This window comes from Rhipicephalus sanguineus, chromosome 7, assembly GCF_013339695.2.
Source record: "Rhipicephalus sanguineus isolate Rsan-2018 chromosome 7, BIME_Rsan_1.4, whole genome shotgun sequence".
Lineage (NCBI taxonomy): Eukaryota > Metazoa > Arthropoda > Arachnida > Ixodida > Ixodidae > Rhipicephalus > Rhipicephalus sanguineus.
In genome coordinates this window covers 24,637,362-24,925,719 of record NC_051182.1, presented here as the reverse complement: position 1 = coordinate 24,925,719, position 288,358 = coordinate 24,637,362, and the positions used below count along the sequence as shown (strand labels likewise).

The window sequence follows — 288,358 nt, the reverse complement described above, 5'->3', positions numbered from 1 at the left end:
CGACACTGCGGCACCGTGTGGTAGAGCCCCATGTTCGTCGCCTTCGGAGGCAGCCACTCTATTACAATGGTTTCAATTGAGTAGAAAATGAGAGAAAACTTCCGAATTTGAACAGGCCGCAGCGCATGTGGGACTTGAAACTCGTTTTCAAAGCACGCGGCAGTGCGCCACAAGCAGCCGACGCGGCCGCTGAGACCACGTGATCCTGCCAAGCACGTCACGCCGACGGTGGCGCCGGCGTTTCCAGTGGTGGGCCTCGAGGCCAATAGTGCAGTATGACTGGCGCAATTGCTGCTCGAGCTTTTTGTGCCAAAGACGGGAACGGCGCACACGCGTGCGCTCACCGCGGTGCACTGCAGCCAGTCGTCTGGGAGCGAGCGGCTGAGTTATCTCGCGACTCCCCGCCAGGCGCCCTTTTTCGACGCGTCACCTACATAGCGCTGGTCTCCCATACAGCTATAGGGCACTTTTACAAAACACCGCGTCTAGACATGAGAACATCTAGTTTTTGAAAACTGTTGTATCTATGTGTACTTATGACAGCATTCTTTCAATGAAAGCCACTTGATTAAAATTCGTTTTATCATGTCTTGGCAGCCACAAGTAGCTAACAAGTGCAGGTTGATGTGACATGCATTTGTACTGAAAATGAACACATTTTATGGTGACAAAGCCCGGGCGCCCTAATGAAATAACTAAACAACGTTAGAAAGATATATACATAGATGTTGTATATATACGGAAAGTTGTGTGGCCGATTCTACAGGACTTTATGGCGCTTGGCTATGCGCGGCGGAAAATAAAAAAGAAATTTCGTATATTGGAAAAGAAAAGGAGCGTCTATTTTCCAGGCAGCTGGGAAAATTTCTTAATGGCGAATCAGATAGGAACGGACAGGAACAGGGGCGTAGCCAGTGGGGCGTGGGGGGGGGTTCAACCCCCCCCCCCCCAAATTTTTCAGTTTTGCTTGCGTATTATACACGCGCACATGCAAACGCACGCACGAACATACATAAAGTATGGTTGAACCCCCCCCCCCCCGAAAAAAATTTCTGGCTACGCCCCTGGACAGGAAGTCCTTGTAACCATCCCGGTTCTGATGAAACTTACTTTAGGCACAGGGTTCGAACCCGGAACAATGATTCTGAAGCTGTCTCGTCGAAAAAACATTTGTTTTCCTAAAAGAATACACAAGTTTCACCGCTAAAATCCATTTTCCGCCAATATCGCAATTTCTCAACTTCGAGCGCACTTAGCAAAAAAAAAAAGGAAAATGATACACTTCATCACCACAGCATTTTTTGCCAATGCTGATTCAGAATACGCAACGTGTTAACCCTGGGCACGTGACCCAGCTAGTAAGGTGTTGCCTCCAAGACGGAACCGCTGCTCTTGAAGGTCACAGGTCAGGAGCATCTCGGTCTTCCGCGGCCAATCTTTCAATCTGTTTCTTTTTTTTTTCTGCCAGTGGGCGTCTCGGACATGCGGCGTGGCGTTTCTCGCAAAATGCGCCGCTAATGGCGTCACGGTCAACACTGCGCGGCCGGCTTCTCGTGGTCGACCCGGCACGCGCGTTCGCGAGAGTTCAGATTGAGTCCTCGCACGCTTCTCAGTCAGATGTTGTGTCGCTTGCTTGGCGGCAAATGCATGAAGCCGCACAGACGCTCACCATTGTTATTCTGGAGCACGGCCCAGGCATCGCCACTATCGCCCACGCCGTCGGGCGGACAGAAAGTGATACTGTAGTGTAGGAACACGGCCGCCTGGATCGGCTCGCGCGCGCCGATCCATGCGGCCGTGGTAGGAAGCACCGCGAAGTAAACGAAGAAATGCACGAGACGCCGCGCGTCTTCTCCCACCTGCCATAAACAGTAATTCTGCCATATGCGGTAGACGGCCCGGTGAGGTTGCCAAAATTACGAGTTCTTCATGATTTGTAATGAGTTAAAATGACTAACACGATGTAGGACTCAATTTATTTTTCTGATTGAGGTACATTCCGTAAATTACTCAACCGCCCATAGAGACGATAAATTCTTAAACAGGAAATGTGTCTGGAGCCAATGTTTCGACAGTGGAGTTTTCCTCGTCAAGGCAGTCGTGACGAAGAGCTGCGCAAATGGATGTGGCTTGTACTACAGTGTTGTTTTACGTGATAGACAACTATTTATTGCGCAGTAACGGTCAGTAACGCAGTAACAGTTCCGGTTAGTCTCTCGACATTTGACCCTCTCCCACGTTTCCTCTTACGCTTTCCCGGACCCAGATCAAGACAGCACGTGACGACTGCTGGCTCTGCACGAATCGTCATGCTTCTCGGCGTGCCTCTTGCCTGCAGAATTTTCGATGCACATACGCCCCGTCCCCAATTATTCCGGGTATGCGGTATGAAGCAGGCGCCGGTAAGCCGACGCCTGGTCTCCGAGCTCCTCTGTGCCGCGCTGTCAAAGTATACATAGCCGGGCTACTTGTCCAGCCGTCGGCTCAGTGCAGTTTGCGACGAATTTAGCCGGCCGAGCATCTTTCGAGACTGACGAACGAGACGGCCGCGTTCCATCCGTGTCGGCTTCGCTTTTCTCTCGGGTTCACGGTTTGTTCTTCCCAGAAATGGACGCTCGTCAGCTGTGCGCTCCCGCCTTCCAGCCACAACCCAACCCAGGCCCGTTCCTGCCAAGCGTGCGCCCACTAAACACCGCGGCTGCGTGCCAAAGAGAATTCGTGGGCGGCCCTAAGAATGCACGCCGCCGTGCGATTGTCTCTGCCAGCGGCGACGGAAGAAGAGAAGAAAGGAAGTTCGACGGCCGTCTGTGTGCATGGCGCTCGCGTAGTGCGCTGTCAACGCGAGCGGCGCTTATTTTGAGGATGCCGCGTGGCACACCGTTGGCCGTGTACTGTGCTCAAACCGTGTACTCTGAAAGAACCCGGTATGCACGTTGAAAGGGATAGTAACGAGAAAAGCGATTTCTCTCGTATTAATAGGACATTTTGGGGGCCTAGTTGGTGCATACTGACAAAAATTACTGAGCGCAAACACAAACACAGCACACCAGGAAGGTACACAAGGGACCCTTGGTTACCTTCCTTGTGTGCCGTGTTTGTGTTTGCGCTAAGTAATTTTTGCCTCTCGTATTAATCAATCCCTCACCTAAAATATCGAAAGGGCCACTTTTCGACGCGACCAAACGCCTGAGAAGCCAGAAGACACGTAGTAAGGAAGCACATGTGGCGGCGCTGCTCTTGAAGGTGTCAGCTCACCGTGACGTCATAAACTCTGACGACCGTCGTCTAGGGCCCGCATGATTGTATGTTGGCAGCAATTAAGGGGTATACTGACACGAAATTTCGCCGCTGAGATACCCTGCGGCATGGATTCCCGTCATGCGTACATCATGCTACCAAACCTCAACAGCAAATACAGCAATTTTGAAGTTCGCGTGCGTGATCCAGCACCTCGCGACATTGACATCATCCGAAGTGACCTGAATATGACCCCCAACTTCCGAGACATCAGCACTACGGCCGAGCTCCGAGCAGCTAGAATGATGACGTCAGAGTCGCCAATGCCCTTGGGCCACGCTTGCCTCACCATGCTATGATTCGGCGGCTGCTCGCGAATCCGTGCCCGTGTCGAAGCCTCAAGAAAGTAGTGATGCAGAACTATCGATGGTACTATCGATACTATCGATAGCTGAGTCACTATCGAACTATCGATAGTGAAAAAAACTATCGATAGCGCTATCGATAGTAAAAAATTCGATGGTACTATCGATAGTATAAAATAAAAGCGCGAACTCACTGCAGAATAAACTTGGTGCCCCGCGCGCGTGGTACATAGTGCAGCCGGAGGAGCAGGCTGAAGAGCACGAAAGTTGACATGATTGTGTTCTTCACCAGAGTGCTTTGCTGACACATGATCATAAAGTCAAACTGTTCAGCGGTAGCGAAAAGGAAGGCGTTACATGTGGTGGGACTCTGCGGCTTCAAATTATATTGCATTTTATGATTTAAAAATAAATGATATCAAGAAGTTCATTGTAAGGTGTAACTGGTTAAATTTGGATACAAATTTATTGATGGTGACATTCCGTCATTTTCACTGCGGAAATAATTAATTTCTCTGCCAAAAATTGCTCATAAATTAAGCGAAACTGGTAGTAGGCTATCGTAAATATTTAGGCAATATGGGCGGCCGGCAACCGCATCATTATTCACACCACTATCGATAGTATTGTCACGTGGTTGCGACGGTGAAGAATGCTGCAACAAGACTAAGACATACGAAGCTCTTTATTTGAGCGAACTTATTCCTAGAAAATCTAAACTCATAATACAAGCGATACATGCTGCGCACTGATAGCAACGAGAACAGTCGTCGGCTGTCGAGTGATCTGATCATCTGTGGAACACGTCGTCGTTTATAGATCAGTCATCGAATCTTCCAGCGTTATCGCTGGTGCGCGCGTAAGCTCTCAAATAAAATTGACTATTCGCGTCCGACGCGTAATCCTAACAGAATGAACTCAACCAATCGTGAAGCTTCTCAAACATTACGACGCGGTCTGCGTCAAACGTTGCTAACAGTCTTTTTGTGGGTGAAACCCGAATACGTCAAAACAAAGCAATAAACACGCATGGCAGTAATATCGCTGTAGTATGCAAGGGTTGACGCTTGGCAGGGCTGAAGCGCTCTTTACCTCTGTTGTCCCGTCCCTTCCTAATCGTTCTATGCGCTGTTAAGATTTTGTAATGAATCGCTATAGTAATATTAACGATGGTACTACCGATTGCACTCTCGATAGTAGCACTATACACTATCGATAGTTTCAAAAAAACTATCGATACTATCGATAGCCAATTTACCGATAGTTCTGCATCACTACAAGAAAGTCCTTGGCGCCATGCGACGTTGATGAAGACGGCGACGACCGCAGCGACATGACGCAACATATGCGGCAACGAGAAAACGCCAGCAGTTGATGCTGGCGGCGCGGAAGTGCGTCACAGTTCTGTGTATCATTTCACGCGCTAGATGGCTTTAGTTGCACCCGGCGGCTTGTCGTTCTTAGAGCTTTCCCAAACCGAAACTGGGATCGGTCGGCAATAAACAGACTGTAATTAATTATCTGCCGCGCTCCGCAGTAAGCGATGGACCGTGTTACGAATAATATGCCCCCAGAGACATATTGCAGCAAAAAAGGCGTCAGACGAAAATTTTGGTGTCAGTAACTCTTCAAGATCGTGTTCTAAGGAAGCCACTGCAGAGACTCAACATGGCATGTTTCTGGAAATGTTATTGACCCAAAGAATATGTTCCCAATGAATATGGTTGATTTCATTCACGATTATTTTCAGTCTATTTTATGTCCACTGCGGAACGACGGCCTCTGCCAGTGATGCCTAATTTACGCTATCCTGCGCGATCAATACCGTTTTACTTCTGCCGCGAACTTCATGATTTCGTCACTCCGTCAACACTGTGTCATCCATCTTTCTATCTCTTCGCATCCATTCCGCAGCTTTAACTGACCATCGCTCATCTGTCCTTGCAATATGCCCAGGTCCACTATTTCTTCTCAATGTCAGCTATATAGAATGCCGACTACCCTGTTTCTTCTGTAATCCATTCCGCTCCACTCATATAGAGTTACGTACGTCTATCATTTTAGGGGCGAAGCTCCTTAAGGCGGCAGCCGTTCGTCCCTCGTAGTCGTAGTCGTAGTAGTCGTAGTGCGTAACCAGTCTTACGCTTTAACCTCCAAGGTGGTGCCGGTGGGAGATTTTTCCTGTGCGTTGTTGAACAGTAAAAAATTCGCAGCGTTAGCTAAAAGCCGACTTCTTCTGTCTCTCATTCCCATTAGCAGCCATTCTTTACCTCCAAGGTAGTGCCTGGTGAGATTTCTCCTGTGCGTGATTAAATAAAAATTTTGTTCAAAACGCCGTTGATTGATAAAATAAACCAAGGAAAGAGGCCAGATGTTTTGCAAAAGCAAAACGAAAGAACGCCAGATGTTTCTAAAGCAAAACGAAAAGACGCCAGCTGCTTAACGAAAGACGCCAGGTGTTTTCTAAAGCAATGGTTTTCTAAACAATGAAAATTCACAGCGTACATGTAAAATTAAAGTGAGCTGCAAGTCGTCATAACTCATCGAACATTTAGTATAAACGCGCCCGATCTCACGTCGGTGATGATGTACTGGGCAGAATTCACGGAAGATTCACGGTTTACCGATGAACCTCCGGAGCTTCGCCCACTCATCATCATTCACTCCGTGGATATGCTGTGATTTTTTTTCGTTCCATCACACGCTGCAGCGCGTCATTCTAAACTTCTTCTTGAGATTCTTTGTTATTCTCAATGTTCCTGCCCCATATTTGTTGTTTTACTGGCAGTATACAGTGACGGTACACTTTCCGTATTAGGGACTGCGTTAAATGGCCTCTTATTATTTGGGAGTGTCGGCTGCAACAGTCCGTCCTTATTCTTAGACCTCCTTTTCATGGGAAAGCTTCCCTCTCAGTGATTTGCCTATACGTATACATACTCTAGCACAAACTCCAGAGGTCGGTCGCCAGTCCTTCCCAATAGGGGTCCTCTCTTTCGCAGCTCTTCTCTTTCGCAATAGGGTCCCTATCAAAACGACGAAAATCAGGAGGCCAAACTATGAAAAGGCCGAATGTCGGAACGTCGAAAAATTTGAATGTCGAAAAATTGAAATGCCAAGAAACGAAATGCCGAAAAATCAAAATGCCGACGGGACATAACGCCGAAAACCAGGGGAAAAAAGAGATGACGCGCTTTACCCACTTGTTAATTTTCCGCCATATCACTTTCCATTGACACAAGCTTGTTTAACTCGTTCTGCACTGTGATCAGTATCAGTATATTAAACTGAGGTAATTTTTTTTTAAATTTTCTGTCTGTTGTAAAGCTAGGCATGTCAATCACACAAGATAGCTCTTATGGGTCAGCAGTAAAAAAACAACAACGCTGCTGTTTTTTGTTGTAAAGGAACACAGAGCGCCCGTTCTGTGCACTCTGTGTTCCTTTACGTCTCCGTCTTAAGCGCTGCATCAATCATGCAAACAACAACGCTGCCCGGTGTCCAGCGTAACAAGAGCAGCATAAATATGCGGCAGCGATCATTTGACTGATTCGGAGCGAAATGGACGAACATGCGGTTGTGGTGTGCTCCCAGAAGGGAAAAGGCAAAACTTAGCTGTAAAGACGGTTATGTTTACGGGCTTGACAAAAAAGTAGCTTGTAGACACAAGTGGAGGTGCGAAAAGCGATGCGAATGCAACGCTATATATGTATATAGAGTAATTACCGACCTTCCTGTAGAACATACTCACAAGGTCATCTCGGAGACGGTGACCTACGCAAGCCATGCTCGGGATATCTGCAGAGTTACAATTCTTCGTACTCTAGAATGGATAAAAGCCTCTGGCGCTGGCCTCGGGCAATGCACCCGTGAAGATCGTGCAGCAGGTCACGGCAGATGTTTAGGCGTCTTCAAGGCAGCCCTTTCCAAGTGATGAAGCCTTGTGCCATATTGTGAGAAGGCAGAGGAATGCTGACTGCCACACGAGCCGTCTGCCGTGCAGGAGTTCAACGTCGAGGGCAAGGGCGTCCGCAGAAATTTTTCCAGGGGGGTGCATCCATTGGGGGGGGGGGGGGGGGGTTCACTATTGTGACTTGACCGGCAAGGTTAGTCAATAATATGTAATAAGGTGCAAAGTTGGCTGGCAATCCTGAAGGCCGTCTCACACGGATATGCGGACCTTTTGTGTGCTAACGAACGTGTGCAGCTTATTGCTACTGCATAGAAAGATATTATCCGAAATTCCAGGGGGGGGGGGGCAGCCGCCCCCCTTGCACCCCGCTCCGGACGCCCATGGTCGAGGGCGACTTCAGAACCAACAACTTTACATGGCCGGGAGTTTCTGCAGCGCGACGTTCTAAGTTTCCTATGAATTGCACACAACTTGTCAGTCCGAAATGTCATAAACAAGGAATCACTCTACTGTGCGACGAGATATGCAGAAATGCATTTTTACTTTTTTGAATGCTTGAACCATGCGAAGGGAACCTTTCATGGCTATTAGAAGAGAGGGCGAAAGCTCGTGCACATCGTACAAGGCCAAGATACTTTATCTGGAAGCTAGGTGATGCCGGCCTTTTGATGTTCCGGCATTTTAAATTTTCGGCTTTTTTTAAATTTTCGGTGTTTTAAATCCCGGCGTTCCGACAATTTGTTATATTAATTTTCGGTGTCTTGAATGACACCCCAAAAATAGGGCAAACGCCACTACTCACCACTGGTCCGCTAAAGAGTCGCGAAACGAAGAATCGTCCTGTTTCTAGCCTGCGACTCCTCACGGAGTAAGGAGAGAGAGAGATGTGGGTGGGACGATAGGTGACTATGAGTCACTGTTCTCCTGCGCGCAGACGTCCACTACGCTCGATAGTTTTGATACCGCAGCACATGCTCTAAAGACGAGCATCTAAACCTGTATCGCCTATAGAAACGGCAAATATGGCAAAAAGATGCATGCTGCTCAAATGGTTTTCAACATCGTGCACGAAACACCAGCTCATGCGGCAAGCCAGACAAGACGGCGTATGTCGCGACAAAAAAGAAAAGAAAAAAGAAAACGCATGCTGAAATGGAAAATTAAAGGATCGTACACTAAATTCAAAAGGCAGTTTCTGTACATGTCGTGAAAACTATGTGCCTGTCTGTACCTTTCGTCAAAATTCAGTGGAAGGGGGAGGGGAGCCCCCCAGAATTTTTGCCACCCCCCCCATTCATTTGCTAACCCCCCCCCCCCCCCCAGAGAGACAACACAGTCAAAACACAACACACAAGATCCCCGCCTCGGCAGCATTGACAACAACGTCTGTCGCATCAAGCATAAAGCGACCTAAACCAAACATTTGTAATTACTAGCAACTTCGAAAACACTTGCAACCAACTCATGATCTTTGAAAATTCACCGGTATCAACGATTCCCCAGAAAGAAGTACGTGGAGTGGAACCTAGCAGAGCTTGGCGCCAAAAAATAAAGAAAAAAAAAAAAAAAAAAGAAGCCGTGGCATGTGCCGAAATAGCTCAGTTGGGAGAGCGTTAGACTGAAGATCTAAAGGTCCCTGGTTCGATCCCGGGTTTCGGCAGTTTCAATTTTTTTTTGCACCACACTTTTTTTTTTTTTTTTGCGAAATTCGACCATAAGCAAACTAGAATTTAATTACAACTTCGGTATCACTGACAGCATATGCTAAGAGGCAGTGCTCAGATACGTCGTCATGCATCGGGTCTGACTGATCGCGTCGCGAGGTGTTGTGATTGAGCCTTATTGAACTGCTGCTGAAATACGAAAGTAGTTATGAACTTCTACATGTTCACCACAGCGGTCGAATCACACAACACTGCACACATAATTACCGCACCTACGAACGACCAGAAAATGTTTCATTTCCGCCATTTCGCAGGGCCAACACATTGATTACGATGCAGTTACAAAGAATGCATTCGTAATCTCTGTAAAAATGGTTATCTACCCGTATGCCCGTCACTCATTGCATTACGGGCAACACCGAATCTTGAGTACGTGAGTTGTCCGCTGCCGCAAAATGCGCTTCGTGTTGGAAAAAAACGCCGCATAGGCCGCCAAACATTTCTTTCGCTGGTGCTCGAGAGATTAAGACGACAGTCACCGGTCGCATGAGCCTGTTATTGCAGGTTAAACACAGGAAATCAACGCGAAACTGCATAAACACACACGCGAGAATACTGCCCAAGCCTTGGCATACACCCAGAAGCGCTCAGCTTCCGCCCGTCGGGTAGCCGTGATCGTATAGTGGTTAGTACCTTGCGTTGTGGCCGCAATAACCCAGGTTCGAATCCTGGTCACGGCAAATTTTTTTTTTCTCAGGCTTTTTTTTTTTTTTTAAATATACCTTTGTACAGCACACTTCAGTCACGACACTTCAGTGAACACCTTTTTTTTTTACCTCTTTAGATCGAAGCACACTGGTCGCCCTACGCCGACGCGTGGCGTTTTACGCCGTGTTCAACACCGTGTCCTGGTGCGCTGTTATGCATGTTTAGCGTAAAAATGCGCATTTTACATTTATCAGAAGTTGCGAAGTGGAACAATCATTTCATTACGTTTGTCTGGGCCCTGGCTCTGCTGGCAATGAGCTCGCTGAAGCGGCGAAAGCAACTGTGATACGTACACACGTCGCGATTTCAAGCAACTACGCGTTGTTGACTTTGCTCGTGCGACATTGCGCAGTTGCTTCGCTGAGAGGGGACTGCGGCAGTAATCACTGTTACACTAATCATGTGAACATGTACACATTAGATGCAATCGCAAGGCGCAAGCAGACACGCGGCGCGCTCTCTAAATTTCCCTTTCTCGACCATTCTTTATCAACAGAAAGAAAAAAGGATGATTACATGACAAGAAGTTGCAAGCAACTGAGTTGAATGTTTCCTAGAATGATCTACAACACTCTCACCGGAACTATTGCTGAATATAATGCACGCGAGGTTTGTTAAAGGGGTACTGACACAAATATTTTGGCCTCGCGTTTTTTTGCTGCAATGTGTTGCTGGGGGCCTGTTAGTCATAACACGGCACATCGTTTGCTGCAGCGCGCGACAAATAATTAATTACAGGCTCCTCATTACCGACCAGTGTCAGTTTCGGTTTCAAAAACGACAAGCCTCCGGGTGCAACTATCACCACCTAGCGGCTGCAGCGCTCGATTACGTCAGCACACAGAAGTGTGACGCACTTCCGCGCTGTTCGCGTCGTCTCCTCGCATTCGCACGCTTGCCGCACGTGCTACGCGATGTCGTCGCCTTCATCGTCCTCGTTGTCGTCGTCCTCCTCATCGTCGTCTGTTGGCGACGATTTCCTTGAGACACCAACAGCGCTGCGGCGAGCGCGTCAAAACAGAAATGGCGGCTACGACGTCATCATAACTTGTTGCACCGGCTACAACGGTTACGTAGGGGAAGTAGGGGGGTCACCTCGGGTCTCCTCCGAGGGTGTCAATGCAATAGGTGCGGCCTATAATGCTGGATCGCGCATGCGAACTTCAAAATTCATATAAAATACCTTCCAAGCTTTATTCGCTGTCGATATTTTGCAGATGGTACACGCACGTACACGGAAATCGATCCAGCAGGCTATCTCGGCCGCGAAATTTTGTGTCAGTACCCCTTTAAATAAGAAAGATTTAGTAAAAAATCTGTAGCATTGAACCAAGGTTTTACTCAGACAATATGTTGCTGTCCTAAGAGCAGATTGCCTAAATTAACCGACATGTTAACCGCCGTAGCGTCTTATCAGGAAAGGTACCGCAGTGCTAAACCTCGAGAGGACGCGGGTTCGAGTCAGGTCAACGGCGGCCGCATTTTGATGGGGGCGAAATGCATGACACCCGTGTACGTAAGACCCCACGTGGTCAACATTAGTCTGGATAGTGCCGCACTACTGCACTATCATGCTTCATAATCACATCGTGGTTCTGGTACGTAAAAAACCAAGAGATTGGCATTGTTTGCAGTTATTACCGCATTTAATGTACTCAGCATGTCTATGTCGTAGTTTACTATGCAGTGCAGTGGCGTACCAACGTTCGCGAGTGGGGGGGGGGGGGGGGGGGGGGGGGGGGGGGGCTGGCGTCGCTCACTCTGTCCGCCGAATATATATATATATATATATATATATATATATATATATATATATATAGATATATATATATATATATATATATATATGCTCTGTGTGTTACCATCCGTATTAGAAAATAGATCATGAGTCCATTTTAGCAGCTGTGTTTCACAAGACAAACCCTTCCTAAAACCGCGCTATTGAGGAAAATAGTAATGGTTATTTTCTAAATGTTGGGAAATATATATATATATATATATATATATATATATATATATATATATATATACATATATATACATATATATATATATATATATATATATATATCTATATATATATATATATATATATATATATATATATATATATATATATATATATATATATATATATATATATATATATATACTATTTGAGGTGTTTTTCATATTCATAGAGCTGATCACATGACTTGCTTTTCAAAACAGTTTGCTTTAAATCAAGGTACAATCTGCACAGATTGTGCAGGCTGGGCCGCCCTATACCGCGACAACACAGCAGTGTATAACATTTTGGAAATATTACCGTGAGGTTTAAAAAGTACGCCCAAATTTAACCTGATCATCTGATCATTCCATCAGCAAACTTCCCAGTCTTAGAAGCACATGTCTTAGTTTGGCGTTGTAGATACGATGAGTATGAAAAACTTGCTATTACTCTAGTACCTTAAGTTCTCACGTATAAAAAAAAAAAAAAACATGTGGCTGACAAAGCAAGGTACTTCGCAGAAGTCTTCAGGATAAGCCGAGTGCCAATTTCTTTACTGTTAGAGCCCTCTAATATAAAGTCTTTCTTAAGAAGAAGACCAAGTTCAGTCGATTAATACCTAAGCAAACCACATTCAGCTGGTTGTGTATAGTTATAACATTATAAATGACTACGCATTTATATTCTAGGTGTCGTTCCTTGCCCTCCTACTTCTCCCAGCTTGGGTGGGGGGTGGACGGAAAAGCGGTGAAGTGGCCCTGTACTCGTCCCCTCTAGTTCCTCGAAGTAAATAGCCTACGTGAAATTTGTAGGCTCAAATTTTCCCTGAAACAATATGGGCGATTATAACGTTAAACTAACCCGCATTGTTTCCTTCCGTATAGGTCGTTAGCTGTTAATGATTGGTCGAAATTTTCTGGGTCATGCTCACCGCACCTGCTCGTAAAACGACGCAACAAATGACGCGTAAGTGATCGACCACGTAATTACCACGTACGCATGACTGCGTAAAAAAATAATAATAATGAACTATTTTCAATACGGCGTATTGTTTGTCCTTGGTTCTTCGCTATTCGTCAAAAATTTTCAATGTGCCATAATATCGCCTCCAATTGCTAAGCGACGTCACAAGTCTGCGAAAATTCGCGGCGTTAAAATGAAGTGTGCACAATAAGCAGCACATTACTGTGACGAACAATAAATCTTTTTTTTTTTTTTTCGGAATAGCCACACAGTGTCTCTTTCTGAACGTAATTTGAGAATGCTGCCCGCCAATCACATTAACAGCGGCTGCTTATAGCAGCGGGCGAGATGGGTTCATATGTGTATGGTAGATACTTTCTGCTGTAGTATAACGATGCTGAGCTGTTTTTGCGCGTGTACAACTCTGTGTGAACTCATCGTTGCTGATAAAGAGGTAGAGAGAGAAATAAACATTATTAGGAACAGACACAATCCTTTGCAGATATAGGCAGCCTTCTTAGTCCAGAAAACCGTGGACGCCGATCATCTCCCTGGTAGAAGTAACGGGGCAAACTTGGAAGCTGGGCTTCTCAATGTGCTCGAGTCCACTGCCTTGTTAAACCCGCCACGATCGCTGCAGGCTACCATATGATAAGTCAAGTGAAGCAGGCTAATTGGGGACTAAAGTGGGAATCTATTTTAGGTGTCCCGGCTAGGCACATCTAAAGTACTAGACACTTCTGCACACTCATCTACTCGCAGCAGCTTGAATATGAGGCAGTTGTGATGCTATTCGTTATCAAAGAAACTGAATTTACTGAAAAAGGAGAGCGTTTGATCGGGCTTTAAAACGTTTACTGGTTCCCGCCCATATTTTCGTCACGAATTACCTAAATTTCAGGCCAGGCAGGACAAAATAAAACCATGACAGATCGCTGTAATGTTATAGAGCCCCTGCTGAGCGATAGCCTCCTCTGCAATCTCGAGCACAAGACGCACAAGCGTGCAAATAGGCAGCCCGCACCGCAGGTAGCCTACACTGCGTGGTCATGACAAACGGAGGACAGTCGTCACAGCAGAATCGTAGGAAAATTTTATCACAAAATTACGTTATTGCTGTGTTCAAGTAAAGCTTTGCCTGACTAGTCAGTTTCCCAGTCTGCAGTCGACAATAACCACTGTCGAAAGGGGGGGGGGGGGGCTAGGGCCCCCCTTGCTCCCCCGGTAGATACGCCTATGATGCAGTGTTGCCTGTTATGATGATGATATGTGGTAATAAATCTTAGTGATGTATGTGCTACCGGCTGAACATCTTAGACGAACAGCCTTAGATGTCTCCTCAACCGCGAAAGTTGACCCTCGGCAGCGTCAACACGAGTGTTACAAAAAATCGTCATCGCTCGATGACGTCACATACTGCCAATATTTGTGACCAGTAAGGTAAAAAGTTGGGCGAGTTGGTATTTGTTCATGATGACGGGCGCGAGAAAACGGCACACAACGAAAAGAAGTACACGGGACGATAGCGCGTCGTCCCGTGTACTTCTTTTCGTTGTGTGCCGTTTTCTCGCGCCCCTCAGTCATCATGAATATTTGTGACGTCATCGTGACGTCACTATCGTCACATAACGTACCCTCGCTCGATGACGATATCACATGAGAGCTTCGCTTGGTCACAGGTGGGCCGATCACGGAGGCAGTGCATAAGCAGTTGAGGTGCAGAAAGCTTGCAGTGCCTCCGATCCTTGAGGCTGTAAGAAAACATTCGGGTCCTGAAGATCGACCCTTCAATTGACGCCGGCGGCTCCCACGTCGGGACAGTGAGGTTTAACCTTAAGTCCGTATCGCGGGTCATTTTGGACGGCCTGCACTTTTCGGGACGTTAAAGGGATCGACAACCAACTTTTGTGGTACCCGTTTTCTTGAGTGCAATGGGTAGCTTACCGGTCAGAGCTTCTAATCACTGAGTGGTAACGCGGAGAACGCCGTAAAACATTTGTAATCAGAGTGTTTCGATCTGCACCGATTATGCAGTCTTAATATCACATGCTGGAAACAGTGAGAGGTGAGCGCGGTAGCGATTATACGCCAGCAGTGGTGACAAGTTATGCCCTAAGTATGAAAAGGCAATGTTACGTTTGCAAAGCCTGCGGTGCCGCGACTACTGCTTTCTAGCCTATTAAATTATTTTACAATAGTTATAGCGTTTTTCTGGGGCTTCTTGTAGAAGTACTTTGGCCGTACACAGGTCGCTTTATCACATTTTAGTCAAGCCAAGCCGAGCTAAGCCTTCGAAAACGAAACAAGTGGTAGAATACGCCAGCAGTGCTGTTCATGAAGTGGTAGCAATCCTCCACAGAACAGTAAGTCGATGGCATTTTGCGAGCAGCAGCGCAAACTCGCGTGCTACTCTCCAAAAGTCCGATACGACGAGAGCAGACGAGAGTCGAGCTACGCGGGAAACGCCGCCGGACGCTGCGCGCATGCGCCGCAGCCTCCGTTTCACTGGAAGCCACGAAAGCAGCGCCGCATCTCATGCTTTACTTCTTTTACCTCAGAAAGAAACGGGAATTGACAATAACATACATATTCAAATTTTCAGCCCTCGTTCTGGTGCGTGTAAAAGCATTAGACTACGTACAACAAAGTGCTTAAGACTGCATACGTCTGGTTCATGGCGCTCGCGCTAGGCTGCGCGACATACCGGTTTTTGTTACTTTTAAACGCGATTTAAAAATATAAATCCTACTCAGATCGCGAAAAGTGTTCTGGAATCTGTCACTATAATTCACGGCCTTTTCATTTCCACCAGGATCTAATCACCCGTTCTGGCCAGTTGTCGGTCCCTTTAAACCCCAGACATTATTATTATATTGGACGGCCTGTACTTGATCTAAGAGAACTCCACTGTGAAGGGCTCGTCGCACACGTCTCTTCCCTAATTGTCACAGTCCGTGAAGGCCACAAAACCACGTTATGGGCAGATATATCTCGCAGAAACGCGGGGATGTTCAATACATCAGCTGGGAAGAAAAGGAAGCCAGTCGTCTGATGTGAACGCATAAGGGACGCTGTGAGTTTTTAGGTCACAATATTATTTGTATTTTTGATACTTTATTTTGCAGTACTGTGGTGTTATTTAAATTGTACATTGTATGTACCACATATTTCTTTTATGTTCTGGTGTTACAGTGAGAAAGCTGCTTGATACGTAATTTTGAACACTGTATGTTGTATGTTCCACAAACTGAAGAGGTAAGGAGTTGCCGCGAGCGCGTTGTTTATACGTCAGTATATATTCTTATATCACATCAATAAAAATTATATCAGCCGAAATCAGACAAAGGTAAAAAAGGCGATAATTAGCGCGAATGCTCTACCATTCATGCACGTGACGTTTCTGTTCAGGTCACGTTGAGTTGCAAGGTGGAAGAGGCCGATTCTGCAGCAAAAGAAATACACCATAATTACCTGCTTCATGCCATTGCAATGGCATTCATTTGGTTGCCTTCCGCTGGTGTGTTATGGAATATTTTAAAGCCTTGTCTAAAGTTAACTGAGACACCTTCTGAAACAGGAACGGCTGTTGTACATACTGAATAATCCGTAGCTTTCTGGGGTACGCCACTGCATGCTCTTTTCTAGGGTTTTAATGCCCTTTAAACAACTTTTAAAAATACAAAGAATGAGCTCGCTGTTATCTCCTGGCGTTTCCCGTCTTTCCGGCATAATTCGTGACGTCAACAGTCTGTTCACGTGACGTCGTGAGGAAATAAGCTCTCGATGGGCCAACATGCGACGTATATCAATTGTGAATTCTCTGCTGCCCGGATTTACCATGCGGTCTGCCTCGTCTCGCATGAGTATTGCGCGCGATCATATTATTTCACTTTGTTTTGCGCGTTTTCGACCGCGCAAGCGGAGATAACAGCGTGTAGCCGAAAAGCGCTCGAAATCCCGATCGGCTCTACGCTTAGTGCTGACATTGTCCACGTGCTTTATGACGAAATAAGTGGCGAGAAGGAAGTAGTGCCTGTAGGAAGGGTAGTGAGGGCGAGAAAGAAAGGGCACAGGCGAAAACCCATGTTCTCCCGTGGCACTCGTAGAATTGTTTTGGCGTTTCCAGTCGTTACTTCCTAGCTATCAGAAGCGTAGCCAGGGCTGGGGTAAGGGGATGGGACTCCGAACCCACTTCACGTATGTCCATGCGTGTGTTTGATGTGTGTTGCAAACTGTTCAAATTTCGGGGGCAGGTTTCAACCACTACAACCCCCCCCCCCCCCCCCTACGGCTACTCCAATGCTTCACTGTTCTTACGTGTTCTCTTTCGGTTGTCGCCTAGACATCACAAATGGTTCTGCATGCTGAGGCTTCGTCGCCGGCACGTGTGATTCACCTCTCCCTTTAACGTTAGTTTCGTTCTTAATTCACATTTGACTCACTTTATTTCCCTTAACATTTGTTTCACTTTAAGTGGCCTTATTACACATTTGAACCAACTTATGCGCTGATTATGACTTCTAATCACTCGACATATCATTAGAAAGATTAAGTCTACAACAGCCTTAAAATTTGCACTAACTAGTACTAGTGCTGCTACTACTTATGCAAGGATGAAAGGAAGGCGGGAGGCAGAGAGGTTAACCAGAAAAGCGTGTGGTTGGCTACTCTGTACTTATAATAGCAGTAATATTAAATTATTATTGACCATATTCGTTGACGAGGATACAGTCTGCAGCGACCTTGTTTCAGAATTCCCTCTCACGCACGTCACCCATAAAGGACACGTCCATTCCACCTTTGGCGTATTGCTTTCCAGCCATCGGATATCTTCTCTCGATGTTTATATTGCCTCATTGTCATTCACAACAAATCAATCAGTGCGCGCAAAGTGCGCCAAATGTGTTGTGCGTGCCGTGTAGGCAGACAAATTCGTATGCGACGAACGCGGCAGCATTTACAACGAACAAATTAATAAATAAAGTAAAGAGATAAAGGCAGACACGCTTTCCGAGGAGAAACCGGCCCGCCAAACTTCGACCTCAGCGGTACTATAGCTGCTTACAAATGATAGCTATTCCGACATTGAGCGGAACAGAAAGGAGCCGCTAAACCACAGACGGGTCCTCTGCTGTGTACGCCGTTGTAAAGAAATAAAATCTCATGAAAGACAGGAGCCTAGAAAGAAGCCTGTTGAAATTTACGATGGTCTGCCGGACCCCCGCACGCAGTTCACAGTTCTTATCAGAAAGCCCCCTTCATACTGCAGAAGCCGCGCGGTCTCCCTTTCCGGTCCAGGGGTATTTTCTTCCTTGCCGTGAACTATTCCGGAAGGCTCGAGGGTTGCGTTCATAACAAAAACATTTCTCCGGCCCCGGATAACTGTTGGCTCGCTACCATGTTTAAGCCCGCGGCTAAGCACGTGACGGTAAAGTAAGAGAAACGCGGAGCGCAGCTAGACAATTCGAAGCGGAACGAAAACAAAAATAATAAAGGCGCCGGAGTGGAGGATCTTGGGAGCGAAATGGGGATCCCCGCGTTGTCGGCGGATCCTCAAAAGGCCGCGTAGCAGACGACAAAGATGCCGCCGTGGCAAAGCAGACGACGATCAGCCTGCCTTGTGCCTGCCAGCCACTCCTCCCTCACACGAGCCGCCTTTTACAACAGCGCCACCACGCACAACAATCCCGGCTCGGAAGAATTAGAAGCGGGGGTAGGCCCGGCAGTGGAAAACGCATCTAACAAAAAAGACGCATTCGCGCCCTAACAAAGCCACAAGACAAGGCCGCCACGTGCGAGATCCGTGCTCGCGGCCATCCTCCCTGTTTGGTTCTTTTGTGAACTTGCGGAGACAGCCATGAGAGAGCAGCGACAACCGCGCCCCCCATCCGAAAAACACGAAGGACGATCGCTCTTTTATCTCCGATATTTTCTTTCTCCTCAGATAATTAAAGCGGACGTATCCAGATGGCGCCTCTAGCGCTTCCGCGGCGTCGTCTGCTAGCCGTCTGCGTCGAGCAGGCGACGCGCGGATCTCCATTAGCAATAAATAGGCCCCGTGGTTTAGTCTTCGAGCGCATACTAAATTGCACCGAGCAAGTCGACAACAGATAGGACCACGCAAGCGATTTGTTGGCAGCGGCCGCGATAACGCTCCGCGCAGGCCGAAAATGACGGCGTTACATCACACGGAGATGAAAAAAAAAAACAAAAAAACAAAAGGGCAGCTGGGGCCCCCACTTATTTGGGGCTCGTGGCCGCGTCTCATTGTGCTGAGCGTGGTTACAGATAAGAACTGTCAGTGGGATCGGTCACGTCTGCGTGCGCTACGGGTCCCGTTTGTATACACAGAAGACCTCAAGCTGAGGGCGTTCTTTTTGTTATCGCCCTTTAAGAGAGCCGTATCGGTACAGAGAAGGGCGAGCATCTCGAGTTCAGTTTAAGAAGGGCTGCCATAAATAACGATGCTAATGGGGTTTCTACGAGGGAGTTGGTGCTGTTGTGTCAGCGATGTGAAGAGCAGCTGAGGAGCTCCGCAGACTTAATGCAACAAAATTGTACAGATTTATTATACTATTCACTGTCATTAACCACCCATTTTATTAATGGTGACGATAGTGTTCTTAGAACACTCGCTATGGTATCTTAGCGCCTAAGGTGTTTCGCGGCTAAGCTCGAGGTCGCGGGTTCGATTCCCGGCCACGGCGGCTGCTTATTTTGATGGCAGCTAATTTAAAAAACACCCGTGTACTTAGGTTTATGTACACATTAATGAATCCCTGTTAGTTAAAAGTTATCCGTAGTCCCCGGCTACGATGTGCCACATAATGGTATACCGTGGTTTTGGTGCGCAAGACCCCAGAGCTTTTTTTTTGTTTTTTTTTTGTTCTCGAATATTTTACATAGAAGTACGCTGAAAGCTCCCTGGTGGTCGTGTCTCTGGCCTTTGACTTCGAGCTGCACTTGGACTAGCTTCGCTGCCGTATTTGGTACTGTATGATCTGCTTTTTTTTTCTTTTTCTTTTTTACCAGCACGATCGAGACTGGTTATCGGGAGTGCCCACTGGCACTTCTCATCCAACAACAATAATAACTGCAGTTTTCTATGATCCTCGCAACGTAGAATCAGTACAGTAGAACCTCGATGAAGCGTTCCCGTTTCGTACGATTTCCCGGTGCTAACGATCGCGATATTGTTATCAAGCGAATCTGCGCGATGTTTTAGTGCACTCAAGTTGCAAGTTTGCCCGGATGGTACCAAATTCCCATGTTGTTGTTGTTTTCGAAACGTATGAACCGGGTTCTTCTAATATATGTGGCCACTAATATATGTTCATGCAAGAACAGGCAATAAAAAGGACGCGTTTGGCTGCGATGATTAAACCATTTCTTAACATATTGGTACTGAAATAGCATGTTCATAACGAACACAAGCAGCACCTTTTTTTCCCCCGACAGAGACAACTAAAGGCGCACAGCGACATTCAGAAATTGCAAGTGCGTGAAGCTCTGAGCAAAAAAAAAAAAGAAAAGAAAAGAAAACGGAGAACAGCCCGAATTTTTTGACGCCTGTCTCTAGTATGTGCGTATGCAATGTTGTAAATTTCACCTCTCGGCCTTATTACAAACAAATAAGAAAGAAAACCAACTAGCAGGCATGCAAGCAAGTAAACAAACCAAAAAGAACAAAAAACAAACAAACAAGCAAGCAGTCTAAGAAACAAACGAATGTCGCTATCAAAACACACGCACTAAACCTCGCGCATTATGATGTGCAGCTACGTGAAGCTTCCGGAATGCTGAATACTAGACGCCAAATTAATTGTAACAAGCAGTGATTCCCCGTGGCTGTTCACTGCACGGAACCACAGCGCGCATGTTATTTGCGGCAACCCGCTTCCAAGACGCGGGCAACGTAAACAAAACGAAAAGGCCAACTTCGTACAACAGGTAATAGATGGCGCCACGCGTGGTGCGAGCGGTGGCTCCGCCCCTCTCCGGTCTCGGCCCCGCAAGCGGACGTCCCACGCGCGACGTTCGAAAGAGGACCGGACCGGCAACCGGTAGCAGACGCTTTTCGCGGGCCGCCCGAGATCAGACGGCGCGCGGAGACCCATCGCAAAACTTTCGCGGTCACGTGCTTTGTACGGTCATATCTGTCGCGCCGTGGTCAAACAAAACGCCGTCAACGATCCTTGGCTTACGTCGTCCCGAGAAAAAGTGCCCATGTGCAAGAGTAGATGTGTTGGACCATCCACAGGACGTACCATTTGGACTGTTCCTCTGCAGCCGATTTGAGAAACTGATGGACTGCATTTAACTCCCCCCAAATGTGCGTGTTCTGCAACACTTTCGTGAAGTTGTAAAGGCATCGTTTGCCAGCAGTGCTGCGTGAATCAAGACGCTGTTTAAGTCTGCGAAGATCGTCGTAGCTTAATTACGCCACAACCAGACTACAGCATAGACTTTGCTTTTTTTCTGGATCACAGCGAACTTCAGTAATCGAACTACACCGACGCCCTTGCGATGTTGAAGATCGTTCCATACGGAATCTGGCTGACAGTGGGCGTGCTGTCGGCAGTTTGAACGCTACGTTGTGAACCAACTAAAATGGAATTACTGTTCTAATGTCTGCCTGCCGTCCTTGCCGGAGTCCGACAACACCATCGCTTCTCGGTGGCGACGGCTCGGAACGATATGACCCCCGAGAGGTGTCGGTCAGGTTAGCTTTGTTCCGGGTGAGAGACAGTTCGCAGAGTGTAACGTCGAATACTTTGGTGGAGCCGTTCCCTGCTTGCTGTAAATAAAGATAAAAAAGAAGAAGGACCCGACATGCCCACTTCCGACGTTCGCTGATTCTGGAACAGCACCTGCAGCACGACCTCAGCTTTTATTGGATTGCTAACGTGACATTTGTGTTTCAGTGCGTCTAGTGGGTGCTTTCTGTGCTCCAAGTGTGTGACGTATAAAGTCCATCCGTGTAACTGAGTGCGCTAATCGTGGACAGCGATGGATCTTCGCGGATAAACTCAAGCTCGTAGTCCACACGACACCCAGTGGTATGTGGTTTGATTGTCATCGAAGTGGATTCCTAATCGACCCGAATGAGCTGGACCAGACATGTCCTTCAATCGCCAACGTTTGACAGGTAAGTGTGCAGCTAGAACCTGCAACATATCTCAACTGGAACAAGTGAAGCGTCTCGAAAGAGCCTATTGGAGGATGGCTCTGACTTGGACGCGGAAGCTATCATGCTATTTCTTAGTTTTATGTCCAAGGAAATGTAACGGCGCGGACACTGCCGTTTGACAGTCTGAAATTGGCCAGAAAGGTGGTGTCGCCTTTAAAAGGCTATAGTGCAAATAAACAATTATGGTGTTGTCACACCTAAGGATGGTCATGGCGATAACTGTTTTTTGTTTTTTTCTGACGCTAGATTTTACTTCGCGCGTCTTTTAGGTTAGATTTTATTTCGCTTGACTTCAGCCTCCGTGAAAACATTTGCCCATGAGCTTGCAGGAGACATATTTCACCGGTCTACACATCAATTACGCGGAGGAAGAACTGCGCGCGTAATTATACAGCCTCGACGACTTTGTTTCCAACATTTTGTTTGGAGTCCTCCACTTGAAGAGCTTGCAAAGGGCTTGAAAGCACTTGAAAGCCCTTAATGGCAGCATGACAGTCAGCGCACAGGAAAATAAGGCGAATATGTGAGTCTATATTGTGTACGATGATAAAAGCATATTACAATGAGATCGTCTTAGTGAAATAGTGCTAACTGCAGAATCGTGATCATTACCACTCTGTTTTTATGTCCACTGAAGGACGAAGGCCTTTCGCAAAGATTTACGATTTGCCCGGAGCTGTGCCAGTTGATACAGCTTTATACGTGCGAATTTCTTCATTTCATCAGCCCACCTAACTCGCTAGAGCCCTCGGTTACGTTTCCCATCTCTTTGTATCCGCCGGTTCTTCGTTAATGTCTAATAGGGTATTGGCTACCCATGTTTGTCCTCTGAACCGTAGACGTTTTCGTTTCATCGCACGTAGCGTGTTGCGAAATTTTTCTTGATTTCATTTCTCATCATTTATGTCTCTGACCCAAATATTTGTACTGGCAATACGCAATGATTCTACAGTATTCGCTCCCGAAAGAGCGGTAAATTGCCTGTCTAAATATGGGAGCGTCTGCCATATGCACTACAGCCAATTTTAATTCTCCGGTGAATTTCTCTTTCGTGGGTAGGTAGGTACCTTTCATCTTCAAAGAGCGCACACACGCGAAGATACGAGAAACAACTGACTCCAATAACGCTGACGACACGTTCACTTGCTAGTAATTGACCTAGACGTACATATTCTTGATGAAATCGTATATTGGTTGCTAATTTCAAACTCTTATTTTTCTATCATAAAGAAAACGTGGCCGAAGGGAGATATAGAACAGCACAAGCGCATACTAACAACCCAAACTTTTATTCAAAACAAGAAGAACATGAAGGAAGAAAAAACGCAAGAACCACACGCGCGTGCTCAAAAACCAAGAAAAAGCTCCCACATTTGCGGATCAAGATAAGCAATCTCTGCTTGGTGCAATGCCAATGAGGGCTGGACACGACAATCTCCGGCTTTTAAAATAAAATAAGCTTCAACAAGCTCACTAGTCGTACGTTCCTTGTACCGCGCAATGACTCTGGTTTCTTGGAAATCCGGGCGGCAATTACACTCATGACAATGCAATGAGAAGTTAGTTGGCGGTTGTCCTTTCATAGATAATCCGTGATCGTTCAACCTTCAGTTGAGACAGCGGCCGGTCTCACCAATGTAGTCGTTGCTCAAGAAAGAGGGACAGAGTATACCACTCCATTACGACAGTCTGATAAGGCGTTTCTGTGTTTGACTTTACACTCAAACCACTTCTGTGCAGTACGTGCCCTCTATATCTTTCTTTCAACAGCCCCACATATTCTGCCTAACTTATTTCTCGCGGAAAATACGACGTGAATACCATACTTCGGGCCCCCCTTCTTGAGGTGGTGTGACACACCATGCAGGCAGGGAATGCTGACGAGCGCCTTCTTATCGGGACCTCTCGCAACACGAGCCGAACCTTTCAACTCGGATTTCGAGCTGCGCAGAATCCTTTCGCATAGGCGAGCCAGAATGGCTGCAGGAAAGCGTGCCACCGAAGTCGCCCCAGCTGCTTAGTGAAGCTTTCTGCAAGGAAGTGTGGGCAGGTTTTCTTTAACGCCGAGGTCAAGCAGGGAATAGCTACACCGTTTTTGACTAGCTTGGAGTGGCTAGATCTGAAATCCAAAATTGGCTTTACGAAACGAGCCAGCAAACATGTGAACCACCAGACCGAATAACCAGATCTAGAAAATGTATCGCGCCTTCTTTCGGAACTTCAAAAGTGAAATAATAAGCCCAGCCGCTTTTTCTGTGAAAAGTTTCAGAATATCCACTCTTTCACATCCACTCTTTTCGCGAGGCTATTGAGCCTTATCTAATTGTATTCAGCACATTCATTTTCAGCCCTGCTTTAATACCGCCTGGGTTTAGGTCTTCAATAACATTTTGCAGTTATTGGCCACCACTGCTGAAGATAACGCTGTCATTTGTGAGCCATAATTTATACTCAGATATTCTTTGTCAATCCTTACTTCTGTTTCTTATAAATCTAGTCGTTTGAGTACTTCTAAGCACACAGTGGACAATACTGAAGAGATCGAATCTGCTTCTGCTTAGCCTACCCCCTTTTTGATCGCAATTCTGTGTTTCTTTTTAGAATAACTCTAAAATAATCGCTAGATAGTCGCTAAGTATATAGATAGTAGATAGTCGCTAAGGTATTAAAGGGTAAAGAGCAAAACGATTTTTCTCGCATTAGTAAAGTAGTCTTCCACGATACCAAAAACACCACGCTTTCTGCGCGAAGACGCTTAATAAGCGAGAAAACGTGCAAAACGAAAATACAGGTGGCGACGCCACCTTGGAATTCCCGCACCATTTGCCGTGACGTCACATATTTTTGACGGCGCCTGCTTGGGCCTACGTAGTTCCTAATCGGTTAAATCGAAGTACATTGTCCTCTGAGGGGGCCAGAGACTTGACATAACGAGTTTGTGGAAATTTCGTCCAGCCAGTGGCGCCAAAATACGTTCAATGCTCTTTGAAGTCTTTTACGTCACGAATTACAAAGTTCGGCGCGAAATTTAAAAATGAAACTTTGAACTTGGTTTTCTCCTCTAATAATAAACCTATGGAGGGGAAATAAACTACACAAGAGTTCTCCGAGCACACTTTATCAATCTAAACCAATTCATTGTTTCTCTTTAGTGTCACTTTAACATATCTTTCAAGCCATACTTGGCGACGCACTGCTTCCGAGAATGCTGGTATCTGTATTCCATGTCTCCTCGTAGTATATGCTAGTCATATAAAGTGGTTGGTTGTACACAGCCGAAGGCTCAATTACTTCAATGACCATGCTCTATAGGTTGATTGAAATCAAGTATTTCTCGTATCCTGTTTCAATTTGTAAATATTTTGTACGATACTGAAAGTGAGCTTATGGGGCCTAATTGTTCGAATGTTTAACATCTTCCTTCCTGTGTACTAATGTAAGGTTGGCATTCATCCAGCTCACGGCAACATTTGAGGTCTTAAGACTGTCGGAGTAGAGTGCCGCAAATTTCTTAAATATGAAATCTTTGTTCAAGTCAACTCTTATGCAGTCTTATCTGACAGCTTTTCCACAGGGTATATCTAGTACTTTTTCTGAACTCATGGATAATTACACAAACAACTTCGGATCCCCTGCCCTCTTCTAGTTTGAAATCACTCGAGTATAGAAGAGTTATGTGCAAACTGTAGAGTTCGGAATGGTAGTCTTCTGCCGCCTTCACTATGTCATTGAAATTTCTAATAACATTCCCCTTTAACTCAGTGCCTTCTGGTCCTTACTAAACAGAGTTTGCTTCTAGCTCCTTTGGTGACACTTGCTTTATTTACGGCCGCCTCTATTCGACGTTAGAATTCCGTATACCGCTGAGCTTCTTCATGATGATCAGCTTTAATTCGTTTGCTCAGGCGATTCTATTTGAGAACATCAGTTACTTTCACGTGTTCTCGTTTCTTTACTACGTCTATTGTGGTTTGGGACAGCTTCCTTATTTCTCGCCATGGCAATTCACTTCTGACTTCACAGAGCCTTGTTACAATTTCGTTGATTCCTTCTATGTCTTGTTCAGGCTTATACAGCACGGACTTCCAAAGTGATAAAAACTAATCGGCGTTACCACTCTATGGAAAAACGCCGAAACACATAAGCTGAATAAATATGTTAAAAACCGAACGAAATAGTATCCCTATTGCAAAACCCAGCGCCACTGGGTGCCAGCGTCCAGTGCCATGCCTGATTATGGGCCCAGCGTCGCGCTGGATACTGGGCCGCTGGAGCGGCGTTTTACTGGGAGGCGCTGGGTACTCAAGCGCAAAACGGCTCTACAGCGTTAAAACGGCGGTGCCTACGTTCGTTGCATAAATATATTAGTAAAGAAAGTCATATAGAAAGCATTAGTGCAATAAAAAAAGAAAAAAAAAGCCGTATGAAAAAAAAAAAAAAAAGCTGTCCACCACGAGGATTCGAACTCGCCACCTCTTAATCTCCAAGCAAGTACTCTACCACTGCGCCACGCTCTTTTTTTTTTTTTTTTTTTCTTTATTGAGAACACTGCGCCACGCTCAAACACGCCAACCTGGCTGTAAAAGGGCTAGTCAACACAGTAAGACAGCGTTTCGTTTCATATTTCGGTATGTGTATTCAAGGACGACGCGATCTTCCTTTCCAAATCACGCTTGCGTCTTCATTAGACACAAACCAAGGGTGGCCTGCAACGAATGAAATGCCCAAAATGGGAAGAGCGCTAGGTTTCTTTAAGAATTCCCGTTTTAACTCCGAAAAATATCAGATGGACCCTGCGCAGGGTACAGTTTGACGGCTGTTACTGCCAATTTTTAACTGTCGTTTCTCGCCCTTGCTAATGATGAACATGTACAGAACCTTTATGATGACTCTTTCGATAAACACGCGCCTACGTGAATTCATACTGAGTAGGTTTCTCGCGCGAGCGACGATATTACTGCGGGGCGGGCGTGTCTGTATTCTGACTTGCAGTTCTATCGATACCTACAACTATAAAACCGCTCCGCAAAAACAAATACAATTAGTTGAAAAAAGATGCGGGTGTGTCAGTTCACTAAGGCGTACCAGTTGACAGGTATGTGTTCTGACGTATGAGTCAGAGAAGTACCGGCGAGTGCGGCCGGCTGCTTTGGGTGAGCCTGCGCTTGTTGCTGAAAGCGCGTCGCATCGATGGTCATCGCTCCTTGTGCGGACGCCGTACACGAGAAAAAATGGTTAATTTAGGTTAACGGATGTCCATACTATACTTTACAGTAAAACTTACACGTTGGAATTGCGTGTACTTAAACCAAGAAGCGCCGGTGGCATGTAGACGGCCTCGGCCGGTACGCTAGGCCTAACACTCGCTGGGAGCCGCACTGGGTAGGACCGATCTCGGCGCAGATGAGTTGCGATAGTTGAAGTTTCTGCATTTTAGCCTCGGAAACCTTTTGAACTGTTACCTAACGTATAGCTGAAGTAAGTGGAAGTGCAAGAATTGCCCGAGATGCGTTTCCGGTGTGGCGATATCGAACGACGGCTGTTTTTCTGGCCTCAGAGGTCGCGAAGCCAGCGCTCATTTACTTCTTGCCAACTGCACGGCGATGCAACGATTTGCTGTGTATGTTGAGACCAACGCTTCCAGACTAACATTGCAATATGAAGTCATTACCGCCACACATCACGGATGCAAAACTGATATATATATATATACATATGAGCGGCATGCACAAAATGTGTATTCATTGCTGCTACGTACGTGCTCCGCAAAAATTAACGACGTTATTGGCACTGCATGAATTAAAAAAGCGTGGGAGAAAGCAGAACGATCAGTGTTGGCTGCTTTTGGTTATTAACATATTTTTCTCCACATTCGACAGGGAAACAATAAAATTGACCATGATTTCACATATGTATCAGAACGTATATCATGAAAATAGTGCGCATCTCCTGGTCTTTTTCTGCCAAGCTAGAATTTGTGACACATGTTTGGGATCCGTTAGGACAGCATCTATCGGTACCATCGAATCAGACATTCGATAATCAACGATACCAAAGCATTCCGCCGCGCACGATACGGAAAGCAGCGCGCGGCACTGGCAGAACAGTGCAGGCTCCAGTATGTGCCAGCGCACGCCAGTGAGAATTCCAGCGTCTCCAGCGCTTCCCAGTGAGCGCCAGCGTCACAGCGGCAAAGCGAGTGGCTCTACCAGTGCTACCCAGCGCTTTCACAGTACTTTCACCGGAGTCCCAGTGAATTCGAGCGTGTACCAGTGTTCCAAGTGCGGTCCAGCGCCAAGAAACCTACTGGTATCACGCTGGGGGTACTGGAACGGCGCTGGTTTTTGCAATAGGGATAATAGTAATATCTGCATTGTAAATCCATCCTAGATTCTCGTGTACATGTAAAAAAATAAACATGAGAATTAAAGTTTATGAACAAATATAATGTTGCATATACAGGGTGCCCCAGTTAACTCTAGCCAGAGTTTAGAGATATGCCAACATACTTTATAAGGACGCGACCAAATGCATGTTGCTGACCATTGCGTGGAGTGACTCGCACTATTTATTGTGGTCTGCTTAATTGCTTAATTAGGCAAGATTAACTAAGTTCTAAGTGACGAAATTGGACAAGAAATTCCAATGAGAAAGTTGTGGATTGGTTAGCGAAACATCTGATAAAGTATTTGTGTTTGTACGCTTACTGCGGATGTCCGCGAAATACAAAAAAAAAGAGAAAAGAAACACGTCACATGCCCGCTTGCGCGCCGTGATTGCAGTGCTTCCAAACGTTCCGCGCACAAACGATATGCTTACCTCGCGGCGGTTCATGAGAGCATAGGCGTGCGCAGGGTTACCCTTCAAGAGGGGGGGGGGCGAAGGTTTATCGCGCCCCCCCCCCCCCTATTATGTCAGTGTATGGGGCAGACTGCGCCCCCCTCTTCTTGGGTGAGTAGGTGAAGCGACCGCCCCCCCCCCCCCCTCTCTCTCTCTCTCTGCGCACGCCCATGCATGAGAGTGATAAGCAGACGCAGCTGCTATCGCTTGTGCTGCCGCAAGCAACACGAACGTTCATCACGTAGCTGAATGCTGGCGTGTCACGTTGTATTTTTTCGTATTTTTCAGGTATTCGTAGTAAGCGGAAAACATGAACACTTAATAGCTAGAACGTTAGAAACTGTCTAAGCGGGCGTTTTGTAAGCTGATCAGCAACTTTTTAATTGGAATTTTTTATCCAACTTCGTTTCTTTAGAAGTTAGTTCATTATTCTTGCTCAATTACACAATCAAGCAGAAAACAAAAATAATGTGACTCACTGCATGCAATAGGAAGCAACATGCATTTGGCCGGGTCGGCATAACGTGCGTCGGCATATTTTAAAACTCTGGCTAGAGTTAGCTGGGGCACCCTGTATATTTCCGTGTAAGGGTAGCAATTTTAATGCATTAGTTTTACTGCGCACGCTAGGAATGAATTACCACATTCAAGACGGGGAAAAGAGGACGACAACGAGAGAAATTCGTGACAAACTTCTAGTACCAAATCTACCCAAGCATGCATCCAGGTTACAACAAGCGCAGACGCACGAGTAGAGCAGAGAAAATGAGTCGAAGTTACGGGTCAGACGATAGAGCAACCTTCGTTGACTCGGCTGAATACCTAGACAGGAATAACTACGTGGCAGCTAGTCGTAGATCCCATCCCAAAAACTATTTACAGGCGTGTCAATCGATACCAAACATTGCGAGACAGCAGAGGAGGTAGCCATTGCAATAGCATTGGTCTCCACGAAACAACATATCATTAGCGATTATCATGCGGCCATTAGATACAATGCTAAGGGTAGGATCTATCCGGAGGCTTGTCACATCTTCGGAGTCAACGCAGTAACACTCTTCAATGCAGAAAAGAACGACAGGCAACTGCTCTGGTTCCCAGCGCATACGCGCAGGCATTCCCGCAGTCAACCCCAACGAGATAGCACACCGCAAAGCTCGAGGTCTTATTCGCCCAGATGAGCAAGGAGTGTCTTCCATCGGTCAGGAGAACGCGGAGGAGGAGATATAGAGAAAAAAAATGTTCGATGACGCTTGAGCTTTGCCTTCTAGAGTAGAACGCGATAGCGTAATAGGGCCCTGTTTACATCTGAACCGGTAGCCTCGCTTCGCTTATCGGTGGACACCTCAACCGTGCCGCAAAGGAAAGGAACATCTGTGTGCGTAACATTAAACCATTTCAAACTATCTTACAATGCCTACTGCAAGTTTGCTTGCTTTCTTGCTTGACCCTGAATTCTTGGCTTTTACCCACTACGGGGATTGGCCATGAAACCGGCCGTTAATATAAGTGGAAAAATTTGGAATTTAGACGCAGGAAAACAAACTAATCGGCCGTCTAGCTAGGGTATATAGAAAAATTGAAGAATTTTCAGTTTATGTACAAATAAAAATAGGAATAGGTCAATCATATGGAATAAGTGAATTAGCACGAGCAAGTCCGATGTACGAAATTTGATTGGGAATAATTAACAAGGAAGTCTTCTTGTGTCCCTAAGAAATTCGCATGCGGCTAATTCTTAAAGTAATTCTTAAAGGGACCAACAAGTGGCCAGATCGTGTGATTAGATCCTGGTAGAAATAAAAAGACCATCAAATATAGTGAGAGATTCCAGCATCCTTTTCGCGTTGTGAGTAAGATTATTTTTAAATCGTGTTTAAAAGTAACAAAAACGGTTATGTCACGCAGCCTAGCGGAAGAGCCTTGAAGTAGGATTATGTAGTCGATCACATTGCTGTTCGTAGTGACGCAGTCTAATGCTGTCCTGTGCGCCATAATTAGTCCTGAAAATTGGAGTGTGTATATTATAATCCATCCCCGTTCTATTTTGTGCTGCTTACGAGGTAGAATGAGTTGCACGGTGAGAAGCGACGGTGCCTTGAGCACGCACGCGTAGCAAACAGCCGCGCTCAAACACGAACCGCTCTCGCGCTCACTGTTTGCAGTATGTGTTGTCACTTGTGTATACGACTTCATATTCGCCGCAGATATAAAAATTCTGATTACAAATGTTTCACAGAGTTTTCCACCTTACCATTCCGTGATTAGACACGCTCACCGGTAAGCTTTCCGTTGCGCTAAAGAAAATAGGCACCATAAAAATTGGTTGTCGGTCCCTCTAAATTTCTGAATAACATTTCGAAATGTTTTTTTCCCGGGGCTAGTGAAACGACGGCAAGTAAGTAAGAAGTGATCGATGTTTTCAGGTTCTTGGCATTAAAAGCATAAAAGAGATGGCACCACACCAAACCTGTATAAATAAAAATTAAGAGGAGATATACGGCATCGACATTTTGCAAAAGATACTTCCAATTTGCGCGTGAGACACCATTTACTATCCCAAGCAAAAGAAAGATGACCATATTCTTGAACTGGTAATTCAGTTTTCATAGAATCTTGAAGTAAGGAATATTTGCGGAATCTGGATTCAGTAATGAAAGCTGCATCAGGCACAATGGTCATTGCAGGACCATCTGGAGACCACCGCGCGACAGCATCAGCCATCTCGTTTAAAAATATGCCACGATGACCTGGTACCCATACTAACCGCACTGTACACAAGTCTTTAGGTATTAATGCAGTGAAAGCATTCAGAATAGAATAGTCGGAAGGAGAAGCTGAAGTGAGAGATCTGCATACGGACAGCGAATCAGTAATTACTACAACTGCCGAATCAGGTACTGTTGGGAAGTGCCCACTACGCCATAATTCATTTTTTTTTGCTTTGCGAATCAGCCAAATACTCACTACGAGTCCGTTAGAAAACACGTGAACTTACCCAATTGCTCACTTTGCTGATGCTTTTGCTGATGTTGATGATTAAGTATGTCGGAGCGCTTTGTAATGGGTGGGCCTTCAAACCCCTCACTCGTTGTGAAATTAACATGTCTTGACACCTGGCGTGATTCTACGCTTCTACCACCAATATTACACGCGTTAAGCAGACTCCGCGCCTTACATGACATTCGTACAGGGTTTTTTTTTTTCTTTCGTGAGCAGTTCCAAGCAATGGCGTGGTTCTGTGGTAGAACACCTGCGTGGCATTTACGAATGCGTATTCGTGTCTAATTGGAATGGCCAGCAGTGCGGCATGCAACATTTGCGCCTGCGAGGAGACGCTTGAACACATTCTCTGCCACTGCCCATCATATCAGGCTCAACGACGTAGTATGGAAGTCAAGCTCCGTCACCTGGACTCAAGACCACTGACAGAAAAGAAGATCTTGGGACCTTGGCCTATACGGTCTCGCATATGCGCAAGGCCACGAAATACCTCTTGTGCTTCTTGAGCACCACCGGACTAATTCACGAGCGCCTGTGAACTAACGGCGCGAGTTCGTGTTGTGTAGTTTCACGCTGTTCGTCCATCTCTTTCTTACTCTTCTTCTTTCTTCTCTACCTTTTCCTTTCTATTATTCCCCCCCCCCCCAAGTGTAGGGTAGCCAACCGAGCCAAAGCTTGGTTAACCTCCCTGCCTTTCCTCTTCGTTACTCTCTCTCTCACCAAAGCCCAAGTTTTTTATTATTTATTTGTTTGCATCTATCTCGAATTATCGCTCACGGACAACGTTGATTTTTGCTCACAATCAATGACACCGACGCCGACTCCCACAATGGAATTTCTACGAAACGAGCTCTTTTATGCTATCACGTTAAAAGGCCCAGATTAAGAAGATTTAGCGTTACTACCAAATTATATCAGAATAGGAGGCTAATATCGCCACCACCTCACACTAAAGTTAACAGAGCCGAGTCCGTTGCTTGGAAGCGATTACAAACAGAAACCTGTCGAAATCGAGTGCAATTAAAGGCTTTCTCTCCCCAGATATACCCAAGCAATATATGCAAGCTATACAAGTCTGCTAGAGCCACCCTTCAAGCCATGTTGTGGAAATGTACAATATACCAATATTGAATAGCAGCCACAGAGGCCGTGCGGGGCAAAAGCTCCCAGCAGCCATCTAGGCGGACCCAGGCGCGGGCCTCTCAGTCGCCGGATTTTAAATAAAGTTATTTCGCTGACTCACTATTATTTATTAAAAATGGGAGGCCGATTATAGATTAGTGATTGCATTTAGTATAGACAAGCCAGAAAACTATCGAAATAACAACGTGACAGTGTTTGAAAGGTAGCGATAACTTCTTTTCCGCCTCGACGCCCACGAGTTGACAACTGCAGTTCCAGTTTAAGCCACTCTGCTTCACTTCATACATGAATTGGCTCTCAACTATATTTTAAAGGGGCCTGACTAACGCCATTTCGTAATCAGGTGTAACATGCGTATTCGCATGTTACACCTGATTCGAAATCATAGACGTTCGTGATTCGAAATCATAAACGTTCGTAATCATAGAATATTTATTCCAATGTCAAATAGCCCCGCCACAGTGGTCTAGTGGTCATGGCGCTCGACTGCTGACCCGAAGGTCACGGGATCGAATCCCGGCTGCGGCAGCTGCATTTTATATGGAGGCGAAAATGCTTGAGGCCCGTGTACTTAGATTTAGGTGCACGTTAAAGAACCTCAGGTAGTCGAAATTTCCGGAGCCCTCCACTACGGCGTCTCTCATAATCATATCGTGGTTTTTGAACGGTAAACCCCAGATATTATTATTGTTATTATATCCAATGTCAAATATTTAGTCATTTAAAAACAAAGTGAGATACAGTGGTTGTGTAAATGGAGTCAATTCTGATCAAAAATGAATAACGGGCCTTATTTCAATCATTTGATAGACTCAACGCCATTCGGAACCTGACAGGGGTTTGACGTGATGTTACCTGCTAGAGTACGCATCGTTATGGAAGTATGCAAATGTATTGTTTACGAAATGAAAAAAAAATCTGCCAAAATAGGAAAATCTAATTGACAACCCGCATAAAGGCAAGGCGCGCTGCTTGCGAATCATAAGTTCCTTGGTGCAAAATATAATGACGTTCACTGTTCCAGAGTTGAGACTGTTCGCACTAGAACCCAAACACCCGTATACGTCAATGTAACGTCACGGATTTCAGTACAATTTCTTTCATATTTGTGCTGCGTTGGCGGCAGTAAAAGTTTTCGAAACTTTCTATGTTATGCACCTTGCTCCTTCATCATAACACACCGTAATTCATTTTCATGAATAAATGCTCGTAATGTAGGTCTCGGTCGAATATGTATGACGTCAAAGTGGACATTAATGCCCTCGAGTCATATTTATTTCCTCGGGGTAAGCGCGAAAGCGCTTACCAAACGTTTATTTTAACAAAGAGACACCAAGGAGGAGAAAGATTTATCTCATAATAGTAAATTACGCTTTCACAATTCCGAAATCACCAGCCTGCCGCGGAAAGCCGCTTGGTAAGCGAGAAAACGCGCGAAAAAAAAGAGGGTGGCGGCGCCATTTTGAAACACGCCTCCAAAAAGCATGACGCCATAAATTTTGAGGGCGTCTAAAAGGTCCTGCGTAATTCCTCATCAGTGAAAATGAATTACATTGTCCTCCGATGGGACCGTGAACCTAACATACCAAGTTGGTTGGTTGGTTGCAAAACTTTATTGAGGTCCTGCAAGGCGAGCGTCAGCGCGCAGCGGGCGACTCCCACGTCGGGACCGTCAGGCCAAGCCTGCCGAGTGTCAGGAAATTTCATTGAGCCAATCTCGACAGAATGCGAAAAGTACACCTTGTAATTCGTGACATCACGCGCGATTTCGGCACGAAATTCAAAAGCAAAATTTTGGCCTTGACTTTCTCCTCTATTAATAAGCTTATGATTGTGAAATTAACGACATTTGAGTTTTCAGAGGACACATTATCACTCTAAACCGATTCGTTGTTTCAGTGTCCCTGGCGAAAAAGGTGCCTCATTATAGATTGTTTTATACTTTTGTCATAGCCTCCAAGTGCACCAAAGTAGCTGTGGCCAAGAAATGGTGACAACTCCTTCATTTATTCTTCATTTCAATAAAGAAAACACACATAGGTACAATCGCTGTACGGGCTGCAGCACGAACTTGCCGGGAATCACCGACATTGTTTGCTGTTCTCACTGAGATAACAATGCCCAATGTTGCAGTAACGCTTTCATTTGACCAGTTGGTACCCTTGAACACTTAGCAGAGCAGCGCGAAAATTCAAAGACAAAGAGAAATGGTGCAAAGAACGGGTCCTCTGTACCACTACTCTCTGTCCGTGTCTTTTCAGGCTGCCGTGCTAAATGTCCTAATGTTGCGTCGAACAAGATAATTTTTCTTCATCGATTGCTTACACTTCCTGAGCCGAATCCGTAAAAATTCATGCTATTTGCTTTTTCTTCCCATGCAGGTGCAGTCACTCCTGCCCATTCACTGGTGTAATACGCGCCTGTCTGCGCAAGCGCGTGTCGGTGACGTGCGCTGAAGTGGCTGGGCTGCGATGAACCAATGGGAAAGCCGCGATGAGCCCAGCCGCCTACAGGACGTCCGTGCGACGACTGGTCGTGTACACGGCCGCCCTGTGCATCCTCATCGGCTACGCCTTCTTCGCACCAGACCTGACGCCAGTGTCGGGAACCCGTTACGTGCAATTACTGCAGCGTCAGGTCGTCGACGACGAAGGAGAAATCGTAACAAGCCGTCCAATCGCCGCAGCAACATTGCCAGAAGATGACGCTATCGAAGCCGGTGTCACGTTCGGGAAGATCCGTACGGGACGTGGCAAGGAACGTCGCGACGTTCGCTTCGCACCTGCGGTTGAAGGCGGCGATTTGAAAAAGAGCTTCGGTAGACGACAAGCCAGCGGCAATGCTGAAGAAGTGCTCCAACGTCGACGGACTTCTAGACAAGCCGGTAGACTTACCCTGGCTCTGAAGACGACGTTGTCTCCGACAGCGAATCCACCTGGCCTACCCGAATCAATGAACGGCAGCAAAGAGAGCGGCGACGTCATATTCCAGAATGCTAACCCGAAAACGCCGCAGTCGACAAACTACGTGCTTGATGTGAACAAAGATTCGTCTAGCGAAGTTCACGATGGTGTGTACAACGCTTCCAACGCACAGCTTGTGAGCAGTGATTACGCGTTTTCGGTGGCCACGGACTTTGCGAACGGTGCAGACAGACTGGAAATCAGACGTGGAGTGGACGTCAGCCTATCGAATAGACCTGTAGTGTCTGGCGGTGTTCGGGACGCCGAAGTGTCGGACGCTGAGGTGGCCGAGCGTCCGGAACGGCGCCTTCCGCAGGCCATCATCATCGGCGTCAAGAAGGGCGGCACCAGGGCAGTGCTGGAGTACCTGAGACTGCACCCGCAGGTGAGAGCTGCGGGGCCCGAGCCGCACTTCTTCGACAAGAACTACCACCGCGGATTCGGCTGGTACCGGTGAGTGTCAAGTGTCCTCTGCGCTCTCGTTGTTCATCTATTGGTCCCTCGCATCTTTCTTTGCACTTTACAGTGTGGATCGCGAAGTAATAATTAGGTTTCACTCACTGGAAGATCCAGAAGTGGAGAGGGGGGGTCCAGATGTCTTGATCCTCCTTTTCCAGTGTATATTAGCTGGGCATGGGTGTCGGAGCCTCATGCTCAGCTTTACGTGTCGGACTTCCCATAAATTAAACCCCCCTTCCCTCCCCCCTTCTCAGAAGAATCCTGTAGCCGCCCCTCGCTGGCCGGCAGTCGTCGCGGTAATACTGCATGCAGCATCATGTCTGGTTCACATGACGTCTTTGCAAACACTTTTAGCGGGAGACATTTCAGTAGATACACTTGTAAAAAAGAATAAGAATGCAATATATACTTTATCAGGATTCATATCTCGTTTAAAAAGGAGCACACTGCAACTTGCATGCCACTTTGCTTCCGCGGCCTGCTGCGAATGCATACTGTTGCTTACCCGGAAATTTTTCCAGCATTGGATCACGGGCTGAATTCACAAGACACCTTGTTCGTAACTGCACTCTGGCATTGACCAGCTGTCGTCACTAACGCATATGTCCAAGATCTAGATTGACTGAACATTGCGCATAGAACATGGGCCCTAATTCACAGAAACCTAGAATTGTTCTGAAGACAAACTTTCGGCCAACCACAATGAAGAACATATCATTGGAGGATCCAGCTGGTCAATAGCAAATAGTATTAACGAACGAAAAGTTTTGTCAATTAGGCCCGTGATTACTGCGTATAAGATGCTGTCACGACTCGGGGCCGAAGCACAAGCTTCTCCCAAGATGTGGCATGGGGGTTGGGCCTCTGGTGCTTGCGCCAATCGCCGGTATGAAAGAGTCAAGTGCCTTTTCCAATCAAAGAACAACAAGCTTTAATAATGCGTTTAAACAAAGATAAAGATACTTCCACAATAACCGAACATTTATCTTGAAAACAAAGGTGAATTAGTTATACAGTCTACAATTATTCCGAATAAGTGTAGCATGCATGAAAGTTGAAATATGTCAAGAAACTGAGCAGTATCGAATGAATTACCAACAGCAAGAGCCGAGCAAATAATTAGAGTTCGCAGTCCACTAAGTCAAGCGATTGACATACGTAACCGGGCGCAGCAGAGTCCTTCAACACCGGCGCCGTTATGAGCGACCGTCGAAGCTGGCGAGATGGGTCAGCGGCGGCTCGACGAGGACCGGGGGTGATGGGTGGCTGCGTTGTGTCCCGGGAGTTGCCCAGCGTGGATCTCTTCTCCGGCGCAGAGCAGACTGATGAAGCATAGGATGGGGCCGTTTTCTATACGTTTCTCCGGCCGCCGGTCCCAGCTTCTAGTGTAGTGTCGATGCATCCTTGAAACGGTCACGTAGGCACTGGTTGCTACCGGGCATGGTTCACACTTCACTTTCGGTGTCCTTCACGGGCGAACCAGTAGCTCACAGACAAAACACCAGTCACGCGGTCGCCTAGGCACACGGTCTAAGACGTAGCACGGATGCAACGTCCCGTGATTCAGATTCCGCCGCCGGTGACGTTTACGGCAAGCCGTTTAACAATAGACAAAACAAAAGCACATGATCTGCAACGTGGCTCGGACACAACGTCCGGTGGTTCAGACACAACACAAACAAAAGCACATTATCTGACACGTAATTCGGATGCACGTCTTAAGGCTCTGGCTCTGCTGGCGGTGACTTTCACGGCAACCAGTTCCATACTAGACAAAACAAAATCACGTCACGTAGCTCAGATGTTCGTCTTACGGCTCATGCTCTGCTGGCAGTGGCCTTCACGGCACGCAGTCAAAACAAAAATAGACAAAATAAAAATAGACAAAACAAAGACACATGATCAGGAGCAGCTCGGATGCTCGTTTTACGGCCCACGCTAACACACACTAAGCGGTGCGCGTACGCTTACGGCACACCATTCTTAGCGAAGAATTAGAGCCCTTTCGCCTTGGGCGTAAGTGACAAAAAAAAAGAAACCCTTTTCATGGCGTACGTTAAGACATTATGCGCAGGCCATGTTAATCATATGCGACTTTTGTGACAGATGCCTTTGCGGATAAGTGCCCGAGGTCTCGAAGGCGGGAGAAAGGCTCCATTGCAATGCTCCGAGAAGAGTCACGAAACTCTGACGGCGCCCGAGCAGCCAGCAATGCCTCAGAGACCACGTGCAGTTTACGTCGAATCCCTTCAAAGCCGTTGGCGTTCCGACGAGCCCACGTGTTTTCCGAGAACGAGCTTGTTCCGTTTGACTCGTTCTCGCGCTGGCCGCGTCGGCCCCGCCCCCGGCCTTGCTTTGCAACCACCGCCCTCTTCGCGTTGTGCGCATTTAAACACGCTGGTAGCCAGCCGCACGCTTCAAACGGACCACCCTTGCTTTGTTTTTGTGTGCCGCCCACAAAAAGGAGAGAGACAGGCATCATTGCCGAGCGAAACGAACTGCGCGACGTGTGGGGTGCGCTGCGGCAGTTGTCTCTAATTTGGGAACACTCCGCGAGGTAAACCCAACGGCGGAGGAGCGTGGTCGTAATTTCTGTGCAATCTTCTCGCTGAAAGCCAGTGCGGTGCCGCTCTAAGGAATAAGAAAGGCGCTCGTAGGCGCAACAAAAGCAAACATTATGGTGCTGTATAAATAGCCAGCAGAATTCACGAAGCTTTTTGTTTGTGCTACTTGCTACGGGCCAGCTGCCTTCACAGGTTATCATGCGGCATCATGAGTGGCTGCTATGGGGTCTTACGAACAATATTAGCGCAAATAGGAACGTTTTCATGAATGCAGGCATTTGTTCACATCGTAAGGGGTATACTGGCCATTGGCCGACGATAGAGGGATTTTCAGGCATGTAGCTATAGGTGCTTTTTACGGAAGCCTGACATGCAATCCGTAAGTAAATGCTAATAGACTTCGGCTCGCACTGCGTATAGCAGAGTGGGGGAGAGTCGACGGTTAAGTGTCACGCGAACACACACACACACACACACACACACACACACACACACACACACACACACACACACACACACACACACACACACACACACACACACACACACACACACACACACACGCGCGCGCGCGCGCGCACACTATCGTTCCATCGGTCTGATTTCAACTCTAGGATTGTAGTGCCAGCGCTCAATCATCTCCGCAAAGCCACAGGGGCGTCCCTCATCAGGTGGAATGGCACGCCTCTTACGAAATAGATATCTTTAGTGCCTAGCCGTTCCGTTCCCGCATTCTTTTGTAATCTCCCTGCTTTCTTCTGTTCGCCGGCCGCTTCTCAGAATCATCAGCCTGTACTCTTGAGCTCCGCTGGAGAGTAGAAAAGAGCACAAGAGCTTAGGTATGCAAGCCACTTCGGGGACCCGGCATTAGAAAGTTCTATATTAGAGAGTTTTAGTGCCGAGCCCCCAAAGCGGCTTGCGTTTGTAAGCCCTTGCTTTCTTTGTTTTCTCCATGGGTGCGGCTGGGAGTACAATGGAACGCAAGAGCGTGCGTACGCAAGCGGCGTGGGATCCCGGCACACTGCAACTCTATAATAGAAAGTTTTAGTGTCGGGGACCCAGCTGAATATAAAGGAACGCAAGGACCTTACGTACGCAAGCAGCTATAGGGCCCCGGTAATATTCTCAAATGTTCCGAATGCGAACAAGCGCGTTCAGGTGCTTGGCGCGTTTTAGATGCGAAGTATCTTAAGACGGAGCTCAATCCGGTGGTGGTGGTGTGCGGCGTGACCACCCTTACTGCGCATGCGCATACCCTCTCCACTCACCCCCTCCACTCACCTCCTCTCCACTCACCCTCTCCCTTTTCCCTCTCCACATTCCATCTCCTCTTCCCCTCTCCGCTTCCACTCTCTACTTTCCCTCTCCATTTCCCCTCTCCCCTTTCCCTCTCCCCTTCCCCTTTCCACTCTTCCTCTGAAACGCGGGGTAGACATGCCGAAGTTCTCTCCTGCGCAACGCCGCGATGAGCTCGAGCGCATGCGCGTCCCCTCTCCTCTACGCTGCCCCCTTCTCTCTCCTCTCCTACGCTGCCCCCTTCTCGCCCGCCTGTCGACCGCGTTCCCCGCTCGCCCTGTGAGAATTAACGGCCAGGCTAGATGGAAGATACGACGCGCGTAGCGTCCCTCTTCGCGTTCCACGACGCGAGGTCGGTAGCATGACCAACGAACGCCAACGGAACGCGATCGTGCAAGTGCTCCGGCTTCGCATCGCCTCATGGTCCCCTTTAGCGGGAGATGGTGTAATTTTTTTCATGCACAGCGCAGTGTGTCCCAAGATTGTTCGCCATGCTGAAGGAGTGTGGTCTAGCCCTCATTGTGCTATTCGTATTGACAACGATAACTGGCATCAGTCTAATTCTGCTGCAACTTTCTTTTTTATTTATGGGCCAGAGTCAACGAGTGTGTGTGTGAAAGCTAACTTATGTTTAACTTTCACACACACTCACACACACCCGGGCAACGGGGCCCTAGAAGCTTCACGTTTACTGAATCTGCAAATAGAACCATTCAGGAATTTTCGGACAGCAAACCACGCTTATGTGTGTTGAGTAGCCGGGCATATATAAATAATACTTTCCTTTCTAAGTGCTCCATCCCACTAGTCAGCTAGCTTCGCTATTGACATGTCCAACATTGCCATTAGCTGAAATGTTTCGCTTACGAACAATTACAGCTTAAAGCTTTTTTTCTATACGAGATCACAGCATCCCGAAGCTTATTGTTCGCAAGTACTGCGTGTACTCCACTGGCCAGCAGCTGCCTTTTGTAATATATGTTGTGTCTAGCACGGTAAGTCTGGTATCTGCTCTTATACTAACTGATGTAAAGCAAAACCTCGTTACAGTCTAAGAACCCTTAGAACTAGAAAAAAGAGAGAGGGAGTAATTTAAAAGAGAAACTGTCAACAGAGAAGTGTCTAGGGCATCAGAGCCCATATTCAAAAATTATGATTAAATTGTGGATTTCAGTGTGCCAAAGCCACGATATGATTACGAGGCACGCCACAGTGGAGGACTCCGGATTAAATTTTTACCGCCTTGGGTTCTTTCAAGTGAGAGGCCTAAACCTAAGTACACTGGCGACTTGCATTCGCCCCCATCTAAACGCGACCGCCGTGGCCGGGGATTGAACCCTCTTCCCCGAACTTTACAAGGACCCTTATTCCCGAAAAGGGCTTCCGCAATAGTTTTTCGTACAAGAAAGCTGCAGACTCATTGTTAGCACGGCGATATGGCCAATGGAAAAGAGTGAATGCTGCCCCGGAGCCCGTATCTCCGACGCTACAGAATTCTTTGTAAGAGGTGTATACCATTCTTGATTCCCAGCTTATCGTTAACGACACCTGCTGGTCAATGACAACGAACACTTAAATACAAACTGTAAGATTTATTAATTCAGTTTCAGAGTTGGTATTCACAAAATGCATGCTGCCGTATTACGGCTGTTCAGTGTAAGCGCACCTCAATCCCAAGATGTTTTAGCTGCGCGAGTCAACTGAGACGTGCATGCGTACGGTAACGTGATGAGATGATGAGTTTGGCCAATACAGGTCTTACTGATCAAAATTACTGCGTGCCGACCACTACGGCACGGTATTGGCGTACTTATCGTTTAAGGTATAGATTTTGCCGGCACTCACGCGCCGCGATGGTCTAGGGATTATGGTGCTTGACTGTTGGCACGAGGACGGCGGAATCGACTTCCGGCCGCGGCGGCTGCATTTTCGATGGAGGCGAAAATGCTCGAGGCCCGTGCGCACGTTAGAGAACCCCAGGTGGTCGAAATTTCCGGAGCCCTCCACCATGGTGTACCTCATAATCGTATCGCGGTTTTGGGGCGTAATATCACAATTATCATATTAAACCAGCACTGCTAAAAGAACCAATTAGCGAAGGTAGCCGGCCAATATAAGAAAACACTTGCGAATTTAAATCTTTGTGAATTCGACCTGCAGATTTACAAAGATTTCTGCTGCGTGTTTCGTCCCTCTTCACTATGCGGTAAATGCCCAGCATTGGGATTTGATAGAATTTACCCATGAACAGTTGTAGCGCTAAAGAGTATATGCAGCCGGGTGTTTTCGGACACAATAATACACAGGTCTTCCTTGTCACACCTATAAGCAGGCTGTCAGAATCGCTACCCATGCCAGAAAGAGCCCTCGTATTCTGAAGCAAGCACTCCCACACGGTGTCCAATGAGCGAATTCGCGAAGAGGTGTTGCTCGTAAGTGCTGCTCTCGAAGGGAAACGACAGGCGGTGACCTATCTGGCAGTGCTGCTTTCTGACCGAGAAGGAGAATCAAGCTTTAACAGCGAAATTGTCTAAGGCAGCCGTAATTTGTGCGGCCTACCCTGTAGGGTCTGACCTGTGTGGCCTATCAGGTATGTGCCACAGGAATTGCGTAAATCCCGTTGCTTACCACTGGTCCACTAAACATGAAGAAGACAACAGTCAGCCCAGGAAACGGGTATGTGCCACAGAAATTTGGTAAGTCCCACTACTCACCCCTGATCCACTAAAAAGGAAGAAGGCAACAGTTAGCACAACACGAGGGAACGGGAAATGCAAAGGCTGCGACGGCTGCGAGAAGACCCCGAAGCGATGGAAGGCTTGCTCCAACGCCCGTAGATCTATGAGAGGTGTGAACGCTCGGTTTCAGCGCGAGTTTCTGCCTCTGGAGTTTGGACATCCGTGTCGTGTCTGTGACTGTGTGGCCTAACAGCGCTGAGAATCAACGTAGAAACAACTTAGCATCACCTAGCTAAAGCCTAGCAACGATCTAGAAGCATTCTAGAAAGAACCCTCATCACCTAGCTAAGGCCTATAGAAACAACCTCGAAACAACCAGATTAGCCTTCAGGATCGTCCAGTTTCTCTGTTTCAAAGCTTGCGCGGCTTAGTGCTTAGTGCAAGCTTCGGAAATTTTTTCCTAACGTCCTCTCGGTATACCAGTTGGCTTCGGCATAAATTAAATCAGCTTTAGTTTTGTTTTTCTTGGGGGCAATGTCACCCTCCTCCACCTGCATTCAGTGACGCGGTAAGACGATGTCCGACTTTTGAAGAAAAATATGTGCAGATTCCGAAGGTAGTGCCGCCTACAGAGCCCCTCTCTAAGTCACGTGACTTCAACTACAGTATTTACGTTCATACTACCAGCACCTTTTAGCACTGGGCAGTGGTGTCTGTTGATCGCTGGCTAAATCGCTGGCTAAATGAACATGTGGCAAATGCCACATGTCCATTCATTCAGGTGTTGGCTAACTTTAGCTAAATATTGGCTGTTGTTGGCTAGCGCTCGCAAAATGTTGCTAAAATGATCAAAGCTGGCTATCGGTTGTCATAACACATCAGCGTCGTCATTCAAAGTCAAGTACAATCAACTGCGTCGCCTGCTATATTGGAAAAAAAAGCAACAAAAAATGTAGGCGCGTAACCACTGTGAACTGTCAGACTCATAAAACGCGCTCTTTCTCCGAAAAAGAACAAGAACAGCTCACCAGTAAGCGCGAAATAAGTTGATCTAAGATATTAAGTGGTGCATGCGCGCGTCCCTGCAAACAACCGTATATGACGACAATGACGTAACGCGACCCTCGTGTTGTCGTCACACACGCAGGGGTGGAGGGAAGGCACCTCCACGCGTAAGATTCCTTGCTGTGCTGGCGAGATCCTCCGCCGTCTCGTGTTTCGCAATAATTACCTCCCTCGAACCTCCTCACCTTACGCCACGTCAACATCCCCGCGTGCCGGGTCATGCCGCGGGTTCAGCCATTTGATCCCACCGCCACTGGGGTCAAACTGTTCGAAGAGTTTCAATCTTCAAAGAAGAGGCGACGCGAAGGGGCGGGCAGGAGCCAGCACATATAACGTGAGCACCTAGCGAAAAGGAAAGGAAAAATGGACCGAAACCTCACGCGCGAAGTGGAAGGCGTGAAAGTGATGAGCCGTTTGGCGGCAGTTGTATAGTGCAGAAACGCGATGAGTGCGCACAGAAGCTATCATCATCACGTTGATAGCAGATTAGCGAAAGCTAAAGAAACAGGAAATAAAGAAAATTAGTAAGTGGCGCAGATTGGCTCGTATTATGTATAAGCCGTGGCTAGCGGGGGCTTGCCCATTAGCTGCCACCACGCTGGAAGGTGTTTGCAGGGTTCGATAATTTTATAACGACGCCGCCGCCGCCACCGGACTGAGGGTGCCCCAACAGCTGCCCCCATCGGCGCCCCCTTTGGCACGCAGCGCCCCCAAATTGCCATGGCCCCACGGGGGAGTCCGGGTAGCCCGCCCCTTTTTGGCGCCCTCCGAATAGGCCATCGAGCGACCAGGGTCACGACCTGCGCATGGTTCGCTTCGAGGCCTACGTATCACGAAACTATCGATGCTTTTCGTCGTTAGGGAAGCAGCCTTGTTCTGCTTAGGCGGCTGGCCGAGATGCGTGTATACTGGGGGCAGGGTTGCCGTTGGACAGAATTGAAAAGGAGCCAGAACGCAAGCTAAATGCAGCCAGAAGTAGTCACGCTATTCAATGTTAGCGCGGAATTTGTAGCCACACATAACAGAAGTGATATTGTGAATATGTTTTTTTTTAATAGCGGAGCTCTTTAAAGGACCGACAACCAATTTTTGTGGTTCCCATTTTCTTTAGCGCAACGGAAAGCTTACCGGTGAGAGCGTCCAATCACGGAACGGTAACGTGGAAAACGCCGTCAAACATATTTAATCAGACTTTTTCTATCTGCGGCGAATATGATTAAGTCGCAAACACAAGTGACAAACCATGCTGCAAACAGTGATCGCGAGAGCGGTTCGTGTTCGAGAGCGGCGGTTTGCTGCGCATGCGTGCACTCCGCGCGCATGCGCCGCGGCTCGACATGTTCCACCGGCTACCGCGAAGGCAGCGCCGCTTCTCACCGTGCAACTCCTTTTACCTCGTAAGCATCACAAAATAGAGCGGGGATTAGATAATAAAATACATACTCTAATTTTCAGGACTAATTATGACGCGCATGACAGCATCAGGCTACGTGACTACTTGCAGCAAAAGGTGATCGACTCCATAATCCAGCTTGAAGGCTATTCCGCTAGGCTGCGCGACATACCGGATTTTGTTACTTTTAATCACGATTTAAAGATATAAATCCTACTCACTACGCGAAAAAGGTGCTGGAATCTGTCACTATATCTCACTGTCTTTTCATTTTTACCAGGGTCTAATCACGTTGTGACCAGTTGTCGGTCCCTTTAAGCTCGCGGTTCCGCGCTGGATCGTTCGCTGAAACTGCGCCTAGCTCTGACGTCACTGCGTGTAGCCTAGCAACCACTTGGTACAACTGCGCCTGGCTTCGACGAGTGCGCCATCTAGCAACGCGTTCGAGAAAGGAAATGAGAGCTAGATGAGATGTGGAGAAAAAATAAATAAAACAAAATAAATTTCTTTGAGAGGCGGTATTCGAACCCGGATACCCACGGTCCGAAGGCGAGCGTCGTAACTACACCCCAACAGTCTCAAGCATTTACGGGAACCACGTGATTGCGTTGCTATGGGCGAGAGAACGAGTAAAAGATTGAGAGAAAGAAATCATAGCATAGCCATGTATAGTATAGTATAGTATAGTATAGTAGTATAGTATAGTATAGTATAGTAGTATAGTATAGTATAGTATAGTATAGTATAGTATAGCAAGTAGGTGGGAAACTGAAGTGAGGGTGATGAGTAGAGAAAGGAGGAAGGAAGAGGGTAAAACACAGCATAGTTCTGTATAGCAAGGGGCGGGAAAGGGAAGTGAGGATGAGGGTAAGGGGAGGGCAAGGCCACCAGGTCCGCTGTTTCCACAGTCTTCGCACTGCCATAGCCTCCTCTATGGTAGCGCGTAGCTACCGCAATTTTTGTTATTGAGGATAATTTGAATCAGCATAGAATAGCCACAAATAGGTTGCAGACAAACGAATAAATTAATATAAGCTCAGTGCACCTCCACATTGCTTGTCTACGGTAGATATGAAGTCCGTGCCAGAGAACATTTGATTGCTAATGTTACCATAACCCCAGTCCGGCTTCAAATAGTGAAATCTGATTAAATGTGAACTTCATTTCGTTGCGGGTCTCTGTATTTGTCATGTTGTCACGAGAACACACGCGCCGTACGCCAGCATTATAAACTAGCGAGTAGCTAGTTTATAATGCTGGCTAGTTATATGGTGGGCAGCGTGAGCTGCGTGCTTGCCACGCGTTTGCCTACATGTGCACAATCCGCATTTTTAACACAAAAGTATTTTATGCCGGAGTCCACCAAGACTTCAGTGACGTATTGCCGTCACGGAAATGACGTCCAAAAAATGCACGCGATCAGATGCCAAAGAAAAATTCGAAGAACAAAAGTTCTACCAGCGGGAGTCGATCGCACGACCTCTCGGTCCGCAAAAGTCATCAGATGACGGGCACGCTATCCACTGCGCCACGGCCACTTTTTTTTTATTGAACTGCGCCACGGTCACACACACTGGAGGCTTTACAAACGCGCCTTTTATAGCCGTCAGACTCTGGAGTTTCGTAAGACGCGTGGCACCCCCTGTCGGAGCAGTACTAGGTAGTACAAAGACCGACCCCTCGCACAGCTTGCTGTGGGACCAGGTCAAACTAGCGAGTGCCGAAACAACGATTGAGCTCAATATTGCATGTGTTTGCCCATTTAACACTCAGAAAGAGAGCTGTGAATATCCCTCCGCTAGTCGGACGCGCCACCGAACCGGCATGAACTGCTAGCTGGATCACTCGCCAGAACGACGGCGAAAGCAGCAGCAGGCGAGACCGCGCCGCACGCTACGAAGAAACGCCTCGACCTTACTGTTGCGTTGTGAATTGCCACAGACGTAAAGGACTGAGTAACAACGTTCAGTTATACCGATTTCCATGGTTGTCGCACGAAGCAGAAAGGCGAGAGCGCTGGATATGGGTCGTTGCGAGCGTGTTGGATAAGCGAAGTACCCGCGTTCTCTTCAGCCGGTCGCACGAGAAAGTGTGATAATGTGGCTCTGCTGTTGTTTCGCGCAGACCTGACGCAAAACAACACTTGACCATGAAGCTCAGCGGAGGCTCTGACCGCTGTGCGTGTCGTGTAACGCGGAGTGAGCAGCTAGAGGCAGAGTGAAGGCGCGTGATACGCACGCCGCGACATCCTATAATCTGAGTTGGCCGTCACCACACAACATCGCGCACGTAAGTTTTGAAGGCTCAGAGTTCCGGTTCTAACTAGCTAACACGTGCTACTTAGAAATACGAGTGCGTAACTTATACGGGGACTTAGGAAGACAAGGGACGACGACGAAGTGCGCGTCTTGCACAGCGCTTTGTTTACCGGGTGACAGTTTTTGGTGATTTTTCATGTTCCTCGCGTAGCCATCGGTATCTTATTTGGCTACACTGGAAGTTGACTGGCCTTCACACCCTCCAGGCATGCCTCCGCCGTCGGCGGGCCCCTCGAGGAAACGGAACAGCGAACTCAGCGACGCCGACAGTGAGTCCACCGAACTGTATTCGGCAAGCAGTGACGATTCCGACGATGAATTCAAGCCTGTTAACAGTCGTAAACCAAAACGAAGATCTATGGGTGCTTCACCAGCTTCAACCGCATCTACAGTGAAGCCGAAGGAGGCTTCAATGAACTACACCGTCTTATTTGTACCTGTTACGCCATCGCACAATCTGAGACACCTGAATCGGCAGACCATCTCGAGGGAACTCGAGTCTCTGGCTCCAAACGAAATCAAGGATGTTCGAGTCAACCCCCGCAAGAATGTCTTGGCTATCGACGTTATACATCAGGCATCTCTGCTTGCTCTGACCAGGGTTACAGACTTCGACGGTATTAAGGTTCGAGCTCACCTTCCACTTAACAAGGACATGGTGGTAGGTGTCATATACGATGTCGACATCTCCATTCCTTGTGGCGACCTTCCAATGCTCATTAAGGAAGTTAGTGACCATAGCAACATCGTCCAAGTCTCACGTATTGGCAACTCGCGTTGCGTAAAGATTGTCTTCAAAGGTGACATATTGCCATCCCACGTGAAGGTAGGACACTTTCGTCACGCGGTCCGTCCGTTTACACCAAGACCACTCCAGTGCCGTAAATGTCAAAAAATGGGTCATGTCAGCGGAGTTTGCAGGAACGTGGCGATTTGCCCCCGCTGTGCAGAGCCACACAATGCGGAATCCTGCCGAGCAACTGCCCTGAAATGTACCAACTGCCATGGATCACACGAAGCCTCATCAAGGGACTGTCCATTAGTGAAAAAAGAATGGAGCGTCATGAAACAGATGGTGCGGGACGGCTCGACGCACAAAGAGGCTGCTGATGTGGTGAGAAATAGACAACGACGCTCGCGTCGGCGACGAAGGTCTAAAACTACTGCTACCCAATCTGGACGGACAACGCCATCTCCTACTCGGACAGATCGTCAGACTTCCCTTAGGCGACAGCTACCACCACTGCCGCCACCACCACCGCCCAATGCATCACAATTGGAGAGCCGGGAAGACGCAGAAGCTTTGAAAGCGGCGGCGGGTGTCGCGTGGCCCTCGCTGCCACCACTGCGCACTCATAAAGAACCGATGCAGAATGCCCCGCCGTGTGCTTCATCGTCCACAGATGATTGCCACGACAAGAACCTACAAGTCCTCGCTGTGTTGCGGTCTCTCATGACCACTATGCGCACTCTCCTCAACGGAATGACAACTCCGTCAGCTCAGTGCGCTCTGCAAGTTCTCGATTACTTGGAGCCAGTCCTTGCAAGCCTTTTTTAACATCTCGCAGAGGAACCGATGTCAAATATTTCTCAGTTGCGACTGTCTGTGTGTATGCGGTGAACACTGATGTGTGTGCGCGTATTACTTGTTCCCTCTTTCCTCCTCATTCTCTCTATTCTTTTTCTCCCCTTCCCCCTTCCCCCGTGTAGGGTAGCAAACCGGGTACAACCTGGTTAACCTCCCTGCCTTTCCTTCGCTTTTATCTCTCTCTCTTTCTAGGAAGACAAGGACAAGTGCATCAACTGAACGTTTATTTCGACAGCATTGACATATATACACCGACAGATAGAAGTATCGCAAGAACAGCCGATAAGAGAACACAGTGAAGAAAATACAAACGATAAAAAATAAAAGATATCACTGCCACACCTGACTATAGCCTGCATTGACTTGCAGAAAATAGTTAACCTCTGCGGCATGTGCCGCTTTCCAAACACACGAGTTCCCTATCTGACAGGGCGATTGAGGGTTTGCTGGCACAAAATAGGTGATCACGCACTTTGCAGCTTCAATAATTATTCTTGTGCGGTCATCTTTATGTTTATCAAGCATGGTTGTGTTGCCAAACTGTACTTTGCACCCCCACCTGTGGACATGTCGCGCCAAAAAAAACATCGTTCCCGTTATGTACGTTGCACGCATGCTCACGCAATCTGTCATTTAGACATCTCGTGGTTTGTCCGATATAACAACCGCCGCATGACAGTGGGATCTTGTAGACAACGCTACTGACACAGTTAACTGAGTTAACAAACTGACACAGTTAACAAACAGATTGCGTGAGCATGCGTGCAACGTACGTAACGGGAACGATGGTTTTTTGGCGCAACATGTCAGCAGGTGTGGGTGCAAAGTACAGTTTGGCAACACAACCGTGACTGATAAACCACAAAGATGACCACACAAGAATAATTATTGAAGCTGCAAGCATAGCGCGTTGCGTTTCCCGCTAGTCCGGCTGTGGTATTCAGTAACAGGGTGTCGGAACGGAACGACAACCGAAAACGAAAAACGAAAAAAAAAACGATATTTTTGACCGCAACGAAAACGTAACCGAAACTTTATCTATTATTTCGTTCCGGAGTGAAACCGAAATTTTTTCAACGGTTTTTCGGTTCACGAGAAAACTTCGCGATCCGGAACAACTGAGCTCGTGCAATGTGAGCATATCTCAGGGTACAATATTAGCGCGTACCTCAGGCAGGAATTCCAAAGCAAACATATGTTGAAATTGTGCGAAAAACGAAAACAGTGGCAACCAGAGATGTCTATATTAACGCAAGTGGACTTTTGCACACCTGTAACGCAGGCCAAAGTGGAGAGGGCATTGTCGGCGCTGAAGTTTGTTACAGCGAAAGCTATTATGCGATCACAACAGCCGATTTTTGCGCCATAGTTGTCCGCCGCCGCAGGTGTCCGTGACTGTTATCGCGTGAAATAAGAAAAAAATGAATGAGAAACAAATTTCTAGGGTCGGATGTGATTTTAACCCGCGCCCTCTGCGTGGCAGTCGGGTCTTCCACCACAATGCCATGCTGGTGCTTGTAACTCCTTCGCAAAGATACTCTATACAGGCGTCATGTCGGGCAAGGAATCGTGTTAAATATGTAATATAGCGTGGCAGAAGAGTAAAATAACAACCAGCCATCACACAATGCTAATAGCGCAAAGAGTGTGTGGTTTAATGCTTCCCACCAGTGTTGCGGAGTTGCCACTCCTGAATTGGAATGACTCCGGAATCATTCCACATTTTCGCGATCCCGGAATGGAATGGGGATAACGCTTGGAGGAATGGAATGGGAATGGAAATAAGCGCCTTTTACACGCAATGGAATGGGAATGGAATTACGTCTTTTTACGAAAATAGAGCACGTTTTCGTCTACGTGCTGTTTTTCAAACTTCAAACATTAATAAGTCAGCCTCGAATTTAACAATAAAGCAGTATTTTTAAAATGGCTTGGCTGATTACAAGCACAGTACATTTATAAGCAACGGGCCTACTACAAACAGAGGCATAAGTTAGGGTACAAACAAATGCATTATCCCAGCAGGTACTGAAGGGAGAAACAAACTACCCCTGCGCGTTGGTTCGCATTGATACCCCCACACGAAAGTGGCGAATACTCTATGCACAGCCTGATCTTTATCTCACGAGCAGTTTAGTACCTGACACACGTAAATAACCTTTGCGACAAGGAAGACACTGCATACCTGCGCACAGACGAACACAGAAAGTTCTCCTCACCCTATCCATGTTCGCGAGGCGCGCTTGACAACCATCAGTGCTGACGAGCAGTGTGGCCCAGTGAGTGTTCCGTATTCGATGCAAAGGCACAAGGTGCCCGAGCGGTGCACTGTTAGAACTAATACCAGCAGATCTAGAGGGTTTTGTTCCCCATTAGCCAAATCTTAGTTTTCTCCATATTCACGACCGCTCCAGACGCGTGGTAAAACTGCTTAGTCTTCTTGAATACTACTTTTTTTCAGCATAAAAATACGCTATGGCGTCATTTTAGCATTACCACATTTAAGCTTAAACATTATTAAAATATCACTATTCGTTAAAACGTGCTGACCATGCAAATACTATAGGTAGTGGAAGAACTGCCCCTATGGGAATTAGTACAGTGGTTGTACTGCACGAGATATCACCAAGCTACTATCCCTCGACCTTGGTAACGTGTTTTGCGTACTTTTGCAGTTCTTAATGCATCTGATAGCATCAGCTTTATGGGGCGTTCATTCTTAACTCGATAAAACTATCAAGATGCCCTTCCTACTTTGAGGAATTACAGGAATGGAATTGAACTGCCCGACCATTCCCGGAGTGGGAATGGGATAAGTTTTTTTCTTTCCGAGGAATTGAAAGGAATGGAATAGCGGCAAGTCCTAATTCCCCGGAATGGAACAGGAATAGTATGGAGGCTCCCATTCCGCAACACTGCTTCTCGCCCACTGCAAAGTGCTCAGCCATAATTCCTCATCGTCATCAGCCACAGCACAAAGTGCACAGGCCTTACAGATGTGTAGCGGGTACCACGATTCTCTGAAAAATGACGAAAAATTGCATAGTGGGAACTTCGCTACTTGAGAAAAATTACGATGATTTATGGCGTAGTGGGTACCTTGCATGTGTACTTGTATTAGTTGCCCCAAGAGAATCTACAACGGGTTCTACAAAGTCCGCTCTTCCAGCTTTCGCTGTGACTGTGCTGCGTGTTCCGCGCAGGCCTGGCGATACTTTTATCAGAACAGCGGTCTCGGTCATCAGAGAGTACATTCAGTGACGTGCTGCTTCTGAGATCGTGCTCACTCGCTTGACACAAAGCACTGAGCCCACTAAAAAAAAGTCGTATTTGTCTTTTGAGAAAATAAATAAGTACTATGACTTTGAAATTAATACTGCTTTGTGAAAGTTGGTAGGAATTCGTGCTACAGTTACTCCCACTCCTCTGAAGAACGTGTTTTACCCTTGTCCCACTTTCTTAAGAGGAGGGCAAGTAACTACATCGCACATCCAATGTTTTTTATGATTACCGCTACTTCAAACTTTTGTATACAAAAAAAAAACCGTTACGAACCGTTACGGAACATTTTTTTTTTCGTTCCGGAACAGAAACGAAACGGAACTTTTTGTGATGGAACGAAACTAAAACCGAAACGAAAAACATTTCGTTCCGACACCCTGTTCAGTAATATAGAAACTTGAGCGAGTTGGTACCTCTGCATCATGCGTAAAGTGCAGCGCGCACGGGTAAACGACGGACGAAATAGTATAGAAGCAAACAGGACTAGCGCTGGTCTTCAATAACTCTTCAACATGCTGCGAGATGGTGATCTCAGCCCAAGCTCTGCGTCCAATCAGCGACGCTCTTCTGGCTGTCACATCGCTTTCTCTGATTACGCTCCCACCGTTAACTACTACAGCTACCACAAAGGTTTGTTTAATCATTGATCATGAACATTCGTCGTCGGGATGGAGATGTGCCACCAAGAGTCAACATGGGTGCATCCACATTAAACGGTGTTATGGCTACCAAACACCAGTAGACATTGTGCAAGCTATCACGTATCAATGAACAATAAACATTGAACTATTTATGTAAAGACACGTTTTACTTTCGTGTTATAGAGATTCCTATGACGGAGGGATGAACCATACTTTTTTTTTCTTCAGTTTCCTCTGCTCTACTGTACCGTTTTGTAAGCGGGGGAGGGGGGAGTTGGAGCTTCGCGGGGTGAACCAGGCTCGCAGAACAAAAGCCCGTGGAAACCTACCGCAGCCTTTCACGAGCAATATAGAGAAAGGGCGCATATGCGCCGTGAGAAAGGCGGAATTTCTCCATCTCTCGCCGCCCAGGGTTACCTCGGTGCGCACCTTCCCGCTGACGCGGGGCGGGCATCGGCCAACATGTCAAAAAGAAAAAAAAAAACTTGGAAACAATGGATAGTCATTAGACACGCTTGCTATTGTGTCTGCAAATAATAAGAAAAATGGTTAGTGAATGCGCCATAATAAGTAGCCAGAAAGTAGCCACGCAGCCATCTTGAAGTTTTCGTCACCAGACGTGGCCGTGAAGTAGCTAATTTGGTGCAAAGTAGCCTCCAACGGCAACGCCGACAGAGGGCACGTTTTCTTTCTTTTGCCGCTTAATTCAGAAGGAGGCTGTCGGAAAAGGAAGGGAAACAAAAGCAACATCGCTGTGCGTGCGATGTGTGCAGGCTCTTCCAGAAAGCTGGTTGAGGGATTACTTCACAAAAGCAGGAAATAAAATAACATAAAAAACGAAGGAAATCAGACTAGACGTCTCAACTTTTCAAAGTACCACGAGCTGCTCTATACCAATACAGAAACCATACGTTGGTTGATTGTCAATGAAAGCGAATAGCCGAACGCTTCGAGCCAGAAAGCTATTTCTTGGGGAATGATACCCGCAAAGGCACATGTCTATGCAGGGGGATATTTTATTGGCGTTTGTTGTTCAATAGGCGCAATTTCATACAGAACAGTGATACTATCGCTTATTCCATGGCATGCACTATAAAGTTTAAAGCGTCCATCTTGATGGGAAGTTCGCTGATTGTTTTGACAGAGGCGCTGTTTGTGAAGCTTCGTTCACGGCATCGATCCAGCACGGTTGGACTGACGTTCACTCCGTCAGGTTGCTATCCATACACGGGTTACCAAGTGATACAGGCATGCGTGCCAAGCCGTTGCTCATGCACGCTCGAGTCGCTCGCTTTCCGCACCGAGAGTTTTGCATGCGCTCGACGGCGCCATGGTATTTCGTCGAACGAGTTCGCGTATAGTATAAGGTGCACACGCCACGTTTTCCCTGTGGCCGAGTTCACCTAGGTGCATGCGTGTCGGCGAAAGAAATCGACGTCGCGTTCACAAAGTCTCCCCGAAAAAAGGCAACGCCTCGTTTCACTACTGCGAAAACAGACGTGAATGAATTGCTAAAAAAACACGAAAAAAAAACAAGAGGTGGGGAGGATGCAAAAACATATAGTTTTTACAGAACCACTTACTTCAGCATAGATAAACAGAGTTTAGAAATGTATGCGTCGTTTCAGACACCGTATTCATCGCGAGCCGTTCAAGATGGTGATATATATTGTAGCGTAGAATTGTTGTCGCTGCTTGTTCGCCGCCGGAGAGATGACACGAAAACAAAGCAGAACCCCCAGACATTTTCCTAATTCGATTAGGAAAATGGCTTGACTTGTTTTAGCCGTGTTAGACATTTTACACACTTGTACGTTACATAACTGTGGCATATCTGAATAGCACTCGCGGCAACCCGCAATCTTGGTGCCTACGGCGCGACTTCCTTCCGGACCCCTGGGAAGCATCCTGGCACCACGCCAGAGAGCAACCAACCAGGACCAAGTCTCCGTTGGATAAACCCAATCGGGTCAATCGCGGGCGCGCTCCGCCGAGTTTGAACTCGACGACAGCCGCCCGCCAAATGCACTGCAACCTAAATGAAAGTAAAAACACGCAGAAAGCGACCGCAACAGCCGTTGGGTTTCCACCGTATGCAGTTTACCCAGCATACCCTCAGGCGCAGCGGGTGCACAGCCGTCTGTGATTTCCCAACTGATCGAGAACAGGCATCTCGTGGGAAGGAAGAGAAGAATCATCGCTACACCACACAGCCGGCGAATATAGCTCAAAAACCACGCCTCGAATCACCCGAATCTGAGCGAATTCAACAACGTTGGAATGAGACAACAGTTAGAAAAAAATATCTGCGTCGATATTTACGCGAGAATATTCTAAACCCCTGTTCGCTCTAAAAGGCGATGATGATCATCTGTTTCTAAAAAAATGAATCATTATATGGAATCTCCGCCACCTGGCAACTCACACCGTATGCGATTGCCTCTGAGCGACAACCCACAATCGCGAAGGTCGAAAAGCTTCGTCGCTCGGGCGCTGCCACGTGACCAGTTTCGCAACGTGCAATGCTTCATTGGCGTTGATCGAACGGAAGACTAACTCCAAGCAAGATCTAATGCTGCGTCCACGTGATATCGTCGCCTCACTTTCTGACCGTTCTCCTGAGCTTTAGGCCAAAAAGAAAAAAAAAAAAAACCATGGCGCCCCAGGAAGCGACGGTTACGGCGCATGCCATCACTGCCCTGATCTGCACATCTGGTCTTCTGCCATCATAAGGGGCATCTTCAATATGACTAACAAAAAAGAAAAAAAAAAAGACAAGCCGCCGTGATGAGAGAAATTGCGCAGCTAGTGCCACAAACCGATTATGAGTGAAATTCTGCGTTACTCATCTACACACTTAGTTCCGCAATATCACTGTCATTGTGCCACTATGTAATGAACAGTCGTTTTGGAAATTCCAGAAATTGTGAGGCGCTGTTGCGTCTCTCCCACAGGCTCTACTATAAAGCCGGATTCCTACGGGCTTACGTGCAGCATATTCAGAGTAACGTTACGGCAATGTCATCAGCGACCTCGCATCGACGCAATAAGATGAGAAGAGAAAGCTGAATGGACGGTGCGATAACTACCGGTAACTCCTCTAAATTCGCGTAGCTGGAGACTCGCGAGGCCGTGTAGTCGAATGGTGAGGTTATGATTAAGATTTCCTCGCTTCCTAAAACGAACGTACTGGCAGTTTCGTTGCGGATACAAATGGCTAACCTCCTCGTATCTGGCTGTCTTATGTCTTATGGTTCAGTTCATGCAACCGCCACGATTGTGGTTATGGTGCTTTGCTGCTGACACGAAGGTCTTTCGATGGAGGCCAAAGGCTAGATGCCCGTGTGCTTAAATTTAGGTGCACGTTGGATTTCCTTGTGGCTTTGTGCTACAAACGGGTGGTTGTCTATTTTCTCTTTTTTTTCTCTCTTTCGTAACCCTTCCGCTACCTTGCACGATTCAGCAGAACTGATTTGCAATGGTAGAAATTTCCGCAGCCCTCCCCCCACGGCGTCTCTCATAACCGTATCGTGGTTTCGGGACGTAAAACCCCGACAGTTATTATTACGGTTCAGTACATGTACTAAAGCTATGAACACCGCATTTCTAGCAAGTTTTGATGTTTCGAGAATGTTCAGAGAAGCTATATACGGGCCAATTCGCCCTGCATTGTGCTATGCAAGCGGTACACACTTGAACAACATTTCTTGTTTCTCTGTTTACAAACAACGTGGCCTCCGCGAGCAGCGCACGAGAGCGCGTTTCTGGAGCTAATCGCAAAGGCTATAGCAAACGCACAGATATTAACCATGTGTTTTCTTACCCACCGAAACAATAAAGCATTTTCGCCAAGGGAAGTTCCCCCGTCCTCTTCCATTTGGCTGCCCGATGGCCGGTACCAGAAATCAAAAATGCTTTTATTTTCCAACGAAATTGTTGGGGGTCCTTCAGGCGAAAAGCTGCACAATACAGCTTGAGTGTACCTGAAGGCCCTCACATGGCAGCAGTAACACTAAAACAAGCATATATTCACGTGTTTGGCATATATCCAAGTACACCATTTTAAACCAACTAAAAAAAGTGGAACATGTCGAATAACACTTGTGTTTTCCTAGAAACACATGGTATTTAAAAACAACATAGAAATGTAATACATTTAGTGAGAAGAAATGTGAAAATGCATTGTCATACATCAGAAACAGTGGTATTTACAACACTAAGAAAAGCACTGCTACAAAGATGACTATGATGCACAAACAATATGACGATACTTTGTACATTGAAACACTGAGAGCGAAATAGATATTACAACAGAAAATGCGAAAATGTAGTAACGATTTCGTTTACATGTTTATTCCGATTTACAAAAGTACTCTCTAATTTGTTTGCGAGTCAAAGTATTTGGAATAAATCTTTCCCCTTCCAATTATTTAACAACGAAGGTAGGCTATGTCGTAGTGACTGCATAAGATAATTTGTGCGTCTGTATGGTACGGACCACCTGTCTTGGCTACGAGTTCGCGAGTCACTTTTTTTGTATTCGAGTCGTGACGTACGTTTTAAGAAGGATTTGATATTGTCGGAGCCGAAACAAAATGAATACAAAAGTCGGTACTCGTAAAGATTTGTCGCACGTATTATATTATGTTTTATGTACGTATTATGTTATGTTTTATGTATGAAACGCATAAAGAGGCACCCTAGAGCGGTAGCGGAGGTCATGACACCACGCGGCGGGTTTCTTCGACAGGACTGTGCTCGGTTGGGATGAGAGAGCACGGAGAGTGGCTGTTGGTGTGGTGGCGCCCCACTGTTTCAGCGTAATTGCCGGTTCTCCTTACAGTGCGACCCCCTCCCCCCCCTTCCAGCGCCTTTGTGAGCGTACACTTGGAAAGCGCCACCCCTGGTGCCCGTTGCGGCGCCAATTACACACGCGTGAAACTGAGAACGCTGAAAATGAACTTCGGCACCGCATGCCGCATTCGGCGCTGGAGTGGCGGCGGGTCGCGCGTGCGGGTCAAGGTGCCTTAAAAAAACAAAAAGAAAAAGAATGTACGATATCGCGCGTGTAATGTCAGCGGCGTGACGACGGGTGCCGAGCTTATTCCCGAGGCTTCCGCTAGAAAAAGCTGGGCGGGGTGGTCACGTGACGGCGTGGAGAATTGCGGGGTACATAGTCTTGAAATTAGACCTCTGCCATGGTCTCGCCTCCCTAATTTTTTTTTTGGCTATCCTCTTCATGCACGTTTGTGTGTGTGTGTATGCGCGGTAGTTGATACCCCCCCCCCTCTAACTTAAAATTATTGCCGAAAAACCCTCCATACACAGATATAACACGCTATCCCCCCTATAGTCAGAATCCTGGATAAATGTTTGTGTGTGTTTTGATTTCCTCACCTCGGCTCCCTAGTTGGCCTATAGAAAAATACCAATCACGCAATGAAGTGGTGGCTAATAATGCTGGGGGTCAAGCACTCTGGCCGAGGAGCGTTTTGGTAATTGGAAGCTCCGTGCTCTCGATTATGGTCCGCTTGGGTTTCGACCGATGAGACCTTCTTTCTGCATTGCCGAAAATGCAGGCGTGAAGTTTGGCTGTCGTTAATTTATCCCGAAATTTTGTTTTGTTCCCCTCCCCCGCCCCTCCTCCTTCATGTAGGAATGTCCGCGGATTACTCATTGGACTAGACCCAGACAGGCATGCGGCCACAATTTTTAAAAGCCCGTTTAGTCGAAAAAAAAAACAAAAAAAGAAAAGAAACAGCGAGTCGTGCCAGAGTCTAATTAGATCATTTATCTATTATGTTTGTTTGTTTGTGTATTTATTTGTTTATTTATACTGTCGACCCGAAAGAATGCCTTTACAGGAATGGAAACAACTATAATTTGCAAGAAAATATAGACTGTTGTGCTACTTGTCGAGCAAGGAATGACAAGGCAGTATTATAAACGTAGCGTGTGCTTAAGAGAGGCGAGTACACGCACATTGTCTGCACTGATAACAGAAATCGACAAAAGAAAATTGGCAAGGCGATAGAGTTGATGACATAGGCGAAATACACTGATATTGTGCACATCAGAAGCAGAAAATGCATGGTGTGACGCAATCCCCATCAGATGATACAAGTGGCTCTAAAGCAACAGTAAGAAACGCTGATGGAGGAAGGTACGTATGATGACTGGACTTAGTAGTTCATTCCATTCTTTAATTGCCCTTGGAAAAAACACATGTATAAATGTTATTTTTTATCTAGACCAAGTATGTATAGTAACAGGGCAGTCCGGATCATGCGATAAAGCAACCTCCAAACGTTGACACACAAGACACGAAAGAAGCGATGTATGTAAGGCGCCAGGAGCCATTGAGAGCACATTAAGAGAAAAGCTAAATACGTGAATCGCTCTTTTCTAAAGGGCCCACGTTCGTGTGAGTTCTTCTGCACCACCAAGATTTCAAAAAAAAAAAAAAATGAACACAAGAGGAAGAGTGTTGCTAAGAAAACGAAGTGCATATTGTTCCCAGTACAAATAGCCACTACTATTTTTTTCGTTAATGAGATTTAATTGATTGTAGTAAGTTTTGTAGCTCGAGAAGTACTCACCTATGTCCACAAGGCACGCTCAAGTGACTTCTGGGTAGGCTATTTTTAGCAACGTACTAATTGCGCGATTCTAACTCTTTGCCCTGCTTTTCAGGGATTGATTGTGCCCGCATGTTTCGACGGGATTTTACTAACTGAGTGCTCATATTTTCCGGCTGATAAAGAAAGACCGCGAAATGGGAAAAATTCCCCGTGACAACGCTCCCACCCGCAGAAGAAAGCACTGCCCTCAAAGAGATTCACTGTGAGATAGCCAGTGTGTGTATGTGTGTGCACACACGCACCGCACACACATAGTACAGAAATGTGTACGCGGAATCTTGAAAGGGATAGCTGTAACGGCACTGCTACGCCCCGCGTAACATCTGCGGTAGCGGGGCGGCGGTCAAGTCCCAAGGCCATTATGACGTAACTAACGACGCGTCGAGGAAACACGTGCTATCGCGGCTGCATCGACTCTTGCGTCCTTCAACTGAATGGCTACAGCGCCTGCGACAATGGACTCTGTGCGGCCGAAATAGCTCAGTTGGGAGAGCGTTAGACTGAAGATCTAAAGGTCCCTGGTTCGATCCCGGGTTTCGGCATGTCTGTCTTTTTTTTTTTTTTTTACGTAGGGAAGGGAACATTCTTTAATATTTTCATTCATATGTGTTTCGCAGGTTTAGGCATGTTAGTGCGACTCGGACAGTGTAAGTGAGATATTACACACCGCCAGCAGCAATAAATAAATAAATAAATAAATAAATAAATAAATAAATAAATAAATAAATAAATAAATAAAAAGAACACCGTGAGCGCTTACTTCCAATTGACTTTTACTCCTGAGATAATCGAGGCGAAAGCTATCCCAGCTTTTGGCGATGCATGCGTGAGCTCGCCGTCTTTAGCACCGTCAAGTAAGAAATCGGCTTTTCTTGACCTATCGGCACATTTCGAGTGAGCTGCTAAGGATGCCTGATAAACACGCGTCGAGTGCGCGATATTTCTGTCATGTCGTTTGCAGGGTAAACACGAACGTGTATTCGGAGTCGCGGAATAAACGTACGTTGGAAGTTCGCGCTCGCCCTGCTACCTATCGCGGCTTGGATCCTTTTGTCATTGCCCAATCTGCTATCCTTGTGGGGCATATTAAGATAAGTTATAGAAAAAAAGTATGATCATAACGCTGAATACACACGAAAATAACCAAAAATTGATCGCGTGATACCGATCCATATTTATTTATTTATTTATTTATTTATGTACACATACTGCAGCACAGATCTATAGCAGGAGTGGGAGAATACAATATATTGTATGTACAACACAGAGCAAAAAGAAAATACAAAAAGTAAGAAGAAAGTTAAAAAGGCGCACTCAATGGCAACCGCCCATTCTTTGTTTGTCAAACGGCGAGTCGTACCGGGCAGAGCGTTCCAAGGTACAATACTAGGGAAAAACTGCACTTGAATATGTTAGTGCGAGCGAAGAAGACCGATGAGTTAAGCTCATTGCTGCTCCTTGTGACTAGGGGTTTCGCACGCGATAAAGAAATATTAGAAGATGAGTAATTCTGTGAATAAAACAGTGAGTGCAAGGATTTCAGAGAGTCATTGTGGCGACGGTGAGAAAGCGCGCAGAGCCAAATGAGAAGACGGCGAAAAAGTTCTATATGAACGGGCTCAATTCTATTAATGTCACACATTTTATAAGGGTTACATACGGTAGACAGATGAAGCACTGTATATTACGGTAGCTGCGGTAGACAGCTGAAGCACCAGTCAAAATACAACACAGAAGGTGCGTATAACCATACGTCAATGACGTCAATGACGTCATTGACGTCATTGACCATGCACGTTTCTATGTCTGCTCTGTTCGCCGACCATCTGTCCTCTGTCCTTCATCTCTGTCCTCGCTGTATCGCGCTGAATCCACCCAATATGTTCAACAGAATCCAACTCGCTTAAATGTCAGTTCATCTTTCAGGTGTCTGGAGGAATCCGAGAATACACCAAGGAAACGAATGTACATTCCTCTATTGTTACTATTGCCTACTAACTTTTGTTATCCTTGTATAATTATTCTTTTTTTTTGTACTCTCCGAGCGTGCTTCTTCTCGTTTCGACAATCCTCACCTTTCCGAAACAACGTCTGCATGCAGCCTAACAATGTTACCGGAGAGGTCTCGTCACGTGACCAACAGGATTTGCCAGGAGCCTCGCATCGGAAGGAAACGGGGTCTATTTTACTGAAAACAGGTTTTCAAATGATGAGGCAGCGAGATGAGTGTGTACAAGGGTTCCTAGATGGGTTAAACGTTGGTTCTGCCATAATGAGTGTATGTATTTTTGATGCCCTTCCGGGGCTGCCGGTTGTGGCTCGGTTGGAGGTGACCTCGGCTGGCGCATGCGTCGTGCCGCGGAAGTAATCATCTCGTCGCGATGGACAGCGACAACGAGTGCCTGTCAATCACTCTGCCTTGTGTCAATCGATCTACTCGCGAGTCTCCCTTGTACGCCTGCGTGCCACCTCCTATTGTTTTGCTGTTGTTTTGCACTCAGGCTATACCGCTGTTGGCTCGCTGTAATAGCATCGTGGTCGTGCGCAGCAGCTTCATCGATGCCGCACTGCGCATTTATGGCCGCTTGAAGAGATCGCTTGCTGACGAGCGAGGTTGCCGATCCTGACGGCTTCCGTCATCCTATAGCTAAATCTGACTTCGCGACGTCTTCTGAACGTCTTCTAGACGTTTTTTAAACATCTTGTAGACCTCTTCGAGACATGACTGTAAATTTCTCATTGTAAGCTTACGCGACACGGCACTGCCGTAAAGTTAATGCGAAGCAGATACATCTCTTCCAGCGAAGAGGTGTATTACCACCACGAGCACTATCATCATCATCATCATCAGAATGTCCACTGTAAGACGAAGACCTCTGCCGGTGATCTCCAACCGAGCTTTCCTGCGCCAGCCGATTCCAGTTTTATGCTTCCCTATTTCTTAATCCGTCGCTCCACCTATAGCCCTTTGCCGTCCTTGCCCGAAATATCTCTTGGTATCCACTCCGACGTTCTGACTGACCATCTGCTATCTAACCTTCTGATGACGTGACATGCCCATGCCCATTTTTTCTCTTAATATCTAGGACATCAGCTACCCCTGTTTGTTCTATGATCAGTTCTGCTGTCATATCCCTTAGAGTTACGCCTATCATTATTCGTTCCACCGCACGCTGGGCAGTGGCGTAGGCAGAAATTTTTTTCGGCTGTGGGGGGGGGGGGGGGGCATCTCCTTGATCCGACATTGGGTCTGGGCAGATAAGTGGGATCGAGTGTCATTTTGTGAAAATTTCGGGGGAGGGGGGGGCACGGGCCAGGTGTGACGCCCCCCCCCCCCCCCCCCACCATTAGCTACGCCACTGACGCTGGGTGGTCCTAAGCTACTTTTCTAGTTTCTTTGTTACTCCCCTGGCTTCCGCCCAATGTTCTGTTAATGTTCCGTTCAAGCAGGATTTCTTTACATGTGCAGCTGCATTGAGCACGTACACCTCCAAAACGATCGTCTCAGAATTTACCTTGCCTTCTCTGTGCAACTTCGATCTTTATTTGTGATATTTGTGTCTTTCGATGTCAGTTTGCACGAGTCAGTGAGATTGCGAGTGCGCGCCGCCATTTTTGTTCGCACTAGAAACATTTGCCACTCTATAGCAGCATACGCGACTCAGAACAGCCGGGAAGCGTCGCCTTCTGTGCACAGCGGTCCGCTGTGACGTGGTAAGCAACCGACTTCTCTGAAGAACTGCTGCCGAGTCGCCCGTGCTGGGCGGTTTCGCGGAACGGTGACGGCGGCAGAAGATAAAAGCGAGCACACAGTTGTCAACGCGCGGTGCCCTTCCGTGAAGCATAACAGTGCCGGTGGACGGGGCGGGGTTACAGACTTCCCACGATGAGGTCGATCACTCCACAAACAATCTATTAGACATTATGAAGTGGTGCTTCAAGAAGGAGTAGGTGGCGCTATTAAGCCCTAAATTCTCGTCGCGCCTGGTGGCGCACGTCACCGCCCCGTTATAAAAGGGACGCTCATAGCTTCCATCCATCCATGCCCCCATCAAACGCGGGAAGTGACCGTCGGCGTTGGCGTCAACATGAGTGAGGCAAAAAATCATCATCACGAGATGACGACACCATAGGTCATCACAGGTCGCCAAAACTGGTTGCGTCATCATCGCGTCATATAAATGACTCATGTGATGACGTCATCACATGACATCATTGCTTGCTCAAAGGTGGGCCGATCCCGGAGGCAGTGCAAAACAAGGTGAGCTGCAGGAAGCTCCCCACGCCTCCGATCCCAGAGGCGGTGCACAAGCACGTTGGTTGCAGAAAGCTTTCGGGAGGGGGGGGGGATCAATATAATCGAATGACAAGCAAAAAAACAAGATGGCTTTCTCCTTCGAGTCGTCTTAGGCGAACGCATAAAGGACAGTGTGACTTTTTTACTGCAACCCTTGTGGATATATTATGACCTCCTGCGTATATATGTAGTCCCCCTACATATCCCCTCTCTCTCTCCCGGTCCGTTACTGACCTTTCATTCACTGATTACCACTATTCAGCGTCGGCTGCTCGAGCTAGACAGTTACAGCAGCGCGGTCATCAGTAAAAGTTTTCCTTTGATTTCTTTCGATCATTTTGTTCCTCAAATCATGATTAGCGGCCCGGCTCGCGAACGTAAGAGGCCCCCATTAAGAAAGGCAGTTGGTGATTAATAGGTTAGCGTTGTAAGTGGCACGCAAGGGCCTACTATGATGAAACTGTATAAAATATACAGAAGACAACATTGATGGACTACCCACACCGGATATAAATTACGACATAACAGCAAAGTCCTTTTACCACCTATATTTGGCTCGAACTAACCTTTTCAAATACTTTTTCTTTTTTCCCGCGCACCAGTGACGACAGGAATGTCTTGACTTTGTAAAAATTGTATCCGCACTGCTGTACTCACTGTGTTCCTATGCTTCGTTCATTGTTTTCTTTTGCTTAATATCACCCACCCTGCATGGACTTGATGGAGTCGGCAGCATGCAATAAATAAGTACGTAAGCAACCAAATAAATAAATAAACGAGCGAACGAATATCGCAATTCCCTAAACGGCACCTGTTTACCAATACAGCTAAAGCGCACGAAAATTCATGTACGCAAGGTGCGAAACTCCTTTGGTGCAGTTCAATCGAGGTCTGTGTAGACCGTGACTGCCCCTACGTTAAGCGCTGTTCAGCTATTATAACCACGACAGCTAGTACTTATCATTTTTATATGTTTTTCCCGTTGGAAATAGTTATTGAATGCGTGAAGCGCTGACCGCTTAATGAAGGACGCAGGGAAACAGATAAGACACAAACTACGACACGGGCGGTAACCAAATGTATACACTAAATTCAAGTTCCCCTCACGTTATTAAATCGGTACGCAAAAGTTAGCTTTGTCGTACGGGCGTTAGAATATATACAACACTTTCCAGGAAATGAATCTTCACTTGTCCAGTACAGATATGTACTCCAATTGCTGAAAACATATTCACGTATATGTGTGCTTCCGTGTTGGCAAGTTTTGCATTTGCAGTTTTGTACTGGCGACCGGAACGCCGTGAAAGAAACTAAAAAAAGACGTCTGAATACCTCTGACTCCCGCATGAGGCGTCAAAACTTTCTTTTTTTAAGGCGAAAGCCTTATAGATGCCTCATCAAACGCGAAGAGTGGCCGTCGGCGTACGGTGTCAACACAAGTAGTGCAAAATATCATCTGATGACGGCACCATGCGACGTGATCACGACATCGCAGGTAGCCAGAATATATGACGTCACTAGGACATCACAGGATGACGTAATCACATGACAGTCGCTTGGGCAAAGGTGGACCGATCCCGGAAGCACTGCAAAACCGCGTGACGTGCAGAAAGCACTCAAACGGGGGGGGGGGGGGGGGGAGCATTAATACAATTGTCTGAGAAGGAAGCAGAAGTTAGTGGCTTTCGCCTTCGAGTAGTCTTAGGGAAACGCATACGGAAACGACTCTTTTAAACTGCACCGCGAACTGAAGCCAAACGATATGTGCACGTCAACGACTCCTATGGTTGCGTCCACGTGCGAAGGAGGATGATCCAAGAACACCCGCAAAGAACTATGAAAAAAAAAAAGACACACTCGCAAATCCAAAAAAACCTGTCCTTTCCGTGACGCCGCCTTCCTTCGCGGATTACCGCGGGCACCCATGCCGTATTTTTAATGGGATCCATCACCACCATCGGGGTCTTCCTTCACGCTACAAGGAAGGTCGGGACTAGAGCTTACAGGTACTCACGCCACCGAACGTACGCGTGTCGCCGTAAAAACAATCCGTGAGAGAACGTCCTAGGAACGTTGGGAGGGGGGGGGGGGTCCGAGCGCCTACCTGTAAACAGGCTCTTGCTGAGCACAGGAACCGCTCTTGTGCGTGTGTACACACGCCAGAAGACGTCGCGTATGCTAAAAACAGCGCGATGCCCCTGCCAGCTGTCAAGAAGGACAGGAGCGCGTTTGCCGCCTTCATCTTCGTCTTTTCTTTTTGCTCGCATCTTCGGAGGCGTCGCGAAGTGACGTGCCCGCCACTCAGACACACGCGTTTAGGCGACGAGACTCCTGCGGTTCTGCGTGTGTGTGTGCAGGGGCAGGCGGCAAACGATGATGACACCTCCGAGTGAGTCACGGCTGCCGGCTTTTGGGCCAGTTGGCAAGGCACAGGCTGGCGGAGCGTAGAAGGAAGTGGCAGTTGGAAAAACGCGGCGGCGACGCTTGATGTCGACTACTTGAGGAGACGCACCCGGAACAGGAGGACGGCCTACGTTTATATACGCGCGCGTCGCGCGATGGACGTCGACGGTCTGTTGACGAGCTTGCTCTCTTAGAGCTTCGTGTTTGAAAAGAAATTTGCGATAGGGAGAGAGAAAGATAAAAAAAATTGGCCGCGTATCTGCGTGCTTCGCTGCAAATGTCGTCTAATGACGATAGAAGAGGCGCTGCGTGAGATATGGACGCCATCTGGCAATACGTCGGGAAACATCAGTGCTGTGTTGCGGGCTGGTAGTCCCGGCGCAGCGGCAGGCGAAGACCGGCGGTGACCAACGCGACCGGTGGGGACGCCGGCCAGCCCGAACACGCTGTTTGGCGCGATGCGCCGAAGGAGAAGAAACGTCCGCACTCACCGAGTACTCCCCACAAACTCTGTTACTTACACGTCGCCTGGGTAAAACAGGAGTGCCAGAGTGGCGCCCCCTGTCATTCGTACAATGCAATACTGAACCGAAACCGAAACACAACATGAGCTTGTGCAGAGGGCACGGAGGAAGACAAGTTTCAGCGCAGTCGCATTTTCAGCGCACCTTAAGAAACTAGGGTTGTAACATTGTAGGGCGAGTAGGGCCAGAAGGATCGTCACGACGAAAACCTGCCTCCTCGCCTGGAACGTTGGTGTGGCTTCGCGTTCCCTCCTCCGCTCCTGGCCTTTCCACAAAGCTACTGCCTAAGTACGAAGGCCCCTACCGCGTCCTACGTCAAGCATCCCCAGTTAACTATATGATTGAGCCTGTTCAATCATCTACGGACCGCCGTCGTCGCGGCCGCGAGACTGTTCACGTCGATCGACTGAAGCCGCATTATGACCCACCAGTTGTACCTGTTCCTTAGGTTGCCAGGATGGCTCCTTTTCGGCGTGGGAGTGATTTGTGACATGGTAGGGCGCAGACAAGAACGCCTGCGAAAGAAGAAGACGAAGACGGTTGTTGTTGGCGCTCGCGCTTGCTCGGCTTGGACCGCTGATCGCTTCAGCTGTGGCAATCTTTTAATAAACGCCTTACTATCTCAACGTTAAACGCATACCATTAAGGTTTTTAAAATTGCGTAGCTATGTATTTTCTATTAAGGGAACACACCACCTAATACTTACATAATGATGTTACGCCTCAGATATGCGTAATATTTACTTTTTGATCGACAACGTTCACAAGTATGAACAGCCGTACCAGTTCAAGATGGGTGGGCGGTAAGCAAGTGGTTCAACTTTGGCCGGTTGGCTGAATCGGGTGACGTGCCGACAAACAGAAAGACAGAAAGACAGACCAAAATTTCTGCGTATAAGTTCCCCAAGAAAGACTATCGTCTTTAAAAAACGCCAGGCCTGCGCTGAAACCGCAGCACAGTCACAGCGAAAGCTGGAACAGCGGCGTTTCTAGAGCCCGTTGTAAGCTCTCTTGGGGCTACAATACATGTACACTAGAAAGGTACCCACTACGCCATAAATCACAATTTTTGTGAAGTTGGGAGGCACCTACTAAGCCATTATTCGTCATTCTGCGGAGAAACGAGGCACCAGCCACACGTCTGTAAGGCATTATGTCCACTTTGTTGACGCGACGACTGATGACGATGAAGAATGGCACAGCCCTTTGTAATGGGTTGGTAACTTTAAACGACCCACCAGTTATGTAATTTGCATTGGGTGACGCCCGGTCGCCATTTCCCTCTCCCGTCATGCTGTATAACATACGTTGACGTGGGAGAGAGACGGAGGGGGGGGGGGGGGCGAAGAACTTTACTGAGACCCCGAGGAAATAAATGGACTATGCGCTTATGGGCTTTCTTGGCAACCAATACAAGTGCACTTGCGAGGAAAGCACTACGCTATAAATCATTGTAATTTTACTGAGACCCCGAGGAAATGGATCATGCGCTTATGGGCTTCCTTGGCAACCAATAGAAGTGCACTTGCGAAAAACCCACTACGCTATAAATCATTGTAATTTTTGATATGTAGGGCAGCAGGCACTGTGCAATTTTTCGTCATTCTACGGAGAGCCGTGGTACCTGCTAAACGCATGTAAGGCATTATACGCACTTTGTTGATGCTGTGCCTGATGACGACGAAGAATTATGGCAGAGCCCTTTGTAATGGGTTGGAAGCATTCAACAACCTACTCGTTGCGCAATTCGCATTGTGTGACGCCTGGTTACAGAATTCGCGTTGTGCGATGCTTGGTGCTTATTTTACTCTTCTACCACGCTATATTGTATATGCTAATGTGGTTCCTTCCCGACATGAAGCCTGTATAGGACGTTTTTGCAAAGCAGTTTCAAGCACCGGCATGGCTCAGAGGTTGAATACTGGGCTCACACGGAGAGGGCCCAGGTTCGAACCTCGTTCCATCCTGGAACTTTTTCTTATCTATCTATCTATCTATCTATCTATCTATCTATCTATCTATCTATCTATCTATCTATCTATCAACTTATTTACCACTTCAATAAGCAAAGGGCATGGGAAGAGAAAGCTCCAGTGAACTTGACTAGGTTTCCCAGCCTACTGCAGTTCAGCTATCCAATTTACCCATCTTGTGCGAGATAACATTCCATTTTATTCCTGCAAACTTCTTAATTTCACACTACATCAAAATCGCTTCACTCCTGGGCTCCGCTTCCCGTTCCTTGGTATCCCTTCCGTTGCTCTTACTGACCGCCTGTCGTCTGTCCTACGCATTACGCGGCCAGCCCAGGTCCATATCCAATACAATAGCCAACACGTTAGCATGATTTAGCCAATTTAAGCTATCAGTATAGCTTTACTTTAGATCAGTCAGTTGCCATTATATATCATTTAGCCATTTTTAACCGCTAACATTAACCAGTGCCAGCAGGCACGTAGGCAAGGGGGGGGCCCGGGGGGCCCGGGCCCCCCCCGAAATACGTCCAGCCTTTTATGTTTCCGGGCAATTTTTTTTTCTTTTTGCCATGAAAAGACTTTCTTTCGAATAATTAGGCCTTGGGCCCCCCCCCCCCCCCCAAAAAAAAAATCCTGGCTACGTGCCTGAGTGCCAGTGTCCTTTTCAAATAGATTTTTGCAATTGGCCGAGCAGATGCGTTATAGGAAATATAGGTCGAGCATCGCGATTGGCAGCATCGTATAGCGCAAGTGCCGCAATTCATCGCACGGATCGGTTCCAGTATTCACACACACAAAAAAAGTCCTTTCGATAGCAAAGAGGTTTCGCGAAAAAAGAGGATGCACTCAAGACCGACGCTGAAGTGTGGTCTCCATAATCTATACCTGTATTGCTGTTGTCGCTGCAATGTACTCGCGGGTGCGCTTACGCTCTACACGCTCCACCGGACTGAGTTTCCCACTGGACGAGAGAGGTAGAGAAGGACCGGGTGGACCATCTTTACCTTCCTACAATATGCATTCCGACGTGGAGATCAACATGTCTGCACGTCGCACTACAGTTGAAGCGGACGTCCCTCTCCGCGTGTCTGTATGCGCGCTTCCGTCTTCCATGTGTGCCTAAACTATCTGGCCACCAACAGACCACATTCTTGAGACATCTGTCGCCGTCACCCCCTCGGCCTCCTCTTCAGCCCGTAGGCCATTGCCCCATCCGCCTTCGTCAGCAGCACCAACCACAATACTAGCTATATACCACCATTGAAGCGTGTATACAGGCCAGGTCGCGAGCAGGCTAATCGATGCTAACCAGCTGACTGGACCGTGTGAGCTCTCGGCTCCATCGCACTCGAAACTTGGGATGCGCTACAAAAAAGCTCAACTCGAATGGAAGAAACGACCCCTCCACCGGAAAAGGAGAGACCGCGTGGAAGAATATGGACGCACAAAGAGAGGGCTCTAAAAGGTGTCCCGACCTCGTGTTCCCGTGGCGCAACTTTTCTTCGGCGAGACGTGGCGCCTCCTCTCACGCACCAGGGGCGAGATTGTCGCATGTGAAAGGTTGTACGTGTCGTATCGCTGGCTGCCATCGAGAAAACGCAGTCAGTGTCATGCCTGCGGACAACTGCCTGCGTGTTGTGACGGGACTCGGACGCGCCGTGCAGTTCGCGACTGTGGTAGCTGGCCACCTGCCGTCCGCCTGGTCGCGTGACCTTTCTTGCGCGCTAACCTTGCCGCCTGGAGACCTTGCTTCACCTCGACCCGGGTGGTTCTGTTGTGTATGTAACTTGTTCATGAGACTATAGCGTCTAACAGTACACACTTGAAGTGACGAGAAATCGTTGAACGGGCAGAACGTCGTTGAACCATCGTCGCATAGAGGCCTGTATCAAGAAAGAAGGGAATGAATAAAGGGGCATTGTGCTGGTTTGCTAGACATGAAACTACACGTTGCAACTAATATAAACATAATGTATACGTGACTAATAATTGCGGCCCCTTTGAAAAGGGGATGTCAGTAAAGATAATCATCGCGACACCCAAATTCCACGCGCAAGCTATTCGTTTTAGAGAGCCTTGCGTGATCAACGCACTCATCTGTGAGTACTCGCAGCAAAGCGCACCGCAAAAAGAAAAAAAAAAAAGTCACATATGAGAGTGCAGTGCTGAGCAACGATAAGGCAAAACAGACGGCTTGAATGGCGGCCAGCGCTGTCTTTTGTCACCAATAATAATAATAATAATAATAATAATAATAATAATAATAATAATAATAATAATAATAATAATAATAATAATAATTAGATACCGGATTTTAGGCAAATGCCTATTTTGTTCGTTGCGTTCCTATCGGCCCACTTTGATATATGAGCATGAATAAGAGGTTAATTAGGACACTTATAGTGTTTTTATTGACATTGACTGTTCGGAACTCTATATGGGATTCAACCTAGTACTCTAGTACAACAGACTACCGGAAAACAACCGTTAGCAGCTGTGAAGTGGGACGCGCCGGCTAGCATACGCCGCCGCACTGACATGGCGCGAGTGGTTGTCGAATGCGAAACCGCGGAAAGCCGTCAGAGAAAAGGAGAATGTGAAGAGCAAACGAAAAAAGAAAAATCCCTCCCGTCTGGTGTATTAGCAATCTGGCTATCTGCTTCTGTTCTGCCCTTTTCAGTGACAGTGCCGAAAAGAAAAACACCCAGGAACATAGGTCGGCAAACTGAGTCGACTCATTACTTAGACTCAGATCGGGCTGTGAGTAATAATTTGGTGAGTTGGAGTCCGAGTGAGCCCGGTTGCGGCAAAACTTAGTGAGCCTGAGTCCGAGTGAGCTCTAAGCGCTAAATATATTTGCTGAGTGAGTCTGAGTGAGCTCCACCTTTTATTGCCGACCTATGTCCAGGAGTGTGTTGATTCGAAAGTGGACATTTGACTCACCGTGCTACAGATTAAACGGAGGGACTGTGTTCTGCGAACCGGGCGGGGCAAAGAACACTTGCTAGGCTATGTTCATCTGTTGGCGCCTTTGTAAGCATCTTTTTTTCCCTGTCGTAGGTACAGGTCGAACACGTCTTCGTTTTGAGTTATTTGCACTTACGTAAAAATCTATTCTGCCTTATTTGCGATGTTGGAGACCTAAAACGTTGTTTCGCCCGCCTATTTTTGGCGTCGTCTAAAACACACTTTTTTAATGCCTAAAACTCTGGTCCCTAATATTAATAATAATGTTGATGATGATTTCTGAGGTTTTACGTGCCAAAAAAAAAAAAACTATATGTTTATGAGGCATGTCGTAGTGAGTGGGTAGCTCCGGAAATTTCGACTATATGTTCTTTTTAACGCGCGCTGACATCGCACAGTTCACGGGCAGCTAGCACTTCGCCTCTGTCGAAATGCGACCGCTGCGGCCGGGATCGAACCCGTGAACTTCGAGTCAGCAGCCGAGGAGCGTAACGTTCACGGTACCAACGAGGCGGACAGTTTTGCCACCATCGAGCGCACGGTGATCGCGGCTGTGGCAGGCGTCAATGCCCGTGAACACATCTTCGAAGACACGCTATTACTTCATCCCGGTTCTACGGAACAGCCAGACTGCCCATTATACACACTGTACCACCGCTTTACGGCCGTAAGTATTTGGCGAACGCCTTGAAGATGACGTAGTGTAATAGGCTCGGTGGTAGTGGAAAGTGGGCCATCCAACAAAGCGCGCATTTGTCAACCGCTCGTCTCCGTCAGCATGTCAAGGGCTTTACATACATTTCCCGTATATTCCGCAATAAAAGGAGACTGCCGGGGCGTGACAGTATGGGCAATTCAGGAGCGTCTCTCCTTCCTTTTTTTTTTTTTCGCTTGTATTCGTGTACAATTCGGGAGGCGCACAAGGAAGAACGGAGCGCTCGAATACTGCGCGCCATACATCGAGGAAAAAATTTGGAAAAGTGAACAAACGAAAAAGGGAAGCAGACGTGGCAACTTCCTGCCCGGAAACAGGGTGTTGTTATGAGAAGCCAAGTGGCCCGGTACACGCGATTGGACAAGCCCACTTCACGCAGCTCGAGTGGTGGGAGGAAAACGGGAGCATACAGCGGGACGTGCGACTACGCCTCTCTCCTTTCTTCTGTCCTTTTTTTTTTCTTCTCTTTAGAGTAGATAAGCTGCAACGTTCCTAGACGGGAAGGAAGGAAAATGGGGGACAGTCGAATGTCGGGCGGCTTCCCTCAGCGATCATCGTCCACTCCCCCTTTCCACACCTTCCCACAGCCTGTTTATACGCTGTCGTGTATACCGCATCCACGAGATGCTATGCGCATACCACTGCCACTCCGGCGTGCTTCATCTACTTACCCGACCGACAAAAAAAAAAAAAAAAGAAAACGAAAGATGAGCTCGTGTATCTCGGATATTAAACACGATAACCAAGGAATGCTCGAAACGATCGAGAGTCGATGTTACGCCATGTGTCGGCACCGTTTAAGAGAAAAGTATACACCTTGCGAACATAATGATTGAGTGACGAATATTGTGAAAAGTGAAGATTCAATGCGCGCAACGGCAGTATCCACTGAGCGCTTGTTGATGACGAATCTGTCTGCTCCACTGTTGAAATGAACAACTTACTTAGGGTAACCTCATATAGATGTGCCACTTCATCGTCTATGATAGAAGCAGGGGCGGTGCCAGTGGGGGGCAGCAATCCCCCAAACTTTCCGCCTGCCCACCCCCCCCCCTCCTGCCCCCTAAGAGAAAACATATTTAAAACACAATGCACAAGTTCTTCGCCTCCCTGCCCTGCCCCCCTGAAGGAACTCGCTTGTCGCGATTGCCATGTGTGTCCCCGCCTTCCACGACCACGAGGGTTGCTGGATGCACCCTACGCATTTCGTTGTCTATAAGGGACCGTTCACTTAACAAAACACGTTGCGGGGCTAGTTGGTGATACATTCTTATGTATGTACAGCGCCCGTCCTGTCATGTACCTTTCTTCTGGTCCTCGTCTAATGTAGCGCTACAATTTTTAAATAAGAATATAAGGGACCGTATTCACAGTTTCGTGTTTCTGTAGTTCTCTTTGACACCGGTCGGCCGAGTTCGCTGATGATATATCAAGCATCAGCGTTGACTGGAATAACGTCTCACGAACAATTTCTGCGCAAGTGCATTTTGTGTGATGTTGCGCACCGAAGGACCCACCGAGCTGACTTGTACAGAAGGAAGGAGACGACCTGTTGGAACCGCATAAACACGGTACCTGAACCACTGGGTGCCGGCTAGAATTCAATCCAAGCGCAGACAGCGCGGAGGGGCACCACCACAATGAAGCCCCGTTGGGTCGAGCCATATGGCCGAGCCGTATTCCCTGCGCAGCCGGTGACTTCGCGCTCTGGCCGACAGGGGCCACTCGGCTCGTTACCGACACGCGCTTACCCATTGGCTCGTTTCCTATTTCGCAGAGACGTTTCGGACAATCGCGTCGCTCTCTATGGTTTGTATTATAGTTTGTATTGATGTCCAAAGGAGAGCGCCCCACAGTCACTTGGAACACTCCGCACCTGGCCTCCGTTGTGTCACGCGTTCTTTGCATCCTTATATTTCTGCCGAGCTTGTCATTTGTGTGCATGTTACGCGTTCTTCAAGCCCGGCGACAAAGCCTTTACGTACGCTCGTTGGTGAAATTTGCTGTCGAGAATGTTAAAGAAAGGCACCTTCCTGAAAGCTCGTCCAATGCTTGTTTCCGGAATAATAGACGCGTCTTTATTGCTTGAAAAGACCATTTATTTGCTTATTTTATTTATTCAAGTACCCTAAGGGCCCGCTAGGGACATTGCATGGGTGTAGGTTAATACAATGCTATGGTACAGTAATCCGTGAAACATAGTAACAAAGCGACGTTATAACAAAAGTAAACAACGAACAAAGCAAAATTGGTACAGGATTCCAAATCCTGTAACAGAAGGTATAGGCGTCGCTTCAGAAAGTCTTTAGATGTAATATATTCTATACGGTCAGTCCATGTTAGATTCGAATTTATGAAGACGCCGAGGTATCTAACCGATGTTACCGAGTCTACTATGTTATCGTTCAATGCATTCAGGGCCTGCCCTGCGTCACGATCGAGCTTCTTTATCGTGGAAACGGTGGACGAGTAAGAGTGGAAACGGTATGCACTCCCTAACTTTTACACAAGATTCATATCTGATCCCGTAGTACTTATACATAAACTTACCTTCGCTTCCGCATTTCCAGCAAGTGTACCTACATAGTTTTGGCACCGGTTATCACCTGTCGGCGAGTCCAGCACAGGGGTTGCGGCTTTGGTTATGTCACAGCTGATTGCGAGCGAACATTGGCAGCAAGCACGCAACAAGGACGGGCCAAATGAAGTCACGTTCCTCCATTCCACCTGACCCCGGTCAGTGATGGCTGCCCCCTACTAGCGATGAAAATGCTCGTCTGCATGCACTAAACACACAATGCGTATAAGAGCCGTACCGCAATCGCCCGAGGGCTGAAAAGCGAAAGCAAACAAAAACAAACTATCTTGAAATGTTAAATGAAATCTGTTTGTCAGCCATCACGTACGGATGTGATACCTATATTTAGCGCATTTCCTTGCTTGACAAAGCAATGGGCGGTAAGCTTACGCGCGGATAGGCATCTCTTACCACTTTTGATGATTCGATTATTTGTCTCTTCCGGCCATCACCGCGTTTGTGCAGAACGGTGCGCTTTCTGAACACTACTTTTCTGCAATGCGCCGCCAGGTCTACTCGAAATCTCCCTCGCACTGAAAATTTGAGTTGCTTTTTTCTTGTTTGCGTCAAATGAAAGACCAAGTCCTCAAGAGCGTAGTATATGCGCAGGTAAGCGTGAGTGCACCCTGAGAAAAATTAATTACATCTTTTTAAAAGCTAGTTTCGGTTCCTACTGTACCCTGACGTCACAACACGGTATGAGCGTCTCGTCACGTGCTCGCACAATATATAGTGACGTTTCCACAGCTGCTCCGCACCGTGGCTCTGTTGGTGACGCACAAGCGGCTGTTTTGAATTTTTTTGGTGACGCGCAAGCGTCAATATTGTATATGTTTTGGCACCTGAAGTCACCAAAGTTAGACGTACCTGTGCGAAAAGTCACGAGAATTGGCACTGTAGCCTGGCGTCATGCTAGTGCCGATGCCAGTGGGTGCGCTATGCGAAAAATGACTTCAATATCAAAATACAATATCTCATCAGCATTTACTGAGCTTCGCACTTGCTCAGAGCGGTCTCTGCATGCAGGATATGTATGACCAAGTAAATTCAGCTTCTAAAACACCATCGATCAAGTGGCGGAGCAAGCCTCGAGGCACACAACCGGGGATGCTGTTGCCATGCTCACGAAGGCAGTTCGCGACACGTCGGAGCAGTGGAACTATGTCCGTGTTCAAGACCAAACGGACACAGCTCATCGTACAGCATGCATCTTGATTCTCCGTTGGCGGCTGAAAACGTCATATTGCGTCGTGTTGATCAGGCATAGCGCTATTGGCGTTAAAAAAATAAGGGAATTGCATCGACTGAAGCTCCCTGTTTCCCCTGCAAGATGATTCAGCCACCGAATGACATTTACAGTCTGCACTTCTTTTCTTCCTTAGCGTCACTTAATCATTGCACCAGTTCTTTTTTTTTTTCTTCTTACCGTGTGTGGTGTTTTTTCAACGAGAACCCATTAATACCCCGCGCATTTATTTATCTCCCCGAAGAACTTGCCAGAGAGCACAAAAATGCTTCACCACCACTTCAACGAGGGGTTTGCAGCACGAGTGTCGGCAAGATTTTGTCTTGGGGGTGCAGACCCTTTTGCATCGCGGCTGCGGGAGGGGGAGAGCGCTGGGGTAGCATGGGGGGCGGGGGGGGGGGGGCAAGTGCTGGTATGGCTTGAGGGGGGCACGTGCTCCTTTTGCACCCCGCTGCCGACGCCCATGGTTTGCTCTATCTTTTTTTTTACACGCGATGTGGATACAGAATAAGTAACAGTCACGAAATAGTGAAGGGGTAGGCGTGTAATCTCGCGGAAGCAAAACCAAACATCAATCAAGTTTTAGGCGCCTCGGTACACAAAACGCACAAAACATGCAAGTGTTGTCCTACTGCAGACTGTGGAGTAGGGGGGGGGGGTCCTCCCACAGTTACCTTCCTAGCGCGGTTGACGGGAACAATGTCTGCGCCAACACATATGGCCACTTTTCTCTATTGTGCGATGTGTCTGTATATGCACGACCCTTCCATAGTAGTCGAAGGGCATCGCCGGACGGCCGGGACTTTTCCTTTGCATTGTACGACAGGCGAACCTCGGTGGAGTGCCGGTTCTATAGATGCTGTGGTACAGCTAGTCAGTGACACGCGACTCCCCCTTCTTTTGGGAGAACTACCATAAATTTATGTCCCTTAATAGGACAGAGCGTTGAGCGAGGCCCTGCCGAAGGACCACATACGTTCGCTGCTGCAACCACAGAATAGCAAACATATTCAGTGCACTTTCAATAGAAGGCAGGAAGCTGGGGGAGCAGGAGTCGCAGTGAGCGCTGGTAACTTCCAAGCTTGCATAGTGGCAGTGCAGGGGGGGTGGGGGGGGGGGGAGATAAGGGGGAATAAAGATGGAGGGTGCGGGATGTCCTCTTGCACATACGAAGAATAAGCTATTCATATAGAGGGTGAGCTTCTGGCTGTCAGTGTGTGTATGCGTGCTGGGAGTCCTATTATTATTATGCAAACCGCTCGTGCTTGCTTCGGAGCAACTTGGGTTTTTTCTGCCGTCAAATGCCTTTTTCACGTTCGTGGCCGAGGAGGTTTCCAGGTGTCGGTGGACAGGTCACAGACTCCAGTGTTGGACAGGTGAGGCGGTTATGGGGACAGCGCCCTACTCATACCCCATCTTTGAGCAACAAGGCAGCAACAAATAAGGACATCTCCCCCTCCCCCTCCCCCCATACACACTCCTAGAAGGTGTTGCTCCTATACGTTCCCCCTTACCGTTTCTGGAAGGCGCATGCACGTAAATAAAAGAAACAAAGGATAAGTTCATTGCTTCGAGTGTAGCTAAGACATATATATTTATTTATTTCTAATATATTGCGACTTACTGTAAAAACGCTTGCCTAACTTCTCCTTCTTCTTCTTGTTTGTTTATTTCTTTTCAGTTGAGGAACAGAAATTCACGTTGCGACGAGTTAGCATATCGCATATAGCGGGAATCTGAAACTATAATATCAGCTAGCGGGCCGTAGTCACGAAATTTAGTCCCGCAAGGGTGAAGGATAGAGAAGTGGTGAAGGATAGAGAAGAGGGACGGGGGGGGGGGGGGGATGCGTTTGAACAAAATATCAGCGCTAACGTCGCCATTTCAGAGAACGATTTCAACAGATCTCATATATTGGCCATTTCCCAAATGGATTCGGCGTCAGGATTCGAGAAACGTATCGATGCCGATCTCTGGAATGACGAACACCTGGAAACCGAACGCCGTCGACAGGTAGCGTCCCTTCTCGCGGTGAGCAACGTGGCCTTCGGCAACCATGGGCCACTAAGAAGTGACTCCTTGAGCCAAAAAACATTTGAAGAAACACCCGTCCGCCGGCCTTGCCCGTCAAGTTCCTTTCAGGTGCGGACAGCTGTCCATTGTGGGTTGAGGGCTCATGAATATTCTTGTTAAGAAAGAAAATATGAAACGAAATGAGGACAGTCATGTGTGGGCCGGGCCGCGTGTGTGCTTGAGACCTCTGGCATATAGGGATAGGGACACCGATGGCTCGAAGCTGCGGTATCGAAATCATGTCATCTAGATGATACCATAAGACCAACCTGACATCTGGCTTTGGCCGATAGATCTATGGTTGGTTGCTATGAGCGTCTTGTTTTAAACGAGGGGATTTGAATTGAATAATTTCTTTAAAGAAAGAGAAACTCTATATCTAAAGCTTAACTTTCTGTGCTTTACGGTAGCTTAAACTTGTTTAAATGCATTACTTCGTGATTTTATTCTTCCTTTCTGTAGCTTTCCGCCACCAGTCCTCGAACCGTCTTTTACTGGTATGCATCGCTGACATGTTTTTCCTGCCATCCAGAAAATCAAGGACCTCGTGTAGTCCACAAACAAACACCTAGGTGGACATACATTTCAATAAAACATGTTCCGTCACTTCCGCGGCTTTCCACAGCCAAGTACTTCTGTATTTATACTCTACCTCGATTTATAACCAAACACTCTGATGCCGATCATATTTATTTTCCCCTCTCCCCAGCTTCTTTGAGATAAGGCGGCAACCTGTAGACACCCAGACTATATTGCAGCGTACGTTGTCATAAGCTCACCCCGACAGCCAATTTTGGTGATGATATTGTTCCTACCAGTCGTAGAGTTCAGTGACATAGTCAGGCGGGTGGTTAGCGGGGATTCTAGCCCTCCGAATTTTTTACATTTTTTTCTGTGTTCATATACGCGCATGCACAAACACACGCACGAACATACGTAATTGGAATCCGCCACCCTCCACAAAAAAAAAAAAAAAAAGCGAAGCTCGCACTAAGTCGCTCAAGGCTTGAAACAGCGCAGCCGGGCGATTCTGAAGTCTAATCTGGTTGCTTCTAGGTTGTTGCTAGGCATTATATAGGTGATGTTAGGTTGTTTCTAGGTTTCTTCCCAGCGCAGAGAGGTTCGAGGTAAAGCACAGACGGTCACAGGCACGACACGCATGTCGAAACTCCAAAAGACAGAAACTCTCGCTGAAACCTAGCGTTCGCAACTCTCATAGATCCACGGGCACGTCGTCGTTCGCGTAGGGCTTCCATCGCTTCGGGGTCTTATCGCAGCCACCATTTCCTTACCCGTTCCCTAGTATTCTATCGTTGTGTACGTACCGCTGAAGCACTCTGTACAGGTGCTTCAGTGAAGCTGAAACGTGCGGCCACTGTGTTTATCACTGAGTTAATCCCGATGGTTTATTAAAGCTTTTCTCAATTACTGGTTACGTTTGTCTGGAAATCTTAATTGTCATTTGCCGCCCGTCTGTTGCCTTCTTCATTTTTAGTGGACTAGCAGTGAGTAGTGGGATTTGCCCATTTTCTGCGGCACATACCCGTTCATGATGATGATAGTTTTTGTACACATTTGTACACACCAAAGTTTTTACGCTCGGTTTAAACAGATTCGCTGTTAAAAGATGTCTGGCTGCGCTCCTGGTATAGAGTTACTGTACACGCTCATAGGGAGTAATAGTAACGCTGCTCACTTGACTAACTACGAGCAGAGGATTGTTTCAGAACACTGGTATTTGAAACCCAGGGCATATTTACATGCGAAGGCCTTCGAGACGTTTTGCTGAGCGAGTATCCCGGCTAGCCATTCCAAGACATCGCAATCTCATTTCTGAACTCTCGTGACGTCGCTCAGCGGCGGAAACCGCAAACCTTCCGGCAGCACTGCTCGCGCATGCGGCGGCTGCGGCGGCTGCGGCTTCCTCGCTTCGTGCACCATTGCTCACGGACCGGGCGGCCCGAGTGCATACCGAGGAAAGCCACAAAGTTGACCGTCTTCTGGCAAATAAACAGTCGCCGGGCACCACCGCGCGCATACACACATCCGCTCGGCGGGCTCCAGAATTAATCGACTCCCGGTCATGCGGAGCGCGTTGAGGCTGAGGGCTTCGGAAATACATCGTGTGTACACGTGACTGTTTACCCTGGGACCAGTTTGGTGCAAGTGTACGTATAAAAATACCGCGCCGACCATGTATACATACATACAGTGAAAGTGCGGCTGTCACCCGTGCACCCACAGTAGATTAGGTGACGCTTTTCAAAACACCAGTTGCGTGCAGCGGAAGGTGAAGTTTACGAAGCCTCCTAAACCGGCTCGACGTGCTATCCACTGCGACGTTTCGCGTTAAGGAATTGATGAGTCAGATCATCATATGCATACACAGTAGTGGGTAGCATTACGTACGATGGCATTTCAATGTCGCGCCTTCTTTCCGGAATCTCCGTGGCCTCGGGCTGTGGACCATTCAACCTAAGCTACGAAGAGAGACCCCTTCCTGGTAGGAAAAAAAAAAAAAGAAACAAATACTTCAGTAAGTGACGAGATTCATATTTGCGTGAACTTGTTTCTTGTTTAAGCACGCTAGACAGGGTGTTTCCAGAAATGTGTCCGAAGGGAACTAGAATATTTGCTGCTGCCATCATAATTACCGTATTTTTTCGCATATAGCCCGCCCCTGCATATAACCCCCACCCGCAACTCTAACTCTACAAAAAGGAAACAAAATATATGCACGTAACCCTATGGATATAACCCACACCCCCACGTTTTAAGCACATTTTTCCGGTTTTTGGTACGGGTTATAAGCGAGAAAATAAGGTACATTTTCTGTAGTGGCAGACGTCTTAATATCGCTAGAGATATCAATTACGCCAGTAAATATGGAAATTAGATGAATTAACTCCTGAAATAGTGGAGACAGGCAGTCGGGTCAAATGGTCGAACTGGAGCCCCTTTTGTGAAGAGCCCATTGACAGCTTTGAGATTTCCAAAAAAGGAACCGCTGGTAATTTTAGCAGATGAAGCCTGCCATAACCCATGAATGAACGAAAGAAGGGGAATTTTAAGGGATCGCTTTTCTTTGTTAGACACAACATTAAAGAGAACAGAGGACAAAGCCAAGGACAGTATAGGGGATGTTATTTGTACTAATTGTGATATAAATGTGAGGAAATCAAAGTGGGCGAAAAGATAACTTGCCGCCGGCAGGGACCGAACTTTCTTTCGTTCATTCATAGCAAAAGGGTCTCGTTCTGGAAGACTTGATGCCTTCACGTAGTATGCGAGGAATTATGGGTCAGCTGCCTTTCGTAAAAAGGTCACGTGCTACGTGACGCCAGCAGGCAGAAAACGAGTGCTCCGCACTCGCCATCATGACTACGAGTGGCGCTGATTAAGCCTCCCGGGTTTAAAATGCACAGCTATACCCCATGAAGTGGACGGGAGGATGACCGCCGCCGTATCTCAATTGGCAGAGCATCGGACGCGTTATTCGAATGTTGCAGATTTGGTCCCTGCCGGCGGCAAGTTATCTGTTCGTCCACTTTGATTTCCTCACATTTATATCACAATTAGTACAAATAACATCCCTATAGTTTCCTTGGCTCGAATGTCCGTTAGTTCTCATTGATTACCGTGCGTGACTAATGTAAGAAGAAGCGACCATCTTAAATATTATTCCGTTGCGCACAAATAAGGCAAAAAAAAAGGGGGGAGGACACAGAGTTTCCAAACAGCATAGCGGCTGAGTACAGTGCTCGGAAACTCGAACATCTCTTGTGCACAACAGAACGTCTTCGCGCTCACTGATGCGCCTAAAGCGAGCTATGAAACGTTGTGCTTTTCCGAACGTTTAGGCACGCACACTGTAAATAAAAAGCTAGCTGCAAATACGATCCTCCTAGGTTTTCCTTGTCGATGCAGAGCTGCGCGCAAGTGCGTAAACTGTCCGTCAACATCTGTGCATAGCTTTCGGCGTCGTCTACCAAAAGGAATAAAGTTCAATTTCACTGAACTGACTAAGGAACCATAGTTTACAAGAAAAACGGTAAATATTAAAGCGGAGCCACCCGCAATGTGAGAAGTTTCTTACAACATTTATTACAGTTTACCGCGAACGTTAAACCACAAGATATTGCTTTGCATACACTATAAATCATCTCCCTTGTGTAATCTTCCGAAGAGGGTTTATGCCTGCAGCGGCGTTTATGTGGCGATAAAATCTAGCGTGGCTTTGACCCTAACAGCGGATGTCTTCACCTGGCAGACAATATACGTTGGAATAAACGTTGCCGACGGCTAATCGCTACGAACGTCACGATTGCGATTGCTGCGTCCGCATGCAGTGGCCAATCACAGCCGAGTAAGGGGCTCACGGCTCACTCATATGGAAACATACGCACGTTCTAGATATTAACCGAACGCCCTAGTGGCAAACGTGAATCCCCACGCCCATGCAATCGCATGCAAGGGCGCGTTCAGGAGCGCTGCCGCAACCTAATAAATCATAATATTTGGCAGCGAGCGTGCGTTGTTTGCTTTGTTCTCTCATCGAATGTCACGATGCACTGCTGTCCCCAGCGGCTTGTGTATATATAGATGGTATGCCGCAAGTGTCTGTGTTCGGTCACGGCTGAGAACGGAACGAAGCACACCCACACGTCATAATTTTCGAAGCCGTACGTGACCTCGACCTGGACTGAGACACATCACTGAGATATACAGAAATGAGAACGTGATGTATACGCATACTTGACTCCGTTGCAGCAGTGGCGTACTGCTTGGAACGAGGAGGTCGCGGGTTCGAGACCCGGCTTCGACAGCCTGCGCTTTCTACACGGCAGTACGTGAAAGCGTCTCTGCACAGTATAACCTTAAGCTGCAGGCTGCTATGCGTGCAAAGGATGAACCGTTACAGTCCCGACCCTTTCGCGCTACATGTAGCGAGAAGGCAAGATGACCGCTGGTCATTAACAGACTGCATTCCAAGAGAAGGCAAACGTGCCAGGGAAATGCAGTATGCTGTGCAAATGAAGGCTTATTTGCGTCTCTGTTGTAAACCCCCCCCCCCTGCTGTAACGCCCAAGGGCAATGCGGGGTGTTGCGCCGCTAAAAGTATTGCGCCGCTAAAAGCCCTCAGGTGCGGGTTCGATTCCCGGCCACTGCCGCCGCATTCTGACGGTGGCTTAATACCAAAAAACCCATTAATTAGATTTAAGGTGTAAACGTCAAAGAACCAGAGGTGGCAGTCCGGAGTCGCTCGCTATGGTGTAATATTAGTAGTAGTATTAAAATCATAGAATTCACTGCGGTGCCATATACTAGCCGTCATCCTCGCCTAACATCGTATACCGTAAGTTTCCTCAAATAATCACTACACGGAAGTCTGGCGCTGCTGTCTATTTAGGCCCAGCCAGCACGCAAATGGTGGCTTATTGGTTTATATGGTTGAACGTTCCAAAGCGACGCAAGCTATACGGGTGTATATGAAAGACGCCGTAGTGGAGGGCTATCATGGGACGGGCACGTCAAGTGATTAGAAGTAGGAGTGATAGTGCATACGGTGAATCGAATGTGAATTAAAGAGCGTCAGCGGAATTAAGAGTGAGTCACACGATAGATATGAGTTATCGCTTTTGTCCGGGTTCCGTGCTACGTAAGCAGGATAGATTGTGCCAATAAAAATATTCGCGCTTGGAACCTAATTTTTCCAGTCGTTTCCAGAATGAACGGCCGTGGGTATACACATACTTCAGACTGTACGCCATAGGTCGGCAAACTCACTCATGAGTCGACTCACTCAGACTCAGCTCATGCGGTGAGTCTGAGTCTTAGTCCGGGTGAGTAATATTTTGGTGAGTGAGTTCGAGTGAGTCCGGTTGATGAATATTTTAGTGAGTCTGAGTCCGAGTGAGCCCAGTTGAGGAAAATATTGGTGAGTCTGAGTCCGAGTGAGCCCTAAGCGCAAAATATATTTCTTGAGTGAGTCCGAGTGAGCTCCACCTTTTGTTGCCGACTTATGGTCCTACCTACTCATCTTCAGCATTACTATCGGTCTTATATCGGCTTACGTTTATACTCAAGTCTATTCGCACATATCTCAACGCACTCACGTTCATGCGCCACCTCAATATTTATTGATCAGAGGCATATTAAGCGAGAAGGATGCCATGACTTCCCCCCGCGAGCTCTTTCAAGGAAAGTTCTTGATAAAAATATCTCGTGTGAGTCGCGTATTTCATAAAATATGTTTACTGGATCGATATATGATAATGATGATATATGATGTATGATGATGACTCATATTTGAAGGTACAAGATCAAAAGGCGTATCGTAGAGCCCTGATTATGTAAGATATTGGCGTTAAAGAGGATTGACATCATGATCGAAAAAGCGAATTCTACGCCAACAGACTCGTGAGTCGACTCACTCAGGCTCACTCAGACTCAGGTGAAGCCGTAAGTCTGAGTGAGTCCGGCTGACTAATATGTTGGTGAGTGAGTCCGAGTGAGTTCGGCTGAGAAAAAGTTTAGTGAGTCTGAGTCCGAGTGAGTCCGGTTGAGGAAAATTTTGGTGATTATGAATCCGAGTGAGCCCTCAGAGCAAAATATATTTCTTGACTGAGTCGAGCGAGCTCCCATCGCTTTGCCGACCTATGTTGTACGCGCATTCCATCACACGCCAAGGAGATGGGAGCCTTAGAAATCGATCGTCGCTGCGTTTATTTAAGTGTGCAAGAACTTCTAACGTTTCACACGATCGCTTGCATTGAACAGTGCTGCACCGAACTTGACCGAGACGGCGATTCCAAAAGAGCGGAGGGAAAAAGAAACGGACAGTCGTAAGCGAGTGTCTTATAAGGGGAATAATGTGCACCCCGTGGCGATATTAATGAATCGCTTGTCGCCGTAGCGAAATGTATCTGCATGCGGGAGCCCCAACATCGATCGTATACACGCGCATGCGAGCTGGCGTGTTGCTTTGCGCTGGCAAATGTTTGCCCACTCCCGAAGCGTATCTATCTGACCGCATGCACCGCGTCCACGCGCCTCCCGCAGAGACACGGGCATGTGGTATAGAGGAGCTAGTGCTGGTTTTTATATTTTCTTTTTCCCCCGTCTTCGCTCCGCTGGCTTCCGAAAAAGTGGCCCAGCGGGTTCCAGATTGCCGCGTATGGGATTATTTACCACATCTATCAACAGAAATAAGAGCGGTGCTTAATCTTCGCGGCGCTCGGTATAGGCCGGTACATGCACCGCTGGTAGAGTGATAAAACGCCGTTCAAAGGAGAAGCATATCAGTATGCAGTTTCGTATATAAATGATATCGCCCGTTCTTCGCAACCAGAGACGGTCTCGAACGATTAAACTCGACATTATTTGAGACGGTAGGGAGCACGGAGTTTCCTACAAAATTTAGGAGAGGAAACTGGCGCTGCGATCGCCCAGCCACCGTGGGAATGATGGGTACAGTACATGGATTTGCCTAGTCTTCCTGCTTGTGGCCTCGAACGCACTTGTGGCTTTGTTTATTGTGGTGCTTTGACTTTTGTATCGGATAAAAGGACGGCCTGTTGCGAACATTGTGAGCTGATGTGATTTGGCGAGCCTAAAAGGGTCAAGGTGGTGAAGTGACTGCTGAAATTTCGCTAACTTCGTCTTGCCTTAAGGTGACCGCAAGCTGCAAGGAGCCACACGGAGCCGAAATAACGAAGCTTAGGTAAATCCATGTACTACCCATTATTCTCATGCTGGCTGAAAATTCATGCCTTGCAGCTCCCATGGACACTAGTGCCAGATTTCCCTCTAACGTACTATTATGAAACTATCAGGTCAGCAGATCATCTTAGGCTTGGACTTGGCACCAGTGAAATAGCAAAGCTTAGAGACAGGGACCGGGAAGGCAACAATAACGTGTGTGTTATCTGGCCTTCGGTGTTCCCGTCCCTTATAAAGGGACACTAGAATGATACACTGAATTAAGTTTTACAGATAAGTTACCCTTTCAAAGCTGTAGTGCCATTAATTTCGCCATCGTAGGTTAATTATGACAAGAGAAAATAAAAATTCGAGCTTCGTGTTTGAATTTCGCGCCGAAACTTCAGCGCGTCAACGTCCCTGTGGCGTCACAAATTTCAAATTCTTTTCGCCTATTTTTGCCACGCTTGTTCAGTGAAATTTCCTGAAACTCGTTATGGTAAGACATTGGGTCATTCAGAACACAGTGTACGCAATTTCTACCAATAAGTGATTACGTAGGCCCTGGGAGCCGCCTTCGAAATCTATGACGTCACGGCGAGCTGGTGCGGGAACTTCGAGGTGGTGCCGCCACTTGTATTTTCTTTTAGCGTGTTTTTTTTTCGCTTTCCAAGCGTCGCCTCGCGGTAAGAGCGGTGCTCTCATATTGCGAATTTGTAATTTACTAATACCAGAAAAATCGTTTTATCATTTAGTTTCCTTTTAAGATTACGCTACACCGCTGGTGTACTTGAAATGACGAGAAATTTATGGGATTTTGGGATTTATGGGAGAGGAGGTGAAGAATAAAGACTGGGAGGTAATCGTTAATTAGGCTGTGTTAAGGGAAAGTTAGTTCCGCGGAAGTCCACAAGTTGGGGAAACCTTTAGCGTTACGAGATTGTTTAATTTCCGGTTTTTTTACTAGCGAAAAACATATGATTATCGTATGTACGTGCTACACTAAATAGATGACGGGCAAATGCAACTTACGGTATGATTAATTTCCGGGGTTTTACGTGCCAAAACAAGATATATAATTATGAGGTACGCCGCAGTGGAGGATTCCGGATCAGTTTCTGCGGTTATTTAACGTGAACCTAAGCACACAGGCCTCAAGCAATTCGTCTTCATCGAAATGCCACCACCGCTGCCGGGTTCGAACCCGCATCTTTTGGGTCAGCAGCGCCGCACTGTAATCAGTATACCATCGCGGCGGAAAACCTCACGGTATGATAAAAATAACTAGATACTACATGTCGTTCTTGTCACCCTTGCAGTTGCTGGGAGATGAATTCATTTTCTCGCTTAAAGGAAACCACCCCGAGTTCAAGAACGAGAGAGTAGTTCTTTCTAGCCTTCACTGCCCTTTCTTCAGGCGCTATATTCTCCTCGTCCCTAGCTTATTCTTCAAAAACACGTGGACAATGTCAGCACTAAGTCGTTGAGCCTGTCAAGATCTCGCGCTTTTCGGCTACTCGCTGTTATCTCCGCTTGCGCATGCGAAAACGCACAAAGCGAAGTGAAATCAGATGATCGCGCCCGATAGCCATGCGAGAAAAGGCAGAACGGGTGTGCGACTGCATGATAAAACAGTGGAATAAAGGATTCACGACAGATATCCCTCGTATGGGGGACCAATTCCTCATGACGTCACATGAGCACTCTGCTGGCGTCGCGAATTGCGTCGAAAACATGGGAAGCGCCCGGAGAGAAAAGACAATCTTCAAATAGGGTAGGCAAAGGTTTGCGTTAGCGTTCGCCGTTACTGCGCATGCGTCATTCGCTATCCTCTTGTGCATCTGCGTTAGGTGACAGAAATAGCGTACGTGAGCAACGAACGCTATCTTTACGTACCCTAATCTGAAATCGCTAATCAACGCGCTCGCCGTGTTTATTTTACGAGGTTGTTTAGGGGCCCTTTATGAAAATACTGAAGAAGACGTTTCAGCTCCTTTTGGGGGACTGGTAAAATTTGTGGTAATCGCGTCACGGTGCCCTGAATAAGTTCTGAGATACTCGCGCGGTATCGAAAGACAAAATAAGGGTCTCTTTTTGGCAGCCTTATCAGAGGAGCGCGTCTAAATTAGAGAACGCGCAACGAGCAGGCAGAGGGACGCACTGCACATCTGCGCCGTCTCTCTGGCTGGAACGACCGAGTCCCGGCAATGCTCCGGTCGAGCTGTACCGAACTATAATACCACAGCCTCAAAGCCACGCCCCGCGGCTCCCAAGCATAGGCGACGAAGACAACTGCGACTCATTGTTCAGCGATGCCGCCGCTGTGCTGCCGCGTGTGATAGACTGCGTCGCTTGTGGTCTCCCCGCTCTTCATCAGAAAGAAGTGCGTGCTTGCAAGGGCGTCACGCGCTGTGTAAACGCGTCTTTAGCGGGCCCTCAACGAGTGCGCTTGTTCGGGGGCAATGAGTCGTGTCGGCGCGGAACGGGGGTACATCGTAACCCCCTCCCCCTTCCATACCATATTCCCGACTATGCGGAGTGGTAACCCCCCATTTGCAGCGTCCAAACGTGGCTTTACGAACTCGGGAGCAAGTACGTCGTCCGTACAGGCCTTCCCTGTGCTATAGTAGACCGCTTTCAGCAGCAGCAGAAGCAGCACGTTCGGTAACAAGACGGTTATTCTCAGTTGTTCTCGGCCGTCGTCGATGGCGCGGACTTAGCATCTTCGCAAAGTACAGCTAGGTGATCGGTCACCCGGCTACGATCGCATGATGCTAAAGAAAAGCGAATTTATAAAGAAATGTGCCAATTACTGTGCTGCAGAGATTCTTGAAAAGGCGGTGAAATGGCGTAATAGGTGCTCGCCAGGTGGGTCCCAAGAATTGGATCTCTCCGATTATTCATCTTAATATGGGACGCAGCGGTGTTGTTTAACCTCACGCGAATTTTTGGTATCCTCAACCCTTGATCCTATCCTTCTATCTTTTCATTCCTTAGTGCCCTTCCCCCAGTGCAGGGTAGCAAACCGGGCGTGCGTCTTGTTGACCTTCCGGCCTTTCCTTCCTTCCTTCCTTTCGTCTTCCTCTTGTCAGGGTAGCTGCAGATTTCAGCCAATGAGAGCTGACGCACGCAGGTTCTCGAAGATGAAATGACATGCACGCGGTCGTGAATTGGGGTCCTGAAGAGCTCATGCCCGGTCCGCTCGCGATGAGCCGATGGCTTCGCCCATGACGGGAATGGCAGGCCTAGACCCACCACAACATCACGGGCCTTCTGGACTGCCTAAAGTCGTTGGAGATGTCCTGCGGACACAGAACAAAGAACAGGAAGTGACAGGGAATGCGAGGAGTAGGGTAAGATCTAGTTTGTAACATTCTAAACGTAGAGGCCTGGGCCCTGCTAAGCTTGAGATGAGGCATGGAGATGGTTCGATGGCTGAGCTTATAATGAGTGGTAATCTCGATTATGGTAAGTATGGAGCGGGTCTTTTTCTGTATCTATGGGAATTCCTGAGGCCCCAGGTTCGGTTGCGCTGTTTGTGAAATCACGTGCAGACCTATGGGCAGCCTCGTCTGAATTAATCCCATTCTCGAAAAGTCTTGGGCATTTTGTGGCGACATTTCAAAAGGGACTCCCCTCCTCCCCCGTGGATCCCCGGATTCCAGGCTAACGCCCAACTTACGCGAACATCCCCGTCCAGATGGCGCCGAATTTCCAAAGGTTGCCATTGCGGTTCTCCGGAACGACAACTACGTTCCTCGCACTACTCGCACGTACGGCGCTCCTCGTTGATTGCGCCAAGAAGCTGTACTTGAAAGCGAGTCTTTCTAAACGAAGGCCACGGAGTGTACGAGCATAGCAGACGAACTGTACAGCGGTCATACGGCATACCAACGATGGTTTAACCGGGGCATTCCTGCGTAGCTCATTCTACCTATCTGGGGGATGCTGTATGTCTAAGCCAGAGTTGCAGGAAAAGTGAAGTCTTCCGTGACGTGCGCAGAGAGGAGCGTCGAGTGAGAGGGATGGCATGGGGGTAAACGAAACCACGAGGACACCTCGACACTGAAGGGCAAAGACAGTCAAACTTCACTGAGACTGCTCCTGTGTCGGTATGGCACGCGACTCAGGGTGAAGCCTGCGCGCTAGTGCGATACGCAACATCTGCGCATTCCTGAGACTCGCAGCTCTATACACACAAAGAAGGAAGAAATCATGCAACCTGAGTATACACGGCACGTGGACAAGGCCGGAAGTGGCGTTACTCTTCCGGTAACGAGGCTGTGGTTGGGCTTTTCGATGGAGACCGGTGCCGTGTATCGCTGCCGCGTGCGATCCACGCGTCACAGCGAAAACGGAAAAGATGACACTACGCACTTCCGGTGCGCAAGCGTGGCACGCGCGCGACCCGCGTTCTTCGGCTGTCTCGTATGGAGACCATCTGGGCTGGTGTGCGATACAGTCATATTCATTCACAAATGATAACTTGATTTTTTCCATTCTGCTCAGCGAATTGTCGATCACCACAGCAACGCAAAACATTAAAACGAAAGCTTAAAACGAAAGTCCTTCGCGATCCACACTGCATGGAGTCGCTCAAGTTTCCCGGACGTTCTCTCCACGCGCTCGCACCATCACTCCCACATGAGCAACAGCCATTCGCAACAAAACAAACATATAAAGAGATGTTAGAAGACATTTGAGGTTGCCCTCCAGGCCTCATCTTTCCCTTTACACGCTGACTCATCCTCCGTTTCAAGTGGCGCCGCACTGCCGTCATATTATAGACGACTCATTTTATTACAATCCACGGCGCAGTTTTCACGTCGTCAGCGCGTTTCCCACGCCGCGGCATCTGCACCTGCTTGCACCGTCACGCCATGGAGTGGCTACGTCCCCACGTGGCTTAGGCCTCTTCTGAGGCCTTTGCGGAACGCACTTCTTTCAGCCGTGGCGCTGGTGACTAGAAGTGTCTAGCCACCATAGTGGCGCCTTGGTTCTGCCTGCCCGCAGAGGTCGCAATAAGCCAATTTGCGCAATCATTTTTCAGACCCCCGCAGCGCGCGCAGCGCCCTTCATAGATGGACCCTGCGTGGTATTAACCGCGGCTGTCGTAGTCGTGTATTGATTCAATGACTGTCTCGCGACCCCCCAAGCACTTGCGAACACCGCAGAGATTAAAAAGGTAATGCAGGAGTATGCCGTGTACGACAGGAAATGCGCTGACGAGACTCTTTCTTTTGTCCTGTCGAGTGCGCCGCGTGTGGCGAGCTGTGATTTGATGGAATTATAGCGGGCGTCGAGGTAGCAGAGTTTTTTTTTCTTTCTTTCTTTCTTTCTTTCTTTCTTTCTTTCTTTCTTTCTTTCTTTCTTTCTTTCTTTCTTTCTTTCTTTCTTTCTTTCTTTCTTTCTTTCTTTCTTTCTTTCTTTCTTTCTTTCTTTCTTTCTTTCAGTGATGTTTCGCAGACTTCCCCCGCTTTTTTGCTGACACCGATGACATCCGAGAGCCAACCATTCGCCGTGCTCTGTAACTGAATCACTTTGAAGCGCTCTCTGAAAACGTGGTTATTTCTACCGGCATTATGCTAATAACCATTTGTCCACCCCTTATCGATGCCCGTATAACGGCAACCCCTCAGCGGCTTCTACCACATACTGCTATGCTCCGACGTCAAGATAGTCGATCGTCGCAAGTTCCATCGGTGTACTGCTGGTATAACACAAACTTCGCGAAGCGTATTGCAGCGTGTACGCACGCCCACAAGGTAACGTACAGCATAGAGTTTCTTACAATACATACTAGAGGGAACTCTGGCGTTAGTGTCTATCGGAGCTGCAACGCATGGCGCTTCAGCCAGCATAGGAACGATGCGTAGTACACGGATTTGTCTAAACATCGTTCTTTCGGCTCCGTTTGGCTCCGCGTCGCCTGCATCCGCGTTTTCGCAAAACGAAGTTCAGCAAAAGTCAGCAGTTCCACTTCACCACTTTAACTTTTTTAGGCTCACCAATTCAAATATGGTCACGAAGCTAGTTCACAACGGTCTATTCTTTTATCCGAAACGAAAGCCAAAACACAGCAATAAACAAAGACACAAGCGCGTTCGAAGCCGTAAAGACGACGATTAGGCAAATCCGTGTACTACCCATCATTCCCATGGTGGCTGAATGATCGCAGTGCCAGAGTCCCCTCTAGTTAATTTTAGGAAACTCTATGACGTACAGATACGACGCTCCATTCTTTTTACATATTGACAGCTTGCACGTGACGTCATGGACAAGGATTTTTAGAGTACTGGTAGTCCAACATGGCGGCTATGATGACGTCAAGGCAGCGTAATAACGTTGCGATTAACCTAATTTAACGTAACAACGACGCGGCCGGAGCGTTATCGGCCTCTGCGCCTGAATAACGAAACAACATGTATGCGATGTACTGATAACATTGACGTGACATCACAAACTTTGCGTCCCACCATACTGGTACTCCAACGTGGCGGCTGCAGTGACGTCAACGCAAGTCATCTATAGACTATGTACGTAAGGCATATGCGCGCCGCCATCATGGGCTGTTAAACGAATGTTTTCTTATTTTGTATCCCCTGACGCAAACTGATAAAGTCAGGAAACGCCGAATGCACCAACCCAACAGTTTTCATGTGTATACGCCCACCGTAACACTGTTCGCTTACTTGTTCAAGATAAAACACGGCAAGGTTAACAGTCCAGCATGGCGGCACCGGAACCCGCCCCTTAAATAGTCTATAGGCGTCCATGTCGCGAGGCAAGAGTGGCCGTGATGAGGGAGTGTCCAAATGCGCACGCGCTGCATGCTACGAACGATGAACCTTGAACCTTCTTGCGTGCATTTTTAACGATGCCTCAATTACTTCGTACCCCTGTCGGCCCATTTCGGCAATAGTGAGCTCACAAAAGAGAGCGACGCTGCGCCCCCTGGCCAGTGCACAGTGCCTACAGCGACGATGTTCTCGAAAGTGATTACTCGTCGCGCTTCTTAATTCTTGCCGCTTCGATAACCAATCAATTGGTTTCGCTTCCTTGCGCCGCTTCGACACCACAAAATCATTTTTGTGCAGTTCCCTCCATGAGTTCTCTATCTATCTATCTATCTATCTATCTATCTATCTATCTATCTATCTATCTATCTATCTATCTATCTATCTATCTATCTATCTATCTATCTATCTATCTATCTATCTATCTATCTATCTATCTATCTATCTATCTATCTATCTATCTATCTATACCCTGGAAAACAAGATACTTTTGCAACGTTCCAGTGCTAAGGGACAACCTTTATTGAGAATCGCGATAAATAATTTGTCCAGACATCAGAACAGTTCACACGCACGCACACATCACACACACTCCGATGGAAGAAAGCAGGAGATTGAATCTAGGGATCGAGGGGCCTGTTTCCTTATACATTAGAAGAGTGGGGCATTTGGCAGGGTTCGTCTGCAGCATGCAGGACCTTGAGTGCACGCGTCTCCAAGGGGGCGGTGCGCCTTTATGTCGAAGTGCTCGAAGGAACGGCGCGCTAAACTGCGACTGGCTCGCTATGGACCGGCTCCTGATAGCGACGTCGCGTTTCCCTCGAAAGGGCGAATTTTTTTACAGCCAGCGCTATAAAGCACGCAGCTGTGCGCATTGACACCACCAGGGGGTCCGACTCTGCGTACTCGGTCTCACTGTACACCGTATACGCGGGTCGCGAATATTGCTTGCGCGGCGCCATCTATAGCTGCCGCAAACGGAGGCCGCCGACTGCTGGCGGTGTGCGTGTCAATAAACAAGGACAGTGTGCGGCCGTCGTCGACGATGGAAGGAGGGAGGGCAACTTTTTTTTTAAATATTTATTTCGTATTATTTCTCACGATGCAGGGGGTGTCGCGAAATGGATGCCCCTATATTGTTTACAGTATTGACGGACCGAGTGCATTGGACGCTGGTAGAGGAAAGGCGGTGGTGGGTACTTATACCACAGACGCGACGGCGTCTGGCGCCTCGAGTTTGTGCAGAACGGCAACGCCTCCCCCCCCCCCCCCCCCCCTGTAGGACGCTGGATGCAATCTCGTCCTATATCTATATAGCTTATGACATATTCGCACGAGATTGGGCTATAGGTGGCAGCACCGTCGCCGCGCTAGTATGGATAGGCGGTCGGCGGCGCGTATACAAATCTACGCAGCAGCGCTTCGCCGTAGGCGGTTTAAGTCGGCTGTCGGGAATAAAGCGCGTTGGCTGCAGCCTAATGGGGATGTATACGCCCTTCACTGACACATTAAAGGGGTCATGAAACACTTTTCCAAGTAATGATCTAATGGCCTCAGTATCGGAGTGTACTGCCTCCCGAATCGATTGCCGCAAAAATTTCTCGAATCCGTCAAGAATCAGCGGAGTTACGGGGGTTTGGCGCACGCTCCCAGCGCTTTCTCTCTTTTCTCGTGCCGGCGAGCGCACTGGAAGCTAGACAGGGAGGGATGGCATGGGGGAAAGAAGTTACGCCAGCGCGCGTTATGAAACGCGATCGCTCTCCCGCTGTGATTCGCTTGCGCGAGTGCGGCTACCGTGTACTGAGGAGTGCGGCGCCGGCAAGTGGCGGCACCCCGCGGCAAGAAGCGCATCTGATCCGAACGCCGCTCTCGATTTACGTCGGCTATCGGCCAATAAGCATGCTATGTCTCTTGCGACGTACAGCGGACAGACGCCCCGCCCACCGACGAGAGTGAGAACCGGCCTCTGTTTGAAAAGAGGGTGCCTGGGGAAACGGCAACTTCGCGCTCCGCTTGTGGCCATTACGCGGCGCGCACGACTGTAATATTTGGCAGAGCAGTTCATAGCCGTGTCAGCTTTCCGCAGGATGTGTTTTTTCAATCAGCCCAAGGGGCGCTTCATGACCCCTTAATGCACGAAACCGGCCTGACGTTCCTATTACGTGTGAGAGAAGCGCAGTCTGCCAATCAGTGGGGTTCTGGCCTTCGGTCACATTCGTGTTTTGCGCTGTGCTTGATGTTTTTTGTTGCTTCATTTGCACCTGTTTAAATTGTGTTTTGCCTATACCACAATATAAATAGTGTTGCGCGACTGAGCCAATTAAGTATTTACTTCTTGCTCTATAGCTTCTACAAAAAAGAGAGCCTGTATTTCTGCGTAATTATATGAAGTAGAACTTTGTGCACTCTGCTTTTCTGTTTGTATGAATACGCGTACTGCTATAGAAGTGCGTGGCTTCAGGTCTTTTTTACCGCTAACCGGCCTCTGCAGAGGCTGGTTCATGCTCTGCGGTATCAGAAGGATTTCCAAATCGCCAACACTTCACGAGATGGTGTCGCTAAAAATCTGCATTCACACCTCGACATTTAGTTGTTTTTTTTTTTCGTTTAGAACGACGCGAAATGCACTATGTGATGTGCTTGAACGACAAAGTGGTACCCAGATTGAAATGATTTTGGCGAATGGACGGTACGACGCTTAGACCTAGCGCCATACCGACACGTGCATGCACTCGCTTATTAGAGTGCGTACAAGTCTCGTAAGGCGAAATGCTTATGTATATCGTGTAGGCATACGTACAAGCATTTGATACTGTGCTAGCACAACAGAATAAGCTCTCACCTGAGGACTTGCATGACGTACGCGCACGTGCGAACACGGTGTGGCTAGCAGACGACGCAAGCAGCCATCCACACCACGGGGTTTCGTCCACTCGCCGCTAGGTGCCAACTCTGCTGGATCTCGCGGCCAATAGCCTGCCGGAAAAAGTTAGGTTACTCCGCTTGCCAGGATCACGTGGGAAGTCCTGACTGGAGTTCCATTAAGCAACAGGGCCGTACACATGATCGTTCTCTCCATAGGGAAAGAGTACGTAGCATCGCATTTATGCGCTTATCGCAAATAGCGACATCTGCAGCGCAAGGATTAAATAAATAAGTATTAATAATAAAAGATCCGTCCATCCCCTTGCACAGTGCGCGAGAACCCAGCTCCGCCAGGAGTGCTGCTTACAAGAATGACAAAAAAAAGAAAGAAAGAAAGAAAGAAAGAAGGAAAGAAAGAAAGAAAGAAAGAAAGAAAGAAAGAAAGGAAGAAAGAAAGAAAGAAAGAAAAAAAATGAAGAATGCCAGTGCATGACGTCAGCCATATGAAAACTGTGTGACATTTAAAGTCCTATGGCGTGCAAAAGTGATATCAAGCTTCAAGTGTCTCGATAAGCGGCAAGCTCTTATCAGCAACAATAAATAAATATACGAATGTCCTCAGTGCAATATTTGTATTGTAGAAGTTAGTAATGCGATAAGACCACCCGTTCATATAGAGTGACGGAAGGTACGGACACTTGAAACAAATATGAGCTTGCCTCACGGTTCCCCATGGACTGCTGATATAAGGCAGTTGTGACTGAGTAAGGAATTAAAGAGACTCACGAAAAACGAAACGAAAAATAAGTACCCTGTAGCCGTCTCGCTCTGGTCGTGCACTGAATCATGAATAGGTGACCCAAGTCACGTGACAGTGTACGCGGTGCCCGGCTGTCAACAGCTATAGCGTGTAGCCCGCTACACTGAGGTCCCCACAATTAAGCACCAGCCGGCAGCGCACGCAGGGGTGACCTCGTTTTCCACCACCACTGCTTGGGCGGGCAGATGAACAGCATCGCTCTTATAATAGGGGGGTGTCCGGGGACGCAGATTCTTTCTTCTAGCAAGAAAGGAGACGGCGCGCCCTCTATCTGGTAAGTAAGTGGCGCCCATCGCGAAATTGGCGCCTGTTTAAATGCAGAGTGGCTCGACGACGATCAGTATGCGCGCGCCCATTACTTGTTGACATAAACGCCGCTCCGGTACTTCTTTCGCGACTTGCCCCTGGAGTACCGTGTTCGCGCGAATACAAGCCTCGTCCGCAGCTTTGCGGCTGCGTAGCAGTTCCAGCAAGCTGCGCATCGCTGCAGACTGAAATGAAATCGAGAGTTCGACAGAAACCCGTCTGGTCAGGTCGAAACATGTCGAAAGACATGACGTTTCGGCTACCATACGGAAGCCTAAATTTCTAATCGTGTTGCGGTTTTGGCACGTAAAACCCCACAATTACAAGGCCCCTTGCTACTAAAGTTCCTTAAGAGGCATTTGCTTTTTATAGCTTCGTTGCCCATCCACCTTCAGAGAGTGGAATGGCTCCTCACTTTTTTCGTGATATCGTTAAAGAGCTCGTTGCACTGAAATTCCAGTGTCGGCGTCGTTGGTTGTGAGCGAAAAATCGCAGTTAGCGAGAAGCGCGATGGATGCAAGTAATAACAAATCATGGGTCCGAGCCGGAATCGAATGCAGGCATTCTGCGTGGAGAGGAAGGGTTCTACACAGAGCCACGCCAGTGCTTGAAACTGTTTCGGAAAAAAAGCCCTATACGCATGCCACGTATAGTTCGAGCAGTCGCCTTAACGTATATAATATTGCGTGACAGAAGCATTTAACCGTACTAGGCCTCAAAACGTGTGAATTGTGCAGCGAGTGGGTGGTTTAAAGGGCCACGCAATACGAAATGTTCAGGCATTTAACTCATCATCACTACCTAGAGTCATTTCACATTGGAATGGTCTTCCAGATCACATTGTATCCATCCCTATAATCGTGAAACTTTCCGTGAGAACCTCATTTCGTTGCACTCGAGTATTGTATAACGTTGTTACACTTTGCTGTTTGTAATCTTTGTTTTGTGTCTTTTTTTCTCTTTTCTTTCTTCTTTTCCTGCTTTTTGTCTGTATTCCTCTTTATTGTTGTTTTGTAAATACTGATGCCCCCTCACTCAATGCCATTCAATGGGCCTTTAAGGCATTTTGAATAAATAAATAAAATAATTAATCACCGTTATCAGCAGTAACATCAACAAAGTGTGCAGCTGTGCAGGTGCGCGTGCTTCGTTAAATCAATTAATCACCGTTATCAGCAGTAACATCAACAAAGTGTGCAGCTGTGCAGGTGCGCGTGCTTCGTTAAATCGCGAAAGGATTAATCATGGCGTAGTCGCAACTGTACTTGCAGTAGCCATTATGGGATAGTTTGAAACTGCCAATTTTGCGCGCACAGTTCAGGTGTCCACCGAGAGGCGAAGCTAGGCTAGAGATTGAGAAAAGGCGCTGCGAGCGGCGCCCGATTACGCTATCAGGTTCCACTCTTGAAGAGGATACTCACGTGTCCTGCAAGCTTCTTTTTTTTTATGGCGATATAAGCACACGCTCGGCTGGTTTTTGCAGTCTCCATCATGAATATATATATATATATATATATATATATATATATATATATAAGGAAGGGACGACGAAACGTTTTTGAAAGCAGATTTACTTGACGTTTTCAGCTGGTGGACCAGCCTTCGTCAGAGTGCCAATTTCGAGGCGCGGATTTGAACGGGTGACCCTTCGTTCCGCAGCGCGCAGCGTTAGACGACGAGGTCACGGAGAGTACGTCTTTCAGCTTAGTAACGGCGAGCTATTTATACACACCATTTACCGCTGGCGGTGCGCCGAGCTCGGAAGCTCTTTAGTGTGTTCTCTTGATCACCAGCGAGATGGCGCGAAGGGCGCGCTCTAAAGGTCGTCGCCCCGCTCGTTGCGATGCGCACGCGCCCGCCATCTCTACCAGCTGTACTTTGCCCTACAGGGCACGGTGCGCGCGCGCTTATCCCTTTAGTGGGGCGGTTTGTACATCTTGTGATTTCAGCGCAAAGCCGAAGTTACAGAGCGCACGTAGGTCACCTCGCGTGCTGCAGCGGCCGCGTTTGCGAAAGGAGCGCGCTGCTCAAACACAAAGAATCAACAACTGTGACAGCTGATAGTTCGCGCTCGTCCAGTGTATACCCGTGCGTTCGTTTCGTACGTCCTTGTTTGTGTTTGAGCAGCGCGCTTTAAGTGTCGAGCTGTGACAGTTGTTAGTTCGCGCTCTCTTGGTGTGTGTTCTTTTCATGCGTCCTTTGTGCTTGAGCAGCGCGCTGGAAGTTTCGAGCTACTTGCCGTTCTTCGCGTTACATTCCAGTTTGTTGCTATCGCATTCATTGCTGCCCCGTTGCGGCGAAACTGCAACTTTTCTTTTCTCCTGCTCTATAATGTATTTCTGCATTTCGTTCTAGGCGTTTCGCTTAGTGTATAGGGCAGCAAGTACGGGCTTTCTGGTCAGGTCAGTGCGTTCCATACCCTTTTCGTCATATCTTTCATTTTCATTCGCTGATTATTCGTACGCGCACCTGTATCGTGCACGCTTGCCGGGCACGATAACTTTCGCAACACATTTGTCGGTCGGTGTAGATGACGTGGGAGATAAGGAGACTGACGTATGTCCAAACCGAGCAGAATACGGGAGGCAGTGACAAGAGCTGCAGCTCTAGCAACGCTGCTCGCGTTTGTGGCTTGCAGATAACGCAGGAGCCGATATGCACAGCAGCCAAGATCGATCGCTGTCCCTGTGGCTCTAATTGAAATCGTACGGAGGCAATGCATTCATGCGTACTGCTTACAATACGTCTCTCATTAGCATATACATATGCAAATGCAGCCATGGACCGCTCCTTATGGATGGCTGGTCAAGAAGAAAAAAAATCGAACGCAGAAAGTATGGCACGAGGCACCGCCTTCCGGAGCGAAACAAAACATGGCCACTCGCGGCCGTCGACCTCTGTAGTTGATGGACATGCCGTGCTTAATTCAGCGATATATACTCAAAACATCATGAATAGTTTAGCCGACACCACAAATCGCGCGCTAAATCGCTGAGCTGACTCGTTACACGGATACCATGGAGGATTAAAAAAATTCAGGAGCCCTCTGGAAAATGGGGGCAACGACGGAAGCTTGGCGTGCGCCTGAATGACCTCCTTTCTTTCTTTCTTTCTTTCTTTCTTTCTTTCTTTCTTTCTTTCTTTCTTTCTTTCTTTCTTTCTTTCTTTCTTTCTTTCTTCCTTTCTTTCTTTCTTTCTTTCTTTCGCATTGTGCAATGCTCCCTCACAAGGGAGCATTCTTCCATGACGGAAATCAGACCTTCATCCACGTGCTTAGCAGCAAAACACTAACTGAAGTGTGAACTGAAGTGCAGCATTTGCTGCAGGCCTCACCGACGGTCGTGCGTTCATACCGAGACAACAATAAAATGTGGCAGCGTGAAATGACACGTCGCCTCGTTAAAAGATCAGACTGCCGTATCAGAAACTGCTGATCCCCGACAAGCCCACAATCGAGAGAGCATCAGCCATTGGAAAACGGCGCATACAAATACACACGTGATTGGATTACTTTCAATGACCGCACTTCATTGCGCTCGCCGGCTCCGGATTTTGCGCGTATGACGTCGCCACCGAAACCTGTGAGTTACAAAAACTTCGGTTCATAAGCAACAGCACGCATCTGAGTATCGGCGGTTGACTGCTCCAATGGGATTTGCATAGACCACGGAGTGCCAAGGTGTGGCGTATTCGGTACAGTTGGCTATACGAGATCACTCGTGATTTTTTCCTACGCTCCTACAACCCCGATTCGGACGTTCGCTGTGTAGTCAGTCTTACACGATTCCTTTAAGCCGCTCGCAACCTCGGTACACAGACGACGCCTTCGGTACTCATTACGCTTGCGTAAACACGGTATACACCAAAAGGGACACGCTCTCGCTCGGTCTCCCAGGACTATCTTGTTCTTTAAGTATAACGCGTAGAAGCCATAGCTCTTGGGTGCACGGTTATCAGCTACTGAGCAGCATTATATACGCCGGGCGGGCCCCCATTGCCAAGCGTGTGGAACACACCGATCTAGAGCCGGCCACCACTTTGAAGGGGGTGGTACCACATCGACTTTATGCCGCGCACTCACGTACTCGCATATGCGCTCGCCCTGTCTTTATATAGAGCCGGCGATCTCACGTTCATAAATCTCTGCGGTGTTTTAGGGATCCGTGTGATCAAGCGCCTTGGCCTCGACCGTTATTATGCACGTTCAAGATACGCGCGCCCTTTGCCCGCAGTTGGGTGCAGCGCTGTGGAGGCTACGTGGAAGACGCGCTCGGAACAGTCGGAAGCATATCCTCACGTTCATTTCTTCGTTGGCCCGAGCTTCGTGCGCGCAGGAGGGCTTCCTGAATTCCGCGCGTCCGCCTGTATGGCTAGTTAATAGTATTGGTTAGGATTAAAATAACACGCTCGTATCTCAGCTCACTAAGTATGACATACTATAGAGTTTAGCATGTATAAAGGTCATCATCACAGAGCAATCCAGCCGTTTCTTAGGCGGGACCGCAGACGTTCAAGCCTAAAACTAAATTTCCATTGTAGACACGTTTCATTTGACTACCGTTGCTGCGAAGACATCGTAAATCCAGACGAGAACCGCTAAAAGTAGATTTCCACGGGTTTAGCGGAGTATTTCGTCTACAGGTCAAGGGAAGAGAGCATACCGTGCCGGACTATTTCGTGGAGCGCATAGTATACCGGTGGCACGTTGTGTTGCTGCACTGAACATGGCCGCTATACAAAGAAGAAACTTGCTTCAAACCGGCTTGTGTACAAGCAACCGAACGCAGTGCAGTTGCGTCCTTACCTCTCGAAATGTGCGTAGGTCGGAAGGCCTTATGGGCGTTGCATAGACGGCGGTTTCGTCTGCTTCGGCTGCAGCAGCAGACGATCGTCTCTATACGCTATACACTTATGGGCCGATGGGCGGTCCGGATTGGCCGACCATGTTAACGATGACGTACTCCCGTTTTTTTTACCTCTCTGGTTATAGATCTGTTTGCTTTGGTTTACACGCGATGGTGCACGCTCGTTAACATTTTTTTCCTAGCAAACCAGCACTTCTGACGAGGATTCATTGCCGCTTTTTTTTTTTTTTTCCTCTGGACGCGGCCTTTGGTGCTCGCACAGCCACCTCGGCGAGGACGGTGGGAGAAGGCGGCAACACGGACTAATTACCGGCCCACGCGGGATGTGGGCCGGAGGCAATTAATTGCTGCGCCCTCGGCTTCCTGTTGTACAACCTTATGTTTCACTGTTTTGCACGATAGCCTCAGTGTGGCAATATAATCGAGCGATATATATTGGCCGCGCCAGGGCGAATCAAACGGTCAAGCGTATGCATTGCGTTCCTGTTCACGATACGCAGATACGGAGAGCGTGTGCTGATGTCGTCGGCGCGCCAGATGCCCAATAGGCTTCGCAGTCTGTGCCGAACGGTCATCAACGCCGGTTAAATTAGTGCGGTTTCATCGCCTTTTCATGCTATATGGATGCGCGCCGCGTTCATGGCACCTAGCGTATAGACGTGACCTCATACAAGTGACGTCATGGCGCTGGAAAGACAGGACGTGAAAGACGACGTCCTGTCGTCTTTCACGTCCCGTCTTTCCAGCACTACGGCGTCATTCATAGCAAATAATCAACTGCCCCAAAAATCTGTACTCCTTGTGACCTCACATGTAAAACTCTGCAGATCCGCGCTACATCTGATCGAACTTATGAACTGCATGATTTACACCATCCGGCTGGCATGTCAACCCATTTTTCAGAAATCAAGGAAACGCATTTCACCAGCGAGAACACGACAGGTTTTGAAGAAAAATGCATACATGCAGGACTCTCGCTAGTGAGCGTCTTGTGTGCATTTTTGCCTTGTGTGCGCGTATTGCCTCATAGACGCGTAGAGGATACTTCGCTAAAGTCTGCACACCTTTGAAAAAGACGCACAAAGATAAGTGTGCTCGCATCAGGCGTTCAAAGGGTCGATTTAATCGTCACGGCTCATCTGTATCACATGAGGACCGCCAGGCTATCGCCTTCTTGTGTCCCAAGAATGTAACACTTGCTGAATTTTTAAATGCGAAGCTCTTTATGCAGACCCTGTGCCGTCGTCATTGTTGGCGTGCTCACGCTAAGTAAGGTCACGTGACCAGGGTGGAGAGGAAGGAGGCTGTTAAAGGGAGAGGGAAATGGGGTCACGTGATCGGCCGATTCAAGCAGTGGATTAGGTGGAGGTAGCGTGATGGACCTCGCGTTTTCCATTTGTTGCCGAGCATATCAAGGCAAGACCAAGCAACTCATTATCAACGCAGCTCTTTAATACGAATACTGCTATGTAGCACCGAAAAACACTAGGCAGTGCCCCACCATGAAAGCCGTCGGACAATAAAGCTGTTGCCCGTGGAAGGGCAGAAGGTAGGGGTGACAGGAAAAGACTTGGCAGAAAGATAGGATAGTCTAGGGTTATCTACGCCGACCAGAGCCATAAACGGCAACTAAAAGACCTGACTTAGCTTAGATAAAGATACAACCAAGAAATGACTTAGAAGTAACTGGGCAAAAGGATAGAAGAGTCTTTGAAGGTATCGAAGAAAGGGGCAACAGCTTTGGTGTCCGATGGCTTTCACGGCACGGTACTGGCTAGACCCTTATACATCCTGCATGTTTCAGCGAAAGTTTAAACAGAGCCGCGAGTATTACTGCAGCTGACTTCTACGGCATGGCCGAATTCAATGTATAAACCTGGCAAGGAGAACTCAGCGTGGGAGGTGAAGAAACTTAGAGGGCCACGAGGTCGTACCGAAATAAAGCCACGCTGTTTCCAGCGTTCGTGCTTCTGTTGGCGCTGGCAGGGGCGTAGCCAAGGGGGGGGGGTTCAACCCCCCCCCCCCCGAAATTTTTCAGTTTTGCTTGTGTATATATACACGCACACATGCAAACACACGCACGAACATATATAAAGTATGGTTGAACCCCCCCCCCCCCCGAAAAAAATTTCTGGCTACGCCCCTGGGCGCTGGCTGAAGACTTTGTCAGCTTGGTGCCAGCTATACAGAGAGCCCGCCGTGCGATCTGCTTCTGTACTGAAGAACTGGATTCCTGCCAGTGCCAGTTGCTCAACTCACGGTCGATAGACGAGCGTGATAACGCTCTTCGACATCGCAACACACTGAGCGCGCACGCTGCTGGCAAATTGCGTCACTCCGTTCGTATACAAAGGCTGAGAAGAAGACCCTGTTGGAAATTGTGCACGCCGCGGACAGAAAGACTCTTCAAGGACCATCATCCATCAAGGGACAATTTGTCCAGTTGACAAGCAGTGAAATCTACGTCCTACGAACAGACGTGTACGAAAAGGAAAGCTTACCCATAACAACGGGTTTGGGAGCCTCGATGCTGCAGTGGTCTTGTAGCCAAGATATTCCAGAAGCAAGAAGACATAAACAAAAGAATGTTCAACGAATCCATCAATTTCCGAAATGGTTGCGGTGAAGTTGCGCTACCAAAGACATCAGCGGAGTGCGACTTGGTTGATCATCGCAAAATCGCCATTTCCCTGAAGAAACAAGTGAACCGCATGACAAAACTATGAGGCAACACAAGAAAGACGGACGTACCGAGAAGATCGCCACTGATAAAATGTCAGAAGTAATCTGCGAAACATGGACTACAGCAAGAATCCCAGTTTTGTTTGACGCCTTTTCGTACGAAGCATTTCTCTTTTAATGCCCAACGTGCAGAAAGAGTTGAAGAGCGAGACGCTCTTTGCGTCACCTCTCCCCTCGCCAACGCGACCACTTCGGAAGACAGGAAAATGGCCGGAATGGCTACCTTAGGATCAGCATTATGTACACATTACTGCGAATGTTATGCATCGGCGCCCTCTTCGTGTTGGAGTGCTACTCTCGCTGAGCTATGTAACGGTTCTGGTCACTTCAGTGGCGTAGGCAGAAATTTGTTTCGGGGGGGGGGGGGGGGGGGCACCTCTTTGATCCGACATGGGGTTCGGGTAGATAAGTAGGGTCGAATATCATATTGTGTTTTGTGTCCCATGGGGGAAAAAAATTCAAGGGGGCGGGGTCACGGGCCCGATGTGCCACCCCCTGGCTACGCCACTGGGTCACTTAGACGACGCCAATGTGTTAAGTGCTCAGCAAAGGTGGTGTGCGCGCGATTTCGACCCAATGGTGCCTCAGCAGCGACACCACCTTTCCAAAAGACAGAGTGTCTCGATCACTGCAGCTGCTTCTGGTCAACAGCGTCGACATTGCTGTGCTTGTTTTTGTAAGGCGACACACTACCGTGAAAGCCTACATTGTCATTGTTACATTGTGCGCCAGTTAGAGCAGTACATGTAGAGATATGCGGCGACCTGTCTGGTAATTCATTTCTGATTTTTTTCGTCGTCTTGCCTCGCGGCGTGGAATCCTAAGCGTCTTCTATTCCGACAATGCCTTAACGGCAGCTAGTCGGGAAGGGAAGTCCATATACCGGATTCTACGAGAGATGCCAGTTCGATTTCTGCGTGACAAGCCAAATAACGCTATTCATGGTGGGGAGGTTTTGTTGAAGGGCGATACGGACTGTTAAAGGCTGCCTGAGGAGAACATTAGGAAAACGTTCATGCACTTGTCGGAGCGGAGGAGGTTGGAAATTCTGCGCGGCGCGGACAGAAAGATGAAGAAGAAGAGCAGTGGGGGGATTGCTTGACTGGTTTGTACTGTTCGATGTACGCTTTGTTTAGGACGGTATGGCGCTGTGCGCCAATAAAGGCTGCAGTAGGATTTTCCCACAGATGCCACGTTCAGCGCGCAACCCCTTTCTTTCGGTTCAAGAAACCATAGAGTTTCCTTCAATGGGAATGAAGAGTAGCACATGGATTTGCCTTATCTTCGTGCTTGCGGCTTCGAACGCCTGTGACTTTATTTATTGCTGTGTTTTCACGTTTGTTTCGTATAAAAGAATGGGTCGTTCTGCAATTTATGACCCGATTTGAATTGGTGAGCCCCAAAAGGTCAAAGTGGTGATCTAAAACTGCTGAACGTTTGCTGAAGTTCGTCTTGCGACAAAGCAGCTGCGGGCCAGATGGATCCGAAAGAACGAAACTTAGACAAAACCGTGTACTACCCATCATTCCCATGCTGGCTGAAGCGTCATGCGTTGCAGCTCCCGTAGACACTAGCGCCAGATTTCCCTCTTGCGTATTATTAAGGAACTCTATGCGAGAAACATCTGTTCGGTTCAAACGTGTACAGGTGCGAACAAACGTACTCGGCGACTGAAACGCGATACTCGCTGCGGTTGGCGGTGAGGGCGAGTGTTCGTGACGCACCCGTGACGACTGCATTCGGTAAATAGTCGTAATTCAGTCTGTGGTTCTCGGTGGCGCCAGCGTAACGCCCGCCCGCCAGCTCCAGCCGCTTCGCGCGGCCCGGTACATGAGCGCAGTGTTTTGAAGCAAGGGCGAGCAGCGCTCGATGAAACGTCGGCCCCCTAATGGAGAACCCTGCGTGCGCACGGTTACAAACGATAGATGAGGGGGCAAACAAGTGGGGCTACGGCGAATTCATTTTAACCTCACGCAGTCGGTGACAATAAACAACTATGGAAACTCGACCAGAAATGCGAGGAACAAAGAAGAGAAGAGGCAGGGGTACAATTAAGCCCCGTTGTCCGTTTGCCTGTTCGCTTTTCGTTTCATATCGCGCTAAGCTACACCGCAGGTCAGACTCGCCGTCAGAATTAGCAGATGCTACCGAGCTAACAAGCAAATATTCATCACAAAATAAGCCCGAAAGAAGCGGGAATTCGATGGATTTTACCATTATTGAAAATATTTTTAATTATAAAAAAATGTCACTCAAGTACGAAGGGGAGTTGAAAAAATCACTTTAGGTATTTTGTAGAGCGAAAATATTCCCAACAATGAACGAAAACACGTCTTAAATATTTAGCATTGTCTGCAGGGTAGTCTCTATTCGGTTTAATACACGATTGACAGTGCATGATTAACGCTACTTGCTTATTCCCCCAACGTATGTTTGACTTCAACACTCAAGTACTCAAAGTCATCGACAAACGTGCTATTGGTGAACGTGACGATCACTAAAATGACTATTTTATATATATATACTATATATATATATATATATATATATATATATATATATATATATATATATATATAAAATAGTCACATATATCATATATATGTGACTATAAAATATATCATATATTATATATATATTATATATATATATATATATATATATATATATATATATATATATATATATATATATATATATATATATATATATATATATATAGTTTCAACGCCTTTTTTCAGTCCGTATTTACGCGGACGGCCTCACATGCGCACTTGCCATCTTATACGCTCGTCAAACATATGCCTAAAGTATATTTAAGTAAAGATGGTATTTTTAGCCTCTTGTGTAAATTAGACACAAAGAAATCCCCGGGTCCTGATGACATATCGAACGTTTTTCTTAGTAGATATGCATCCTGGGTTTCAGAATATTTGTATAAGATATATGTAACTTCCTTAGAAACTTGTGTGATACCCGATGACTGGCGCTCTGCAAGAATAGTCCCAATTCATAAATCTGGCTCACCATTAGATATAAACAACTACAGGCCAGTTTCTCTTACATCCACAGCTTGTAAGCTACCAGAACACATAATATTTAAGGCGATTATGATACACCTGGAAGACAATAAACTGCTTCACGACAACCAACACGGATTCAGGTCTGGCCTATCAACTTCAACTCAATTAGCCGAGATCACTCATGATTTTGCAAATTCATTAAACTCTAAGGGCCAGATTGACGCAGTGTTTTTAGATTTTTCCAAAGCGTTTGATGTAGTACCACATGATGATTTAATTACGAAACTGTCAGCTATTGGTGTTGATCAGAACATTGTCGGTTGGGTTGCATGCTATTTGTCATCACGGAAACAATATGTGATGGTCAATGACGGCGTTTCTGACTCATTAGACGTATACTCAGGAGTGCCGCAAGGATCCGTGCTTGCACCATTATTGTTTTTAGTGTACATAAATGATATTTATTTCTCAGTTCAATCACCTGTGAAAATCCGACTTTTTGCGGACGATTGTGTTATTTATGCCGACATTGATCAGTATTCTGATCAAGCCAGACTTAACGATGCATTGCAATCCATCTGCGCCTGGTGTGATAAGTGGGGCTTGAAGCTCAACGCATCAAAAACGGCTTCCATCACAGTTACGAACAAACAAAACCCATTAGCATTCCAATATACCATTAATAACGCTTATGTTAAAAAGGCTACACAAGTAAAATATCTGGGTGTCACGCTTACAAGCAATTTAAATTGGGAAACTCATATAGACAACATCTGTAGCAATGCGCTAAAAAAGTTAGCGTTTTTAAAACGTAAACTGCGTCACACTTCACCTTCCGTAAAACTAACAGCTTACAGAGCACTTATCAGGCCTAGGTTAGAATATGCAGACCTGATCTGGGCCCCGTATCAAAAATACTTAATTAAAAAAATAGAGAGGGTCCAAAACCTGGCTCTGAGATTCATTTATTCTAGCTACTCTCGTTTTGCAAGCGTTTCTGCCCTTCGCGAGAAGGCAAATCTGAAGACACTCGCTCATCGTAGAATAGTCTCTCGATTGAAATTCACCTATCAATTGTACCATGGTCAATTTAAAATCCCACCCAATCGTTACATAACTATCCCGCCCGTGCGCTTAGATCGTATCCATCATAATAAGACAGTTAGACAACCATTCAGTCATTTGAACGTTCATCAGTACTCATTATTCCCTCATGCTTTTTCATTATCGAATAAGTTACCTCAGGAGATCGTTAATGCAGACACAATACAATCGTTCGCCCATCTCGTCAATGACCTAGCACTTGATTTTTAGCATTGTGTTCCTCATAAGTGCTGAGATTTTTTGTATTTCTGTATGAATGCCATTATTGCTATGTATTAATTATATTTTTCCCTGATGTTGAGAATGTTCTGAATTTCGTATCTTGTATTGTATTTTCATTGTGTTTTTTATTCTGATTTTGTCACTGACATTTGTTACCCACTCCTGCTTGGGCCCGAACAGGGCCTGCAGTATTTGTAAATAAATAAATAATAAAATATATATATATATATATATATATATATATATATATATATATATATATATATATATATATATATATATATATATATATCTTCTCTCTTCCTGATATGACTTTCTTCTAATATTTCTCGCGACATCCTATCCCTACCTTTGCCCAGAATGTTTATCTCGTTCAGTTTTGTTCAGTTCAAAACTTTCTTGAGAAGCTCCTTTAAGCACGCCCAACAGGGGCGTAGCCAGGGGGTCGGGGGGTCGGGGGGTTCAACCCCCCCCCCGAAATTTTTCGATTTTTGCTGGCCTATATATACACGCACACATACAAACACACGCACAAACATACATAAAGTATGGTTGAACCCCCCCCCCCCCCCCGAAAAAAATTTCTGGCTACGCCCCTGACGCCCAAGCATGGTTTATTCATGAACACGTTAGACTTCTAATTGGTTCCCAAAAGAAAATTTTGCGGACCTGCGTATTCCGTTGAAAATACATAAGATATTAATCAGAATGCGGATGTGGCAGCGCCAGATGTCGCCGCTTTGACCCGGCAGTATACGTCCGACATGCCGCAAAAAGAGCATTTAATTTCGTGACGTCGCAGCCAATTTCTCACACTGTTTACAAGCGCCGCTCCGAGAAAGCCACGAAGCTTCCCTCCCAGCTCTTACAGGAAATACCCTTAGCGCTCAGCGGGCCTCCGTACCTTGAGTGCAAGCAATGCCGAAACGCAGTGGATGCGAGCCGCAGGTCTGCGGCTTGTCGATCGTCACGCCCGCGGCGCTGCCGACATCGCCGAAGCTGCTCTCTGTGAGCGAGGAAATGTTATTGTATACGCACGTGAGGAACTCGGCGCCACCGAGGGGCCCTCAGTGGGAAAGTATACCGCATCGACGGATATATAGCCAGCCTGTGGAATCCGGGACAAAATTACAGGAGAAGTTATAAACGCTTTTCACATTATGAGGAACGGCCATCAATGTTTTCGCCCCCCCATTCATTATCATTACGGAGAGGGAACACACTTTTGTCTAACTCACACGCTGATCAAGTAATATTTAATTTCTTATGGTTTCTTGTCTTATTAGGTACGCGCTTTTTCAATATGGTGCATGTGCCCTTCAAACATTTTTTTCTCCACCGTTTTTATCTTAGGCAGTAGCGAAGTAGCGCCAGTGTATTCGTTGATTTCACTGTGTTTTAGCGCCTTTTTCAGTAAGATGAACCATCAATATTGAGGAATGTTTATGCCACGAACATTCTCATCCAGCAAGCAGGCGCGTCGCAAAGAAATGGTGATCGTCTCGAAAACGCCTAATGGTGGTGTGTAATAAAGAAATCAATATTTATTTAACAGACTACAGTCTTGAAATGGGACAGGAATACGAAAGGGATCAATAAGCACATTATAGTGACTTTTGAATGTATTTTATCCCACTGAGTGCCTCGTATAGTCAACTTTCGTGAAGATTAAAACGATATACTTGATCTAGAGGGCAGATATTTACCGTAAAGGAAAGTAAAGCGTGAAGATACGGAAACAGGAGGAAAGAAACCACATGATACAGACGCCGACTACCAACTATTAACCCATGAACAGTATAATGCTTTAAATGTTCCCCCTGAGCCTTGGGTTGGTAACAGCTTTATTGGTGGTCCGGCAGAGCTTTCGCCGACTGGGCTTTAGGTCTCCCACGTGGGGACGTCGAGGCGGCGGTGAGGCAAGGTCCCCCTGAGCCACCTCGAACAATTAAAAGCATCGCATGCTTCCTTCCAATATATTTTCCAGGTTTTAATTTCGCCACACGCTAACAGGGGCATGCACGTGACGTCACCAGGGTACGAACTGTCGATTGGTCCATCCAGGACAGGTATCACTCGTGGCACATCTACTGCCACGCTTTGCCATGCAGCCGCACGCGCTACCTCACCATCGGCAAGGAGGTGCTAAAGGGGCGCTTGCCACCCCAGCCACGCCAGCAGTACAACCCACCCCCCCTCCCCCTCCACAACACCCCGCCGCCGAGATACAACAAGGGATCGATCATTGCGGCAGAGCAGCGCAGAAAACGAGACGAACATACAGGACTTGGATTACAGGACTTGGACATACAGGATACAGGAACACACAGGAACACACAGGACTTGGATGCAGGGTTGATCCCCCCAAGCCACAATCCCGCCTACGCTTATGCTACTGGAGTATAGTCTTCGCGTCTTATAAATAAGGCAGTGGCGAGGAAGACATTTATAGCACCGGAGTCGCGAAGGCAAGAAACCGCTGAGCTTGCCTTCGAGCTCACAGTGGTTCGGAGGCGCTTTGAGGACGACCTAAGTGCGCGATAATGCGGTATAGAGAGGGGTGCGAGCCATATACTGCTACACGTGGGGAGAACGTCTGCGCCACCGGGCGGGTGCCTTCGAGATGGATTCGCGCACTTATGTCCAGAGGCTGCATCTATTACGTCACAAGAGGACCTCCACGGCTTCACCGCTGCTGCCACGTGTATGTGTTTCCTGCGTGAATGATTTGATCCCTGTAAGGAGCCGCCGTAGAAGCTTAGCGGCTAAGACATTTTCTTAGGCTCGAGGACGCGTCGTGGATTCGCTTGCCGGCCACCGCGATCGCATATCAATGGGCGCGCGAAATTCAAGAACACCGATGCACTCAGATTTAGGAGCACATTAAAGAACCCCACGTGTTCTAAATTTGCGAGGAGTCACCCATTACGCGTCTTTCGTAATCACATCGTGGTGCAGGCGCGTGAAGTCTCGGGACCTAATTTCTAATTCTTCTGAAGACACTTTATGAAACTGCGGTAGAAGTAATCGGGAACTCCTTTGAGCTCCATAACTACAAAACTCGATCAAATATATTTTTCAGTCGAGTTGGTCGTAGAACATTATCTTTACAAATAAGGCACATATGACAAATTACGCACTGCTGTATATATACACCCCTATGCAGCATTTCGACTCTAATCACGCTCAGTACATGCATCGGTTCGTGACATGACATCAGCATTATCACACCATGGTCATCTTAATTAGCATAACCTTTTATGGCGATTGCTTGACAATTCCCTCTCCTAATGATATCCAGTTTACCCTGTTTAGACGATATAACTACACCAGCGCGCTAGTGATCACACTGAAAGTGAGCCGATAGTTGAAAGAAAAAAAGAAAAAAAAAGTGCCCAAGGCCATGATGCGCGCTGACGTATAGACGTAGCTTCTTGCCGCCTTGTCATTCCTCCCCGTGCAGATTTCAGCCTGCTCGCTGGAGAGAGAAGGGAGAGAGAAGGCACTCGGAGCGTGCGACAAATCGCTCGTACTTGACGGATTATAAAACAATTTTCTGCGGCAGTCGATTGGTGAGGCAATAAACTCCGATAGTGATGAGGTCGTTCGATGATTACTTGGAAAAGTGTTGCACGGTCCCTTTCAGCCTCACTTTAAAATTTTGCCGGTGGAGGTGTTTAATCGTCAGTTGCAGTTTGTTGCCATCGCTGCTGCAGAGCACAACGTCATCTGCAAACGTCAAATTGATGTGACATTCTCCATTCATATTTATTCCGGTGCCTTCCCAATCTAGTCGTTTGAACTCTTCTAAGCATGCAGTGAATAACATTGGAGGGATTGTATCCCCTTACCTGACGCCTTTCTCGATCGCAATTCTTTTTTCGTATGGAGAAACAATGTATACATATGTACAGACTCTGTAGATGTTGGATAATGTTGAGGTATTTTGGATATGCACCTAAAGAGATAACTGCAATAATGTTAGCTAGGGGATTACGCATATGTCTAGGAGTTCCACGAGCGACTTCCAGTTCCTTTGTAATAGCAGAGAATCTCCCTTCACAGTCATGAGAAGTATAGAAACATGTCGGCATTTTTTTCGTCTTCAGACGCAACATAAAAACCACCCATTCGCTCTGGAGATATTACAAAGGAATAGAAGCCATGTTCATAAAAAAATTAAGGAAAGAGCCAGTATATTGCCAAGAAATGATTTTTTTAACTCTGACGTTGATTATCCTCCATGGCTACTTACGCTACCAAAGGTCGAAGTGTCAGTGGACGACATAATCAGAAAAAATTACATGTTCATTCGAGCCGCTCAACAACTAGCGCTTTACCAGATATACATGCGATATCCGGACTACATACATGTCTATACAGATGGCTCCAGTGTACCAAGATCTTCTACTTCAGCATTTATTATACCGCGCCTCAAGGTACAAGATTCATTTAAATTATCTCGAGTTACATCGTCTACAACAGCTGAAATATTCGCTATTCTAAGTGCTATAAAATTTATCAATTCTGCAAGAGATGCTCAGAAATGGGTAATTTTCAGTGATTCGCAGGCGGCACTAACGTCTCTCTGTAGCACAAAAGCAGAAACAATTAATAATAGCCTGATCTACGAGACACTTAAAGATCTCACCAAGGCCGATCAAAAGCATCATTAAATAATGTTCCAGTGGATACCGAGACATTGCAACATTCCTTGTAATACAGCAGCTGATGAAGCAGCACGACAAGCACACCGCAAAAAAGATATCGTTTCTATCCTAATATCAAAAAATGAATTGCGAAGCATTTTAAAGACATAATCTTTCAATATGTGTAGAAATACGTGGTTCGACGAAAATCCTAAAAGCTGTGATTTATATCATGTAGATCCACTTTTCAAATTTGAAATTCCGTTATCTTTATACTGAAGTGTGGAAACCCTTATTCACCGATTAAGGCTAGGAACTGCTTACACCAAGTATTTTTTACACAAAATTGGCTGCGCTGAAACTCCTGAATGTGATTGTGGATTCGTAGATGAAGACATATATCACCTACTTCTAGAATGCCCTGCCTCTAGACGCAGATTTACATCATCGTTAATAACATTAGACCGCAGACCACTAAGTTTAAGGAAACTTTTGGGATCGTGGCCAACAAGAGGCTTACAGAAGTGTGCTTTAAAAGCATTGAAAATTTTTCTTTCTTGAAGAGAGTGGCACCCTTGGCCATTACTAGCGCATTTAAGCTTTGTTTTTTATTAACGGCAGAGTGTATATTTATGTGTGTTGACTATTTTTGTCTTGGATATGTTATGCAACAGTTGCTGTTCTTTTTTTTAACATCACCGTGTGTACACATATATGGGATTGTTGAATATCTTGTTTTGACTGTTATGTTATGTCTTGACTGTTACGCTAAGTTGTATATTGCATGTACTACGAGTTAATTGTGATTAGAAATTTGGACCCTATGTACTCCAAGAGCTAAGTAGTAGCCGGCGCCTTATTTGTGCGCCAACATCTCCTTACATCATCTCAATAAAAAAAAAAATGTTTGCCATTTATGTCATGCCATAGGCTTCCAAAGCAACGTCGAGCGGCGCCACTGCTCTTATCGCAACTGGGGGCCGAATGAGGAGCGCATGCGCGCTCGTGTCCTTGCCGCCGCCGCTGGCAAATCCGGCGAGAAACTGCCTTCGCGGGCAGCGTCTGCTCCCAGTAACGCATAGCTCAGCCGCGCGAGCGTCGCGCCCAAACTTGAGCTTGGGTTCCCTATATGTCATTCACTACATCATGCTTACCATGCATGCGTTCACATTCGGTGTGTAGTACCACTTAATAAAACGACCACGACGGTTGCACCAAGCATGCATCCTGTAATTTTTGTCATTCACGTCATGATATAGACGACATGTATACGTCATGAACACTCATGTCGGGACCTGTGCTTCACATTTTTTACATGCACGTCATGCGTTGAATATTATGGTCTACAGCAAGGTACTGAAACGATAACCATATTACGATGGCATGTTGTCACGTGCAGTGGCGTAGGCAGACATTTGTTTCGGTGGGCGCACGTCCTTGATCTGAAATGGGGCAGGGCAGGCAAATGTGGTCGAGTGTTATTTTGTGTTGTGTGTCCCATGGCAGAAAGAAATTTCGGGAGGATGACGTGCCCTTTGTGCCAACCCTTGGCGACACCACTGGTCATGTTTGCATGATCTATGCACATGGCACACGTCCTATTCATGACCTATCATTCATGTTCCTCGTGCGCTAATGTAATGCCATGCCAATTTTGGTAGAAACTTTGCTAACAAAACGACCGCGGGATCACGAAGACGTGGGCGGCTATGGTTGGTGATGTGTTGGTCACAGCCAAATGAGGCAAAGATCAATGAGCGAAGTGTTTTTGCGCAGCTCTCAGATGCCGGAGAGCGTGAGCGGTCAGCTGACGATGGAGAAGACGCCAAGCTACCTGGTGCGAGAGCGGGTTCCCGCCAGGGTGCGCGCCATGTCACCCTCGGTGAAGCTGGTGCTGGTGCTGCGGGATCCGGTGACGCGGGCCGTCTCCGACTACACGCAGGCCGCGGCCAAGGGACGTGCGAGGCGCTCCTTCCTCCACTCGGTCACCGACAACCGCACTGGAATGGTGCGTACACTGACCTTTCGTTGGGGGCTTTTCATTTATTGAACACAATTCATTGTTGGGTCTAGCTCTTCTACAATGATTCTACAACGGGGTATGATGTGTCTTACTATGTTGAACTAAGGTATTTACTATAGGATACAACTAGAGCTGGTTACTACTCACTAGGTAGATTGCGTTGGCTCAAAAGGGCTCACAAGGGGCTATAAGGTTTCAGTAACGTCAACAGCCACTTAGCGTTGCACTGCCATGACTGTGGCTGCAATTCGCACTTTGATCGGACCTCCGCGGTGCGCAGATGCCGGGACAAAGTGGCACGTGAAATTATTGAAGCTCAAGAAATTGGCGGGGCGGGTTTGTCATGTGTTAGCGCTCCTTCTATTTTGCAAACTAAAAAAAAAAAACAAGCATTTTTATATTTAGATAAGAAGTGAATGTTTTATCGGGAAGCGGATGACGTGGTGGCTCACATGATTTTGGAGAGTCTTTGTTTTGTCGTTTTTTGTTTCTTCTTCAGTTATATTTGTTACATCTTGTTGATATCCATGGGGTGTCCCATAAATATGCAAGCCGAACCAAAATAAACTGTTAGTTGAAGGTTGAAGTCAGCCTTCTCTCCCGTGTTCTTCCTGGTCTTCGTGCCTCGTGTTCGTGCTGTCATTCCTACGAAGCTAAATGGTTGCCGAAGTTGCTCGTCTGTTGGCACGGACGTCCGCAGGGGGGTGTCAAAGAAGCACTTGTCCCCCCCCAGCCACCCGAGTGCTTCACTCTCACCACCGCCGCGATGCAACACGGCCTTGCACCCACCAAAACAAAATCCTGCCTTCGCCCGTAATGCTCACTAATTTGACATTCGTGTGGTTCTTCTAGAGCGCTCTGTGTTTGAGAGTGGCGAATTCAACAGCTTTAAAGCTCTAAATTGAGAACAAGCAGGTATGGAAGTCACGTTTCTCCTTCCATATCATAAATGAGCCCGATTATTTTAGTAGTAATGCTTAGTTGCTATTTTACATCGATTTTTCAGTGCATCCGGAGCGCTCGAAAACGACCAGTCGAATGTACCGTAAATTTTTGCTAAATGAGAACTAAGTGACGGTAAATATTGGCTCATTCCTGGCTATTGTTGGCTAACGTTGGTTATTCGCTGTTATAACACTGTCTCCATTCAATCTCAGAGCAATGATTAAGTTGTCTTCAAAATTTTCTGTGATAGTAATTACATTTGGGCACACAAGGCGCGTTCGCGCCCGAGTGTTTAGAGAGCACGGAGCCCTTGCAGAGCTTTCCGCAGGGGAAACTTACTATAAAAGCGGTACAACGTTGTCTTGTCTTATGTAACCTCGCTGAAATGTCTTACCGGTGGATGCCCCTTAGTTTACAGGCCTTTACAGTGCCCCGTGTGTTACGGGCATAGGTTCGTTGGTGCCTATCGGTGTTTCTCAGCCACATTAGGGTATGCCCATAAATACACCGGCACAAGATTGTAAGAGAAAAAGAGAGCAACATTATTGAAAATGCCTGCAGAATCGATTAGGCTTCCTCCACGCAGGGAGGACGAGCTTTCATCGCGACGCGGCAAAATAAAAAATTCTTAAAATAATTGCCATAAAGTAGCCATTCAGAGTCCAGGTCAACATTCTTCTATTTCATTGCCCGTCACCGCACGTGGCATAGTAGCTTATTTGACGTAATGTTCACGGGGCACTTGGTCGCGCAAAGTGGGTAACATTCACGTTCTTTCTTCAGGTTGACCGAAGGAAGCCGCTGGTTCGCGTCGGCTTGTACGACGAGCACGTGTCCCGCTGGCTGGAGCACTTCCCCCGCTCCAGCTTCCACTTCGTCAGCGGCGAGAGGCTGGTGGCGCAACCCGAGAGGGAACTGGCCTCGATTCAGCGCTTCCTGGGCCTGAGGCCGCCCTGGGTCGGGGCCCGGCATCTCGTCTTCAACAGCACCAAGGGCTTCCCCTGTCTGCTTCGGGAGCCCGGCGCGACGCCCCACTGCCTGGACCCCTCCAAGGGCCGCCGTCATCCCAAGGTCGATCCCGTCCTCGAGAAGCGGCTGCGCGAGTTCTACGCACCGCATAATCGGCGCCTGTACCGCATCATTGGCAGGGACCTGGAGTGGCCGCCTTGAAGTGCAGTTCCGATCGTTTAATGTGCTAACACGGGAAGTGCGCTTGCAAAGAAGCAACTCACTGCAAAGTCCTGATATGTGTAGGCAGTGGTACACGTGCACCTGGAAGGATGACAACACGTGAACGAACTTTGTGTCGCATATGGTGGTGGACGGGACCCAGCACCTCCACGAAATGCAACAAGCGTGTTCTCCCACAAACACTTGTTATTATTCTGTGGAAGGCGTGAGACAACCAAGATGGTTCAGGCAGAAACCCGGCAAGCACGAACCACACGAACGTCAACGTCTTCGTGCACGCTGGCACAGAGCTCACACCGATGTGCTCCGGTACATTTGGTATTATGCTCGCCGTCCCCTTGACCTTTCTTGGAGGCCTTTAGCCCTAGATCGACGCCTCGTATTCTATAGAGACAGCTGGCGTGAGGGGCCTCACGCCAGCTGTAGTGTCATAGACAATGATGGACTTCGGGCGGCTGCCTAGAAGCGCCTATTGAACGCATGAAGTGTAAAATATGACACAGCACATGTACGCACAGAAAGGCGTGCAATCAGCAGATGCGGTACGATTAGAGCATACATTTCACAATGTTTGAGTAGGCGCTAACATTGGCTAGTGCGGAGGAACCACCTGTCTTCAGTAGGCCTGGTAAACGATGCCGATGGCATGAACTCTTCGGCAGCAACTTCCTCTGCTGACTTTCATAATAAGCTTCAGGAACCAGCCACGCGCTTGGTAGACACCATTCACGAACGGGCGATGCACCATGCTGTGAAACCCGTGTTATGCACACAAGCCTCATATATGCTGTTCGGCTAAATTGCCTTTCAGCAGCCAGCCGAGTAGTGCGCCGCAAATTGCTAGGCTGCGCGCTGTATTTATGTTCTGATTGAGCATCAACACTGGTGGACAAGTTCAAGCACCGTCCGCACCGGAAAGGCAGTGGCATTAGGAAACAGGAGTTCCCCCGCCGCAATATCACAGAGGGACCCCTCATGCTATTGTGTCTTAATAGAGCTCAAATATTTTATTTCTTTCGATATATATTACAGTTTTGTTTAACCGCTGTGCAAACTTCATTATGAGGGACGCCGAACGATGTGACAGAAATCTGTGCAGTACCGGTGATGGCGTCAAATAGAAACAAAACGTTTTGAATGCTACACTGTACATAATACGTCAGATATTTCTTCGGCAGAAATATCGCACTTGCCAGCTTGGGTGTGAAAAATAAAGCACACTTGACTTCAGTAGTTTATTTGAGATGGTCTGTCGTCATCAATTTCTTGTTCCCTTCAGTGCGCCACTCGAGACCTAATTTTCGTAGAACTTGCACGGACAACACGATGGTCAGTCTCCCAAAGTCTTCCTGGTCTCCATATATAGCTTCAGGGGCCATATTGCACATAACACAGTCGCTTAATTCTTTCGCTAACGTCACTTCAGCGACGAGGCGATGCTCTTACGGATGTATGGGGAAGGTGCCACCTGCACTATTGTGCGGTGTGCAAGTGAAAAGGCAGACAACGGCAATAAGGACGAAGTGAGCGCGCAACCTCAATAAGGCGCCACGTTGACCTGACGCATTCATCGTCATCATCAACAACAACAACGCAGCAACAACATTCTCAACAGCCAACTGCGTTGTTTCTAACAACACCGCTTGTACACCCTTGCAATTTCTTAACAATATCGCGCGAGCGCCGAGGGCGGGTTATGGTAGCGTAAATGTAAGGTAAGTGTAACTGGTAGCGAGAAGCTTCCATAGACGCCCATATGTCAAGAAAATGGCGGCTTATCAGCTGCTCATGGGACCACTCGCCAGCTCCCCTTCTCTCAACGTGGCTCCTGCTCGCTCATTCAGTGAATGCGCGGGACGACAACGGAGTTTTACCAAGCTTAAGCAGCTCCGCTGCTAAAAGTGGAGTGACTCTGCTAAGAAGTGCCGCCTTTCAGATTTGTGGCTGTTACCCGGAGCAAACCGTCCCCGGCATACGAGTGGCTTGTTGCACTACAGCAGCCAGAGGTGCTATAGGGGGGGGGGGGGGTCAACTTCCCCTAAAATGTTTGCAATTGTGCATGTGTATATATACACGCATACATACAAACGCACGCACGAGCATAAAGTATAGTTGAACCGTGCCCCCCCCCCCCCTCCCCGAAAAAAAAGCTGGCTACGTTATTGGTTTGTTGGTTCCAAGATAATTCGAAAGTATTCCAGCCCCTGTAGTGAAAGCAAGCTTATGAACAAATATTGAAGAGAACAGTTTCACGGCCAGACACCACCTTTGGCATCGTCACTGCAGCCGGAATTACCAGAGGGATAAGATTTTGCGTGGATGCTGCTGGACGTTGGGGTGCAACCTTGCTCCACAACAAGAGAAAAAAAAGTTCACACCCTCGGTTCCCCCTCCCCTCCGAGTTTTATTTACACGCGAATCACTTCTTGGCTGCCCGTGCACTGAGGATATTCAGTCACTTAGAGCTGAAGTTTCAAACGCCCGTAAGCCTTTCCAGCTGGAAAGGTTTCCAGTTCAATAATCCAGCTGGAAATTGAGCTTTTTCGTCCGGGAAGTTAATTAGCGTTACTTAGCAATACTGCACAAGTAAATACGGTAGCCTGTACCTTGTTCAAATTTAATATTCTGAATCATATTCCCCAATTTTAGCCCACACACACACACAAAAAGCCTTCGTCTTTAACACAGACCCCAACCTTGCAGCAAAAGAGGCTTCAACGACGCCGACCACCACTGAAGCGGATGAACCTTTTTCGATCGCGGAGCTGCTTGGGGCTTTGGCACTGGTGGACAAGGCGTCATCTCCTGAACCTGACTGCGTTAGCTACGTCGAGTTAACGCATTTAGGCGACAAGGCGAAGATGCGCCTTCTTGCCATATACAATGCCAGTTGGGAGAGTGGGTGTCTTGAACCTTGCTGGAAACGAGCTTGTGTTTGCGTCATTCCTATTCTCAAGCCTGGCAAGTCTCCAACAGACCTTAACTCCTGTCGTCCCATTGCACTTCTCAGTTGCGTGGGAAAGCTTATGGAGAAGATGGTATTGATGCGCTTGGACCGATTGCTCATGAAGATGAATGCGTACCCTCCACAAATATCAGGTTTTAGAAAGGGCCACAGCAGCATCGACAATGTGATTAGCCTTATCAACTGCGTAAAAGCCAACAAAGCTAGAGGCAGCATCACTATCGGCGTATTCCTCGACATCAAGGAAGCGTTCGATAACGCGACTCACGAGTCTATCCTATACGCCCTGAAGTCTGTTGGAGTCGGTGGTCGTCTGTACCGCTGGATCTGCGATTACCTCACCGATCGGTCAGTCTACATGTCCACGAAAGAAAGTGACAAAACCCCGCACACAGTGCAACGAGGAGTTCCCCAGGGTGGTGTTCTAAGTCGGACCCTATTCAACATCGCCCTCATCGGACTGGAGAAACGCATCCTTGCATCAGTTGAAATCTCTCCATATGCAGATGACATCTCTATATGGAGCAGCGGTCGTAACAGACGTGTCCTAAGAGCAAGGCTGCAGAAAGCTCTCAATTCAATCGAGAAATTCTTACTCGCACGAGGTCTAACGATGTCACCAGAAAAATGTGCCGCCGTTGCTTTTACTAGGCGTGATGTCTCGCGCTATATGTTAAAGGTAGCGGATTCTCCCATTCGGTATGTGCTAAGTCATACGTTTCTGGGAGTGACAATCGACAGGCTAATGACGTGGACGCCCCACGTTCGAGTATTAAAGGAAAAAATTGGGTCATACGCGAGCATCTTCCGCTTGTTATCAAGCAAGGCCGGGGGCTGCTCCGTAAACGCCCTGCTGCGAATGTAAACGGCTCTCTGCGAAGGCCCTCTGCAATACAGCCTTCCTGCGCTACATGGCATTTCCCAAACCAACGTACAAGCACTCACTGGAGCTCAAGCAAAAGCCCTGAGGGTGTGCCTTGCATAGGTCGGCAAGAAATGTGGAGCTCACTCAGACTCACTCATGAAGTATATTTTGCTTTTAGGGCTCACTCGGACTCAGACTCACCAAAATCTTCCTCATTCGGACTCACTCGGACTCAGATTCACTGAAAATTTTATCAACCGGACTCACTCGGACTCAAGCTCACCAAAATATTGCTCACTCGGACTCACTCAGACTCAGGCTCACGGCTTGATCTGAGTCTGAGTGAGTCTGAGTGAGTCGACTCATGAGTCCATTAGCGTATCATTAACTTTTTTTCGGCCACAGTGTCAATGCTCTTTAACATCAATATCTCATAGAACTGGTGTTCTACTTCGCGCGTTTTGATCTCATACTTTCAAATAAGATCTATCAATGTTTTCAGTCAAGTAAGGACATTAATGAGATGGCTCACACGAGATATTTTTATCAAAACATTTCCCTGAAAGATTTTGCCAGAGGGAGGTCAAACTGCCCTCGCCCCCATCCGTAACTCATTCCTCTTTGATCAATAAATATTAATAAATATTGAGATTGCGTATGAACGCTAATGCTTTGAAGTATGCGTTAGTACACGTGAGTATAAGCGTGAGTCGTCATAAGGTTGATAGTAATGCAGAAGATCAGTAGATAGGACCATAGGACGGCAAAACAATTTGGAGCTCACTTAGACTCACTCATGAAATACATTTTGCCCTCAGGGCTCACTCGGACTCAGACTCACCAAAATTTTCCTCATTCGGACTCACTCGGACTCAGAGTCACTGAAATGTTTCTCAACTGGACTCACTCGGACTCAGACTCACGAATACATTGCTCGCTCGGACTCACTCGGACTCAGACTCACGGCTCGATCTGAGTCTGAGTGAGTCTGAGTGAGTCGACTCATGAGTGAGTTTGCCGACCTATGGTGCCTTGGCCTACCAAAAAATACACCAACTATCGGAACCGTTGCGAAAGCAGACGCCTATCAGCTCCAGTGCTCCTGCAGCAGTTTTTTCGAGTCCACTCGCGCTATGCCACCAGAGTGCCAGGTCATCCGCTTGCTTCGGACAGCGGTCCTGTGGTACGGAGCTTACTCCCGCTGCATTACCAAAGCGCATCAATGCCTGCGGAGCCATCGTGGAAAATTCCTTCGTGGTCAATTGTCACTTTCGTGTCTGGGTTCAGTAACAAGAGGCGCACACCCGGACCAGCACTAACATATTTCACTCTACAGCACATGTAAAACAGCTACAAGGCTCACCGTCATATTTACACTGACGGCTCTGTAACGCCTACGTCATCTGCCATTGGGGTATGGATTCCGTCTGCCAATGTCACCATTTCTGCCACTCTCAGTCATCTGCAGCCACCGAACTGGCTGTACTACGGGCTGCTGTTAATTTCATCGTAGACCAGACAGCCGAGCCTTGGGTCATCTTCACCGACTCAAGATCGGCGCTGCAGTCTCTGAAGTCCCCAAGCACGCAGGAACAGCTCGTAATGGACATCAAACGCCTATGCAAGAAAGCCTGCGAATTGAATCGCCGCATTGTTCTACAGTGGATACCTGCCCACTGCGGAATACAAGGCAACGTCCAGGCTGATGACGCTGCCAAAGCTGGACATGACGCCTCGAGAGAAATGGTTGAAATACCTTTCTCGAGAAAAAGACGCGGCGACACTCGTATCGGCACATGATTGGCGCTTCCAGCGATCTCTCTGGACAGATGCCACTCACCAGTATGGGCCTTTTTACAAAAGTGATCCATCGTGTGCCTTCGATATGTCGCGAGACCTCAACAGACAAGAGGAAACATGCTTGCACCGCGTCAGACTAAACTTCGCCTACACTCATCACTTCAAGAACAAGATCAGGCTGTCGGACTCACCGTTGTGCGTTCAATGTAACGTCCTAGAAGACCTGAAACATGTTCTCTGCGAATGCAGGCGATACGTAACAGAAAGACGATCTCTGAAGGCGGCCTTGCACCTTCAACAGGACTCATGTTTAGAACTGCGGCACATTCTGGGCCCATGGCAAAACAGCACCTGTGCGTTACGCGCAATGAAAGCGCTGCTGACTTTCTTGCGGGCCACAAGCCTGAGCGAAGCTCTGTAAACAGTGTAGTCTATGTATGTGTGTGTGGTTATCAGTGCATATATCATAATCAACACCCTGGAGCACCTGGAGTAGCATTTCAGGCGAACAGCCAGGCAAACATCTCCAGCTTTTCATTAAAACATTTCTCTCTCTCTCAAACTCGCAGCCGACTTCCTATTGAATGTTTTGAATTAAAATGCTTAACAATGCTTCGAGTTGTTGTAAATGCACACATTGACATGCAAGACGTTTGCACTTATTATTCAAAATATTAAAGGCACACTAGAGCGAAACAATGAATCAGGCTGCACTCGTAAATTACACTTTGCACAGTCGATAATGCAGAGTCGTTAATTTTAGCATTATAGGTTGATTAATAGAGGAGAAAATCAATGCCAAACTTCCGTTTTTAAATTTCGCGCTGAAATCCCCGCACGTGACGCCAAGGATTTCAAAGAGCTTCCTTTGCGCTTTGGTGACATTCGCTCAACTTTCGCTCAACAAAATTTCTTGAACCTTTGTACGTTAAGTCTCAGTTGTCTCGTCAAAGGACAATAGACTTCATGTTTATCAGTTAGGCACTACGCCTAGCAGACGCGGTCAAAATTTATGACGTCACGGCAATTGACGCGGCAACTTCAAGGCGGCATCGCCACCAGCATTTTTCTTTTGCATGTTTTTGTAGCTTACCAAGCGTGTTCTCGCGGCAAGGGTGGCGACTTTGCTGTTGCGAAATTGTAATTTACTAATACGAGAAAAATCGTTTTTCTCTTTACTGTTCCTTTAAATCACGTACAGCAATAAATAGATGAATAAATTATTAAAAATAAAAGAGAAAGCTACCGTGGAAGACAGCAGATATTCACGGCACCACAAGGGGAGTCTTGTGGCAAGATGCATGCATAAAAAGTTTTAGGAGTGAAACGTTGGTGGAATTATTATTTGTTGACATTTCTTAATGGTGATTACGCACTACTGTATTCGATTTAGTACAAGTTTGTTTCATAACTTTATTTGCGCTTTCATTTCTCTGCTATTTCTTCATGGTGGGCTTGCGGGCACAAGATCATTAAAGGGTGTACCCCATAGGCGTATCTACAGGGGGGGGGGGGGCAAAAGGGGCGCTAGCCCCCCCCCCCCCCACTAAGAAATGATATGGGGGCGGAGCCCCCCACTTCCGACATTGGTCACTGTCGGCTGCAGACTGGAAAACTCACAAGTGAGGCAAAGTTTTACTTGAACGCAGCAATAACGTAATTATGTAAAAAAAGTTTCCTACAACTCTGCTGTGACGACTGTCCTCCATGTGTCATGACCACGCATTGTATGATTGTAGGCTCTCTACGGTGCGGGCTGCCTATTACACGCTTTCGCGCCTTGCGATTGAGCATTGCAGAGGAGGCTCTCGTTTAGCACGGCCCTATAAGATTTCAGCAGTCTGTCATGATTTTATTTTGTTCGGTCTGGCTTGAAATTTAAGTAACCGGCGACGCATATACGGGCAGGAACCAGTAAACATTTTATAGCCCGATCAAACGCTCTCCTTTTTCAGGAAATTTAGTTTCTTTCTTTCAAAACGAATAGCATCGCAAGTGCTCCATATCCAAATGCTGTGAGTTGATGAGTGTGCAGAAGTGTCGAGTATTTTAGTTGTGCCTAGCCAGGAGAGCTAAAAAAGATTCCCACTTTAGTCTCTCATTAGCCTGCTTCACAAGTTGCTTATCATATGGTAGCCTGCAGCGATTGCGACGGCTTGTACTAAGGCAGTGGACCCAGCACATTGAGAAGCCCAGCTTTCAAGTTTGCCCTGTAGCTTCATCTACCTCAGCAGAGAGATGATCAGCGTCCACGGTTTTCTGGACTAAGAAGGCCGCCCACATACAAAGGATTGTGTCTGTTCTTAATAATGTTTTCTCTCTCTCTACCTATCTAGTTCACAGATAGTTGTATACGCGCACAAACAGCTCAACGTGGAACTGAAAGTATCTGCTATGCACATATGAATCCATCTCGCCCGCTGCTATAAGTAGCCACTGCCAATGTGATTGGCGGGCAGCCTTATTAAATTACGTTCAGAATGAGACACTTTCTGGCTATTCCAAAAACGCCGTATCGAAAATAGTTTATTAAATTTTACACGTAGTAATGCGTAAGTGGTAATTACGCAGTGGATCACTTACGCGTCATTTGTTGCGTCGTGTTACGAGCAGGTGCTGTCAGCATGACCAATAAAATTTCGACCAATCGAACAGCTGACGACCTACAAGGAACGAAACAATGCGGGGTAGTTTATTGTTATAATCGACCGCATTTTTAAAAAGAAAATTTTAGCTTTCACAGCTTACGTAAGCTATATACTTGGAGTAGTCGGAGGGGAGCAGTAAAGAGCCACTTTACCGCTTTGCCGTTCACCCCCCTCCCAAGATGGGAAAAGTAGGAGGGCAAGGAACGACACCTAGCATACAAATTCGTAGTCATTTATAATCTTATAACTATACACAACCAGCTCAATGTGGTTTCCATAAGCATTAATACACTGACCTTGGTCTTCTCCTTTAGAAAGTCTTTACATTAGAAGGCTCTAACGGTAAAGAAATTGGCACTCCGCTTATCCTGAAGACTTCTGCAAAGTACCTTGCTTTGTCAGCCACATGTTTTGCTTAAGAAGTAAGAATTTAAGGCACTAGAGTCATAGCAGGTTCTTCATACTCATCGTATCTACAACGCCAAACTGAGATTGTGAAGTTTGCTGGCAGAATGCTCAGATGAAAAACAGCTTAAAGGTGAATATAAATGAATATAAAAAATTGCGTCAAATTGCGAGCAAATGCAGTTCTCTCTCTCTCTCTCTCTGTCCCTATATATATATATATATATGGCGGACAGTGAAAGACACCAGCCCCTCCCCCCCACTCGCGAATGAGTTGGTACGCCACTGGTGTACCCTCTTCGTCCAGCAAAGCATCCGAATTGCCATAGGGCTTCGAAGACTCGTTCAAGTATTGCTTTAGCCTGTTTCGTGGTCCATCCCACATAGTGGTCCATCTCGCAGTAGTGTAATTCCATTCCGAACATTTTTCATAACATGAAATATCAAAGGCTTACCACACACGTGCACGCTTTAAAGGGACTGTCCTTCATCGCTTTTCTGTTTGTACCGCAATAGAAAGCGTACCGTCTGAAGTGTCCAGCCTTGCAGCGGTTTCTCTCTAGAAAGTGAGTAGAAATTTTTAAAACAGAATTTTTCGATCTGCGTTCGGTCTTCTTCCACTGGCGTGAAACATGCCCACAACACTGGTTGGTGAACGCGATGACGATTGTAGTGCCGGTAAAAATTAAAACCGAAAGCACATGTGATTTCTGTAGGACTACTTTATTTTCGCTGAACACTAATGTAATGAATGTAACAGTCGTTTTCAGCGCGCTAGCGGTTAAATGAAGCCTTATTATACGATTACAGAACACTTGTTTTGCTGTAATCACAGTCTATGCTTTTATTTTAGGACTGCTGACGCAATCCAAACCAAGTTGATTCGTGAAAAAGAGACGATAAATGCGCGCCTTCATAGCGCAGCGCATGTGAGACATCCTCACAACAATACCGCGGCACAGCACGACCAGAGCAGAGGGCCGCATCGCATAGCGCATGAGTTGAAGCAGACTAAATCGAAGACGGCGCCGCAAGCAGCGCCACCGGGCGCCTTTTTGGATGTGTGACAAAAAAAAACAACAAAGAAATTACTCTCTGACGCAACCGAAAGCTGCCTCAAGTGCGTAAAACACAATTTCAAGTTTGTTTATAAGAAAGATGAGTCTAGCTGCGAGGATTTCATGTTCTGCCAGAAGATTGAGCACATCGCTGTTGGGTGACGCTAGCGGTCATTCTTTCACGATTTTCAACATAAAATTAAAAATATAATTCCTTTCTTATGGGACAAAAGCATGCTCGTTGTCGCCGACGTGACGAACGATCTTCTCATTTTCACCACAATCAGAAAACTTGTTTCCGAGCGGTAGACAGTAGTGATGCAGAACTATCGATGGTACTATCGATACTATCGATAGCTGAGTCACTATCGAACTATCGATGGTAAAAGATACTATCGATAGTGCTATCGATAGTTTAAAATCAACAGCGCGAACTCATTGCAGAATAAATTTGGTTCCCCGCGCGCGTGGTACATGGTGGAGCCGGAGGAGCAGGCTGAAGGGCAAGAAAGTTGACATGCTTGCGTTCTTCACCAGAGTGCTTCGCTGACTCATGGTCATAAAGACAAACTATTCAGCTGTAGCGGAAATGAAGCCGTTACATGGGGTGGAACTGCGCGGCTTCAGTTTTATATTGTATTTGATGATTGCAAAATAAAAAATTATTAAGAACTAAGTTTGTTAATTGTAACATGTAACTGGTTGCTTTTAAATATTAATTTATTGATGGACATATGCCGCCATTTTCACTGCGCAAATAATTTCTCTCGATAAAAATTTCCCCATAAATTAAGCCAAGCTGATAGTAGGCTATCGCAAATATTTCGGCAATTTGGCCACCCAGCAACAGCATCGTTATTCGCACCAATATGGATAGTTTGTCACGTGGTTGTGACGGTGAAGAATGCTGCAGCAAGACTGGGAAGTACGAAGCTCTTTTTTTGGTCGAACTCGTGCCCAGAAAATCAAAACTCAGAATACAAGCGATACACGCTGCGCACTGATTGCGGCGAGAACAGTCGCCGGCCGTCGAGTGATCTGACAATCGGTGGAACACTTCGTCCTTTGTACATCAGACATCAAACCTTCCAGTGTTATTGCTATTGCTCGCGTAAGCTCTCGAATAAACTTGAATATTCGCGTCCGGCGCGTAACCTTAAATTGTCAAACAATCGCGAAACTTCTAAAACATTGCGGCGCGGTCTGCGTTAAACACAGCTAACAGTCTGTGGGTGAAACTCGAATACATCAAAACAAAGCAATAAAGACGCGTGGCAGTAATATCGCTACTAATATTACCAATGGTACTACCGATTCGACTATCGATAGTTTATCGATAGTAGTACTATCGATAGTTTGTTTACACTATCGATAGTTTCAAAGAAACTATCGATACTATCGATAGTCAATTTACCGATAGTTCTGCATCACTAGTAGGCAGTCACTTTAATTATATAAAGGAAGACAACCCGAAACTTGTTGCCCCTCTCGTACACAGCAAAAGCCTCAATAAGCAAATGCGATTAGCTTCGATAATACTGGCATTATCAAGTATCTAACCATACTCTCATTAACGTTGCTACCACGCCAGTTTTGCTAGTTACATCTTTTCTTTATTCCAAAGCTTTACTCGCGGCAAAGAACATCTGAAACATGCATGCTATGTACATACTACGCGTTTAAGAGCGCAGCTCTTCGGCGCCCGTTCCTGCATTGCGCTGCGTCGGCGTCGTCGTAACCGGCAGAGCGAACGAGGACGAAAGAGAGCGAACGCGAAGCGCAGCGGAGAATGAAAGACGGCGATAGCGAGGAGAGCGCGAGGAGGAAGGAACGATAGTGGCGAGACGACAGGTTCCGCGGCGCCACAGTAGTGCGCGCCGTCGTGCGGTCGCCGATGACATCATCACTGAGGTATGCGGCGAAGGCGTCCACCGATACCATATATGGAAATTAAGCGCTACATGAACGGAGACCTGTCCGCGACGGCTGTTGTGGAACGCGCCCACGCGCAGCCTTCCGACAGTGTAGTAGTTAGTTACTCGCTAGTGTAGTTACTCGCTACTAGTGATACGTAGCAGCCCTAACAGTCAGAGCTGTGACCGCCTATCCCGCGGTTCGCGTTGAGTTGCGACCGCGGCGGGTTTCAGGCCAGTGGGGACAGAGACAAGTCTTTCAACTGAAGGTGTTTATACACCTCAGATGCGAATTGCAACAATAGAGTAGCACATCAAGTTTACACCTCAGCGGCGGAGTGTTCCGCACTACTGGGGGAAACAACAGTTAACAAATAGCAAGCGCACGTCTAGGGAGTGATAAATGCTCATCTCACCTCGCGTGCTGTGATGGTGACATTCGCCGACGGTATCCACACGCCTATAGCAGATGATCCATCTGTGACAGACCCATCTGTATAAACGTGACGGCGGGTTCTATAGTTGGTGTTGATGTACATCCGCCGCTGCCACTGAGCTGGCTGCATTGCGGAGGGCGCTTGCATATATTAAAGATCAGAGACCCGACTCTTGGGTGATATTCTCCGACTCACGAGCCGCACTGCAGCCCCTGAAATCTCCACGTACGCAAGACCAACTAGTCCTAGACATCAGGCGCCTAGGCAATAATGCTCATGAACTACACCACGATGTAGTACTGCAGTGGCTGCCCGCTCATTGCGGCATCGAAGGGAATGTTCGAGCTGACTCCGCTGCCAGAGCTGCGCATGACACAGCATCTGAGGAAATTGAAATTCCTTTTTCAAGAAAAGACGCAGCGATTCTGGTGTCTGCGTTCGCGCGTAATCTGCAGAAAACAATATGGAGCGATGCCAACAACCAGTACGGACCGCTGCACAGAATAGACCCGACGTGTAGCTTTCATATGCCACAGGGATTAACCAGACAAGATGAAACTTGCATTCATCGGCTGAGACTCGACGTTGCCTACACGAAATACTTCAAGCACAAGATCAGGCAGTCGGACTCACCCACGTGCACCACATGTAACACTCGGGAAGACCTAAACCATGCACGTACTCTGCGACTGTTCCCATTACGACGCAGAACGACAGATTCTGAAGGAGGCACTTCATTTGCAACGCGGCTCGAGCTTGGAGCTGCGGCACCTTCTCGGCCCGTGGCAAGACAGCAGTTGTGCGATGCGCAGCACAAAAGCGCTGTTGGCGTTTTTGAGAAACACTCAGCTTAACCAAAGCCTGTGAAGGACTCTTCTTATGTATATATGTGTGTTTGTGACTGTATGTACTATTTGTGTGTATATGGTGTATATGTGATCATTGTATATACCATAATCACCCGACACCTGGAGTAGCAAGCCAGGCGACAAACCAGGCTAACCTCTCCGGGCATTTCATTAAAGAATCTTATCTCTCACCTCGCGTGGCTTTTGCACTCCGGTCCGGGGCGGTGGTTCGCACTCCATGGCCGGAGCGCTGCAGGGGTTGATGGCGGCGGCGGTGCTCACGGCTTGGGTCCGATGTGTTCAGTCACACCTCCCAAGACCGAAGACCCGGATGTTGTTGTTGTTGTTTGTGGTTATATGGAGGTGCATTGCAGATCCCGAAAGGGCTCTGCAATGCACCCGCGACTTTTGAGCGCATGATCGACACCGTGCTGCATGGCCTGAAATGGAAGACTTGCCTCTGCTACCTTGATGACATTGTCATCTTTTCATCAACATTTCCTCAGCACCTGCAACGCCTGGATGAAGTCCTAACATGCCTCGCCTCCGCTGGTCTACAACTCAACACCAAGAAATGCCGTTTCGCCAGCAAATCCATCAAGGTTAATTCTCGGTCATGTCGTGAGCAAGGACGGAATTCGCCCTGACCCTGACAAGATTGCTGCGGTCCTTCACTTTCCTCGCCCCAAAAGGCCTAAGGATTTGCGAAGTTTTCTTGGTCTCGCATCCTATTTTCGTCGTTTTATGCGGAACTTCGCTTCATGGCGGCGCCGCTGCACAAGCTACTTGCTTCCGATGTACCATTTGTCTGGTCCGACGAATGTCAATCGGCGTTTGACATGCTGAAGGGAGCCCTCACGTCAGACCCTGTGCTATGCCATTTTGATGAGACCGCACCGACTCTCCTGCACACAGACGCTAGCGGCCGCGGTATAGGTGCTGTGCTTCTCCAACGCGACGACTCTTCCCTCGAGAGAGTCGTTGCATACGCTAGTGGCGTACAGGAGTGCCTGGCTGTGGTTTGGTCAGTACAGAAATTTCGTCCTTATCTGCACGGCCGTCATTTCACCATCGTTACGGACCACCACGCCTTATGCTGGCTTTCTACACTAAAGAACCTCTCCGGACGCTTGGGTCGGTGGATTATATACGTCTCCAAGAGTATGATTTTGACATCATTTACAAGTCTGGCAAAAAACATCAAGACGCCGACGCTCTTTCTCGTTGCCCACTACCTACCGCTCCGCTCGACGCTCCCGCGACCGTTTTCGACAACACCTGCTCGGACGTCCCTTCTAGTTCAGTTACCTCGCTCGCGTCGATGGACCAGCTACCAGCCGATGACGATCAACCATTCAGCTCTCGCCAGCTGGTTGACCCTTACTGCCGGCGCATTGTAGATCACCTCTCTGCAGCATCCTGTCCACCTAACGCGCGGCTTCGTCGTCTACTCTCGCAATTTAAGCTGGAGAATGGTGTTCTGTATCGTCACATTTACCACCCTGACGGTCAACTCTGGGTGCCCGTTTTACCACGCTCTCTTCGACATCATGTTCTTAACGCCTTTCACGACGATATGACAGCTGGCCATCTTGGCTTCCACAAAACCCACGACCGCATTCGAAGCCGTTTCTATTGGCCTGGCCTTTCAACCAGCGTAGCAAGGTACGTAGGTTCTTGCTCTTCTTGCCAGCGTCGCAAACTTCCGACATCTGCTCCTGCCGGCCAATTACAGCCAATTCCGTGCCCTACAAAACCATTCAAGGTCGTAGGCGTCGACCTTTATGGGCCTCTTCCCGTCACTGGCGCTGGAAATCGATGGATAGTGACCGCCGACCACCTCACGCACTACGCCGAGACGACTTCAGTGATTACTGGTTCAGCTTCGGAAGTTGCTGACTTCGTCCTTCACGCCATAATTCTGCGTCATGGTGCTCCCAGAGTACTCCTGAGCGACCGTGGAAGGGCATTCTTATCACAACTGTTAAGTGAAGTCCTACGCGCTTCTGGCACTACACACAAGACAGCGTCTAGCTACCATCCTCAAACCAACGGCCTGACCGAAAGATTCAATATGCAATACAGTTAACCTACACAGGCATGAACTTATCCGCAGGAGAGACTGTCTTAATGCTGCGACATCAGCAGAAGCTGATGCGTGATCTTCAGAAGCACAGTCGGCCACAAAGTCGTGCGCACAGGGGGAGCATGGTGCCACTCCGCCCTCCCTAAACATCGAAACAAATCCAACTGAGGAAAGATACGGGGCAGGTTTCGCCCCCCTCCCCTAATCGTCTGGGGGGTGGGTGGGCAAGTCTGCCCTGCACCTTTTCTCGATTGGAGTTGTCCCTATGTTTAAAGTGCCGTGTAATTAGCACGCACGCTTTTGTCAATAATGGCGGCCGTGGACCCGTGATGTTGCATTTCAATGTGTTTACTAGCCACCTTCGCCTCAGCAAAGTCGACGACCAAAGGCAGGCCGTTGCTGGAACCACGTTATCGCTTCATTTTCATGTTTGCATGCATTGCAAAGCTTTTATTTCTTACGGCCTCGATCAACAAAAAAAATGGGGGGGGGGGGGGTCGAGGGGCTGTGGTGAAACTTCGCTGGAGAACTCTGCGCACGCTAATGGTCGTGACATGAATGAATATATGAATGAATGAACGTTTATTTCAGTGAAATACAGAAAATGGGCCTCGAGCGAAAAGCTATGGGTAGCATGAAAAGTGCACGAGGCCCAATAGCGCAGAAAGACAGAAAAATGAAATATTTGCGCTCGGGAAGAAATCAAATCAAAAGTAAAAGGGGGCACTAGAAAATAATGAACGGCCGTTCAACGGCATGCAAGGCTCCGCGGCCGAAATTTAATGAGAAGCTCTCCGGGCAATGTTCATCTGGACAAACAAAAGAAAGACTGAGGTGCGTTAACGAGATATAACTGAAAGATCTTCAAAGTCTATAAATATATTGGGTTGCCAGTGGTTGGCCGCGAATTACTTTTGTTTGTCCGCGTTCTCCGGCATGACGCGTAACAGTAAGCTTTTCCATACCTCGTACGGGCAGCTACAGCGAATTAACCTGAACATAACATTTGTCTTGAGCAAAGCAAGTCGGCATTCGTATACGGCCTTCGGAGCTATGTGTATAGCAGAGTTGTTTCAGCCGGTCACCTCCCTCTGCAGTCGTTTATTATGAAAACCTTTATTATCCTCACTAGTCGTAAAAACCGATGAAATGCATTCGGTATAGAAATAGATCTGAGCACGTGGCGCACGGCTAATCACTTTACTGAACACCTGGGGTGTAGCTTAGCGCGAAATGAAACGAAAAGCGAATAGGCAAACGGACAGTCGAGTTTTCATAGTTCTTTATTGTCGCCGACTGCATGAGATTAAAATGAATTCGCCGTAGCCCCACTTGTTTGCCCCCTCATCTATCGTTTGTAACCATAGGCGTGCGCATGCAGGGTTCTCCATTAGGGGGCCGACGTTTCACCGAGCGCTGCTCGCCGTTGCGTCAAAACACTGCGCTCATGTGCCGTGCCGCGCGAAGCGTCTGGAGCTGGCGGGCGGGCGTTGCGCTGGCGCCACCGAGAACCACAGACTGAACGACTATTTACCGAATGCAGTCGTCATGGGTGCGTCACGAACACTCTCGCCCTCACCGCCAACCGCAGCGAGTATCCCGTCTCAGTCGCCGAGCACTGTATACTTTTGTTCGCACCTGTATACACGTTTGAACCGAACAGATGTCTCTCGCATAGAGTTCCTTAATAATACGCAAGAGGGAAATCTGGCGCTAGTGTCTACGGGAGCTGCAACGCATGACGCTTCAGCCAGCATGGGAATGATGGGTAGTACACGGTTTTGTCTAAGTTTCGTTCTTTCGGATCCATCTGGCCCGCAGCTGCTTTGTCGCAAGACGAACTTCAGCAAACGTTCAGCAGTTTTAGATCACCACTTTGACCTTTTGAGGCTGACCAATTCAAATCGGGTCATGAATTGCAGAACGACCCATTCTTTTATACGAAACAAACGTGAAAACACAGCAATAAACAAAGTCGCAAGTTCGAAGCCGCAAGCGCGAATATTAGGCAAATGCGCCTTTTGCGCGGAATAGAATGGGAATGGAATTTCGTCTTTTTCCAAAAATAGAGCACGTTTTCGTCTACGTGCTGTTTTTCAAACTTGAAACATTAGTAAGTCAGAGCCTCGAAATTGACAATAAAGCAGTATTTTTAAAATGGCTTGGCTGATTACAAGCACGTTACATTTATAAGCAACGCGCCTACTACAAACCGAGACATAAGTTAGTGTACAAACAAATGCATTATCCCAGCAGATACTGAAGCGAGAAACAAATCATCCCTGCGCGTTGGTTCCCATTGATACAACCACATGAAAGTGGCGAATACACTGCAGTTTAGTACCTGACACACGTAAATAACCTTTGCGACAAGGAACACATTGCATACCTGTTATGTATGCATAACTGTAGTTTATTACCAGCTGACTTAGCTGGGTACAAAGCGTTGCCGAACAAGAGGAGGAATGAATCGTCCGTCAGAGCTACTGTTTACACCACACCCAAGGGCGGCGCCACGGGCGCTCATGGTTGCCGACCTTATTCACTGGTGAATACACAACATCCCTTCCCCCTTATGGAATGTAGTCCCGGTAACGCTGAGGGTAACGCTGAGTCCCGGTAACGTCGAGGGTATCTAGAAGCCTCGGTTGTTGGAAGTTGGCTGGAAGAGCTGTGCTCCTGTGAAAGGCTTCCAGGTACATCAGGACCGTCGGGTCCAGGGGCGGGACTGCTAGATGGACTTGATATGGGTGAAGTGTCACTCAATCTTGGCAGTGGTGGGTCCTGGCCAGTCACAGCGAGGTCATCACCATCGGCTGAGTTCCCACAAGTATCACTGTCAGCTTCACCGAGGTCAGTGGTCTGGCCCGGTTGCGGAGCTGATCGACGTGTCTTCGCCGTAAGCTACCGTCGCACAGACGAACTTGGTAAGAAAGGGGTCCGGTGGCTGAAGCAATGGACCCGGGGACCCACTTGGTGCCACCTTGATAGTTCCGTGCATACACAGCGTCGCCAGGATAGAAATGCCGAACACGTTGAGAACCATCGCTAAAGTAATGCTGAAGGGACGATCCAACCATGTGAAAGTCTGGATGCAGACGGTCAATGGCCGATCGCAGTCGTCTCCCCATCAACAGTTCAGCGGGACTCTTCCCTGTAGTTGTACTGGGTAAAATGTGCTGGCCCAGCAAGAAACGAGACAGCTTGGTGGCCCAGTCTCCCTCCGACAACTTACGCAGGACTTGTTTCGTCTCCTGAACCATCCTCTCTATCTGACCATTCGATGAGGGGTGATAGGGCGCGACTTTAATGTGCCGAATTTGGTTTCTGTTTGCAAACTCGGCGAATTCTTCTGACGTGAACGCAGTTCCATTGTCCGACACTAACACTTCGGGAATGCCAAAACGAGCAAACATTGACCGAAGTTCTTTAAGAACGGCTCTTGTCGTCATCGATTCCATCAGGGAAACTTCCAGCCACTTGGAATGAGAATCGACGACTAGTAGAAACACTTTTCCCTTGAAGGGACCGGCAAAATCTATGTGCAAACGTGACCAAGGGTTCTTAGTGAACTCCCATGGGTGCACCGGTGCCTTACTGGGAGCTTGCCGAGTTTCTTGGCATACTTGGCAGCCAGCTACCTTGCGCTCTATGTGATTGTCAATGCCTGGCCACCACACGGTGCTGCGTGCAAGACCTTTCATCTGTACTACGCCTGGGTGCGTGGTGTGTAGGACGTCTAGGACCTGGGCCTCTGCAGAACTTGGAATCACAACACGAGACCCCCACAGCACACAATTTCGGTAGGTGGACAGTTCGTTCTTTCTAGCCACCAAAGGACGGAATTCCTCGGGCATCTTCGTGGAAGGCCAACCTTGCAAAATCCAGCGATGTACCCGCGACAGAACAGGGTCTGTACGCGTCAATGCTGCGATCTTGGTAGAATCCAGAGGAACTTCCGGCACTGCTTCCAGCAGCAAAATGTCTCCCAACGGTGGCTCGTGCTCATGCCTGACAGGAAGCGGAAGACGACTGAAAACGTCGGCATGTGGCAACTTGGAGCCTGGTACGTACAAAAGTTCGTAGTTGTATGCAGAAAGTTGCAGACTCCAGCGCAACATCCGAGGTGACAATACGGCAGGAACCGGCTTGGCTTGGTGCAGGAGGCCTAGCAATGGCTTATGGTCTGTCAAGAGTTGAAACTTCCGACCAAAAATATACTGGTGGAATTTCTTAACTCCGAAAAGCAAAGCCAGAGCCTCCCTGTCTATCTGCGCATAGTTGCGCTCTGCTTTTGATAAGGTTCTCGAGGCGAAGGCCACTGGTCTTTCCACACCATCTTCACCCACTTGGCTCAGTACCGCACCCAGCCCGCACGGAGACGCATCGCAGGCCAGCCTTATGGGACGTGTCACATCATAGTGTGCTAAGACGGCTGATGATTCCAGCAGGCTCTTGGCATCTTGGTATGCCTTCGTTTCCGTCTCGGTCCAACTCCATGCCTTGTCCTTGTCCAGGAGGCGGTGAAGTGGTTCCAACACATGTGACGCTCCTTTCAAGAAACGGCCATAAAAATGTAAGGCTCCCAAGAACGACTGCAGCTCCTTCTTGTTCTTCGGTTCCGGAGCTTGCTTGATGGCTTCCACTTTTTCACGCAAAGGACTTACTCCGTCCTTGTTGACACGGTACTCCAGGTACGTCACTTCCTTGTCCCTGAATGCACACTTCTCGGCGTTCAGGCGAAGCCCGTCGTCTTGGATACGCTGCAGCACTTTGCGCAGCCGTTCATCATGCTCAGCAACTGTTCTTCCACCAATTAGGATGTCATCCAGAAAGCACTGAACCCCTTCCAGTCCGTTCAACAGTCCTTCCATATAACGTTGAAAGATGGCTACGGCGACTGCCACACCAAACTACAATCGCGTCACCTTGAACAGGCCCTTGTGCGTTGTCACGGTCTGCAGCATGGCGGTGTCCTCATCGACACAGAGTTGCTGATAAGCTTGATCCAAGTCCAGCCGAGAAAACACTGCACATCCTCCCAGTCTTGCGAGCAGTTGTTCTGGAGTTGGAAGCGGATACGTCTCCCACTTGACGACTGGGTTGAGTGTTCCCTTGTAGTCCCCGCAAATTCTCATCTTTCCGTTCTTCTTCAGAATCGGCACAATTGGCGTCGCCCAGCGGGAATGCTTAATGGGAACGTAAATGCCTTGCTCGACCAACTGTTCGATGGCTTCCTCCACCTTGGGCAGTAGCGCGAAACGTACTTGCCGTGGCTTGTGAAACTTGGGCGTGGCTTGCTCACCCACTAAGATCCGCACAGGAAGACCCCTGCTTTTGCCCAGCCCAGGTTTGAACACATCTGGATAGTCCTGCAGCAGATTTTTTACGCTTGTCACCACCTTGCTCGGGTTGCGTGCAGCTGGTTGGACTTCTCGACTGGAACTTTTGGAAGCTGGAGCTCCGCTGAGCTGGTGCAGTCCCTCCAGTGTTATGCCTAGCGGTCGGAACCAGTCTCTCCCCAGGATGCTGACTACCGACCCTTTCGTGACGAGCAGGGGTAGTTTGCCCTCTCTACTGTTGTACTTTACAGGAACTTCCACTTCGCCCACGACACAAACAGGCTGCTGTGTGCACGTCCGCCCGCCCTTGGAACTTGGTCGGAGCGCCTTCTTCGAGATTCCCAGCTTGCTCAATGTCCTCAAGTTGACAATAGAACAAACGGATCCAGAGTCCATTTCCATCGATACCTGGTGTCTGTTCACAATGACGTTAGCCATAAACGCTGGCAATCCACTAGCCATGTGGTAAAGTCCGTACACTCCTGAGTGACCCAAGTTGCCTGGGCGCTTATTGCCACTCTTTGCCTTGCTTCTTGCCTCTTCCTTTTGACGGCAGGCACGAACAATGTGACCTTTGCGCCAGGGGCGTAGCCAGGGGGGGGTTGGGGGGGTTCAAACCCCCCCCCCGAAATTTTTTAGTTTTGCTTGCGGATATATACATGCGCACATACAAACGCACGCACGAACACACATAAAGTATGGTTGAACCCCCCCCGAAAAAAATTTCTGGCTACGCCCCTGCTTTGCGCTTGCAGAAATGACACACTGCAGAGCGAAAACCACAACTCGTAGCGTCGTGGTCACCGCTGCAGCGGGAACACCGCCCGGTTCTTGATTCCTTGGAACGCTCTTTACCGCCCGGCTTGTCCGCCTTTGGTGCTTGACCCATCCGATGTAACTCGGACGCTGACGGCAACGCTCCCCGGATGGTTTCCGTTTGCCTCGTCGCATACTCGGCAGCGACGGCCTTTTCGTACGCCTTCTTGAAATCCAACGCAGTCTCAGCCAGGAGACGCCGTTGCAGCCCTTCGTCACGAACGCCGCAGACTAGACGATCGCGGAGCATGTCCTCCAGGGTGACACCGAACTCGCAGTGCTCGGAGAGTCGGTGCAAGTCCGCAACAAAATCCGCGATACTTTCACCCGGCTGCTGACAGCGTTTGTGAAACGTAAAACGCTGTACAATCACCGAAGGCGTTGGCGTGAAGTGGTGCGTGAGCTTGGAAACAATGTCCGCAAACGGCGTCTCAGCCGGCGTCGCCGGAGAACACAACGTGCGAAGGATGGCGTACGTAGCCGGACCACAAACGCTGCACAGCACTGCCCGTTGCTGCTGCTCCTCAACCACACCATTCGCCGTGAAATAGAACTGTAGGCGTTCGATGTATGTAGGCCAGGCTGCCGCGTTGTCAGGAGAAAACTCTTCTATAATGCCCAGCCGGCCCATGAACACGTTTGGGACGGTAGGCTTAGCTTCCGAAGCACCCTCGCCCGAAGCGTTGTCCGAAGGCATCTCGCTCTACGTACTGCCGCCGACGTTCACCGAAGCTCACCTTCGTTGCCTTGTGTGGCGCTTGCCGCTTGCTTTTGCAGCCGCCGTCGCTCACCAAGTCGGTTCGTGAACTCGTCGCCAAATGTTATGTATGCATAACTGTAGTTTATTACCAGCTGACTTAGCTGGGTACAAAGCGTTGCCAAACAAGAGGAGGAATGAATCGTCCGTCAGAGCTACTGTTTACACCACACCCAAGGGCGGCGCCACGGGCGCTCATGGTTGCCGACCTTATTCACTGGTGAATACACAACAATACCTGAGCACTGGCGAACACAGAAAGTTATCCTCACCCCATCCACGCTTGCGCACGCTTGACAAGTGTGAGTGTTGACGCGCAGTGCGGCCCAGTGTCCCGTGTTCGATGCAAAGGCACAAGGTGCCCGACAGGTGCACTGTTCCAACTAACACCAGCAGATCTAGAGGGTTTTGTTCCCCATTAACCAACTCTTAGTTTTCTCCAGATTCACGGCCGCTGCAGACGCGTGGCAAAACTGCTTAGTCTTCTTGAATACTACTTTTGTCAGCATAAAAATACGCTATGTCGTCATAGCATTAACACATTTCAAAACAATATTAAAACATCACCATTCGTTCAAACATGCTGACCATGCAGATACTAGGTAGCGGGAGAACTGCCCCTATAGGATTTATAGTGTGGTTGTACTGCACGAGATATGTCACCAAGCTACCATCCCTCGACCTTGGTAACGTGTTTTGCTTACTTTTGCAGTTCCTAGTGCGTCTGATGGCATCAGCTTTATAGGGCGTTCAGTCTTTACTAGATAAAGCTATCAAGATGCCTTTCCTACGTGGAGGAATTACAGGAATGGAATTGAACTCCCCGACCATTCCCGGAGTGGGAATGGGCTAAGCTTTTTCATTCCGAGGAATTGAAAGGAATGGAATTGTGGCAAGTTCTAATTCCCCGGAATGGAATGGAGGCACCCATTGCGCAACACTGATCCACAGTCACTCAGCTAGTTGAACTTATACACGACATCTCTAGCATGCAGTATTGATAACCAAAATCAAACAGACCTTATTTTTCTTGATTTTTCAAGCCTTCGATCGCGTATCATACCAAAAACTAATGCTACAATTTGAACTCGCATTAGGCAAGGGGCCCGTGGATGAAGGACTATCAGGGGCGTAGCCAGAAAGTTTTTTCGGGGAGGTTAAACCATACTTTATGTATGTTCGTCCATGCGTTTGTATGGGTGCGTGTGTGTATACGCAAGCAAAACTGAAAAATTTCGGGGGGGGGGGGTATGAACCCCCCCCCCCCCGAAACCCCTGGCTACGCCCCTGAGGACTACCTATAGAACTGGATGCAATTTGTGCAAATTAACCATACCAATTCTAAACTGAATCATGTCACCTCTGGAGTGCCCCAGGGTAGCATTTTGGCTCCTGCAATATTTATCATCTTTATTAATGATCTACCTACCGACATCCTCGTCAACATAAGACTTTTTGCTGACGACTGTATACTCTACAAAAGAAATTACTTCTCTAACCTACCACTGACATATCTTTAAATAATTAATGCACTGAAAACAGTTTCCGCATGGTGTGCTAAATGGCAAATGACTCTTAATGCTAAAGAAAAAACAGTTCTTTCGAGAGTAACAAGAAAACATCACGCACACGAGTTTCGAATACGCCATAAACGATAACCTGGTTACAGTAGTCTTACAGCACAAGTACCTTGGACTAACAATAACGTCTGATCTTGGATGGGATTTCCACGTTATAGTGTACATTAAGCGATGACTTCGTGAAGTGCTCCGTGAAACTAAATTACTAGCTTATAATATACTCCTTAGATCTGTACTAGAATGCGCTACCTCCACTTGGCGTCCATTGACTAATAAATGAGGGAGCGCAAAGAAAAGCGGTAAAATTTATATTGAATAAACATCGACTTACAGACTCTTCTAGTGCGCTCATGAAATTGTTCGGAATTAGTCGCATTTGCATGAAAACCGTGCTACACTCACCCGATTGAAACTGCCTCATCAATTAATTCATAACAAGCTAAATGTTAACAGTTATGAGTAGTACATCTGTATTGCAGAATGCAGACACAAAAATAACTTGGCTGAAGCATTCATACATCCTAAAGGAATATCGCTTTCATACTAATTGTTTTAAATGTTCTTTAATCCCCCATAAGGCAGTGGAACGCCTTACCTTCCCCTATTTCCAAGTAGCGTAGCCATAATTTTTTTTCTGGAGGGGGAGGAGGGGAACCGTACATATACTTTATGTATGTTCGTGCGCGCATTTGTATGTCTGCGTGTACATGTACACATGCAAAATTGAAGATTTTCGGGGTGGGGGGTCTGAACTAAGTACCTTTCTTTCCCAACTTGAAATTACTTACATGATTCACAAATATAAATTACAAACATTTCGCTTCTTTCCTTAGTGAGGTATTTCTTGGTAAATTTTAGATTCCTTTTTGGTAAATTTTAGATATGTTTGTGTGACTATGATTCTATGATTATAATTGTATCGGTACGATATGATTGCATGATTGTTGTACAATTAAGTCTTCGCGAGGATTCATAGATGCTTCACATGTATGGATGTTCATATTTACCCGTGCATTGGCATTCAAACAAATCTGTACTGTTATTTTGCATGATATGCGAAGCATTTCTTAGCGAACTTCTGCGACTTTGAGCGTATCTATCTATCTATCTATCTATCTATCTATCTATCTATCTATCTATCTATCTATCTATCTATCTATCTATCTATCTATCTATCTATCTATCTATCTATCTATCTATCTATCTATCTATCTATCTATCTCATAGAGTTTCCTACAATACTTACTAGAGGGAACTCTGGCGCTAGTGTCTATGGGAGCTGCAACGCATGACGCTTCAGCCAGCATGGGAATCATGGGTAGTACACAAATTTGTCTAAACTTCGTTCTTTCGGCTCCGTTTGGCTGCGCGTCGCCTGCGTCCGCTTTGTCGCAAAACAAAGTTCAGCAAAAGTCTGCAGTTCCATTTCACCACCTTTAACTTTTTTAGGCTCACCAAATCAAACCTGGTCACGAAGTTCACAACGGTCTATTCTTTTATCCGAAACGAACACCAAAACACAGCAATAAACAAAGCCACAAGTACGTTTGAAGCCGCAAGCACAAAGACTAGGCAAATTTGTGTACTACCCATCATTCCCATGGTAGCTGAACGATCGCAGCGCCAGAGTCCCCTCTAGTTAATTTTAGGAAACTCTATCTATCTATCTATCTATCTATCTATCTATCTATCTATCTATCTATCTATCTATCTATCTATCTATCTATCTATCTATCTATCTATCTATCTATCTATCTATCTATCTAGCCGACTACGACTTTGAGCTCTCCTGCTCGTTTCGGTAATCGAACGTATACCAAAATTGATATGGCATAACATGTCTGTATGACGAAACATGAATGACGAGTCATAACATGAAAATCATGACATGCATGTCATGAACGACATGATATACATGCCACAGTCTTGGTGTTCTTACGGCCGTTTCGTTAAGCAAAATTGATACGGCGTGACAAGAGTGTATGACAAACATAACTGACAGGTCCTAACGTGCAAATCATGACACGCATGTCATGTACAGCATGATATACATGCCACGCTCATGGTGCGCTCGCGGCCGTTTCGCTAGCTTGATATGCTTGATATATACCAACCTTGGTATTGCGTGACGTTACTGTGTAACGAACATAAATAACACGAGTTAACATGAAAATCATGACACGCATGTCCTGTACAGCATGACTTACGTGCCACGCTCATAGTGCGCTGGCGGCCGTTTCGCTAGCTTGATATATACCAAAATTGGTATCTTGCGACATCACTGTATGACGAACATAAATAGCACGAGTTAACATGAAAACCATGACACGCATGTCATGTACAGCGTGACTTACGTGCCGCGCTCATGGTGCGCTGGCGGCCGTTTCGCTAGCTTGATCTACCCCCGAAATTGGTATTGCGCGACGTGACTGTGTGATGAACATAAATAACACTACCTAATATGAAAATCATGACACGCATGTCATGTACAGCATGACTCACGTGCCACGCTCATGGTGCGCTGGTGGCCGTTTCGCTAGCTTGATCTACCCCGAAATTGGTATTGCGCGACGTGACTGTGTGACGAACATAAATAACACGAGTAAACATGAAAATCATGACACGCATGTCATGTACAGCATGACTTGCGTGCCACGCTCGTGGTGCGCTGGCGGCCGTTTCACTAGCTTGGTCTACCCCGAAATTGGTATTGCGCGACGTTACTGTGTAACGAACATCAATTACGTGAGTGGCACGCATTTTCCCCAATGACAGACAAGGCGATGTATGCAGCTCTTTGCTGGCTGCTTCGCATTACATCGATTCCCACAATGCGTGGGATCTGGCGGCTTTTTTTTTTTTTTTTTTGTTCATCGTTTTGACTTTTACACATTTATTCTTGGGATTGGCAGTATGTAATAAACAAAATAAATAGATTTATTAAATGTTGTACATCGAATTATCCGATATATTGAACTGTAGCTGCGAGTGCGAGTTGATCCACCGCCGATTGATCTATGCACTCCGATGAGTGGACTGCTACTGGCACCTTGCGCGAAGCGGTGGCAACTCGAGAGCAGTTGCACGGCCCCTAAATAAGGCCTCCGCGATTGCCGGCGCAATGCCATCGCAGGCCGTGTCGCCGCCACTTCCCTCACTCAACCACCACGCGTGACATACTAGACGGAGAACAGTTCACACTACTCTAGCCGCACGTGTTTTATAGTAAAAAGGAATTCTGGGAATCGCGCGCGCGTCTTTCATTTCTTATTTGAATCGAGACGTTCGCACGCACGCACCGCTTGCTCCGTGGCCCGTACGTGACGCCCTGCTTGCAGCAGTTAAAACGGGTAAGTACCACAATAAGCGGCATGGCATGTCGAAAGCGTTTTCTCCTCCTCGCCGCGTCGTCCGCGCTCTCAGCTGTTGGTGGGAGGTGCTTCTTGCATGGACGCGGAAGCGACGCCGCCCCGACGAACGCATCTTTATTTTTGTCTGTGGCTTTCGCGTTCGGGAAATGACGAACAAGAAGTCCCCTCGTCGCCATGGTGAACAGCTGAAGCCGTTGCACGAGCGCGGCGTATTTTGAGGACCACTGGCGTGGGACGTCTAGGGAGCGAACCTCTCATCGCGTCGCTCCCCGTCTAGGCCTAGCCTCGAGCGTAGCGAAACTCGTCACCACGCTACGACTACGGTACTAAATGAACGCGACGCGCGTGCACTACGTGCTCTGCCAGTGTTCTGCATAGCCGGCAACGCCCCCGCATGGATTTGAAAGTGGCCCCCTGAAACGGTGTCAGAGGTAGTTCCGCCACCTCTTGATCTTGGAGCTGCACGCCGTCAAGCGCTCGGACGATGTTGCTCCGAAGTCGTTGCAGCGGTGACAACTGCCGCTGCGAGGCGGCGCATCATCGTCGAACCAGCAAGGCTCGGTGAGTGCAGATTTGTATGTTTAGAGCAACGTAACGAAAGGACCGCAAGCATCAGCAGCAACGTGTAGGTGCGAAGTTTCGTTTCACTCCACCCGGACCTCAACGCGGAGCTTAAAATTTCACCGCATCCAAGCGCGGGAAAAGGGTAGCTGCTAGTGATTTTCGGCACGAGTCTACGCCAGACCGATCGGTCCTGCAAAAGCGAAAGCAACTACCTGTCAGTTACGCTGATTCACGTGCCGTTTGTTTGTAACGAAGCCGTATGTCGGGTGACGCTGCGGAAACGAGCGTTAATACGCGCCAGGTGTGTCTCGACCGAGAGACTATAAAAAAAGATATATACCGTCGAAATGCGTGCCTCGTTGCGCAACTTACGTGCATCCGCGTCCGTCTCGGCAACCAGTCGAGACCGCATACAACTTTGATCGGGTCATGTTTTATGACATGTCGGCCTTCTCGAGGCATAGCTTCGCTTCGTGTCGCCCCGCTATCTCTCAACACCGCCTGTGTTTGCGCTTTGCAATCGCTCGATGTTTGTGTCTCGTTTTCCTCTCACTTGTCGATCTTGCGCCGGCCGGTAAGAAAATTGACGGGTGTGTAGCAACGCTTAGTACGTATGCACCACACGGCCTCTTACGTCGCGTCTGCTGCCAACTTGGAACGGTTGCTCGAAAAAACGCGCGCTCTGTCCTGTCGCTCGATTCGTGAGAAGCGGGAAATATGTAGGCCGAAACGCTTCACCGGCTATCGTGCAGTGCCTGTCACAGTGCTGTGAAGGCCCCTCGCATAGCTCAGCGGGAGGTTGGTTGCGCGCGTGTGGTCTGCACGTGGGATGGTAAAAAAGAGACAGCGAAACCGTGGCGGAATCGTAACGGCGACTGGCGTGGCTTTGCGCTGTGTGTAGTCTGACCGCAGTGGCAGTTTACGCTCGAGGCCGTCACTTCAACAGAACTGTGCAGTTTTTGCGCCCTTGCGCTCGTTTTTTGCACGTGCGTTTTAAACCACCTACCTTGAAGTGAAGCGTGTGTGCTGACGCCTGTCTAGCACTAGTTTGGTAAGTAGATAACAAATATCATGCCGTCTTGACTAAAGATTACTTAAATAAGAAGGATTGATTAAAGATTTCTGCAGTAAAGGCGCCAAGGATGTATGTCTATTGGTAGTACTGAATTAACCATCTTGAGACTGTGAATACCTTTTAATTAGCATGACTATTTATTAATTATAAATGGTTCAATTGGAAAGTGCCCTGATGGGCATTTGCCGATGTGTAGTTACAGCTGTCACTGGTACCGCAGCTTCATGGGATTCCAAATTGAATTTCGATTGCAGAGATCACACGTCAGTAATTACATTGTGCGCTATTATTGTCCCGTCAGAGCTTCTATCCCAATGTGCATTTATGTTGGGTGTTTGAGCAAACTTACGTTACTTCTTTGTTTAGGGTGTCCGGCTTGTGATTTACTCAGCTGGTAGATGTCATGGCAGTTAATGGTAATTAAAATGAAGACGACTTAAAAGGCAGTATAGCCATTCTCTATTTTTTGCAGCTTGTAGTGCATAACGCGATAGCTGTTGTGTGTTTTCACATTTTCCAGTAGTTAGTCGAGAAAAGAGTGAAATGGAAGGACACAGGCAAGCGCTTGTCTAAGTATGGAATACCAACTAGCCCAATCCGACACCGTTCCAAGTTATATTTTCCAGTGGGTATTACCCCCTACGGTGTTCTAGTGGTTAGGGTTATCGAATGCTGACCTGAAGGTCGCATTGCCCGCTGTGGCGGCTGTATTTCGATGGAGGCACAATGCTCGAGACCTGTGTGCTTAGATTTAGGTACACATTAAAGAACCCCAGGTGGTCTAAATTTCCGGAGCCCTCTCTTTCCGGTTTTGGGTCGTAAAACCCCAACAACTATCCAGTAGCTATTGAAATTGTGCAGTGTGTAATGTGCGGAGTGAGATGATGCCTTCACGTCTGCCAAATTCTCTGAATTGTTTCCATAGTAAAGCTTAAGCTCCTCATTATTCAATTCTACAGTATTGGTAAACTTTGTGAAAAAGAGACCAAATTATTTAACGAATGATGATGCCTCTTCTTTTCGCGCTGCTTGTTGTCTGTTGCAGTCAGTGGAATGCGTTCCTCGTCTGCCTACATATGTTGCCTTACTGTGTGGCTTCATTATTATGTATGTCCATTTGGATGTTAATTGGCTTGCTCTGTTCCAAGATTTAATTTGCGGACAATTGCCTGGTGGTGTCCGCTTGCGTTCATGAACTTGTCGGCTGCCCCTTATCTCTTCCTGACAGTGATGTTGACAGTTGATCTTTTTAGATTTGTTCGATAGCTTTGGGACTGGTAGCCATAATTACCTTTTGTTCGAAGCTAAAGTGGATGGGAGGATGACCGCCGCCGTAGCTCAGTGGTAGAGCATCGGACACGTTATTCGAAGGGCGCAGGTTCGGTCTCTGGCGACGGCAAGTTATCTTTTTGTCCACTTTACTTTCTTCACACTTTATCCTAATTACAACGAAAAACATCTCCTATACTTTCTTTGGTATTATTGTCTGTTAGTTCTCATTAATAATGTGTCTAACTAAGAAACGAGCCCTTAAAAGTCATATTCTTTCCTACAGGAGAAATGGGTTTTTAATTACAATTTAAGATTAATTACTAAAAAACACACAAAGCAACGTATCATCACATTCTTTTTTTGACAGTAGAATATTGAGTGCCTTGAAATAATCTGTAAATTTGATGCATTTAACTGACAGTTCTTAAGTCACTCTTCAAAAGGTTGAGAACAGCAACAACTTGGATACATGCTCCTTTCTTGTACACCAGAGCTCTCAGTTATCATCGCTGATTTCGAGCCAAATGACTATGCAGCTTGCTCCTTCCTCATCATGTTTCTTTTCATTGTCGCAGCGCATCTCGATTGCATCGGATCATCAAAGGCGACGATGCTTCCCAGCAGTCTCAGGGCAACGGAGCAGTGAGCAGAGAGCTTAGCTCGGGCTCGTTCTCACCGTCGAGGCATTCGACGCCCCTGAGACCGCGGAACTCTCTCGAGATCGCCAGAAGAGGGGGGAAGTACTCTGACCTCTCTGAAGACGTGTCCCTGCTGTATTCGGAGATCAGCCAGACTACAACAACACAGGTATGTCACTTACGAATTGTCCCAGAATGAAGCTTTCTGCGAGTACATACTGCGGTGTGCCAGCGATCGTGACACTGCGGTGTTCGTGACACTGCGGTGCATGACAACAAGGCTTCAACTTCCATGTTTCCATACACACCAAGGTTTGGGAGCACATTAAAGGGTCAGTGCAGGCAGATATTGAGTTGACGGGGATTGTGGAAGCAGCATTTCAGAAACCTCATAGTGCTGGTTTCGGGCCAAGGAAATGCTTAGTTTAAAAGAAAATTACGTTTCAGTTTGTCAGCATGCTGTTAGTGCAACTCAAACCGGCTCCCACCATGGTGATCTAGTAGTGGTTATGGTGCTCGGCTGCTGACCCGAAGGTCGCGGGATCGAATGCCAGCCATGGTGACCACATTTTGATGGAGGCGAAAGTGCTAGAAGCTCGTGTGCTTAGATATAGGTGCACGTTAAATAACCCCAGGTGGTCGAAATTTCTGGATCCCTCCACAACGCGGCCTGAATGGCTCTGGTAGGAACTGCGTAACTTGAATGGCCAAGCCGAGTTGTGCTTGCCCTATATTGACGGGGTTCAGCAGGTTGCTCATACCTTTGTACCTGTTTTCGCATTGCTCAGTTTTTGTTGAAGCAATAGGAAATGCAAAGGTCGCTTCGCTCGCCTTAGTGGCCGCATTTCCTTATGCCAGCATTTTGTTGAGCATACTCCAGGTCATAGGCTAAAGGAGTGAGGTGACAGCCTTACCTCGTATAACATTTCAATTTGTTGCTATCGCATTCATTGCTTCACCCTTGTGGCGAAACTCTGGCACGGTGATGCGTCCTGCTTCTGTTTGTGCAGTCATCGGGAATTCTGCGGTCTTCGGATGCCACTGAGCTGCAGGCGAAGCAGGTTCGCTTTGGGCCCATCATCCGAAACGGAAGCCCTCGCCACAGCCTCTACAGTGATACTGACGAGTCTGAAAACGAAGTCGTCAGTGGCTGGGGCCTTAAGCAGGGGTGAGTTGGATGCTGCAGTCGAGATGTCGTCTCTATTTGGCCAGTGAGCAGTGGCCCTTGGGACCCTATAGACGGTTACAAACGAAGAAAAGAATCGCGCAGCTTGTACTAGTGACGCAAGGCTGAGTCACAACGGAGCTGGTGGTCTCCTAGCTACATTATGCTTTGCTACATTATGGTTTAATTGGCTCAACTAAGTGCAATTGGACCAGATATGCCTATCTCGACATATCAACATTGATTATCGATCGGTATTTATTGGCTATCAATTGGCACTGATTGGCTTTATATCAGTATTGATGGCTTGACTAAGCTCAACTGGACCGGGCTATGCTTATCTTGACTTATCCAGCTTGTCTAAGTCAACTTGGCTTTGCTATGCTATTACAAGCTAGGCCGAGCTGTCATGTGGTTCCACACAACATAACGAAAAGCTTAACATATCCACTGTAATATATCATACAGTGGTGATGGTGAAGAAGCAGATGCAGCCGGTACGAAATGAAACTTTATTGGGCGAACTTGTGCCCAGTAAAAGAGACTCAAGGTACAAGCAACACTCACTGTACAATGATAACTGCGCGAGTGGACGGCGGCCATCGGTAACCTTATCATCGGTGGGACAAGTCTTTTATGTGCCAGTGCTCGTACCTTCCAGCATTGTCACTGGTGCTCGCGTAAGCTCTAGAATAAACTGTTACACGTGTGCTGCGTGTAATCTAACAGAACAGTCTGGCACAATCGCGAAGTTTCCAAACGTTGTTGCGTGGTCTGCAACGAGTGCTGGTAAATTTTTTTTGTGGCTGGAGCCCAATCGCATTAAAATAAAGGAAATAAGCGTGCGTGGCAATATAAGCTTCACGCACAGCCATCACTGTCCCACCCAAAGAGAATTTGCATACATGATCTATCGATTCTTTTCAATTGAGTTTAGTCATTATCGTGATGCCAGGCAGGTTTGCGTGCTTAAGATGGTTGAGTTTGCCGTACAGAAATACACTTCTCGCATTTGCTGGCCAAAAATTCTGACCAGCTCACGAGTGAAATTATTGAAGCGGCAGAGATTAAATACAGAGATGCTGCGAGTTGCCCTTCAATCTGTTTATCAGAGAAGAAAATGCTATTTTTGTCGTGTCAGCCGCCTGTTTGATTTGCTGGGTTGATTGCCTTGTGTGCCCCTTTCTTTGCCACCCCACTATTTCCTTTGTGCGGTGTTGTGTATATATATGTGATCACGTGCAACAAACACTGAGTTTAGTTAGCGCTGTGTCCCGTCTTGATCTGTCGCTGTCCGTGTGATTCCTTGCGCTACTGTTGTCGTTGATTTTGCATTCAAAGCTTTTAAGGTCCCGGCAAATTTCGGCAGTCTCGAGTCAGTACTCAGCCAAATGAAATATTTGAGATAGAACCTAGGAATGTTTATTTTCCAATGCGCCTAATGTTTACATCAGCAGGGACAAAGTACTTCCACTTTGTGGTGCTCGACTGCTGTCTCGGAGGTTACGGGATCAAATCCTGGCCACGCATTTAGATAGCGGCAATATGATAGAGGCCCGTGTGCTTAGATTTATGTGCATGTTAAAGAACACCAGATGGTCAAAATTTCCAGAGCCCTCCACTACGGCGTCCCTCACAATTGTATCGTGGTTTTGGGACGTAAAACCCCGACAGTTAGTATTATCTGGATTGGCTCTTACGGAGGTGAATAGTATGTGTACCATGGCTGTATGCGTGGAGCCTATGCTTATTCATAGGTTGTGAGCGACTGTAGTTATTCATAAAACGTACTAGAGGAGGCTGTAGCACCAGTGTCTATTCAGGCTGCACACATTGCGGTTTAACTATTTTTTTGTGAAGACTCGTGACAGCTGCTATCAAACGCGATGATGCAAGGTGTGTCACCTGCAAACTCTATCAACTGCAAAGTTCAATGATTCCGAAACCAGTGCATTTTATCTAACTGCCAGAATAGAATTGGATTGGAACATTAACACAGCAAATAATTTGTCAGAGTGTTAAATGATTGCTGTTTTTACACACTGTCGCGTAGTCTTGGCATTGTATGGCCATTGTAGCCTTTGCGCTCATATGTTAATGCAGCATGCAGTGTGAAATACGTGCCTTTTATTTCTGCCTGGCAAAGAATGGTCAAAGTAAAGTGCCATGCCAATTCGATCTCAACAGCTTGTCAATAAGTTGTGCGGTCCGCAGCCACATTCAAACTGTTTCTAGCTATGCTTGGTCTTCAAATGTGCAAGCCTAGAAAAAGTATGCTCGCGTGTATATGTCATAGAAAACTGCAGCCATTTTTACAACCAGCTTTACAACCATCTCAGAGAAGAGAAAACATAAGTTTCGTCGCAATGCAAAGGCATTATGCGGCGACACATACCAAAAATCAGAAGGGGCTGCTGTCACGGGACAGAGTGCGGCTCAAGGAACTAATTTTCATTTGTTGTTGTTTTTTCGAGGACGAGTTTCGCAGACCCCAAAAGATGGCTTCGCGGACCCCCATTTGAGACCCACTGCTCTAGTGGTTTTAGTTGCAGTTTTTGACAAGAGTTGCAAGAGTCTTTTGACATCTTTAGTTAAAGTAAGAACAGTGAGTATAAGATCATTACTAGGCTTTTGTAAATATGAATGTTTCGGTTCAAAGTGAAGTTCAAGTAAATGGTAATTAGTATCAAATAATTTCAAAGTGAATTTGAGTAGTAGCAGGGTGCTAGTTATAAGTAGTAACATACGTTACTTCAAAAAATTCGGCATACTTATCCCATACCAGTCCGTATAGTGTGCCTTTAAGTGTAAAACAAAATTAAATGTTGTGCAGCTAATCTGTAGATAAACCTTAAACCTTGAAGGTTTCGTGGCATTGTGGATTTTTCCTTAATAGGCAATTTCGTGGCATAGCGGCACCACGCTGCAGTGAAACCACCTTTTCAGGCGGGTTACGTGTGGTTGTGTTGATGTGAATTGGAATACTCTAATATGTGTTCGATCGTTCGAAGTGCTTATATATTTGCACAGGCTTAAAATTTATTCCTAAATGCAGTCCAACCTTATTATAGTGAAGTTGAGGTTCAGCTACTTGCTTTAGTATGTCTACAGTGAAACCAATGAAGCACTCTTAGTGGCTGAGGTGTTGCATTGTTAAACAAAAGGACACTGGTTCAATTCATTGCCGTGAGGACTGCATTCAGACAGCAAAGTGCAAGGCGACTTGTTTATTTAAACTTGAGGTGCGCAGAGAACATCATGCGGTAAAAATAATGTGGAAACTCCCACTACGACTTGACTTCTAATCGTGTCGTGGTTTTGGCGCATAATGCCACTAATCTAACTTTACTTTTTGAAAATTTTTGAAGTGCATAGCACATTAGAGGCCCGGCTTCTCATGTTCATGGTCACACAGTGGTAAACACCGATTTAAAACAAGGCTAACAATGCTTAAAACCAGTGCAAAAAAAAACAAGGTCTAAAATAATGTAAACTACAGAAATGACCAAGAACTTATCGCAACAATTTACCTAAAATCGCGAAAAACTCTTCTGCAACGTTTGGCTGAGTCACGCCACACAAGAGAGGGCACCACCGCCTCAGCAAGCGTGCCATTGCCAAGGGAATCGCTGGGTTGCCCATGCTATGCACTTCCTCCAGGTTTCATGGTCGTAGAGCCGCATTAAGTGCAGGATTTATAACTGCACCAAGACCTTCACAAGAACTGTGTTACCGCTGCATTAACCGCGGAATAAGCCCTACATTAAGCCCTGGGTTTAGTTTTCTTTTTTTTGCAAACGCTGAGACAAACCCTGGAAATATGTCTGTTAGCTCTGCCAGTTGTATTGGGTACAGTCTAAACCCGTGCCCATCTCTCCTCATCGTACGCAGAGTTCCAAACGGCCTGCACGACGCAAAAGACTCCATCAACCTCGCACGAGGGCAGAGGGCAGCCAGCGAATCCACCACCTCGGTCACCACTACGATAACCTCTGTGACAGACATGCCAGGTACAGGCACACCTCTGTACTCGGACACTGAAGACAGCGACGAGGAAGTCTCAACACGGCATACCTGTGAGCTTCCTTTATTTCCCTCTTCCTTTTATTTTGTCCCCTATGCTTCAGTTTAGTAGTTTATTAAATTTACTTCTTAAAAATTCATATGCTGCCACTGTGGTACAGTGGTTGCGGTGCTCAGCTGCTGATCCAGAAGTCGCGGGTTTCGATTCTTGCCGTGGCGGTTGCATTTCAGTGGAGACAGAGTGCTGGAGGGCCATGTACTGTGGGATGTCGGTGCACATTAATAAACCCCAGGTGGTCAAAATTTGCGGACCGCTCCCCTGCGACGTTCCTCATAATCATATATCTAATGAAAACCAGCAGACAATGAAGACAATGGACATATGGGATAAGTCAGGTGTACTGCTTTAAGTGTATTGTAGTAATTGGGATACAGATGTGAAGAAAGTAAAGTGGACGAAAAGACAACTTGCCGCTGGCAGGGACCGAACCTCCAACCTTCGGAACCTGCAGGTTCAGTCCCTGCCGGTGGCAAGTTGTCTTTATCACAATTACTACAAAACCTGTACATTGGACAACCCCCACACCTTCCTTGGCTTCATTGTCAACTAGTTTTCATTAAGGTTGAGTGAAAAATAGAAACGAGCCCTCAAAATTTCCTTCCTTCATTCATTCATAAGCATATTGTGGTTTTTGCATGTCAAACAACACCCACAGGTCGTGGGATCAAATCCCGGCCATGGCGGGCACATGGAGGCGAAAATGCTTGAGGCCAGTGTACTTATATAGGTTTAGGTGCACTTTAAAGAACCCCAGGTGGTCGAAATTTCCGGAGCCCCCCACTACGTCATCTCTCATAATCATATCGTGGTTTTGGGACGTTAAACCCCAACAATTATTATTATTGTTTACATGTCAAACACCATAAATGATTTTGTCATTTATCCACAGTGTGTTATTTACAGACAGGAAAAATAAAGGAGGTAAATGTGACATCATAGAGGATTCATTTATATATTTATACAAGGTGTGTTAATTCACAGAGCAACAACAGTGATTTTTTCATGGGGTACCAGTGGTGGATGGAAGAGTCTCGCACTTTTAGGGGGGCGGGGGCGTGCTACTGTTGCACTTGATGGCGCCTTTCCGTACCCTAAAGAGCAGCGCTAGAACTTCCGGTCACTGTCACATGCACGAGAGTTGCATGACCTGGGCAAAAACATCACCTGTCATCATACCACGAACAAAATTTCAATGAAAAGGTTCCGCCTAGTGTTGCATAGGTATCGCTGCTTTGATGGCCCGTGTCCCCTACGCCATGCTGCTTCGCGGTTTTCATGATCTTGCCAGTATCATTATTGCCAGAGCCAGGGTTGACAGCAACGTGCTGCTCTACCAATGAAGTCGTTCATTGGCGTTTAAGCTTGGGTCACGTGACTCCCACGTGACGGTGACGAGAAGTCTTCTGCTACACTCTTCAGGGTGCGGAAGCACGGTAATTGGTTGTGCTTCATTGTTGTGAGTGCTGCTGGCCCAAAAAGCACTGGGCGCTCGTTCACTGCAGCGTCCAAGGGGGCCGCTATTCTCCATCCCGAAAAAAAACTGTGCGGTAGGATGGAAGTGTCTGAGTTCCTGAGCAGGTTCTGTGGCATTAATGACTGCAGCTTGACCCAATTTTTCACATGCGACGTCAGGTGCCGAGGTTTTTGCGGACTGCAGTCGGGACGCCTTCCTGAGCTTGCAGCATACATGACTGAACCATGTGATTGATCTTTACTGGTCACATGCGAAACGGTCATGCAAGAAGCCTGCGTCATTGCTTTGGAAGCAAGAATATTATAAACGCACTTCAAAGCCAGCAGGGCCTGGGCTGGGTTTAGAAATTTTTTATGTGGAATGCACTTGCGTGTATGCTTTTTTTTTTTTACGAGCGATATATTGAGTGGGAGGCATGTCGACTTACAATAGAGCAAGCACTGTAGACTGAACTTGTGTGTTATAAGGATGTAAGACAAAAAAAAAGCAAGTGGTAGAAAATAATAAGGCAAAAAGGTAGCACTGCTCACAATAAGCTGAAACTTTGTTTGTCACGTTAGGTATTTTGTAGGGGTGTGCGAATATTCGAAATTTCGAATATTTTTCGAATAGTGTTTACTATTCGATTCGATTCGCACTGGAATTTTACTATTCGAACTATTCGAACTTCCCAAAAATAAATACAGTCAACGTCCGATTAAAAGTGACCCCTTCAGATTTTCAATATGCTTCACCTCATTACATAGTCGTATTGCGGCAAAGCTGCCTTTCAAGCTCCGTTACGGTCGAACTTTACCAAGAGACAGTCAACGTCAGATTGAAAGTGGTCCCTAGATTTTCAATATGCTTCACCTCATCACACCCCGGTATTGCGGCAAAGCTGCCTTTCAAGCTCAGTTACGGTCGAACTTTACCAAAAGACAGTCAACGTCCGATTGGAAGTGGTCCCTAGATTTTCAATATGGTTCACCTCATCACACCCCGGTATTGCGGCAAAGCTGCCTTTCAAGCTCCGTTACGGTTGAAATTTGCCAAGACAGTCAACGTCCAATTAAAAGTGGTCCCTAGATTTTCAATATGCTTCACCTCATCACACCCCGGTATCGCGGCAAAGCTGCCGTTCAAGCTCTGCTACGGTCGCAAATTTACTAACTCAAGAAAGCGCTGGTTCCATCATGGAGATGAAAGATGTGGCAGAGTTGGGGGCTCAATTATTGCTGTTTTGGACCTGAAATTTAAGCAGGAAGTCCGAAAAACCGGAAGCCGAAGCTTTTCAGCATCCAAAATTTCAGATGTTCTTATATATCGATGTCTAGGGGGCAGATTTGGAACTCCGGACTTGAAGGGAGCACACGCTTGTCCGCCACATCAGTTGGGCTTCCACAGAAGTTGAGAGAGGAGGAGAGGCTGAGGAAATGGCATCTTTGCCCATCACGTGTAAAGTGTTGTCAGCAACACTTTGGTTGCACCATATCATGTACATGAATAGAATTTGACCTCTACATTGCCTCATTCTTGATAAGACAACAATGAAACGCCACCCTGCCAGTGCTTTATCAACCTAGCGAAAAGAAACACTTTCATGTTGCTATCTCATAAGAATATGCTTAGGAATCCTCTCTAACCTTTTTTTTTCTGCAATTGCGCTTCGAAGTATTCGAAAAATATTCTAGAAATATTCGAAAAATATTCGATTCAATTCGCACTCGCACTTCAAAATTCGAATTCACTTCGCACCCAAAATTTTGCTATTCGCACAGCTCTAGTATTTTGTCATGTCAGTGGCATATCAGGTGCCCTTCCTTGCTTCCCTTTATTTTTCTCTATTTCTTCCTTCCTTTCTTTCTCTTTTTCTGTTTTTGTTTTATCTTTTTGTCTTTATTTCTCTCTCGCTTCCTCTCTCTCTCTTTCTGTCTTGCTCACTCTTTTTTCTATTCTTTGTGTGTGTGTTTCTTTTTATCTCTTTCTCTATTTCTTTCTCTTTTTCTGTTTTTCTTCCCTTTTTCCTCTCTTTCTGTAGTCGTTCTCTCGCACATCTGAGTTATTGCATTGCAGTAGACAAATCTGTACAGCGTTGTAGAATGTGCTCCAGGCACACGTGTTCGGGAAGTGAAGTAGAAAATGAAGAGGAGGATAAAGAGAGTGCACGCCAGCTTATTGCATTGCACGCACTCATGATGTCAAGGTGGTTTGCCAAACTTAAACAGCTCGGCTGTTAAAAATTTCCTGAAGCGGCACTCGCCAGGTGAGCTGTTCCACTGTTTTATTGTCTATGGAACAACCTCAGCAGACATGGTTGTCCTACATTTCAACCCTCAAATTTTGTGTCTGATGGGTCATTCAGAAGTGCAACAATATTTTAATTGTCACACCTTCGTGACCAATGGTACTACTACCACAAAAGAGAGCAGGTGTCGAAGTGTGACGAAAAAAGGCATGCGCAAGAAACATAACAGATGAATGATGCTAGGTTCGTTATGTGAAGGCTTGGGTGCTTAAACTGTCGTTCATCAACGTCGTGCTAGCAGGTACGCGCGCTCCCTAGTGATGCAGAACTATCGATGGTACTGTTGATACTATCGATAGCTGAGTCATTATCGAACTATCGATGGTAAAAAATACTATCGATAGCGCTATCGATAGTAAAAAAATTCTATGGTACTATCGATGACATAAAATCAACAGCGCGAACTCATCGTGGAATAAACTTGGTTTTCCGCGCGCATTGTACATAGGGGAGCCGGAAAAGCAGGCTGAAGGGCAAGAAAGTTGACATGCTTGTGTTCTTCACCTGAGCGCTTTGCTGACACATGATCATAAAGTCAAACTGTTCAGCTGCAGCAGAAAGGAAGACGTTACATGTAGTGGAAATGCGCGGCTTCAAATTTATATTGCATTTTACGATTTCAAAATACAAAAAGTTATCATGAACTAACATTGTTAATTGTAAGGTGTAACTGGTTGCTTTTGGATGTGAATTTATTGATTTATTGATGGACATCTTCCGCCATTTTCATGGCGGAAATAATTCATTTCCCTCACCAAAAATTGCTCATAAATTAAACGGAGCTGATAGTAGGCTGTCGAAAATATTTTGGCAATATGGCCAGCCAGCATCAGCGTCATAATTCACACTACTATCGATAGTATTGGCACGTGGATGTGACGGTGAAGAATGCTGCAGCAAGACTGGGAAATACGGAGCTCTTTATTTGTGCGAACTTGTGTCCAGAAAATCAAAACTCAAAATACAAGTGATAAACGCTGCGCACTCATAGCGGCGCGGACAGTCATCGGCCGCTGAGTAATCAATCATCGGTGGAATGCGTCGTCTGTTATACATCTGTCATCGAACCTTCCTGCGTTATCGCTGGTGCTCGTGTAAGCTCTCGAATAAACTTGACTATTCTCATCCAACACGTAATCTTAGCAGAATGATCTCAATTTGAAGCTTCTCAAACATTACGGCGCGTTCTGCGTCAAACGTTGCTAGTAGTGTTTGTGGGTGAAACCCAAATACATCAAAACAAAGCAATAAACACGTGTGGCAGTAAAATCGCTAGTAATATTAACCATGGTAGTACCGATTGCACTATCGATAGTTTGTCTAGACTATCGATGCTATCTATAGTCAATTTACCGATATTTCTGCATCACTAGCGCTCCCTGCTGTTCGTCATTCTGTTGCTCGGTGCATGATGTCGAGGAGCATCATCATTGTGACATTGCCCCTGTGGTTCAAAAGGGCTGGGAATCACTGGAAAACATTGGCCCCTGGTGCCACAAACTACAGGATACGACGAATCAGCTTCTCTGATTAGTGCCTTCATTACTCCGAAGTTTACAGGATCATATTCTTTTAACACGAAAGTGTTTTATGCCGGGGTCCACCAAGACTTCAGTGACGTATTTCTGTCACGGAAATGACGTAGAAAAAATTTACACGATCAAATGTCAAAGAAAAAAAGTTCCGTCAACGGGCATCGAACCCACGACCGCTTGGTCCGCAACAACAGATGCCGGGCACGCTATCCACTGTGCCACGGCCACAGGCTCCAAAGCCTTTACAAACGCGCCTTTTATATCTACCACTCTCCCGGTCGACGGGGTGGTTTTGCCCTCTGGGAGCAGTAAAGTAATTCGTCATTACCGTGGCCTCCGCGATTAGCACCTGCAACGCGTTACACGTCCATCCCATTCGGCGCGTTTTCAATAGAAGTTCAATTTTGTCAATGCCTTAACACACCACGAGGTGGCGATCTTAAACCAAGCGTCACAAAAGCGTTGGCCTCGCTCATTGCATCACGCTAATTCAAACCGAAAGTAGCTCTGCGACGCACACCTGCCTCACCTGGCTGTAACACTGCTTTCACCGCTAACGCGCTCGTCCCGAGAAAAATCGCGGCTGGGCTACCGGGGCGGCAGGACGCACTTTGCGTTTCCCTCTAGTGCGGCCATGGTGTTCAGCCGCATTTTAACATGCCGCGGGATGGCCAACAAGTTCAGCGTTCAATATGCGACGCTCTTCTGGCTATCACAGCTCGTTCTCTGATTACGCTTTCACCGTTAACTACTACAGCTACCACAAGGGTTTGCTTAATCATTGAGCATGGACGTTAGTCGTCGGAATGGAGATGTACCACCAATCATCGAAGTGGGTGCATCCACGTTAAACGGTGCTATATTAATAATAATATCTGGGGTTTAAAGTCCCAAATCCACGATGTGATTATGAGGGACACCGTAGTGGAGGGATCCGGAAATTTCGACCACCTGGAGTTCATTAACGTGCACCTAAAGCTAAGTACACGGTAAACGGTGCTATAGCTGCCAGACATCAATATACATTGTGCAAACTGGCTTATATCAATTCAGTTACTTCTGTAAACATTCAGTTACTTCTGTAAGGGCACGCTTTACTTTCGTGTTATTCCGATTCCTACGAAGGAGGGATCAACCATCTTTCTTTGTATGTTCCTTCAGTTTGAAAATCCGCCCAGATTGAAGATCTTAGTGGAATTAATTACCCTTCCTTCCAGCACCCTGTGGGATTCCGCAGAACTCCTTTGCATTACTATGGAATTAGTGAATTCGAACGAACCAAGTCTGTGACTGTAATCACATTTTGATCCTTAAAGACTCGTAGGCTCTAGCAGATTTTGTCAAAATCGATGTCACACCAAGTTAGTGCAAAAACGTCAAGGCAGTGTCGCCAGTCATATTTGATTTTCGCTTTTTCTATCTTACAGAGTACCTTCTCTGGACACAAGTGCTCCTCTTAGTAATGTGAAAAGCTACTTTTCTAATATTAGACAAGTCATTTTTCTCAGGGCCATGACACCCTATTTTCGTTCGTATTCTTTATGTGGGTTGATCCTTATGCATTCATAAACTAGCTGGCGAAATCTTAGCGCATTTAGTGGAGCACTTAATTTATAATTGAATATTTTAATAAACATGCGAGCGGTCTGAGAGTTGGGCAACACTGGCACACTCCCAAGCCATGGCGTAACAAGCTGTTTGCTGTGCAAGCAACTGCTTTCCGGCGAACAATTTTGTTGCGTGGTGAGCTGCACATGCAGTCGAGCTTTCTTCAGCTTGGCATTTAAATTGAAAAATTTGCCGAGGCTGAAGCTTTGGTAGAAGATAGCGGCTCCACTCCATGCAGCGCATGATGTCGCACATGCCACGGCAAAATGGCGGTTGCCGGCGGTGGGCAGCGTTTATAGCGGGTGACTTCTAAGGCTCATTTTGCACTGAAATGTTCTTTTACAGTGCACTTTTTATATATGTACAGGTGCGATAGACCTACTTCTGTTTTTCACTGAAAACCGCAGATTGTGTGTCCGTGTCATGGCCCCTTTAAAGGGACACTAAAGAGAAACACTGAATCGGTTTAGATCGATAAATTGTATTCGGAGAACTCTAATGTAGTTAATTTCGCCATCATGAATTTATTAAATGAGGAGAAAATCAAGTTCAAAGTTTCATTTTTAAATTTCGTGCCGAAATCTCCCCGCGTGACGTCATGGATTTCAAAGCGTGTCTATCGTATTTTAATGCCATTGGCTCAACAAAATTACCCCAAACTTTGTATGTGAAGTCTTTCGCCCCCTCAGAGGACAGTGTACTTCATTTTTACCGATTAGGAACTACATAGTCTCTAGTAGGCTCCGTCAAAACACGTGATGTCACGCCAAATGGTGCGGTAACTTCAAGGTGGCGCCGCCACCCACATTTTGTTTTTGCGTGTTTTCTCGCTTACTAAGAGTCTTCTCGCAGCAAGCGTGGTGTTTTTGGTATTGTGAAAGAGCACTTTACTAATATGAGAGAAATCGTCTTGCTCTTTAGTGTCCCTTTAAGTGCTATCCCTTTAAGTGCTATAACTATATAAGCTATCTTATATTATTTATTCATTTATTTATTTCAATACCTTCAGGGCCCGAAGGCATTACAGAAGGGAGTGGGAAACAGCATACAAAATAACAGGGAAAAAAGGAGCGAGAGAGAAAAAAATGGCTACTAAGATAAACATAGCATTCAACAGCAGCCTTAAAAGCAGGGACATCACTCAGCTGGGCAATAGAGGTGGGCAGGTGGTTCCAGTCATTTGAGGTACTGGGAATAAAAGAATCGCGAAAGAATTCGTATATGAAAAAGGAATGTGTGCTTTGTGTTGATGGTCACATCTGTTTGAGATGTAGTATGGTTTGGAAAGAATATGGTTTTATTTGTGGATTGTGGAAAATTTTATAAAAAAGAACGAGGCGAGACACAGTGTCCCTGTAGCTGGTGCCGCTGTAAGTTGACTGGTGCACGACCATCGTTTCTGATGCAGACAGCACATCTGCAAGGCGGCGATGGCCACCACCTGCACGTCTGCCTTCAGTTTACGTTGTCAAGGCCAGGGGCGACGGCGATGGCACATCGCCCATCCTGCCCACTTCTGACCACCGGCGGGAGCAACAGCGGGAGGCGTGGCTCGCAACTGCAGGAGTAGACCAAAGCGTCGCCATGGCAGCCACAAGACACCAAAGATCGAGTGTGGCACGTGAGTATGCTCTGAGCCTCACGTTGGCTATAATTGTTTGCCATGTTTCCTGATCATGCTGTTCACCCAATGCATGTAACGAAAAGGAAATGGAAAAAAAAAAAAACTGAATCATTGTATTTAATCGCACAATTTACACGTCTACAAGTATCATCTTTGTTTCTGGAAAAAGAAACAACCTTTACTCTCACATTTTGCACTATATTTTGCACTCCTGTCCCGCCCTGGGACACAAGTGCAGCTCTGACGTCACCACGTACAAAACAAATCCACGCCAGATCTCTGTACTGGAAAATGAATAAAACTGACAAAATTAAGCCAAGGAATGCATTGGGGACATTTGATTTTAACTGTTGTGTATTAATTATGATACAAGTTCAAATGATTTAAAGTAAATGTAGAAACACCCTTTCAGTCGGTGGGGCCCGAACCCACAGCCTTTGAAGGTAGTGGACACGCTGCAAGGACACTTGTGCGGCAAATGCATGTGCACAGGACAACATGCGCACTAATAGTAGTTATAACAGAAACAACTGGCTCCACGTGCTGGGATGTGCTGCGTATAAGTGAAGTGGCACCAGTTCTTGCTTAGCAGCAGTAGGTCGCTGGACAAACATGCATGCATTGGGGACAACCCAGACAAGTCATCTGGTCTGCTGCCATGTTCTGTTTCATAGTTTGCAAATGCTCCCTGGTATTATCACTCTGTGCTATTCAAGGTGTCGGAACGAGATGTTTTTCGTTTCGGTTTTATTTTCGTTACACCGCAAAAAGTTCCGTTTTTGTTCTGGAACGAAAAAGAAAATGTTCGTAACGGTTTGTAGCAGTTTTTTTTTTAGCGGTGCAAAAATTTGAAGTTAAGGTAATCATAAAAAAGACATTGGATTTCTGATATAGTTACTTGTCCTCAACTTAAAAAAGTGGGACCAGGGTAAAACATGTTCTCTCCACGTTCTTCAGAGGAGTGGAAGTAACTGTACCACGAATTCTTACCAACTAGCATGAACCAGTATACCCTTGAAAATCATAGTAATTATTTTCTCAGAGGTCCGTTCCTACCAACTAGCATGAACCAGTATACCTTTGAAAGTCGTAGTATTCATTTTCTCAAAAGTCGGTTACGATTTTTTTAGCAGGCTCAGTGGTTTGTGTCAAGGGAGTGAGCACGATCTCAGAAGCAGCATGTCATTGAGTGTACTCTCTGATGTGCGAGACCTCTGTTCTGATAAAAAAAATCGCCAGGCCTGCACGGAACAGCACAGCCATAGTGAAAGCTGGAAGAGCGGCCTTTCTAGACCCCGTTGTAGACTCTCTTGGGGCTACTAATACAAGTACACATGCAAGGTACTCACTGCGCCATAAATTGTCATAATTTTTCTGAACTACCGAAGCAGCCGCTATGCCATTTTTCGTCATTCTTCGGAGAATCGTGGTACCCGCTACACATCTGTAAGGCATTATGGGCACTTTGTGCTGTGGCTGATGACGATGAACAGTTATGGCGGAGCCCTTTGTAATGGGTTGGAAGCATTCAACGACCGACTCGTTGCACAATTCGCATTGTGTGACGCCATGTTGTTTTACTCTACATATGGTAACACGATTCTTTGCCCGACATGTCTCTATAGAGCATTTTTGCGAAGGAGTTACGAGCACCAGCCTGGCACTGTGGTGGAATACTCGACTGCTACACAGAGGGCGCGGGTGATATATGCAATCTGATCCTCGAAATTTGATTCTCATTTCATTTTTTCTTATTTCACGCGATAGCGGTTACGGACACCGGCGGCGGTGGACAACTATGGCGCCAAAATCGGATGTTGTTTTCTCATAACAGCTTTCACTGTAGCAAACTCCTACGCCTACAATGCCCTCTTCACGCTGGCCTGCATGGCAGGCGTACAAAAGTCCACTTACATTAATATAAACATCGCTGGTTGCCACTGTTCTCGTTTTTTGCACAATTTCAACATATCCTTGCTTTGGAATTTCTTCCTGATGTATGCGTTAATACTGTACCCTGAGATATGCTTAATTGTTCACGTTGCATGACCTCAGTTGATCCAGATTGCAAAGTTTTCTCGTGAAGTGAAAAACAATTTTAAAAAGTTCGGTTTCACTTTGGAATGAAATGTGGAATGCAGTAAAGCTCTCATTTGGGCTAGTTGGTGCACAGGTGAACACATAGTGTAGGGTTGCGCGAAAGAACAAGGACGAAGGGAAGTGGACAGGACGGGCGCAAAACTTCAACTGAATAAACGGAAGGCCAAAGCCGTTAAGAAGTATGAATCAACATCTGCCTGACACGTGCTTAAAAACCGAGCAAATATAACAACCAAGAAAAGTGGAAAACCAAGAGCGACAAAATTTGAAACCTTATGTAAGGTCCATCGCGCAGACGCCAACCTGCAAGCATGTGGTGATAGTGAAATGTGGGTAGAGTATGATCAGTAACATGCGCTGAAGTAGCAAACAAGCAAAATAACAAACAAATGAATGTCTGATTACATAAAACCATCTAAAAATTGCTGCTCCTTCGGGAGCAATGTCAGTGAAGGCATGCTAACGCAATTGTCGCTTCGCGCAATGTAGAAGGCCTCTATTAATTCCCTTTCCATCTTGTCATTAGACTTGTACAGTAATCGGGTCTCCTTTAGGTTCCGCGAACAACCACATCTCCTACAGTGTAAATAGAGATGGCCTCCGGTGTGGGAGCTCACAGCTAGACTGTGCTCTTGCACCCTCTCATTGAAGCAGCGTCCCGTCTGTCCAATGTAGCACTGGCCACAGGACAGGGGGATTTCATATACCACACCTGTTACGCACTCTACAGCGGGATCAACATGCACTATCACCACATGTTTGCAGGTTGGCGTCTGCGCGGTGGACCTTACATAAGGTTTCAAATTTTGTTATACGACGCAATTTTACACCGACCCCGCATCTTAGGACGACTTTCTGATTCCGTCCGAGAAAAAAAAAACACCTTCTTTACTCGTATCTGAACGCTGACCAAGTATTTGCGAGTGCACAGTAAGAACTCTCGTTCCCCTACATTGACAATAACAAAAGTAGAGAGTGAGACAGTAAATTTATTCTCCTGGCAGTTCATGCGCTTCTGCAATCCAGTTTTCCTGGCTTTTAAGATAGCTTCTGGATATGCCTCGGTTGCGTGCATATTTAGGGTCGTTACCTAGACAAGCTCTCTCCACACTGAGTAGCTTCAGCTGACCGGTCATTGAGATCCAGATATTTTCACGTTTTCGGTCCGTGGAAACTTTTCCTGGTCGACATACAGCTGGTCTCCTGCCCTTGTTTGCGGCACTCGCAGTCACAGGTCTTGAGCACGCAAAAGGACGCGACGCAGCTATTTTCACCGTGCAAAATAACTTTCACTTGACGTGAACGTTCGTAATGACAGCGGGACATCACCAGTTGCACTTCACAAGGGCACAAATACGATGCACACAACTCAGTCGCGCACGAAAGCATTCTACGCAAACTCTTGCTCCATTGCCATTATGTGATGGCGATGACCCGTGCCTGACTCCCCTGACAGGAGGCTGTTGCCGACGTTATTTTGGTATCGTTTTCACGCACAGGCAATTTTCGAACTCATTTATCGGGAGAAAGATGCACACTGGGTTAAATTTTTTGAAGTTGAGGATAACGATTTGCTCACACCTCTTTCAACTAAGTAATGCTGCCGTTAGCTGCCATTTTCAAAAATAATTTATTCTACCTTCCTTGGAGAAGCACAGGGCCGTGTCGTGGGCTTATTCAGGTGTTCTGTTTCCTTTTTCTCGGCAAGGCTGATTGCCACTGCTTGTATATTCTTAGTTTTTCAATTATACGACGGTTTTGCGTGGACCCCTCAAATTCGTATAATCGGGGTTCTGCTGTGATAGTTTCAGTTACAAATTAAGTTTCAGTTACGTTTTGTTCCGGTCAAAAATATATATATTTTTTTTCGGTTTTCGTTTTCGTTCCGTTTCGGCACACTGGTGCTATTGCATGACTGTGTGAGAACTGAAATTTTTTCCACGACAAAGACCTTGCAGTTCACTTGACGGTCAATGCATAGTTGTGCTGCATTCCCAGCAGGTGCTGCCGTGAGCACTATGACAGGGAATGCATTAGCGTGTGGCAAATAGCCTCAAACCCAATGTAGGGTGATTTGCTTCGATTCAAATTTAAGTCATTGGAAATTTCGAAGTAGTATTCAAAATGAACGAATAGGTGTATATTAGCATGTCACGTAACATATTTTAAAAGCTATCACTTGCAGTCTACCGAAAGTCAAAACTTGCTTCTATTCCAAGTTGCTTAGACTTCCTTTTGAACGAAAAAGAATGACATTTGAAGATGCCTTGTTTAAATTTTTAAAAATATTATGCAGGTTAGTTGGGTTTGCTAGTTTTTCTTTATAATATGTCAGACATACTATTCGAATTTGATTTGAAATTATTCTACCAAATCAATATCTGCTTCGAACCTAAAATTTACTATTCACACAAGCCTAGATATCCGATAGAACTGGACCTCTCAATGAAATTTGCATAACTCTGCTTATCTCAATTTTTCTGGTTTTTACTACTTAGAGTTAATGAGGTATTACTGTACATTTGGAACAGAAAGCTGAGCTACTAGTTGGTACGGATTCATCATAAAGAAAAGGTAAGATGTGCATGCATGGGCACAAGATGCGAGAGAAGAGAGCAAGACAACACAAGTGCTGTCTTGCGTTTTTGTCTTGTGTTTGCATGCCTTGCCTTCTTGTATGACGGCTCACTGTATGTGCTTCAGTAAAGATTTTCTTTGTTTTTTGTGCGCATTTGTCTGCAGGAATAGCTAGCAGCATCTTCTTGGGGTTTTGGAAAGGAGTTTACGTGGTGGCAACGGCGGTGATGGTCACTGACGTCTGGCTTCTTTCGAGGTGAGCAAAACTGTAAGCAGGGTAAGAAGAATTTTAAGCGCGGAAAAAAACAGGCGAACGTAGAGAGGAGACACAGACAAGCGCCGACTTCCAGATGAGGTTTGTTTTGTAAAATGCAGTTGTAAGTAGTGATAAATTGCGAAAGTGCGTAACTGTGTCGCCTTTCTTTGTCCGTTCGTCTTTTTCCGTGCTGCAAGTTTTTCTTGTACATGGGAGTGCCAACTTGCCGAACCTCTCACGTCTAAGCAGGATGGAGGTTCGGGTTATACTCGCAGACAATGATAACCTAATACAGAGTTCATAACATAACACTGGCATTGGCACGGTTCTAGTTTTTTGCTAAAACTACTTGATAGAAACAAGGCGTGGCAAATACGCTTGTACGAATAGTAAATTTTAGGTCTGAAGCGAATTCGAAGCATATTGTGATTTGGTCAAATAATTTCGAAGTGAATTCGAATAGTACATATTCTATATTATAAAGAAAAATGAGCATATTTGTCATGACCCAACTAACCTGCACAATATTTTTAAAGTTGAAACAAGGCATATGGAAATGTCATTCTTTTTGGTTCAAACGGAAGTGGAAGCAACTTTGTATAGTAGCAGTACAGTGAAATCTTGGTATAACGAACTTCAGGGGACCGCGGAAAAATGTTCGTTATTCTGAAAGGTTGTTATAGTGAAAGCCCGAAAATTTACCATAACAATAGAATTTCAGTAACGCAAACGTCCTACCTTTGCAACGGTACGTCCTTGAACTCGTTTCTCACAACAATGCACACGTGAACGTCAGACAAGGCACGTTTATTTGAAATAGTCCGCGATCGCTTTTTGACGGGCGCAGCACACTCTGCGTCACGAACGATTCTAGACCGTCCGCATTTTTATGCGCCGCTTCGGTCGCTGTTCCGCTTTTTTTTTTTAATATATGGAGTTTCCTCAAGTAGTCCAACGCATCTGTGGCCGACACGGGCTCGTTGCGATCTTCGGGTGCTACCGTGAGCGACGGCCGACAGGATTTGCTGTCGCGGAGGCGGCGGAGGGCCATCCATCGCCGTCGCGTTGCAGGTTTCTGGAAAGCCGCTTGTCGCCCAGAAGTGAGCATGACAATTTCCGGCAACATGGCAGCATCTCTGACCCTCGCTTCGGTTGCAATTTGTTCGTGATGCTTCCAATCGGCGCGTACTTCAAGGAATGCAAGTTATGGACTACCTTCTTTACAGCCCCATCTCACGCGGAGAGCGAGGCAGCGGCCGTATTTTGTCGTTAATCGTTAATTTTGATCGACGGTTCGTTTTGATGTTTCGGTGGTAGCTTGCTGCAATGTCAACATCGTCATCGTGTGAGGTAGCCCTTCTCCCTGCGAAGCAACGATGTGAGGCGCTGCGGCTTTTCTTAAACGTTCTATGACAGCAAGAGGAAACGTTGTCGAGATGCGCCTCGTGGACTAACCCCAACATAACGCAGTTTGCAAAGTGCGACGTAGCGTAGGCAGCGTACTCTTCCGGGCGCCCCATGGGATCACAGCAGATACTACTGCCGCGGTTAAACATAAGATTGCGAAAAAAGAAAGTCACGAAACGCTTTTATGGCATCCTTATCTCAAACAAAACAATAATAAATTTGGCATGTTGTCATTCATCCACTCTGTAATTCTTTTTCGTAATTTGCCTGCGTGCACGCAATAGTTTTCAATCGAGCAGCGCGACGTAGCCTGTTTGTCGCAGTCGCCTTCGCTCGAAAGTCGTGTGCAATGCATGCGGTTGGGCCTTTAAAAAACCTGATGCGTTGTCGCCTCCGCAACGGAGGGGAAAAAAAAAAGTTCTCCTCCCGCGCCATCTCAGGTTTTAGCGGGAGGGCGTCCGCTCTTCACGCTGCGTCGTCTGCTACCTTACAGCTCCGACTGCCATGACCGATACACTGAAATCTAAGAATCTTTGCATTTCGGGATATAAGTTCGTAGTACTGAGGTGCTGTTAAGATTACACGGGAATTAAATAACGATCGTTATTCTGAAATGTTCGTTATTCTGAAGTTCGTAGTAGTGAAATATTTTTACATTGAAACTATGAGCAGTCGACACGGGATTTCTTAAAAGTTTGTTAATTTGAAATGTTTGTTAATGTGGTGTTCGTTGTAACAAGGTTTGACTGTATTTGACTTTCTATAGAATGCAAGTGATAACGTGTAAAATAGATAATGTATTCAAATTTGCTATACGTGGAGATATAAGCCGGTATAACGAGCTTTTAAACTTAAAAAATGATGAATTGTTGTGAGGGTAATACAGTAAAACCTCATTAATTCTAACTCGGTTATTTCGAAATCCCGCAAAATTCGATGGATTTCTGCGGTCCCGTATTTTTCAATGTAAATTTGAGTGGATAAGTTGAAGCGGCGGTCAGTACCAGCCTGGTTAATTTGAAAACTTTTGGTGCCATGTGCCGATTCTCGATCCCAGTTTAGCTGCAAATCCGCACAAACAATGGCCCTTAGGAGCCACAAGGCAGTGCATTGTAGTGGTACTAATGAGTGACAAGTTGAGCACCCCAGCCTCGCTGCTTCCAGTGCAAGAAAAAAAAAAAAGTGGTCTCGTGGTCAGCTGAAATGTGCGCCTGCGGAAAAGGTGTGCTTCACTGCAAGGCAGTGGTGACACGTGGGCAGCATGACGCATGCTTCTCTCAACGTCAGCACGTCATGATTTACCCATTCCTTCTGGGAAAACAGAGAAATTAATAAAGGGCGGTCAGACAGAATTCGCAACGTATGCGAACCTCCGATTGGCGGGTGTTCCGGCAATTTGCCCACTTGCACTGCTGGCAGAGTACTTGCCTGCAACGCCTACTTTGAAAACTTGGTTTGAAAACTTCAATGATAGTCTTTTTCCCCTAGAACACATCGTGAATTCCTTCTCACAGGTCATCATTAGATTATTTATTTTACCAGAAGGAATGGGCGAATGGTCGCATCATGACGCGCTGACTCTGCAAGGAGCAGGTGACATGCTGCCTGCGTGTCACCACTGTGTTGCAGTGAACCACGTCTTCTTTTCTGCAGGCACGCATTTCATTTGACCACGAGACCGTTTTTTTTCCCCCCTTTCTTTTTTTTTTCTTGTGCTGGCAGCAGCAAGGCCCACTGTTTCCCCGGTTTAGCGGTAAAATTGGGACTGGGTACTGCTGGAAAACATAACCCTTGGAGCCGCAAACTAGCAGGCACAGCAAACTACCACATCTCATTACTTTCAAAGTTCCTTGTATTCTGGTTTTTTGCTTGGTTCATTTGAAAACCCGCTTAATTAGATGATTTTTCACAGTCCCAGTGACTGAATTAACGAGGTTTTACTGTATATTCATTTAACCTTGAAATGTGGCTTTGCGGCAGTGCGGATTTCCCCTGGATAGGTGTATTCATGGTAGAGCACCCCTTCACAGCAGTGAAACCACCTTTACAGGGGGTTACATGCGGTTTATATGCAGTCAATGTCCGATTTTTCGGACTCCCTAGGGACTACGAAATCGTTAAAAAAATTGGGCAGTTTGAAAAAACGAATTCGTTCTTTTTTGTTCCGCTCAAGCAGCCAAATTGCCACAGCCCCGTCTGAAATAGCTTTAATGCCTCCCAGTACACTTACCAGGCATTTAGGTGCGCGCCCAGGCTCTTACAAATACATTCGGTACCTGCCACGAACCCCGCTTAACTACATGCCAACCGCTACTTGCACATTTGCATCACAGGAATCGTGATGAGTGCTGCTGACACCAGAAAAACGTTGAATAGATTACGGCTCTCTCGCATGGAGCATTTAGAAACGATGACGCGGGACACAGATTGTGGCGGAAGAGCGGACGACTTGTCCAGCTTACCCCGATGCGTGAGCATCAGGAAAACACTTAGCCCATGAAACGAGCGCATGTAAGCCGTACTGGTGCGTACTGCCGTACTGGTGCGTTTGCCACCTGCCGCCATCACGCCTCCGTGCATTTCCGCTGCTGACCCGTAAAGACATTGCCGCACGGTGCCGTGATAGCACCTCCTTTGAATTTCTCATCTGCTTTTCACCCCATAACATATCGGCATTGCGGCAAAGCGGACTTTCAGACTCCGCTATTGTCGCAAACAGACAGACTCTCGAAAGTGCTGGTTCGATCGTACGAGTTTATAGACGCGGCAGAGGTGGGGGCTTCAGTTAATGCCTTTCAGACCTGCAATTTGGACAGAAAGTCCAAAAAATCGGACGACAAAGAGTTTAAGCGTCCGAAATTTCAGACGTTCTTTTATACATTGACGTCTTGGGGCTGGTGACAGTGCCGTGAAAGCGTCTGAATTTTCGAGCATGTCCGGAAAATCGGGCGTTCAAAAAATAGGCAGTTGACAGCGTATGTCTATTTGTTCATTTCGAATACTTTGAAATTTCCTAGAATTTAAATTCGTGTCAAAGTGAATTTGAATGCAGTAATATTCGTTGGAATATTTGAAGTGCTGGAATATTCGTACAAGCCTAGTGGCAAAGCATTCAACAACCATTTGAAATGGTCATTAGGGCATGACTTAGTCCAATCTTTGTTTTTGTGTCTTCGAGTGTTCTTCTCGTTACTTTGTTACTCTCGGGCTTTCATAATTGCAAAGCAATTTTATTCTTCTGATTGCGCAAGGACAGTTGGACACAAGTCTTTAGTTCCCGTTGAATGCATAGAATTAGTTAGCACGTACTTGGACTGCACTCCCAGCTGGTGCTAATAGAGAGGTCTTGCTGTAATGCGGTGAAGAATATTTGTAGCACAGCAAATTCCCATGTAGTGAATCTTACTACATTTGACCATTCGTTAATCGGGAAAGTGACTGCCACACTGTTTCGAGAATGCCAAAGGCCTCAAAAGTCTACACGTGCTTTCTGCAAGCAGGGGAGGATGTAGGATGAGTGATAAAAGCTTTGCGCATTGCGTGGAGAAACAGTGTGCAAATCCCTACCCTTTTATGATCTCAACCCTCCTACGAGGCAGTAGACTGGAGGCTTATGAAAAGGGTTCAACTTAAAAATTGAAAATGATACAGCAAGCCATGGGCAGGAAAGTGGCAGAGTGAGACGGGGAGCAAATGCGTGTAGAGGACATCTTGGTCAAAATCGAGAGGGAGTAGGCGTGGGCAGGACGTGTGTCCTAATGTCTTGTAGTTTGCGCTGTTTCTAGTTTTCTGTGGACATGTTTCAACCGGCCCAAATGAGCACTCTAGTGTAGAGAGAAGCCTAGATAACCGGTGCTCTTTATGAGTAACAGACTGCGTTCCAAGAGAAGAGGGGTAGGCAGAAAGTTAGGTGGGCAGATGAGATTAAGAAGTTTGTGGTAGGGGGTTTGCGAATACTCACTTTCGAATACAGTAGACTCTCAGTAAACGGAAAATCTCTTAAACGGAACTCCTGTTAAACGGAACACATTTTCCTCCTCCCTTCAGGTTCCATTTAACGAGAGTCTACTGTATTATATTTTTCTAATAGTATTTGCTATTCGATTCGATTCGCACGGGAATTTCGCTATTCGAAGTATTCGAACATCCGGAAAATGAGTGTTTCATTCTCTGAAAATCAAATCTGAGTGCTTCTAAATTATGCGCGTAAACCCAATTCCCCTCACTGAACTTCGACCTATCGAAAGGTTAGCGGCCATCACCGCATCCTGCCACTATTTTAGACAAGCTAGCTCGATCGCAGTGCACAGACTAGAAAGAGTGCAGTGTAAGAGTGCGAAACGCAGCATCGAATATAATGCGCACCCAATTTTACAAGATTTTTTGAAACTGTGGCATGCCCCTATGTTGATAATCAGAAGACAAAAAGAGGCAAGCACCATACACCCTCATAGAAAGAGAAATTTATTCTGCTGGCAGTCCCTTCTCTTCAGTGACCCACTTTAGCTGGCGAAGGACGCTAAGAAGAAAAACAATTTTCTCGTATTTGCAAAATTAGTCTTTCACAATTCCAATGTCACCACGCTTGCCGCGAGAAGACTCTTGACAAGGGAGAAAACTCTTAAAAACAAAATGCCGGGGGCGACGCCACCTTGGAGTTTCTGCACTAATAGCTGTGACGTCATAGATTTTAACAGCGCCTATGAAGGCATAAATAATTCCTAACCAGTGAATGTGTATTACATTATACTCTGCGGGGGTCAGAGATGTAGCATAGCAAGTTTCAGGGTATTTCGTGGAACCAATGTCACCAAACTCCGAAAAAAGCGGTTTGAAATCCCCGATGTGACATGTGGAGATTTCGGTGCGGAAATGAAAAATCAAATTTCGATTTTCTCATCTATTTGTAAACCTATGGCGGTGAAATTAGTGGCAATAAAGTTTTCAGAGCATTATTTATCGGCCTAAATTAACTCGTTGTTTCTCTTTAGTGACCCTATCAGGTCACTTGTGGATACCCCTTGATCGCGTGCCGATTCAAGGGCCGTTACCTGGAAAAGCTCGGCCTACACGGAGCTGCTTGAGAACGCCTGCAAGCTTCTCATTGAAATCCAAATATTCTCACTTTCAATCCGTAGAAAATTTTCCTGGTCGGCGTGCAGCTCAAGATCTTCTTTTGTTTGCGTCGTTTATGGCAGCAATTTAAAGCGTGCAAAATAGGTTTCCACGTAGCAGTCCCCAGCGAGTGAAATAACTTTCCTTTAATGTGAGGTTTCTCAATGAAAGGGGCATATCACCATTTCCATTTTGCTGGGAACGAATTTGATGCCAACAGACCATAGTCGAGCACAAAATCGGCCCATGCAGTCCAGCCGTAAAATGCGTTCCGTCGCCATTTTGTGATGGTGATGTCACTACATCACTGGCGATCAGCTGTTTCTAATGCCGCGAACATGGTGTTTGTTTCATACTCGATCAACTCATTTTGCGAAACGTGTTTTCCAAGTAATATCTTGGTGCCGCGAAATCGGCTTGCAAGATAAAGTTCGTTATTACACCCTACAAACGCAATACAGTAAACCCTCGTTAACTCGAACTCGCTTATCTCGAAATCTCGGTTAAGTCGAAACTTTTTTTCGCCGTGCATTAACCTCCCATAGGTGCTATGTATTTGCCCCCTCTTATCTCGAAACGTTTTCCGGAGGGAACAGCGGATATCTCGAAATCTTGACCGGGAGGGCCGAAGGCAAAGTCCACTCCCAACAGGAAACGAGGGCTCCATGCGAACGCTTAGGTCTTACTATACGTGCCGAACGCGGTCGTGAAGGCCGAATTTGAAATTCCCGCGGACGCAGCCGTTTCCTATCAGCCTTGTCAAGCAACCGTGGGAGTGATCACATGTGCGCACCTGCGCGCGACTTATGCGCCGTGGGCGGCGTGTGCAAGCGTGGGCCAGTCAGTACGCAACCTAACCCTTGCATGTGCGAGCTGGTATTCTTTGTTTTCCCCGCGATCTGCGCACGACGCATCTTGAGTTCAGTTTTGCTGAGTAGTGAGTGGTGTGTGCAACGGACGCTTCCGAATATCGACCACGATGTCCCGCCCAAAGCAGTGCAAATCTCTGACGTTGGAGAGAAAAGTCGAGCTAATCAAGGAAGTAGAAAAGGCAGGTCGAAGCAAGTCGTGCATCGCCAAGGAATTCGGCATCCCTTTGTCAACCCTCTCGACAGTGCTCAAGAACAAACAAAAGGTTTTGGAAGGCTTCGAGCAAAGCTTCTCAAGCAAACGGAAGCGCGTTCGAGCGTCCAAATTCCCGGACGTCGAATCAGCACTTCTGTTGTGGCTCCAAAACGTTCGAGCAGCCAATCTTCCCGTGACAACCCAAATGATGATGGAAAAAGCAGACGCTTTGGCACTGCAGATGGGTCACGCGGACTTCAGCTGCAGCAATGGCTGGTTCGAGCGGTTTAAGAAGCGAAATAACGTGTCATCGAAGCCTATCCACGGCGAAAGCGGCATTGTCGACGAACAGGCTGCAGACGCATGGCGCAACCTACGCCTCGCCGAGCTGCAAAAGGAGTACGCGGACAAGGACATTTTTAACCTCGACGAAGCCGCTCTCTTTTACAAAATGCTGCCTAACCGCACATAACACACCAAAAGGCGAAGCGTGCTCGGGCGCTAAGCAACGCAAAGACAGGATAACCATTCTTTTTGGTGCCAACGCTACCGGCGATGAAAAGCTGCCCCTCCTCATTATTGGCAAGTCGTTTAATCCCAGGTGTTTCCGAAATGCACGGCTCCCGAGGGATGTGACATACCGCGCCAATAAAACGGCCTGGATGACGGCGGCGCTTTTCGAAGAGCATGTCCGTGCGCTTGACCGGAAGATGGCAAAGGACGGTCGGAAAGTGTTGTTTGTTGTGGATAACTGCCCCGGTCACGGAAAAATCGACAACTTGGCGGCTGTTAGGCTGGAGTTCCTGCCGGCGAACATGACGTCCGTTCTCCAGCCAATGGATCAGGGAGTCATTGAGATTGCCCGCAAGTATTATAGGAAGAGCCTGCTGCACCGAATTCTGCTGTCATACGACAATGGGAAAAAGTATGAAATCGATCTGCTGGGTGCAATCAATCTGATGGCCGAAGCCTGGCGCCAACTACGCCCGCTGGCGATTGCTAACTGCTTCGCACATGCAGGGTTTTCTCGCGCCCCCGAATCGATCGAAGAAGACATTGGCGCAGAATTCAGCGGCTGTGATGAGCTGTGCAATGAAGTGCGCAAGGCAACTGGCTGCGTGAACGATACTGAAGACGGCGAGATGGCCTTTGAGGAGTATGCGCTCTACGAGGCGGACGTCCCCGTTACCGGAATGCTGTCGGACGCCGATATCGTTGAGATGGCCGTGAACGACGCAGAAGACCATGCAGACGAGGAAGAGCCCCGAGAAGTGCCTACGACGACAGAAACACGTAACGTGCTGCGCTTGCTCCGCAACAAGGTCGAATGCAGCGGTGGCGACCAACGGCTCATGCGATGTGTTGAGCAACTGGAGAACGCCTTTCTGGGACCGAACGCGAACGCGAAACAGGCGAGCATCACGCAGTTTTTTGGTCCTCGGTAATAAATTTTTTTTTTCGCTCTGAATTCTTGTGCTTTACTACGGTTGCCGTCTCGTGCAGTGGAGCTTTTCCTGGCAGCACTGGCTTTTCTTTTACAGTGACCTGGGCAAACATTTTCGGCGTTTTGCTTAACTCGAAATACCGCTTATCTCGAAATTTTCCCTGGATTTTACGGCTTCGAGTTAACGAGGGATTACTGTAATTCTACACTCGTTTCAACTGTGCCATAGTGCACCCAATGGGATTTATTGCACCATCCTGATAAAATCGACGTAAATTGTGCCAAACTGCGCCAGTCTGGGGTTTGACAGTGTCTACCACCGGAAATCACACTGCCGGCATGTAAAAACATGTGCAGCTTGATCTGGAAGCCACCGAAGTCAGTGGCACGTACCAAGGATTCCTCAGACGAAACATTGCGTGCGTTTGGGTTAAGCCACAACCTCATGCAAGGTGTCAACGCTGCTTCTGTTGTGCAAGTCGACTCAACGACAAAACTCTTTCTCCGCAGTGGCTCAAGACTTCTAGGCCAATCAGTGCCGATGAAGTGTGGCGGCAGTTCATCGGCTGATGTCTGTTCCAGAAATGCTGCCGGTAGCTCGTTTCAAGTGCTGCACTGCTGGTAATTAAGGCAATATTCAATAATCAATCACAATGATCAATACAAGCGACAGAGAAGAAAAAGAGGCTGGCTTTGACCTTTGGAGCATGCGTAAGGGGCCGTGTGAATGTTTAGCATGCAGGTATAGGCGGCAGCAAAATCCTGCCGACGTCCATGTATTGAGGCGCTGTTGTATGCCGCATGTTGCATTTGTCTGTCACTTCTACTGATTTAAAGTGCAGCATTTTAGTAACATCAAGATTACAGATTTCTGGCAGGAGCCCTGTACTTTGATGATCACAAAGTTTTTTTTTAGAGTAGTGTTTCATAATTCATAATATACAACTTTATTGATGCAGTATTGTATTTCTGCTTGTCTCAAAAAAAAAAAAGAGCTCAGGATTTCATTCCACAACATCCATTTGCACAATGCCCTCATTCTTGAATAATAGAGTGAAATTATGAGTGCTCTTGAGAGCACTTTCTCCGTAAGATTTGCTGCAACTAATCGAGGTATTTATGTAGCTTATCACAAAAGTTCACAATTATTCAAGTGTCCAAATGTAAATGCAACTTGCTTCTCTAACGTACTGCAGAATGAGAAATTAGCTGATCCAGGGTGCTCCCGGGTGCAAAATTGCCTGCTCTAAACTGCTCCAAAATGGAAATTCTTGCTGCTCCAAAGTGCTCGAAAATGAAAATTTTGCTGCTCCGGAAATTGCTCCAAATCTAAAGTCCTCGATAGCATCGCTGCAAACAGCGAATTAAGTTATCCAGGTTCATGGGCAATACTGCACGTTTCGTCACCTGCGTCACTACGGGACAGATAGCAGCACTCATGAAAGCCCATCTAGTAAACCAGTACACTCTGCTTGCACAGACGCCCTCAAGTCGGCGCCTTCTCGCTTGCCTCTGTATACAACATAACCATGAAACAGAGGACACGCTCAGGGTGCCGGAGCTTTGGAGGCACAAACTTTTCGTCCAACCTCTACCCAGAAATATGGAATCGGGGCTGCACTAGGGAGGACGGGAAGCCTGCGTTCAGGCGTAGAAACACTGCACGGTAGTAACACAGGAGTTTACTACGTGGACGTCGCCAGACCGGGAGCTAGGGGGTGCTATACAGCAGCAGTATTCCACAAGGAAATGCAGGTGGATGGCCTTTCCTTTAAGGCCAGCAACTCAACACAGGCGGAGGAGGTCGCTATAGCGTTAGCTCTCTCGCACAGAACTTCTAGCGTAATCATTACTGATTCCCGCAAAGCCTGTGTCCGCTACATGGCAGGGGAAATTTCACCCCTCGCCTACGAAATTCTGCATGCAAGCACGAGGTTCACCGAACCCACCTCAAAACACTTGGTATGGACCCCGGGTCATCAGGGACTTCGAGGGAACGAGGCCACAGACGCGGCTGCCCGAGCGCTCATTCCCCGGGTACCTCATTTGAGCCCTATGGACTGGAACCCACAACCGCCGCTGCTCAGGTACAATGAAATTGTAGAGTACTATCGCTCCCAGCATTGCTGGTATCCATACCCCGCCAAGGGTCTGGATAAGGCGGGAGAAAGAATCCTACGCCGACTTCAAACGAATACATTACTATGCCTGGTCACATTACAATACTTTGATCCTGCAGTCACCGGCAGGTGCAAGCACTGTAGGGAGACGGCCGATGTCTACCACATGGTATGAGCCTGCCAGCTGAACACAGCCATTCCTCCCCTCCCCAGCCCTACGCGAGAGGACTGGGAGGCGACGCTGCTTAGCTGCTCTGACCTAGGGGCCCAACAAGCCCTCATTGCACGAGCAAAAGCAGCGGTATCGTCCAATGACGTCCCGGACTGAGGATGTCGCCTAGTCTGTAGGGCCCTTTCAGTGGCTCATACTCTCTTTTATAATAAAGTTTTTCACCACCACCATATGCCTGGTATCCAATAATCTCGTATGAACACACATGAATCATATGTGTTCTTGTATGATCATACGAGATTATTGGATATGTGTCGTACTTGTCATATGAGATTGTATGCTTTCCCACCAGAACTGTGGCTGGTGCCAACTTCCACGGAGTAGAAGGAAATCTGCACCACAGATGAGGAACTCTCGACTCAAAAGGGTCGAGAGTTCCTCATCCACTGCGTGTTGTCCGCCACATCAGTTAGCTTTCGATATCTGTGAAGGGAGTGTTGTAGCAGCATGCATAGTGATTTTGAAACACGTAGCTGCGGTGAGTCTGATGGCAACGTTGTAGGCTTAGCGTCGAGGACGTGTGAAGTGTTTTCGACGCCACCTTGGTGGTACCAAATCGTGTAAACAAACACAATTCGGCCTCTGCATTGCCTTATTCTTTATAAGACAACTCTGGAACACCTTTTTACAGCACTTTACCAGCTTAGCGAAAAGGAACGCTTTCATGTTCCCATCACTTCAGAATATGCGTTCGGGATCCTCTGCGACTTTTTTTCTGCGATTTTGCTTAGAAGTATTCGGAAAATATTTGTGAAATATTCGAAAAATTTTGAGTTTGATTCGTGCTTAAACTTTAATATTCGAATTCGCTTTGCACCCAAAATTTTGCGATTTTCACAGCCCTGTTTTATGGAGATAATGTGGTGTAGCATGCACAGGACAGGTTTAATAGGAAAAGCATGTGAGAGGCCTCTGCCTACAGTGGGCCTGCCAGGCTGACGATGATGAACAGGCAAGTCTCACGGTTGATCTCAACACTTCCCCGAGACGTGAGGAGTTTCAGTTAAGTTTCCGATGGGCATATTTCATGTTTCTGAGTTATCTCTATCGGAGTAGTATTTCATGATCTCCTTCGGGTGAGATACGTCCAGTTTCGACTGTACTGTGTGTGTGCTGCTCCTGTTTTTCAGGATGACGCCGCAACGGCGCAAGCGCCTGGCCATCTGGCTGTTCGCGCTCGTCATGCTTCCCCTTCTGGCCTGGCTCTACTACGAGGAGAACGGCTCTTCCCTGCCCTCGGTGCAGCCTACGTTGGCCTCGGCTGGCAGCCAGCTCTATGGGGTGAGCCTTCCGTTCTTTTCAGCATTACCCCGTCAGGCAAAGGTCCACGCGTGTGGACGCAATGTGTTTTACAACAAAGTGGTGTATGGCTAGGGTTCTGTGCATTTTGTGTGTGCATCAACAAAAATCTCTGCGCACCGATCACATGCATGAGTTTGCTCGAGCTCTCCGAGGTGACAGTAATCGTCCATGCTGGAGCACAACAATACAAATTACGGCTGCCGAATAGCACGTTAATTTATTTCTGCACTATAGTATGGTACGGTCACGTATAGACGGTTTCAGTGTTTACAAACGTATGCCCTGGCCTCCTCCGGTTTTGTCCACTGACGTAGCATACTAGCATTGGTGGGACAGAAGAAGCCTTGGCAATTAGCCTGCAGGCTTTCAACACTTTTCTCTGTGTGCTCAAATAAATATTCTTCTATGCTGTACACAAGGTTATCAGAGGTACTCGTGAATTCTATGCGCCCTCCTTTTATCCGAAACGGTAAAAAGAGACTTTCCTTACTCTGAGACAACTTTTAAAAAATTTACGGCAGCTTCACACTAGTGGTGCCAATCCTGAAGGAAGAGCGCACCTGGGTGGCCTTCCTTGTTTCTTTATTTTTTTTTATTTCTTATCTTTCTTTCTCTTTATTTTTTGTACCTGTTGCCTTGTATTTCTTTTTTCTCTATTTATTTCTTTCTTGCTCTGTCTGCTTCTTTCTCTCTCTGTTTTCTCTGTGTGTCTACCATTTTATGTCTCTGTTCCCTTTATTTCTCTCTATTTTTCTCTTTGTCTTTCTATTACTTTGTTTCTCTCTTTCCTTCTCTCTTCCTCTCTGTCTTTCACGTGTTTTCGTTTTACACTCGCACCTGCGGTACTCGGTAGTGGGGCTTGACACATACCCACATGGAGAAGTTTTCTGGTGACACCACACAAACTACGGCGAGCTACAACAGCTTCACTGTTAAAACACAGTTTCCTCTGCGGTGTTGGTGAATGACAAATGAAGTCACCAGAAATTTTTTGGGGTAGAAAGCCTGCTGCCACTATCGCAGTCGCGAAACCGTCTATAGTTAGGACTCCCAAGTAGCAGTGCGCCTATGAGGAAAGACAAAGAGAACAGCGACAACAATAGCGTATTTTGCCAGCTTGTGTCACAATGACCGATTAAGGTCACTAAATGAGTTTGTACCTTTGTTCAAATTTCTGTGCCACCTCTGCGTCACGTGCTAAACAGCTTTAGCTGGTCATGCACCTTCAAGTGGAATGGCTCACAATTTTTTGCCAATTCTTTTGTTTAGTGGCCATGAAGCAGCAGGATGCATTGAGTTCTGCATAAATTGAACCTCCTGCGTAGTCAACATGTCTTCATTAAACTTCAGTCTGCAGCGCATGACTGTGACCGATCACCGATCACTTTGGTGAAAGCATTACAGTATTTGATGTGCCATTCAAAGTGCTGTTTTCTGGGAGCAGTGTCAACAGTGTCAGTTTGCTCGAAATGATTACAATCAAAAACAAGCTGAGCATGAACTTTGAACGTGAGATTTTATTATTGCGATAGCAATTATATGGACAGTCTCGGCTGAATTTTGCCATCGCCGTCGCCCGTCATGCACCGTATATGTATAAGTATGTATATATATATAAAAGCCCCAAAGAAAAATGATTCAGAAAAATGCTTCCGAAGCGCGGAATCGAACCAGGGACCTCTTGCTCCTCAGCGAGTGGCACTATCCATTACGCCACGAAACGCAGATCCTCCACGTAGCTAACGGCGAGCGTTATATACACACCATTTACCGCTGGACGGACTCAGAGACGCTAGGCGCTTATAAGTGTTTCTTCATTACCAGCGATATGGCGTTAGGAGCGCGACGGGTGGATTTAAAAGTCGTCAGCGAGCGCGCTCGCATCTTGTTATGTTTGCGCTGGGAGAACCTTGCCCTTCCGCTGTCTGCTCGCGCGGTTTTCTCGTGCTGAGGGGAAGAGGGATGTTTCACGCTTTCACCGTGATGTCCGCGCTCATGTTACGGAGCGTACGAAGGTCACTCGAGCTCAAGGGACGCCGCTAAACGAACAAACAGAATGAGCGCGAACTATCAAGTGTCACAGCTCGACACTTGAAGCACGCTAGTTTCTTTCGCTGCTTCGGCCGCCTTTGCAACAGGAGCGCTGTCCAAACTGAGAGTATCCATTGGCGAGCCTCACTTCGTATAGCATTAGTTTCTTGCTATCGCATTCATTGCTTCGCCCTTGCGGCGAAGCTGTGACTTTTTCTCTATATGCAAAAATAGAAAGAACATGACTGACTTCAATATAATTAATTACACCCTGATTATGACTTTCTGTCCCTGTCTTCTTGGGCTGTTTTAGCGTTACAATAATTACCAAAATTGAAGAATGCACCTTACCTTCTTTTTTTCTCCCTTTAAAACATAAAATTGAGTGCCTTTGAATAATGCTAGTAAATTTAAAATGTTTGCAGACACTCCGTCATAATTTGTGCCTATGGGAAGTAGAAATTTCCTACAGGAAAAATTGACTGATACTGTTATCATACAGCTGATATGGGAGTAGTGAGTATGACATGTATTGAGATGTTCTTGCAACATTATTTATCACGCTTTTTTTTTGTTGCCAGACAATATTTCACAATGCACAAGCTTTGTTTTTTCTGTGTGCTTGCGTAATTATTGCACTTGTGGTTTTGTTGAGTATGGTCAAATGTTTCAAACTTGTCTTGTGCATACTTGTTTTATGCATAGCTTCATCACGCGAAGCACATCTACACTTTTGTGTAGTGCTAAAGCAAGTGAACTATCTGTATTACACGCATTGCTTTACAAGAATGACGGCATTGCCATAAGCGGGGCAAATGGCATGGCAGGAAAGCTGGCTTACAATTTTATGAAATAGGTTCGTAGCTCACTGATGTCATTAAGCCTAAAGTGCTTCATTAGAACAGAAATTCAGCGGAAGTGATAAGTTGTTAAAGGAAAAGTCGCTGGAGCTGACATTTCTACAAGGGAACGAAAACGTGTCCCTCCCTTGTTGAACCGTTGACTCCAGGCCTTGTTTGGCAATTTCTTGCCCAGCAATTCACTCAAAGGCCTTGAGGAGGCAGTTGTGCTCATTGTATGTTCTCACTTGCTGAAGTGTTGATCACCTGTCATTCACTCAACACCCATAGATCACTACATGTGTCACTGCCATTACCGTAGTTACTTGAATGTAACACGAGCTTTTTTCCAGGTTATTGCTGCCTGAAGTCGACCCTCACGTTACAGTCAAATACCGAAATTCACGAAATTCTAGTTGTTTAAAAAGTGCAATGATGCCCACAGTTATTTTATTTTTGTTTTATTTTTTCTTCTTGGACGCAATGAAGTCACCGCTCGCGTTACAACCGTGGTCGTGTTACAATCGAGTAAGTACGGTATTTTATACCACAGTCCGCCACTGCAGTGTAGCGGTTACGATGCTCTTCTGCTGACCCAAAGGTCGCGGGTTCGATTCCAGCCACGGTGGTCGCATTTCAATGGAGGCGAAATGCTAGAGGCCTGTGTACTGTGCGATGTCAGTGCATGTTAAAGAGCACCAGATAATCAATTTCCGGAGCCCTCCACTACAGCGTCCCTTGTAATCATATTGTGGTTTTTGGACGGCAAACCCCGACAGTTATTATTATTATTATATTCACCATATATATACTTTACGGTTTGACATAGCGCATGATTTTAGGGCCTCTTTACAGCCATATTACATCACCACACGAAAAGCATTGGTCAACGCTAACACAACATCAAAAAACATGGAACTCTTCGGCCAAACCTGGCCCTTGCACCACAAAAACCCAGTAATCATCATCTTGCCCAGCGATGAATTTAGTGTAATTGTTGGTTCCGATTTTCACCAAGGTGGCAGCGGAAGTATCAAAAGCAGTGGCGGCGGCATTGGCGTCCTGGAGTTTTCCACCGGCGTGGCTTTCGTGGCCCTCGGCAGGCACTCCGTCACAGTCTCCGGCGACTCCAACGGAGCTGAAGAAGAAGCAGTGGGTAGAGCCAGAGTCGCTGTCGGAAGAGCGCATCCGCTTTCTTGTGGAAACCGAACTGAAGCGCCTGGCTCCGCAACTTGCCGCCAGCTTACGTGACGGCGAGCGGGCAACTGTTCAGAGCAGCGTGAGTGTGGCAAGCATTTCTTACGCCTTGGTAGCCATATTTGTTATGGGAGTGGGGGTCGCGGTTTCGCCGTGGCGAGCATTTAAAGGGATGCTAAAGTGATACAATGAATCACTTTAGACTGGTAAATTAGTCTGAAAACTCTACTGTCATTAATTTCACCATCATAGGTCTATAATCGGAAGAGAAAATCAAGGCCTAAGCTTGGCTCTTAAATTTCATCCACATGTGACGTCATGGACTTCAAAGCGGCTCTATGAAATTTCCCGAAACTTGGCAGGTTAATTCTCTGGTCTGTTTATAGTACACTGCGCTTCATTTTTAACAATTAGGAATCACATAGGCTTAGTACACGCCGTCAAAATTCATGACGTCACGGTGATTGATGTGGGAACTTCAAGATGACGATGCCACCTTGAAACCTTACGCATTTTCTCGCCTACCAAGCATCTTCTCACGGTAAAAGTGGTGATTTTGGTATTATGAAAGAGTAATTTACTAATACGAGAAAAATAGTTTTTCTCTTTAGCGTCCCATAATCATGACTCGTTGGGTCTGTAGTAAAGAAGGGACTTTGAGGTTTAAGACGTCTTTTTATTTATTAGAATTCTTCATTGATCGTGACGAAACTTTGTGTTTTTGTGTAATTATGGGCTAATTCGAATATGCAGTTATTTTTCTAGGGCAATGTGTAGTCTTTAAAATATTAACGATCTCATGCACCTTGTTAGAATATATTTTCCTAGACTCGAATAGGCTCAAAGCAACAAAGCATATCACCATATACTGGAAGGAGAACTATATGTAATGAAATGAGATGAGATGTAGACTCGCTCACAAATGTTCAACATACCACAACTTTTGTTCAAATGAGATTAGAACATACATTCTTGTTGGTTTGCATACAATTCTCATTCTTGACCGTTGTCATTTGCTTATTTGCTAAGGTTTGGAAAACAGTGTTCTTCGTTGAATAAGAGAAAAGGAAGTTTTTGCCTTCGAATAAAAGAAAGGTTCATAACACCTCTATGGCAAAAACAAAATTACTTTACCTTGATAAATCATTCTTTGAGAGCTGTATTGTTGCCAATTTTGCAATCATAGGTTTGTTATTAGAAGAGAGGATGACAGTTCGTTTAATTTTTAAAAATTCTCACGATATGACAGTGCCTGGATATCACTTTGACATCTCGAATTTCAGTGTCGATCTTTTTTCCTGTTTCAGCCACATTGGCTCAGTAAAATTTTCTGAAATTTTCTATGTTGTCATGGCTTCCTTAATACATAATGTAATTGATTTTTTCGATAAAGCGATATAGTATGTGCTAGAGCACTGCACGGGCCTTGATTCTCAGCCCAGGCCCGGCCCGGGCCTGGGAATCGTTCACATTTACCTGCCCGAGCCCAGCCCGGCGACTCAAAGAGAGACCTGGGCCCGGCCTGAACCCGAGAAAAAATTTCGCCTACCCGGACGGCTCGTCTCGAGCCAATAGGTGGTGTTGCCCGAACGTAGAATCGACCGCAAGGCATTTTAAGTGGCAAATATATACGCCTGCTTGGCGCATGCTTCCCTAGCAAGTATTCTTTAACGTATGGTACTTTCTTATAAAAAGGGGCTGGCTCACCGTGGAAACAGTTGAAGGGACATACTGGGTACGATGAGCGTTTGTTTGACAGTGGTATACTGTACCTAATTTTCTAAGAATAAAATCGGAATCATCAAGAGCGTTTTCTAGCAGATATTGCAGGAAGAAAAGTGATTTGTTGCATGAGTTCTGTTTTGATAAGGAGCGCAATAAAAACAGAGGGGACTGAGAACAGAACGCTCTCATTGCTTTTATTGCACTCTCTATTGAAGTTTTAAGTGGACACGAAAGTGAAACAATCAATCGGCTTAGATTGATAAATTGTACTCTGAGAAATCTAATGTCGTTAGTCTCACCATCACAGATGCATTAATAAAGGAGAAAATCAAGGTCCAGGGTTGGATTTCTAAATTTCGGGCCAAAATCTCCACGCGTGACAACACGGATTTTAAAGCGTATTTTTTGTATTTTGGCGACTTTGGCTTGTCGAACTTTCCTGACACTTCGTATGTTAAGTCCCTCAGAAGACAATGCACTTCATTCTTACCAATTAGGAACTGCGTAGAACTTAGCAGCCGCCGTCAAAATCTATGACGCGTTTGATTTTGGAATTTCAAGGTGGCGTCACCAGCCGTAATTTCTTTTTGCGCGTTTTCTCGCTTCCCATGCGTCTTCTCGTGGCAGGCGTGGTGATTTTGGAATTGTGAAAGAGTAATTTACTAATACGACACAAATCGGTTTTTTCTTTAGAGTCCCATTTAAGAGTGCCATAACGCAAAGCCAACCGTGCACCCTTTTGGATATGTATATCACATATGTCTTCATCGTAGTAGCACTTTGCCACATCAAGAGAGGAAAAAAGCCAAATGTATTACATTTGTTGTAAATACACTAACCTAGATAAAAATTATAACGAACCGCGCGCACCACGTGCAATTTGCAAATACGTGTAGGAAGCCGAATGGTAAAAAAGAAAATATTTGTCATAGCATTCTTTTCATATATCACACCACTGCTATACTAATATACAGGCTAAGTTTTTGTGGCATAGTTTATAGTTTGTTTGTTCTCATGTTATTGTTCAAAAAATCAAATTATAAAGAGATTCCATTATAAGCACACCATGCACCGTTTCATCACATGTCCTACCGCACTAAAGTTTCTTGCACTGCTTGCGCTATAGCCGCAGGGGTGCACATCTGCCTTGCTAAATGTGAAGACGTCAGCAGACGTAGTTCTAAACTTCCACCACTGGAGCAAATTTAGGATGTATTTTTGGACCTCTGCAGAATGAAAATAGCTGTCAAGCTGATTCCTTCATTTCTCTCTTTCCCGAAAATTGTCACTATTCAGTATAATCTGTAAATGCCTCTGATGGCTTCTCCTTGCAGTTTTCAGCAATGTTTGTTATGCACAGCGTGCAAAGGGCGCTTTTTTTATTATTATAATGGTGTATGCCTTCCTAACGATGTTGCACCGGTAGAAGGTGATCTACGCTGGTAAGACTACACTGGTAGGACTGGCAGTAGGTGGACGAAGTGATTGCGATCTATTTTCAGGGTTAATTCCAGTTTGGTAATAAAGGTGCGAATAAAATGCTCGACCAGTGGCGTAGCCACAGGGTGGCATCACACCGGGGCCGTGCCCCCCCCTCCCCCCGTGCCCGAATTTTTTTTTGCCGTAGCATAGACACCACAAATTGACACTCGACCGCGTCTGCCTGCCCAGCCCCCACTTCAGATAAAGGAGGTGCACCCCCCCCCCCTCTCCCCGCAAAACATTTCTAGCTATGCCCCTGTTCTCGAAGCTTACTCATTGGGTGCATTTTATTCGAGGTAAGGAGACATCACCTGGCGTGAAATTCGTGATTCTTATTTCAAGCCAGATATTTTGTCAAGCTAATATACCTTGCCTTTAAACATGAATATACATGTTTAATGCCCTTATGCTGTTCCTGCACGTTCAAACGCTGTTCTGAATGTATCATGTAGCTCTCGCACTACATAGTGCAGGTGTCTCAAACACGCGGCCCACGAACCTCTCGCTAGTGGCCTGCGGCCCGCACATAATAATAATATCTAGGGTTTAACGTCCCAAAACCACGAATTGATTATGAGATACGCCGTAGTGGAGGGCTCCGGAAATTTCGACCGCCTGTGGTTCTTTAACGTGCACCTAAATCCAAGTACACGGGCCTCACATTTTAGCCTCCACTGAAAATATAGCCGCAAGGCCGGGATTTGATCCCGCGACCTTCGGGTCAGCAGTCGAGCGCCATAACCACTAGACCACCGTGGCGGGGCCCGTACATGACTGTCTTTGTCTCATTTTTTATTATTTTCTTTATAAGTACGTTCTTGAGCTCACAGGCATGAGAGGTCTAAAATATTTTTTTCGCGAGGCATCGCCTGCAGCCACCATGTGTTGATACATAACCGTGAAACAAAACTCCGTATTTCAGAATTGGCGTCCAGATTTCAATCATTTTGGAGATAGGTATCGACATGTTGGTGGAAACTTGCCGCCAAATACCCTTCAGAAATGACCCATATATGAAATATTAAAAAGGTTTTTAAAATGGCAACTTTAGCTGACATCTCGTACAACCTATTCCTCCCTCCCCCTCCACTCCTACCTTCGTCACTGTCCTGGCCCTTGCGGAAGTAAATTTTCGTGAATGCGGCCCGTTAGATGAGGCGAGTTTGTGTGTGTGAAAAACTTTTATTCAATAGAATGAGAGTTTGCAGGCCCAAAAGGACCCTTTACATAGGGGGAGTCCTTATTCCGGGACTCCGCTGGACAACGCCGCTACCCGCGCCCATTGGACTAGAGCCCGTTGAGACTCCAGGCCTGAGCAATTGAGTAGGGCTGCCTCCCATGCCTCTCTACTAGGGGAAGGGTTAGGGGGAATGGAAGGATTCAACAGACATGCCCAAACCATGTGAAAGTTATCGGAGACTTCCCCACAGTGAGGGCACCGCCCATCAACTTTCGGGTCAAAATGTTTTACTATTGCAGGACACAACAAGGTGTTGGTCTGCAGAGACCCTTGATATAGCGGAACAAGACGGACGCTCAGATGTTAACAATGTGAGCACACAAAACAGGCTGTGCATGTCCATCTCGCGTCACGTGACCTCTGGGAGCCTAGACGTCAAGAGAATGTCGCAGTGATTCCACTCCTGCGCCAGCTGCGCCAAAGTGCGCCAAATTGTATTTACTGCGCTATCCTGATAATATCGACGAAATTTGCGCCAAACTGTGCCAAAGTCTCGGGTTTGGGGGCGTCTATCACCGGCAATCGCACCACCGGCGCGTCAGAACATGTGCAGCTCGATTTTGGGGCTGCCAATAAAGTCGCAGTCATGGACCAAGAATTATTCCGCTGAATAAATAGCGCTCGCGCGTGCGTTCCCGTTTCACATGCGAGCGACTGAGCGGGGGGGGCCCGCGGCGATCGAGCGGCACCCGGACGCTCGGACGCGGCTTCGTTTCACATGCACCACTTTTGCGCGGTGAGCGCGTCTCCGATGCGCCGCGGTGGTTGCCGAAAGCGGCCGCCCGCGGGTTTCCTTTCTCAGAGATCGCGTGTCTTGGGTGGCGAGTTTCACTAGCCTTCTCCACGATGCCGTGCACGGTGCCGACGCAGCTTCTGTTCTGCAAGTCGTCTCGACAGCAAAACGCGCTCTCCGCAGAGGCTCGTGACGTCTAGGCCTAGCGGTAGCGAGAAAGTGCGACGGCGATTCATCGGCAGACGTCGTCTGTTCCAGAAACGCTGCTGATAGCTCGTTTCAAGCGTCGCACGGCACGTAAGGAAAGCAATGTTCAGTAATAACTACATGAGTGCCGCTAAAATGCCTGTCACTTCTAGTAGAACTCGCTGTCGGGCTAGTTGGTACATGTCTGAATTAGTCAACTTCGCGCCAAATTCACATTCAGCAGAAGAAGAAACACAAGACAGGATGGGCGCTCGTCCTGTCTTGTGTTTCTTCTTCTGTTGAATGTGAATTTGGCGCGAAGTTGACTATTTAATTCAGTCCTGTCACTTCTGTTTCCGGACATCGCGGAATGAAATCTGTGATCGCTCGCAGTGATATATATGGGACAATATCGAATTTTCCTTGCTTCGCGTTTATGGAAGAGCACGCGAACGGTGGAAATGCGTTGACACTTTTCCTCAGATATACTTTATCCATGGATCTTCATCCAGAACAGCTTTTTCACAATTCCTTCCGCCAGCATGTCCGAGTTTGTAATCACTCTGCGGCAAATACCCCCTAAAAAGGCCCTGCCCTTTCAACCTCACGTGCTAGGGTTCCAATTCGAATTTTTTGCTTGCTTTTTTAAAAATGTCATCTCATTAGTAAAATCATATCTCCTGGTCGGAGCAGCCGCAAATGCGCAGCTGTCAGTAGCGGGCCCGTCGCTGACGGCCCACAGTGAAGCGGCTACGCCATGTTACACGTCCGCCCCTCGCTTTCGGGGGTCAATAGCTAACGGTTAAAAAAACTCAGGTTCGCTTAAGAGCGAAGCAATGAATGCGATACCGAAAAATTGTATTGTGAAACGAAGTAAGACTAGCAGCTAACTCTTTTGGATCCGATCTCGCGTAACTCAACTAAACGCTGGTTTAAGGGAATATGGCCCCTCCAGGAACCGAAGCGTTTTCTTGCTCTGAGTTCTCTAAACGCGAAGTAAGCGTTGAGAGCACAGCAAGTTTACGAGCAGTCTCCTGATGCCTCGAGATAGCGCGCGCGCAAGCGACTGTGCCCTTAGAAAGATGCGGTCCCCCCCCCTCCCCGCTCCCCTGGCGTCCCTTCATGCTCCTTATGAAAGACGGGCGGGGCGTTTCCTCTCTGTTTGATGAGCAATCGACGGCAGGCCCGCACGCGGGAAGATGTTATCTCATGCGCTGTCCGTGCGGCGGAGACAGACGGCCGGATAGTTTAATCTCCGCTTCAGCCGCGTTCGTCGCCAGTGCTCGTGAGCTTTTACCCGCGGCTAGAATGCGCGTGTTGATGTTATTAATTTGGACTTTATACAGAAAATTACGGCAACGGCGACGGCAAAAATCCACCGAGAGTGTCCATATAATTGCTCTCGCAAGGGTCAATGTACGGGGCAGATTTTGCGCCCCCCCCCCCCCTCTTAGGTGATTAGGGGGGGCGGCCGCTCCCCCCTGCCCCCCCCCCCCTGTGCACACGCCTATGCTCCTGAGATGATTTTTTCCATGAGATTTGCAATGAATCGAAATATTTCTAGCCTTCATAAGAGCCCCGTAATAATACTCAGGTGCTTGAATGTTAATGCAATACGCTTCTGTATTGCACTCCAGAATGTAAAATTCGCTGCTCCAAAGTGCTCCCAGATGCAAAATTATCTGCTCCAAAGTGCTCCAAGATGAAAATTTTGCTGCTCCAAAGTGCTCCAAAACGGAAATTTTGCTGCTCCAAAAATTGCTCCAAATCAGAAGTCCTCGGTAGCATCACTGATGTCGTTATAGGGTTTTTTTACGAGATTCTGCGCAGTCTTTTCGTATTAATGGAGGCCTGGAACTTGCAAGAACGTTTTTCCACATTGGAGCTAAGTGATCGCACTTGCGATGATAAGTTATAGGTATAAAGGTATTATGCTACATTTATTACTGCGATTAGAGAATAATATTTAGGATATAAAATAATAACGAATGCAAATAAAGCACTGAATAGCGAGATGTTAACTATATAGGCGCCTGGTCTATTTTATTTTAGCTCGCCCGTTTTAGATAAATCAAGTAGCCCCATATGCAAGAAGGAAAAGATCAGTGCTTGTTGGTCACAAGACTTCTCCAAATAGCTTGCCCAACATAAAAAAAAGAACAGTTTTATCGAGATAAAATGTGAAACGTATATGTACGCGCAAAGTATGAGGAACACACTTCAAGGGACACTAAAGAAAAAAAACAATACTTCTATTATCAGTAAATTACTCTTAAAATTCCATAATCACCATGCTCGCTGCGACAAGTCTTTGTAGCGTGAAAATGCGCAAAAAGAAAATGCGGGTGTTGACGCCGCCTTGAAAATTGTGCAACAAACACGGCGTCTACTGGGATCTACGTAGTTTCTAATCGGTAAGAATTAAGTACATTGACCTCTGAGAGGGCCATAGACTTAACATACCAAGTTTCAAGAAGTTTCGTTGACTCAATGTCCCCAAGATACAAGAAATACAGTTTGAAATCGATTACGAGATGTGCGGAGATTTAGGCGCGATATTTAAAAATGCAACCGTGCCGTTGATTTTCTCCTTATGATGGCGAAACTAACTACATTCGAGTTCTCAGAGTACACAATATCAGTCTTAACCGATTCATTGTATCACTTTAGTGTCCCTTTAAAAACTGAGGAATGTCAGAGCCCGGCCCGACCCGAACCCGCCACCTCAAACTCGGGCCCTGCCCTAAGCCCGAAGCTTCAGACCCGAGCCCGGCCCGGGCCCGCCATGAAAGCTACTTTACCCTGCCCAGCCCACGGGCCGCGCCGGGCTCTGCTTTTGGGGTGCAGTGCTCTAGTATATGCCCTAGCAGACACCACCAAAATCTGCAATGTTGAGGCGAGCTAGTGATTCTTGTCTAGTGTTTTGCTTACTGGACAGGAGGCCTTGTAGTTACATATAGCACTAAACAATGGTTCACGTAGGTAGTACAGGGATGATGCACACAGCCTGTTTTTGCATTCGGAATAGTGGTGTTAGGCGAGTTACATATCTTAGACGTGATTTGCAACAGTGGGCTAAGTTGCCAGATAAATGGGTTTAACGACCATCATTGCAACAAATCAAAGTATTGTTGTGCACATGTGAGAGCGTAACAGCTGAAAGGACAAGTTTCTACAATGTTGATGTGGCCTTTCGAACGACGGTTACTATCATATTTAATTCCCAGATATTTAATGCTAGGGGCATGTTACATTGTTGGGGTTGTTTAATGATGTACCAATTCCAGTGCTAGGTTTTTATTTATGAATACACACTAATGCGTTTAGTTTTGTTGGCATTTAGTAAGAGTTGATTGCCACAAAACCACTTTGAAACGGCATAGAGGTTTCAGTTTACGCAGAGGTTTAAGTATGCTTAAATTATGCAAGTGCCTTAAGGAACAATTAGGAACTGTAGAAAAGCACAAAAGTTTTAATTACTGACCAAGTCGAGTGTTAATTGTCATTTGATAAGCATTACAGGTATGACATAAAATGAAAGTGAAAAATTTGCACGAAAATCTAAGTGTGGTAGCCTGCGTCTAGGCAGTAGACTCTCATTAAATGGAACCTGAAGTGACCAGGAAAATGTTTCATTTTGCAGGAGTTTTGTTTACTAAGAGATGAACAGGGGTGCAGAATATAAGCCCGAAACCAATTGTAGTAAGATGCAGCTCTTTCAATTAAGGGGGGAAGAAGCACTTTGACATGAAGCATCTTTTTATTTAAGTTAGGATGATGATGAAAACTTCAGTGATCATGTATTTACATGTGTAAATATCAAATATGAACTCAGTTTTTATGTAGCCCTTACGACTATTTTTTAAATTAATCATTCATTAAAATTTCGTTTGATCAGCTTTTTAATAAATTGCCTACTCGGATCCTGCTGAATTAAATGTCATTGCATTCTATAGTTATCAAAGAGTGCAAAAAGCAAATTTTATGGTTCTAGCTTTCCTACAACAAAAGTTATGAAGCTTCAAAGTTGGCCATTCGATTACCGAGAAAATATATTTTTGTAAAAATTGTAAAATTTTACGCTTTTTTATAGTAACATATGACACTTAGTTAGTTGCACTCACTGAACATCCAGCTTTTCAGTAATACAAAAATGATCAAAATCGAGTGTACCAAAGCTGAGAAACGCTTGTTAAAAGAATGAAAGGTGGCCAAAAAATTTAAACTGAGAAAAAAAGCAAAAAACAAAACTCTATCTTCAAGGAGAGCTACACAAGTAAAAATGCTTTACTTTGCAAATAAATGCCTTAGAAGACACCAGGAGAGTAGTTTATCACATTTTCCAATCGAAACGGCCCTAGTGCATGTCCTTTCGAGCAATGGACCATTTGCAAAAATCTGCAAGGCGGCTTTCCTGCAAGGTTGTTTTCCAACCAAAAACTCTCAATCCCCGACTGCTTTTCTCGCTCATTCCGTTCTTGCTTCTCTACCCCCTCCCCCCTCCCCTTTTTTTTTTCTTACGAACGACGGCTGCCTTGTCCACCTAGTGAAGGCTGAGGGTTCGTACGAGGCGGCCCCACAGTAATAGTTGGGGAAAGAGGTCGTTTTGTCGTACTCGCGTGCCTTCCCGGTAAAAGTACAATGAGCGAGAAAACCAGTCTGCGACGGAGAGCAGGGTTACCAGATTGGGCTATTAATAGCCAAATTGGGCTACTTTTTGTTCGAGTTGGCGTCGAATTTTTCTCTTTGGCTATGTGGCTATTTTTGGGCTACATTGCTATCGACTAGGCAAGAATTCCAAAAAGCTACAAAATGTAGATAATTTTAGTATCGGGGACCCCAAACGGCTTACGCACGCGCACGTTCTTGCGCTCGTCTGTACCTCCTGACTTATAAGTGCCGCGGACTCCCAGCAGCTGCACCCATGGAGAATACAAAAGAACGCAGGAGCGTGCGTACGCGATCGTCTGTGGGTCCCGAGGACTAAAACTCTCAAGTAACTCTAATGCACCTTGTCAACGAAGGCCCCATGGCCGCCGCCATAAGCCCCTTTGGGCTGTTGTTAACATGCCTGACCCCCCCCCTCCCGAAAATGCAGTACCGAGGCGTGACATCAGCTTTTGTACTCCCGTGCAGAAGCCAAGAAAGGTGGTGATTATTCTCTCTGTTAAAAAGCTCTATACAAAGAACGCCAAGGCTTACATGCGCATGCCGCTAATAGGTCCCGCCATCAAAACATTCCAGTGTGTTGAACGATCCCTGCACCTGGAGACGTAGCCCAAGAAAGGGCTTCACGTGTCGTCAATTTGAAACCGTGTTGATGGCTCACGTTTTCTCTAGACTTTCTTGACTTCTACTACCGTAAAATGCCGAGCAAACACCCCCCCCCCTTTCCCCCCACCACTCAGTGAAAGATAATAAGAAAGATGTGGAGGGGGCCCTCTTGCTCAGTCCCAGACCAAAATCCAAGATAACAGCGGAAGTGCCTCTAAGTAGAATGCACACCTGTGTTTCTTATGAAATGCTTTCTTGAATAGGCGTGCATTTACAGTTTTTACTGAATCGGAGATTGTCTGTCTGAGATTTCACGTGTTCTGACAAGGGTGGAAAGACGTTCTTCAAATACCCCAACAATTTGCGACAACCCGGAATGCGACCCCAAGACATCACACTGTACAAGTACTAAGAAATCGTGCACATATCTAAAGGCTCTCAGGAATCGCTTCTGCAGGATTATGTGGCGGAGAACAGGTTGAAAAAAAAAAAAAGTCGAGAGGGAGGCAAAGGAGGGGGGGGTGGCGCTTGGTCAGTCATTGGCGCATATTTTCAGGTCTCCCGAAAAGGGAAAGTGAGCAGATTGCGTGACACGGGGGGAGCGCCCATCCGAAGGTTGCAGGTACAGTGACCCTGTCGGTGGCAGTTTGTCATTTCGTCCACTTAAATTTACTTGAATTTCGGCCACTTTCGTCCACTTAAATTTCTAGATTCTGCAGCCATCGCTCAATCATTGTGGATTGAATAGCAGAAAAAATATTACGCAATACAACGGATTCACGCATACATTTTCTGATTTTGGCTATATTTGGGCTACTTCAAATTTTCACGTTGGGCTATGTTTGGGCTACCTCGGAGTCCAATTTGGCGGTTTGAGGCTTGCACTATCTGGTAACCCTGACGGAGAGTTTTTGGTTGGAAAACAACCTTGCAGTAAAGCCGCCTTGCAGATTTTTGCAAATGGTCCATTTGTTGATTGCGGAGAAGTCGACGATCCCGTAGTTAGCCGCCGACGGGTCAGAGCCCTCGCACGCTGTTGCGAGCATCCGCAGCTTGCACTCGCTAGCGGAAGTTGCCGATAAGCTAGAGATCTTATCTTCAGTCTTTTTCTGCTGTTGCGCACGATCGGCGCTAGTCCAGAACGCCGTGTCGATCCTTCTACCACGCTGCCTATCACTGACGTCATCAAGGCGGCCGCCGACACAGGTGAAGTCGGCGTTTCGACCGATGAATCGCGTTCCGCCGCCACGTCGTCCTCCGCTGGATGCGCTTCTGATGCACCTGAGCCGTGATCTCGCTTTTTTTTCCGAATTTATAAGCGCTCCGCAACTTTCGATATGGCTTTGCCACGATCAAAGTTCCAAAACGCGGCCGAGAACGTAGGCCTAATTCACTCCCGGCGGCTGCGGCGCACTTCGTCTAGCTCACTTGGCGCCGTGCCAGTAAGCCGCCACAACGTGCAGTCTTTGTTGAGGATGATCAAAAACACCTGCTCCAATTTCTTGCCAGCTTGCGTGCGTTGGAACTTTACGGACGTAAATCGAGAACAACACAGTTATACTACGGCGACATCAACTTGCAGCTTTGCGTGCGCTGGATGCCCGACGAATCAGAAGGCGTTATTTAGTCACGTGGGCTCACTGTGCCCATAGGCTCACGCGGAGGGACCTTTTTTGGCGCGGATTTTCTACGTGAATTCTGAGTGGACGGAAGCAAGGGCGGCGGGATATTCAAGAAAAAGCGCAGCTCTTTCGAGTGTGATCAAGATGGCTGCCGTAGGGAACGTAGAATGGTAACAGCGCGGCGCTGAATAAGCCCATTTTTTACGCGTTCATCGCTAAAAATTTAGCTCGATGATGGCACATAAAATGCTGTCACGGCTAAAATACTGATCAAAGACGCATGAAAATTGGCGAGGTTATGCATCAGTAGCGGCAGAATCCAAATAAAACATTTTCAAAAATTCGTTTTTTTTTTTCTGATTTTCGGTCTCAAAGACCCGCTTCCCCCCTTAAGCAGCTAATCTGTTTAAAAGATTTGAGTTTACCGAGAGTGTACTGTATTTTGAAGCATCTGCATTTGACAATAATTGTCGAAGGCAGCGTGGTTCTAAAAGCTGGTCACGTGCAATTTTGCAGGATGAAGTCAGAGAGCTGAAGATGGAGCAGGCGAGACAACGGACCACGTAAGTATACTGGCCAGTCATCGTCCTTCTTGGCATGGTGCCATAACTTATTTTGTCACCTTCTAAACCCTGTTCTAAACCCATTAAAACAAAAGCTATGGTATGTTGAACATTCACGAGTGAAATTCTTGCTTGAAATTGACTTACTTGCGAATGTTGAACATGCCATAACTTTTGTTCAAGTTGGTTTAGAACATCCATTTTTGTTGCACTGCACACAGTTCTGATTGCAAATTATTGTAATATGCTGATTTACTCTGTAACGCGCTCAGTTTAGAAGAGGTCTCGCTCCCCAAAAGGCACACGAAATATTTTGTATTTCAAAAACTACACATTAACAGTAAAACCTCGTTAACCTGGATCTCACGGGACCGGTGAAAATGTCTGAGTTAACCGAATTCCGGATTATTGAATGGACCATGAAAACAAAAGGAAAATGTGCTCGGCACGGACAAACCTTTATTTCATGAAAAACTGCGTTATTTTTGTCTGCCTCGTCGTCGGAATTTGTGCTAGAACGATCTTCTTCAACCCCATCAGGTGGTGGTGCGCACGCTCGCTGTCGCGAGAACTGACACAGGACCCCTCGAGGGCAGCGGGCTTTGGCTGCCTCCTGCACGGTGCGATGTCGTGTTGCCTCATCTCGACTGTCATCATCGGAACAGCGATTCTGATCCTTTTCAAGCACTTCCGATATGTCATCATCAGTCAGCGGACCAGCAACGGCGATGTAGTCTACAGTCTGGATGCCACTAGAAAGAAGAGACCTATCTCCTGTCGAAACACCTGCTTTCACGTCATTCAATATCATCACCTTTCTTTCTAGATCATTTGCTGGATGCTGTTGCCGCTTCACTTCGGTGACGGTCGCCATCACTATGAAGCGCGACGGCAACGGCAACACGCACAAGCACAGCCGGAGAATGCAACATGCACGAGCTCGCACGCTACGTGCGAAGTCACAACACAAAGAAACAGCAGCGTAGGCATAGGCGTAGACACTGGATGCGCCGGTGGCCCAAGAGCTTCCGCCGGGTGGTGACTAGTGCCACCTAGCCACTTCCCCCCTCTCATTCACTATCATCATGACCATATCCTGCTGGAGTCGTTGGTTCGGTTTCGGTTTCTCCAAAACTCTGGTTCCGCCATCGGTTACGGCAAGCAGTCAGTGCTTGAACCTCCAAGCCAGCAGTTTGAGTTAACCGGTGCGTGGCTAAATCCTTCCGAATTAACAACCATTCAACACCATTGAAGTACACACAGTTTTGCCGGGACCGTGCCGCGAGTCCGAGTTAACCGAATTTCCGAGTTAACGAGATCCGGATAAACGAGGTTTTACTGTACTAGAAAAATAATTGCACATTTGAAATCTGCACACAAATATACATAGTCGCCAAGTTTCATCAAAATTGACCAAGAAATTCAATAGTTTCAAGAAAGTATTTTCTTTTCTTTCTTGAAATATAATATGAAGTGGCTTGGAATAGTATTGGTGTGAATTTGATGCATTTGCATACAGTCCATCTTAATTCGTGCCCGAAGGGGACAGGGGCCCCAAGGAAATGGCATTGATGCTACTGTGCATGCACGAAATGCATAGCATGTAGATTTTTCACAGGGACTCTACTTCTCATATGAAGAGTATTAGCACTATAATCTTGAGTCTTTTGTTTTTCTTTTTATCCTGTTAGAATAAGTAGCTGTTGATCATGGCTGGATGCCTCGTTTGGCCAAGCAACGCCAATCCAATTCATTATGCCAGTTTGCACAATGCCAATGAAGTCTCAATAAAGTTTGCACAGTGCCAGTCAAAATGTGACACATCCCATCATTCCCTTGCATACAACAGCATTGCTGCGCCAGTTTTCCCTCTAACCTGCCACAGTGGCCTAGTGATTATGGGGCTCAACTGCTGCCCCGAAGGTTGTGGTTTTGATGGAGGCGAGAATGACGTTAAAGAACCCCAGGTGGCTGAAATCTTGGGAGCCCTCCACTATGGCGTCCCTCGTAATCATATCGTGGTTTTGGGACGTGAAACCTCAACAATTATTTAGTTTTCTTTCTAGGCAGTTGTGAGAGACCCCGTGGTTCAATCTCTTTTGCAGGCTCGATCGTGTTGTCCACGTTTTGGAAGAGAGAAAGGACTGCTGCCCGGATGTGGCTGCACTGCTTGCCGGTCTGGACTCGAAGATCATGGGCAAAGTGCTTGAGGTGAGGGTACTGTGATCGAGTGTTTGAATTGAGTGCTGATGTGTCTCTACTTGTGGGTGGATTTCTCTCTCCTTGTGGGTGGAATAAGTACCAGCAATTGACACAGCCCCTTTATGCAGCCAATTTTTCGCACTGTCATCTTTGTCGTGCAGCATTGGGAGGTTGTCCTTTGACCACAAGGATCTCGTTGCAGATCTTTTTAAACGCAACTGTTCACCTATTGTAGTGAAGCTCAAAGGTTTTGAAGGAAACACTGCCCGTGCATCTCCTTTCTGAATTCTCAACTGTCGTGTTGTGGCCACCGACACAGGTGTTGAACGACACCTCGGCGGGGTCACCTAGTAGCCAGCTGCACCGGTGGATGACCGAAGAGATGGACCGGCGAGAGGGCCGCTCAAACGCTGACCAGGAACGCCGTCTTGGCACCCTGCTCGACGGCCATCGCACCAGCCTCCAGTCTGAAATCGTGGCAGCCGCTCGCCTGGCCTCTGAAGCACGAAGGGACGCACAGGAGGCTCAGCAGGTGAGGAGCGATTTGAAAATTCTCTGACGATTACGATAATGTCACACTGTTGTGACGGTGAAGAAAGCAGTCACAGCCGGTAAAGATGAAGCTCTGTTGGGTGAACTTGTGCCCTGCAAAAGAATGACACTCAAAGTGCAGCGATATCGGTGTACACAGTTGTCTGTCGTTAAAGGAGTGGTGACAGAAAACTTGTGAACCTCTGTTTTTTGCTCTTAATCAATGGCTACTGACTCGATAATAGCGGCAACGAAACTCATTTACCCCAGCGCGAGACGAATGTTTAATTATATGCTCATATGTTACGACCGGAGGCAGTTTCGATTTCGAAGAGCACTCGGTAGCCCCGTGACGTAGATGGTCTACTTGGTAAACAAGACCGCGAGAACTAGTGACGTCATTGGCCAGCTTCTGCTATGTTGTCAGTGCTGATGTTTCGTTTGCGAGTTGAGCGTTGCGAGTGCTTGTTTCCTCGACTGTCAAACTACGTTGCTTATCTAGTGCGGCGATGGACGAAAGAGCTGGCAGGAGTGCAAAAATCAGTAAGAAAAGCTCGATTCACTTTGCGAATCTCGCCGGTAGCTGTGATTTTGTTCTTGTAGCCGTTGTCCAACTGAGGCGACGTTTTCCGCCAGGCTTGGAGTAGCCGCAGCATTAGACGTGCTGAAACATTTTCGCTCCGATCATTCGTAAAGTAGCAGGATGAGAAGTGACGAAGGAAGCATTGAAGTCACGACATTGGCGCTCTGTAACAGTGTTTATGCGTAACATGCAAATGACGTGATGTACGCTTTACTGACTCGTATTTACATCGGGGAACGCCGCGTTCTCAAGGCATACCAATCCCACGTACGCACGTCGGAGGGTCGAAGCAGTTATCTGTCCACTACGCAATATGATCCCGGCAGCAGAGAGCTTTAGTTCGTCTGTAGACTTCCTATCGTTTGAGGGCACCTGGTTACCGGAGATGTTGACGGCTGCAGCAGCAGCAGCAACTGCGTACAACTGCGGAGCCCGTAGCGACATCTTGTGACGTTTTGTCCAACTACAATTATTTTTTTTTTCGATTTTTTTCCGTCGCGTTGTAGTTCTTGTCGGGAAAAAAAGCAATGAGAATACTGTGAGTTGCTAATTATCTCACTGCAAATGCTTTACATAGAATCAGTAAGCGGGTAAGTCGCTGCGATGTTATATTGTAGGTCTCTGGTTAGGCTACGCATCATCAGGTGTCGCTACCAGCTTTGTCGGTCTCGTACACGCCTCCGGTAACCCGCCCAGAACTCGTGACGTACGTGGTATCCACTCGGTGACCTCATCGTCTTTTGCTTATATTTCCGATCCGGCACTTTCACGAACTTCAAAACTCAATTAAAATACCTTTTAGGCTGTATTTGTGGCTGATATTGTACAGATGGCACCTATATGCACCCATTAGTGTGATTCAACAGTCAAATTGTGTCCGAATTTTTGTGTCACCACTCCTTTAAATAATCTCATCAGCAATAAAGTGCGTTGGCATTTATACATGTGGCATCAAAAATGCCAAAGTTATAGTTGGTGGCCGGGTTAATTCCAGAATATCGTGTTGAACGCACAATCTTTTCGGAAGATCCAAAAATAATCTGGAATGTTCCCAGACATTCGGCCGTGGTTTGTGCAAGGCAGTGGCTGCATGTGTAATGGGCCGGTTACCATATATTGCCAATTATAAGTTGACGTTTTTTGCATAAAGTGACCTTCCAAGGCAACAGCTATCTCCCAACACGCCCGCGCCACTTCCGGAGCCGGACATTTTTGCGATCTGCTACGATGATCACGAAACTATAGCAAAACCACGCGAAGCGAAACTACGGAGCGCATTTAAAAATCACCGCCGCGCAGCATTAATGCGAACTGCTTGGGAAACACGGTCTCGAAAGCAGCATTTCAAACCTTTGATAGAAGGCGAACGATGCTCTACGAATAAAGAGGAATATATCTTGCGATGCGCCCTGCAGTTTTGTTTTCATACAATAGAAACTAGGGATGGGCAAATATTCGGCCGTTTTGAATATTTGAACGAATATTACAATATTCGAATTCGCTTCGATATAAAATTAGATTATTAGAAATTTCGAAGCATTCGAAATGAACGAATATATGTATACATTTGACCGCACTTAACCCCCTGTAAAGAGGGTTTCACTGCAGCGTCTGGTTGCTGTGCCGTGAAACAACACATCCAGGGAAATCTGTACTGCCGCGAAGCCACACTTCAAGGTTAAATGTACATATTTTTCTAAGTTTAGAAGCGTGTTATATGGGCTTATATGCACTATGTATAGTAATTTTTAAATTTTAACGTATTGCACCACTTATAACTTGCACCCTACTGCTATCTTGATACTATTCAAGGCTACTTCCACTTCATTTCAAACCAAAAAAGTGACATTCACTCACACCTAGTTCCAATCCTTAAAAATATTGGGCAAGGGTCATGACAAAAATGCTCATTTTTCTTAATAATATGCGGTAAATACTATCCAAACTATTCGATTCGAAATTATTTGACCAAATCACTATTCGCTTCGGATTCGCTTCGAACCTCAAATTCACTATTTGCCCATCCCTAACTCACCAGGTCTCTTATGCACAGACTTAAAGGGGTCACCAAAAGAAAATGAAGCCGCCGGTTGGAATTATCCCTGCTTCGACAAGGATTAGACATGCCGATTCCGAAATATTTTGGCGCTATATTCAGTCTATAATTAATGATGCCTGTTTGAAAGTGCAGTTTTCTTGGGCTCCTAAACGACTATGCGGCACTGCTGACCGCCATAGACACTAACATGTGACGTCACGCTAAGGGAAGTTATAAACACAGCGTTAACTTTGTTTTGCTGTAAGATAATAGATTTGTAGGAACCTAGAAAAGAAACAAATAACACAGCAACTTTTGCGCTCTGAGTTGTATACTGTGCAAGTACAGCACTTCATCTGCTTGCTTCTGCTTTCAAGTACAGTGAACTCCCGTTTGAACGAACTTGGTTAAGATGAATTATCGCTTATGCCGAACAACACGGGACCGTTTGTTTGGTTTCCCATAGACTCAATGCAAAAAAAATTCGCTTAAGACTGTACTCTTCTGTTAAGACGAACTTTCGCGGTGATCAACAGCGCTAGCGATTCTGTGAAACGAATACTGCAGTCTTGGTGGGGAATTTGGGCGACTGAGAAAAAGGAAAAATGATAAAAAGCGCTTCCTGGAGCAAAGACTCAAAGCAAATAGCGAGGGCGCGAAATATAGAACCGTCAGCGGATAAAGCCGGTATCCCCCCTCACCCCCAGCCTGTGGGTGGGGGAGGTGCAGGCTTTATCAGCAAAGAAAGCTACAAAAAGAGTAGGGGGATTCACAACTAGGACCCCAAGCCATTGTGTCCTTTTGTATTCCCCCGTTCTTGGGTTTCCCAGCTGGATTACAAAAGAGAACGGAAGAACACGAGGTTGGGGCCCCTCTGTCGTGGTCGGAGGGGCAAGGGGAGGGGGGGGGGGGATAATAAAGGGACAGTGGGAACAATTGTTTGTGCATTACAATCGAGTACGAAACCAAAACCACGTTTGTGGCGCATTCCCATCAGAGAGGTCAGGTGCATTGTCATCGCCATCACACAATGGTGGCCAAGCACATTTTGTGGTCGGTTCGAGTTGGTTCGCGTAGGACCTGTGCGCTTTGTATCTGTTCCCAGTGAAGTGCAAATTGTGATGAGCCATTTTGATTGTGGAAGTGCACGACAAAGGAAGGCTCACTGAATATAGCTGCGTCGTGTCTTTTTCGTGTGTGCGAGGCTTGTGACCTTCAGTAGCGCGATGGGATATCTTCAGCTGCACATCGATAAGGAAAAGTTACTACAGGCCGAAAACGGAAAAATATCTGGACCTCGCAGAAAACCTTGCAGACTTTCTTAGGAGCTCAGCGTATAATGACTTTGTCAAGGCAACACCACGCGACCGAGGCGTATCCAGAAGTGATTAGAGCCATCAAAACAGGCTCACAGAAGAAAAGGCACTGCCAGGACAATAAATTTTACATTCTTTGAAGGAAAATTGTGCCTATCAATTTTTTTCTTATCGTCAACATAGGAGCATGCTACAGTTTTATCATTAAAATGTGGTAGCAAATATCTTCATGAGCATTTTTATTTTTGAACCTGCGAAATCAGGTGCTTGCAGAATTCGTGTACTCTGCTTGAAGGCATAATTTTTATCTAGATGAGCCAAATAAATGCTTTTTCTTGTCTTTTTGCCCCCATTGTAAGTCTACACCATTCAGTGTTTTCAAGTAACATATTTGGATGCACTTGGCATGTTAGCATGTCTCTTTTTGAGGGCACTTCTGATAAGCCGATCTCCTGAAGGCGAACAGATGACCGCGGTCCCTTCGAGTTCGTCTTAACGGGTGTCTACTTACATCTGGGCTCCGTCATGTGTGTATTCTTGCCTTCACTCGCACGGTGCAGCGTTCCAGTTTTTTTCTTTCTGGCTGTGTTAGGTTGTGTTTTACAGCGTGTTTTGGGTGGCTTAGTCCTCGCTATGCCAACTGTGTGCGTCGTCAGACAGTGCCGTACAACTTATCAAAGTGGAAACAACGTTCGCTTTCACAAGCTGCTGGCGTCACAATCGAGACGGTATGATGCTACGAATCTCAGCCAACTATGGCTCAACAAACATCGCTGCGTCGCCATGTTTTGTCGCTGACAAGAGACTTTTCGTTGGCTGACTGAAAGTGACGTCAGCTGTACAGTTGAGGGGAACGTGAGCTGGGAAATCGTAATTGTGATTTTATAGTTATTAAATGGATGATGAAACGAGTCAGGGTGTAGTATTGAATGGACGGCCAGGATTCCGAATACAGACGTAGTTGAACATTTTCGGAAAACGTTTCGCGACCCCTTTAAGATGACTGGAAGGCACAAGCCATCTTCTTTTCCTTCTCAGTCGATGTATCGATCTTGCCCACCGAAAGCTTTCTGCACCTAATGTGGTTTTGCATTGCCTCCAGCATCGGAGGCACCTCACCTGGTTTTGCACTGCCTCCGTGACGGGCGCACCATTGACAAGCTACGATGTCTTGTGATGACGTCATAATGGCTTCACAAATTTTGGTGATCTGTGACGTCATCACGTGATGATTTTTTCCATCACTCGTGTTGACGCTGACGCAGGACGCCAGTCAATTTTCGTGTTTCATTAGGCATATAAGGCTTTCGCCTTAATAGAAAAAGAAGCGCACATGGCAGTACTGTCTAATGCAAAATATGAGCACAGCTCTGTATGCGCTTTTATTGCAATATTTTGGCTGGTGCAAACAATTTTGGGTCATGCGACATGTTGCAAAGGGAGCGAAGTGAGGTGAGACTGCCTCACTAATTTCGTAATCGCGAGAGCCAGCGTGTGGGTGCAATTCGCAGCAGCCACTGCCGACAGACAGCCAAGACACACACGCTACTCTGGCGCCATCTCGTAGTTTTGAGCAGCACTCTGGTTTCCTCCTCACCCATTCACCATCCTCTCTGCTCCGCATTCACTTTTGTATCTCGCTGTGTTCGTTCTATTGGTGACGACGAAAGTGGCGCACAGATGCTCAAGGCAGAGACTAGCGCATAAGAGCTGCTCTCAGTTGCACCCGTAGAGGTGTCTTATTTGCTTCATGTGCTGGAGGCACCACACAAAGCTCGGAACATGGGCGGTGTACTTTGTTTTTTTTTTCTTTCTTCTGCATTGCGTTTCAAAAAACAGGATGGGCGATTCAATTTTAATTCTTCCTTAATGTTTTGCCACAAGCCACAATAGCGTAACTTGTAACAAAACTACAGCCCACTGAACAGGTCAGTTCTGAAAGACTCGCCTTATATTAAGGTCGGAGTGTGCCACATCTGCATGTGACCTTCGTTACTGACAGTTCAGTTTGCTCTCTTCAAGCTGCAAGGTCATCGCTGTTGATGAACTTGTGATAATATAGATTTAGGATTGTAGCGTTCCTTTAAGGTAATTTACTCATACATTGAGCTGGATAGAGACGGATGTCTTCCGCCATTTATTATCCCTGTTCTAAAAACAAGCATCTTCTTCTTCTTCCCCTCGATGCCTCCGCGATGATGCTTCAGGCACAGACCGCTTCACTCTCCCGGACTTCGTTGTTCACACCTCCTGGTGTAATATTTAAAAATATTGCTGATGGAGGCGCATTCTGTGTGCCCAGAGACTCCCAGGTACCAGATGGTCTTCAAGATACCCCGTTGCGAAGCCGTCTTGATGACTTGAAAGGGCCCACAAAACTTCTCATTGGAACTCCTTATTCCTTTCCGCACCAGGACGAAGTCTCCAGGTTGTATGTCTGGTATGTCACTGCTCCGTCTGCTGTCGAAGTTTTTCTTCATTTTCTTTTTGTACGCCTGTTGCTGTTTCTCCGTTTTCTTTTTCTCAAAAAGCACCAGGTTTTCAAGAAGGCCCAGTTCGCGGTCAGCTGGAAGCACCGGTACAGTCCCTGAAGCAGCAAAAAGAGGACTGCATCCAAGACCACTAGTGCAAGAACGGTTGTGATGTCTCACAGCGGCTTCGAGGCAGCATTTCCAACCACCAGGAAAATTCGGATACATCTTCATATACTGCTTGACGTCTCGTATTGCACGCTCAGCGAGGCCATTAGCAGCTGGGTGGTATGGTGCGCAAAACTTGATTGTCACTCCGTGGTCGTTCGCCCATTTTGAAAGCTTTGTGCTACGGAAAGCCGGACCATTGTCGCAAACTAATGTCTTCGTATTCCGAAAACATTCTGCCTTCAGTAGAGCCATGATGCTGTTGGCGTCTTCCTTTCCTGCCCTGGCCGTAACCATTCTCGTGCACTCATCGATAGCGAGCAGGAAAGCTTGTGTCTTCCTGACCCCTTCCCCTTTCTTTTTGAGCTCCGCGAAGTCCAAGTGAACAACGTCGAATGGGACACTGGAGTAATCTGTTGTTATCATAACGTCCGTGGGCTGCTTGTATTTGACTTTGTTCGTTTGGCACTCGTGGCATGTACGGATATAGGTCCTGATGTCATTTTTCATACCTGGCCACTTAAATCTTTTCAGTAGTTTGCCGTACGTGCGCCAAAAACCGTCATGTCCGCCTGATTCGGGGGTGTCGTGGTAAAGATGCAAAATCTTGGTAATCATTGTTGGTGGCACATGATATTTTCCATTAATGAATTTCATTTCTTCGGTACCTTCCCAGAGCTTTGTGTGATTAATTTGTAGAGGATTGTCAAGTGCGGTTGGTATCAGAAGCCTGGAAAGTGCGTCCGCATCAGTGAGTAGAGGACCTGGACGATGTGACACGACGAAGTCAAACTGTTGCAGATAATTTACCCACCTAGCGATGCGGCCTTTTGGTTGTGTCATACCGAGTAGGTGAGTCAATGCTTGGTGGTCTGTAAAGAGGGTAAATTTTGCACCCTCTAGGTACGTTCGAAAATACTGTACAGCTTTCAGTACGGCCAGCGCTTCCTTTTCTGTGCTCGAGTAGTTCACTTCAGCCGGCTTCATTGTATAGCTGTAATATCCTACTACATAATGTTTTTGGTTCTTCAAGTTTGGTAGCTTCTGGTAGAGGACTGCTCCAGTCGCATAATGTGATGCATCTGTATTCAGCACAAACGGTAAGGAGAAGTCTGGTATCCGTAGGATAGGGTCCGACGATATTATCTTCACAAGGTCAGAGTAAGCCCTTTCACAGTCGCCATCCCATTGGAACGGTATACCTTTCTGGGTCAAGCGTGTGAGACATCTCGTTTTAATAGCATAGTCTTTAATGAAGGACCGAAAGTGTCCGGCCAGACCCAGAAAAACACGCAATGAATGTATGTCATAGGGCTTTACCAATTTTGAGATTCTCTCAACAGATTCCTGTTTTGTGCTTTTCGTAGACCCGTCGAAGACTCTTCCGAGGAACACTACCTTTTCTTGGAAGAAGGTACTTTTCTTAAAGTTCACTTTAAGACTTGCAACACTCAGAGCTTGCAAAATTAAGGACAGGTGTTCCCGATGCTCTTCTTTGGTCTTCGAATAAACAATTATGTCGTCGATGTAAACATTGCAGAACATGCCCAAATACGGCTTCAGGATTTCGTTCATGATCTTTTGAAACCAGGCTGGGGAATTCTTCCACCCGAACGGCAGCCGGTTGTATTCATATAAGTCAAACGGTGTAATAAACGCGGTGTACTTCTTTGTGTCTTCCTTCAATGGAATCTGCCAGAAGCCTTTGCAAAGGTCTAATCGTGAAAAGCAACGGCAACCACCGGTCTCGTCAATGATATCATCAATCCTAGGCATTGGGTATGGTATCAACTCAGTTTGCTGGTTGAGAGCCCTGTAATCTGTGCACAGATGAAAACTACCGTCTTCTTTCGGAGCAATAGTTATTGGCGATGCAAATGGCGACACCGAAGGTCTTATAATGCCAGCATCAAGCATCGCTTGTAACTCTGATTTCAGCCATACCTTTTTTTCTCGGGACATATTATAAGGACTTCGTCGAACAATTGCTTTGTCCGCGAGGTCGAAAGGAACCTCATGAAATCGTATTGCTGGAGGGTAGTTTCCTATGCAGGAGAGCTCTGGGTACTTTGTTTGTATGTCTTCCTCGCAGTAAATTTGTCTTAAGCGTCGAGGCGTCTCTATCTCATCCTTTGTTCCTAGGTGGTCTTCAATTAGAACCTTGTCGTCCCAATAAATGTTCATCTTTAACTTCTTTATGTCAGGGCGAGATAGTAGGAACTCGTAAGTGACATCTGCCAGCACCAACGCATCGGTTGTAATTCTGTGGCCTTGAAATTCGAGAACTACAGATGCCCACTCATTACGAGAACTCACAGCCCCATCATATCCCTGAACGCGCAGAGTCCTTCCAGCATGCAGGCTGCTGACGTCCACGAGCCTCTTGTTTATTATCGACACGGATGCTCCACTGTCGACGAGGGCTTTCATTTCCACGTCATTGACTTTAACAGGAACGTGGAGCAAGCAAGTGGACACGACGTAGACTGTATCGTACAAGCCTGTCATTTGGGGCTCTTCATAGGCCTCTTGTTCTCTCGGCGGCGACGGTTGAGGTACTGACAGTGTGCCACTATGACCCTTGCTATGGTGGTATGAGCTTTCCTTTAGACAAGGTGACAAGCTAGACACATGAACTGACTGCTCATGTGCGTTCAGTTCATGTGGTGCGTTCAATTCAGCTGAATTAGAAACCTGTTCTGTTTTACAGGGCGGTAGTTCTTGCGGCAATTCAGCTGTTGGCGACACGAATTCCAGGCACTGTAGGAGATCTTCAAATGTCCTCGGGTCTCTTATTTGAACTTGGCTGCGGACATCGACGCATAGCCCTTGCATAATTAAAGCTACCGCTACCGGTGGTGCGAGCTTAGGCTCCGCTTCGTACAACAAGCGCCGTTTCTCAAGAACATATCCTAGCAACGAACCACACCGGTAGGTGAAGCGCAGAGCCGCGTCCCAACATTCCACAGCGTTGCGATGGAAAATTGACAAAAATATCATTTTCCAGTTTTCCCAGCATGCTGGTGGTTCAAGCAGAAGTTGCGTGTCATACCACTTTTTAGCTATACCACCAAGATAGCGGCGCATATTCTCAATCTTCTGGTCGTCAGAGACCCAGCCATTTTTTTCGCATGCATATTCGTAAAACGAAAGCCAGTAGTTGGGGCCTGCGGAGCTTTCCTCGAAAACATCTGGTTCCACTATGTTTCGTCGGTGGTCATTCAATCTCATTACGTTGGCGAGAAATTCAGTCTGCTGCGTCATCTGTCGTTGTTGTTGCTCGATGAGGGTCATAAAAAAGCTCACCTCCGCCGATGCTTCCTTCTGAACGGTGTGTCGGCGCGAAGGCTTCAAGACCCAGTCCTCGAGCTCGTCCAGCTGCAGGGCCAGCCTGGCGGATCCCGTCTGTACAAGTTCTTCGCGGCTAATTGAAGCTCTTTGCAACACCAACTGAACGAGGGTATCGGTTGTCGCATCTCGGCCAATGTTCTTCACTGGCTCACCTTCCACTTGGTAGCTGGAGAAGGTTATCCCACTTGGTGACGTTCGATCGACGAAGAATGTCACCCACATGTTCGATTGACGGCTGCGCCAAAATGTAGCGTTCCTTTAAGGTAATTTACTCATACATTGAGCTGGATAGAGACGGATGTCTTCCGCCATTTATTATCCCTGTTCTAAAAACAAGCATCTTCTTCTTCTTCCCCTCGATGCCTCCGCGATGATGCTTCAGGCACAGACCGCTTCAAGGATTAAGTACCCAGGCTTTGGGTTCCTTTGGTACTCGCGCTATTTTCAAAAAGTACTGCGCATTCTCAAGAGGCCTTCATTTCATGCATGTGCATTGGCGACAGCTGAACATGATGCATATGCAGAGGCTTGGGTAGCATATTTCAGTACCATTACAGGCAAGCAGTTTTGTGTAACCTAATGTGTAAAAGCAGACAATGGCAAATGGCTGCCATTTTATGCACTGCGCACTGCAAAATGGAGTCTTCGTGCAAATTAATTGTTGGACATTCGCTTTAAATTTTTAAAAAAAGCAAAGCCGTAATTGTTCTCAGAATGATCGTCAGTATTGCCACGAGTGCTTGTTTGTTTTATTTTAATGTCATAGGGTTTCCCTCACAAAAAACTGTTGCCACTTAGCAGGCCGTGGAACAATGCTTGGAAACTTCGCAATTGTTTCAACTGTTCTTTTAAGATTACACGCAGAACACAAGTAACCGACCTTATTCTAGGAGCCAGTGCAAGCACCAGCGACAACGCTAGAAGGTTCAATAAGGCATTTATAAAAGTAGACTCATATGAGTCGATTGACGGCTCTGATTGGCGCTATCAGTGTTGCAGCATGTCCTTCTTCTACTTTGACTTTTCATTTCCTGGGCACAAGTTCGCCCAATAAAGCGTTTAGTCTTTAACAGTCCGACTGCTGCCTTCTTCACTGTCACGACCACGTGACAATGTGCCGATCGTAACGCATGCCTAAATTGCCTCTTGTGGTCTGCGACCAGCACAAAGCAGTGCCGTTCAAGCTCATTGAACCACTTGTCACTCGTTTCTGTTGATCAAATTGATCTAGTATTAACAAAATATGAGAAAAGCAAGAAAAGAACGTGATAACTGGATAGGCCGCCAGGATGTAGTGTTGTGGGAAGCCAGCACGCACGCACATGGGCAAGGGTATGAACGGACAGACAGTTGCCAACCTCGTGGCTGGCATATCTTACCCCATTGATTTTCACGCCATAAAACTAGGCTTGTGCGAATATTCAAGCACTTTGAATATTTGAACGAATATTACAGTATTCAAATTCGCATCGAGTTGAATTTAAATTACTGAAAATTTTGAAGTATTCGAAATGAACAAATAGGTGCATATCAGTCGCCATGTAACCCCTCTGTAAAGGTGGTTTCACTGCTGTGGAAGGGTGCTATGCCATGAATACACCTTTCCAGGGAAAATCCACACTGCCTCAAAGCCCCACTTCAAGGTGAAATGAACATATTACCCTCACATTGAGTCGTCATTTTTTAAGTTTAAAAGCCCCTTATACTGGCTTATATGCTCTAAGTAAAGTTTAAAACGTAACATATTTTGCAGATTATCACTAGCATTCTACCGAAATTCAAATCCTGCTACCATTCAAAGTTGCTTCCACTTCTCTTTGAACCAAAAAGGACATTTGCACATGCCTTGTTTCAATTAAGAAATATTGTACAGGTTAGTTGGGTCATGACAAATACGCTCATTTTTTTATATGTGATATATACTCTTTGAATTCGACTCAAACTTATTCCACCAAATCACTAGTATTCGCTTCGAACCTAAAATTTGCTATTCACACAAGCCTACATAAAACCTAACATTATTGGAATGCAGTTGCCTTGACACCACATGATGAGAGAGTAGTCCCAAGAGTTAGCCGCACAAATTCGGTTGGAATGCTGGAACATTCTTCCAGGTGGCAGAAGCAGCACAAGAAAAGGTTCGACAGGCACACCAGACCGTGGCACTACCGACCGGCAGCACCGCCGACTTAGACACGGTCACGCGAGTGGTGAAAGAGGCCCTGTCCAAATATGATGCGGACAAGACCGGTCTACCGGACTATGCCTTGGAAAGTGCTGGTGAGTTCCTCTTTACCAGCGAATAAGCCCGCTGCGGGCAAATGCAGTGCATTTCAAGGTACGGCTTGTGGCTTGGCTGCAATTCCACTACGTCGGAGAGCGACGAAATTTTTGACCACACAGAAAGCCTAGTTTAAATGCAAGTATGGGGCAGCCTATGTGTGAAATTTTGTACAATTTATACAAATGGGTGCATTGTAAAGTCGTAATTCGTATGCTTGATAGAAAATTTAATACAAGGTACGGTCAATGACCAATTTTTTCGACGTTGGTAATTCGGGGGCTTCGGCGGCATTGCCACGTGCCCCATAGTGTCAGTGCATGAGGACGTCTGAAATTTTTTATTTATTTATTTGTTTGTTTGTTTATTTTCAACATGTTACATGTCAAGGGATGGTACGGTTAAAGGCAGATTAACTGCCTGACAATGGCCCTACTACCCAAGCACTGTTCAACAGGGTTTTGAACATATCAAAAAATTATACAATAGAAATAGAAAGCGGAAGCACTAAGAGAGAGAAACATGACATAGTACTATCAGCAACAGTTGACGACACACATAAAATAATGTGATCAAAAATTCTTTTTCTTTTTGAAACAAAGGTCGTAAACCACATGGTGGCTGAAGTCTTGCTCATACGCTGAAACTCATTGGCGTCCAATTTTTTAGATTTTCTGTTCTGATTACCGGTCTGCAATTCTAGCAACTAAAGCCATTGCCACTGCTGCATTGTCTTGCAGCCTCTAGCCAGGGCTGACATGCGCTGATCTGTTTGTGGCCGTAGCAGCTTTAAAAGTCAGCTTCGCTGCATAGCAAAGGTCTTGCCGAGTGAAGCATACACAGACTCCTACGATGAAGCATACCAAAAATCGGAAGTGCCACTGTCACGGCGTATAATGTGTGTTTCTTTATTACAGATGCGCACACCCTCTACCTCCTCTCAGTGAAAGTTTGTTGATGTGTACACATTTTAATCCTACTAATTACTATAACATAGTTGCAATGATTCCCCGAACCAGTCTCCATTGAGCCCAATGTCGTCGTGTGGTATCCCTACCGGTTAGTGCGTACAGTGGCCACATTTCGCGGCTTAATCTTTAACTTTGCCCCTAAACTAGTAGTGTGACCAATGCCACGCCTCTGGTAAGTAAGCGGAGAGATCGGTCAACCAACGAATCAGACTTCAGCAAGAGTGGCGATGCCTATACGAATGAGCACCGGAGAATAGCGGAGGGGTAATGGCGGTCACTGATGAATGTGCCATACGACTTGACACCAACAACCCCATTTGTATGACAAGCATCTTCAACTACCCGCGACGATGGCGAGTTGCCTTTGTGCCTGCAAGCGATGTGTTTTCATGGGATGTTTAGGGGTTCTGCACAAATAGATGGCAGTTAATAGCAGCACTGTGCACATGAACTATACAGACCAACTCCACATCGGCAGCAAATATTGCATGTCAACGCATTAAGTGGAAGCTTTCGTTCAGTATAGCTCGTCTGTGTATAGTCTCCAACACCCATTTGGGAACGCCATGGGAACGCCAGGCGTGTCGTCCGCTCTGCCACTGTGTTGTACAATCCTGAGCAGTGATGTACAATCCTGGTGCATTTTTGCTGTCGGCATTGTCCTCACGTTCCATATTAAGTCCAAATTGGTAACATCACCTCCACTTCGCATGTTCTATGTGTGAGTGAAGACGTGTGAGCACTGCCAACGAACACGGGTCACGTAGAATTAGAACGAGCTGGATTCAAATTGAAATTTCCATCAGCCGACGGCTCATACCTTTGTACGTGTTGTTTTCATCACAAAATCTGCAGGCTTATGCGAATATTCGAGCAATTAGAATATTCGAACGAATATTACAGTATTCGAATTCGCTTCGAAACGAATTTAAATTATTCGAAATGAACGAATAGACATATATAAACTGCATGTAACTGCCTGTAAAGGTGGTTTCACTGCAGTGGACGGATGCTGTACCGTGAATACACCTTTCCAGGAGAAAAACTGCACTGCTGCGAAGTCCCACGTCAAGGTTAAATGAACATATCCTCACATTGATTCACCATTTTTAAAGTTTTTAAAAGCTCGTTATAACGGCTTATATGCTCTAAGTATAGTCAATTTTAAAACTTCTCGTATTTTACAGGTTATCACTTGCATTCTGCTGAAAGTTCAGTCATGCTATACCTTGTTTCAATTTTAAGGAAATATTGTGCAGGTTAGCTGGGTCATGACAAATGTGCTCATTTTTCTTTATATGTGATATGTACTATTCGCATTCGATTCGAAATTATTCGACCAAATTCACTATTCACTTCGAATTCGTTTCGAACCTAAAATTTACTATTCGCACAAGCCTAAAAATTTGCATTGCGTTAATGGTAAGTGTTAATTTTCCATGAAAAATAACACAAACATATGCACTCACATCGTTAGGTTAGGTTAGTTTTCCCTGTGAAAGAAGCTTTAATAATTTCTGCTTTGTTCAGAATTTCATGTGCCATTTTCACATTTCAGCATTGAACTCACGAAAAGTAAGTGTGTATTAGAATCTGGGCAAATACTGTCCAGTAAATGGGCAGCGTTTCTCTTTTTTTCTGTGTCTTGTTCAAATCTCCCTGCCGGTCGGTCTCATTGCAGTCAGATTAACTGAAGTCGACCGTTCTTTGTTTTTCTTGAGAGAGTGGGGGCAAGGTGCTGCATGTTTCATCTCTCTAGTTAACGGTGACTGCATTCTACTGTCACCTGCAGGAGGGAGTGTGGTGAACACGCGCTGCACGGACACTTACACCGAGAGGTCGCCAAAGTACTACATGTTTGGCCTGCCCCTCTGGACTTTCTACCGCACGGCGAGGGAGGCTATATCGGTGAGTGTCGGGCGTGCTTGGTTACCTGTGGTAAGCGAAATACCAACATGATGACTGGTTTGTTTTCTTGCGCTGTGAGCTTGAGCATGCCTGTCGGGGACCCACCGTGGTTGCTAAGCTCGAGGGTATGGATTTCATTCCTGGAAATGACGGCCATATTTTGATGAAGGTGAAACGCGGAGCACCCATATGCTTAGATTTAGGTGCACATTAAAACTGGTCCACTTTAATCCACTTTTCATCCACTTTACTTTCTTAACATTTATATTCTAATTAGTACAAATAACCATCCCCTATACTTTCCTTGGCTTTATTGTCTGTTAGTTCTCATTAATATTGTCTCTAACAAAGAAAAATGAGCCCTTAAAAGTCACCTTCTTTCCTTCGTTATAAAAGTTTGTATGTTGTCCGGAGTCATATTTATCGGAACATTTTGGTGATTCAAACTTTCGATAATTCAAAAAAAAATCCGGCAGTGCCCTCGAGTACAAATGATCGAGAGCTTACTGTAATTACTAAATAAAGCTGAAGTTGAGGGGAAGAGGCAAGGTTGAAGGGATGAAACAATCCTTGGACAACGTTTTGGACAAGTGGTCTTGTCCGACAAGTGTGGCCTTGAAAAAGACAAGACCACTTGTCAAAACATTGGCTCCAGCGACATCCTGTGTTCAAGGATTTTTCATCACTGCAATTACTGGTGCGTGTGAACAGTGGCACATTTCTGCGCATTTCGAGAGCAATGAACCACTTGTAGGTCGCCTAAGTTCTTGCATTTTTTTGGTTAGTCAGTGTCTCTGCCTTTCTGCAGCCCGGCATGCACCCTGGCGAGTGCTGGGCCTTCCGTGGATCCCAGGGACACCTGGTGGTCAGGCTCGCACAGCCCATCAAGGTGACTGCCTTCAGCATAGAGCACATCTCACGATCGCTGGTCAGCTCTGGCCACACAAGCAGCGCGCCGAGGGAGTTCCAGATGTGGGTACGTTGCCTAGGCACCACGACTTCCGTGGACGCCATGGTTTGCCCGCTCTGAATCGAGCCTCATCATAGCAAACGAGGATGTACAGTGCTCAGCTATTCAAATGGGGATACTCTGAGCATGTGGCTGCTGGTGGTGGTGGTGAGGGCGAGAGCGTTTATGACACAATGTGGCTGCATCCGGTAGGCAAGCTGTTCAATCTGTGCTTCTTGGTGGTGCTGGCCAGTTTCCTGCAATGCTTGCTAGAGGGAACTCTGGCGCTGCGATGGTTCAGCCGCCATGGGAATGATGGATAGTACACGGATTTGCCTAATCTTCATGCTTGCGGCTTCGAACGCACTTGTGGCTTTGTGTATTGTGTCTTGGCTTTTGTTTCGGATAAAAGGACTGCTCCTTGTGAACCTCATGAGCTGATTTCAATTGGTGATCCTAAAAGGACAAAGCTGGTGAAGTGGGACTCCTGAACTTCTACTGAACTTCGTCTTGCGATAAAGCGGCTGCAGGCCACACGAAGCCAAACGGAGCCGAAAGAACGAAGCTTAGACAAATCCGTGTACTACCCATCATTCCCATGCTGGCTGAAGCGCCATGTGTTGCAGCTCTCATACACTAGCGCCAGTTTTCCCTCTAGTGTTTTATTAGGAAAGTCTATGGTGCTCCATGATCTTGCGCAAAATTTCTTAAACAACGGACATTGTCTAAGAGTACCAACTAGCTCGAACCCACACCTTGTGCTGCTTGCCATGGCTTCAAAACACTGCACTCATGGGTCACATCGAACGAAGCGGCTGGAGCTGGCAGGCATGTGTTATGAATGGTTTCAGCTCTCCGCGAGCACCATCGAGAACCACAGACGAAGTGGCTGTTTACCGGATGCAGTAACCACGTTCCACAAACACTCTCGCTATTACCATCACCCTCACTGTCAGCAGTCACACGCTCCGTGTAGTGCGTTTCATTCGCCTAGCACTGTACAGCAGAACCTTCTCGATGCATTCCCATTTTATGCAATTTTCCATGGCAGTGTTCGCAGTAAAAAGTTGCCTGGTACAATTAGGCTTCTTCTTGTTTGCTGGTTGATGGATTCCTGGATAGCATGATAATACAGCACAAGAATTCGATGTATTACCAAACTGTTGCTATATTTTCTGGCTGCTACAATAAAAGCTCTTTAATTTGGATTTCACGGGACCGGGAAAAATGTCTGAAATAACTGAATGCCGAATTATCGAAAGTATCAAGAAAACAATAAATAAATGTCTGTGTTACGTCAATACACTTTCATTTTCTTGATGAATACATAAATCTTGCACTTAGTTTGCATAAGGGTAGTGCAAAAGCCGTAATTTTCGTCTGCCTGCGACGTCGTTTTCAATGCGACCACGGTACCAGACTTCCGTATTAATTAGCCCAAAATGTGCTCTGCACCCCACCACCACCATGTGCACATGGCGATGGTTCTTTCGTAGATAATATGGCGGGCAACTGATAGTTCATTCATCACGATGTAGCAAACGAGTTTTATGCCAGCATGCCGACCGCTGTGAAAGCTTTTCATCTTCAACAGCTTCCGCCATGTTTGAGTTTTATGTCATTACGCGAAAGTGAAGCTGCTGAGTACCGGATCTGCGTGCGGACAAAAGCGTGGTCACTAACTGATAGAGATAGCGGTGTGAACAGTGCTGCCTCGTTTCGATTGTGTGCGAACGCCGTTTTCGCTCTTTTGAGTCTCACGTTTGTGGCACTTTGTGCACGGCGCGCTCCAAGAATTGTCCAAATTAACCGTGTTGTGGCCAGATACGATCGAATTAATGAGAGTTTGATGCCATTTAACAATGCATATGCTGGCCGGGACCAGGTAACACGTCCGAACTACCTGATTTTCCGAATTAAGGGTCAAATTAAGGGGGCAGACTCATTTTAGACATTTTTTTGTTATTTCTTCAGTGATCTTGATGAAACTGTGCACACTTGTGCAGTTTTTTCTGCTGATTTCAAATATGTAATTACTTTTCCTGTAACTCATCTCGTTCCCGAGATACCTTAAGTTCACCCCCCATTGTTTAGGGCCTCAGTAGAAAAAAATTTGCTTAATTAAAAGCGACATTTAAGATATGGCAACATATATTAATGACTAAAGATTGAAACGATGCGAGCAGTTTTCTATTTTTGCCTTTTTTTAGCTATTTTACAGCAGAATGAACTTTACATTCTAAAAAGCACTTAGCAACATATTACAATTTCGATGAGTAATCAATTAAAAAGGCATGGGCTCTAAATTCCATTCTCATACTTGGATTCTATACGCATACAGGTTTCCATTGCAAAAAGAATTATTGTTCTGCCTGCCCTAGCTGCCGAGATATCGAGGCCTCAAGATTGAACATAGTCATAAATTTACATTTTGAGAAAAATGGAAAAAACAAAAAACACACAGTTTATTCAAAAAACCACAATGAGAATGAGCATATTTTTCAATGCAGATGCTAATAGCCACCAGGAACATAATCGGACTGATGCTTAGCACTGTAGTGGCGCTCCTTCAGTGCTCGCTGCACATTCTCACTTGAGGCACGCTTGCGGTTAGAGTCTGCCACTCGACACCTGTCCTTCTCCGTCATGCGTCTGATGCTTGGGAGGCTGGGGTTGAGATTGAGTTCATCAAGGATACCTGTTGACGTTCTCACGTTGCCGCAGTTAAATTTCATAACTGCCTCAGCAACTGCAGCTTCAACGGCAAACAGTGAAGCATGGCGCTGCTTAGGTGCCAAAGCCCAGATCATAGAATGAAGGCTTTCATTACTATTCTGGGTTTTACCCCTTTGACACCTTTCCAAGAGCCCTCGTTGTGATAGGCGCTCATAAATAGGCAGGAGAGCCTTGCACACATGTTGTGGCAAATTGTAGCGGTGCCTTGGAGTGGGCTCCCCTTTTGCAGCTGCCGCGTTCTGCCGGCACCAAGAGCCTGGGCCTGTCGGACACAGGCTGTGGTTCGACTCACTATCATTAGAGGTTATGTGATGGTAAGTCGCCATGACAGCTCTTTTCATGCCCTCAACATCTCCTTTATGAGATTTGAGCGCCCAGCCGTAATAAGAGCTCAACTTGGTTATGAGGTCCCCAGTGAGCCTTCCCCTTCCTCCAAGGGTTTCAGAGGCCCCTCCCTTGTGCCTTGCAACCAAATTGCGTAGGGCAGTGCCCATACGCTTTTGTACATGATTTACACAATCCTCTTTTTGTACCTTGATGAAGCCATAAACATCTGCTTCTTGCAAGGCGAGGAAGGTGCGGCTGTCGCCATCTGATAAGATTGTGGTGTATCTGAGGCCATTTTTTTCCAGAGACCTCTCAAAAAGGAGCACGGCTGCCTCCACTTCCATTTCGCCAGCTTTTTTTGAGGAGTTTTTCTGGCACACGTGGCTGTCACGCCAAGCCTGGTATGCCGGGTCGTCTGCCTTCGGTCCAAGTTCACATCCGGCACAGTAATTGCTCAGAACTACATAGTCCAGCACAAGCCCAGTGAAGAGCTCGATCACTGCCTCCACGGCTATGTGGGATGAGTGCCCGCGCGTCATCCACGAGCCGTCATAAGAAACTGCAATATTGTCGGAATTGTCAATATGCAGTTCCTTATACAGCTCGCGAACTGCACTCGCGCACTCGCCTGTGACTTTTTCAGCCGCGCGGTTGGCTGCAGGCGTCAATTTCCGCTTTACGTATCCTTGCCACGTTTTCTTATGGAGACTGCGATGGGAAATGTTCATAGTCGAAAAGATATCGTTCATTGCCGCTTGACGGTTCCCAGTGGCCTGCATGGCTCGAGTGGCGAGAATGTTGATGGCGAACGGTTTCACTTTTTGATCACAATCCACCCGTGGAGAGCTCCATGCTTGCGCGATGTCACCACAGTTCACGCAGCGCGCACACATTTTCACGGCAAGGCCGTACTCTCTGTCCCGTTTATAGATGCTGACGCTGCCGTTGCAGACTTTACATTTCATAGCATCCAACAGTGGACCCATGCAGCCGAGATCGGCAATTATGAAACTTGCCTCTTCGCTCGGCACCGCGGGAGCAGCGCCGGCCGGTGCGTCGTTTTTCAGAAAATCAAATTTTCTTTTCGACGCGGCCGTTGATGCAAGGTCGCGTAGCCTCGAATCAGCTTTCGTCTGCCTTTCCCGCAGCTCTGATTGCGTTAGCAAGGTTGTATCGCGGCGGACGCGGCCGCTGCCTTGCGAAGCGTCGCTGGCCGTCAGGCCCGCTAGGCCTAACTCTCCGTTAGCTGCCTCGGGTGGCTCGGCGAATCCTTCGCTGTCGGCGGACGAGCTGGGTGATGCAGAGTCTCGATGTTCTCCTGCACGCTCCGTTGCCAGCGATGTGTCGTCTATAGGAGCATCAGGAGCATCGCAGGCTGGCGGGCCTGACGGGCTTGCATCGGCAGCAGCGGCGGGCGACCCATCTCGTTCGTCGTCGACACTTCTCGCTAACAAACGCGCCTTGAAGTTATTCGCTTGCGACTTTTTTCTTTTTTTGCCAAACTTATGCCGCGAATGGAACTTCCGCGCTGATCCAGGCATTGCAACAACTTGGGTCGCGAGCACGCTAGCAACTCCGGTCGGCGGTCGAAGAACAGGCAAAATGGCGGCGCAACAAGTTATTTGCGCGCTGTTGCCGCGCCAAGCAGACGATGCGAGACGCGCTCAGCCAATGAAATGGCCAGCTCGCGGTCACGTGCGCGTAACAGCCAATAGCATCGCGTACTATGCTTCTTTTTCGGTTGCTTTTTTTTCTCCAACCAATGAGCGGAGCGAAGAGGCAAGAGCGGGAATTTGTAGACGAAGAAACGCTCTTTCAAACGAGACAAAGGTCGCGGCTATGGCGTTCGTCAAACGGCTGCTCCGCGTCGCGAAAAAAGTGGTGTTTTTTGTCGGATTCTGCGCAAATCGAGCTCGCGCGTCTTCTTTGAAGTGATATAACAAGTAAATTATCGCTTCCTCGAGTCTGAAAATTGGCAGGCAGATGGAAAAATGCTCGCAGAATTCAAAAATGCCATTAGAAAAAAACCGATTTCTTTGCGATTTTTCGGTCCCAAAGACCCGGCCGCCCCCTTAACGAGCTTTTACTGTATATGTGCTGTGACTCAGCAAGTTTTTATTGCACAAAGATGACAAGATGTAAATGGCAACATAGGTGCACACACAAAATGCAGTGTGTTTGTGTGCGTCTATGTACCTGTCTGTCTTCTCTTCTTTGCGCAGTTAAAAATTTGCTGAATCTATGAAATGACTCGCACACAACATGCCCATACCATGTGAACAAAAGAAATTGCAAGGCGCACGCTACCAAGAGCCATAGCAGCCCACTGTGGTGGTTTGCCCCGTAGTACAGTCAAACTCGACTATATCGAACTCGGGTCAGTCCAATTATCCTTTACATCGAACTAGTTTCAAACGCGCCAGTGCTTTAACGCCAATGCGTACGAAATTTTACGTTTATATCGAACAAATATAGCCGGACCACCTGATATATCGAACATCGGGCAGTGCGATATACCCCAAGAAGTTGGCTTTCTATCACAAGAAATTGGCTTTTCCTCACGAAAGGGGACTTTCTCGCATGCATTTGGGAGAGCGAGTGGTGTAATTGGGAGGGCGCCACGCAGAGCGACTAGAAACCATCGTTTGCCCTTGCGTGCTTTCTCCCATGATTCCTCCTGATCACGGCCATCGTGCGGGGTCGCCGTTCGCTTCTTAACTCCCTCTGTTAACGCAATGGCTGCCCTCTGCCAAGCTCGCGATAATCAACAAAGTTGAACGTAGAGGAAAAAAGCGCACGACGAGTAAGCACAGCTGCATTTGAAGATGTTGAGTCGCTGATGACATCGATACCGTATTTTCTAGCCTATAACCCGCCCCTGCATATAAACCGCACCTCCAACCACAAACCGCGGAAAAATAGAAACTTAAAAAAAAAAACTTTCCCACGTATTGCTGTAAGCCACCTTCCTTGTATTATCGTAAAGCAGGGCCCTGAAGCCACTTTGCGGACCAAAAATAGCATCTAAAATATGGCAATTTGTTTGAAAGTTTGATATCGAATTATACGATATATCGAACTAATTCCCATTTTTTAGCGTGTTCGATATATGCGGGCTCGACTGTAGTACTTGCCTGGTATGAAACAAGGACAGGCAGACAGTATAGCTGTGTGAATAGCAAAATTTTGGGTGTGAAGATAATTCAAATATTATAATTTGAGTGAGAATAGAATAGAATATTTCTCAAACATTTTTCAAATACTTTCAAGCAAAATTATAGGAAAAAGTTTCAGGGGATCCGTAAGCGTATTCTTATGGCATTAAATTTCTGTGAGGGTGCATTGTGCTTGCCTTTTTTTTTTATTCCGATTGTCAACATAAGGGTATGCCATAGTTTTGAATGATCTTGTAACAGCATGTGCAGATGCATTTTTATTTAGAACTCTTGAAAATAGGGTGCGCATTAGATTTGATTAAGTGCAATATTAGCACATGCCGTGCTTTGCACTTTATGCTGCAGTGTGTGTGCAGTGATTGAGCTACCTTGTCAAAAATATTTTCAGGGTGCGGTGACGGCCGTTCACCTTTTGATGGGTCGAAGTTCGCGAGGAGGAGGATTGCTTGGTTCTCGTGTATTTGGATTTAAAGTAGGAGCTCTTTAGCTAAAGCTTCTTAAGTTTTGTTGTTTGTGCTTGAAGGGACCCAGCAACGCTTCTTGAGCAAAGTTTTAAAACTGGTCCGTTGTCACTGGTCTCTGTGAACATGTAAGCCAAACATTGCAATGTGCGCATCAGGGAATTTACAATTCGGCTTCGAAAACAGCCAAAAATTGCTGTCTTCTTGCATTGTCGTCATCATGTGCAGCAGGCAGGAGCAAGTAGGTGCTATGGGTATTGGCTGGTGTTATAAATGGTGTGCCAGCAAACTGCTGTGATGTGTGGCAATTTAACCTCTGGTAGGGCATTGCCTCATTTTCATCCCCACCTGTGTAGCTTGCAATGCATTCATGATGAGACCCACTGCAGCGGTCTAGTAGTTATGGCGCTCGACTGCTAACCTGAAGGTCGCAGGATCGAATCGTGGCTGCCACAGCTGCATTTCAATGGAGACGAATGCTAGAGGCCCGTGTGCTTAGATATAGGTGCACGTTAAGGAACCATAGGTGGTCGAGATTTCTGGAGCTCTGCACTACAGCGTCCCTCATATCATATCGTGGTTTTGGGACGAAAAACCCTAACAATTATTTATTATTATATTCATAGTGAAAAAGAGAGTCTTCATTTTCAGTTTGTTTGACTGTGCTTATGCTTGATGGGTTTGAAAATTTTTCCATGGCTGGATGCGGGCGAGTTGCCAGAGTTCAGTAGCAAGGTCACTGCGTGATAATTTGGAGAGACAGTGCCTGTTTTAATGCAGAATTACAGATGAGTCATGTGTATTCCAGGGTCTGGACTCTGAAACTGACTCGCCGGGACGACTGCTCGGAAGCTACACGTACGATGCGGATGGCGACACCCTCCAATACTTCATCGTTCAGGTGAGGCAAAAGGCAGTGATATTTACACTGCGACGTTCCGTGATTCTAAATTGTCATTTGTGTAGCGGGAATGCGTACCTTATTTGCTGGGTGACTGCTTGCCAACAGAGAATATTCGCTCGGCGGCATCCCTAGTGATTCCACTTCTACTTTTGCAAGCACACTTGGCTTTCACCACAGTCGTGCACTGAAACCTCGTGCCCGAAAGGAAAGTGCAAAAGTGCCCACAGAATCGAGCTCTCCAAATAAAAGTTCAGGTAGGGATTTTAGCTGCAGGAATGTTTCGCTCGCTCGCAGCCTGACCGGAGCATCCTTGGAATAGGATCCCTAGCCCCATGCACTGTCAACACTTTCCCAAAAACAGAATGGCTGACAATTGGGTATGTTGGTTCCTGATCCAAAGTGTTGAATTGCGCAAACAGCACAGGGACTAAAGGAAGAGACGACGACACACAGAGCGCAAACTACCAACAAAAGTTTATTTTCCTGAGCACACAATTTCTATACACCGCACAAGCGCCACCAAGCATGTACAGCAATCAACTTTTATAAACGCGAACTTTGCTATACGATAGGAAATCTAATATGTGTGCTAAGAAACACAAGGTCCCCTACGTTTCTTGCAAGAGTAATGTTGTACAATAAAACCTCGTTGATACGTTTCCTAAAAAAACGCGGCCAATAAACGCACGATCCTGGAAAACGTACGATCCGAATCCAGTAAAAATTGAGGCTGACAAACCCATATTGAGGTGCAAGGGCAAAAAACATTTACAGTCAAATCTCGTTACAACGAACACCACATTAACGAACATTTCAAATTAACGAACTTTTAAGAAATCCCGTGCCGACTGCTTATAGTTTCAATGTAAAAATATTTCACTACTACGAACTTCAGAATAACGATCGTTATTTAATTCCCGTGTAATCTTAACAACACCTCAGTACTACGAACTTATATCCCGAAATGCGAGGATTCTTAGATTTCAGTGTATCGGTCATGGCAGTCGGAGCTGTAAGGTAGCAGACGACGCAGCGCGAAGAGCGGACGCCCTCCCGCTAAAACCTGAGATGGCACGGGAGGAGAAAGACGCGGGCGGAGAACTTTTTTTTTTTCCCCTTCGTTGCGGAGGCGACAACGCATCAGGTTTTGTAAAGGCCCAACCGCATGCATAGCACGCGACTTTCGAGCGAAGGCGACTGCGACAAACGGGCTCCGTCGCGCTGCTCGATTGAAAACTATTGCGCGCACGCAGGCAAATTACGAAAAAGAATTAGAGTAGATGAATGACAACATGCCAAATTTATTATTGTCTTGTTTGAGATAAAGATGCCATAAAAGCGTTTCGGGACTTCCTTTTTTCGCAATCTTATGTTTAACCGCGGCAGTAGTATCTGCTGTGATCCCATGGGGCGCCCGGAAGCGTACGCTGCCTACGCTTACGTCGCACTTTGCAAAGTGCGTTATGTTGGGGTTAGTCCACGAGGCGCATCTCGACAACGTTTCCTCTTGCTGTGATAGAACGTTTAAGAAAAGCCGCAGCGCCTCACATCGTTGCTTCGCAGGGAGAAGGGCTACCTCACACGACGACGATGTTGACATTGCAGCAAGCTACCACCGAAACATCAAAACGAACCGTCGATCATAAATAACGACAAAATACGGCTGCTGCCTCGCTCTCCGCGTGAGATGGGGCTGTAAATAAGGTAGTCTATAACTTGCATTCCTTGAAGTACGCGCCGATTGGAAGCATCACGAGCAAATTGCAACCGAAGCAAGGGTCAGAGATGCTGCCATGTTGTTGAATATTGTCATGCTCACTTCCGGGCGACAAGCGATGTTTTCTGGCTTTCCAGAAACCTGGGATGCTATCGCGGAACGATTCTATTTCAGATTCCAATGCCTTTCGTGCTTTTCGCGCTTGGCCAGTGGTCAGAACGACGGTCCGTCCACGTTATCAGCGCGATCAGCCAGCCGTGTGGAATCGGAAATAGCATCGTTTCGCGATTGCACCCCTGCGACAAGCGACGGCGATGGATGGCCCTCCGCGACAGCAAATCCTGTCGGCCGTCGCTCAAAACTCGCGTGCATGCAGTTGGGCCTTAAAGGATTGCAGCGATGACATGGACGACGATGTCACGGTAGCACCCGAAGATCGCGATGAGTCCGTGTCGGCCACAGATGCGTTGGACTACTTGAGGAAACTCCGCATATTCATAGAAAAAAGCGGAACAGCGACCGAAGCGGCGGATAAAAATGCGGACGGTCTAGAATCGTTCGTGACGCAGAGTTTGTGCTGCACCCGTCAAAAAAACGACCACGGACTATTTCAAATAAACGTGCCTTGTCTGACGTTCACGTGTGCATTGTTGTGAGAAACGAGTTCAAGGACGTACCGTTGTAAAGGTAGGACGTTTGCGTTACTGAAATTCTATTGTTATGGTAAATTTTTGGGCTTTCACTATAACGACCTTTCAGAATAACGAACATTTTTCCGCGGTCCCCTGAAGTTCGTTATACCGAGATTTCACTGTATTTCTCAAAAAACATGGAGGGACTCTTCGATTTTCGAACTCCTGGCATCTCGCTGGTAGCCAGAGGTCAGCCAGCTAGTTCCGGTCCTGACCGAAAATAATGTCGTGGTCGCCTGTATTGAAATCCCGAGACAACCCGAATATTGCAAAATTGAACCCTGGGACAACCAGCGTTAACTTAAAGAAACGCTACCGCCGTGTCAGCAGACGAAACTTTGCGCAGCATGAGCGTCGGTTCTTTCTGCATTGCCGCTTGGAAATGTGGGGCTAGGTTTGCCGAAGAGCAGAAGTGATATTCTCGAGCATACGCATTTGGGATACGATCACGTACGTTCGCAAGATCACACGACTTGCCTCGTCCGTGAAGAAAACTGCCGCCCCGCTAAAGGCTTAACAAGCTCAACTCTTCGCATTGCATGTAACAATCGCGGTACAACACGATATGCGAAGTCTAGCGAAAGTGATAAGCGTCCCCGAACGCAAGAGCTGTTCGCGGCTCTCGCGTACTAGGTCGCACACTCGCGCTGATCAGTTTGCGTTCTGTCTTAACTTGAGACATGCGCTGATATGTTCGCCGCCACTCGCAATCGCACCGTCTCGGGCGGCGGAACGGGCTTTAAAAGATAACGCCCGGCGTAATTGCAACCGAAGGTGAAGTCCCCAAGTGCCCGCACTGCGATCTGTCGAGTCCTCACAAAGATGGCGGCGAGCGCACATCGTCTCGTTTTGTCGTCTGATAACCAGAAACTTCCCAGATATCTTCCAGAACAAATCTTTTCTGGCAGCTTCTGACGACCCGCTGGTAGGCAAAATTGCCCAGCCAGGGAAATACGAATGCTGACTGGAATTGCGCCGGGCAGAGCAACCCAAAAACGAATGCGCTCAGGGAGAAAAGTATGGGGGAAATTATCGGCCATATTCACTGGGCACAATGGCGGTGTTGCTATGGTTACAGGTCGCGGCATGTTGTGCAGCGGTGGCGATGCGGCAGCAGCATGTGCATTTCCGCGGCAAGCCGTTTGAAAATTTTGACGGCCAGCGTCGCCGCCTGCCTTTGGGTCGGTGTGTAGTTGACAGAGAGCGGCGATCGAGCAATTTGGAGAAGACGCGGAGGGGACGATCGAGGAAAGCAGAGAAAGCACAGAAGGGGAAAGGCACTGCGGAGAAGCCGTCGTCGCCGCGCGACGGCTGTCTGCCACTTCGCGCTTCACAAGTACACGAGAGGGCCCTTTTTGCACACCTGAATGAGAGTTTCTGAGTACAAAACGTATAATACGACCGCAGTTTTCCGCGGTGCTGAAAATTGCTGCCGAATAATCGTATTTTCCGGGAACGTATTAACCGGAACGTATTACACACAGCTGTATTGAGTTACTTTTAATTTTCGCGATTTCGAGTGTAATAGCCGGGAAATCGTACTAAGCGGGAACGTATCAACGAGGTTCTACTGTATATAGTATCCCCCTTTCTTGTGGTAAGATAGGCCAGACGGGAAGGTGTCTTAATGATAGGCTCAGAGAGCACAGCAAGAATGTAAAAAATGGGCGTGACGGATGGCTGTCAACCTGTTTTGTGTGCATGTACTGTTGTCTCATCCGTGAATGATACAGAGAAATCATTGAAGCTGAAAACATTGTTAGATGAGGTCCTGAATGCGTCGGCACTCCGTTTGTCAACTGATCTAGCAAAGAGCTCGCGTTTCTAAAAGGTTGATTGTTACATGCTTGGTGGTGCTTGTGCGGTGTATAAAAATTGTGTGCTCAAGGAAATAAACTTTTGTTGGTAGTTTGCGCTCTGTGTGTCCTCGTCTCTTCCTTTAGTCCCTGTGCTGTTTGTGCAATTCAACACTTTGTTTCCCGAAAACACGATTATTCGGCCGTGAAATCTTGTGTGCAACAGAGAAGTCGCGGAGCGTGCATGACGGAAGAGCGGTGGCAGCAGCTTTCCCACAGTGCTCGCCCACTCTTGTCACAAGAAAGTGCCAGTGTGCTCTCTTCCTGCCTTCGCTGAAAAGACTTGTAGACAGTTAGCTAGCTAACGCAATCCGATCCGAAGCCTGTATTTCCCATTATTCCACTGGTGGTTGAACGATCGCAGCGCCAGAATGCCCTCTAGTTTTTTTGGTGTGGAACTCTATGGTTGGAAGCAAGTCCAATTCATATTGGTCGAGAATTAATTGCTGACAACCTATTGCTGTTGCCTCCAGCAATTGCAACCTTATTGCGTTAGGTGCAGTTTGGACAACACGTTTGTACTATTGGTGTGGCTGGAAGCGTACTGCACGCTTTTAATTGGCGTTAACTTAAATGCACTATCATTTCCTTCATTCTCCTTTGGTGAGACCAATTCTAGTGTGCATTTCTCGCAAAAATGAAAGCAGGTCATGGCCGTCATGTCACTAACTTAGGGGATGTCACGAGCCTTGGTAGTCTCAGAATTGCAGAAAAATAGATTTTTCAAAACCGTGGGTTACAAAATCTGCAACACCTAATATAAGTTGTATAATATAAGTTCAGCTGAAAACGCACTAAGTGCCAGGAAAAAAACATTTTGTCGGCGCGAATGGCGAGAGAGGATCAACGAATCGCGCAAACACAGCGGTGTTAAAAGAGGTGCCGTTTGTCTTCCGTGCTGTGGAATGTTGCCGTCTTGATATGTTCGGAAGGCTCAAATTATTGCTTTTTCGTTCCCGCTTTCCTTGCCTGCAATGACACCGCTGAAAGAAGGAAATTGTAAAAAGTGCAACACTGCCAGCAGAGTTCTCACCAGCCTGCTCTGATAACATTGTCGATCCTATCATTAGTGATTGTAAATGAATCTACTCTCAATAAAAAAGGGTTTAGAAGCTCTTGTTTTCATTATTTGCACTTTATTTTTCTTCAGATAGCACGGTTAATTTCAACCATGTTCTTGTGGTTACTGTCCTGCTTAGGTGTATTTTATAAATTAAGCTTAAAGAAGGATTGCTGCTTGGCAGATACATACATAGATGCTACATGATGTTTGGAATAGAAGCAGCAATAGACACCCTTTCATTTTCGCATACCGTGGTTTTTCTTGCTGTTTCCATTTTAAATAGATGGAACCCTTTCATTTTTGCAAATTATACCTGGCTTATCTAGGATCCCGAGCCAGACAAGTACGAGTACGTGGAAATGAAGATCTTGAGCAACCACGGCAACTTGGAGTACACGTGCCTGTACCGGCTGCGCGTCCACGGAGAACCCGCGTAGTGAGGCGCCGGTGCCCGGCCCCATCAAAGCCACGAGTGATGGCAAGCTACGTTTCCTCGGCTGACTGTGATGTGTGATGGTGCGCTTGTGCCTTGGACAGATTTCGTGCCATCATGCTTGTGGTTGCCGAAGCTGACCACGTACACGACTCCTAACTGGTGCGTCACTTGCCTGGTGATGGGTACTGTGGGGCACAAAGTGTTTAACGTGTTGACTCGAAGCCCGGATTCCTGTGCTGCGATGCTCCGTTCCTCACCAAGTGCGTGTGAGCCATCGTCGGAAAGCCTCTCGAGATTGTACAGTCGCGGTCCCGACAACGGAGAACTACAAACGATGCAGTCCGGAACGCTCGCTGTCTGGCGGAAATCAACCCACTCTGCTTTTTTTCTCAAGTGTTGCGTTGTTGTGACGTGACGCGTAGCAGTGGGAGAAACGCCGATCACGCCAGCACCGGCCTGGCTTTTTAATAGATCTGACCGCACAGGACAGGAGCGCTGGCCGATGTTTGCAGCTTTTTTTGTGTGTGGTGGACGCACTCAGTTACTTGTCGTGAGGCAAGCGCACGAGCTCCTTAACATTGGGCATTTAGCAGTTCTTGTTGAGTGCGGTAGCAGTACTTCTTTTTAGCAAGTTGTCTCTGTCGGTTAAAAATTAAGGAGTTTTCTTTTTATCTTTACAATGAGCCACTGAAAGTTTTAGTGCGCACTTCTTTTCATTTTTTTTTTTTTTTTTAATATTCAATGCGACTGATTTTAAGTTGAAGGGTCCCTGAAACATTTTTTTCTTTATTTGTGCTTGTGTGACTATTCATACCGGTGAAACCTTTGCGTCTGTTATTTATGGCCGCATCTTGCAAGTATGCAGGTGTAGGCATATGGGCAGCAAACTCGGAGCTTGCCCGTCGTCTCAATTGAAGTCACTTTTGCTTATCTTCGCTTTTACTACTGGTATGGATGAATTGCCATGCTCACTCATTGGCAGGAACTTGTTGAACTGCAAAAGTAATTGCAGATTTGAAAGATTTCTAAACAAATTCCGGTATAGTTTACATGGCACATTCAGTTGCTAGCGATTTCTGTGTTTGTATATAGTAAATGATCACAGAGCTACTCCAACAGTTTTAGTCAACTCTTGACCACATGCCTGCATCATGGTTGTGCCTTATGTCAAAGATGTCTCTTGTCTTCAAAGCGTAGTTTCAAAAGTGATGCCATATTTAATTCTAGAAGCCGGAGTACAACCAAGCTAGGTTGTTCGTGTTTGAGTGCACAAAGTTCTGTACTAACTGTCGTTTGCACTGACGAGATACACAGGCTCTTACGGCACAGAATGCCTGAACAAAAAAATGTACGCCTTTTGTTTTTTTGTTTGTGTGCGTGTTTTTGTTTTGTTGGCTTTCAGATACAAGCTCTGAAACTGCCATAACAGGTCACAAGTGTTCACATCAACCTGTGGTATGTTTTGTGTTGAGATGTGTTTGTGGGCTACTAGGAGGGAGTTCAGCTGCGACAACCAGTTGTAAGTGAAACGTAACCTTTTCTGTCTCATCTTATGCACAAGCACGTTTTGCACAAATACTTGTACATATAAATTTTTGTTTTAGCAGTTATAGCACTGCCATTTCTTCTTTTGCCCGGTGAGCCTTGGGATCCGTTTGAAAGGAACATTATTTTTGACATGTGCTAGGCCTAACAGGGACTGCCCAGCTTAAATTTGCCGTCTGCGTTTTTAGACCATTTACTTAGTAGCACACATCGATTTGTTTAAGAGGGGGAAGTTACTGTTTTGAGCAGAAATGTCTAATTGCAGACATACAGGCAAAGGTGAGCAAGGTCTCAGTTTGAGGCACGCGTCTCCAAAACCCCTGCCTAGTTCAACACATCGACCACTCGTAATAAAATGAGTCTTTCTTGCAGTCGAACTCGCTTGCAGTGGACTTGATTTCACAAAAACTAATTTAGGCCTGAAAATTTTCAGGAGTCAGGTTAGGATAGAGAGTGGCTTAGATTTGAGCGAATAGTTTCTGAGAGGGAATCCTTCACTGTAGTGTATGAGGGCCTACGCCAGTTTGTGTAAAATGACTTGTCTGTCTTGCGGGGAATAGAACAACAAATAAGTTTGGCTAGCAGGTACTGAATCTTCGACGTTGTTCAATAGGCGGCTTTATGTCATGCACCGTGTGGCAGCACACACTAGGAACATTGGAAAAGTGGTCACGTTTTCATGGGTCACCTGTGCTTCAGGTACTGGTCGCAATTGAGTAGTACGTGTATGTCTTGGGACAGCCATTGAAATATTCATTGCAAGAAACTTAGAACCGTACCACGTTCTGTAAGTAGTTGCGGTGGTTGTACTGATCACGGCTGTTTCTGGTTGGCACAGCAAATGACCGGTAGCAGTTCGCTTGCTGATGCCAAGCTAGCATTACTTTTTTTTTTGGCTTACTTTTTTTTTTCATATTTGTGCCGTTTGGTAGAAGAGCCTTCATGTACCTGCAGTTGGCCACACTAGTAGTACCCCATATCGATGTTTTCTTTTTAATTTATTTCAAGAGCATTGTAGCCGCATGTGTGTTTCGTATACTGTGCTCTCTGCTGAAGCTTGTAGACCAAAGCGTTTAAAAAAATGGGGGCTAGAAGCTCCATTTTTTTCAAGTGCCATGAACTAGAAAAGGTGAAGAAAAAAAATCCTATATTTAGAATGCCTGCAATTTTTGTGAGCACTAGTGGTGCTGTGTGAACTTATTTTTCGCAATGTCTGCGTAGATTGATGCCGCGATGTTGTTAAATGTTCGAGGATTGCATTTTCCGATTGTATTTGACGTCCCATCAGCAAGCTGTTTTTCTTAGCACCGTTTAATGTACAATAGCTCTGGTGACGCTGGAAACGCGTCTTAATATTTGTTCCTTGAACTTATATGAACGACAGATTCCAAGGACAGTAAATTAGTGCAGTTCAACCCATTGATTGCGAACAGGCTTGTGTACTCAAAGTTGTTCAATATATTGCGCAATTCAGTACTGCCTAATTCATCTGAACTGAAAAGAAATAAAAATATAAGGGAACCTATAAGATGGGTTTCAGTCAAAATCTTGACTGTAACATTTATATGTTCACTCGCATCGAGGGTCGCTCGCGCCAATGTGTTTTCATTGCCACTATTCCCGTTACTACGATGTCTCACTGACTCGAGTTGCCTCTTGCCTTACTTGAAATGGGTGCTCGTCAACAACCCTGTAAGGCCTGATATTTTTGTGGTCGTGTCATGGTGCTTAGGGCATTCAGGCTTCCAGCATGTGTTAGCATGTGGAGATGTCACTCCTTGTGCTCCTCTTCTTCATAACTTGGGTTCTAACTCGTGTCCTACTAGCAAGAAAGGTGCATAGAATGCGTAATAGAAGTCCTGTGCTAGCACATAGCAGAGTGCCCGTTTGCTTTATTGAGAGTGTGGTCTTTGTCATCTGCTCACGTCAGAAACACGAAGTGCTGGTTCGCAACCTCGTGGTTCCAGCATTTCACTGATGTGCCTCGTATCACATGCCTCCCACCCTCATGCTTCTTTTTTAAATTGGTAGGCTACAGTTTAGCGTATTCAATCGACAAGTGGTATAAGACAAGCATACATTGGGAGGCAACATCTCAGCCGAATTGAGCACTTCGTGCGTCTCATTAAGTCTGAGTAAACAGCACACACAGTTGTTAAAATGAGCTTAGCACGCACTTAATAGACTCAGTGGCCGCAGATTGGGCAAAACTCTTGTAACCATTTGTTTGCACGACCTTTATGTGCTGTCTGCTTTTGTGAAACGAAGGTGCTATGAAAAAATAGTGGTACATTAGCCAATTCTGGAATACGACTTAATTAGAGTTGCCTGTCAAAGTGTCAACATATTGGCAGAGTGTGGGAGGGAGAAAGACTTTCTAGAACCTGTAAGTCTTGGAAGATGCCTGTGTCACTGTGCAACAAATGTTTGTGTTTTTATTTGATGAAGTTACAAAACGGATAAATCTAGCAAAGCTAAATTTTCAGGTCGCACAAATTATTGGCATCTTAGAGTTCGATACACATAAGTGTGGGCTAAAAAAAAAAAACTGTTGATGTTATGGCATGTGAACACCACTGCCCTCTAAGCAGCGCCAGAAGTATGTTTAAAACATTACAAAAGAAATTTGTACGTTGCATTTCTCCAGTTTTTTATTCTCATTTAACTTTTTAATAATTACTGTGGTTTTACGTCGCAAAATTGCGATATGATTATGAGGGACACCGTAGTGGAGGACTCCGGAAATTTCGTCCACCTGGGGTCCTTTAACATGCACCTAAATCTAAGCACACGGGCCTCAAGCATTTTTGCCTCCACTTAAAATGTGGCTGCCGTGGCAGGGATTTGATCCTGCGACCTTCGGGTGAGCAGTCAAGAACCATAACCACTAGACCACTGTGGCAGGTATTTAACTTTTTCCGCAACTTGTTTGTATAACAAAACTCCAGAGTTACATTTTGACAGGTTTTGCCATGTAATTTGCTAGCATCAATAGGCACTGGGGTGTCCTGTTCAGTGTGTGGATCTCGTGCACGTGTCATTCGCGGTATTCTTACTCTCATAGCTGATGTGTGTGCGACTGCATAATTTTTACATTACGAAAAAGGCGTGAGAAGGCAGGCACAAAAGCCTGTGTGTTCATATAGTAGCATAACATGTTGACCCGTTGTGTCTGTAACCTCATTAATGTACATAGGTATGTAAGACGCACAATCAAACACTCACTTTGCAATGCATGCAGTGTTATTTTTTTAGTGTTAGACAGGTCCTTGTATTGGCCAGCACTGTTATGGTGGCCCAACCATGACGCAAGCAGTGCATGCACACCAACACCAATATTTTCCTCTGGTTATTTCTTTTTTTTTATGAAGCTGCATAATCGTTCATCATCTTCACTTAGTCTTTCTGTGAGGGTGTGGCACGCTACATTTATGTAAAGGTCTGCAAAAGTGCTTTATCCACAAACACTGGGCTCTGTTTATATGTGCTAGCGGATGTGCAATAGGAGTGCCTTACAGTGTGTTTATGTGTGGCGAAAAGCTGTCGCATAGTCTCTCTGGCTCTGCAAATGTTGCATGTCATTAAGAGGCACGAGATATGCAAATAGTGCACCCCTGTCTTGTGCCTTTGAATTTCTATTAGACCTTTCTCGATCTTGTGGTCTGTCTGTTCAGCGCTACTTTATTTCAGTACACATTGTGGTTTATCGCATGTGAAAGAAACAGTAGTGTTCAGTATATTTGGCAGTCTGAACTTTTCCTTTACATGGCTGTACTGCATAATAGGAATGCTCTGAAAAGCTTGGCAGGGCGTACCTGGCACTTAAGAACTTTGATGCATTTTCTTTCTAGGCCTGCTGATATTTTGAAAAAGTTGCCCTTCATTGATTAAATGAACCTCTGTTTTGAAAAGCAATGTCAGTTCTGACAGAGGCACTGCACCCTTCAAACTTGTCTGTAAAATTTTGCACGGTACCATGTAGTGCTAGCAGGAGAGGCTATTTTCGCTTGTTTCGCCAGTGTACAAAATTATCGACCCACAGCGAAAGTTATCTGAAGAGATTATTTTGGCTATGATCTCTTTGCGCTGTTCCTTGCCTTTCATTCGCTGCCCACAGGCTATGTAAGGCAGTCATTTTGTTATGGCTTCTTTTTAAAAATGTTGCGTGTGGGACCAAAAATTGGCAGGGAAAATGACGACTCTACGGTTTGTTGTCGAGTCTCGGAAAGTGCATTTGGGAACACAGCGTTGGAGACCCCACGTTGATTTATGTCCTTGGTAGCCATCCATGCCTATGCATAGGACATTGCTGGTCTTTCTGCTCTGGCTGTAAATGAAGTACATCTTTCACTGTTAGTGCCTTTGCATCTTAAGGACTTCTCGAAACTTGCAAGTGGCCTTAGCGTTCTAGGGTACCAGTTTCACAAAGAGATAGCGTTTGTGGGGTGGAAGCTGTCTACATATGAATGCATCTGCTTAATGGCTTCATAGTTTTAAAATGGGAAGCAAAAGGCTTAGCCTAAAAAAAGACAGCATTCTTTTTTTCAATTGCACGTTGAAGGAACAAGTGCAGGGAAGTTAGGCTGAAGCCACAATGTGTCAGATTGTATATGCAGAAGTAACTCTAGTCATAATATAGCTCTGATGATGGCAAGAAAATGGCAGCGTTATCAAAAGGTAGCAACCAAGTGAAGAGCAGAGTTTAAAAAGCTAACACAGCATTTATGAATAAAGTGTTTGTTTCGTTGTTTTGTCATCTTTGTCTAGTGTGTGTGCTATCCACATCTTTCGCATTGCAATTCAGGCCCCTGCCTACCTCATTGCTCTGCCTGTGTTCTTCTGAACTGTTTTAGTTTGTGCGCTTTTAGAGCAGGAGCTCTGCTAATAGCAATGTGAAGTGTGCAAAGTTGTAGTGGGCATCACTTATACTCTATAACACTGCCATAGTTGTGTGAATGGCTTTGGAATGTGTGCAACTTCCGCACAGCTCTGCAAAAGGTTGTGTTAAGACTATCGCATCATAGACTTCATGTGCAACTTGCTTCAAAAGTTGCTGGGCAGGAGTTCTACAATATCTGCATGACTTCATTTAGTTTAACAAATTGGTGTGGGATGGGAATGCACCTTTTCTTTCTTCGAAATACTGTCCTGTAAATTTTGGGGGCCAGCTGTTCATTGCAGATTTCTAACTCTGCTTTCTTTGTGGCAAATCGCCTGAGTATGAACTTGTACGTGAGCACTCTCATAGAGGCATCTCTTCAGTAATCTTGTGTCTGTTGACCGGTGACCAGTTGTGCGGTGTCATTTTAAGTGAAACAAACTTGATATATGGCACACAAGGGGCTGTTCTGTAACAAGGATCCAGTTCTCACTTCATTGGAATGCTTGGAGATGTAAACATTATGCGGTATTGTTAAAGTGAAGGAAATGAGAACACAAGTGTGCTGCAAAATGCTAACAGGAGAGAATTGGACTTTTCTTCCGAGGAGAAGCCTATGGAGAATAAACGAGCAGGTTTAGTTGACACATAGTCACATCAAGTGTAACAACGTGCGGTTCCTTTGTTACAACAGCTTGTTCGACGCTCATAGTAGAGACAGTGTTTGACAGAGAAGTCTTGACGGCGACACAAATGATGGCGTGCAAGCACTTTTCACATCTCTGCTTAGTTATTAGCGCTGCAGAGCTATTGCTAAGCAAGCACTGTCTCCATATTTCATTGTGTAGGATTCTATGTGGAGTGACCCATTCAGGTGTTCGCGCTCCATCGTGCAGCACCAATCAGTGGGCTAGTCAAAACTGAAATTGCGTGATTAGACTGGCAGGCAGCCTGCTGAAATGCTCTCCTCAGCAAAAAAACATCTTTATAACATAATATCCTTTGTTTTTTAGTACCATGGTTGGCCGCTATTTTAAGCACGGCACAAAACTGAAGCTTTTCATGCGGTAGACCATTTGTAGCACGCAAGCCATTTCACCAAAGCATGCCACGAAATGGTGGAATTATCTGAAGTGATTTCGCTAACTGCACCAGTATGTGCTTCCATTGTCACATGCATTATACACGAAAATGTGTTGCATGCATTATACACAAGTCAGAAGTGCGCACTTTGGTCCATAAACAATGCCGCATACTTCTCTGACAATAACGCTATGCAAATCCACTTGCCTTTCTCAGTTGGAAAGTACTTGCATAGATTACTTGAGGAAACAAACTGTACGAAACATAATTTACCATTGTAAGCAAACTTGCATACTTCAGCAATATGTCCGAGGCACCTGCTTTCAGTACTTGATGAAAAAAAAAATTCTTTGGCCACAACTCTGATTTCTTTTTCTTTATTTGTTCCTAAATTATGTGTTAAATTATGTGCACATAATTTAACATTTTCACTTCATTTAAGGCAAAGAAAACTACTAGGAAGCGTTAAATTGGGATGTCCAACGCATGTAGTAAGTTGCTTCTATCTCCAGAGGGTTTAATTTTAAGCTTGGCTTGCTATCGCGAACATGTTTTCACTGCCTTAGTTGGTGTGCATTAAGAGTTAATGAAGTAGTGCGCTGACTCCCACTGCAAGCCATATTTATATCATAAGTTTGCATTTTTCGTGTGCATTTTTTTGCCTCAAACGATTTTGCACCATTTTGAAGAGCGACAATCACTGTGAATAGTTAACACTATGTGCGAGTGGGTTTGGTTTCCATTGTCATAAAAGCATCCTAATTAATTTTAAGACTCGTGAAAGAAGAAACACGCACATGTGCTTGTATGGAAGTTGTTTTTGTTGACCTTGCTTCTTTTCTCAGCGAGTTCTATGTATATGTGTGTTTGTGTGCAGTTAATTTCTTTAACTTAAACTGCAGCGGAATTGCAGAGGCATACCTAATGTTGACACTGAAAGGATTAATAAAGGTTGTTTTTGCTTACGCTGTCCATCTTTCTCTGTTTTTTAGAGTTCAGATGACTGAGTGTTGTCATAGTGAGCTGTACTGTGTTAAAGCAATATTTTTTATTTGGATTGAGCAGGGGGTTACAGCATTGAATGAAAGACATCTTCGTTCGCATACATAACACAACTTCGTTCACCCATAAGTACAATCTTCGTTCACGTTACAGCACGGGGTTACAGCACTGAATAAAATAGATCTTCATTCCCACAATGTACTTGTTTTTCACTTGGCCTATTCCACTGTTTAATTGTTCTAGGAAAAATTGAGTTTGCATACATGTTTGTTCAACTCTGGATATTCCAGGATTTTGCAACTATGGTCATGACGTTTTGAAGTGTAATGAGGTTTGTGTAGGTAAATATCCCTGTTAATTCCAGTTTTATTGTAGTAAATCAAAGAAATTTTAATCTCCATTTATAGTGGCAGTCAAACATTTCCATCCTAACTTGGCCTTCATTGCAGTGCAGGTCTCCTCTCCTGCCGTACCGTCTCAAGATGAACCTGGCAGCACGATTCTGTATTTTCTCAAGAGCAGCAATGAAGGTTACTTCGGCAGGGTCCCACACGACACAACCGTATTCTAAGATGGGTCTAATACAAGTAGTGTATGCCATACATTTTAAATTTACATGTGAACAGTGCAGGTTTCTTTGAATGAAATTTGAAGCTTTACCAGCTTTGGCTATGAGAATGTCTACCTGAGGTTTCAACGAACATTCAGATCATAGTAGCACACCTAGGTACTTATACGTACTATCTTGTTTCAGCTCTACATTATTCAGATGGTACCGCAACAGAAATGGTTTCATTCTTTTAGTAAATGAAAGATGTGCACACTTTGCTATATTCAGATTATTTTCTATTTGGTACGCCAGTTATGAATGAGCGATAAGTCGTTCTGAAGTTCTAATGCATCCTTGCGATCGGCAATTTCTTGTATCGATTGGCAATTTCTTGCATCCTTGCGATTGGCAATTGCGATCCGCAAACAACCATATAGAAGATGAAATTCCTGCAGCGATATTATTAATATAGATTAAAAACAATGGACCCCTGTGGGACCCCCGAGGTATCATCTGCATATTCGGAGAATTTTCCATTCAGTACTACACGTCCTCTCTGAGAAAGGTAACATTCAATCCACTTAAAAACAGTTTTATCCATGTTCAGGGTGGTGAGTTTAAACGACAAGAGTGAATGCGAAACTGTGTCAAAGGCTTTCTGAAAATCCAGGAATACACCGTCAACCTGTCCTATACAGTACCTACGCCCAATATTATATCATGATAAAACTTTACTAGTTGTGTTGTGCAGGACAGTCCTCTACGAAATCCATGCTGCTCGTTGATTAGTACCTTATGCTCATTTAAGCGATTTATTATTTCTTGATATATAAAATGTGTTCAAGTATTTTACACGGGATAGACATAAGTGATATTGGCCTATAGTTAGTCTTTTTTTGGAACCACCTTTATGTATCTGTATAACGTGCGCAATTTTCCAGTCATGTGGTAAGATACCTGTTGCTTAAGATTTTTCAAAAATTGCATAGAGGTAGATAGAAATTGGCCCCACGCAGCGTTTGAGTACACGCGGAGAAATTCCATCCGGATTTACTCTCAACAATGTCCTTCAATAGTTTTTCAATTGCACTAACACTAAGCACGACGGGAAGCGTGGGCAAAATGTTCATAATAGATGGATGATAATTACAGCTGTGTTTGGGTAAGAACACCGAATGGAAAAAGTTGTTTAGGCATGCAGCTTTATCCCCATCATCCATAATTAACTTGACATTATAATTTATCTCCTGTATTCCAAAGGAATCTGAGCCACACTGTTTTAAGTATTTCCGAAACATTTTAGGTTGTGATTTAATTTTGTTGCTCAGTTCAGTGAAGTATTCATCTTTAGCTTGTATTCGCAGGTAAACAATTCAGTTTTTCAAAGTGAGCAACTGATTTGCTTTTCTTGAATACACTAAATACCCCTCTTCCTTTTGTTGATAAGTTGAATATGTGTTGTTACCCATGGCTGTTTGTGCTTTTTTAGCTGTGAAGAGTCAACATTATGGATGTATGTACTTATTAGCTCGGATAACATATTCTTAAATTTGTCCCACATATCATGCACATTGCCCATCTCAGAGAAGCACTTGAAAACAGGGAAAGAATTACGAAGCTTTTTAGAAATTGCATTATAGTCACCCTTCTCATAAAAGTAGATCCTTCTACTCGTAGGTAACTTCGCACGGTCTTTTTCCCTTCGGAGACCAGCAACAACAGCAAGATGGTCGATTATTCCAGGAATGACAGTCACGTTACTTACGAAATTTGGCGAGTTATGAAGAAAGACACGCTTCGGCAATGGATGCAAAAATGAAAATGAAGCGTTGGTGTACTTCACACAGCAGCCTGCCTTTGGTCCTTGACATTTTGGGGGTAAAGGTGCGAAGTAAACAGTCGATGAAATGCAGCAGGGGTCCTCGGCCACCATTATTCACAAAAATCTGCATGGCCATAACCGTGCACCTTAGCATGTTCGCTGTGGCACACTTTCCTGAGGTCTCGTTTTAGGTGCGGAGTGACCTACCCGTGGACCACTTGGCATATCTTCTAGGTGTGCCGAAACCACCGGTAGGTCATGCGCCTGTGCCTGTTCCATTCGCTCCAAAGAGATGGCGCTGCTACCTTTGCACCTGGCATTTGCCCTGCTTATTTGAAAGGCACAGCACTATTTCTTGGCTTTTTCGCATAAAGCTATGCTGAAATCTGAAGTTTCTGGCACCAGAAAACACAAACACATGTTTGTTTCCTCTGTGTTGGGATTTATTTGCATCCGTAAAAGGTGAGATGATCCATGGGTCGTGCTAAAATGTTTGGGAGCAGCAGGAAAAACGCATGTATACCTATTCAAGTGGAACGTATTTCAAAAACCGCGGCGAAATGGTGCCAAGCAACACAATAGAGAAATTGGCCGCCACTCCGCTCCTTAAAAAAAATATCGCCATCCCTCGTCAAATGCAATAAAAATATAGGCATTGATTGCATTCTCAAAACTTAGACGGCAGCACATGACGGAGTTTTTTTGAGCGTAGGTCTCCGGTGGGTCACACCACACGCAGCATGAGAACGTTTTCATTCAGTGCATTGTGGGTCACAGGTGGGTCACAGCATCTAACACCAGAAAAGTATTACTCTGGCTATTTATAACCTCCTGCAACAAGAATCGTACTTGTGCGTACGAGTGTGATGTAGTTATCTCATCCGCTAGCAGAGGCACACCCGTGACATCACGGCCGCATAGGAGGAGCACAGGCCGTGACCTGGTGAGCCACGCCGCAGTGAACGTGTTATTTAATGGTGAGACTTGTCCAATTGAGTCAAGGTATGGGTCAGGCTAGACACTCCCCTCACAGTCGGATACAACTTAAGAAGTCCAGAGAGGGCCCGACACAGACGACCGAAGCGCGGCAGCCGATCTCCTCCATGACTAAAGTCGTACACTCAACTGTGCTCTCTGAAGGTAGAGTCACCTGCCGTCCACCCTATGACGTCAGTCTTTATTGTGTGCCCATTGCTGCAGGTTTGCGTGCATCCACCTTTGAGGAGAAAGTGCTGCAGACTTCTAGGGGCTGCAGCCGCCCTCCCCGCCCCCCTGTGTGCATGTCTATGCCAGTATATGATACAGTAGCGCATAATTAACATGAAGAAACGTAAACAAATAATGACTCCCCGAACATTTACAAGACTTCACCTGTGGTGACGTGAACTGACATGAACATCTGATGTCTTCCATGGTGCTTTTCTTTCACTATGTAATTCAATATTTTGAATAAGAAGTTAAAGGTGTTGCATGGCAATGTGTGCTTTTGGCACAAACTTGAAGCATTGTTCAGCATTTTAGTTCGAATCATTTGGTCGGAAGTTCGCTGTGGTTAAAGAAGCGGTTTTCAGGTGGTTGCTAAAATTTATGTGTGTGTGTGTGTGTGTGTGTGTGTGTGTGTGTGTGTGTGTGTGAGTGTGCGTGCGTGTGTGTGTAATTAGATATAGAAAATATTTTATATCACAAATATATCCGAGGGGATTTTACAGCTATGTGATGTATGTACACAGTAATTTGTCATGTGAATTCGATATATGGGGGTTGGACCATGGGTGCACCCACATCAGTAACCATGCACTTGTATTGCCACTCGATGTCTGAATTAAATTTTCTGTGCATGTGTAAGGAATGCGTACAGGCTCTGTCCATAAAGCAATCAAACTTGGTCTGGTAAAAAAAAAAATATTAATCCGATGTGAACATATTAATAGTTCCCTTTGGCGTCGGTACAAAGGGCACAATGCAATTCCCAAGCTACAAAGGCTCCCTGAAAGTCAGCTGTTGTGACCTCTCTCGACGACTATGTGGCAATCCGTCGGGTCGCAGGAACACCGTCGAAACGGTCACCTTGCTGAGTTCTCTTGATCCTTGCAAAAAAGGAATGAGTCTTCCGCGCTGCCGGGCTCACATAGGGTTGCATCAGCCCTGATGTGAGCCCGGCATACTCCTTCCTTTCTGCAAAGCTCAAGGGAAGCCAGTAAGGTGACCGTTTCGACGGTGTTCTCGCCATCCGACGGACTGTCACAGTCTGAGAGAGGTCACGGCAGCTCTCTTTCAAAAAAGAAACCGAAACCAAAACCACCCTCGCTAACGGATTCAGTCGACCCCATTTATCCCGTCGGGCCGTGCGCCGAGGTCGGCGGGTAGAGAGAGAGAGAGCGAGGAGGGCTTTGCCGCTGATCGCAGATAAAAGGGACTGACGGGCAAATATTTGATCGGTGTTCCGACAACACAGCGACGAAAATCCTCGTAGTCGCGCGGCCACAGCCACCCCGCCCCGGGCAGGCCCGCAAAAATTCGCTCAAGCCCGTCGTCGCGAAAAGCTCATCGAGGCTGAGGTGAGTTACCGGGCAGCGCTCGACGCTCTTTCATTCATTCATTCGTTGCGCACAGGATGACCGATTCTCGATTCGCATCAGACAGGCGTGACGCGGTGGCACGCAGCGAGGGGTCGTTTAACCCTTGTCGAGGTAATTGCAGCTATATTTGAAGACGAGGTCACGCGTCGTACTGGTTTGGCCGTATTAGTTTAGCGTATCGCGCGGCATCGGTGTTGGCTCCTTTCCAAACGAGGCCAATTAGGATTGACTTTCTCGTTCGCATTGGCGTATATATAGACGCTGTCGCATTGCGCCAGCGCGTGCCTCTTCGGCACGTGTGACCTTGAACTCGCTAATGGTTCGTTCCTAATTGCTAATCGCGGTCACGATTGTCGCATCTGATCAGATTACCTTCCTCTTTTGCTGAGAAGCGCTTTTGGCAGAGGTGTAGGAGCGTGGATGTTGGACGGAGTCGCTGGGTCATTTCGTTTCGGGAGACGCGGTTTTGATGAATATCTTAGATAATTAGCCGCGGTGTCCCCACTGACCGCGATTGAAATCGGTACCCTTGCGTTCGAGGTACACGCATGCGTGACAAAAATTTATTACGTGCGAGTTTCAAAGGGTTGCAACTTATCACAATGCCTTAATTGTTTGCCGCAGCACCCACAGATATACGTAACAAATTACATAAATAATGTACCGCCGTAAAACAGTGCTCACTAGACGCAGATCTGTAAGCTATGAATTTCCTTTGTGTACTGTCAACACAGTGCTGACAATAAAGATGTGACCCGCAGAGCTTATTAGACACAAGGGGGAAAAAAAAAGAGGAAAGATGAGGTGGTAACATGACACCCATGGACGCACCCTACTAGTGAACACGACTACTGGTCCTTAAGTGCGCTGGCTGTTTTTAGAGTGTCATTACTCGAGACTCCACATTGCATCACATTGGCATGCAGCTTAAAATAGTACAAGCGCAGTCAAGGATGTCGAAACCTTGCAGGTAGCTGCTCTCTGCGTTCGGTTCATTTTCTGTTGTGGATGGACCGTGCAGTGTCGTAGAAGTTAAACATTAAATTGCAGAGTAGGATAGCTTTTGTAGGCGGTCATTTGAGTGACACTGTGTGCTAATTGCATAAGTTTTTAAACGATGCTGATATTTTACTTGCATTGCTTGGTAGCTGAAACAAGACATGTTCTGGTTGGCTCTAACTTCTTTGCATATCAATTTGTTATTGTGCACATCAGGCAATTGCAGTTGCTGCATTGGCAATTCGATTTAGTTTGTTGCTGGCATTTGAAAACAGCCATTAAAAACAAAGCCATGTATTATAATTTTTTTGACGTACGAGCTGCGCTGCAGGTATTATGGGCTGAGTGAGTCGTGCTGTTGCGCATTCCCATTATGTCACGATGCAAATTTATGTGCATGTTTTGTGTATAGTTGACATGCTTTGTTCATAATGCTGTGCGACTATAGAAGCATTGTGTTTGCATGCTTGATCACTGCTCGGCAAACATTAGTTAACAAGGCCAGAGATAGCATTTGACTATTTTTTAAATACAGTTATTGCGCATCATGTAAGTAAATTAAAATAGCAGCGAACCAATAAGTAGGTTTATGCAAATATTCAAAGATGTAGAGTACTGAATCGAGTCCTCTCTTACTTGATTCGGCCTTCAAATATGTATTCTTATGGAGTAGCTGCTATTCATCAACATAATTTTTTTAGTCTATTTCAAAATCTAACCTATGCCCTAAATTAGCGTAACTGTACAGAATTGATACACGCTTCATCCCCATGGGCATAGCTTAGGCATAAAACATAAGCACATACATGAAGTGCACCCGACGATGTCTCTGAGGAAGTTGTACTTTAATGACAGTACAAAAGTCATTCACACTCTAAGAAGAGTTCTGTGCATGCCAAGATTTTGCCTATGTGGTCCTGCTTTGTGCTTTTAATGCTAAAATTACAAATACTAGGTTTCGAACACTATTTTGTATTGTACAAATGGGTGTTTGATATTCCAAGATTATTCTATCCACCTCTGTCACTACTTAATTAGGTCTCGAAAATCACCTATTTGCATACCCCTATTTAGAAAAGATGTTTCAGCACTATTAAAGTCGAAACTACGCAGTCATTTCAAACCCTGTCGCAAACTGAAAATGCCTACAATTGCTAGGCTATTTTCTCGGGCATTAACGTTGGAGTTCCCTCCTGGTTCTTGCGGCAGGTAAGTTAGTGCTTTGCGCATGCGTACAAAAGGCCTGTTCTGCCGTATTGGGTGCAAAGCAAAAGGTGGGAACCAACTTTTTGACTCCAGATTCCAGAAGGTGTGTGAATGAAATATGAATGAAAGAGTCTCGCATTTTAAGTGTGGCCGCCTTTCTGTGTATGCGCAATAAAATGTGTACATTTTTGAGCTGGATTTCTTGCTTCTTACAACTGTGCTGGCTTTGAGCTGTGCCTTTAAGCATATGCAGCTGGTTTTGTGCATGGCCTAAAAAAATTGGGGCATGCAGTGGTCACTTGTAGGCAGTCATGTTGAAAATTCATGGCTATAACTCCTCTCTAATCCACGCTTCATCTTACCGATCCAGTCTTCAAACAGAACTGCTAGATCTAGGTTCTTGGCATCGAGCTTTAATTCAGATTCTCGCTGTTTATTGCAGTTGGTTAGAAAAGACCTCTTCAAAAATAACTCTGTCCTTCAGCTTATGCTGCCGGAGCACCCAATTAAGTTAGTTGTCATATGGAGCAGGTGAAAAAGGAACCACTGTTGGGGACGAATCGATGATCCCAACTGCAGACTCTCTTCGGTAGAATGGTTAAATTTCTTACCATTCTATAGCGTTTATGCAGCTACGTAAGACTTATCAGTGGAAATAGGGAATTTGTTCATGCGTTTGACCTAACCTTACATCATACAGTTGTGCGAATTTGTCTAAATTTTGCTCCTGTTAACAAAAGTGTTTTTTTGCATGACAATAAAGCTTATTGGTAGCATCTGCTGTACCAATATGAGTAACGTAGAAGACAAAGGTGGTGCTAGGTGATCCGGCAAAAGCGTGAAAGTTCGTAATAGCCAACTTGACTCTTGAATCTGTAGAACAGTATGTATATCTAGGACAGATATCAACAGGGAAGCCTTTTGAGCTGAAGGAAATCCACCGAAGAATTGGGACTGGCTGGTCACAGGCAACTTGCTGCTGTCACATTATCAACTCGTCACAGGCAACTTGCTGCTGTCACTAAAGCTTAAAGTGTACAACCATTGTATTTTGCCAGTTCTAACGTACAGGTCAGAAACTTCGAGATGGCAGTGAAACTCGAGAGAAGTTAAGAACAACGCAGCATGCGATGAAACGAATAATGATAGTAGCACTAAAACATAGGAAGACAGCAGAGTGGACCATAGGCATACATAGTGAAATAGCGCAAAAAAACACAGGGACACAGGCAAGAGAGACGATACAGGTGCCGATACCCCTGTTGGATCGGAGGACTGGGCAGGTCACATTTTGAGGCTAGATGACCAATGGTCAATCAGAGCATTGGAATGGATACCAAGAGATGGGAGGTGGGGCTGAGGATGCCAGAAGGTTAGATGGAGCAATAAAATTAAGAAATTTGTGGCTAGTGCAGGACAGGATGGTGGGAAAGGCCTTCATTGTTAACTGGACATCAGATGTGCTGCTGCTGATGATGATGATTGGTACCATACTGTGTGCTTTGCACCAAACCAGCTGCAGATGCTGTAACAGTAATGCAAGGGTTGTGTGGTCACATGACTGCGGATCGAAGTTGCATGAAGAGTGTTTGCCTGCTACGCTTCCTGTATCCAGTGTACCGCTTGGCTTCCAGCAGTGCTTCTTTAGCATGACAGAGAGAGAGACAGAAAAAAGGCTCTTTTCACAGCCCGGGCGGGAACTTTTTTTTTCTTGGCATTTCCAGAGTACCAGCAACACAGCTTCCACCTCCCCATCCACTGCCGAGCACACAACAACAAAAAGTTTCAGCAGATCGTCTCGTTCCGCAGCACGCCTCTGCCAGGAAAAAACGGACGTTCCACGACTATCGCTCAACGATCCTGCAGGCAGCTGTTTTTTGTTTTTTTTTCGAAGCCCTCTCCTCTTCGTCGAGCCCCCGATAAGTAGGGAGGCTAGCCGCAGACGCGGCACCACACCTCCGTCACGTGTTCGTCACGCAGCGTCAACGCTCTCGCAAAAGATGCGTGACACAACGGACAGTGATCCGTTTCGAGCGGTTCGTGTTCCGCTCGCCGAGATGTCCTCGGACGTCAGCTGTTGCCAGTGTCGACGAAACAAAGAATGCAGCGCCCTTCTTCCAGCCGGCTGATAACACCGTATCCTCCTGCGAAGCTTGTCTTCTCTTCAACCCTGACGTTCTCAAAAAGCGAGAAAGGCTGATGAGTGCTCTTGAGGAGGAGTGCTTGCTTGAGTGTCCTAGATTTGAGGCAAAGGGTTGTAGATAGCCTAGTAATGTGGTGGGGGGCCAGACAACCCTGGAGGCTTGTCGAGAAAGGTAAATATACGTCGGGTGGCATCTCGCATGCCTGGGCAGATGCTGCCGACTCTTTTGATTTTGTCAACTCCCCTTTTTAAGTGCCGTCTCTCAGTGCAGAACCTTGCTATAACGAACACCATTGCAACGAATAAATCTAGAAGGTCTCTTGCCAATATTGACAGGTAATAAATACATGTTCGTAACTTGTATCCGATGTAGACATGGCTATATCGAAGTTGGATTTGGTATCGTTATAGCATGGTTCACCTCTGCTTGCTGTACACCACACCTGTGTGGCCTTCTGGTAATTTTCATTTGTAAAAGGAACCTTGAAACAAAACTCTACGAAAGTATGAGACAGCAGTTGTAATAACCACACAAAAAAAGCTGTCATAATCGAGTTGTTGCAACTTTGCACTAGCTGCTTATCAGTTAGCATTTAATTGATCATTACATCACATTATAGTACAAGTACACTAACTGGAAAGTATTGAAAAATTGCTTTGGCCTCGTCAGTGTGTACCACTCTTTCTTCAAACTGCTAGGTGTACATTGGTGCTGGTACACTTTATCTGCTTAGCATTAATTAGTACAATAAGTTTGACTAGGTGGCTGCTATAGAGATATGTCTTTGCTAGTGCACTAATTAGTGTTTTAATTAGCAGCTAGGACATTATCAGCATGCAAGCATTGGTGCATCACACCTTTTTCATTATTCCCGTGAAGGCAGTCTTTTGGCGAGCCGCTTTTGCTGTCTCATTTCTTCTAAAGAAGTCTTGTTTCAAGGTTTTCTTAATGTACTGTAGGCCGTATCAATAGTAGCCTCACATTTTCGATCAAGCGAGCACCGTTCTTTTTCAGGCCCTACATTCTGCGCTTGCTCGGACTCCTGCCATCCATTCAGAGCATCAGATTCAAGATGAGGTGAGCGAGAAATCGGCATGGAGCTACAATCTGTGCAATTTATTTCCAAAGCACTTAGAAGTAGCGTATTTGTGTCATCCTACAATGCTTTGGAAAATGATAGGCATAACACTAAGAGATCAGAAGACGGCATAATGGCTCGGGGAACAAACAGGGGCAGCGGATATTCTAGTTGACAGTAAGCAAAAAAAAAAAAAAAAGTTGACCCGCATGGGCCACGTGATGCGGTGAGTGTACAGAATAAGGCCTTCAAAAGTGTGCTGGTCACATGCGTATTTGTGTGCACTGTTCTCCAATACACTCAAACCTCGTTATAACGAAAACGGATATAACGAATTATCGGTTATAACGAAGTAAATGAAGAATAGTCTTGTCATAGCTACAGTGTTGGGAATAAACATTATAATGAATTTTCTGATATAATGAAGTTATTTTCGTGGCAGATGTGACTTTGTTCTAATGAGGTTTGAGTGTAGTTGATGCTCGGTCGATCGTGGTCTTGTCTGCGATCAGCCGTTGCTGATATGGCAGTCTCGTCTTTTATCGAGGTGACTTGTCATTTCACGTTGCCACATTTCATTGCGGCCTGGGTATGATCGCACGACCGTCGTCGTTGCCTGTAGCAACTGAAGAGTTGCGCTGCCGAGCACGTGGATAAAGGTCCAATACCCGGCATGGAAGAAGGAAATAGTTAGGGGGGAGCGTTGCGGAATGCGATAGAAAGAAAGAAGCGAAGAAAAGCAGTACGTCGGGCATCGAGACCCAAAGCTTTGCTTGCCCCCATTTTCCTGATAGCACTGGGGCTCCTGAATTATTTTTCTTTTTGATTATTAGGGTTGTTTACCACTGTTAATAGATTGCCTACTAAGTATGCTTGGCATTTACAAGCCTGTCACTTAATGGAAATTGTGGTATGTATGGTATTATACTACAGAAACAAAAAAAAAAGCAAGCTACCATCATAACTAGATATATATGCCAATCTAATCCACACACTTTCAGGAGTTCAAGGAGGCTTTTTAAGTCACTGCCTGACATCTGTCCAAGGCTTTAGAAAAGTTAATTGATTGGATATAATGCAGTTACATCAGATTTCACTACTGTGATTAATTGATGCCAGCATCTGCTGTATATTTTAATGGTCTTCCAGGTGCTTGGGCATTCCTTAGTTGTAAATGATTCTGTTTCAGATTTATGGGCACCACAATGTTGAGCTTTTACACAAACGATGGCATCACTAGAATGTCGCTTCTGTGCGTGGACACTGTTTTGCCAGCCACTGTCCGAATGACACCCTTTGAATATTTACCCAGCCACTGTTGCCACGTAGCTCTGGCTGGTGACATCTGCCACACCTTATCACCAGAGCACAAAGAGATAAGATTACCACTCCAGCACGTGGACGAGGATAAAAACATTTTTCTCGGCAGAGTGGGTTGCTGGGGTTGCCTGTGGTTCGTACTTGCAGGATTTGACAAGCACGTCTTAAATTGGGAGGTCAAATAAAAGCTCGAAACAAACACAATATTTTGTTGTTTGTGAGTTGTGTAGAATGTTACAACTTGGCTACAGGTAACTTCCATGTTCATTCGCCTGCTGTGTTATCAGACAGTTCTAAAACATTTCTTTTTTTTTTACCTGTTTTAGATCTTGGCAGCATTATCGGTACACGAGTCATTCTGCATTCAGTATTCGATGAAGTAACCTCACGCTCCTGTACGTTTTGTAATAAATCCTGCTACTTTTTTGTATTAATTCCTTCAGTCTGTGATTCTTGCACACGGTTTAACAAAAACTATAACATTTGGCTTTTGTTTCGTCTCCTTGGGCTGAATCCTTTGATGCAAAATTAACAAAGTTACTAAGCAACGTTTTCAGTCTACATTCAGTGTTTCTTTTTAGTGCCCCTTTAAGGCTTAAGCCGGCGTGGTAGCCCATTAGTTACGATGCTTGGCTGCTGACTCTTAAGACGAAGGTTTTATCCCAGCTGTGCTGGTTGCATTTTGATGGAGGGAAAATGCTAGATGCTCATGTACTGTGTAATGTCAGTGGACGTTAAGGAACCCCAGGTAAGTGAAGTAATTTGGAGCCCTCCAGTATAAGTGTCTCTCATAGCCCGAGTCGCTTTTGGACGTTAAACCACATTGACCAATCAAACCAATGTTTCAGGCTCATGCTATATGCAGAAAGCTTGTTCTTTAGTTGCCTTAACTCTTCCCCACAGCAACGTCACTTCATCAGCTGAGAAGCCTCTCCTGACCTTTGGCGTCTTGACCGACGTCCAATATGCCGACTGTGATGACAAGCCAGCCGGCTATGACCCATCACTCATTCGCTACTACAGAAACGCCCTGAACCAGGTATTGCTTTTCTTTCTTTTCTTTTTTTTTCTGTAGAGGGGGGCGGGGCTATTGACATTTGTTCAATATTAGTTGAGGCACTTTCTGGCAGGTTCACCGTAACATCACTAGCAACAGCTAATTGCTGTGACTGAAAATAAGAGATCGTGCTGTTTTTGTGAGTGTTAACCAGTGGAGTTGGTTGCTTGGAGGGTAGCAAAGTTCAAGCTAGACATCAACTCACTCGCGAATGTTCAACTTGCCGTAACTTTTGTTCGAATGGGTTAAGAACATCCATTCTTCTTCTATAGCGTACAGTTCTTGTTTCAGATTATTGTGATATGTTGACTTTTTGTGTAACTCTCTGGAAAAAATCTCGCTCACGAAAAGGCACGTGAAAAACATTTCCACTTCACATGCTGTGTTGGTTACGCACATACCACTTTACCATGTCTTTATATTGGGAGATTACATGCTGGTACCTTTGACTGACAGGATCAGTTTTTTAGATGAGACAGATTTAAAAAAAAAATTTGAACATTGCAGCACATGCTGCATTTACCAGCATATATGCATTTACCATATTTTATCATCTTGTGGCTGGTGCAGCATAGCCTCAGTCACTTTTGCGCCATTAAAGCCAGCTTAACTATACTGCATCTTCATTGGTGTCTGCACCAAAAGGGTGTTTCTCAATACTTTCCTCAACTGACTTGTTGCCACGACACTATACTGGCATTTCGTCGCACCTCCACTCCTAGAAGAAGCCGCAAGCCATCTTATCTCTCTTATCGGACGTGCTTTGAGGGTGTTGCCGGCGCCTTTCGTGTCGTGTCCGTGGGTGTGTCTGCGATTACCCAGATTCCGTTGCCAAAAGAAGGCGCGATAACGATGCTGCAGCTGTCCCGCTTTTCAGAGCTCCCCGCATGGCGTGACTGCGAACGCGCCAGAAACAACACTGATAAGCGACCGCGGATCCTTTCGCGGAAGTTCTGCGTTGACTGTCGCACGTGCCAACGAGTGTGATCAGCTGATTGTGGCTGCCTGCAAACAAACGTGAAGGGTTCTCCGGGTTTGTTTAGGCTGGCCGGAAAACATTTAAAGCTCACATCTGTTCTTTTTCTTTGCAAAGGAACACATGCACAAAATAAGAGTGCTCCCTTGCTTCTGGCAGTTGGGAGTAGACAGAGCTTACCAATGCTACCCGAGGCAAAGAGAGAGAGTTATTTTTGCAGTGAAGCTTACTTCCTGCTGGAGGCATGCAAAGAGAATTTTTCGTTTCTCTTCACATTCATGCCATAATTTACTTGGATTGAGCAGACTTTCAGTTGATGACCGGAGATTAAAAAAAAAAACTGTTCACACTTCTGCTGGCGGCTTGCTTGTCTGATGACAAAGCACGTTGTTTTCTTTGGGAGCACATGCGTGCTTGATAGTTTCCTTTAGGCCAGACGCACGACACCGGAACTCTCGAGTAATGGTTAACAATGCCAGTGTCCTTTGTGTGAGTCGTGTCGCAGAGTGACAAGTTGTTTGCGAAAGTGAGAGTGCTCTAGTTTTCCCCCATTGTTCTGTCATGGCAGCTGGCACTTTGAGATGCTGCGCTAAAAGGCAACACTACGCATCAGCTAAGTTTGTAATAATAAAGCGCATTTAGCGGCGCTTTGTACGAGTGCAATAAATCGGGCATTATACCGACACCATCATTTTTGCTGCTGTAAATAAGTTTTCGTTTTTGATTTGAGGATTGTGAGCTTCATGGTTATCGCACAGTTGGCACAACCGTTTGCCTTACACAAGTACGTTGGTCCACACGTTAGTGTCTTGCAAAACCCCAGTTGATTGTTTGGAGTTGTTCGACGCTCCAGTTGCCGCTTGCAGTGCTGAAGAAATGTTTTTTTCTTCCTCGTAATTCCTGGGGCCAGTACTTGTGCATGTGCAATGAGCCGCTGATTAACATATCTATTTAAAAAACAGAACACTTCACATGTGTAATTGAACCCAAAGCCTAGGTGATTTTTTTTTTTTTTTACTCTGACCTTTATGAAAAGCCAGACAGGGCCATTCTGCAACATTAACTCAGTGGCATCAGCAGTGCTGTGAAATCAATGTAATGTAACTTCTATCCTGCTAATTTTCTTGCGTCACTTGTGTTGTCTGCTGTCCTGCAATTTTCTTTCCTTGGAAACAGCTCTGCTGTTCTTTTAAGCTAGTATTTATTTGCTCAATGCTCAATATTTGTACGCCATGGTCTGCTTAACTCTTTTTCTTGTCTATATCAAATAGCCCAATTTAATTTCACCGATGAGTCTTTCTGTATCGCGTCCGTGTGTCTGTCTGTAAAGAGCGTACGCTTGGGCATGTTGGTAATCCATGTTTCACTTTTTGAGTGCACAAATGAACAAGGGCGAAAAGTAATGGGGACACAGTGGTGTACACAGCGATGCGGACACAGCACTGTGTCCGTGTCGCTTTTCGTCCTTGTTCATTTGTGCGCTCAAAAAGTGAAATGTGTCTGTAGTTTTCCATTCCATTGCCGCTGCTTGAACCTTAGCTTTTTCTCTGGCTTCCTTGTTGTCTTTCATATTTCCTTACCGTGACGCTGGTGTGACAATGCAGTCAAGGTGTTAGTTAAGGGGTTGACCCCTTCATTGGTTGAAATTGTGCCGAGCAAAACAAGCAACACTTGCAAGATAGCTGTGAGCACTGTGGCCACTCGTCTAGTCTACGGGGGAAACATGTTTGCACTTGACACACACACCATCATAATCAAGATTTCAGCGTAACCACTGGTGCTTGCTTAGATCTAGAATGTGCACTGCCATTTGCGTCACGTATGCTAGCCGATTAGCAGTAGCTTTTGAAGAGCTTTCGACAGATGAAAGCACGTCTTTCACTGAGCATCTGTTATACTACCGTGAAAAACACTTGCTGAGAAATCACTCAAAATCTCCTGTGGGAGTTGTGTGAGTGATGCGCAAGTGTAAAGTTTTATTGTAGGTTGCAGCCTTCCTATAGGACATTACCGTATTTTCTCGCATATAACCTGCCCCAAAAGTTGAAAAAAATCTCCTGTGGGTCTCGGCGGCAATCTTTCACCGCGAAAGAAAAACTCGAGATTATAGCTGCTGCGGAAGAAATCGGGGCAGGGTTCTGTTTGGTGTCGCAGAAGTTCGTGGTATGCCCGTGTCACTGGGACGCACATAACCCACGAGCCGCTTCGCCCTCCTCAGTATTTTGCCAGCGTCCGTGGTGTGCCCGTGTCACTGGGGCGCGACCCACGAGCCGCTTCGCGCTTCTCAGTCTGGCAACTGACGCAGTGAAAGCGCGCCTCGCTGACCACCGCACCGACCTCGTGATCATACCCGGTGGCATGACTTCCATGCTACAGCCACTAGACGTGTGCCTCAATAAGCCGTTCAAGGCGCATGTGAAGCGGCTGTATGCCGAGTGGATGGCCGACGGCCTTTACGCCCTCATACCGACGGGGCGCGTGTGGAGGCCAGACATTGCGCTGCTGTGCCAGTGGATCGTGGATGCGTGGGGGGAGATTCCGGCCAACATGGTGCGCAAGAGCTTCAAAAAGTGCACCATCAGCAATTGCTCGGATGGCACCGAAGACGATTGCGTCTTCGAGAGTGGCAACGAAGCCTCGGACGGCAGCAGCGACAGCGGCAAGTCTGGCGATGATTGAAGGAACGGGAATCGGCGCCGTCAACGTTGTGGCGATCGCTTCAAAATAAAGTTCTTTTGTAAACGAGATTGTGACTGTGCAGTTGTGACTTCCCAAAACAGTTTTTTAAGCTAAGCATGCGTGTTCTACGCGAGGATTTTTTTCTTTTTTTTGGGGAGTTCAAAGTTAGGGGTGCGGGTTATATGCGAGAAAATAGGGTATTTTCAGGTCTTATTGGCACGGTGTCTTGATCTTCTTTCTAGCATTACTCAATGCCTGAAATGGTCCTATGGAAGGTGCATACCGCGACCACTGGAACGCGTATTTGGCATAAAACGTTTCAAATTTGGAATTTGGCCAATGTGTACTATCCTCAATGTTCCACTACATCAAAATTCAATGAAGCCTTCATGGAAAGCGTTCTCCATTTTTTTGCACAGCGGGTACAGCGCATTCATGTGACTAATATATTCACACTCTGCAAGCGTGGGCATGTACCCAGTGGTTAAGATATTTGCGTTCAGAGCGTATGGTCCTGGGTTCAAACCCTGCACTGCCAAAAAAAATTATTTTGTTCTATACATTTATTTTTTTTAGAGGGATGGCCATATTACATGAAAAGAGGTTTGGATGGAGCGGCAGTTTTCTAATTGAGTTGGCATAAAAATGGCTAAGCATTTAAAGAGGCCTTGCAACACTTTTAAAAGTAATCATCGAATGACTTCTTTAGTTTATTGTCATATGAACCGACTGCCACAAAAATTTTTAGAATCCGCCACGTACTTGCAGAGTTACCAGGGTTTGTCGCACACTTTAAGCGCTTTCCTTTCGTACCAGTGAAGCACGCTCGAACTACACAGGGGGTGATGACAAAGGGGCAAGAAGATACGTCCGTTCGTCAGCGCACGTCATGATGTTGAGCACTTTCTTCTCTTTTTGTTTTTCTTTCCGCAACTTTTAGTGTGATCGTGAGCATGTACACATGTGGGCATGTAGCCACTTCACTTGACGGCTACAATAACTATAGATATGCAGCTCACGATCCTCAAATCAGCCAGTGGCCATGGACTTTGTCTCTATGATGCAGTCATTTTGGATTATGGCATCATTTACCAAGAAAAGAGCGAGCGATTTCTTGCTGACTTTGGGAATTAATTGTGAATTCCAGGCAACGTGCTGCGCCATAATGTTTGGCTCACGTGTTCTCAGGAGCCTCGATAGGCATCAGGCCATGCTCAAAAAGTGTTGCAAAGCCCCTTTAAAACAAACAAGTGCATGCAAGGTCTGTCGGTATGTTGGTACAAGTAGAGCGTACCAGTCGCACGAATCACTCTGCCATTGGCTTGCTTACCATTCACTTTGCGGTGCTTGGCAGGTGGAGCGTGCCTATGCCCACTGGAGCCGCGTTCCGGGTGTGAGCCTGGTACTGCAGCTCGGGGACCTGATTGACTTTCACAACGCGGGCTGTGGCCGTGGCCTGGACCGCGTGCTGGCCACCTTGGCCAACGACGGCTCCCTGCCCACCTACCACACGCTGGGCAACCACGAGCTCTACAACTGCACCAGGCGCGACCTGGTGCGCCGCTACGTCTGCCCGCGCCTGCTGCCCAACTGGACACCTCCCGCAACGGACGACCCCGTCTTCTACTACAGGTGAAGCACTAAGGTGTTTTTTAGCCGAGTGCTTACGGTCTGCTTTGTCCAGACTGGGTATTCTAAGAGATTGCAACATGGCCTCTCCATAAGGACACTATACTCGAGGCTGTGCAGTTTCTGTAGCTATGCAGTCAATGCTACGGAGCCAGGGCTCGTGTGCAATAGCGTCTCTGTATATAGCTTTCAAACAGAGACTATGCACTCTAACATTCAAACTGAGTAAAGTGTCGAGATTTCTAACGCGAAAACTTTTCATGTGAGGTGCCACAGAGAATTTCTGCCCAGCACGTACGTCATGCAGTGTTGCCTTGTGAAGAATAAAATAAATTACCAGCGAAAGAAATAGGAACTGCAGGCCCATTAATTACCACAAATGGGTTTTAAGGGCACCATTGCAACAAGTTTTAAGCAGGTGAGCAATATTTTTAACAGCGAAGCTGTTAACGCTAGAGGTAAAACGTCTGCCCGACTGCAAGAAACCCTCCACACCTTTGCCTAACAACAACCAAGCCACAGCTGTGCACCACCTGGGTTTAACTTCACCTAACCACGCATGCGTCGAGGAGCAGCCTTTGCCAAGCCGCTCCCACTGACAGAGACAGTTCGTGCAGCCGCCGCGCCGAGCTCCACCACAGCTGGTGCGACGTCAGCACTGTCGTTTAGCAACTGCGTGTACGTCATAGCTTCTATAAGTGTAGGTGCGCTCCGCCGTGTTTAAGCAGTGTGTAGCCACTGCTTTACCGAAGAATGTGCGCACGGTCAAGAAAGCCACCGCTTACCGCGAGTCTCGCTGTGCTGCGCATCAAGAGCGTAACCGTTTACGGTGATTGGATCCCACCTACATGGCCCATGAAACGGCTACGAAGCAGCAACGACAAGCGGACCCGGACTCTGCTCGATGAGAGCGCAAGGCAGAAGTGGCAAGAAAGCGGACTATGCGAAGTTTGCCCGGCATGGCGTGAGCCGAGTACGAGTGACGAAAGGCCCACACTTCTACTGGGGGTGGCAGAGCCAGGTTGGCATGAGAGTTTCTGGCACTGGAGTTTGAACATTCTTGCAAGGTCTGTGACAAGCCGTGGTTCGACTCTACTCTGTCTATGCTAAGCTCGGTTCAGTGCAATGAGAATCGTGCGAAAGGCTTGCAAGTACTGCGCGTCATCTTCTCTGAAGAGAGTGAACACGGTGAAATGCGATTGTGTATGACTTAGATTGGAACGACCGAGAAAAGGCCTAGCATCAGCGAAGTTAAGCCTAGCATTGACCAAGGAAAGATATAGCATCAGCCAAGAAAACCACATTAAGTCCCTAAGATCTACCTGCTTCACTGTTTTTTAAGCTTTACACAGCTAGCGTAAACTTTTTTTTTTTGTAGCTGCTCTCAGTTACCAGCCACACTGCTAGCACCTAAAATTATGTGGATGTTCTGTCAATAAACCGATTTACCAGACTTTTTTTGTTCCAATGCATACAGTCAAACACAGGTATATTGAACTCGAAGGGGATCGCGAATCAGTTCGATATATGAAAAATTCAGTATAAAAAAATACCGGCCCCGAGACCTTACCAGTGGCGGACGATCACCTACAATCGGCGCATTCAAGAATGACAACTAATGCCGCACACGCGGCATTAGTTGTCAAAAAGAGGTTTTAATTGTGCGAAAAAAAAATCGCTTATCTTGGCCTGCTTCTTTGTCTTCGAAATGAATTTGAAGACGCTGGCCTCGATCTTGTCGAGGCTGTCCAGCTGCGACAGCCGGGTTCCCTCCATGTCGCCACTTGAGCTGTCGGCCTGGGCATCTTGGGTCCCTGCGACCGCAGCTACAATGTCCACGTCAGCGAGGCTCACAACAGCCCGAACATTGCAGTCCGCTTCCACGAAATCGTCCGCAGACACTTTCGGGTGGAACGACAGCCGGCAAGAGGGACGACAACTCGCGGAACGCGCCGTCTGCGCGCTCGTCGTCGCCGTCTTCACCGCGGTTTCCGCAAGTTTCGCCGTCACGAAGCCTGCCTTCCGGAAGCAGTTGGCCACTGTGTCTGTCTTCACGTCTTGCCAGGTGCCTGTCACCATTTGAATGGCACCAAGCAGGTCAACCTTCAGCTCGATGCCCATGCAGAGGTTGACCAGCAGCCTATCAAGGAGTCGCCTCCTGTAGCCCACCTTGAAGGACTTGATGATGCCCTGGTCGAGCGGTTGCAGCTTCGCTGTCGTGTTGGCCGGCAGAAACTTCAGCTCGATGTTTTTGAGCTCGCAGGTGAGCATGCACGCAAAAGAGGAATGCGGTGGTATGCGACAACTCACGGAAATGAACTCCGCCAACAAAGCACTCGCGATCAGTGGCGATGGCGGCAATGGCTACCCGGGCTACCTGCGAGGGCAGCAGCGATGTACGAAAGGCGCGAGCTGTGGTTGGCTGAGCAAATACGAAAGGTGTGGGCTGTGGTTGGCTGATCAAAACTCGCAAAACAGCAACAAAAAAAAAAAGAAAGAAAGAAAAGGCGAAAGGAGGAGGCCGCCGGCTCCTTCATTCCTGCTCTCCAAGCCGACGGTAACGCGGAGAAAGCGTGAGAAAGAGAGAGAGAGAGAAAAAAAAGAAAAAAAATGCTGTGCCGCAAGTTGGAGAACGCACCTAACAGGAGTACAGTCCGAGCCCTCTCGCCCTCACGTTGTTCGAGTGTTTTGGGTGTCGGCTGAGGCGCGGGGCACAGCGAGTGCCAAAGCGCACCTTTCAGCTCACGCGGCGTTAGATATATCCGACGGCGGGTAAAAATACAGTTCAATATAAATGTGCAAATTTCTACACTTTTACAAAGGATTTCGATATAGCCGAAAATTCGATATCTGTGGGTTCGATGTATCCGTGTTCGACTGTAGTGGTGACCGAAATTCGCGACACCGTAACAGGCTTTTCTGTTCTTAATGTGCATGCAATGCCACAAAACAAAATGTGGCTGCCATAAACGGAGGTGTCGTAATTCGGGTTGTTGCCTTGTTTTTCAAATGTTTTTGAACCGTAGCTCTTTTGTTTTTGTGGCGTTTGATGGTTTTCAATGTTGTTGGTTCATTGCACTTAAGTGGAAAGCAAGTTGTTCGGTTCCGCAAACTTGGTAGCGTTGGCATTGCACCACTCTGGGCAATTCCCATGGATTTGATGAGAAGCCACAGTGGAAAAATAGGCGCAAGTGCTTCGCTTAACCCTTATTACCACAGTGCATTGGACATGCGTTTCTCTTGTCTTTGCGCGCCATACGGGAGCCATGAAGGGGGCTTTGCTTGCGAGTCATCAAATTGTAGTCACCGGATCTCTGGTTCAACAAAACTAATTCTTTCTGTCATTGAAATTGGCTTTTGTTTTTTTTGTACTACCGTATTATTTGAGCATTCTCGTGGCACTTTGTGTGTAAAAGGAATCTTTTGGTGACTACACATTGCATAGAAGGTCTAACTCCAATTTAACGAAGTTCTGATATAACGGAGTAAATTGGCGACTTTACTGTCTTCCCTATATTGAGATTTAACTGTATTGCTTAAATGATGGCAGGCATTGGCTAACTCTAGGTTTACTGTTGACTGCATGCCGTTAGTGCTGCAACATTATCTTCACTGGATCTCACTGAAACCATTCAGCTCTCTACAATTTCTTTCTTTTTTTTTTATTGTCATGTAGCTTTAGCCCCGTGCCGGGCATCAAGCTCATTTCCCTGGACTGCTTCGAGGAGAGTGTGCTTGGTCGCGATCCGTCGGAGCCGCGTTGGCAGCAGGCAGCGGAGCTGTTGACCAGGGTGCACGGCTCGTCGGACCCGCCGGCGTGGGAGTGGCCGGATGCACTTTCCGGACTGGACAAGAGGTTCATTGACTCCAATGGAGCTCTGAGTGAGACGCAGTTGCAGTGGCTGGACGCTGAATTGGCAGAGTCGGATGCAGCAGGCGATGTGGTCATTGTCTTTGGTAAGTTGCAGTTTGTGCTAGCAATGTTTCCCCACTGTTTTAAGCTGGTTGAAAGCGCTCGTCTTTGTCTTTTATGTGTCCGTTGTCCTACTTTGTGCTGCACCTCGTTATCAATATGTGTTTCACAAACGTGGCCACTTGCCCTTCTGCTGTTCAGAAACCACAAATAACGTCTTAATTCCCGTGCTTAATTGTCTGTCGTGCGTTTCATTAGTTGTGTATAAATACAGAAAAGGAGCCCCTTGGACAATCCGCCTCTTTCATTTTCCTGTGCTGCCCTCTGCCGTTTTGGTAGGGGCCAGGAGAACCGGTATCGCCAGAAGCAAAGCCTCCGAGATGGAGAGATGTTTTCCGCTAGGGCAGAGCGCATACACAAGGGCATCGTGCAAAAGCCGGATTCCCCTTCTTTCGTGATTTCAGTAGCATTCAGGCACGGTTGCATGTCACTTCTGCTTATTCGAAAGTGCAATATTTTATTGACATCAAGACTATACATTTGTGGTAGGAGCTCTTCATTTTCATAACTACATAGTTGCATTTTGACCACTATTTTATAAAATGTAACTTCATTGACCCTGTGTACCATTTATTTGCTTGTGTCAAAAAAATGGCTGTAGACATTATTCCACAACATCCAGCCATATGACTGCCCTTATTTTTGCATTACGTATCGAGTGAAATAATATTCAGTGCTTTCGAGAGCATTTTCTGCATGAGATCTTTGATGGAAGCATTTATCTAGCTCTTCATAACAACTCCATTCAGGCGTTTGAGTGCAAAATACAACTTGTTTCTCCAACGTACTCTAGTATGTGAAATTAGCTGCTCCAAGGTGCTCTTAAATGCAAAATTGCCGGCTCCAAACTGAAAATTCCGCTGCTCTAAAAATTGTTCCAAATCGGAACTCCTTGGCAGCTTCACTGAAATCAGGTTGGCGAAAATAAGTGCTGCATGACGAGCTCGCACTGGATCGCAAATGGCATCAGTTGTGATGTCCACCTCGCTAGGCCTACCATGCACATCGATGGAGCAGTCAGTGAAGGCGTGCTGTCGTGGCTTTTTATTTTATTTATTTATTTACACAGTTCCTGCAACGCCGTAGTGGCATTACTGCAGGGGGGTATACATAGGAAGTCAATATTGTTGGTAACATTTCTACGATAAGACACCAAACATAGTGAAAAATTGAATTATAACAACATATAACAATTAAAATCAAAAATATTTTAGTACAATATGGCACATGACAAACAGGTACAAAAAGAGAAATACTTGTCACAATTTCACAACGATGAGAAAAAAGCACTGTTGTCACTCAAGTTCACTATACCTTCGGGAAGTTCATTCCAGTCTCTAATTGTTTTTAAAAAGGAGTTGGCAAAAGTAGTGGTTTTGAATGCGTATTCTCGTATTTTATGTGAGTGTTGGCATCCTGTGGAACGATATGTTGGTGCTAGTAGGTATTCCGACTTATTAATTCCTGTTAGGTTATAATACATACTATGCAGAAGTTTTAATCGAAGTTTCCGTCTTCTAGATTTTAGAGTTTCCCAACCCAATGTGGCCTTTATTTCTGACATACTAGCGAATGGGTCGTAGTTGTTGCTGACGAAACGGGCTGCCTGGTTTTGGACTTTTTCTATAGTTTTTGCAAGATACTTTTGAGCCGGGTCCCAGATAACACAAGCATATTCAAGTATAGACCTTACATGAAGGAAGTAAAGAGTTTCTTTCACCTCTTTTGTTGCACAATGAAAGTTTCTACGAATAAAAAACAACATTCTACTAGCCTTTAAGATCATTTGGTCTATGTGTCTGTTCCAATGGAATGATTCTGTCAAGTAAATTCCTAAATATTTACACTCAGGCACTTTTTTGACTGCCTCGCCATTAATACTGTATGTGCACTGGATTTCTGAAATGTTCTTTGCAAAGCTCATGTGGTTGCACTTCGATATATTTAAGCACATATTCCACGTGGAGCACCAATGTGTTACCGTGTTTAAGTCATCTTGCAATAATTCAGTGTCTGCGATTGAAGTAATGTGACGGTAGATGATGCAATCGTCTGTGAATAATTTTATGCAAGATTTTATGTTATCTGCTATATCATTTATATAAACCAAAAATAACAGCGGACCTAGAACGCTACCTTGTGGCACGCCTGAAGTCACGTTTACATATGAAGACGTTTTAGAATTTAAAACAACACACTGTTTACGACCACTTAAGTAATTCCGGAGCCAGGTTTGCAGCTTAGCATTAATATTCAATGAAGCCAATGATGCTTGTCGCTCATGGAGGCACACTTTTATTGACTGTGTTCTTAAAAAATGAAACAGTGTTTTGCAAGGCTGTTGTTGTTCTTGTAGTTCTTGACGAGGATACAAAGTCTTCTGAGCGTACATACTAAAACACAGGATCTGGGTGGAGCCTAGGCACTGCTCGCTTATTCATCCTGTGTGTGCAGAATTTTTGATATGCTGGATCATGCTGCGCTGCTCATTGGATTGAATGTTGAATTGTACCATGTGTTTAGTGCTTGTATACAGTTGATTTTAAGCTTGCTGAAACTGCGTGCAGTTACTACGGCGGTATCGGCACAGTATCGCCCATGTCCAGCTGTGCTAACATTTCCGATTGCATTATAAGCCATCCACAATGGTGTACGACTTTGCACTGCGGTGACCAAAAGTTTGCAGTTTATATTAGAGCTGTGCGAATAGCAAAATATTGGATGCGAAGCAAATTCAAATATTGAAGTGTGAGTGCGAATCGAATCGAATATTTTTCGAATATTTCTTGAATATTTTTTGAATATTTTTCTAATACTTTGAAGTGAAATTGCAGAAAAAAAAGTTGGAGAGGATTCCTAAGCATATTCTTATGAGATAGCAACATGAAAGTGTTTCTTTTCGCTAGGTTGATGAAGCACTGGTGGGGTGGTGTTTCATAGTTGTCTTATCAAGAATGAGGCAAAAGTAGAGGCCGAATTCTATTTATGTACATAATTCGGTGAAACCAAAGTGTTGCCGACAACACTTTACACGTGATAGGCAAAGATGCCATTTCCTCAGCCTCTCCTCCTCTTTCAACTTCTGTGGAAGCCCAACTGATGTGGCGGACAAAAGTGTGCTCCCTTCAAGTCTGGAGTTCCAGATCTGCCTCGTACACGTCGATATTCAAGAACATCTGAAATTTTGGATGCTAAAAAGCTTCGGCGTCCGATTTTTTGGACTTCCTGCCCAAAGGTCCAAAACAGCATTAATTGAGCCCCCACCTCTGCCACATCTTTCATCTCCATGTTGGAACCAACGTTTTCTTGAGTTGATACATTTGCGACGGTAGTGGGGGGGGCTTGAAAGGCAGCTTTGCCGCGATACGGGGGTGTGATGAGGTGAAGCATATTGAAAATCTAGGGACCACTTCTATTCGGACAATGACTGTGTCTTGGCTAAGTTCGACTAATGGAGCTTGAAAGACAACTTTGCCGCAATACGAGAGTGTAATGAGGAGAAGCATATTGAAAATCTGTAGGGGTAACTTTCAATCTGACGTTAACTGTATTTGTCTTTGGGAAGTTCGAATTGTTTGAATAGTAAAATTCAAGTGCGAATCGAATCGAATAGCAAACACTATTCGAAAAATATTCGAAATTTCGAATATTCGCACACCCCTAGTTTACATATATGCAGCTGCTATGACTAAGCAGTGCTGTGGGTGCCATGACCGCAAGCACTTGCACATCCAGCCAGTCACATGTACATGGCTTAGTGAAACTGGTGTCACATCAAAAGTCTTTCTGGAAATGACCTCGGCTTGCCATGTTCACATTGGGTGAACCCGCAGGAGTTTCCGGCACACATCAACATGTGTAGTCTGACCAATTTGACTGACACTGATGTGGAGCACTGTGCGCTGAAATGAAATTGAGAGTTCGAGGGAAACCCGTCTGGTCGGGCTGAAACATGATGGGGAAAAAAAGGAAGTACACCGACCAAACAAAAGTTCATAAGAAACGACGTTTCAGCTTCCATACGGAAGCCTTGTTCACAATGGGGCCAAATGAAGCATCTCACTATGTAGGGTTTCAGCATGTGATGCAAGCACCGCGCGTAGAATGAGGGAAGGTTTCCATCATTACAATTCAATGTGTGCCCTGTAGATTGTATCTCAAGCGACTCAACATGCAGGCGTGGTTTTGAGTTTCTTTCTTTCCCAGTAATATTGCATTCATCTAGTCTATGGTGTGATAAGTCATAGCAGCATGCTCTGCCAGTGCATTAGACGCCACTTTCTTCTTTTCCACATCACTCTGATGCGGGTGCAGGCGCTGTCTAAAGTTGCCCCTCTCCCCGATGTAAACACTTTCGCAATTCGCACAGGGGATCTTGTACACAACGCCAGGAAAGGCTTCCTTTGGAAGCTTATTCTTCCCACTTACAAGAGCGTGCCTTAACTTGCGTACAGTCACGTAGGCAACTTCAACGTCGTAACTACGCAGAATGCGTTGTAATGTTTCGCTTATCCCGGGCACATAAGGAACACGAGTGCATTTCTTCTGTGTGACACTGGCAGGCTGGGAGGGAGCAGACAAACTATGTTCCACGGCATTAATGAATGCTGGCGGTTAACCTCCTGAACTGTCTTCACAGCAGCGGTCAGGTCTTCGGGATTCATGCAAATGCGATTCGCACGGCCTAACATGGAGGCAACCACTGACCTCTTATGAGTGTCAGGATCAACGGACCGGAAGTTCAGGTACCTGCCAGTATGTGTGCCTTTTCTGTAAACTCTGAAGGATAGTGCTCCGTTGTTCCTTTTAACGAGAACATCCAAAAAAAAAGGTAGCCTCTGGTCAGCTTCCAATTTCACGGCGAAGTGAATGGAGTTTGCTTGATTGTTTAGATGTGTCTTCAATGCTCCTAAAGCAGAGCACCTGATGACACAAAAACAATTGTCAACATAACGTAGGAGAATTCTCGGTGATGGGCTGAAAGAAGTGAGAGCTTGATTTTCAGATTTGCAGCAGTGACCGAGACAGAGGCACCCATAGGTGCACCGTGAACTTGCTTGTAGATGACCTTATCGAAACGGAATGCAGAATGAATAGGGCGCAGACAGGAGCGCCATCGAAAGACGAAGGCGAGGATGGTTGTTGGTGCTCGTGCTTGCTCCGTTTCGGGCTCCTAGTCGCTTCACCTGTGCTAGTTCTTAAATAAATGCATCAGCGACTCAATGCGAAACGTGTACCATCAAGAAGTAGGCGTTGGCCCAGCAGAAAATTGCAGGGGGTGTCAGAACCCCCTCAACCCCCCCTTAGCTACGGCCCTGGTTGCGAGTGAGCCGAACGTAAGTGCGGCGTAAGTGCAGCTCACTCACCTGCTGAAACCTATATACAGTTGAACACTTAAATTTGTGTGGCCTCATTGTGAACGAGGCTTCCGTATGGAAGCCGAAACATTGTTTCTTTTAAACTTTTATTTGATCTGTGTGCTTACTGTGCACAGCTGTGTTCCAATGCATATGTCTGGTTGGGGCTTAGACGCTGCCTGGAGTATGCACTGCAAGGCCTTTCTTTCTCTCTACTAAAATGCAGCAAATATTGTGGCTCTGTCGCACGTCTTTCCAGTAGCACGCAGTGCTGTTGCCAAGGGGCATTTCAAAACTCTTGCGGGGTTCTGATTGCACAGCAGCTGACAGAGCAAACAAACACGTGTATCGGCTTTTCCCACGTGTGTGCATCTGCACTGTAGTCTGCTACTGAGCGAAAACTCGAAAACTGGTACCTGCTGCCATGTGGATCTGATCATTCTTGGCTCATTGCGTGCCGTGCTTCACTCACTCTGCTTGCACGTCTGTGCCAGAAAGCTTGCTGTACCACACGTGAGAGTGTTCCTCGTATGCGCTCCATTTCTGACCATGCATGGGTGTGTGATTATCTTGTTGAGCCGGTATGGTTACAGTGAGCTTCCTGCAAGCGACAGTGTGCCTGCAGTGCACTAGCAGTCCTACACAAAAAGGTGGCAATGAACAGCAATGAAGCAGGTTTAGGTTGTGACCTAATGAAAGCATGCAGTACCCTAACAACAGCTCTATGCTTGCTGTACCGTACATGTGCATTTGCTGTGGTAGTGCCGATGCAGTGAGGTTTTTCGACAGCCGCGCTACTCCCGATCAGGCATGAATGTGGTGAGCACCTTGTGTAACCAGCTCTGCAACATGTCATCCTTCACTTGTCCCTGTTTTTTAAGCGTTGTTTTTATTCTTTCACCCTGCAACATGAGCTGCTTTTGTTTCCACTAAGTGACACACACTTGAAAGCGGCCCCGTACAAGGAGGTGATAGCAAAAGGCAGCATGTTTAGATTGTCACCTAATAAAAACATGCTTACAGTAGTGCTAAGCCAAACACTGTGCTGAGCTGATAGCTGAAAATGCTTATTGTTATAGGTTTGTGAGCAATAAGTCATACAGTCGCCGACCATTTATTTGGACACTGAAAATTCCGACATGCTCGTTTATCCGGACACCTTTGCAGCACCACCACCTGTCTCATTTAAGTAATGTAACTCTCGATTTAAAATTCAGGCGTCCCACAGTGCACTGTTCGTTTTTTCCGATTCCACCTGGCTGGTCGGGTGCGATGTCAAATGCCATGATAAGCTGTCAGCGATGTTTACAATATTTTTGCTATGTTGCCAGCACTGTAAGGTTGCACTGGCTATGTGTTAATGGTAAAATCCACGCAGAACTTGCAATTGTCGATCTCGAAGTCTTTGTTTGTTGGCCATTGCGTAATGGTTGTCTTTTGGCTTTAGCCAGTCAAATATTCATGAAATAGCTACTACGGTCAAACCACAGGCCAAGCCAAGCCACACTCTGAGTCAGCGTGGTGTGGCGCGAATGGCGTGAATGCTGGTAGGCATTAGTCAAGCCACTATGGCTTGTCCATGCCTGCGAATGCATTCCACACTGGGAGATTCGTTCGGCGTTTTGTCACAACTGCATTTTTTAAGCACTGGTATACTTAAAGTGTAATTGTAATTAATGACTGTTGTACTTTCAGGCCATCTGGCTATATCTCCCGCAAGTGCCAACGCCGACTGCCTCCTGTGGAACTACAGGGACGTAATGGACTTGTTCGAGGCACACCCGTGCGTGGCTCTCTACCTGTGCGGGCATACACACCGCTGCGGCTACGCCACGGATGCCCGAGGCACACACTACATGGCACTGGCGGGAATCATCGAGACCGAGCCCGAGAGTGTGGCATTCTCCACGGTCTCTGTCTTTCACGACCGGATAGAAGTCGTCGGCTCTGGTCGCGAGGAAAGCCGGACTCTCGCGATCCGTTTGTCCGAACCTGTGGCTGTGGAGGATGCCGAAGAAGAGCTTTTGGCCGCTCCCACCGTTGCGTCTCCGCTGGCCGTTCGAGTGGCGGTGTGAAGCCTGCGTCGGTGTGTCTGTCCGCAGAGTGCTCGGCCTGTGGACTTGTATAGTGGATTGCCTTGGCTTGCCCGCAAGGGAATTGGGAAAAATCGACGGATGAGGATGAGTGAGGCAGGGCTTTCATTCACTGGCAACCACGCTTTGTGTGCGAGCGCTTGCACACATGAGCTGGTGCTAGCTTCGCCTTCCTCTTCCAAGTACAGGAAATTTTCTGCATCCTGGCTGCATGTTTTTTGTTCCAGTTTCTTTTACGTAGCCAAGAAAAATGAGCATACTTAGCCTCTCCAGTCTGTAGTGTTCCGTGCAAGAAATAACAAGAGCTATCTGCACTTGCGAGCAATTTGGATTGCACTCTTGAACCTTCACGTGCCTTTAAACCTCTCCCATCGTATTTTCTTTTTTTCTTAAGAAAACGCCACCTTCACAGTCCTCGAACTACCGTGCATTTGTGAAATTTTTAATGATGTGAGGGTGTTGCCTATGTCTGGGTTGCATGTGCACTGGTAAATACTGATGAGCATCGAGGAGTGTTCACACATAAAAGTTCCTCTGCACATTCATATTGAACGTGATACAGTACACATGCACCTTTTCATAGGCCTTGGTTGCTAGTAGTATCTGTAAGCCGGTATGCTACAAGCAAATTGTAATCGATGGAGTAGGGGACAGATCACTTCTGTAGTACCATGAATGAATTCAACATGCCTTCTTTGTTCCAGCGCACTTTATAAAGTCCACGATTTTGAAGTTTTTAAAACTGTCGCCCCATCACAATTTAAAGATGTTCATACATGGGCGCTGATTGTAAAGACCTTTCAATTGGAAATGTAGTTTTACAGTGGAAAATAAGTGCATTTTTTGTGCTAAAGTCCCAACTTCAAGTTGATATTTTCTTTCTAGTAGCTGTATATAGGTATTGAGCCAATTGTGCTAGCTTAAAATTTTTACGGCGCTGGTCTTGTACTGTTTTAATTCTTTAGTACATCATACTAACCTGGACATTCATTTTGGTTTTCCATTTCATTGCGTTTTATTTTTTTCGCAGGTTAGCTAAATTTACTATAATTCAATAAGCTGCGTAGGAATCAGTCCATGCCCTATGCAGCGAGAGCAAAATCAATTATTGTGTTGGACTTCGTTGTTGTGTGAAGTCTTTATATTTAATATATGTGCCAATAACGCTGCAAGTTCCTGTGCACTGTTGCTCGTCGAGACAACGCATGCACATTGCACAACCAAATGTATTTATGCACCGTGCGCAGCATTTCGTGCTGTGCACATTTTGAGATTTTTAACACGTTCAGTGTCTTGCTTGTCACGTTTAGTACTTTCTTGTACGTTCTGATTGTGTTTTGGTCACTGGGTGTTTTGGTTTAGGGGCAGAGTGCTAGATTCTGCTAGTGCTATCTTGTCCGAAACCAAGAAATGAATTGTGTAAGTCTGTGCAGTGTGCGTTCACATTTGCCGCACTATGTACAATCTCACAAAAGTTTGAAAGACATGGAATTGGCAGCGAAGTGCGAATCCTGCTAAGCTTGCAGCATCAGATTCAAAACTTTCAGTCTGTTGTACTGAAAGTTTTTGGGCCTTGCGCAATTATTTTAGCTGAAGAGTGGAAATTCACATTTTGTTATGGATCCCGTGTCTCTCAAACTCGTGTTTGGTTGTACGAAGGCTGGTAATGTTAAAAGTATGTTGATGTTATGTCGGATATGTTTGACAGAGGTCTTGTTGTACGATGGCTTCATTTTTGAAGTCATGGGAGCAAACTGTTTAAATTGTCACCATCATTGCCATTTACTTCGCACTACTGTTTCTACTTGCATACTGGGTTATTTGCATATTTCCAAGGAGACTATGTGTTTTGTCATTTACCTTGCATTTTATGCCAAAAACATTGCACACGTGTGCATGTTCACTTTGTGGCAGTGTGTTGCCTTGTTATTTATTGCATCGATTCATCTTTTGAATGTGTTAGGGCAATGTAAGTTTCTCTTGCATTTCTTTTTGTGCAATGTAACGTTAAAAGCACGAATCTCAGCATACGTGGTTTAGCAGTATTCCTTGTTATGGATTTAGTCTAATAAAAGTTCATACAAGGGCTGCAGATCTCTCTTTCTTCTTTCACATAACCATGTACTATCAGTGTCAAATGAAACCTGAACAGCGGCAAGCGTTCTCAATGGTTTAGTGTGCTCCCTCCAGTCATCACCATGGACAGGCGCGCACTTCTGGCTTGGCAGCATTGCGCATATGTGTGCCTGTTCATGGTGATGACTGGATGGCATACACTATACCAGTCTAGAGCACGCATCTGCAACGGATGGATGGATGCTACGAGCGTCCCCTTTATAACGGGGCGGTGGCAAGTGTGCCACCTGGCTCAACAAAAAAATCTCTTTCCTTTAGCTATTTCTCAGCCCAGTTCTCTGCCCTTGACGGCAGACTGACCTTATTTTTTTTTCCAAAATTTATTTTTGTCCTTTCTCTCTAATTTTATGCCACCAATACTCTAACAGTCTCATACTTATTTCAATCGCGGGTGTGTTCAGCTTTCCATTGTTGTCCCTAAAACCCAAGGCTTCATGTAGGCTCGTGCCCAAACGTACACCTGGGTGGATATCTCCACATTCGATCAGAACATGCTCCGCAGTTTCCTTATCTTCCCCACAGCATGTGCATTGTTCTTCTTCTTTACTGAATCTCGCTTTATAACTACCCGCTCTAAGGCAACCCGATCTCGCTTCAAACAGTAAAGCGCTTCCCCTTGAATTATCGTAAAATACCTCCCTCTTTATTTCATTTTTGCCCTTTCGGTAGTTACTCCAAGTCGGTTTTTTCTCCATGGCTACCGTCCAGTAAATCCTCTCCGGCTCTCTGACTTTTCGCTTAACGCTCTTTGTTGACATACTGCTTACACTACCAGCCGTATATTTTACTAGTGAGCCTCCTAGTTCTTTTTCTCCACTGTGTGTCCACGCTCTTCCTATACAAATAACGGAACACCTTCTCTGCTCATCTACTATCTTTCATATTCCTTAGCCTTTCTTCGAACCTTATTTTGCTCTGAGCCTCCCTCGCCTCAAAACCTGCCCATCCCATATCGCCCTTTACAGCCTCATTTGTCGTCTTCCCGTGAGCACCCAACGCGAGGCGTACCACAGTCTTTTGATTTATATCCATTCCCGATTGCACCTCTGCCCTCATGCACACCACTGAGTTCCCAAAAGTAAGCCCCGGAACCATTACACCTTTCCACAGACCTCGAAGCACCTCGTACCTATTGTATCCCCACAATGCTCTGTGCTTCATTATTGCAGCATTCCTCTTTCCTTTTGCTGCTGAGGTTTTTTCCTGTACCTCCATGTACCTGTCACCCTCATTTATCCATACTCCGAGGTACTTGTATTCGCTCACCCTCGGTATTTCTTGGCCCTGTAGTGACACCGCCTGATCACAAGGGTCATCGAATACCATCAATCCACATTTTGTTGCACTAAATCCTAGTCCTAGAGCTTCCCCTTCCCTTCCGCATATATCCGCCAGCTGCTGTATATCCTCTCGACTGTCAGCAAATAAGACAATATCGTCAGCATAAAATGATCCTGGAAGCTTCTGCTCAATCATCACGCCGCCCTGTTTGCGTGACAGATTAAAACCAAAGTTGCTACCTTCTAGCGCTTTTTCCATATTCACCATGTACAGCATGAATAACAGCGGGGACAAAGAACATCCCTGTCTCAGCCCCTTGCTAATCTCAACGTTCTCTTTGCTACTCATTCCTTCCCATTCTATGCAAACTGTATTTTCTCGGTATATCTCCCTCAAAAGCTGTATACAGTCGTCGCCTATGCCCATTCCTTTCAATATATCCCACAAAATTTCCTGATTAACGTTGTCGTACGCCCCAGTGATGTCTAGAAAAGCCATGTACAAGGGCCTATTTTCTATTTTAGATATTAGATGCGAAGTATCTTAAGGCGGAGCTTAATCCGGTGGTGGTGGTGTGCGGCGTGACCACCCTTACTGCGCATGCGCATACCCTCTCCACACACCTCCTCTTCACTCACCCTCTCCACTTTCCCTCTCCCCTCCCCCTTTCCACTCTTCCTCTGAAACGCGGGCTAGACATGCCGAAATTCTCTCCTGCGCAACGCCGCGGTGAGCTCGAGCGCATGCGCGTCCCCTCCCCGTCTCTCTCCTCTCCTACGCTGCCCCCCTCTCGCCCGCCTGTCGACCGCGTTCCCCGCTCGCCCTGTGAGAATTAACGGCCAGGCTAGATGGAAGATACGACGCGCGTAGCGTCCCTCTTCGCGTTCCACGACGCGAGGTCGGTAGCATGCCCAGCGATCGCCAACGGAACGCGATCGTGCAAGTGCTCCGGCTTCGCATCGCCTCATGGTCCCCTTTAGCGGGAGATGGTCTAATTTTTTTTATACACTGAGTGAGAACAAACAGGTTATCGTCTAACCGCCTGTCGACTCGAAATCCATTCTGGAGTTGTCCCAAATTATCTTCTTCTGCCTACTTTTCTATTTTCATTTTTACTGCTTGCATCGTCAACCTGTATAGTACCGATGTAATGGTTAGTGGTCTATACGAGCGAATGTTATCCTTTTCTCCCTTGCCTTTATAGATTAAGTTCATTCTACCTTTTCGCCAACTATCCGGTATTTGCCTGTCCTTTAAGCATAGGCGTGCGCAGGGTTCCCCATTAAGCTGTATTCTCACGACGGACGTGATCGCGGACGGATCAGTCACGTGACACGTGACGCGATTCGGATCTCTCCGCAGCCAGCATTCACACGACAGGCGAGAATTCACGCTACAAGCGAGGATTTCGGCATTGATCCCCGAGGATCCCAACTGTGATTTGGGCCTCCGTCGTTTCACGAATCGCTCCGCGCGGACCGAAGCGGGGACGCGGGAACGGCTGACGTATGGTGACGTAGTACGCAGTGACTATTCTGTGGTCCAGACCACAGAATAGAGTGCAGCTTTATTCTGTGGACCAGACCACAGAATAGAGTGCAGCTTTATTCTGTGGTCCACACAATAAACTTGCGCGCTGTGGGTTGTGCGGAAATGTTCTGTAGCCCAAGCAGCCCACCTCTCTTGACGACGGTTTTCTGTCACAAATTGCAAGGGTTCATTCTGTGGTCTGGTCCACAGAACAGGCGCTGTTAATGCCCTCAGAAGGAACTGAGCCCACCCCATGAAGACTTCGATTTGCCAACGCTCTAGCTCCCTTGACGACAGCTTCTCTCGCGAATCTCAGTATGTGCTCGCCGTTTTGTGAATCGCTATTGAAGACGCGTATGCGTGAAAGATTCCCATGTTTTGACATATGCCAGTATTGATATCAGCCGCAGATAAACTTGTTATTGTGAACGGAAGCAGCAAAACGAATGCCTATAATGATAACAAATGACAACGGTTCTAAAATTTCGTGAACCTGATCTATCGCGTGCGGAACACTAAAGTCACTTTCACCACAGTACATTTGTGTCATGTGAAAAAGTGCACAAACATTTGCACGGGATACTCGAACTTTGAGCAATCCTTCTGAATGGGCGCGGCCATAAATCACCCGTAAAAGAACGCTAATGCCACCGCGAAAAGAAAACAATAATAACAAATGACAGCGTGTATAAAATTTTCTGGCCTTGATCCAGGGGCGTAGCCAAGGGGGGGGGGGGGTTCAAACCCCCCCCGAAATTTTTCAATTTTGCTTGCGTATATAGGCACGCACACATACAAACGCACGCACGAACATACATAAAATATGGTTGAACCCCCCCCGAAAAAAATTTCTGGCTACGCCCCTGCCTTGATCCATCGAGTACGCAACGCTTAAGCCACTTTCGCCGCAGTACACCTGTGTCAAGCAAAAAAAAAGCGCAGTAAGATTGGCGAGAACCGACTAGTTGTCACTGGACACAGCACACTTTGTCACTTAATTAGATACACTTGCATGCGCCGTATAATTACGAGTACTTGTATGATCGTCAACGTCTGAAAACTTTACAGAAACAGCTAAAATAGCCCCTTGCCAATCTCAGTGCACTTTTTTTGCACGACATTAGTGCACTGCGGTGAAAGTGACTAAAGTGTGTCCTGACGCGAGAGATCAGGGCCAGACTATTTTAGTAGTGTCGCCCTCTGTCGTTATGATTCCCTTCTCGCGGTGGCGTTGACGCTGTTCTTAAGGAGATCTGTGGCTGTGTTCGCACAATCGGGGGGATCGCTCAAAATTTGAGACTCCCGTGCAGATCTTAGTGCACATTTTCTTTTTGCATGACACAGATGTACTGTGGTGAAAGTGACTTAAGTGTTCCGCTTTCGATAGATCAGGTCCAGAAATTTTAGGGGCGAAGCTCCTTAAGGCGGCACCCGTTCGTCCCTCGTAGTCGTCGTGGTCGTAGTAGTGAGTAACAAGTCTTACGCTTTGACCTCCAAGGTGGTGCCGGTGGGAGATTTCTCCTGTGCGTTGTTGAACAATAAAAAATTCGCAGCGTGCGCGTTAACTAAAAGCCGAATTCTTCTGTCTCTCATTCCCCATTAGCAGCCATTGGCATGTTCCAGTAGGAAACGTTAGTAGAAGTAGAAGTGTAAGTGTTAGCTAAAAGCCGACTTCTTCTGTCTCTCATTGCCATTAGCAGCCATTGTTTACCTCCAAGGTAGTGCCTGGTGAGATTTCTCCTGTGCGTGATTAAACAATAAAAATTTTGTTCAAAACGCCGTTGATTGATGAAATAAACCAACGAAAGACGCCAGATGTTTTGTAAAAGCAGAACGAAAGAACGCCAGATGTTTTTCTTAAAGTGTAGTAGTAGTACTTGTATGTAGCCACCTCGCCCGATCGTCAACGGGCGAGGTGGACCGGCAACGGCGCGAGGACCCTGCCGTACGAGAGTTAAATCACACTAAAAGACATACTTTGCGGGCGATACACTCTAGTGAGCTTTCAACTTTTCGTCTTAATGTACAAGATAAAGAAATTATTTCTACGAAAAACGCAAGGCACACCTTGAGCAATATGTTTGGTTTTGGGACGCTAAATGGAACCATGAGGCGATGCGAAGCCGGAGCACTTGCACGATCGCGTTCCGTTGGCTTTCGTTGGGCATGCTACCGACCTCGCGTCGTGGAACGCGCGTCCTGTCTTCCCTCTAGCCTTGCCTTTAATTCGCACAGGGCGAGCGGGGAATGCGGTCGCTCTTGGCGCTCTTTCGCTCGGGAGCGGACTTCTTCCTTGCATTTCACCGATCACAAGTGATAATGAAGGGACCACGTAAACCAACAGTACAATAAAAGTTTGATGTTTAATATATACACGATGTCTCACACTCTTTATATTATGTACTGGGCGCATTTCACGGAAGAGTTTCACGGTTTACAGATGATTCCCTCCGTAGCTTCGCCCCACTCATCATCATTCACCCCGTGGATATGCTGTGATTTTTTAGAACCGCTGTCATTTGTTATTATACGCCTTCTTTTTGCTGCTTCAATTCACGACAAGTTTACCTGCTTTGGCATGTCAGACCAGCAAGCATGCCAAAGGTGGGCTTCGCCTTCGTATTTCGAACCTTTCACGCATAAGCGTCTTCCATCTCGCGTACTATGCCCGGAAATGGCCTCCTTGGTCCGGACTTATTCACAAAGCTGTGAGCGAATATTGCGATTCGCGAGGGAAGCTGTCGTCAAGAGAGGAGGGCGCAGTGCTTATTCTGTGAATTAGACCACAGAATAAACCCTACCAATATGTGAGAGAAACCCGTCATCAAGAGAGGTGGGCTGTTTGGGCTACAGCGATGTCTGGTGCGCACGGTCCACAGCACAAGTCTAGGGTGGCTCTAACAAGTCTCTTTGGTGTGGTCCACAAAATAAAGCTGCACTTTATTTTGTGGTCTAGTTCACAGAACAAAGCTGCAGTTTACCCTGTGGTCTGGTCCACAGAATAGATTGGGACTCTATTCTGTGGTCTGGTGCGCAGAAACCGTCGTCAAGAGAGGTGGGCTGCTTGGGCTACAGAACATTTCAGCACAGCCCACAGCGCGAAAGTTTATTGTGTGGTCCACAGAATAAAGCTGCACTCTATTCTGTGGTCTGGTCCACAGAATAAAGCTGCACTCTATTCTGTGGTCTGGACCACAGAATAGTTACGCAATCCGCAGGCTCGAATCGCGATTTCGTCCGTCGTGTGAATACAGCTTAAAGGCCGAACCATATAGAGCGTTTTTGCCGGCGTTTTCCCGGCGTTTCGTACGCCGGCGTCCCTCGACGTCGACGCTACCGGTGACGGTGGCCGAAACGTCCACCTCTGGACGGTTCAGACATCACGGGCGGCAGCGTCGACGCCGGAAGCAGTTCGATGGACGCAGAACCAATCAGCGTGCGGCTGGCAGCGACTTCCGCTACGTAACGGCGTCGTCGGTGCTGCCAAAATGGCTGCCGCACGCCTCGGATCTAATAAGTCGTCGCCGTGCACTGTGTGGCCCTTAAGTTCTCAACTGATGCTTGTATTTGACTTAGCTTGTTCCCTAGAAGCTTCGACAGCAAAGGAATCGTGATATCTTTGAAGTCTTTCCGAGTGCCGTACTCAAGTTCATCGGTAGGCTTAGCAGGAATGAGTGTATTGGCCGAATACGTGGCCTCAAAGATATACGGCAGCTTCAAGCTCAGAGGCCATATATTACAAGTTTGTGCTTCTTCTTAATGCCAATAGCTGGCGCTACAAGCCAAATAAAAAAAAATAGACTTTTCGGTGGCGTTGTGTCACTGCGACTCGTTTTCTGCACCACAGAACTGCTAATGAGACATAAAAGCTATAATCAGGAATATATCTTGTTGGTCCATTGACGGAAACTGTACACTGCTTTACGAGGTGTCAGGTTCATTCCCTCTGGTCACACTGTGTGACGCTGAGCTAACGCTCTTCATATGGTTTGCCGCCCTCTCTGACGGCGTTGATGCGACGACGCCGAGGGACGCAACGCCAGGAAACGCCGGCAAAAACGCTCTATATGGTTCGGGCTTTAGGGGGCAAAGGCAAAGGGTCGTCGCAGCGCCCCCCCCCCCTCTTAGGTGACTAGAAGGGTCAATGTACGGGGCAGATTTTGCGGCCCCCTCTTAGGTGATTAGGGGGGGCGACCGCCCTCCCCCTGCCCCCCCTGTGCGCACGCCTATGCCTTTAAGCATTTTTCTACAGCTTTCAGCAGTGCTTCTTTAGTGCTATTTCCTAGTTCGTTAATGAGGCTAACGGGAATCCCATCTAAACCCGCGGCAGTGCGCTTTGGAATTTCTCCTTCAGCCTTAGCTCTTCCTCGGTTGCTCTCTCCACCACACCTTTACTCGCCGGGGAAATCCTAAACGCAGAAATTTTGGTCTGTCTTTCTGTTTGTCGGCACGTCCCTCGATTCAGCCACTCGGCCAAAGTTGAACCACTTGTCCAAGGCCCAGCCATCGTGAACGGCTGACTAGGTTCATACTTGTGTACATTGTTGATCAAAAAGCAAACATTACGCATATCTGAGGCGCAACATCACTAGGTAACTATTAGGTGGTGTGTTCCTTTAATAGAAAATACATAGATACGTAATTCTAGAGACCCTAGTTTCTTAAGCTGCGCTTAAAATGCGACTGCGCCGAAACTTGGCTTCCTCCGTGCCCTCTGCACGAGCTCATTGTTGTGTTTCGGTTTCGGTTCAGTATTGCACTGTACGAATGCCATGGGGCGCCGCTCTGGCATTCCTGCTTTACCCAGGCGACGTGAATATAGAAGAGTGTGTGGAGAGTACTCGTTGAGTGCGGACGTTTCTTGTGCTTCGGCGCTTCGCGCCAAACCGCGTGTTCGGGCTGGCTGGCGTCCCCGCCGGTCGCGTTGGTCACCGCCGGTCTTCGCCTGCTGCTGCGCCGGCACTACCAGCCCGCAACAGAGCATTCACGTCTTTCTGTTTGTCTGTCTGTCACCCGATTCAGCCACCCGGCCAAAGTTTAACCACTTGCGGAATGCCCAGCCATCTTGAACTGGTACCGCCGTTCATACTTGGGAACATAGTCGATCAAAAAGCAAATGTTACGCATATCTGAGGCGCTACATCAATATATAAGTATTAGATGGTGTGTTCTTTTACTAGATAATACATCGATACGTAATTCTAAAGACCGCAGTGTTTCTTAGGCTGCGTGGAAAATGCTAGTATTTTCCGGGCTGCGCTGCAAATGCGACGCTATGAGCCAGATGCGGCGATTCAACATAGAGGAAGAGGACACATGTAGTACGGCAGGCAGACGACTATCGTCTTTCGGCGACATTTGCAGCGAAGCACGCAGATACGCGGCCAATTTTTTATTTATTATTCAGTTCTTTTACCCCTCAAGGCCGAAGGCATTACAGAGGGGGGCAAAAATGCACACATATTTAAAGCAAAATAAATACAACGAGTGTTAATATCAGTAACATAAAACAGGGTTTTTTTAAACGAGTGATTTGAGTAATAAATCATGCGTATCTGAGACTATTTCCGGAGAATCATTACTGCATAATTGTCCGACTCATATTATCCCGAGATGTATGTCGCGAAATCAATATGTTACTACGCGCAAGTAAATGCGCTCAGTACCTTTATAATTAAATATACATTAAACCTCAGCTATTTCGTTCACGTTGAAGTCGGAGTCACTATGCTTTAAAAGAACACTAAAGGCAAATAACAATGTATGTCAGAGTGAAATCTCCATATGACAACGTCTAAAACGGCAATATTATCAGCAGCAGTGCCCTACTTACCGAGTCAAAATATGGCATGCTTAGTCAACAGTATGACATGCTTAGATACTACAAAATGGTCTTTTACATAGTGAGCAGAAATATGCTTCAGCAGATAGCTGAATACTCTAATTGCCAAGTGTGACCTCAGAGGCGATACACCATCATGGGACATGAACTTTTTAACGAGCAGGCGTTAAAGAACTCGTTTCGCAGATATTCCGGTGTCGGTGTCAGTGTCGGCGTCATTGGTTGTGAGCCAAAAATCGGCGTTGTCCGTGAGCGAAAATTCGAGATAAATGCAAATAAAGAAATAATACGAAAGTATTCGGTTCGAGTGCGAATCGAAACCAGGACTTCTGCGTGGCAATAAGGCGTTCTAGCACGGAGCCACAGCTATGCTCGAAATTGCTTCGAAAAAAAAAAAACACTATATCAATGTTACGTAGTTCGAGGAGTGTCATTACCACGTGTAATGTTGCGTGGCAGAAGCGTAGCATTGCACCAGGCGTCAAAACATGCGAACTGCGCAACGAGTGCTTGCTTCAAAGGCCCACCAATTGCAAAGCACACAAGCATAGTCATCATTATCAACAACAGCATCAATAACGTGTGCAGTTGCGCAAGTGCACGTGTTGTACCTCGCCAACTACCAAAAGGAACAACTATGTCGTAGTGGACACTTCGCAACTCTTCTTGCACTGAATTAAAGCGTGGCATCGGGTTTGTTGTTATTCCAATATTGAACTGCTCAGCGCAAGAAGTAGACACAGCGCACATAGAAGGGACGAGTGTTTTACTTTACTGGCAGGAGGCATTCTAGAATAGTTTCAAAGGGCCAATTAACAGGCACACAGACGTTGACGTTTCTTTCCTTGCTGCTCGGTTTAGGTGTCCGCCGAGAAGCGAAGCAAGGCTATAGCGATTGAGAAGGCGACGCGAACAGCGTCCGATTAGGCTATCGCGTTCTTCCCTTGAAGGCGAAGCTTAAAGGGACACTAAAGGCAAATAACAATTTATGTCAGTGTGAAAGCTCAATGTTTGACAACGTCTAAAACGACAATATTATCAAGAGCAGCGCCCTACTTACCGAGAAATTAAGGTAAGTGTATCACACGATGAGCGCCACGAGAGGCACATTTTGGAAATGATCCCGATGACGTGAGAGAGTTCGACTACAATTAACCACTCGTAATCAAACTAGCTGCAATAAAAAAAAGAACCTTCCGTTCATCGAGATACGTAATAAAATGCTGCTTGTTCGTTTCTGTTTGATTCCTGGAAAACAGAACCTCTTTGGCGTTGCCATGGGGAACGGCGCTCGTGGTTCAAACATTCCGTTTTCGCCGAACTGCGCTGATCAGCGTGTGTCCGTCATCCTAGGGGTTATGTTTCGGATACACGCTTCCGGGCTGTGGCGCTGTTGTAGTTCTTAGTCGACGCTCGCGCGATAACGTTCAAATCGCGCTCGACTGTATGTGTCCGCCGACAGAAGCGTAGCCAGAAATTTTTTTCGGGGGGGGGGGGGGGTTGCATCAACCATCCTTTTTGTATGTTTGTGCGTGCGTTCGTATGTGTGCGTGTATATACGTACATGCAAAATCGAAAAATTTCGGGGGCGGGGAGTCCAACCCCCCCTCCCCTGGCTACGCCCCGGTCCACCGATCACCGGCATTCGCGTATAACACGTTGTTATGACCGGCTGTCGGTGGCGAAGCACTGACCAAGAGAATCGGCGGACGAGGTGTTCTCCCGCTGCCAGAACACCTGTATCCTTCCTGGAAACGAAATTCCTGGGACGGCGAGTGACCAACAATGGGCAGAATCTCGGCCTCAAAGTCTGGGACGGCGATGCCGGAGACAATGGACCACCTGGGCTTGGCTTGGTACGCTGCCGAAGCCACCTGACGGGTATGTTTGGACGGGAGTCTCCGCAACCCTTTCGCTGCGTCGGGAAAAGATCTGCATGGGCAAGCACGAGGAACCTGTTCTGCTTCTCCCCCACCTGCGTGTCGACAACCGCAGGACTCTTGCCGCTTCAAGTGTGCCATGACCCCTCCGCGACAGTGAAATGGACTGTGCCATGGTGGGAGGTGTCATGTGTGTGATTGGTGGTCATCACGAGGGAGGAGCCAAACTGAGGGGTTAAAACGACGGTGCTGAGTGAGAAATGGGGCTCTGAGCCCTCGGTAACAGGCTCATCCAATTCGCTCGTCACTGAACTCTTTCCTTGTAACGATGTAATTGAGTGTACGAAAAGTGTCAGTAAACTTGTTATTGTTTTCCCAACTTGCTAGCATCAGTTCCTCAACCCGGAGACTCGACTACGCTACCAAACGGAGTCCGGGTACGACGCTGCCCTCTCGTAGCAACAGCATGGTTGTCGAGAAGGGACGGATCCAAACACACCGGCATGACAACTGGAGTCAGCGGTGAGGTTGATCCAAATACCCGGTCGCAACAACTGGTGGCAGCGGTGGGATCTGAAGCTACAAGCGACAACAACAGTCGGCCTAAGGGATTGCAGCTGTCTGGAAACATCGATCACGTGTGGGTGAGTGCTTGGCTTTTCCTTTGATGTGGACCAGGTTCTAAACGAGGGTTTTAGAACTGGTAGATAACTTTGCCGAGAGACTCAAGGTTACGTACTCTCGGATAGTTATTTTGGAAGTAGCGGGCACTCAGAACGATCATGGATTTACGGAAGCTGCAGAAGTCGGACTTGTTGCTATTATGTCAGGAATTGTCGATCGATACAAAGGGTCTGACACGAAAACCCCTACTCATACAGGCGATTATCGATTTGGGGGCCGATGATGAGGAGCTCTGTGAAGAGTGGGAGGTCGTCAACCAAAAAAAGGAAGAGCAGCTCAGACAGCGAGAAAGGGAAGAAAAGAGGCGTGAGCGTGAAAGAGAGGAAGGGTGGCGTAAGCAAGAGATTGAGCTCCGCAAACTAGAAGTCAAGGTAGAACTCCGGGAGTTGAGTAAGAGGTCGGGCAATTGTCCCCAGCGAGTGGTACCTCTTCTCAACAAGAAGGCAGAGTTCAAGATGTCAAGGTATATGCAGCCATATGTGGTATCAGGGGATATCGGCCTATATCTTGCTGAATTTGAACAAATGTGTGAAGAACTGTCTTTTGAGCGAGACACTTGGTCTCAGGGGTTATTGTCAGTTCTGCCCAGTGAGGCAGTTGAGGTTGTTACGCGACTCAGTGAGAAGGACGCAGACAACTACGATGTAATTAAGGCATCTTTATTCCGGAGATTCGGAATAGCTGGTAGGAGAGAGGAAAGCAAAAGAAGCATGCTAAGGGATCCTTCTCCTGAGAACAACGAGCGACAGGTCGCCGTTGGCGAGATCGCGCCAGAGAAAGGCCCGACGTTTCAAAAGAGCATGAAAGCAGAGCAGGTTGAGAATGAGGCCTTGGCCGATCTAGAGTTAGGGACAATTCCGAAAGACGTTCCTTCCGTGGACGAGATTGGTACCAGCCGCCCTGATGGGCTCAAGGAGAAGCTGGAAACCTTCCTCGTGCCTCGAAAGGACGTTTCGGAATCGTCAAACGTAGACCCGTTTAGCGTGGTGGCTAACCATAGCAAGGACGCGACGCTTCAAGGGTTAGGCGATACCGTCGGTGAGGGCCCAGGTTCAGATTTTATCAGCGCTGACGCAGATAATTTGGCCCGACAGTCCGACGCGGCGGAGAATTCAAGAGGTGTGAGCGAGATGGAAGGTGTAGCGGAAACACCAACGAGCTGCATGGCTCCGCATGTCGCGACCCGAAGCGAGGATGGAGGCGTCGTGGGAAGGGTTGTTTGCCGAAAGCGCAAGAAAAGAAAGAGGCGAAAGCGTTCGGCGGACGTTTCGGAACCGTCAAAGGTAGACACGGTTAGCGGGGCGGCCGACCATAGCAAAGACGAGACTGTTCAGGGGTGCAGCGATACCGTCGGTGAGGGCACAGCATTAGATTTTATCGGCGTTGACGCGGATAATTTGGCCCGACAGTCCGACGTAGCGGAAAATTCGAGAGGTGTGAGCGAGATAGAAGGTGTAGCAGAAACACCAACGAGCTGCGCAACTCCGCATGTCGCGACCCCAAGCGATGATGAAGGCGACGTGGGAAAGGATGTTCGCCGACATCGCAGAAAAAGAAAGCGGCTGAAGCATTCGGCACAGAGTAAGCTTAAGAAAGGTCCCAACCCGGCGCGAAAAAGACAAAAGGGTAGGCCACAGGACGGTTTGCGGAAACGTAAATTGAGGCGTTCATTCAGCCGCAAGCAGCGAGAGGGGCGCAGAGGGAGAAAGCAAGGTGCGCTCCCACGACGGAAGGCGAGGTTGAGGACAGCGTCGGGAAAGCAGGTGTGTCCGAAGCGTCAAAGCCGAAAGGCCAGTGTACGGCGGGTAACAAAGCACCGCGCGGAGGCGAGCACAAAGGGAGAACGGACACTGTTTCTTCGCCGTTTCTGGCATTCCATTCGCCTTCCAGAAGGGAGCCGGCCGAAGTGCCGAATGAAGCGTGACTGTGGAATGCCGCTGTTGGCTCGTGCATGTTGTAGCCTCTGGCGAGCTAGAAAGTCGGCTAGACCGCGGCCCCATCGGGTACGATTCAAGCGAATCTAATTGAGAAAAGGGGAACGGTCAGTTCGAGTAATTTTGCAGGTGCGTGCAAACTAGGGTTACTTATTGTTTTGTGAGGAATGTAGAATTCAGCCAGTTTAATTTTGTGTATTACGAGACGTGGTGCAAAGTTTTAAGAAGAAAAACCGCGCAGTAGTAAAGGCTGAAAAGAGTATCGAAGTTCTTTTTCTTTAATCATTAGGATGAACTTCTGATGAAGGTGTTTTTAGCGCGAAAACTGTAATTGAACTAGTTTTGAAAGGTTTATGTGCGATATCGTATGCGTTCACTTTCATGTCGATTTGGCGTGAATAAGCATTTGAGGAGAGATATCTGCATCAGTTTCCGAAATGAGTTTGGCACTGAGCAGTGCAGTTTTCGTTACGCGCTATCGGAATTGACAGGCATTTGGTGCAAGGTTTTAGCATAAAACCAATGCAAATGTTTGAGGTGCTTTTGAAGTGTATTGCACCTGGGGTTATTTTTTTGTTGTTGTTGTACAATGTGCGTTGTAACGTAACGTAAGGATCAGGTTTTAGAAGAACTTAGAGGGATTAGGTGAAGGGTTAGTTGTACTTTGTCTTTTGCAACGCTATAGGATTGAGAGTAATTGAGGCGCTCAGGAGAGCACAGTGGTTTTTATCAGAGGCGTTGGCATGGGCAAGTAGCTTTAACAGAATGAACCTGTTAGAAGACAGTGTTTATCCCGTTATGTTTTGTTCTTTTTCTTGTGAAGGAATAAGTTATCAGGTGATCACTGGAGCGGATCATTAAGCTTTTCCTGACGTTGAGATGTTAGCGATCGTTCAGGGGAATGAGACGCGGTCGAACCTTTCGTTGGGGTTCTGACTGTAAAGGATGAGAAGGTCGGTTTTAAAGAGCAATCGTGGACTATTTAGGTCACGGCGTAGGCCTAGGTTTTAGGAAACCTAATGAGCTTAAGAGCTCAGGAGTAGCAGACTATCCACGGCCCAAAACAAAGAAGGACGAAGGGGCGTTTTGGGGCTCGCTGGAATGCAGTCTTTGCATCGGGAGTTTATTCATCGTTGGCCACCCCTTGACCGATGTTCTTCGCGGGATAGAACAGGCGAAAGTAGTCTAAGATGAAAAGAAGGAGGCTGCCTTCTTAAGCGTGAAGGCGGTAGTGATTAACCGTCCGGTTTTGCGAGCTCAGGATTTCGACCAAGAGTTCACGGTCCAGAGTTATGTGAGCGATCGAGGCCTAGGTGCCATTCAATCTTAGAGGGATGACGAAGGTAATGAACATTCCGTGCTCTACTAGAGCCGAAAATTGAGTTCTCGAGAGATGGCGTACTGCGCTTCAGAAAGGGAGTGCGCTTACATTGTGTAGGCCATTCATTAGTTGCAGTGTAATCTCGGAGGCGTCAAATTCAGCGTAGATACGGACCGTTATCCCCTTGCCTGGCTGCAAACCGCGACATCTAAGAACAGTCACCTTCTGAGGTGGAGCTTGATTTTTAGGTAATATCTTTTCGACATTGAGGATAAGAAGGGCAAAATTTGAGTGGAAACGCTGACGCGCTTAGCCGCTCTTTCTAAGCGAGTCTGGGGTGCTCTTCCCAATGTCTTGAAATTGATATATGCGTTTTTTTTTCCGTGCAACTATTTGATTGTTTGAGTAAAGTAGCACGTTCGGTTCCTCAGCATAAGTAAGTCCTGAGAGTTTTGAGTGTCAGCTTTCGTATAAAGCTAATAATGAAAATTTGTTTACCAACCCTCTTTTGGCCTGGTTTGCTCGGAGGCGGCCGAGTGCTTGCTCTGCATGTGGTTGAGTTTCAGAGAGGCCGCTGAATTTGGGTTGCAACTGACCAGACAATGCTTCAAGCGAAGACGAGCTTTGGACATTCAACGGTGGCGAATTTCGTCGACCCTTCGAGCAGCAGCGATGGCTGCTACCCTCCGTTTCTCCACTGGCGAGGGAGGAGGCTGTTATGACCGGCTGTCGGTGGCGAAGCACTGACCAAGAGAATCGGCGGACGAGGTGTTCTCCCGCTGCCAGAACACCTGTATCCTTCCTGGAAACGAAATTCCTGGGACGGCGAGTGACCAACAATGGGCAGAATCTCGGCCTCAAAGTCTGGGACGGCGATGCCGGAGACAATGGACCACCTGGGCTTGGCTTGGTACGCTGCCGAAGCCACCTGACGGGTATGTTTGGACGGGAGTCTCCGCAACCCTTTCGCTGCGTCGGGAAAAGATCTGCATGGGCAAGCACGAGGAACCTGTTCTGCTTCTCCCCCACCTGCGTGTCGACAACCGCAGGACTCTTGCCGCTTCAAGTGTGCCATGACCCCTCCGCGACAGTGAAATGGACTGTGCCATGGTGGGAGGTGTCATGTGTGTGATTGGTGGTCATCACGAGGGAGGAGCCAAACTGAGGGGTTAAAACGACGGTGCTGAGTGAGAAATGGGGCTCTGAGCCCTCGGTAACAGGCTCATCCAATGCGCTCGTCACTGAACTCTTTCCTTGTAACGATGTAATTGAGTGTACGAAAAGTGTCAGTAAACTTGTTATTGTTTTCCCAACTTGCTAGCATCAGTTCCTCAACCCGGAGACTCGACTACGCTACCAAACGGAGTCCGGGTACGACGCTGCCCTCTCGTAGCAACAGCATGGTTGTCGAGAAGGGACGGATCCAAACACACCGGCACGACAACTGGAGTCAGCGGTGGGATTGATCCAAATACCCGGTCGCAACAACGTCTTGACGCCAGATCGCTTGCTTTCGTCTTTCATTCTTTAAATCGGCCGAAATTCAACGTTGCCTATGGACACGCTGATCTCTTCTTCCGCGTGCCCCACAACTTAGTATCATTGTATAGCATACTTAGTATAGCATTCTTCGTGCCGACTATGCACGTAAAGTTGCGCTTGCTCAGTCTTCCGACTCCGAAGTGCACAAACAATCTCTTTATGATAGCCGACACAGAAAGACCCACATTCCTACGGGATCTCTCATCCTTCTATGGCCCCAGAACGCCGTGTCAGTCTCTTCGAACAGCCGCTGTTCTCCGTACCCTGGCCCTTCCGTGCATGCCACAAAGTGTCCGCCGTAATCTGCGAAACCACTCGTTGTCTTCGTCTCCGTCGGCTCAATCTCGCAGCCGCGGGATGGTACTGTGGTTACGGTGCTCATCTGTTGACCCGAAAGTTGCGGGTTCGATCCTGGCTGTGGTGGTTGCAGTTCGACGGAGGCGAAATGCTAGAGGCCCGTGTACTCAAATTCAGGTCCAGTTAAAGAGCCTCAGGTGGTCGGAATTGCCGGAACTCTTCACTACTGCGTGGTGAAGAGTTTCAGCGTTTCAGCAATCATATCGTGGTTTTGGCACATAAAACCGCATGAAGGCCTATTACGTACCGAACACCGCTGATTCCTATCTGTAGTGAAATCTTTCCGTATACTGTCTTTGTTCGGGTGGTATGGGGCACAAAGATGACTTGGTTGTCAGTTGGCATTGCACCTTGGAAAAGTTACAGCAAACACAGACGGGTACAAAGTGAGGAAGAAAAAGAAACACTTCGTCACCGTCAGTGTGCGCTTTAACCTTTCTAAGATGGTGGAGGACTACAGATGCTCCCTGCTTTGCCACTTGAACGCGGTAGCGTTAAGGCCGAGACAGACGGTACGATTTTCCGTGCGATGCGGCGTCCGACACGGCGGTGGGGGAGAGGGAATGGTGGCTGTCCGATGCTATGAAAGGTCACCATTCCGGTTTTCCCACCGCCGTGTCGGACGCCGCATCGCATGGAAAATCGTACCGTCTGTCTCGGCCTTTAAGGAGCTCGTTTCGCAGCAATTCCCGTGTCGACGTCGGCGGTTGTGAGCGAAAAATCAGCGTTGTCCATGACCGAAAATCTAGATAGATGCAAATAAATAAATAAAATAAATACTTGAGTTGAACTGGGAAACGGACCCAGGCATTCTGCGTTGCAAGTAGGTGTTCTACTCCAAAGCCATGCAGTGCTCGAAATTCCTTCGAAAAAAAAAAAAGTCACAGTTTCACCTCAAGGGTGATGCAATGAATGCGATAGCAAGAAATTTGAATGTCTTCTTTGTCCTTCCTACTTCTTGACTTCTTTGTCCCTGCACCCATTTGAATATGATTTCATGTTTTCGCGTATCTAATACACTATGATCCTTGTTACACGCTTTGTTTTAGAGCTATTGTTGTGTGCGCATGTGCGGTAAGGTTGCCTCGTTTTTATATATGTATCGGCATATGAAAGAATAAAGACGTTGTTAGTCAGCGCTTGTGTCGTGCGTTTCTTTTCTTCGTGGCTGTCTTGTGCGTTTGCGCTGTTTTTTACCTCAGGATTCTGGTCACAGCGTAACATATATACTGTGATTCTGGTTCAGCTGCCTCGTTTCTTCCCTGGCATAAGCCTACAACAGCCAAAGCGTTCCCACTAGGTTTCGCGACCCTGAGCCACCGGACGTTCTTTTAACACGAAAGTGTTTTATGCCGGGGTACACCAAGACTTCCATGACGCATTTCTGTCACGGAAACACGTCAGCGAAATGACCGCCATCAAATGGCAAAGAAAAAAAAACTAAAAGAACGAGCACCGCTGACAGGACTCGAACCCACGACCTCTTGGTCCGCGACGATAGCAGACGGGCGTTTAGCACACTGAGCTACCGCCAAACACATAACGGAGGCTACATGAACGCGCATTTGATCTTTCACACTTTCCTCTCGCACTGCTCTTGGATGGATGGATGGATGTTATGAGCGTCCCTTTTATAACGGGGCGGTCGCATGTGTGCCACCAGGCTCGAAAAACAAACAAACAAAAAACACGCCGTTGATACGACCGTCCCATTCAGCGCGTTTTTCGTCAATAGCACAACGCGAGGTGGTGGCTTTAGCCAAAGTCTCGCTCATAGTATCCATCCATATCGAAAAATAGGTCTCCGACGCTCGCCTGGCTGTCGCACCGCGTTCCCCGCTCGCCCTGTGGAAAGCACGAGGCGCGTAGCGTTTCTCTTCGCGTTCCGCGATGCTTTGAAGGAGTGCATATCGAGTATCAGTGTTGCCGTATTTGCTTGGCATTCATCATACGAGGAACTTCAGCTACCGCGAGGGTTAAATCATGATCATGGGCGTTAGTCGTCGGTGCGGAGATGCGCCACTAGGCGTCAGCGTGAGTGCGTCCACCATCAAGCAGTGCTATATCTGCCAAACAGTAGACATTGTACAAAATCTCATATACCAATGCACTATAAACAATCAACTACTTCTGTGACGACAAGTTTCATTTTCGTGTTATACCGATTCCTATGACAGAGGAATCAGCCATCTTTTTTTCCCCTGCCGACTGGCCACGAGTGGCGTGGCACTACAACCTTAAAATGGAAAATCAGCGTGGGTCGCCAGCGATATGATGCAAACGCAACGCGGGCAACGATGCAGCATGACCCGCGCCGTGCATAACTTTAATTTCGCTACGTGTGGCGTCCCGTGCGTTTCAGCCAACGCCGCGTGCGTTTGTATTCTGTGGTTAGCATCCTGGGGAACGAATGAGGCATGGCGTAATTTTCTAAGGCAGCGCGCTGCGGAGCGAGAGGTCGCAGGTTCAAAACCCCAGTCGAGCACTTCGGAATATTTTCTTCTCAATTATATTTATTTGTGGTTTTTATTTATATATACATAAATATACATATCAGGGACATGACGGCGACGGCAACGGAAAAAAATCCGGCGAGTGTGTCCATATAATTGCTGTCGCAATAAAAAAATCACAGCATATCCAGGAAGTGAAGGATCACGAGTGGGCGAAGCTCCGGGGGATCATTAAGCGTTAATCTTCCCGTAAATTGTCCACTCGATCGTGCAAAGACGCGACAACACGAGTGTACAGTATATACAAAGTTCTTTATTAATCATACTGCGTATATGGTGTTGAGATGTGGGCGGCGTTTTCCTTTCATTATGACAGCCTTATGATCGGTGAAATTTAAAGCCAAAGGTTCTTGTATAAGATCCAACCGAAAATTTTAGAAGACGAGGTCAATGCAAGTCCCTCCGATTGAGCCTGAAGCAAGTGCGGAGCTGGGCAGCCTTCTTTCTTGCTCTTCCGTTTTCTCTTTTTTTCCTACACTCTTTTTATCTTTTCTATTTTTTATTTCT

General features: G+C 46.6%; 5 protein-coding genes and 3 non-coding genes across 9 annotated transcripts; 6 read left to right on the top strand and 2 right to left on the bottom strand.

Annotated features, from left to right (window-relative positions):
* Positions 1-9,102: 9,102 nt before the first annotated feature.
* Positions 9,103-9,175, top strand: Trnaf-gaa (transfer RNA phenylalanine (anticodon GAA)). Its single transcript has one exon. It is a non-coding gene; the product is annotated as a tRNA-Phe (tRNA).
* A 672-nt stretch (positions 9,176-9,847) lies between these two features.
* On the top strand, positions 9,848-9,919 carry Trnah-gug (transfer RNA histidin (anticodon GUG)). The gene has a single exon. It is a non-coding gene; the product is annotated as a tRNA-His (tRNA).
* An 11,037-nt stretch (positions 9,920-20,956) lies between these two features.
* LOC119399331 (heparan sulfate glucosamine 3-O-sulfotransferase 6) lies at positions 20,957-119,221 on the top strand. The gene is made up of 4 exons (XM_037666148.2): positions 20,957-22,048; positions 35,458-36,492; positions 115,614-115,845; positions 117,589-119,221. The coding sequence occupies exons 2-4, from the start codon at positions 35,570-35,572 to the stop codon at positions 117,973-117,975; spliced, it is 1,542 nt and encodes a 513-aa protein (XP_037522076.1). The 5' UTR covers positions 20,957-22,048; positions 35,458-35,569; the 3' UTR covers positions 117,976-119,221.
* Positions 60,434-60,506, top strand: Trnaf-gaa (transfer RNA phenylalanine (anticodon GAA)). The gene has a single exon. It is a non-coding gene; the product is annotated as a tRNA-Phe (tRNA).
* Positions 119,222-135,813: 16,592 nt separating the features above from the next.
* On the bottom strand, positions 135,814-137,895 carry LOC119398554 (uncharacterized protein K02A2.6-like). Its single transcript, XM_037665396.1, has one exon. It carries the CDS (start codon positions 137,893-137,895, stop codon positions 135,814-135,816), a length of 2,082 nt encoding a protein of 693 aa, XP_037521324.1.
* Positions 137,896-137,934: 39 nt separating this feature from the next.
* On the bottom strand, positions 137,935-138,765 carry LOC119398553 (uncharacterized protein K02A2.6-like). The gene has a single exon (XM_037665395.1). It carries the CDS (start codon positions 138,763-138,765, stop codon positions 137,935-137,937), a length of 831 nt encoding a protein of 276 aa, XP_037521323.1.
* A 5,997-nt stretch (positions 138,766-144,762) lies between these two features.
* Positions 144,763-230,331, top strand: LOC119399330 (SUN domain-containing protein 1). Its single transcript, XM_049417663.1, has 16 exons — positions 144,763-144,866; positions 148,374-148,605; positions 149,447-149,604; positions 153,493-153,677; positions 161,998-162,210; positions 167,056-167,146; positions 179,660-179,810; positions 183,720-183,980; positions 196,677-196,723; positions 198,829-198,934; positions 199,245-199,457; positions 211,498-211,663; positions 214,428-214,543; positions 215,352-215,519; positions 223,001-223,093; positions 228,751-230,331. Exons 4-16 carry the CDS (start codon positions 153,605-153,607, stop codon positions 228,859-228,861), a joined length of 1,809 nt encoding a protein of 602 aa, XP_049273620.1. The 5' UTR covers positions 144,763-144,866; positions 148,374-148,605; positions 149,447-149,604; positions 153,493-153,604; the 3' UTR covers positions 228,862-230,331.
* An 11,779-nt stretch (positions 230,332-242,110) lies between these two features.
* Positions 242,111-268,919, top strand: LOC119399329 (manganese-dependent ADP-ribose/CDP-alcohol diphosphatase). Of its 2 annotated transcripts, XM_037666145.2 has the most exons (7): positions 242,111-242,299; positions 246,250-246,840; positions 247,684-247,746; positions 249,971-250,106; positions 255,134-255,411; positions 259,085-259,365; positions 266,434-268,919. In XM_037666145.2, the coding sequence occupies exons 3-7, from the start codon at positions 247,742-247,744 to the stop codon at positions 266,811-266,813; spliced, it is 1,080 nt and encodes a 359-aa protein (XP_037522073.1). In that variant the 5' UTR covers positions 242,111-242,299; positions 246,250-246,840; positions 247,684-247,741; the 3' UTR covers positions 266,814-268,919. The 2 variants fall into 2 exon arrangements, with proteins under 2 accessions (XP_037522073.1, XP_037522074.1); XM_037666146.2 differs by lacking the exon at positions 246,250-246,840.
* The last annotated feature ends 19,439 nt before the right edge of the window (positions 268,920-288,358 follow it).

Excerpts from the sequence above, each read along its gene's own strand:
- LOC119399329 (XM_037666146.2), top strand. Across the intron at positions 250,107-255,133 it reads ACAGAAACGCCCTGAACCAG|GTGGAGCGTGCCTATGCCCA; the intron begins GTATTGCTTTTC and ends GGTGCTTGGCAG. Across the intron at positions 259,366-266,433 it reads CGATGTGGTCATTGTCTTTG|GCCATCTGGCTATATCTCCC; the intron begins GTAAGTTGCAGT and ends TTGTACTTTCAG.
- LOC119398553 (XM_037665395.1), bottom strand. The coding sequence starts at position 138,765 with ATGGAAATGGACTCTGGATCCGTTTGTTCTATTGTCAACTTGAGGACA.
- LOC119398554 (XM_037665396.1), bottom strand. The coding sequence starts at position 137,895 with ATGGAAGGACTGTTGAACGGACTGGAAGGGGTTCAGTGCTTTCTGGAT.
- LOC119399330 (XM_049417663.1), top strand. The coding sequence starts at position 153,605 with ATGCCAGGTACAGGCACACCTCTGTACTCGGACACTGAAGACAGCGAC. Across the intron at positions 215,520-223,000 it reads CGAGGGAGTTCCAGATGTGG|GGTCTGGACTCTGAAACTGA; the intron begins GTACGTTGCCTA and ends TGTGTATTCCAG. Across the intron at positions 223,094-228,750 it reads TCCAATACTTCATCGTTCAG|GATCCCGAGCCAGACAAGTA; the intron begins GTGAGGCAAAAG and ends TGGCTTATCTAG.
- LOC119399331 (XM_037666148.2), top strand. The coding sequence starts at position 35,570 with ATGAGCCCAGCCGCCTACAGGACGTCCGTGCGACGACTGGTCGTGTAC. Across the intron at positions 36,493-115,613 it reads CGCGGATTCGGCTGGTACCG|CTCTCAGATGCCGGAGAGCG; the intron begins GTGAGTGTCAAG and ends GTTTTTGCGCAG. Across the intron at positions 115,846-117,588 it reads CCGACAACCGCACTGGAATG|GTTGACCGAAGGAAGCCGCT; the intron begins GTGCGTACACTG and ends TTCTTTCTTCAG.